Source organism: Juglans regia, chromosome 14 (genome assembly GCF_001411555.2).
Source record: "Juglans regia cultivar Chandler chromosome 14, Walnut 2.0, whole genome shotgun sequence".
In the NCBI taxonomy this organism is placed as follows: domain Eukaryota; kingdom Viridiplantae; phylum Streptophyta; class Magnoliopsida; order Fagales; family Juglandaceae; genus Juglans; species Juglans regia.
Genome location: NC_049914.1, coordinates 6,974,647 through 7,220,872, shown reverse-complemented (window position 1 = coordinate 7,220,872; position 246,226 = coordinate 6,974,647). Strand labels below are relative to the sequence as shown.

The 246,226-nt window shown below is 35.1% G+C and overlaps 22 protein-coding genes and 1 pseudogene across 29 annotated transcripts in view; 14 read left to right on the top strand and 9 right to left on the bottom strand.

The window, feature by feature from the left end:
* Positions 1-12,631: 12,631 nt before the first annotated feature.
* On the top strand, positions 12,632-18,287 carry LOC109009014 (protein DAMAGED DNA-BINDING 2-like). The gene is made up of 11 exons (XM_018989336.2): positions 12,632-13,007; positions 13,101-13,191; positions 13,415-13,542; positions 14,435-14,557; positions 14,663-14,751; positions 14,919-15,039; positions 15,765-15,856; positions 16,656-16,785; positions 17,057-17,305; positions 17,393-17,589; positions 17,800-18,287. The coding sequence occupies exons 1-11, from the start codon at positions 12,738-12,740 to the stop codon at positions 18,023-18,025; spliced, it is 1,716 nt and encodes a 571-aa protein (XP_018844881.1). The 5' UTR covers positions 12,632-12,737; the 3' UTR covers positions 18,026-18,287.
* Positions 18,288-27,618: 9,331 nt separating this feature from the next.
* On the top strand, positions 27,619-50,758 carry LOC109002064 (ABC transporter G family member 31). The gene is made up of 24 exons (XM_018979653.2): positions 27,619-27,996; positions 28,633-28,753; positions 28,847-28,935; positions 29,638-29,722; positions 42,074-42,236; positions 42,339-42,415; positions 42,544-42,688; positions 43,022-43,323; positions 43,398-43,679; positions 43,984-44,300; positions 44,384-44,544; positions 44,613-44,716; positions 44,849-45,005; positions 45,109-45,171; positions 45,317-45,450; positions 45,544-45,876; positions 45,950-46,240; positions 46,309-46,392; positions 48,084-48,217; positions 48,343-48,570; positions 49,059-49,230; positions 49,309-49,396; positions 49,758-49,924; positions 50,166-50,758. The coding sequence occupies exons 1-24, from the start codon at positions 27,671-27,673 to the stop codon at positions 50,430-50,432; spliced, it is 4,290 nt and encodes a 1,429-aa protein (XP_018835198.1). The 5' UTR covers positions 27,619-27,670; the 3' UTR covers positions 50,433-50,758.
* Positions 50,759-52,148: 1,390 nt separating this feature from the next.
* LOC109002045 ((S)-8-oxocitronellyl enol synthase CYC2) lies at positions 52,149-53,307 on the bottom strand. The gene has a single exon (XM_018979620.2). It carries the CDS (start codon positions 53,280-53,282, stop codon positions 52,149-52,151), a length of 1,134 nt encoding a protein of 377 aa, XP_018835165.1. The 5' UTR covers positions 53,283-53,307.
* A 1,276-nt stretch (positions 53,308-54,583) lies between these two features.
* On the top strand, positions 54,584-55,357 carry LOC109002001. The gene has a single exon (XM_018979549.2). It carries the CDS (start codon positions 54,584-54,586, stop codon positions 55,355-55,357), a length of 774 nt encoding a protein of 257 aa, XP_018835094.2.
* Positions 55,358-58,356: 2,999 nt separating this feature from the next.
* Positions 58,357-59,855, top strand: LOC109002005. Its single transcript, XM_018979562.2, has 2 exons — positions 58,357-58,984; positions 59,128-59,855. The coding sequence occupies exons 1-2, from the start codon at positions 58,357-58,359 to the stop codon at positions 59,853-59,855; spliced, it is 1,356 nt and encodes a 451-aa protein (XP_018835107.2).
* Positions 59,856-63,474: 3,619 nt separating this feature from the next.
* Positions 63,475-67,150, bottom strand: LOC109002074 (vacuolar cation/proton exchanger 3-like). The gene is made up of 11 exons (XM_018979664.2): positions 66,780-67,150; positions 66,495-66,562; positions 66,371-66,399; positions 66,064-66,260; positions 65,723-65,935; positions 64,918-65,037; positions 64,690-64,806; positions 64,495-64,548; positions 64,202-64,318; positions 64,001-64,091; positions 63,475-63,852 (listed from the first exon to the last, which is right to left on the bottom strand). Exons 1-11 carry the CDS (start codon positions 67,074-67,076, stop codon positions 63,797-63,799), a joined length of 1,359 nt encoding a protein of 452 aa, XP_018835209.1. The 5' UTR covers positions 67,077-67,150; the 3' UTR covers positions 63,475-63,796.
* A 5,422-nt stretch (positions 67,151-72,572) lies between these two features.
* On the top strand, positions 72,573-75,640 carry LOC109002082 (nudC domain-containing protein 2-like). Of its 6 annotated transcripts, none has more exons than XM_035685104.1 (5): positions 72,573-72,754; positions 72,837-72,961; positions 73,229-73,326; positions 73,741-73,886; positions 75,413-75,640. In XM_035685104.1, the coding sequence occupies exons 1-5, from the start codon at positions 72,677-72,679 to the stop codon at positions 75,506-75,508; spliced, it is 543 nt and encodes a 180-aa protein (XP_035540997.1). In that variant the 5' UTR covers positions 72,573-72,676; the 3' UTR covers positions 75,509-75,640. The 6 variants fall into 6 exon arrangements, 1 of the variants encoding a protein (XP_035540997.1); XR_004798277.1 differs by lacking the exon at positions 73,741-73,886 and adding an exon at positions 74,159-74,309 and having other exon boundaries at positions 72,575-72,754; positions 72,832-72,961; XR_004798276.1 differs by lacking the exon at positions 73,741-73,886 and adding an exon at positions 74,159-74,294 and having other exon boundaries at positions 72,576-72,754; positions 72,832-72,975.
* Positions 75,641-84,108: 8,468 nt separating this feature from the next.
* LOC109002096 (inositol 3-kinase-like) lies at positions 84,109-86,476 on the top strand. The gene is made up of 2 exons (XM_018979699.2): positions 84,109-85,188; positions 86,046-86,476. The coding sequence occupies exons 1-2, from the start codon at positions 84,313-84,315 to the stop codon at positions 86,301-86,303; spliced, it is 1,134 nt and encodes a 377-aa protein (XP_018835244.1). The 5' UTR covers positions 84,109-84,312; the 3' UTR covers positions 86,304-86,476.
* A 4,201-nt stretch (positions 86,477-90,677) lies between these two features.
* Positions 90,678-99,456, top strand: LOC109002104 (SMR domain-containing protein At5g58720-like). 2 transcript variants are annotated; one of them, XM_018979715.2, is made up of 11 exons: positions 90,678-91,498; positions 92,338-92,363; positions 92,498-92,599; positions 93,648-93,733; positions 96,094-96,326; positions 96,868-96,944; positions 97,019-97,075; positions 97,861-97,928; positions 98,030-98,136; positions 98,239-98,306; positions 99,060-99,456. In XM_018979715.2, exons 1-11 carry the CDS (start codon positions 90,949-90,951, stop codon positions 99,180-99,182), a joined length of 1,497 nt encoding a protein of 498 aa, XP_018835260.2. In that variant the 5' UTR covers positions 90,678-90,948; the 3' UTR covers positions 99,183-99,456. The 2 variants fall into 2 exon arrangements, with proteins under 2 accessions (XP_018835260.2, XP_018835255.2); XM_018979710.2 differs by having other exon boundaries at positions 98,236-98,306; positions 99,060-99,455.
* A 3,136-nt stretch (positions 99,457-102,592) lies between these two features.
* Positions 102,593-103,006, bottom strand: LOC109002026. Its single transcript, XM_035685557.1, has one exon. It carries the CDS (start codon positions 103,004-103,006, stop codon positions 102,593-102,595), a length of 414 nt encoding a protein of 137 aa, XP_035541450.1.
* A 5,291-nt stretch (positions 103,007-108,297) lies between these two features.
* Positions 108,298-108,618, top strand: LOC109002035 (annotated as a pseudogene).
* Positions 108,619-112,674: 4,056 nt separating this feature from the next.
* LOC109002179 (E3 ubiquitin-protein ligase APD2-like) lies at positions 112,675-117,842 on the top strand. Its single transcript, XM_018979823.2, has 11 exons — positions 112,675-112,773; positions 112,931-113,283; positions 113,800-113,909; positions 114,018-114,143; positions 114,336-114,432; positions 114,907-114,981; positions 115,080-115,162; positions 115,996-116,142; positions 116,278-116,347; positions 116,431-116,782; positions 117,505-117,842. Exons 2-11 carry the CDS (start codon positions 112,932-112,934, stop codon positions 117,578-117,580), a joined length of 1,488 nt encoding a protein of 495 aa, XP_018835368.1. The 5' UTR covers positions 112,675-112,773; position 112,931; the 3' UTR covers positions 117,581-117,842.
* Positions 117,843-119,171: 1,329 nt separating this feature from the next.
* LOC109002186 (protein O-glucosyltransferase 1-like) lies at positions 119,172-128,014 on the top strand. Its single transcript, XM_018979836.2, has 6 exons — positions 119,172-119,414; positions 119,556-120,133; positions 125,370-125,559; positions 125,716-125,780; positions 126,301-126,511; positions 127,477-128,014. The coding sequence occupies exons 1-6, from the start codon at positions 119,313-119,315 to the stop codon at positions 127,822-127,824; spliced, it is 1,494 nt and encodes a 497-aa protein (XP_018835381.1). The 5' UTR covers positions 119,172-119,312; the 3' UTR covers positions 127,825-128,014.
* Positions 128,015-129,612: 1,598 nt separating this feature from the next.
* LOC109002194 (probable pyridoxal 5'-phosphate synthase subunit PDX1) lies at positions 129,613-130,945 on the top strand. Its single transcript, XM_018979842.2, has one exon. It carries the CDS (start codon positions 129,695-129,697, stop codon positions 130,625-130,627), a length of 933 nt encoding a protein of 310 aa, XP_018835387.2. The 5' UTR covers positions 129,613-129,694; the 3' UTR covers positions 130,628-130,945.
* A 3,950-nt stretch (positions 130,946-134,895) lies between these two features.
* LOC109002203 (phosphoinositide phospholipase C 2-like) lies at positions 134,896-142,119 on the top strand. Its single transcript, XM_018979849.2, has 9 exons — positions 134,896-135,445; positions 136,070-136,269; positions 138,260-138,395; positions 138,490-138,666; positions 138,837-139,042; positions 140,079-140,196; positions 141,037-141,189; positions 141,475-141,561; positions 141,785-142,119. The coding sequence occupies exons 1-9, from the start codon at positions 135,077-135,079 to the stop codon at positions 142,076-142,078; spliced, it is 1,740 nt and encodes a 579-aa protein (XP_018835394.1). The 5' UTR covers positions 134,896-135,076; the 3' UTR covers positions 142,079-142,119.
* An 8,060-nt stretch (positions 142,120-150,179) lies between these two features.
* Positions 150,180-153,585, bottom strand: LOC109002213 (putative serine/threonine-protein kinase-like protein CCR3). The gene is made up of 2 exons (XM_018979860.2): positions 150,620-153,585; positions 150,180-150,509 (listed from the first exon to the last, which is right to left on the bottom strand). The coding sequence occupies exon 1, from the start codon at positions 153,044-153,046 to the stop codon at positions 150,647-150,649; it is 2,400 nt and encodes a 799-aa protein (XP_018835405.2). The 5' UTR covers positions 153,047-153,585; the 3' UTR covers positions 150,180-150,509; positions 150,620-150,646.
* Positions 153,586-156,803: 3,218 nt separating this feature from the next.
* Positions 156,804-160,976, bottom strand: LOC109002223. The gene is made up of 5 exons (XM_018979871.2): positions 160,765-160,976; positions 160,134-160,486; positions 159,155-159,250; positions 157,288-157,347; positions 156,804-157,181 (listed from the first exon to the last, which is right to left on the bottom strand). The coding sequence occupies exons 1-5, from the start codon at positions 160,868-160,870 to the stop codon at positions 156,981-156,983; spliced, it is 816 nt and encodes a 271-aa protein (XP_018835416.1). The 5' UTR covers positions 160,871-160,976; the 3' UTR covers positions 156,804-156,980.
* A 10,351-nt stretch (positions 160,977-171,327) lies between these two features.
* On the top strand, positions 171,328-176,554 carry LOC109002236 (protein SMAX1-LIKE 6-like). The gene is made up of 3 exons (XM_018979890.2): positions 171,328-172,662; positions 174,023-174,269; positions 174,460-176,554. Exons 1-3 carry the CDS (start codon positions 171,509-171,511, stop codon positions 176,359-176,361), a joined length of 3,303 nt encoding a protein of 1,100 aa, XP_018835435.1. The 5' UTR covers positions 171,328-171,508; the 3' UTR covers positions 176,362-176,554.
* A 17,641-nt stretch (positions 176,555-194,195) lies between these two features.
* Positions 194,196-197,479, top strand: LOC109002242 (zinc finger CCCH domain-containing protein 66-like). The gene is made up of 2 exons (XM_018979903.2): positions 194,196-194,364; positions 194,855-197,479. Exon 2 carries the CDS (start codon positions 194,893-194,895, stop codon positions 197,008-197,010), a length of 2,118 nt encoding a protein of 705 aa, XP_018835448.1. The 5' UTR covers positions 194,196-194,364; positions 194,855-194,892; the 3' UTR covers positions 197,011-197,479.
* A 2,063-nt stretch (positions 197,480-199,542) lies between these two features.
* On the bottom strand, positions 199,543-201,274 carry LOC109002142 (transcriptional regulator ATRX homolog). 2 transcript variants are annotated; one of them, XM_018979772.2, is made up of 2 exons: positions 200,139-201,274; positions 199,543-200,047 (listed from the first exon to the last, which is right to left on the bottom strand). In XM_018979772.2, the coding sequence occupies exons 1-2, from the start codon at positions 201,148-201,150 to the stop codon at positions 199,671-199,673; spliced, it is 1,389 nt and encodes a 462-aa protein (XP_018835317.1). In that variant the 5' UTR covers positions 201,151-201,274; the 3' UTR covers positions 199,543-199,670. The 2 variants fall into 2 exon arrangements, with proteins under 2 accessions (XP_018835317.1, XP_018835326.1); XM_018979781.2 differs by having other exon boundaries at positions 199,543-200,026.
* A 5,492-nt stretch (positions 201,275-206,766) lies between these two features.
* LOC109002248 (omega-3 fatty acid desaturase, endoplasmic reticulum-like) lies at positions 206,767-209,282 on the bottom strand. The gene is made up of 8 exons (XM_018979912.2): positions 208,689-209,282; positions 208,463-208,552; positions 208,314-208,380; positions 208,088-208,180; positions 207,792-207,977; positions 207,621-207,701; positions 207,331-207,468; positions 206,767-207,238 (listed from the first exon to the last, which is right to left on the bottom strand). The coding sequence occupies exons 1-8, from the start codon at positions 208,982-208,984 to the stop codon at positions 207,047-207,049; spliced, it is 1,143 nt and encodes a 380-aa protein (XP_018835457.1). The 5' UTR covers positions 208,985-209,282; the 3' UTR covers positions 206,767-207,046.
* Positions 209,283-220,241: 10,959 nt separating this feature from the next.
* LOC109002254 (U-box domain-containing protein 44-like) lies at positions 220,242-225,711 on the bottom strand. The gene is made up of 5 exons (XM_018979921.2): positions 225,042-225,711; positions 224,124-224,939; positions 223,153-223,459; positions 222,432-222,893; positions 220,242-221,619 (listed from the first exon to the last, which is right to left on the bottom strand). The coding sequence occupies exons 1-5, from the start codon at positions 225,510-225,512 to the stop codon at positions 220,526-220,528; spliced, it is 3,150 nt and encodes a 1,049-aa protein (XP_018835466.1). The 5' UTR covers positions 225,513-225,711; the 3' UTR covers positions 220,242-220,525.
* Positions 225,712-241,213: 15,502 nt separating this feature from the next.
* Positions 241,214-246,226, bottom strand: part of LOC109002116 (disease resistance protein RUN1-like) — a 5,843-nt gene continuing 830 nt past the window's right edge. Inside the window, exons 2-6 of the mRNA XM_018979722.2 lie at positions 244,950-245,456; positions 243,631-244,738; positions 243,209-243,484; positions 242,242-243,108; positions 241,214-242,149 (exon numbers count right to left, since the gene is read on the bottom strand). Coding sequence (XP_018835267.1) covers positions 241,835-242,149; positions 242,242-243,108; positions 243,209-243,484; positions 243,631-244,738; positions 244,950-245,456 — 3,073 coding nt within the window. The 3' untranslated portion in view covers positions 241,214-241,834. The remainder of the gene's footprint in view (positions 242,150-242,241; positions 243,109-243,208; positions 243,485-243,630; positions 244,739-244,949; positions 245,457-246,226) is intronic.

The following is a 246,226-nucleotide window of genomic DNA, read 5'->3' as shown; positions in this document are numbered from 1 at the left end:
AATAATGATATTTTATGAATAGTTTATTATTATTTTACTAACATGATAACATTTAATGAGATCAATTATTATTAAAAAAAATTATATTCATCGTTTTTACACCGCGCATTATATAATTTTATAATTTATTCATTAAATATATAATATATAAATGATGAATAAAATAATTTAATTAATTTATAAATAATAAAATTAACAAAAATTTTAAAAATTAAAAATAAGTGTGACATGTGAGAATGATGAATAATAAAATTTGAAATTCATTATAAATAAAAAATAAAAAAAATGTTATTCAGTGTACATAGAGATAAAAAAAAATAAGGATGAAAATATCATATTATCTAAAAGAAATGAATTAACGTTCCTAGTGATTAGCCTAAGTAATCAGATTAGGTGTATATAATCAATTAATTATCTCTAGTGTTTTAAGTAAGGATAAGATCAAGGGACAAAAAAAAAATCACCTTCTTCTTGTTGTTATTGTGCTGTTGTTGTCCTTATCATATTCTTCTTCTAGTCACCAAAGATGCCTAATCCGTGTAAAGGGGATCAAATTAATTAGAGAATGTCAACACTAATGACTACGCATCAACCACCAATTATTCCGGCTAATCATTACAAGGCATAGCTTACCCAATACCGACCCACTTGATAGTCTAACTAGTTTGTATTAAGGTATTTTCAGGTATTTTGAAAATATATTATTATTATTTATTTATTTATATATTAATTTTTATTATTATTTATTAATTATTTATTATTATTTACAAAATATCTTATTTTTTACTGTTATTCATAAAATATCTCAAAATATTTTAAAATATCTTATTATCCAAGCACAACTAAATAAATTGAATGCTTAATTCTACGGCCACGGGCACTTAGGAATATCAAACTCTTGTTTTTGTTCTTATTATAATTACCCTTTTATATCATCATAGTCGTCATCATTATCGTCGTTGTTATTATTATTATTATAATAATATTAGATTAATGTGTATATTAGTTATTGAAAAATGTTTGTTCCTTTATGGTCGAGACTTATCATTCATCTTATTTCGATCTTTTGATCGAGTATTCTTCGAATGTCGATCAATTTATTATGAACCCATTTTGTCATCGTCTGATTCTAAAAGTTGCTCACATTAATTAACATAAAAGAATTGCTTTAGCTTTTTTTAATTGTAATAGATTTTATTATAAAGTACTACGCTCATACATACTAGAAAAATGTTCGTATTTATCTGAGTTTATATTTTCATTTTAATTGTTTATGTATTTAATATATTGATATATATATTTTTTTAAATATTAAAAAATATTAAAAAAATATCTTTTATGCTAGCGGCATACTCAACTGTTAAAACTGGACGTACGCTAGCAAGACTCTAAATATTATAACACAAAAAGTAATGTTATATACAGTTGTGAAATGTATAAACGCCGTACAATCGCTTTGAAAAAGAGTGAGATTTACTATTAAAAAATTAATTTCTTTTATATGAATTTCATATTTATTCACTTTTTTCAAAATAATTACATAATGCTTGCATATTCACGATTGCAAGTATCATTTCTCTAACTCAAATTTATTTTTTTTTCTTTTAGAAAAAGTGTTTATCAATGATTGTCTAAGATAAATGTATGTTTGACAAGTGAGAGTACCTCATTCTATTCTTTACTTTATTATTATTTTTTATCTACTTTTTTACTATTCATTACTTTTCATCTATTTTTTACTATTATTTAATATTTTATTATTACTTTTTCATTACTATTCACAAACATTCTCAATACTTCTCAACACTATTAGTTATATTATCAATTTTTTTATATATATTTTTAATATTTTTAAATAATAAAAAATATAATATTATTAAAAAACATTTTTTTAATTATTAAATAAAAAACTTAAAAAAAAAAAAAAAAACTAACTCAACCGATAAGAATAAATAGTAAGAGCAGTATTTTTCTAAATTCAATACCTCCTCTTTCTTAGCATCACTGTCCATCGAGAGTCAGGAGATGGATTAATCCCAAAGCAATTGTCGAGGCTGGACAAAACGGCCACATCAGACAACGATAACCCTATATAACCTGTTAAATATTATATGTATGATAATAAATCAGATGCAGCTGTCATGATTGAAGGCTTCATTGTTACTCACTGCCTTTACAGTTGGTTCAACCACTTGTTGAAAATGACCATACAACTAATGCGAGGGGCAGCCACCCCAGGACTTGATAAATTATGGAATACAATTAATATTCTTTATGTACTGTTGATAATTATTAATACCATTATAAATTACCCATTTTATGGCCACGCAGAATAAAACCCATGGATGGTATGGGAGTTGAGGTATATCATTCTCAGCATAACAATGTTTATTTATATTACTGTAAAATGTGACTTTTTTTTTTTTTTTTTTTGGTATGTTGGGGGTGAAATTAATGCAAATGTTAAGATTGTTAAATCTCGTTTGGTTATGTAATTGAGATGAGATATTTTATTTTAATAAAATATTGTTATAATATAAATTTTTAATATTATTTTTATTTTAAAATTTTAAAATATTAAATTATTTATTATATTTTGTGTGTGAATTTATGAAAATTATAATAATTATATGAGATGACATAATTTAATTTTATATAACCAAACCAGTCCTTAAAGACCCATGAAAAAAAATTAATGTCCTTTATACACGGATGAAAAAATCTATTTATCATTCTAACACATCACACATCACATACTATATTTTTTTTTTATTTTATTAAATGTGTGATATATGAATGATAAGTAAAATAATTCAATAAGTTTAAGAAGAATAAAATAAAATTTAAATTTAAAATTAAAAAAAAAATGTATAGTATGTGGTGTGTTGTTCAGAACTAAAGCCTATGTCTATGAATTTTGAGTGTAAAATCTACTAAAAGTAGTGTTGATACAATCTCTCATCCTCACTACTTTCTCTATACAATCATTCTCATAGCAGTCTCTAAAAAAAAATAGTCTAGAAGCTCTTTGGTACCCTTTATTTTCATTAAGATAGCTATGAATGAACAATTCAAGCATTACCCATCAAGCAACACCACAAAAAAGAAGAGAAGTACACGCAACCATAGGCTCCCAAGATCAATAAATGCATCAATTAAGGCTATATAATGGAAATCAGCGATATACACAACAGTACATGTAATAGCCTTTGAGGTATCACTGCTCTTCAGTGGCCCCAACTGCCATGCGCACAAGAAGTACCGACGATTTGTTCACCACTGATTCGTAGTAGTGGATCAGGGTAGAGAAACTGATGTGACACGATATTCATGTACATAGATTTTCATATCAATTCATAGAGCACTTATAATTAAAGTAGAGATAAAATAGGTCAAAGTGTTTTTACCTACCAATCCCATTAGTAGTTAAGATAAAATAGTGTCACATCATTTTTTTTTTTTTTCTCCTTCCTAAGAGATCGAAAGTTTGCACCGAATATACAAAGAAATGTACAATTTCTTTTAGCGGCCCAACGGTCCCTTTACTTCTATTTAGATAGTAAAAATATTTATTTTATTATTATAATTTTTTTAAATTTTTATAATTTTAATTTAAAATCATCTCATTCATTTTTACTATCTAAACCGTACCTAGTAATTTTTTTTTTTTTTATATTTTTTCAATCAAATCACTTACATCGGTACCGAATAACATCTTATCGATGGACAATGCTAGGGAATTGAGAATGGTGTCCCTATATTATACCGAGAAGTGTGAATCTATTTTTTGTTTTGTTTTATTTTTAATTATTTTTTATATATCTCTAAAAAAAATTTTTAAAAAAAATAAGAAAACACTTATTCAATAATAATAATTTCCTTAAATATTAAGTAAAAATATAAAAAATACAATCGATCAGGATTGTCGGTCATAATCCTTAGTTTAACAAGTATTTTTCCTTGTCAATAATGTTTTTCACTAATGGTAAGACTCGACAATAGTAAAACATCTAAAATTGATTGCTTCTGTAATTTCAAAGGACAACATGATATATAATTATGATTAATGTTACTATGTCTCATAATTTATATCACTTACTTTATTTCTTAATGTGGCACCACAATAAGTAGCTTATTAAAAAAATTAAAAACACAAATATAAAATGGTAGGGTGAATCGAGAGTTTTAGTCTTTCACTTTGTGTGTTTTCAGGTGCCGTTTTATTTTGAATATATCTTTTTTTAATTTTTTAATAAGTCACGTGTGGTACCACATCAAAGGGTAAACACAGTAATATAAATTAGGGATATAGTAGCATTACTTTTTAATCATATTAAGCAACATGTTTTGTTTTTATATTAAATAATTATTAATTTAAGAATTTAAATTTAAATAGTTTTAGGCTACGTTTAAATGTTGAGATGAGTTGAATTGTAAACAGTAATATTTTGTGGGTCTCATTGAGATGGGTTTAATTTTTTTAGATTGAGATGGTTTAACTTTTTAAGTTGAAATATATAAAATATGTTTAGATGAATTTAATTTTTTTAATGGGAAATTGATAAAGTAGTGGATCCCATCAATAATTTTATTTGAGATGAATTGAGTTTTGTTCAACGAGCAAACACAACCTTAAAGGTCTTATTATGAATATTAACGAGTTTTAAAGGTCATATTGCACAGAACATGACAAGTTCAACTTAAAACTTGACTAGGAAATCACTTCTACATAGAATGGTTAGAGTTCAGTTACATTTTTCGAAGAGAAATATTACTTATTATCCTCACACCATACATCGTGATATGATTTGTCATTTTTATCGTTCTATTTAAACAAACATATTTACACATCAACACATGTGTGTTTAAATCAAAGAACAAGAATAATAAATCACATATTAATGTATACTGTAAAAGATGATAAGTATAATTTTTCTTTTTTTGAATTTGTCAAACCACAATTATAATAACATGGTAACTTACTAAGTATCACATATATTACTATGTATCATTGTGGCGATTATATGATACATCCAAATATCAACGACTTATACTTCTTTTTAAAAAATAGGACGTATGATTTATGGGGTTAGAACCAACAGCCACACCCTCCCCCAGTTACTATAAAGGATAGCATATTAGTTGAACGATAAATATTTTAGTTATAAAGAGATCACATAAAAGTAACTTACAAATTGATGTGTCTCGATGTTGTACGTTAGATTGTAAAATTACTTTTATTGTAAAATATATATAATTTATCATAAAAAGATATGTTAGTTTACATATTTACTTTTATGAAATTTTTTTGTGATTGTAATACCTATCTAGTTGAACTCCAAGTTAACCAATTCCAGTTCAATTATTTACAAGTTAGCTTATAAACACATAGTTTATTGTAGAATCGCATTAATAATTGTAACAACATTTCAAAATACAAATATTTTTTTATACTAACTAACGCATTATACTTTCATATCAATGGTGTGTTTGATATGTCAATAATTATACTTAATTAAAACTTTCTATAGATGAATTAGTGAAACTGGTATGGACATAACCATTTTATAACTTCACAATGAATATATATATTTCTTAATTCAAATACACCACAGGCAAAGTAATCGTCGATAAATTTTTTAAAAAATGTTGGAGTATAGCTTCACACACTAAGAATATGGAATTAAAGTCAAAAGAAGAAAAAGTCAAAGAAGAGATGAAGATATAGTTTATGTTATTTCTGTTAATTCAGTTATTGAAGTTGATGACTTAGTATAAATACACTTGTACATTTACGTATTATTCGTTCAATACAATTCAGTCTATTACACAAACTCATTTCCTTTCATCTGTTTGCTTCCTTTTTTGCTTTCATCAAGTTCCCAATTCATTATGAATTGAATTCTTGATATGGTATCAGATTGATAATTGCTTCCACATCACAAAATTATTTCATTCATTTGTTGCTCTGTTCTTTCTTGAACTTCTACTCTGCTATACATTTTTTCATTTCAGATTTTGTAGTGATCCTCAATAATATTTCTTGTGTTTTTCTCTATACCTTCTTGGTATGAATTTGCCTGTAAATCCTTCAGATGATTCTTCAAGCCTGTATTATCTCCATCCTAGTGATAATCCTGATGCCCTCTTAGTCTCATAAATATTTACTAGAGACAGTTATGTAGCTTGGAGTCGCTCGATCACAATAGCCTTGACTGTCAAGAATAAGGTTACCTTCATTGATGGTTCGATTTCTTCTTCTCTAACTGATCAACTTATTGCTTATACAGCTTGGTTGCGTGCCAATAATCTGGTACTTTCTTGGTTGATAAATTCTATTTCTAAAGAAATAAGAAACAACCTGCTATATGTTGCCTCGACTGTTGATCTTTGGAATAAATTAAAGACTAGATATCTAAGAAGTGATAAACCAAGAGTTTTTCATCTTAAAAAATCTCTAAGCTGCATAAGTCAAGGGTCTTTATCTGTAACCGAATATTTCAGTGCTTTTAAAACCCTTTGGGATGAGTATTTTAGCTATAAGCCATTTCCAACATGTATCCGTGGAAAAATGTCAACATGTACCTGTGATCTTTTCAATTTCTTCCTACTTCGACAACAGTTTGATTATGTGTTGAAGTTTTTTGTTGGATTAAATGATTATTATGCCTCTATTAGGAGTCAACTACTCCTTGTTGTTCCATTGCCTAGTATTCCTAAAGTCTTTTCATTGCTGCTCCAAGAGGAGAGTCAGAGACAACTTACCAATTCTGCATGTAATGAGACACATGCCTTAATGGCCAAGTAGTTCCCTCAGCCAACTACCCAATCCAAGTTCTTGAAAGAGAAACCAAAGAAATCTTCCTTACATTGTACTTACTGTGGATACAATGGACATACAGTTGATAAGTGTTTTTAGCTCTATGGATATCCTCATGGATGAACTGGACCAAAAGGAAAGCGAAACATGCCTTCTACACATGCTGTCATTTCAACTGGAGAGATCTATATTCAAAATAATAATGAGCAACAGAGATTTTCTTTAACTTCTGAATAATTCAATAAACTTCTAGCACTTGTCAATTCCTCTCAACCCTCTTAGAATACCACCTCGATAGTAGCAATAAACCTTGTCACTTCTTCTTAATTCTCTGGTAAAGAACACCCTTTTATTTCTTGCAATTCTCTCTTATACTCTAAAATCCAATTTTTCTTAGATTCTTGACACTGGTGCAACAGATCATATGATCTGTTCACCCCTCCTATATTCTTCTCCACCTAAATAAATAATGGCTTCTATTAATATTCCTAATGGACATATTGTTCCAGCAACACATATTGGTACAATATGTTTTTTTAACACACTATTTTTACATAATGTTTTGTGTGTTCCCACCCTTTTCCTTCAACCTATTATCTTTTTTTAAACTAACCAAAGAATCTAACATTTGTCTATCTTTTATGACTCTTATTGCCTTTTGCAAGGCCAATCAGTGAAGAAGATGATTGTGATTGCATTTGAGAAACAATGGCTCTACCATTTGTCTCAAGCTTCTTCAAAAGCTTATTTCTGCACTCAATACAAGTCTAATTCTACACCTTTTGCTTCAACCATTACTCAAAAACAGTTAGACCTTTGGCATTGTATATTAGGTCATGTTTCTAGTTCGAGGTTATCCTCTCTCAAACAGTTAGAATCCTTTATAACTCTTGATTGTAATAATGTCTGTGATATCTGTCCTTTAGCAAAGCAAAGAAAACTTTCATTTACTGTATCTCAAAGTAACTCTAATAAAATATTTGATTTGATCCATTGTGACATATGAGGTCCTTTTGCCACTGTTTCTTGTTCTGGTTTTAAGTTTTTCCTAACTATAGTTGATGATTTTACACGATGCACTTGGGTATACATGTTTGAGGCAAAATTTGAAGTACTTTTAATAAAAAATTCTTGTAAAATGATGGCAACACAATTTAGTGTTTCTATCAAAACTGTAATATCAGACAATGGACAAGAATTTTTTCTTACTCAATTTTATAATGAAAATGATATTTTGCATCAAAGAAGTTGTGTAGAAACTCTACAACAAAATGAAGTTGTTGAAAGGAAACATCAACACTTGCTAAGCACAGTTAGAGCCTTAATGTTCCAACCAAATCCTCTTTTAACCTTTTAGAGTGACTGTGTGTTAGCTGTAGCACACATTATAAACAGAATCTCAACTCCTCTTCTTAAAAACAAAACACCCTATGAAATGCTTTTTAATAAACCACCTAATCTCTCTCATCTTAAAGTCCTTGGTTGTCTTTATTTTACTTCTACACTTACAAATCACAGACAGAAATTCGATCCAAGAGTTACAAAATCAATATTTCTATATTACCCTTCTGATGTTAAATGTTACAAATTAATGGACCTTAACACCCACAAAATCTTCATCTCTAGAAATGTTGTATTATATGAAACCATTTTTTCCTTTGTAGCTTTTCCATCAAAACTTGAGACTCATTCTTTTATGTTTCCTCTTTCAGAATTTCCTTATGATTATGAAGTTCATACATGTTCATCCCTTACTTCAGAGCAGACTTCATCGTCTCATTTGCCTAATGAAGAACATATTTCTTCCAATGAAATAGCTTCAAATACTGATTATATTTTTCATCACAATACTATAAATACCTCAAACATAAGAAAATCTTCTAGAATTAGACAAACACCTATTTTTCTGCAGGATTATTATTGTAACAATGTTTCTTCAAATGCAAACCATGAATCTACTTCTACTGCTTGTTCTTCTACTAAAGGTAATCTCTATCATATTTCCTCTTTTCTTTTTGCAAATAGATTGCCAGCTTCACACAAAGCATTCCTTGCCTCCATTTCAAACTTTACAAAACCTAAAACCTACAAATAGGCTTCTACACTGCCTGAATGGAAATTGTCACGAAAGCTGAACTTGATGCTTTATAATTAAATAAGACCTGGATGCTTTAGAATTAAATAAAACCTGGGAGCTAGTTACTCTTCCTAAAAGCAAACAGACCATTGGTTGTAAATGGTTATTTCGAATCAAATATAAGGCTGATGAAACTATAAAGAAGCTAGATTGGTGGCAAAAAGGCTATACTTAGCAAAAAGGATTGGAGTTCTTTGATACATTTTCTCATGTGTCTAAGATTACATCTATTAGATTACTGCTTGCTATGGCTGTAATTAAAAATTGGCACATTCATTAACTAGATATAAATAATGTATTTTTACATGGTGATTTGCATGAGGAGGTGTATATGGAGTTACCTCTTGGATTGATTGTAAAAAAGGGTAACAAAGTTTGTAGACTTCTCAAAAGTCTTTATGGGCTAAAACAGGCTTCCAGACAGTCATTTGCAAAGTTGTCTACTACTTTCATCAGTTATGGATTTGTTCAAGGAAACTTTGACTGTTCATTGTTCATTAAGAAATCCACAACTTCCTTTATGGCACTATTAGTATATGTAAATGATGTATTACTAGCTAGTGACAGTTTGTTAGAAATTCAATTGCTAAAAGATTTTCTGCATGACAAGTTTACCATCAAAGATTTGGGGCAGCTCAAGTACTTCATTGGTTTGGCAGTAATAAGATCAAAAATTGGCATTTCACTCTACCAAAGAAAGTATGCTTTAGACATACTTAAAGACTTTGGTGTTATGGGTTCAAAACTTGATGCTTTTCCAATGGAGTCTAATCTTAAACTAAGTGCAACTGATCCTAATCCTTATGAGGATTCCTAAGCTTACATGAGACTTGTTTGAAGACTACTCTACTTGACAATCACAAGACCAGATTTAGCCTATTTTATTCAAGTGTTAATTTAGTTTCTTGTTAAACCTGTTGTTAGCCATTATCAAGCAGCAGTTACAGTACTCATATACTTGAAGGCTACACTAGGACAAAGTCTATTTGTTTTTGCATCATCAGACTTACAGCTTAAAGTTTTCTCAGATAGTGATTAAGAAGACATCATTGATACTCGAAGAAGCATTACAGGTTTTGCAATCTTTGTGGGCAAGTCACTAATTTCATGGAAATTTAAAAAGCAAGCTACTATTAGTAGATCTTTTGCATAAACAGAATATTATGCACTTGCAGCAACCACTTGTGAAATTCAATGGTTAGTTTATGCTTTACAAGATCTGCACATCAACCATCATCAGCCAACATCACTCTACACTGATAGCAAGTCAGTCTTATCTATTGCCACAAATCCAGTCCAACATGATAGAACAAAACATATTCAAATTGATTGTCGTCTTGTTTGAGAAAAGTTACAGGAGAACATTATCAAGTTTTTTTACATTCCATCAAGATTGCAATTGGCAGATATATTCACAAAACCTCACGGTTCCTTACTCTTTCACCATACACTTTGCAAGATGAACATTCTTAATATACATGTTCATATTGAAGGGGGTGTTGGAGTATAGCTTCACCCATTGAGAATATGGAATTAAAGTCAAAAGAAGAAAAAGTCAAAGAAGAGGAGAATAGATAGTTTCTGTTATTTCTGTTAATTCAGTTATTGAAGTTGATGACTTAGTATAAATACACTTGTACATTTACGTATTATTCATTCAATACAATTCAATCTATTACTAGACTCATTTCCTCTCCTCTATTTCCTTCCTTTTCAGCTTCATCAAATTCCCAATTCATTCTGCATCGAATTCTTGACAAAAAACTAATATTTACTATGTGGTTAAGTACTATTCTATATTGGTTGTGTCCCTAACATTTTTGTTAAATTAGACTCAGATTGGATTGGAAAATACTCTCAATTCATTTCATCTCATCATTATAACTTTCACAAATTTACTCATAAAATACAATAAATAATTCAAAATTTTCAAATTTTAAAATGATAATAATATTAAAAAATAATATTATAATAATATTATATTTAACTTTTAATTTTCATTTTAACTCATGATCAAACCTAACATTATTGTATCTTGATTATTGCCTTAAGGCTTACTAACATGAGTTTGGGAGAGTTATATGTTTCTCTTCTTTTGAAAATTGGAAAGATGAGTGTTTAAAAGGAAAATGATATATGTATTTATATTTTTTACTTACATAAAAATATGTGTCGACGTGTAAACTGTTGATATGTTAAAAATTTTAAAATTTAAAATTTTAATTTAAAAATAAAACTGATAAAATTGATATTGTATGTAAAATTGTAATTACATATAGAACTACTCTATACGGACTATCTTAAATTTATTGCTCAAAAATAAAACAAAAGGGTGTTTGAAAATAAAAAAGTGGAAGATTGAAATCCTAGATTCCCTTTATCCCTTTTATGTTTGTGTTTTTAAATTTTTTAATAAATCACACGGTACCATATGGTGGTGCTACGTCAAGAGAGCCATCTGAACAATAAGTTTAAGATGACCAAATAGTATTATTCAAAATAAAAAGATAAATATGAATCTCGCCGACCTTTTTCCCTCCTAAAATGGTGGTTGAAATGTGGAGGCTTTTGTTCAAGCGTGGAGATTTTTCTTTATCTAAGTTTTTAAAATGAGTTATTATATTTTCAAGTCAGTGTATAAAATACATCATTTATATAATTTAAATGGTAAAATTTAATTTGTAAGATTCAAATTTTAAAATTTATCTTTCAAATCAAATTATGTTAAATAAACACTTTATTAAATGTGTCCTACACATCGGCTTGGAAATATAATTTTTATTTTAAAATAGTCCACGATTCACTCATATTTTAAATCAGTGTAAATATTCATGACATATATCTATGAGTTATCATATTCTCAAATCGGTGTGTAAAGTATACAATCCATATTATTTAAATGTTTATATTTAATTATAAGATTTAAAATTTAAAATTTATTTTTTAAATTAAATTATGTCATATAATAATTTTATTAACTCTGCTCGTACATACTTGAGAATATACTTTTTCTATATTTATATATAGGAAAATGTTAGTCTTTTCACTTGTTCTTTTTGCTGAAAGTTATCGCTGTGACTTTTTTATTTTTTATTATTTTTATTTAATGATTAAGTAAATATTTTTTCAAAAATAATATTTAATAATATTATATATATTTTTTAAAAAATATTTATAAGTGTTAAAAAATGCATGAAAAAAAAAGTCAAAAAAAAATATAGAAAATACTAGCGAGAGTTCCGACGGGAACTCCCGATGGTGGGAGTAGCATCGTCCTTATGTACATAACCTATCTACTTTAGGGTCTCTCGTGAGGCAAGAAAAGAGCTGATGAATATTGTAGGGGCCCAAAAAAGTAACGAAGTCCTAAGGATCAATGTAACGGAAAGTTGGAAACTGGTGCTAAAAACTCGAAACGACATCGTTCCCCAATTGCGTAGAGCCCAAACGGCATAGAATTAGCCACGTCGTCTCCCGCCACCACCAAAAGTCAAATACCGGGCATAGCCCTAGAATGAAAATATTATTCCATGAGTATCCGTATTCCTTTATGGTCTCTGTCTAGCTTGAATTGTGTTCATTTCCGAAGGCAGAAAGGTCAATCGCCTACTTCATATTCTAGGGGCATTTCAGTAGTTTAATACTCAATGCCCTTCGGGCGAATGGTCGGTTTACTATTTTTCTTCGCTACCAATATCAGTTCTGGGTCTCTTCGTTTCCATTTCTGATTCCTGATTCCTCGTATCAACATCATCGTTGGGTCCTTGTTGGTTTCCAAAGATGGCCCCACAAACCAGAAGAACGTCTTTTCCGAAAGTAGTCATAGAGAGAGACTCCGACTCTGAACCCAGCTCGTCAGAAGAAGAAGAAGAAGAAGGAGAAGAAGATGAAGACAACCGAGAAGAAGAAGAAGCGGAAAGAGGGGAAAACGAAGAAGGGGAAGAGGAGGAAGCTTTGGAGAACAAAAACGGAGAGAGAAAGGCAGAAGGTTTGGATGCGAAGAAGAAAGGCAAAGCGCCCATTACTCTTAGTCTTAAGAAAGTTTGCAAAGTAAAGGCTTACCCAACAAGGTGCTCTAATAGCGGTTTGATACCCCATTTCGTTCATTGTTTTGATTTATTCTTTTTATTGGTGGTGTTTCAGGTTTGCAAAAAGGCGGGTCATGAAGCGGGATTCAAGGGGGCTACTTACATAGACTGCCCAATGAAACCTTGCTTTCTCTGCAAAATGCCCGGTATGTTTTAAGTTTATTCTTTTTTTAAAAATTCTTATTTCTGCTAATAAAACCGCAATTAGGATTTCTTTTTTTCCTGTTCACTTCATTTGTTAATTTCTTGTTATCACCTTCTAGCATTATAATTTTATAACTTTATATTGCACACATTGTTAGCAAAATTGTAATTGGTCTTATTATGATGTTGGTTATGTGTTTGGCATGTGGGTTTTGTGAATTGAAGGCCACACTACAATGACATGCCCGCATCGGGTGGCTACTGAGCATGGGGTCATCCCTGCACCCCGCAGATCTACCCGTAACCCATTGGAATATGTCTTTGAGCGCCAGCTCAGACCAGACATTCTTCCGGTAAGCCTTCACTCGACTATCTGCTTGTTTTTCATGAGCATGCCATGTAGTATCCAAGTCTTTTTTACATATTAAATTCTCTTTTAAGCAGCATGAGATTACATTTAGTTCTGAGAGTTTGTTTGCTGCATGATAGGAAAGCTTGATGTGTTAGAACCGCTCTGTATTTACTTATTGCTATACTTTAGCTACTGAGTTTGGTCAATTACGTGGCTATGATGTTGAGCATGGGTGATCCTGGGAGGACGATCAATTTAGCGTGAGATATGTTTGTATATCTGCTTTCATTGCTGGTGAAGACCATAAGGCTGGCAGTTTAGAGATTACTTTCATTTTTTCTTAGGAAGGAGAGGCAAGGTACTGAATTTTTTGAATTACCTTTGCTAAATCTGTATTTGAAGCAATAACGGCATGACTCTAAAACTTCAGAGTCCAAATGAGAAAACTGGGCTGCGTCACTGTGGGCTTATTCTGCCTTTCTTCTCCGAGTCCTTTTTTTTATAAATGCAAAACAGGACTCCTTCAACGAATCAACAGGTTGGAACTTCCAAATCTTTAGCATAGATTTAAGATGGAGTACAAATCATGAAATAGTGGTTGTAACTCGTTCGTATGAAAATGTTCTCAGTCATAATTATATGCTTGAAACAGCTATTACAATTCAACTATTTGGTTCATTTTCTTTCTTGTCATTCGAGCATATATGTTTGAGATATCAGTACATTTCATACTTTAAGCCGAGTGATCTAGTGTTGCATTTTGTTTCAAACTTGACTTGTTTCTTGATTTACTGGTCTTCATGGAGCTTTATTGTTGAAAAGTTATCTATTAGGGGTAATATGCAGTGTTCACCATAATGAATTTGTTGCATCTTTTATCGTCTGTTCAATAGATCAAACCGACATTCGTAATCCCAGATCAGGTGAATTGTGCGGTTATAAGATATCATAGTAGACGGGTAACATGCTTGGAGTTTCATCCTACCAACAATAACATCCTTTTATCTGGAGATAAGGTCAGTCTCACCTCCGTTTATGCCATTAATTGGTTTAAATTTGATCTCCTGTGCTTTTTTTATGATAATTGACACCCGGTCCTTTTTCCCTGTGTGATGTTAAAGAAAGGACAAGTTGGAGTCTGGGATTTTGCCAAAGTGCATGAAAAGATGGTTTATGGAAATGTACACTCTTGTATCGTGAATAACATGAGGTTAGTTATCTCTATGAAGCCACTTATAAAAAAAAAAGTTATCTCTACGAAGCCTAGCTCATATATATGCGTGGGTGTTAGTTAACTCTATGAAGCCATAACCGATGTGCGTGTGTGTTTATATAAATTCAAAGTCAGAAGGCTGAATAGTATCTAAACACTTACAGATTCAACCCTACAAAGGATGATTCGGTATATGCTGCGTCCTCAGATGGAACCATTAGTTGCATTGACATGGAGACTGGAATTTCATTATCTCTGATGAACCTTAATCCTGATGGGTGGCAGGTGATATTTCCTTCCATTTTCTTTCTGGTGTTTATAGAAGTGACTTTTCATGTTACCTTGCAAATCTTGAGTGTGTAAAGTTGTTTCTAATTCTATATCTAATCTATTGGACTTACCACTAAAGGCTGTATTTCTGATTTTCCAAAGTCTATGCTAAATGTTTATTCTTGAGAATGACAATCTGTGCCACAAATTTTTGTAAAGTTCCGTTAACGAGTTTTAGAGTGCAAAGCAGTCTCTTTCTCCCCTGTGCAGAGTAACATTTTACTTTATGGTATATATGTTTTAAATTAATAGTATGTGTACCAAGGCTTTTGGATCGAGGTATCATTAGCCAAAGTAGGCACTGGCAAATCGGGCAAGATACCCTGACTCGGTAGTGTTGATTTGTTTAGTTTTGAATATGGAACTGCCTACCAATAGAAATCTGTGGATTTGATTTAAATGTTGATTTGGTTTCTGAAATCATTTCAAGTTTAAGGATACTATTTTAAATGAAGATCATTTCTGCTTATTTTTCAACAGTGAATAGGGATAATGATTGGAAAAGGCGAGGTGAGCAGGGGGATTCCCTGCCCCTCTCCTACCTCTTGTGGGATTTTAGATTTTCTTTGGGAGAAGGGGTGTGATTAAAAGAGAATGAAAGAGAGTGCTTTTGGACTTGTATGGTGAATTAACTCTTGTATTACGTCATTAGGACTTGGTTATATATGGTTTATCTGTAGGGTCCAAGCAGTTGGAGGATGCTCTATGGCATGGATGTCAACTCAGAGAAAGGCCTTGTGCTTGTTGCTGATAACTTTGGTTTTCTCTACTTGTAAGTATTTTCCTTACTTGGCTGCTTTTGTTGCAAATAAATAATTGTAAGGTTAGAAAGATGAAATGCAAGCATTTGTTGGAAAGTGCACCCAACTAGAAAGATGATTTAGTCATACAGTTGGCAATATGTTTTAACATTTTTTGCTGTGTTTGTTAAACTTGTGTTAGAAGTCTCCCTTCCGCTTTGCCTACTATTGGAATAGTTACGTTATAGTATGATATATATTTGTACTATTTTATAATAGCAGGTTGCTACTTCATCACATTTTGATGAATGTTTACTCAATTTGTCATATGCTACCTAATTGGTGGGATCAAACTGACACTGCATGGTGGTACTAATTATGTAATATTGTTTCTATTTGGTTGATGCCAGTAATGATAATCTGGCTCTTTGTTTTTTAAATTACAATGACATGGTTAGAATATTTAATTAATGTTACTTTTTGCTTAGAAATCTGCTTAGGGCTTGTATGTCAGAGTACTATGCTATAATCTTTGAACTAATTGAAGTGATATTGAGGTGAAAACTTGTACTTATGACATGTATGCTTCTGATCATATTGTTGAAAATCGTCTGAGTAGACTGGGAAAGGTGAAAAAAGGAAAAAAGAAGGGGATGGGGGAGAGGGAGAGGGAGGACGAAAGGAGGGAGGGCAGGAGGGCAGGAGCAAAGTGCTTGGAATGCTGTGAATGTGAAGTAGTCTTCTCTATTCTACTTTTTACCAGTAATATATTTCTATGAGCAGCAGACATACTTACAGTCAGGTTTGATTTTCTCTTATGGCATACTTAAGAGTGGATACTCGCTCTAACAACAAAATTGGGGAAGCAGTTTTGATCCATAAGAAAGGAAGTAAAGTTGTTGGACTCCACTGCAATCCTGTTCAGCCAGACCTTCTTTTGAGCTGTGGAAATGATCATTTTGTAAGCTTTTAAATGTAATTAGATTTTATTATGAGAAATAGTGATTTATTTTTGGTTCTTTCCCCTTTGTGTACCTGAGCATTAGTGGGTTTTCTGCTATTCTCTCACATTTATTAATTAATTATTTTCAAATATCATTTTGATGAAAGTTTAGTTGTTCTGTTAATGCATCTCAATTCTTCTGCAAATTGTAAATATGTGGTCCTATATGAATTTACTCTGAAATATTTTTCTGGTTGTAATATCCTTATATATGGTTTCTGCTCTGCAGGCTCGTATATGGGATATGCGTCGAATGGAAGCTGGATCTTCCCTCTATGCTCTTGCACACAAGCGAGTTGTTAACTCAGCATATTTTTCTCCACTGTCGGGCAGCAAAATCCTAACTACATCGCAAGACAATCGCCTTCGTATATGGGATTCTATATTTGGTGATTTGGACTCTCCAAGCCGAGAAATTGTGCACAGTCATGATTTTAATCGACATTTGACTCCTTTTAGAGCTGAATGGGATCCAAAGGTGATATGTTAGTTTATGTTTGTAATATTCTTATCACACTTTGAATCTTTCTTTTCCTCTGGAAATTCCAATACTTTTTTGCTGCAGGATCCATCAGAATCCCTGGCAGTTATTGGTCGTTACATTAGTGAAAATTATAATGGAGCTGCCTTACATCCTATTGATTTCATAGACATCAGCACAGGACAGCTAGTTGCTGAGGTCATGGATCCAAACATCACAACTATTAGTCCGGTGAACAAGCTACATCCACGTGATGATGTTTTGGCGACTGGTAGTTCAAGGTTTGAACTTAACTTATCAACTTATAATCTTATGTGTTGAAGCTTTGTTTATGTGCCTCCGTTATGTATTTGATAGGTAGATATCTATGACATTCAGTAACAGAGGAAGGATTTATGCTGCTTCTTCTTCTTTTCAAATAAATAAATCTTGTGATATATTGCTTTAGTTTGTGTTTGCTGCCTTATGTGGTTAACCACACTGCTTTTTAGATCGCTCTTCATATGGAGGCCTAAGGAAAAGTCTGAGCCTGTGGAACGGAAGGATGAACGGAGGATAATTGTTTGTGGAAGAGCTGAGAAGAAGCGGAGTCGAAAGTTTGGGGATGAAAGTGATGATGATTCTGGTGATGACAAATTCACCTCCCAGAGCACGAAGCTGAAGTCCAATAAACCTGAAAGGAATTTAACCCGCTGTTCTAATAAGGTCAAACGGTAATATAATGCAAAATGTGAACTTTCATGTCCGTTTTTGGTTTTGGTGCTGAGAGTGGATTTTGAAGCATTCATCTTTATCTTCCATCTCGGGAGTACTTTCAGAGCTGTTCTTGAAGCTTTCCATAGGCCATCTCTGTACACAGAGCTATTTTGCCACCTTTTGCTTAGCCTTTCAGGCAAAAGCCTTTTTGATTTCTTACCCGGTGCGGTCTTCAGCATCTTACTTTATTTTGCTTTACATTATGCAATTCCTTTTTGCTTCAGTGTAAAATACTAACTGGGGTGCATCCATGCATGCAGCCTCTTGGGTATGTTGTTTCAGCATGTTGGATTGTGCATCACTTTTAATATTTTACGTATAAATGTATGAGTTTTGCTATACAATTTTCACCCACTCCACATTTTTTTTAATTGTTTAATTTTTTAATATTTATTTTGAATTTATTTTTTTAAAATTATTTCAAATTTTCTATTCATTATTCATATAATAAATATTTAATAAAAGAAAAAAATAATAAAAATTAAAAAAAATATAAAGTGTGGAGTGTGAGGATGTTGTGAAGATTTTTTGTAAATGTATTTATTTATTTATGTGAGTTTTGTGTGCATGGGAGTCTACCCATACTTCTGCAGGATTTCCTTGAATTGACATCTGCATCTAGGGTTGGAATCGGTTCAGTTTGATTTGGTTTTGGATATATTTTGAAACCAATTAAACCGGTTTAAGTTGGTTTTGAAATTTTGAGAATCGATACAGACTAATTTATCTAGAAAATTAGAACTTTTGATTTTTTTGATTTCCGTTCGGTTGGTTTTACATGTGATTCCGTTTTGTGATATTCCGTTTTGAATTTTTTTGTTGGGTAGTTGGTTTTTCTGATCTATGTGAAAATTTCTTTTATCCCACATATGATAGTCCAAAATTTAGTTTTCAAAAACACCATGTATATAACCACAAAAAATGTTTAAAAATGTACTTATAAAAAATGTATTTATATATACCATATTATATATGTAAGCATGTAACTTAATATATAAGGATAAATAATAACATAGTAATAACTTAATATTAATATTCAAGTTTAAGAGTAAATTTATATCCAATGAAGCATAAATAATAAGATTAAAAAGACGTTATATTAGTTTTATAATATGGATAACATATAATATAAAAAAATTTAAAGACATAATTTTTTTTGGTTTGATTCAATCCAATTTATCTAACCGAATTTCAATCGATTTCAATTCTTAGGAATCAAAAACAACCGAACCACCGGTTTTTTCTTAGATCATCAAAGCAAGCTAAACAAACAAGGAAATGAAAAGAACTAAACGTGTGGACTGATGACATTCCAAGCCAATCTGCGTATGTAAGAATTAAACCCACTTTTGTCATGTGATGGTGTCAAGGACACGGGTGACCAGCCATTCAACCTGTGATACGAAAGGAGGAGTGCAGTAGTAGCAGTACACGTAGCAAGTTAACTGCCAGCTCAGAAAACTCCAGAATAGCACAGCAGCGTCATGAGGAATGTTCCAGTAGGGTCGGGTCGAGTCGGGTCCAAATCCTGTGCGGGTTGAACGGTGTGCAGGCCTATGTTCCAGTATAAAAAATCAAAATCTGGTAGGGCAGGTGGCAATAGATCCATGAATTATGGATGAAGGTTGTTATGTTTTCTTCTATATAAGATTGTTAAGTCTCGGCAGAATATGTATGCAAGAATTACAATGAATCAGAACAGAGGGTTTCTTTATCGCTTTCTGTCAAAACACCTTGCATGCATGAGTTGAAATTTCAACATGGTATCAAGAGCCACTTAAAAGACCCACGTCTTTTTTTTTTTTTTTCACACACAGCCGAATGGCTTCTACTGATTCTTCTTTCTTCTCCACTGAATCAAACATCTATCACCACCCCTACCATTCTCAATTCTGCAAGTCATTTCATCACCATTAAGCTTACTATAGAAAATTATCTTCTTTAGAAAGCACAAATGGTGCCGATTCTAAAGGGACATCAGTTGTTTCATCAAGGGTTGAGCACCAACCAAGTCGGAGAACGAATCCGACCTCTAACTCCGACATGTATGGGCTTTTTTTTGGATTATTTTCAACTTCATATTTGGCACACTTTTAAAAAAAATTATGTGAGCTTATAAATTTAATTTTTTTCAAAATTTACAATCTAAACTAAATAATTCACTTTTGCTTCAATTTTACTAAAAACATAACAAAAATAAAACTAAATAAAACAAGTAACATACTAACATGCTTCAAAAAATTACAAAAAAAAACAAAAAAACAAAAAAGGACTTATCACTACAATAAACATCCACTCCCATCATTCATCATCCACATTCTATATTGACTAAAATTTAAATATAATTATTATACTAGTATTATTATACATTGCCACATTGGTATTAAATGTAGACTATAAGTCTATAATGTTATTATTGTTAGTATTTATACTTGTACTATAGTTTTTATAAATAGTGTTTAATTACATGTTATTAACTCATTATACTTTTACTATAACTAGTGTCTAACTTATTCCAATTAAAAGGTAAAGTATAATTTGTATTATATATTAGTATAATAGTATTAAATGTTTATATGTTAGTAGTTAGTTACATATTATTATATTAGTTTCTAACTTAATTATATACTAGACTTAGTATTCTATATTTAATTTATTATACTAGTCACTAGTGATTATATATTGGAACATTGATTATTATACATTACTATTACATGTTATTATACTTTAGTTATTATACATTAATATTATATGTTATTATAAAGTTATATCTTAGTCATTAGTGTTTATTCATTTGTATTACATGTTATTATGCATTAGTAACTTAGTTGATTAGTATTACATGTTATTATATTTATATATTAACAATTTATTGTTACATGGTAGTAATATTGTAATAGTATGATGCTTACATATAAACTATTATTAGTCAATATATATATTATAGTATAAATATATTATTTAATAATAATGAGCTCAGGCTAGTATAATATGGAGTTTAACTAACTATATAAAATATAATTATTATATACAATTTTTATGATTAATATATAGACAAATACATATATATTTATAAAATATATATAATATCGGTGTTGGAGTCGGATCAGAGTGGAGTCGGAATTAGTTCAACTCCACCTCTGACTCCGACTTCCCAGGAGAAAAAACCTTCGACTTCGACTTTGTCAAAGTCGAAGCGGAGTCTGGGTCAGAATCGGATTTTCGGATTTTTGCTCAGCCCTAAGTCACTTTCATCATGTGGATGGTTCATCTACTATGCCTACTCCCATGATCGACGACACTACTAACCCAAAATATACCAAGTGGCTCTTACTTGATCAACTTATTATATCTGCCATTAACTCTTCCTTATCTGAACAGGTCCTTGCCTAGGTCCTTGAATGTTCCACATCACATGAAGTTTGGTCCTCTTTACAAAACTTGTCTACTGCACAATCGTCTGCTCATGCAATGCAGACCCAGTATCTATTAGCTACTCTAAAAAAGGGGTCCAAATCAATTACTGATTATTTCCACAAGGCAAAAACCTTGGCTTCCTCGTTGGGTGCTACTGGGCAATCCTTATCCTCTTCTGAATTTTCTATTTACCTTTTAGCTTGCTTCGGTACTGACTATGACTCGTTGGTAACCTCCCTCACTACCAGAGCTGATCCCCTCTACCCCCATCAGATATACAATTACCTACTAAATCATGAGTCTTGCCTAGCTCATCAAGCCCATACACTACTTAGTGGCAATCCCATAGCTGCGCATCTCACCTCTACAAGACCACCTTCTGTGTTTTCTTCTTCTCATAGAGGTAAGGGTGCTAGACACTTTCGGGGTAGGCGTGGGTGTGGTCTTCATAACCCCACTTCCTTTTCTAGTTGAATAGATTTCGTCCCCTTTATCAAGTCTGCCACAAACCAGGCCATACGGCCCTTGCATGCTACTATTGTTTTAATCAAAGTTATCAAGCCTCTCCTCCATCATCCTTTTCAGCCAATCTTACTACCATCCCACCACCTCAATTCCTGGTTCCCTGATATAGCTGCCACCAGTCACTTTATTGCTGATCTTAACAATCTTAATCTAGATTCTATCACTTATCAGGGCACGGACCAAGTAAATATTGGAGATGGCTCTTCCATGCCAATTCAACACACGGGTTCCGCATAGCTTCATACTCCATCTAGCAACTTTCTACTCTCTCAACTTCTTCATGTTCCCTCAATTACCAAAAACCTGTTATCTGTCCTCAAGTTTTCTTAAGATAATTCTATGTTTTTTAAATTTTACTCTACTTGTTTTTTTTGTGAATGATTCACACACTTGAGAGGTTCTACTTCGAGACACCGTTAGTGACGGGTTGTATGTCTTGCCTGCAGCTGCCATGACCTCATTTTCTTCCTCGGTCTCACCTCAAGCTTCTATTAGTGAACGCACATCCCCTAATTACTGGCATCTACGGCTTGGTCACCCTTCACCTAGGACCAGAACCTTCATCATACGACATTTTCATCTTCCTGTTACTTCAAACAGATCTATCCAACCATGTTCAGCTTGTTCAAAGCGAAAACTCATGCTTTTCCACATCCCCTCTCCCCCTCTCGATCCAATCATGTTTTTGAATTACTTTTTCTAGATGTTTGGGGTCTGGCCCCGGTGTTATCTTTCACTAGTTGTCGGTATTATCTTTCCATTGTAGATGATCATACTAAAATACATATGGTTGTTTCCAATTCAATCCAAGTCCTATGTTGCATCTTTTTTTATTGCTTTTTTACGCTATGTGCACACCTATTTTTCCACTAAAGTGAAGGCAAACCCCTTACTTGTATGGATGGTACTATACCTTGGCCTACAACGAAACCCTTACCGTCACTCATTGAATCGGCACCCATCACCAAACCGGAAAAACCCACTTCCTACACAGAGGCCGGTAAATTTCAAGAATGGCGTAAAGCCATGAAATCTGAATTTCATGCACTTTTACATAGCCACACTTGGGACTTGGTACTACCATTAGCTTCCTTTAATGTCTTGGGCCCTAAATGGGTACTCAAAACTAAAAGGAAGGCTAGTGGCACTCTGGAAAGATGCAAAGCTCGCCTTATAGTCAAAGATTTTCACCAACAACCTGGGATAGACTACACTGAGACTTTCTCTCCAGTAGTCAAACACAACCATTCGTATCATCCTTTCACTTGATGTTACTTCCAATTGGCCCCTGTAACAATTAGACATACAAAATGCTTTTCTACATAGTGATCTGGAGGAGGTAGCATACATGCAACAACCTCTCGGCTTTGTGCATCCTGATTATCCATAGTATGTGTGTAAGTTAAAAAAGACCATTTATGGTCTAAAACAGGCTCCTCAAGCTTGGTTCTCTAAACTTAGCACCAAACTTCTTTCACTTGGTCTCCAAGAACCAAAATCAGACACATTTCTTTTTATTTATCACAATACATCTCATGTGCTTTTTGATCTTATATATGTGGATGATAGTTCGAATTCCTTATTAATCTCTGATTTTATTTCTGCTCTTAGTACTTCATTTCCTGTTAAACATCTTGGCCAGTTGCATTATTTCTTAGGGATTGAGATTTTCAGAAATAATGAAGGTTTATTCTTGATTGAATCAAAATATGTTTATTATCTTCTTCATAGAACCAAAATGCACAATACAAAATCTGTTTCTACGCCCATGTCAGTTTCCACTAAGCTCACAACCCTTGATGGGTCAACTTTTGAATATCCACATTTATATCATAGTGTTGTTAGCAATCTCCAGTACTAATCTTTTACTTGTCCGAACATTTTTTTGCTATCAATAAAGTCTGTCAATACATGCATAATTCCAAACTTCCTCATTGGCAGACAATCAAAAGAATTCTTTGATATTTAAGACTTACTTCTCATTTTGGACTCTATTTTTTAAAGTCATCCACATTAACTCTCTCTGGCTTCTCTGATGCTAACTGGGCTGGTTGCCCTGATGATAGAAGTCTACATGTAGTTTTTGTATCTTTTTTGGTTCACATATAATTTCTTGGGGTTCTAAAAAGCAGTGTACAATTGCCCGATCATCCACTGAGGCTGAATATAAGACAGTTGCTAATATCACCTGTGAAGTGTTATGGATTCAATCTCTTTTAGATGAACTGGGTATCTACTTAACTAATCCACCAACTTTGTAGTGTGATAATTTGGGAACCACATATTTGTCTGTAAATCTAATTTTATATTCACACACCAAATATGTAGAATTAGATTATTATTTTGTAAGGGATAAAGCGGCAGCAAAGACGCTTAATGTTTCATTTGTATCAAGCAAAGATCAACTGGTTGATATTCTCACAAAGCCACTCTCAACTGCTCGCTTTGAGTTCTTACGATCAAGCCTCATCATTTGCAAGGTGCCGTTTGCATTGCGGGGGACTGTTAAGCACACAGGTGACTCAGCTATTCAACCTGTGATACAAAAGGAGGAGTGCAGCAGTAGCAGTACACTTGGCAAGTTAACTTTCAGCTCAGAAATCTCCAAAATAGCATAGCAGCGTCATGAGGAATGTCGTTCCAGCATAAAAAATCAAAATCTGGTAGGGCAGGTGGCAATAGATCCGTGAATTATGGATGAAAGTTGTTATGTTTTCTTCTATATAAGATTGTAAAGTCTCGTCGAGAATATGTATACAAGAATTACAATGAATAGAGATTTTCTTTATCGCTTTCTGTCAAACACATTGCATGCATGAGTTGAAATTTCAACAGACAGTTATGAATAGTGACTACGTGTCTTAATTAATACGTGACCTCACGAGAATTTCATATGACAACTATTAATTAATGACCTCACGAGAATTTCATATGACAACTGCGTGATCTGAACTGAAGTTTTTCCCCCTTTTAAATCAATGCCTTTTAAACACTCTTTGGTTAATACAATGCTGAAATTTCCTCTTTTTCTGGAAATTTTGTTTCTCTATATGAGAAGCGCATATATTAGATGAGATGTCTTACTCTACAAAAAAGTAATATATAAACTGCTATAAAGAGCTTTTCAGATGGAATCTTATCATATTAGATGAGATATAGACATAGAAACATATAAATCCTCTTCGTAAGTTCCCTCTATTCCTAGGAAATTTATTTATCTAAATGAGAAAACGCGCCATTCTTGCTCAAGGTTAGTTTAAATGTCCTATTATACCATAAGTTTATATTAAACTGATCTTAATCACATTTTAAATTGAATTTTATCACATCAGCGGGATGGGGAAAGTTTTATTCGCCTCTAGTAGATGGACTCAAATATATATATATATATATATATGAAAAATTATATTTACAGTCACTCCGTGGAGTACGTAAGTGTGCAATCTCTTTAAAAAAAGTGCAGATTTAGATTCTTTAAATTTTTTTACTGAATTCTAAGATTTAGAGTGAGAGAAAGAGATAGACACATGAAATAGACTATATAGAATTTAATGTTACCTGAAAAACAATAAATGCTATAGAGCTCAATTCATATATTTATTTCTATTCCGCTAAACCATAATGTTCTGTCAAGAATTCTAAGAAATTTCAATATATATATATATATATATATACATACACACATATAGAAAGATATATAATTGCTCCAATCGGTCCGGTCCGGTCCAGTCGGTCCGCCTTTTTTTTTTTAAATAATTAATAAAAAAATTTATTTAAAATACTAAATTAAATTAAGTGACTTATTAATGTGGATTATGTAACAAACTCAATAAAAAAATATTTTATATGGTCAATGATAATAAATTAGATGAAAATTATATTATTAATTTATATAATTACTATATAATTAACTAATTGATATTATATATTTATTAATTCATAGAATATTAACAAGTGTTAATAGTATATTTAAAATTTTATATTGTTAATAGTGATAGGTTAAATGAAGATATATATAAAATATTGTTAATTTATAGAATATTAACAAGTATTAATAATATATTTAAAAATTTATATTGTTAATTGTACAATTATTATATATAAAATATATATAATTTTTTTTTTTTTTTAATTTTTCATTCGGTCCGGTCCGGTCCGGTCCGAAAAAATTGTGGACCGTGGACCGGACCGAATGATTTCGGTCCTCTAAAATATGGACCGGACCGGACCGATCCGGTCCGGACCGAAACGGTCGGTCCGTTCGGTCCGACCGAACCGTTAATCACCCCTAGTCCCAATGTAATTTGCCTCATAATTGCTCGAATTTGCTTGCATGGACCAAAAAAAAAAAGGTCCAGTTTAAACTTTGGGTTCGAGGGTTTTTGGAATGCCATGCTTCATGTGTCCTTGTGCATCTTCGTTACTTAATTATTATCATTTCCAAGTGGAAGAGGCTCATTAATATTACAATTAAATGACAAATAATAATAATAATAATAATAATAATAATAATACAATTCGAGGCTCCTAACTTTTTCAAATACTCTAATGAGTCATTGATTCAAGTCTCGAATCCCATTAAAAACACAGTTTTTGAGAGAATACTACTGGTTGTGCCGATACTCTAGTGATATGTTATTACTTTTACTTGTTGCAAGGGAAAGAAATTTAAATTAAGACGCATTTTTATAAAATTATAATGAGCAGTGCTATTCTGCCGCCTGCATGTGCTCATTCTGTGTGTCGTCTAGTGTGTAGATTGTACTTTTTTTTCCTTTTTATTTCAAATATATTTAAACATTTTTAAAAAATAAAAAATACTAATACAATAATAGTCATTTCCTTAACAATTAAGTAAAAGATAAAAAATTAAAAAAATTAAATACATAAACGGTCAAAACGAGAAGATAAAATGAGACGGCATAGTAGCATTACTCAATTATAATACTCTTATAACTATATTACGATTTATATTTTAAAACTACGATTACTTTAGAAACATTATATAATTTATTTTATTAAAATATAAATAGTTTAAAAAAAAAGGTTTCAATATTTTTTTTAAAATTGAGGGCATTGTTATAAAATTATAATACTCTTGTAACCACTTGACAACTTATATTTTTAAATTATGGAATTCTCATCAACGGAATCATAAAGGAAAAATGGTCTCACAGTGGATGAATTTTTTTTTTTAATACATGGGAGGGGGGGATTCATTTTTTATTTTCTCAGTGAGAAAGCAAGGCGACAATGGATGATGCTTTGTTGAGATTCTTGAGAATAGATGGCAGTTATCAAGAAAAGAAAGTTTCAATTGTTGAGAGGCTGAGTAGAGTGTCTCCACACAACTGCCAAGTTTTTACCGCTTTATTTGGCAAAAAGTTCCTGCTACTGAAGGGGTAAATTCGGAATTCCATTCGCTTCAAAATTCGCGGGGCTTCGGACGAAAAACTAAAACAACTAACAACTTAACAAACCCGTCCAGCATCTTTCTCTCGCTCTCAGTGCGTGTTAAAAGAACCACCCCCGCCTTGATTCAAACGGCACAAGCCCATCCGCATTCTCTCATCCCGTTAAAAGGAGCCGCCCCTATTCAAACTATCTCCCGAAACACATTCTTCGGGAGAGAGAGAGAGAGAGAGTGAGAACGAAGTTCAGGCTATGGCGGCATCGAATGGGAGCGAGTACTTCGAGATTGGAGGAGCGGAAGAGTCCTTTGGAAGACCTTCGAATGCGGAATCGGTGGCGGAGGACGAGGAGGAGCTGCGATGGGCGGCTATCGAGAAGTTTCCCCCGCATCAGCGGACGAACTTCGCGTTGTTGAGGCGGATTCCGTCGGAGCAGGGGAAAGAGGACTCTAAGACAGAGACGATCGACGTGCGGAAGCTGGACCGTTTTAGCCGTGAGCTTGTTGTGAGGAATGCCTTGGCGACCAATGAACAAGACAACTATAGGTTGCTCTCGGCCATTAAAGAGCGCCTCGATAGGTATAGCGCTCAAGATTCCATGTCTCTTTTTCTCTTTCTATCATTTCTGGATTTCGTTTCTGTGCGTTTGCGATTTTTCAAGTCCTTGCAACTGAACCGGATTCCAGAATATAATTTTGATTATTCTATATCCTTTTAAATCTTTATTTCAATTAAATTCTTTAAAATATTTTGAAATTGTATATCAGATAGTTTAGACTCTCAAATGCAATCTGTATCCAGAAAAACTATTACGCATATTGTTTCTATCTATGGCTTGATCGTGTTTCCGTGTATAACTTGATTTTGTATAGTTGCAGACGATCTGTGCTTTCCATTTTTGCAACTATACAAGTTCAAGTAATACACGGAAACACGATCAACCATACATAGAAAGAGGGATGTGCATAATATCGTCTGCAACTATACAAAATCAAGTTAGACATGGTATACATAGAAACGGGGATTTGCGTAATGAGAACTGTAAACTGTTTGTATTGTACAGAGTCTGAACTTCTCTATATCCAGGAAATTCGATTTCGATATCTTCGTAACTGGATAATTCGTTAAGTAAACGATATTCGAACTTCACAATCGTGTAATTCGTGTTTATTTCTCCGATTATATTAATTACGTATACTTTTTCATCATTAAAAGAGTCGGATTGGAGGTGCCGACGGTGGAAGTGAGGTACGAGAACTTGAACATTGAGGCCAATGTTCAAACCGGTTCAAGAGCTTTGCCTACTTTGGTTAATGCTTCTCGTGACGTCATTGAGGTCGAGTTTTATTCTAGTGTACTGGATTTTAATGCATTATAATTAAATCTTTTGGACCTCACATTATCTTTTTTCTTAATTCTTTGAATGCAGCGAATTTTAACTAGTCTACGGATATTTCGACCAAAGCGACACTCCTTAACCATCCTGAACAACATCAATGGTGTCGTGAAACCGGGAAGGTATAACAAGAGTTCTTCCTTCCCTTGTACAAAGAGCTACTGATGGTAGAAAATAATAGAAAGAAAATAAAATAAAATCTTCTCTACTAACTGAACCATGCTCTGTTATTGAATATAAAAGTTAAAAAAAAAAAAAAGAAGTAACATACTCGAGCTTAAGGTAAACTTTGATCTCGCATTTAATTCATACTAGTAATCAGAGCATTTTTTAAACTTACTGTACCGTTGTGTAAAGAAGATTGCGGCCTTATCTCACAGTGTCCGCTAATGGGCACAAAATGAGCTTTAATCTGATATTACACTAATTACTTTTCATCTGAGCAATGTAGGCATTCTTAAATGTTTCTCCCTTGTTGGTTCTGAAGTTAAAAGTACTTTAATTTTGCGCACAACAAAGTGAAGTACTTTCATTTCAAAAAGCCAAACTATTTTGCGAGGATACTTTAATACTTAACTATAGACAAAATATTAAGAGCAAATAATTTTTAATTATCCTTAATTTCATTATGGTTTTGGAAAGCTGGTGATATGCAGACCAAAAGGAAAACAAGTAGGTCAACCTTAAGAGTTTTCCAAAAAGCAAGAACTGTCACGTTCTAATATTTGGCGTATCTATGCTCTTTTCTGGTTGTGTTAGAGGGATTCATTACTTTCATGTGTTTTTGTTTGAATTGACCAAACAAGCTGATTCGGCCTTTGTAGGATGACTTTGCTCTTAGGACCTCCAGGTTCTGGCAAATCCACCTTGCTTTTAGCTCTCGCGGGGAAACTTGACAGCAACTTAAAGGTTAGCGCTTGCCTACTTGGTGCAATTATATCCACGCATTGAAGGATTCGTTATTTTCATGCGTCAAATGTTTAGAGATTCCTATTGCATAAATAGTTCCTTTAGTTATTGCTAGTACTTGCTTACCATATTGGCCCTGAAAGTTGGTTTTTCGTAAATGGCTGAGTAAATCTTTGAGGGGGTATGACGCGCACAAGAAAAGAACTGCCAATGACCTCGTTATCAGAGTAAATTGAGGCCAGACTCGTGTAGTGCTCAGGAATAATTTAAGATATTCAATTAAAAATAATAAAAACATTTCATTTAAGATGTTCTAATAATGTACAAAATGTTTAGGTTGGTCTCATACCATCTATCTCCAAAAATTAAGAAAAAAGAAGAAGTCTATTTAGAAGAATATTTGTTTTTCATTACATCATGAAGTAATGGAGTTAGTGGTGGAGGAAAATCGTGGTTACAACTAAAAACCTGGGGGTTTACAGATATTCAAGAAAGACCAAAACACAGGCCTAAAAAATCATAAACATGAAACCAAAATTACAAGGTGCCAAAAACAACATAAAGACCAGAAAAAATAAACCTATAAAAAAATATAAACAACCAGCAAGAAAACACAAGCGCAAACAGATAGTAAAATAACAATGAAAACAAAAGCAAATAAAACTAAGATATCATCAAATAAGGAAGACCAAGTCTATCCATCCAAATAAGACCTCTTAACTTACTGGGCAAAGAAACTCTATCTTTAGTCTAATCCATATTCAGACCCCCATCTCCCTGTTTCGCTAGAAAATCTACCACCGCATTACCTTCACGAAAGACATGACTCACACTGTACTCCAATCAATCAAGACAAACTTGAATCTCATCCCAATAATCCTCAAGATACCAAATATTACACTCTCCTTTTTTAATCCAATTAATAAGAATTTGAGAATCTGTCTCAATCTGAACTCGACGAAAGCCCAGATGATAGCATCTCTTGACACATTCCAACAAACTCCTTAATTCAGCGAAATTATTGGAACCCTGCCCTAAGGAGGTAGAAAAAGCAGCATGCATCTTACCTCCGACATCACGAATGACACCCCCCGCCCCAGTCGGACCAGGATTTCCCAAACTACTCCCATCAATATTAAGTTTAACCCAATTCTACCGGGGCAGGATCAAATTCACCACAGAAACCTTCTTTTCTTTAGGAATTGAAATCAAAATATCTAGTATCTTAAGAATGGTAGCATCCTGGCTAGGAAGTCTCAAAGCTTTCATATTTAATTGCATAATTCTATGGATCCAATAATTAATAACATGCTAAACAGACTCAACCGTATCAAGCTTACCTTCATACCTGGCTTTGCAACGCCTTTCCAATAACTTCCATGAGATAATGAAGGAAGGAGACCAAAAATAGTCCGAACCTAAGACGATTTACCAGCACGGCGAAACCAAAAATTAATTTGCTCTTTCTAAGTTCGGAACTCACCCATATGCACACTTAACTGAACAGAAGCCATACGCTAAATTTGTCTAGCAAAATCACCAGTATAAAGAACATGATTAAGGTCCTTAATCTGACTCAAAGAACAACAATTACATTTAGACACCAAAGGGATCCCTGCCATTTTAATCTTTTCATCCACATTCAAGCAATTATTAGAAGCCTTCTACATCATAATGGAGATTTTCTTAGGAAGGTTATTGTGCCAAATCCAATGGGCCTAGGGTAAAAGGGTCACCCAAACCCTAATACAATCCAAGGCACTTTTAGTACTAAAAATACCATCATTCTCCTTCCTCTAAAGTAACACATCTTGTCCCTCTTTACGCCTCGCCAAGAATTGAAGCAATTCCGTAGCTTTTTGTTGATCCACAAGCCTTTCCAAGAGAGGAACATCCCAACCATTATCAATGTACAACTCTTTAACCTTTAACAAATGTTGCTCAATCACTATAAATGAGCATTGAGCGGATCACCTTCATCTCAATTATCATACCAAAAAGAGAGATTACCCTCTCGCACACGCCACTTAGAGTTATTAAGAATATGAGGAATACTCTTAACAATAGACCTTAAAAAACGAGAACCCTTATTCGACGCCAAAAGAGATAAATGATTGGCCCTAACATACTTACCTCTAAAAAAATCCATCCACAATGAATGACCCGAAAACAAACGCCATGCAAGTTTCATGTGTAAAGTCCGCTGAATATCCCCAAAATCCCTAATACCTAAGCCACCTTCTTCAGTAGGTCAACAGATCTTATTCCAAACCACCCATTTTCTTTTACCCTTCTCGTCGGATGTCAAAACACTCAAAAAATCCATAATATTTGGAAAAACTAGCTCTATAATTTTAGCCTCCAATTCACAACGTAATCAGCCGCTATATAAGGAAATATAGATAATATTTTGCTATACACGGAAAACATCTAACCGATCCCTAATAATCAACCTATATACATGGTAATATATCTGTACAGCTAATATTAAAAGATGAGTCCTAAATTGTATAACTTCCTAAATGGTATACGTTAACATCCCCCCTCAAATTGATGCTGGTAAGTCAACCAGTAACAATTTGCCAATCAGAAATTGATGCCACTATCGAGTCATTGCTTTGGTGAAGATATCAGCCACTTAGAGATCCGAAGAAATGTAAGGTATCTCGGATAGAATGACAATCAACTTCAATGTGCTTGATTCGTTCATGTAAAACGGGATTGGTGATAATATGAATAACACTAGTGTTATCAGCATAAAAAGGGGTAGAAGTAGTCTGAGGAAATTCAAGCTCCTCAAGAAGACCGTGTAGCTATACTCGGCCTCAATAGAGGATTTAGAAACACGATCTTGTTTCTTACATCTCCAAGAAATTAAGGCATCACCTAAAAATATACACCAACCCATAGTAGATCGACGCGTATCCGGACACCCAGCCCAATCAGCATCACTATAGGCAACAAGTTGAAGAGATGGGCCTGTAGGAAAGAATAACCCAGGAGTAGGTGAACCTCGAAGATAGCAGATGATGCGTCAAATTGCAGCAAGATGGAGATGCTGAGGAGAAGACATAAACTAACTGACCTGATGAACAACATAAGAGATATCGGGGTGATTAGTGGTCAAGTAGATAAGACTCTCAACTAGGCACCGATAGAGAGTAGGATTATCCAGAAGGTCCCCTTCATCATTCTTGTATTTGACATTTACCTTCATAGGAGTATCAACAAAAAAAGTGTCCTTCAAACTAGCCAAGGTAATAAGGTCTTGAATATACTTATGCTGGTTCAAGAAAATACCATTGGCCCGATGATGTACTTCCAGTCCTAAGAAGTATGTGTGCCGGCCACGATCTTTCGTATTGAAAGTCGCATGCAACAACTGTTGAAGCTTAATGATCAAACCACAGTCAGTGCTAGTAATGATAATATCATCCACATAAACCAAGAGAATGACTATACCCGATGTAGACTTGTGGAAGAAGAGAGAATAATCATACTGACTTTGTGTAAAACTGAAGGAAAGAAGTGAGCCCATTTACTCCCAATAGGCTTGACTGTAGGGGCAATGAACAATATCCCAAGTGTGATTCTCCTTAAGTGCTTGAAGTTCTGTTTGCATTGCATTTTACCAACACTTATGTTCCATGGCCTGTTTGTAGCAAGAAGGAATGGCAATAGAGGATAAAATAGCCACAAGAGAGACAATGGAGGAAAAACCATACCAATTAAGGGGTCGAGAAGGGTGAGTAGACCGGCGAAGAGTGGTGGAAACAGGAGCTGGATCATGTGCTAGGTCAAGATCGTGAGAGGGCATAAAGGAAGTGGAACCAGACTCATGTCAACTACGTCTTCCATACACAAAACTAGGTTTGAACTTTTCCACAATTGTTAGGGAATCAGGAAAAGCTAGGCAAAAGAGATATAGATACAGATGGTAGCTCAACATGAGATGAAAAGAAATATTGATTTTCAAAGAATATCACATTCCTCGAAACACATATACGAAGAGCATGATGATCATAACAAACATAACCATTTTGAGGTATAGCATAACCAAGAAAAACACACTTAACAGATTGAGCAGTAAGCTTATGTCGTTCATGAGCAGAGAGATGCACAAAACAAACACAACCAAATGCCCGAAGATAAGAATATGAAGGAGAATGAACAAACAACTTAAAGAAGGGAGAAACATGATGTAACGTAAGAGATGGTAAGCGATTGATCAAATGAACTGAAGTCGAAAGGGCTTAACACCAAAAACGAGGAGGAACAGATGATTCAAGTAAAAGAGTTCTTACCACATCATGAATGTGACGATTTTTCTTCTCAACAATACCATTTTGTTGCGGTGTTGAAGGACAAGAATACTGAGAGATAATCCCTTTGCTTTGAAGAAAGTCCATAAACTCATTAAACACATATTCGTCGCCAGAATCAGAGTGCAATACCTTGATGCTGGCAAAGAATTAAGTCTCAAGAAGTGCAAGAAAGTGCTTAAATACTGAAAAAACTTCAGCCTTAGCCCGTAGGAAGTAAATCCAAGTAAAGTGACAAAAGTCATCAATGAAAGTAACAAAGTACTTATAATACACATGAGAAACAACATGTGCAATCTCCTAAACATCACTATGAATAAGATTGAAGCCTTATGATGCACGAGATGCATGATGAGGAAAATGTAGAACTTTACTTTTGCCAAGTTTGCATGATGTACAATCAAAAGAAAAATTAAGAGAAGAACATGCTTTATTTCCCAATAAATCAGAATTAAACAAAGTACGAAGTACATCAGAGTTTGGGTGGCCTAGACGTCTATGCCACATCTTATTTCTAGAAACAACAACATTACATGCAAATGAAAGTAAAGGAAAACTAGGAATAATGGTGGAGGGAGAAACGTGAAGAGGAAAGAGTTGTCTCACTTTAGGCACCTTCGCGATCATCTTCCCTAACACTTGATCCTGAACAACACAACCAGAACTAGAGAAATGAACATTACAATTATTATCAACCAATTGACCAACATAAATAATATTTGTGGAGAGGTCAGGAGACACAAAAATATTAGTTAAGAAAAAGGAAAGATCACCAACAACACTGATAGGCAGAGAACTACCATCAGCGGTGTTAATTTTCAGGTTTCTATCATAATTTCTGACATTGGAAAGAGGAACAACAGTATTGGTCATATGGTTAGAGGCTCTGGAGCCAAAATATCGTGACTTAGAAGAAACTTTATGATTACCTGAGAGCCCAAGAGCAAAAAAAACAAAAATAATCATCTGTTGTACCATTTCAGGAGTGAGTGTGTTTAGGTTAGCTAAGGCTGTAGGAGCAGGAATAGGAACAACCGGCAAGACAGCAGGCAATGCAGTAGAACTAGAGGCACCAACGGATGCATGATAAACAATACCCTACTTCCTTTCAGGTCGAATGGGACAAGCAGAAATGATATGACCTTGTTTCTTGCAATAGTTACAGAACTTCTTAGGGCAATCCCGAGCAATATGACCAAAAATTTTACAACTAAAGCACTGAACAACACGCATGTCTTTACCCTTATTCCTCCTATGTGCTGCAAAAGCCACAGAAACAGGTGCACTAGCTGGAGCCTGATGTGCCATGGAAGTGTGAGTGAGTAGACGCTACTCCTCACGAAGAAGTTCACCCAAACAAGCATCTAGAGATGGAGCACGATTCATTAGATTAGGGCGTGCAATGTCAAAGTCGGGTCGTAGCTTCATCAAGAATTGATCTCTTTGGCTGGTTGCATGCACTACTTGGACAACAACGAGAGCTGCAGGGGGAACACTAGCATAAACAATATCAGAATAGTCAACCCTAAGGTTTTGAAAACCATAATAATATTCTTCAATTGAAAGACTTCCTTGTGTGAAATTAGCCATCTTATATTCCAATTGAAATCGCCTAGCGGAGTGATCCTGATTGTAAATAGTGTTGAAATAATTCTACATGCCAGCAACCGTTTTATAAGGCCGCAGTTTGAGAACAAGGTTAGGCTCAATAGAGCCAAGGATCCGGGTCATGACCCTAGCATCCTTGATTTCCCACTTTGACAAAGCCTTGACATCGCCAGGTGCGGGATCTTTCCCATCAATATCACCCCACAATTCTTTCCATTTGACAAATAATTGAAATTGAAACGCCTAAGCAGAATAATTTTTGCCAGTAAGTCAAATATGAAACGATTCTAACTTATCAGATGGCATGATGCCAGAGAAATATATATAGTGCCGAGAACACCCAACCAAGAAAGACAAACAAAGTTGCCGAAAAAGTAACCCACATAAGAAACAGGGGAAAAAAATTATACCAACAAGAGGGCAGCTACAAGAGGCCAGAACCACAACCCCAACAATGGAAAAAATCGAAACCCACACGCAAGACAACGTATCGCAGCCCACAAATCATTCACCGAATGTGCCGATAATCACCTCGACAGATTGATTTGATTTTTTTTTTGAAATAGACACCAAAAACTGATTCAAACAGCGTCGATAATGCGCAAGAAATACTCAGAGGGCGCCGAAAGTGACAAGGAACCACAGCCTTCAATCCATACAAACAGGAAAACTATGAACCTGTTATTGATACCATGTCAAAACACTTAGAAAACCCAGAATATTTTTGAAAATTTGGCTCTCTAATTTCAGCCTCCAATTCACAACGTAATCAACCGCTATACAAGGAAAAATAGATAATATGCTATACACGAAAAACATCTAACTGATCCCTAATAATCAGCCTATATACATGGTAATATATCTGTACAGCTAATATTAAAAGATGAGTCCTAAATTGTATAACTTCCTAAATAGTATACGTTAACATCAGATTCACCCCAAAAGAAAGAACTTAGAAGTCGATTCAACTCCATGATCACAACCTTAGGAACATGTAAAACAACAAAGAGATGAGTGGCTATACTCGATAGAATATGGCACAAAAGAATAGTTCTCCTACCTGCAGAAATCAATTTAATCTCCCAACCAGCAATTTTCTTTTTAACTTTACCTAACAAATCACCAAAGTCAGAAGCTTTCAATACCAACCACAATAGGTACACCCAAATACTTGAAAGGAAAAAAGCTCTCAGAAAACCCGATAATACGAAGACTAGATCTCTTTCTAGGGATAAGAATGTGCTTAGAGAAGAATATAACACTTTTCTCATTGCTAAGGACTTGACCCAACCAATCTTCATAAGACTTCAAAACCTTGATCAATCCTTTCATCGACCTCTTCCCACCATTCGCAAAAATAACTATGTCATCAGCGTACATTAGATTAGACACAAGAGGCTACCTTTAGCCTGAGTAAACTAACCAATATTACCATTATCAAAAGAATGCTTAAGAAGACGATAGAGAACCTCTTGCATAACAATAAACAAATAAGGCGATAAATGATTCCCTTGCCTCAAACCACATTCACCTTTAAAAATACTCAAATGAGTGTCGTTCATCATAATAAAGTATCAAGGAGTAGAGATACACAACTTAATTAGAGCACAAACTTGATCAGAACAACCAAAACTTGGACATGTTAAAGGAATCTCCAATCTACTCTATCATAAGCCTTAGACATATCAAGCTTAATCATCACATTACCCCCAATAGATTTATTGTGAATAGAATGGGTCATCTCTTGAGTTAAACTGATATTCTAAAAAATGTTACGACCTGGAATAAAAGCCCATTGTTCCTGAGATATCATCTTAGAAAGCAAACTAGTCAGACAAGACACAATGATCTTAGCACAAATCTTATAAAAAACAGAGCACATACTAATAGGCTTGAATTTATCAAAACCAATAGGCTTATCCACCTTTGGAATCAAAACGATATAAGAGGTCGTGAAGAGCCTGGGAAGGTAATTTGTATGAAAGAACTCAGAAGCAGCTTCCAAAAGGTTCTCCTTCACAAAATCCCAACAAACTCTAAAGAAACCAAAACCAAAACCATCTGGGCCAAGGTTACTATCAATAGGGATATTGAAAAGAGCATCTTTAATCTCCTCAAGAGAAGGGTCTTTGCATATTAGTAAATTCTCCTCATCAGAAATCACTGGAGAAATCAAATGACTTAAATTAGGCAAATCACGGTTACTCTGATGACCCAAAAAATCCTGGAATACTCAATAGCAACCTAGTGAATATCAGCAGGATTATTTAACGAGGTATCATCCTCCAAACACATATCACTAACCCTTTTATCATTTTTTACATTCAAGATAGAATGGAAAAATTTAGAATTTTGATCACCGTCTTTCAACTAGTTCTTTTTAGTCATATGAGACAAACGCATATCCTCCCGACCCATCCAGGTTGATAAATCCAAATTAGCCACCATAAGATCATTATTATCCTCAATATTAAAACAACTTTGGAGACTAGTTTCCAGTCTCTCAATATGTTGCTCCAACTCTTGGATAATAATGGTAGTTTAACTAAAAACACGTGGTTCCATTCCCTTAAAGCCACTTTAACCCTTTTCAATATAAAACACAACTTATTAAGACCCACACCATACCCCTCTTGCTTCCAAACCCCTTCCACAAAATTAAGGAAATCATTTTGGCCAGTCCACATAAATTGAAAATGAAAAGGGCTAGGTCCATACCTGAAAGGATCCTCACCCATTTGAAGCACCAAAGGGGAATGGTCCGACGTGGTACGAGCCAAAATCTGATAAAAAATATTAAGAAAATAATTAAGAAAATTAGAATCAAGAAAACATCTATCTAACCTTGCCCAGCTTCTCGCCAACCCTCCTTGACCAATACACCAAGTCATGCTCAGGCCTTTGTAACGCATGTCCAGCAAACCACAGTTCTGAAGACACAAATTGAAATCTGCCATCGTTGAAAAATGACGCGGATGTCCTCCTCTTCTCTCTGAATCATCTTTAATAATATTGAAATCACCACAAAGTCTCCAAGGAAGGTAACCAATGCCACTAGCCTCCAAATCCTCACAGAGAGATTTCCTCTCAATTTGGCTACACTTAGCATAAACAATGGAAATGATAAAAACATGCCCATTCTCATCCACCTTGACGGTCAAAAATTGGCCAGAGCTTGCCAACCTTTGTATAGAAATAGTCGAGTTCTATAACAGCCAAATTTTACTAGCATTCGCTTCATTAGTAGTAAAAAATTCACAACAAAATTTGCTCAAAAAACTTGAAATTCTATCCTCCTTTAGAAAAGGCTCAGCCAACGCTAAAATATTAGGCTTGAATTTATTAATGATTTTTTCAGTCTCATTTGGGAAGTTCCCACTCTCTTAATATTCCAAAAAATAATAGGATTTATCATAAATTAAGCTTGGATGGGCGGTCATCGCCCTAGTGCTCCATTTCGGAAACATAACTGGCTTATTTTTTGGAACTTTCGAATCAACACTATAATCTTTTTGCAAATCAATACACAACTTGTCCATTTCTACTTCATTTTCAGATTGAGATTCTTTCAAGATAATCTGGTTCATCTCGCAAGCAACACCTTCAACCTCAAATTCCTCAACTTCAACACCTTTATAAAATGGGCCCACAATACTAACGTTCACCATCAGACCACTCAAACTCACCCACCCTTTCCCATATACTTAATCGACTCCACAAGCCCATTAACTTCATGCACGGATTGAATAGATGTCAGGGTGGGAGGTGCACATCTAGCACCATTAGGGAGCAAAAAATATTTACCAACTGCATGAGCATTAACGCCAACCGACACACTTCATGACTCACCAGGTGGCATGATGTTATTCTTTGTTCGCAACACAACAGGTGGTTCATCTTCATGTAGAGATCTCAGCACCTTAGGTGGCACAACAGCTTCATGCAACGGTCCTTCAATCGACGTGCCAACAAGTTGCAACACAGCTTCTTTATCAGACGGTAACCCATCCTCATGCGGCATCAACGCATCCTCGTGAGACGGCAGATGATCTGTTTCTACGTGCGACTGAACCCCTCGTGATTCGATAGTTCTATTTCTACTAGAGGCTTCAACCCATCCACTTGCATCAACACATCCTGCATAGACGACACTAAATCCCCTTCCCCCTGAATCCCATCTTCTCTATTTCCCTCCACGACAACCTCATTTTCAATTTTCTCTTCTTCCCCTTGTTTTTTACGGACCCAATTTTTTTTTTGTTTTTCACCTTCCTTATTTTTTGAAGAACGAGCCTTTCCCCTCTTACAAGTCTTAGAATTGTGTCCGTACATGTTACATTTTCCACAATAAGCCGTTAGTGTTTCATAAACAATTTCTTGAAATCTACTTGTTGTTCTTCTTGGAATTCCAATCCAAAGCCCATGCATCGGTTCTTTTGACGCGTCCATTTCCACACAAACACGAGCTCCATCTGTACAAGTTGCACACCGAGTTGCATTATCCCTATGTAGGAGCCTTCCAAACGGTGCCGTAATATTCCTCAAAAAATCCTCGTAATAATAGTTAGGTAGAAGTCCTGGAAGAACAACTGACACTGGGACAATGGATGGTTCTTTGTCTTCTTGAAAATCCGGATGCCAGTGGAAAGCCCTATAAGGAATCCCATCAATGTCGCACATCTCTCTAGACAAAGCTTTGATAAAGTCTTCTTTATTTGTTAACCGAATGAAAACATTCCTAGGCCTTTGCATGGATGAAACAACAGGTTGAGATCCAAGGCCCCAACGACAACGTATAAATGATCTTATTGCATCAAGCGATGGACGTTGACGTAAAAATTTCAAGTTTATGGAAAATTTAAAAGGAGCTGCTATCGATCAATCTCCTCAACCGAGAAAGAAACATAAACCTCTCCTTCGATGGACTTTGGTGGACACACATGAATCTCCCCACTTTCGGCAAGGTTGTGGGGTCTGTGCCACCATATCCGTGAAAGAGCGCTGCCTACCAGCCATCCCCGAGGGGCTAGGAGGGCCCTCCATGGTGGCCATAACGGCACTGCACACACAAAGCCACAGGAAAACTTGCAAGCTTGCAAGTTTTTTTCAGCCCTTAATTTCTTGCTTCAAGAAAGTGTCTGCCTAATCGAAGGATAGTTAGTCCTATCTCTATACTCTTTCTTAAGTTCATCTTTTAATTGATAACTGTACGAGAGTTGATATCATGACGTTAACCAAAGGCCCCGGCCCATCAATAATTGTTAGCACCAGGATTTTCTTCATTATTAGATGTTCTAATAATTAGAATTTCTTCTTCTAATTATGGCCTCAAGTCAATACACTATATAAAAGTTATAATTGGACAATCTTTGTAAGTAGGACTGTAAATGAATCAATCTATTTGATAGCCCGCTCAGTATTCGCTCGGTTAAACTCGAATCGAACTCGACTCGTGAAAAAAAAAAGCTCGTTTGTGAAAGCAGATACCTGCTCGATTTGTAAACGACACATACTCGACAAAACTCGACTCGACTTAGCTAAGGCTCGTTAAGGCCCACTCGTTTATGCTCGAGTCGATTCGTTAGCTCGACTAGATTAAAACTCATTCATATATTGATAAATATATATGTATATATATACACATATATATATGTATTAGCTAATAATATAAGCATACCACTTTTATAATTAAATATATAATATGTAATCTAATTACTTATGTCTATATAGTTAATATATTAGTATATTTTATAATTTTTATAATAATTAGTCGATAAAATTTAATAATTTCATGTACTAGTATGTAGGAACCATATATGAAATAGATATATGCTATCATATTAAGTGTATATATTAATAATATATACACGCATATAATATATTGTTATTTTGGATAAATATCAACTAGTTAGATATTAATGATTTAAAATTTTATTATTTAATGAAGGTTCTACTTGTTAGTTGTATAAATTTAATATTAGATTTTTTATTTTTTTATTTAATTTATTAATTATTAAATCTTATTCAAAAAATAAAAAAATAAACAATTCGAGCTCAAACTCGTTTGTGGGACGAGCTCGAGCTCGAGCTCGAGTTGAGAGTTAAGCTTATCGAGTCAAGCTTGAACACAGAATAAAAAAAAATCTCAAGCTCGGATTCGAGTATTTTGAGTCGAGCCAAGCTCGGCTCGGCTCGATTACAGCCCTATTTGTAAGTATAACCAAAACTCGACTCAATACTTGATATTTTAATGCTTCAAGTTTTGGTTATATAATACTACATGACTTGTAAAGATTGAGGAGCATCTCATAGTCACTCTCTAATTGCACTTTTCTTTGGATGCTAGTAACGGTCCTGGCCCTTTCTATGTTTAGTTGATTTATATTTATATATATTTTGTTATCTTATTTTTGGTTTTCAGAGAAGTGGAAATATTACATATAATGGACATAACCTTGACGAATTTTGCGTTCAAAGGACTTCTGCGTACATCAGCCAAACAGATAATCACATTGCAGAGCTGACTGTTCGAGAAACCTTTGATTTTGCTGCTAGGTGTCAAGGTGCAAGCGAAGGATTTGCAGGTTTGTTCTCATTAATTTGTCATTATGACATCTGTGTAAATCATGATATAACCGTTTGTTACATAAACTATGAGTAATAATTTATTTTGACAATGTGTATAGGGTATATGAAAGATCTGGGTCGTTTAGAGAAGGAAAGGAAAATTCGGCCAAGTCCCGAGATTGATGCATTTATGAAGGTTTTCATCTTTATAACTCGCTCGATGCCTTTGCTGCGAATGTTTTTTTTTTTTGTCCTTTACGGATGAATGATATGCATGTGTTTTGCTTTATACCGATTTAATGGTGAAATAATTTGATTGCACAGGCATCATCAGTTGGCGATAAAAAGCATAGTATTTCAACAGATTATGTCTTGAAAGTGCTTGGTCTTGATATATGTTCGGAGACGATGGTTGGTAATGATATGCTCAGGGGCATCTCAGGTGGCCAAAGAAAAAGAGTCACAACAGGTCCCATTTCTCTCTTTCGTAGTAACTAGTAAGACAATCTACCTGTGTTCCTAACATCAGATTCAACGGAAGTTTCCCAACTTCAAAAAAGAGTGGCACTGAAAATACTGCCGTCAAAATTGAGAGAACAAAGAGTAATAAAATAAATACTTACGTAGTTATCGAGTATTATGTTCCTGTTGTGAAAAGTGCAGGATTGTTGAACTTAAGTTTTAACTTGTCTATACTTGAGGCTTTGTTTTGTGGGGTGCATATGTTTGATTTTTTTTTTATAAGTATGAGAGTTCAAACGTTTGATTATTTATCTGGTTGGTCGGTGTTATCCTTATACAGGAGAAGTGGTCGTTGGGCCAAGAAAAACACTGTTTATGGACGAAATATCTACAGGACTTGATAGTTCTACCACATACCAAATTGTAAAATGCACGAGGAATTTTGTCCATCAAATGGAGGCTACTGTATTGATGGCTCTTCTTCAGCCTGCACCGGAGACATTTGAGCTGTTTGATGATCTGGTACTGTTATCAGAAGGATATATTGTGTATCAAGGCCCTCGAGCAGAAGTGCTAGAATTCTTTGAGTCATTAGGTTTTGGACTACCACCACGTAAGGGTGTTGCAGATTTCCTTCAAGAGGTATCGAATCTCCTGAAAAGAAAATTTATTTTTTCGACATTCCGAGGTAAATATCTGACATGGTATATTCCCAGGTCACATCTAGAAAGGACCAAGCTCAGTACTGGGTTAATACTTCGAAACCATACGTGTTTCTTTCTGTTCCAGAAATTGCAGAAGCCTTTAAAAGTTCCAGATTTGGAAGGTCTCTGGTGTCCTCGCTCTCTGTTCCATATGATAAATCTAAGAGTCATCCTTCGGCTCTGTCCAAGACGAAATTTGCTGTGTCGAAATTTGGGCTTTTTAAAGCTTGTTTTGGACGAGAAATGCTGTTAATCAGCAGGCATCGTTTCCTATATACCTTTAGGACATGCCAGGTAATGTTCACATTTTCACTGACAAATTTCATTGTGTAGAAACGTAGGTGTGTGCGTCTAGCTCAGTAGCTTATGGCGTCTAGCCATTTACCATTAATGGACGTTCCCTTTATTCTTTTGAGCTCAGTAATTTCCTTTTTTCTGAAACCACACAATATAAGTTACCTATTTGCTATATAATTATTTGATGAATGCACTGTAAAACTTTTAGAGGGCATGAAAGTCTTATAATTTGTGATGTCAGTTTTCTTTCTGAAGTTTTCTTAAATTTTTTTGAGACTGATTACTCTGTTACATATGAAAGGTTGCATTTGTTGGATTAGTCACATGCACAATGTTCTTACGAACAAGAGTGCACCCCACAGATGAGAAGAATGGCAATCTTTATCTTTCTTGCCTGTTTTATGGGCTGGTGCATATGATGTTCAATGTATTCTCCGAACTGTCTCTTATGATAGCTCGGCTCCCTGTCTTCTACAAGCAAAGAGATAATTTCTTTCATCCTGCATCTGCGTGGTCTCTCACAAGTTGGATTCTGCGCATACCTTATTCCATTCTTGAAGCTGTTGTGTGGTCGTGTGTTGTATACTACACTGTTGGTTTTGCCCCTGATGCGGGAAGGTATCTTCTTTGTTACTTTAGTAGGTGACGTTCTCTGTGCTTGTATTTTTATGTACGAGTTACATATTGGTTAAAGTTTTCAGGTTTTTCCGTTTCATGTTTCTACTCTTTTCTGTACACCAAATGGCATTGGGTCTTTTCCGGATGATGGCTTCTATTGCTCGAGATATGGTCCTTGCGAATACATTTGGATCAGCAGCAATTCTAGTTGTATTCTTGTTGGGCGGGTTCATCATTCCACAGTGTAGGTTTCGTTTTTTTTTTTATGACACCCCGATTATGTTGTCGATGATTACGTTGTTCTTCTTTCAGCAATGATTAAACCTTGGTGGATTTGGGCATTTTGGGTGTCACCTCTGAGCTATGCACAACGTGCAATTTCTGTGAACGAATTTACGGCCACAAGGTGGATGGAGGTATGCTCCCTGGGCTAATAGATACACTTCTGCCAGTTTTCTGCTGCTTCATAGCCAGTCCATATTTGAAGATCTCATGTCCTGGATGACTTCTGAAGTAGTTTTAAGCTTTTGGAAATTGTCTCTTTGCAGAGATCGTCTATTGGGAACAATACAGTTGGATACAACGTTCTCCAATCACATAGCCTACCTACTGGTGATTATTGGTATTGGCTTGGAGTTGGTGTATTACTACTATATGCTTTTCTTTTCAACAACATTGTGACGTGGGCCTTGGCCTACCTTAATCGTAAGTTTGAAAGAAGTTTAACAGTGTTTATGTTTACTTGTAATGGTTATTTAAGTTGTTGGTGCCAATTAAAAATCTCATACCTCTGAATTTTCTGCTCCAGCCCTTAGAAAAGCACAGGCAGTGATCCCACTTGATGCAACAGAGGAGAGTTCAGCTGCGGATGGTAGTCAGCGATTTTTACGAACTTTACCAATGATATTCATCATTCAGTTTTTGTAGAATTTATTGGATTGTGCTCCTAGCTTGGAACGGATTGTAGCAGTTGTATATTTTAGGAATAACTCGTATTTCTGCCTCTTTTTATCCAGTGGGTGGTCACGGTTCCGAATCAGTTAGTCCAACATCTGCCACAAAGGGCAGCAAAAAGAAGGGCATGATCCTTCCATTTCAACCATTAACAATGACTTTTCATAATGTCAATTACTTTGTTGATATGCCGAAGGTGTGTTTGTCAATTTCTTCCACCAAATATACTTGATGAGTGCTCACTTTCCTATATTTCAAACAATTTAAAACAATATTTTGAGTCTATCAGGAAATGAGATTGCAAGGTGTATCGGAGAAGAAGTTGCAACTCTTGTCCAATGTAAGTGGAGTATTCTCACCTGGTGTTCTCACTGCCTTAGTCGGGTCAAGTGGAGCTGGAAAGACGACTTTGATGGATGTGCTTGCCGGTAGGAAAACTGGGGGATACGTAGAGGGGGATATTAGGGTATCGGGTTACCCAAAAGAGCAGCGAACTTTTGCCAGAGTATCAGGATACGTTGAACAAAATGATATACATTCTCCTCAAGTGACAGTCGAGGAGTCTCTCTGGTTTTCTTCTTCTCTTCGCCTCGCGAAGGAAGTCAGCAAAGAGAAAAGACATGTGAGTTTCCGCATAAGAATTCATATCACATTGGATTGTTTCCATTGCATTATATCTCTATCATTCATTGCAGGAGTTCGTTGAAGAAGTGATGAGATTAGTAGAGCTTGATACACTACGGCATGCTTTGGTTGGCTTGCCTGGTAGTACTGGCCTATCGACAGAGCAGAGAAAACGTTTAACAATGGCAGTGGAGCTTGTAGCAAATCCTTCCATTATTTTCATGGATGAACCTACATCTGGACTGGATGCACGAGCAGCTGCCATAGTCATGCGAACTGTCCGGAATACTGTGGATACTGGGAGAACTGTGGTCTGCACAATACATCAACCGAGCATCGAAATATTTGAAGCATTTGATGAGGTAAACTATTTTGTTTCTAAAAGTGTTAGTTTCTTAAAATTGTCTAACCTTTGGGGTTATCTCCACAGCTACTTCTTATGAAACGAGGGGGGCGAGTAATATATGGAGGGAAGCTTGGTGTCAACTCACAAGTAATGGTAAACTATTTTCAGGTAACTTTTCTGCCGATTCGCAATTTCTATAGTTCTCTAATGCCTAAAATAGAAATATGACTGATTGGAATCTAAGACAACCTATATTTTCATAATTGCTCGAGATATTACATCTCTGATTGTAATATTCAATTTGAGGCTTAGCTGGTTATGTTAAAATCTTTTTTTTTTTTATCTTTTGATGGTCCGTTTGATTCTGTTATTTTCTCAAGTTGGAATTCATACCTACTGAACAAAAGTTTTTTTAAAAAAAATACCTCACCTATTAAAATAAAGTAAAAAACTTATGCCCAATGTGGCAGTTTCCCCGAGAAACTAGCAGTGGCTACTGTCCTATGCTTTCTATAAGCGCTCGGGAATGCCCTCCTAGTGTCTCCTGGTTGCGTATTGTATAGTTTACACAAGGAAATGAAAACACTTACTAGAAATAAATGAACTTATTCTTTCCCCACGTAAATTAAATATCATCACTAAATTATATCAATACTCATGTTCGTAATGGTTTAATCTATATATATATCTAACACATTAGAGTGTATCATTTAAAATTATTGATAAAAAGGATAAATTTCAAAACAGACCTTGGATTTTAATAGGAATAAATGTCATTTCATGTGTTTTTTATTTTGGAGTTTCAAGTTTGATGAAAAATTGCCTAAGCTTACCTAAGATTACATGTACACTAGTCTTTTTACTAGGTCTTTCTAAAAGACCCTAACTGAATCAGTGTCATATCACCGTGATGGTCACATGCGGTGCGCAACATATACAAGAGAAAAATACAAAAAGAAAGAAAGAAAGAGGGAGGGATCCCCCACCACACATTTTCCCCAGTCGTTAAAAAGGGGAGCTTTAAGAGATCCTTTCACCCACCATTCAAAGGAGAAGGGAAGGGAGGGGCTGCCCCCACACCCACAGAAGCATTGGTGGGGATACGCGACACTGTCGTGTCTCCTCCGCTTCCAAATGTTTTAGCTTTTATTTATACTAGTGGTATCACTGGTATGTTACGCGTGTGTAGTTTCATGCAATAGGGGACACCCATGTGACTAGGATCATGAGAAAGTTGTGTAAAATTTGACAACTTAAGTAGTGATTTTTAGTAACCTAAAAATCCAATGACTAATTTGGAATGTTTCCTATAAAAATGAAAATAATGAAAAGTTATAGGAATCGAATTGTCACGAATAACTGAGTTTGCTACGGCTCTACCTACTGTTTAGGGCCATGCATGCTGCCGAGTTTGAACAGGTACTATAGACCTATTGCGGCATTGCCAATTCGTGCTTAATTTAGGCTGATTAGATTAATCTGAGCAGGCTAACGTTTCATACTATTGTTTTTACCTTTTTATCATTTGGCATCTTTGCAAATCACGCAAATGGTTTACTTCGATATGCACATGAGAACTTTATTTTTGCGTATCCTATTGTTGGTTGTTATCATAGCTTACTTTTTCTGAGGTATTTATTGATCAAGCTGAGAGTTTAATATTGGAAACTTTATGTTGAATGTAATCCATATTTCGGTTCAGAAATGTGGTTCTTCCCTCGAACTTCAGTCCAAATAACCGACAGATTTTCCAGAACTCTGTTTTCATATAATCCATGAGGCCAGCTGATCAAATTATGTTAATCTGTAGACCTATTCGAAGTTTGTCTCAATTTTCCCCCTTTTTTTTTTTAATGCAGGGTATTAGTGGAATCCCTCCAATTCCCAGTGGTTACAATCCAGCGACTTGGATGCTTGAGGTAACTACAACTGCTGCTGAAGACAGGATTGGTGAAGACTTCGCAGACATTTACCGGAATTCTGAGCAGTACAGGTGAACTTAATCCTTTGTTGCGTTGCTGTTGCGGCAAGATCTTACGAATTTTTGTCATGGTTTTTTTATTGGTCTTTACTTGTATGCCAATGCAATAAACATAATTTGTTTTAATCTTGTTTTAGGAAAGTGGAAACTTCCATTAAGCGTTTCAGTATTCCACCTGCTGGCTCGGAAGCGTTGAAGTTTCCTTCCACATATTCACATGACTCGTTCGCCCAATTTCGGACTTGCATATGGAAACAAAATCTTGTATATTGGAGAACGCCGACATATAATGTCATGAGGTTATTCTTTACCACAATTAGCGCACTGATATTGGGTTCGGTGTTCTGGAAAATTGGCTCAAGAAGGTAAATGCTGTCTGTTATCTCTCGTCTCCCTTTTCTTTTGATTTTTTTTCTTATATGATAAATCATTCGATTTTATTGTCAAGAGATATTGATCTCTCAAGAGTTGATAGGGTTGGTTAGTTAAAAACCACGAACAATAATCTTAGGCTAAGTTATATCCTTTTGGAGCTATATACTAACGACTTTGGTAGGCAAATGGTTGGTATAAATCCGTACCTTTCGTAAGTTTTGCTGACAGCAGTCTTGCATTTAACATGAAACCTTACCTGAGCCAAAAAGTAAAAAGTGAACGTACCTTACCATTCATTCAAAAAATTTCAAAGGATTGCTCCATTTTTGGTGGACTGTACTTCAACCCGTGCAAATAATATCCTCTGTTACCGTCTTTTTCCTGGCAATAAAGACAACCTCTAAAGTCTAAGCCCCTCTTTTATACCCTGATTGATCTTTATCATATATTTAACTATTCAACATATACATGTTGTTAGGAGTTCAACTCAAGACTTGCTAACGGCTATGGGAGCTCTTTATGCCTCGTGCTTGTTTCTTGGAGTCAACAATGCATCTTCAGTACAACCGGTTGTTTCAATTGAGAGGACAGTATTCTATAGAGAGAGAGCAGCTGGAATGTACTCTCCAATTGCTTATGCAGCAGCCCAGGTAAGGGTAATTACGCTCAGAAAAATCTAGCATATTATACTTCTTTCAAGTGGTAATTGCTGATTTATCATATAACAGGGCCTTGTGGAGATTCCATACATTTTTGCGCAGACAATACTATATGGCTTCATAACCTATTTCATGATTGATTTTGAACGGACAGCTGGTAAGATCCCTTTCATTGTAGTTGCTTCTTGGTCTGTGGATTTGATGATTGCTGTTCTGTTTAATAGTGTGATAGTTTCATTGATTTTCTTCTTTTAGATGTTTATTTAACAGACTCAGTGTCTAAATGAGGATAGCCTTTTTTCTTGGGTTCGGTTATGGAATATACATTGAATTCAATTGTGTAATTTGTTCTTTAAAGTGAAAAATAATACTAATAATAAAGGGCACCTAACTGGAGTAATCGTCATATTGTTCGGTTATGGAATAATCATCATATTGTTTTCTGATGTTCCATGCGCATAATGCATGCTTATTCAAATGCTGATACCTGACTGGATGTTTCTCCTGTATTAATGCAGGAAAGTTTTTTCTCTATCTTCTATTTATGTTCCTTACATTCACCTACTTCACCTTTTACGGCCAAATGGCCGTTGGTCTTACACCTTCTCCACACCTAGCAGCGGTCATTTCTTCTGCATTCTACTCTCTATGGAACCTCCTTTCAGGTTTTCTCGTGCCGAAACCGGTAAGTAAATATAATGTACATTATACCGCAAACTATTGCTTCATTCATGAATTCAACCAATTAAGTAAGCAAATTCTGGAACTGGAGTCAAGATGCTGAGAAAATAGCTGGAGTCAAAATAAAAACATAGCAAATGATCCTTAATTAGGCGTTGTTTAGAAATGTTTATTTCTTTGTTTTTTCCCCCCCGCTTTTTTTGGAACCATTCTAATGCATTTTACATCTTTTAATACTCTCTCAGTACATCCCTGGATGGTGGATCTGGTTCTATTACATTTGCCCAGTTGCGTGGACCCTACGGGGCATTATCTCGTCTCAGTTTGGTGATGTGGAAAGCAAGATTGTTGGAGATGGATTTGAGGGCAGCGTGAAAGAGTATTTGGAAGTTAGTCTTGGCTATGGCCCTGGGATGATAGGAGTTTCGGTAGCGGTGCTTGTTGCTTTCTGTCTCTTCTTTTTCAGCGTTTTCGCATTCTCAGTCAAAGTCCTCAATTTCCAGAGAAGATAAACGGAGCTCCTCCGAATATGGATCTGAACCAACATCACAGCTGACTGGTATTGCACCGGACAAACTCAAATGCAGAATTTACACTTCATGTCGAGAGTGCTCTACAACATTCAGATCTTTTCACTCCATTTTTCCATAATCCTAGTACTTACAATATTAGGTAGTTGAGTTTTTACATCCATCTACAGCCATATAGTTAGTAATAAGTTTCAAAGTATAGAATTTTGCTTACCCCGTTATCAACTATTACATTGTATTAATGTTGATATCATATAGTTTTGAAAATACAGAGATTTGCTCCCACAAAAGCACTTCATCATCAATTTCATTTGAATAATCCTAGAGCTCTCGCTGGAGACTCCCGTTGGAGCTCTAGCATGTGTTTTCATGTTTTTTTTTTTTTAAGTTTTTTTTTATATAGATTTTTTTAATAATTTTAAATATTTTGAAAAAATAAAAAAAATTCACAATATTATTAAAAAATACTTTCTTAATCACGAAATAAAATAAAAAATCATTTTACTTCGTGATTAAGGAAGTATTTTTTATTTTTTTTTTACTTTCTAATTAAGGAAATGTTTTTAATGATGTTCTAAATTTATTTTATTTTTTAAAAATATATAAAAGTGTTAAAAAAATATATATAAAACTTAAAAAAAACACATGAAAACACATGCTAGATCTCGAGCGGGAGCTCTAGTATTGTCCATTTCATTTTATTATTTTTATTATTATTATTACTCCTAAACAAAATAATAATAATAATAATAATAATAATAATAATAATAATAATAAAATTTACTGTCGATCAGTCTGATTCAATTACACATGGTGCTAAAATTGATCGTCTAGAAAAGAGAGATTTGCATGGGTGCACGCACATGTTTATAGGACTTGGATTAATAATATTACAATAGTGTCTTACTGTTCATCATCACCTCTATGAGTCTGCCAGCATGACATGACACATAGCTCGAGTCAGCATAGTCATTCTTCCATTTTGTCTAATTTATTTATATACCAAAGGATACAAAAATCCAACTCTCTTAGTAATTTATAAGTTCCTGCACAATGTCAATTAGCTGTCAATAGCATATTAGGAGGAACCAAGAAATTCCTCATCCTCCCCACCCAATCCGGAACCTTTTTTTTTTTTTTTTTCTAAAAAAATAAAGTCAAGGATGAAACACGTAACTGATCTGTGCTCAAGCTCCAACATATCATGTAGGGAAAAGAAATATATAAAATGCTACTGGCATGGAGAATTTGCACATATATATATATATATATATTACTTGTACAGTCTACAGACAACAAATATATATAAAGTACCCAAAACAAGGAGTAGATTGTGCATTTATATAGAAAATAAAAAAATAAAAAAAAAGAGCATTTTGTGGAGCTCCTCCACATGAACTACAGAAGTAAAAGCTAGGGTTGGCTACATGGAACACAAGCTAGGTTTTAGGCAGACTACCCCTCCAAGACATGATGAGGAATATTAGGGTGGGAAATAAGGCATCCACATTTATTTAATTAGGTAATAAAATCTGCATGCTCATAAAATAGGAAACAACAAGGAGGGCAGTCAACTAGCACATGCAAAAGACAAGCTGCCAAAAGTTATTTATTTTTATCTCCAATAAACCTGCAGTTTGTGGTGCTCACATCCTGTTTTGCTAATTGATCCAATTGAAGTCAAAGCCCTTTTATCTCTCAAGGAATAAGTTTCTCTTCCCTCATGAAATCAATCCAATACATCATTGAATTCAATGTCTTGTACCTTACTGTAAAACCAAGCCTATCAGCTTTGTCTCGAGCCCCCAACAGTTTGAATGGGCATCGGAACAAGATGTCCAGGAATTCCCAATTTGCCAAATCTTCCATCTCTGTTTGAACCAGTCCTTCCTCTTTCACAATCTCCTCCCACACATTTTTCTTGTCAGCCATTCCTGTTGAGAACCGAAACTCCTCCAAAAACATGTCTTCAGGCACTTCTACACCAAGCTTCTTTGCAAGTGCAGGCCAGATCTCCTTCCATGAGAAACTTGGGCCATTTATTGCATTAAAAGCTTGGACATCCATGGAATATGTTGCATCATTGGTGGCTGCCCAAATGTGCTGTTCAGCCACCAACCGAGCATCTGAGCCATCAATGTAAGTCTCTTCCCAAGACTCCTTTGATCCTCCAAACACGAAAGGGAGATTGAGATGTTTACAAATGGCTCCATACACACATAAACTCCCCATGAAATTATACAGACTCCTTTTAGAACTACCTAATAGCAAACCAGGCCGGTGCACAGACCAAGCCACCTTTCCCGCCAACTTCTCCTTGAGAAAGTCTTCTAGAACATAGTAAAAGTTCTGGCTTGTGCTCACTCTCGGGCATTCTTCATTGTAGTAACGAACTTTCGTGTCAAAAGGGCCTTGCAATGAGATGTAGTGCTTCATACCCGTCTGGAGTGACACATGTTTCAATGCCTTTGCTGTGGGGAGAATGGCATTCAAGGCGTTGGAGATCATGCCCTTGTTCTGCTCGCAACACTCTTGGCTATCCAAGGGAAACTGGCTTGCCCAAGTGATCCAGAAAATATGGGTAACATCATGCAACAAAGAGAGTTTCTGTTGGGTTTCCCAGGGGTTCAGCAAATTACATGAAATGAATTGAAAGTTGGGATTCTCTATGCAGGGTATGATCTCAGGGTTTCGAGCTATACCATAAACCTTCCAATTGGGTTTCAAGATAAGCCTTCTTGCAAGCTCTTTCCCTGCTAGCCCCGTCACCCCAAAGATGACTGCCACATGGTTCATGGCAGCTTCAGTGCTGCCAGATTCTTCAGCTGCCATTGGCACAACTTGATATCTTTGCCTCAGTTAGAGATCTGACCCATCTTTATATGTGATAAAACTGTGTTATATGTGATTCTTGTGGACAAGCTCTGTTATATATAGACATCATTATCGTAAAAAAAAATTAATCATTATTTTTATAAAATTGTTCTTAGTTTAAAATAAAGTTGTAAAAAAATTATAAAAGAGCTGTCTCCTTATCGTACCCCTTCTAGTCCAATGCCCAACGAGGCCTCCCTTCTTTTGAGGGAGAATTTCTCACAGAATTTTCAAAGCCTGCGCTTCAAGTTATTTACTCAATTATCATTAGCTGCTACTTGTAATAAGACAAGCAACATCCCTTTTTTTAAATGGCTCTCCTTAGATGTTAAAACAAATCCATCACTATTAAAATTAACAACATCCAGTTGGCTGCCCTAGATCAGTATATATATAGAACCTTGTTGATGAATGGCTAACCTGCCGGCAGATTCTGCCTCTGGCCCTCACTTTGCAGGCCTTGCGGCTGCAACCAAGTTTTATATTATATTATATTATAATTTTTAGGTTTTCCGGTCAAAGGTCGAGGCTTTCCCTGTAGTATTCAACCCAAAAAAAAAGGTAGGTTCCCTATATGCATGCAGGGCCTAAGTACCACGTTTCCCCTAATGGGTACAGCTCAAACACAAAGATTCCATGACTTCGACAAATTAAACACATTTTTCTATTTCTTTCATTTCTGTTCTATTGCTTTTAAAGAAATGATTGTTGATTGGTTGGGCCACAATACATGTGGAACTTGCGTAGCCATTGATATTGCTTATGATATATGCATGTATTTGTTGAGCAGGTTCATCCGGGAAGATAAACTAATAATCCTCGTGCTTTTTTCCTTGTAATTTTCTCTAACAAGTGTTTATAGAGGTGTAAATTCAAACTGGAAAATTGAAAAATCGGACCGGACTGGACCGAACCGGACCGGTTTTACTGGTTTTGAACCGGTCCGGTCCGGAATTGGTTTTTAAAACGTAAAAACCGGCCGGTTCCGATTCCGGGATTTTTTGGACCGGACCGAACCGGACCGGACCCGTTGATTAAAAAAAATAAAATAATATTTTTATATATAAGTTTTATACAAAATATTTTGTATATATTAAATATTAATATATATAAGGTTTATATATAATGTATAATTATAAATTTTTATGTGAAATTTTAAATATAACATATATATTCATATACGAAAAACTTTCCATATTTACGAGATTTTGCTCTGCTAGGGTTTCGGTGTATTGCTAGGGTTTCCAACTCTTGCTTGCATGGCGGCCGTCGAGCCTGCCACTGTAGGCCAGCCAAGGTCTTATGCTGATCTTGTTTACGCAGCGCCTCAGCCATTGCCAGAGATGGAAGTTGCGCTTAGGCCTCCAAAAGTGGTTGATGGTGAAATATGCTTCATGTTTTCGGTAGAGGAAATTGAAAGAACTGCCTTACCATTCCGATATTCTTTGGTCTTAAAATTCCTTAGACAGAGGCCCTCCCTTGATGCCATTAGAGCTTTTATTCGTCAGAGATGGGGTTTGTCCTCTTCGCCTGTGGTCTCGGCCATGCTAAGGGCTCGGAACGTTTTTATTAGGCTGTCTAATGAGGGTGACTTCAACAAGGCCTTGTCTAGGGAATCTTGTGAAATAGCAGGAGCTCTTTATCGACCGTTTGCTTGGACGCCGGAGTTCAATGAAGATTTCGAATCTCCTTGTGTGCCGGTATGGGTTTTCTTACCGGGGCTACCACCAAATTTCTTCCATGCTTCGGTTCTTAGATCTTTGACGGCGCCGATTGGAAGGTTTATCCGTCGTGATAATACTACCATTTGTGCAACAAGAACAGACGGAGCCCGGGTTTGTCTTGAGGTTGATGCTTCCAAAGATACATTATCCCACTTCTGGATTGGTAAACCCGGATTGCCTAGGAGCAGACGCCAAGAGTTGGTATACGAGACACTACCGGCATATTGCAACAATTGTAAACAGCAGGGGCACAATCTACATACCTGCAGATTTGGTCTCGAAATGCAGAAAAAAAAGGGAAAGGGATGACAGCTTTGGATTAAAAAAGGGGAAAAAAGGGAGGAGGAATTGAAGCCGAATCATGGAGATATGGAGGAAGGTCAGTATCTAGAAAAAGGGATGCAAAGTGGGTTGAATATTGATAGTTATGGGGTGGAAGAGCCTTTGAGATCAGAGCATTTGGTTGAAACCGAGGGTGATAAAAAAACTTCTACAAGGTCGGTGAAGCTAAATGAGAGTGCTGCCATGGATTGTGAGGATTTGCAAGTGGTGATTTTCAATGACAAAGTGGCTGACGGTGCGCCCGGTGATCACGTGATGCAAATGAACGTTAATCAAACTTATTGCATGGACCATGCAGGCTCGACTAGTGAGGTTGCGCAGCTGCAGGATTTGGTGAAGCAGCAGAAACAGCCGGATAGTGCGTCCCTGCAGGGGTGGCAGGAGGCTGTGCAGCAGCAGCAGGGAGTGGAGGGGGGCGTGCCGGAGCAGGATTTGCCAGAAGAGGTTCAACAGCAGTTTAGTGATACAGCAAATATTGGGACAAGGCATCTGCAGCAACAGGGCAGGATAGTAGGTGCGAAACGATTTCTGTAGGGAAATGAAGCCGAGACGTGTATTTTGCAGCAACAGGAAAATGTATGTGTGATTCCGCATGAAGTGTTGGACGATCGCGTGCTGCTGCTAGAAGGTGATCTGCATGGGAGTGATTTAACGCATGTAAGTGTGCGGAAATCACATGAAACCGTGACACATATAATGCAGGAGAAAGTGCTGTCAGACGTGTTGTCTCCTTTGGGGACAACTCTGTCTGCTGGTCGGCTGGTGGACCATGATATTAATGGACAAGTGGGGTTAGCTTTTACGGAAGTACAGGATAAGAGTGGGCTGAGGTTATCGGGGCAGGAGGTGCAGTTTGTATCCGTGGGATACTGTGGTGTAGGCGCTGATTCGGCATTTAATGGGACTGATGGATTAGTGCGGGAGAATTCGTTGAATAGTAATATGGGAGAAATCCAGTCTGATTATGAAGTAGAAAGAGACAATTTGCACGAGGACTCTAAAAAAGATTATAACTCTGAGTCAGAGGGTAAGAAAAATAAAGCTTGGAAGTCAATTCAAAAAAGGTGTTCCACTAGGGCGGTGATACGTCCAACCAAACTCAATTTATGATTAGTCCAATTCTATTTTGGAATCTAAGGGGAGTTGGGACTTCTCAGCTGCGATTGAAAAAAATTATTAAAAGGTATAAGCCTAACATATTAGCTCTGGCGGAGCCTTTTTTATTGGAGGATCGCATTCCGGGTTTTTTGAGGAAATTTAATTGTGATTACTTCATGACTAATGAAAAAAATGAAGGTAAATTATGGTTATTGTGGAATTCGGATGTTTCAGTGCAGAAGCTGTCTAGCTCTAGTCAACTCTTGACGGTCAAAGTTGATGAAAAGGGTTATGGTTTTATTCTCACCATTGTGTATGCTAAGTGTAATCACATTGATAGGAAAATCCTCTGGAAGGATTTGGAAGATATTGGCAGTCCTTCTCTTCCTTGGCTTCTTTGTGGGGACTTTAATATTATTAAAGATGATTCAGAGCGAAGAGGTGGACACCCCCGCCAGTTCTCTGCAATGGCTAACTTTAACCTATGTACTCAAAACTGTGGATTGTTGGATATGCGATATCAAGGCCCAAGTATGACTTGGTGTAATGGCCAAGGCGGAATGGCGAGAAGCTGGGCAAGGTTAGATCGTTGTTTTCTTGATTCTAATTTTCTTAATTGTTTTCCAAATGTTTTTTATCAGGTTTTGGCTCGCACCACCTCAGATCACTCCCCTTTGGTAATTCAAATGGGAGAGGACCCTTTCAGGTATGGACCTAGTCCTTTTCGTTTTCAATTCATGTGGACTGATCACAAAGATTTTCTTCGCCTTGTGGAAGATGTTTGGAAACAGGAGGGGCTTGGAGTTGGCATTAACAACTTGTCGTTTAAATTAAAAAGAGTTAAGATAGTCTTACGTGATTGGAATATTCGTGTTTTTGGTAAGACTACGACTATTATCCATGAGTTAGAACAACGTATTGAGAGACTGGAATCTAGTCTGCAAAGTTGTTTTAATGTGGAGGAGGATAATGATTTAATGGTGGCCAAGTTAGAATTAGCGACTTGGATGAGTCGGGAAGAGAAGCGTTTGTCTCAATTGGCTAAAAAGAATTAGTTGAGGGATGGGGACCAAAATTCAAAAATTTTTCATGCTCTTTTGAATGTTAAAAAGCATGATAGGGTAACTGATATGTGTTTGGTTGATGGTACTCAGATAAATTCTCCTGCTAATATTCACCAAGCTGCTGTTGAGTATTTTCAGGATTTTTTGGGTCAACATAATAGTTGTGATTTGCCTGCTTTAAACCATCTTATTTCTCCGGTGATCTCTGAGGAGGAGAACTCTATGCTCTGTAAAGATCCGTCTCTTGATGAAATAAAAGATGCTCTCTTCAGCATTCCTATTGATAGCAGTCCAGGCCCAGATGGTTTTGGGTCTGGTTTCTTTCGCATTTGTTGGGAGTTTGTGAAGGAGGATCTTTTGAAGGCCATCCTTGAATTCTTCCATTCGCACTGCTTATCCAGGTTTTTCACTACTTCATATATTGTTTTGATCCCAAAAGTTGATAAGCCTAATGGTTTTGATAAATTTAGACCTATTAATCTTTGCTCTGTTTTCTATAAAATTTGTGCTAAGATCATTGTGGCTCGCTTGACTAGTTTGCTTTCCAAGATGATTGCTTAGGAGCAGGGGGCTTTTATTCCGGGTCGTAGCATTTTTGAGAATATTAGTTTGACTCAGGAAATGGTCCATTCTATTAATAAAAAAATCTGTTGGGGGTAATGTGTTAATTAAGCTGGATATGTCTAAAACTTATGATAGAGTGGATTGGAAGTTCTTGTTACATGTTATGGATGCTTTTGGTTTTCTGCTCAATTTTGTGATTTAATTAATGCTTGTATCTCTACGCCCTGGTTCTCTATTATGATGAATGGTACTCCCAAAGGTTTCTTTCAAAGTAAGCGGGGGCTGAGACAAGGTGATCCTTTATCGCCTTACTTATTTATTGTGATGCAAGAGGTTCTTTCTCGCCTTATTAAGCATGCTGCTGATAATGGTCGTATTCATCCATTCTTTCAGGCTAGAGGTACCCTCCTTGTCTCTCACCTTATGTATACTGATGATATTGTGATATTTGCTAATGGAAGTAAAAGGTCTATAAAAGGTTTGATGCAGGTTTTGAATTCCTATGAATCTTGGTCGGGTCAAGTTCTTAGTAAAGAAAAGAGTGCTATTTTTTTCTCTAAACATATTTTGATGTCTAGAAAGAGATCTATTCTTCGTATCTCTGGTTTTTCTGAGGGTTCTTTTCCTTTTAAGTACTTGGGTGTGCCTATTGTTAATGGTAGATTGAAGGCCTTTGATTTTACTGATTTGCTTGGCAAAGTTAAAAAGAAAATTGCAGGTTGGAAGATGAAACTGCTTTCTGTTGGAGGGCGTACGGTTTTGTTGCGTCATGTTCTTTCAAGCATGGCCACTCATCTGCTTGCTGTCCTACATGTCCCTAAGATAGTGATCAGGGAGTTGAACAAACTTCTGAGTTCTTTCTTTTGGGGTGAATTTGAAGGAAATGGCAAAAGAAAATGGGTGGCTTGGAAGAAGATTTGTGGTCCATTAAAGAGGGAGGGTTAGGCATTAGAGATTTTGGGGATATTCATAAGGCTCTTCACATGAAACTTGCCTGGCGACTGATGTCAGGTCATTCTTTGTGGGCGGATTTCTTCAAAGGTAAGTATGTTAGGGATAAGCATTTATCCCTTTTAGTGCCTAACAAGGGTACTAGTGTTTGGAAGTCCATTGTCAATAGTATTCCGGATGTTTTGCATAATTCTAAATGGCTTGTGAGGGAGGGTAATCTTTCTTTTTGGTATGATAATTGGGAAGAAGGTGGGCCTCTCCATATTCACTATCCGGTTATTGATCATTCTATGATTAAAATTAAAGAGTGCCGTATTGAGAATGGTTGGGATATTCCTCTCTTGGAAAGGCTTGTGGGTCAACAAAAAGCTAATGACGTCTACCAGTTTTTGGCTAGAAGGAATGAGGGACAGGATGTGTTAGTTTGGATGAAGGAGAACAATGGTAGTTTTTCTACTAAAAGTGCTTGGGATTGCATTAGGATACAGGCGCCTCCGCTTAATTGGGCCCATTGGATTTGGCACAATCATATTCCCAAAAAGATGTCTATAATGATGTGGAAGGCCTCCAATAATTGTCTGAGTGTGGATGCTAAGATTCAGATGGCGGGTATTCCGATGGTGTCTAAGTGTAATTGTTGTGTTTTGGGTAATATGGAGGATCTTAATCATGTTCTTTGTTCTGGAGAGTTTGCTAGACAACTTTGGCATATGGCGGCTGTGCAGTTAGGTGTGCATATGAGTGAGTTTCGTACTTGGCAGGAACAAATTGATTTTTGGTTTCGTTGAGCTGGCAAGTCATCTCAAGTTAAGACTATTTTTGGTTTGCTTCCTTCCATTGTTTCTTGGAAGTTTTGGGAGAGACGTTGTAAAGCTAGGTATGATGGTCATTTGGACACCATTGACACTGTTTGGATTGCTATTAAAAGTTGGATTTGTAGAATCATGCACTTAAATAAGAATTATATGAGATTTCCTAGTCAAGATGTTGCCATTTTGAAGAGATTGAATATCTCAGCTTTGCCTCCTAGAGTTAAGAAAGTCTCTGTGGTTAAATGGAACCCGCCTCAAAGGGATAGGGTCAAGCTTAATACAGATGGGAGTAGTTTGGGTAACCCTGGTTCAGCTGGGGCTGGGGGTGTCATTCGTGATGACAGTGGTAAGATGTGTGCAGCTTATGCTGTTTCCTTAGGTCAGGGCTCTAATAATTTTGCTGAGCTGAGAAGTTTGCTGGAAGGTGTCAGAAGATGTTGCCAATGTGGCTTTTTCTGGGTGGATATAGAGACAGATTCTCAGCTTCTTGTTAATTGGATTAAAAAGGGAAAGTGTGACCTTTGGTATCTTGAGGATTATTGGGACGAGTTGCAAGGTTGTCTTCAATGTCTGGACTATAGAGTGAGTCATGTTTTTCGTGAAGTTAATGCCGTTGCTGATTTCCTTGCTAAACTTGGAGCTGAGGGTCTGAATATGGATTGGGTTGAGGATCGAGGTACGTTGCCTGGCAAACTAAGAGGTCTCTTGCAAATGGATAGAATTGGTCTTCCTTACTTGCGATTATCATAGTGAGGTACTTCCTTACTTCTGTTGCTCTTTTCTTTATCTTCTATTATCTGTTTGAGCTGACTGTTTCTTGCAGGTGGTTGGTTAGGTTGGTTATCTTGTGTCTTATGTACTGTCTTTTTATCTTGAAATTTAGTTTGCTGCCTAAGATTTTTGAGACCTGGGTTTTGGTCTTTATTGAAAATGTGTAACCCCAAGGTTTCTGGCTTGTAACCACGGTTTTCCTTCGCCACAAGTGAGGGCTCATTAATAAAATTGAGGTACCGTCCTCTTTCCAAAAAAAAAAAAAATCACTAAAAGTTTATAACTAATACTAATATATAACTTATAACTATACCTAGGGCTGCAAACGGGCCGGTCCGGTCCGGCGATGGACCGAAAATTTTCGGTCCATTATTTTTCCGGACCGAACACCCAAAGGGACTCAGGTCCGGTCCAGTCGGTCCGCCCTTTTTTTTTTTTTTTTTTTAATAATTAATAAAAAAAATTTATTTAAAATACTAAATTAAATTAAGTGACTTATTAATGTGGATTATGTAACAAACTCAATAAAAAAATATTTTATATGATCAATGATAATAAATTAGATGAAAATTATATTATTAATTTATATAATTACTATATAATTAACTAATTGATATTATATATTTATTAATTCATAGAATATTAACAAGTGTTAATAGTATATTTAAAATTTTATATTGTTAATAGTGATAGGTTAAATGAAGATATATATAAAATATTGTTAATTTATAGAATATTAACAAGTATTAATAATATATTTAAAAATTTATATTGTTAATTGTACAATTATTATATATAAAATATATATAAAAAATATTTTTTTTTTAATTTTTCATTCGGTCCGGTCCGGTCCGGTCCGAAAAAACTGTGGACCGTGGACCGGACCGAATGGTTTCGGTTCTCTAAAATATGGACCGGACCGGACCGGTCTAAGTCTCGGTCCGGTCCGGTCCGGACCGAAACGGTCGGTCCGTTCGGTCCGACCGGACCGTTAATCACCCCTAAGTATACCAATAGTCAAATATTAATACTATTATATAGTCTAATATATTAATAAAAGTATAAAACATTTTTTTTAAATCAATTTTTTTTTTATAAACAAATTTTTAATGAAAAATTGTGAAATTTACATTTAAAAAAAATCGTAAAACCGGACCGGACCAGACCGAAAACCGGTAAAACTGGAAGTATCGATTTAGGAGGGTAACCGGTGCGTAATCGGTTTTGAAAAATACAAAACCGGTACATACCGGTTCGGTCTTAGATTTTATCTAAAACCGGACCGAACCGGACCGATTACACCCCTAAGTGTTTATATTCCCCGGAGGGAGTTTAGACCTCACTTATAAATCCTGCATGTTTATGTATCTACCTAACCCATCCTCCCAAGTTTGAAGAACTCTAATGAAAAATAACTCTCTCTCTCTCTCTCTCTCTCTCTCTCTCTCTCTCTCTCTCTCTCTCTCTCTCTCTATATATATATATATATATATATATAATGACGTTACTCATAAGTAAGTTGTTTGAGCATTTATCTGATTAATATGAGCCATATGAAATGAGGTGCGTTGAAGTTCCTTGTCATTCGAGTAGGGATTATAAGCATTTTCTATCTGCACTCACTGATCAGTTTAACCCTCTAAGATAGATTAAAAAAAAAAATTATAATGTGTGTGTATATATATATATATACACATTATAATTTTTTGCTAACTTAGAGATGTAATAAACGCGCATTACAAAATTAAATTGTATTTTTCTCTTATTAGAATTTAAACGGACGAATATGAGACAAGTTATAGCGCTCGCTTGGATAGTTAAATGATATGAGATGGTTTTAGATAAATTGAATAAAATACTGTTAGAATATTATTATTGTTTTGAGATTTGAAAAAATTGAATTGCTTATTATATATTATGTAAAAATTAAAAAAAATTATAATAATAAATTAAGATAAAATGAAACTATCTCGATATTCAAACAAGATCATAGTAACATTTTAATGATAACACAAGTCTATGAGACAAGTTATAGTAACATTTTAATGATAACACAAGTCTTGTTTGTCTATCTGATTTGTCTCGTATAGAAATGGACCTTAATACAGTACAAAGATCAGTCCACAAATAAAGACAAAGCAAGCAAGCCGGGCCAACTTGCAGACATGTGAAACTTTCCCTGCACTACAGACAACTCGGGCTTTCTTGGCCCATTTTGTATTCAGACAACAAAAATTAATGCTCAATGTTTTCTCCCCTAAGTTTTTTTTTTTTTTGGTGAATGAATCTTCTGATCGTACTAGATCCTCAATTTTTTTCATGGTATTTAATATTATGTAGATTACACATATTATATATCTTTCTTCTAATTAAAAAAAACATATTTGGAATAAATAATTCTTGAGAATCTTAGAAAATTATTTTAATTTGTTTTTTTAATATAATATAAAAAAAATCTATGGAAGATTGATATCATGGTGTGCTCATTTCTTCCACTAGAGCAACATAATATATAGCTCAAATTAAAACATGCAAAAATGATAATCACAATAAAAAGAAAAAAAAAAGAAATAGAAAAAGAAAAAGGACTTGCCATTTGCCAGCAGTCCACTTTATATGAAGTGACTTTTGAAATTAACAAAAACCCTTATTGGAAAGACAGACATAGAGTCACCGTTGGGAGTTCTTGTTAGTGTTTTTTATGTGATTTTTTTTTCTCTTTTTTTACATACATTTTTTAATACTTGTAAATTTTTTTACAATATCATTAAAAAACAATTCTTTAACCACGAAGTAAAAAAAAAAAAACCCAACGGAGCCCCCAGCAGAAAGACTAGTATTATTCTATATACAAACACATCTTCAACATCATCGAAATCCCATCTTTCTCCAACCTTAAATTTTAAGATCCCCCCACCTCTCTCTCTCTCTCTCTCAAATTAACCTCTAGCCAGCCATCACTTTTGTTCGAGCTCTCAATTGGCCCTCAACTCTCTCTAATTTAAATGGAAATTAAAGTTTATGATCAGTACTTCACCAAAATGGATCAATAAATTAAGAAATTACAGACTCATAGCCATGCAGCAGCTCTTGCAACCATCCTTTTTTTTTGGGGGGGGGAGGGAGGGGACAACACAATTGTCAGGTCATGCAATCACGGCTCCAGAGGATTTTTTGACTCCTAAGTTACCAGTTGTTTCATCTGCCAAGAAATTACAAAAATGATTAAAACTTAAATTCTGTATAGATCGAGTGAAAAAGAGATAGATATATAATATGATCCATCTGTAATATTTATAACTATCGGAGTGAACGATAAAAAAAAATATAGTTTTTAGCGAAGTACTTACTCAGTGGTATGCTATCAACAAAAAAACAAGCACCAATAACAAGGTAGCATAGGAAAAGGACTACTCCTTTCATGTAATGTGATGTTCCATCCTGAAAAATATTTGAATATGTATTGGTTTTATTGATCATTGAAAACTTGTCAAGGATATATCAATTTGACGTGATCAAGACATATATATAAGAATTGATAAATAATGAACCTGTAGAGTGAAGGCTGTGACAATTATCGAGAAAGCAAGACAACCGGTTTCAAGGAGACTGAAATCTAGATCCATGCGGATACCCATTATCCAAGCAACAATTACGCTTAAAGGAACCTGAAATTGAAATTGATAGGTCATATCAATTTGGTGAAGGATTTATCTTCCTAAATGTTCAATTCTGGAGAGATTTTACATCATTTAATGATGACCATTCCAGACAAAGAAAGTGAAGAGGATCTCGATTAGTTTAGGAGATAGTTTTGCATGAGTTAATTCAGATCAGTCCTCACCACAAACATGGAAATTTGAGTTGCAGACCCCAAAGCCACACCCAGAGATATATCCTGCATTATTATACGTACCCACAATATTGTTATATATACAGATCAAATTTATAAGGTAGTACCTATATATATATATATATATATATATATGATCAGTAAGGAAAACTAAATGATCAGATCATATCAAGCATGCATTCATACCAACTTGTTCTTGAATGCAAATATGATTGATCCAGCATGCTCTGCTGCATTTCCAACGATTGGTAGCAAAATTATGCTGATGAAGCTAACAGAGATTCCCCAAGAATCTGATGCAGCCTAATTCATTACAAATTAAGATAACAAAGTCAAAACCATGCATGCATGCACTATATATCGATGGTTAATTCGGAGGACTGCATGTGGAGATCATAGATAGATATATTATACCTCGATGGTTCCCACAACATACTCGGATAGCACAGCTATGATAATTGTCATGCCAACCAGCCAAGCAAACGCACTCCAAAATCCTATCACTGCCTTTTCTTCTTCATCATCTTCCTCCTCCTGACCATATATTAATGTGCCAAAATGATATTTACAACCTTAGAATCATATGCAAGTCATGTTTAAGCTTTTTGAAAAAAATGAATAAATCTAAATTCTACATAAAAAAAAAATTATTTTTTTAATAGTAGACTCCAATTTCTTTTCAAGAAAGTACGCAAAGCTTTCGTACTAGCTCATGAGCTCTAGGACTGTATCTATGTATACTATGTATGGTAAATTAGTTTTCAGAATATGAGTATTGGGGGAAAAAAATAGTAGATCATGAGTGAACTCGTGACAATAATAGAAATTTATCACAAGGGTAATATAGTATATACGTAGATAAAGGATTCAATATTAATTTACGTAACCGTTAATAATATCATGAGAGTGACTTTCACGTGTTCACGAGAAAGAAACCGTTACAAAGCAACCGTTACATGAGAGCTGGGTCCACATGAGATCAAGACTTCTATATATATATAAATTAGCTTTATTCTTTATTTCTACCAATTCTACCCTTCATCTTTAATAATAGCAATTTTATAAGTCAATCACTTGCAATATAATATTATACTCGTCAATCAGGGGTACTGAACATTATCAATATTGTTAAATAGGATATATATATATATATATATATATATATTTATATATAATATTTTATTCATTTTTAGGTTATAGAATTGTATAAATCAGGTACCTCTTGTGAATCAAACAATTCCCGATGGGTTTTTAACTGGAAGAAGATGTATGTAATATACGCTATGAGCATGATAATGCTGCTTGCTCTTGACAGCTGAAGGGTACAGAGAGCTGTGGAATTTTCTATCCCTGCGGCATATTTGAGCATCAATGGCAGCAGGTGGCACAGCAATCCAAGCAACAAAAGGAGAGAGTTTACATCAGCCTGTTTCTGTCCAACCAAACAGATCATCAATTTAACTAAGATCCCCGGCCATGCATCTTGTAAATTTGGAAAATGGTTAATTTGCTTATAAAAGGGCCCAAAACAAACAGGATTATTATAAATTAATCTCTTACTCTGTCATATCTTTGTTCCTTTCTAATGTTTGCCAAGCCTCCACAGAGGAGGGAGGTCCCAAGAACAAGAAGAAGGTTTGAAAGGATAGAACCTAAGAGGGAGTACTTCACAACATGTATTTTGTTTTGGTGAAGTGCAAATAATGCAATTATTAGCTCTGTTGCATTCCCACATGTTGCATTCAGAAGCCCTCCAACTGCAAATTCAGTGCTACTTAATATTAATTTTTACTAGTTTTATCAATGAATTTAGGTTCAAATCCGAATCACTGAGGTATAAGGAATGGGGTTCATGAGAAAAACATACCCGTTGGACCAGTGAAGTATGCAATTTGCCTGAGTTTAATTTGTTGATGGAAAAACAAAAGAAATAAAAATGTTAGAAAATCTTCCCACATTAATTGTCATCTTAAATATGATCATTAACTTACTCAGTGAGGAAGCTGACACGTTCAGCAAGCGGGGCGAGTCCAAGCAAGCTCAAAGCAAATATCCAAGGCTACAAATTTAAAGAGCTATCATTATAAACACATCATAATTATATATATAATATGTGTGTATAATTTCATATATAAGATGAGGATTTTGGGATAAAAAAAAATAAAAAATAAAAACTATTTTCGTAAGATCATGAAAATTTTGATGAGTTTCTGAAGTTTGTGAGGAGGTAGCATGCATCCACACCTTATCCAAAAGTGGGGAACTCAGGCACTTACTCGGCCAAAGTTATAGAAATCTGCAACGACTGCCAGAGGAATGGCAGGGAAGAGCACCGCAAGCTTGGTGCCAAGGACCACCTCTTGCAAATTTGCCAACATCTGTCTAAGCATTTTGAACCTAATTTTCGACACAAGCGCCGGATCCGACTTTTTGCGTAAAATGGAGGACGAAACGTTCTGTGCTGACCTCCCGTTGCTGATCATGATGAGCTCCTTGTTCATGATCATCGAGCCCTTTGGATCTCCATTCTCCATGCTGTTCAAGGTGGTCGACTCATCAGGTTGCAAATCCATGGCGTAATGGTATCTCAGAATCGTTCCCGGCCACGTGATTCTGAGAAACGTCGAAAGTACTACGTCTACTCTCCGTTTGTAGTATTATTCATGGTTGTTATATATATTTATATATATAGGACAAAGCTTGTTGTAGGTTGAAAGCTTCGAGGCACTGTTTTTCTTGTTTATTATAAGGTAGTTTCCGGGAATTTTCGTTGTCCTTGTTTCGGTTCTTGCATGAGGCTCCACGTACTTAACATGAACTGCCTGTTGCTACAACATGTATTGCTACGTGCTAATTAATCGAAAGTTGGCAAACAAATTAATAGACAGCACTTGTTCTAAGTTTTGTGGTATAAATAATTAAGCATCCTAGAATAACTGTGTGTACAGGGGATGAGTTTGTTTGTATATATAGATTCATTATATATGCACTGTACGTGTTTATACCTGAAGGTGGCTGCATTTCTATCGTTTTGTGATGTGTATGCCATGCAGCATGCATGCATGTACCGATCGATATTATTCGAGCTTTCACCTAATTTGAAGAAAACTATTAATGATTGATTAAGGCCATTGTGATTCTTTCGTCCCATTCTCTGTTTAATCATCCAATCGGAGAAATAAGAAGTTTTATGATATTTGCATTCGTTGTAATTAGGGTGTGCAAGTTTCGTGTATTCTATTTGAAAAAAGTGAAAAAAAAAATCTATGATCTATATGAATTTTTTTTAATAATAAATTTTACTTTTTTTCAAAATGAGTATGCACAGTATATTTAACATTACTCAAAAATATAATATGAAGATTATTAAATAATATTATTTAATGCTATATATCCATGCATGCATGCGAGATTTTTGGATACTGATCTGACACTCAATTATCCATTTAATATGGAGTACAAAATGCTTTAATTATTGCGTTTCTAAACATATTAAGTTGATTGAGTGATCAAATGACCAACAATTAACCTCAATATTTTCCTAAAAAAAAACAACCTCATTATTATGCAATAAAGTGAAACTCTTGGTTGTTTAGAAATAGATCTCATATTTTCCTTTCCAAACATAATTGAAATATAAAATTTTCAAACTAATCATTACAACTTTCTCAAATTTTCAAACAAAAAATAACAAACAATTTAACTTTTTTAACTTTCTCTCTCTGGCCTTTCTTAAAATCCAAAAAATACTTAACTCAAACTATCTCATTACTATTCACAAACTATCTTATTAATTTCAAATGATCGTGACTAAAGATCCCAATTAGTCCAATAATTTGACTAAAGAATAGAAAGAAAATAAATAAATAGAGTACAGCTTATTTTCCACGTACAACTTAGTTCGTGCGTTTGCTTCATTTGTCGCTGCTTAAATCTTAATTATAACAAGTACTGATCATGTCCAATATCCACATATATCATGATACAAATTACTTGTACATATATATAGTTACATAAAAGATCATGTCACACTACTCATGCTTATATAATATATATATATATATATATATATGAGCTTTGTTACTGATCATCATCCTCACACACCATGCACACTTTTAAAAAAAATTAAATTTTTTGTTTTGTTTTATTCTTCTTAAACTTATTAAATTCTTATTCTCATTATTCATATACCACACATTTGGTAAGATAAAAAATAAATAAATAAATAAGTGTGGTGTGTGGTATGTGGACTGTATGGGAATGCTGAATAGAATTTTTCATCACGCCCACTTTCAAGTCACAAATTAAACAAGAAAGTCAAGTTGAGAAATGTGTTTATATAAATATATATATATATTTATAGTACTCCATATGGAATTGCTCAAAAAATAATTAGGGAAATATATATATATATATAATCCGAATTAGTTAAAAGTAAGATCACGTTTGAATGTTGATATGATCTCATGAGATGATCTGTGAATAGTAGTAAAAAATTAATGATTAATAAAAAAAAATCATATGTGAATAATATTGAACTATTAGTAAATAGCAGTGAGCAGGTTATATAAGCAAATATTGATGTGGAATGATTATTAAAGTCAATGACTATTAATGTTACATATAATATTGCTGATCAAGCACGCATTGTATTTACAAGCAGCTAGAGTTCTGGGATGTATACGTTTTCCATAAGTTAGTACAGCTAGCATCTTATCTCCAGATCTGGACTGAAGAAATTAGTAATGTATCAATTTGCTTTGGCTTGCTGTTTAGGCTAACAATCTCACAGACAAAATACATGCCTACTCTCTCTCTCCGGCCCCTTTTATATATAAGTAGTGTTATTCAAAGGCTTTTACATCACACAACGTCCACGTGACATATTTGATTTGTAAGAATATTTCACTTTTAATCAAATTTATCTTCCAAATAAAATTATACATAGTTTGTGGTGTAAAAACCTTTAAATATAATTATTATATATATATATGCTAATCTGATTACTTTAAAAAAAATTAAGAATGTATATTTCCATTAATATCCAATATGTCATTGAAAAATCAATAAATCTTCACAACTTCTTCATACTCTACACTCCACATTTTTTTTAATTTTAATTTTTTTTTCTTTTATCAAATATTTATTATATAAATAATGAATAGAAAATTTGAAATAATTTAAAAAGAATAAACTCAAAAAAAATTTAAAAAAATATTAAAAAATTTAAAATATAATTTAAAAAAGTGTGGAGTGTGGTGGAGCAGAACTCTTGAAAAAATACCCTCCAAAATTCTTACCACAATCAAATGAATGAAAAGTGAAAACAATCTTCCAATAGATGAAAAGCAAAAATTAATCTCGAGGTACCCGCGCGCGTACGTACAAGTAATATTATTCCGGCTTGACGTACGACGATCCTATGAAATTCATCCCCATCCTCCAAAGAGACAAAATAAAAAAGACAATAAATAAACAAAATTAGGACAATGAGGTCGGATAACTAATAAAGCTAGCTAGGGAGCAGCATATTTGGTACCTTAAACGGCACCCCAAAGTTAGAAATTTCGTGGAATTTTCAGGGAATGGTCGAAGATCATCATGATGATCAGAATCAAACGGCTGTGCTATTTTTTCTTTCAGATTAATCATAAAAAAAAAATGGACAAAGATGCTGAATATATGCATGATGAACTGCCATGCATGCAATGATTTGTATTTGTCTAGACTTAAGGCGGGCTTGATGATCCTTAATTGACCTTTGAGATAAACAACAAATATTAATGTTGGAGCGGAAGTTTCCTCAAAACTCTCTTTCTCCTATATATACTTGCCGTCCAAACTGGGTGACCCCTATATTACACACAATATATATATATGCATATACATACATATATATATATATATGTAATATTATGCTAATAATCCGATCATCGAGTGGGTTTTTCTGTATACTGCCATTTTAACAACACTTGCTGCGAAAGTAGGGAGAAGGCATATCGTCCGTGCCAGTCATTGATACAGTACTACTTAATTTCATTCGTGACTTAATTATTTGTGATTTAGATCAATTTGTTACCATATGAATTATACAGATCGAAGAAGATATGGAGTGGTTTGGATTCAGAAATGAGTTGAGATAGATTGAGATGGTTTGTAAATAATATAATAAAAATTGAATTATTTATTATATTTTGTGTGAAAATTTAGAAAAGTTATTTTGAAATTTGAAAAAGTTAAATTGTTTATTATATTTTGTGTGGTAATTTAAGAAAGTTGTAATGATGAGATGAGATGAGTTGAGGTGGGTTGAGATGGGTTACAAATACAAACAAGGCCTGTCTTTCTATGTTAGTACTTTACGTGTTGTACGTACGTGCATGGTTATTAAGACAATATATATATATATATATATATATATATATATAGGAAGCCAGCTAACATTCATTTTATTAGCATGCACCAGCCTGCAGACTAATCATCTTAATTATCTCATGAATGATGCACAGACTAGCTAGATCTCGACAAGAAATTTTCTATAAGTATGATGATTTTAAGAGTGTGAATAGAAGAATATTGTATGTCCGGTTCGCTAGATCGATCAGGAGTACCACCACTGCGAGCGCCACCGGCCCCCAGCAGCTTAGAGCTGACTATATATATGATTAATTAAGCTGACATATATATGTAGAAGAAAGATGTACATGAGATTAAGCGCGTACTGTATTTGTTGGATACTCTTTTAACTGAAAGAGTACTGATCAAATGATAATTTGCATGTGATTAATATTCTACATTGAAATTATCATTAGCCCCTTCATTTTAATGAAACATGTTAGATGCAAATAATCTCATTTAAACATTTACACTTGTACGCGTATATTTTTATAAAAGAATACTACAATAAATTAGAATTAATAGATCATGTACATTGATTGCATGACGTTGAATGTGATCTTGAATGTTTTTACAAAATTTATAGCACTCATTGATCATGTGATTTTCATTGCCTTTGAAATTTCATAAAGACAGGCCAGCAATGAACAAAATGTCCCGTGTGATACTTGTGTGCCTAATACTATATCAGCTAGCTATGAGAACAAGGCTTGAGCTTGATATATATATATATATATATATAGATATAGATATATATAGAGGTAGGTAGGCAATGTCGATAAGCAAATCTAGTTTAGGATTAACATAATACACTACAAGAAATAGGCTATTTTCTAGCGATTTTATTTCTGTTACAAAAGAAATTGAGCACTGAAAAAACTCATTTTTCTTGTAGTGTAAGCATAGTATATCGTACTAGTCACTCTTGACTTTAAAACATGTTATCAACATTTTGAAGAAAGAATGAGAAAATAATAATTAAAAAAAAAAAGTGCATAGAGTTGTGAAATGTACGCCTTTACCCAAAACACGAAGAATTAGTTAAGATTTGAATGCATTTGACAATTTACAAACCAATGATTTGGTTCAATATATTCTAATTTGTACAATCAATTCAGCAAAGGAATGAAGTAATTTTCAGTCTTTTTTAGCTATCTCCACAACCTAATACTCGTGTAATATTTTGCTAAAAAAAGATGAGATTTTGCTAAACAAATTTGTCTTTTATTTGCTATAACTCTATATAAAAGGTAATTATATTTCTCATCACCCGTGATTAAATTTGTTTTCACCTTGCATTACAGCTTCCAATTCATGCACATCCTATAAATATATATATATATATATATATATATATTGGCTAAAATATGAGGGTGGCACTTCCGGCACTTCATTAAAAAAAAAAAAAAACTTCACTTATAACAGAAGGAAATCGTAGTTACAAAACCAACCAACTTATGCCATCTATAATCTTTAACTAGCATTCTTAATTTTAGGTTTTAATCACGAAATTATACGTAAACAAATTAATAGCTTAATGATATATCTACAAATAAATTTAAGACTACTCTAAACTCGTTTGGTGTAGAAAGTCTTGATTTATAATTTGAGAAATAATTAAAGGACAAAATGTAATTAGAGACGGAAGAAGTAAAAAGGCGCACGAAATTTTGGGCCAGTTCACAAATATCCAAACTTACTCAGTAGAACCGGAACCGCGCGAAAAAAGAAACGAGGTTTCCAAAAGAAAAAACCGAGGAAGTAAACCCTTGAAGAAATGGCGGAAAAATTGGCACCGGAGAAACGCCATAGCTTCATCCACAACCCTCTCTCTCTCTGTCTCTTCAATCTCTTGGTTTTTATTTTTTATTCTGGTTTCGGGGATTGAAACGGTGTCCGGATTTTGTATAAATTCTCAATTTGGTTTTTCAGATCAGAAGGTGTTCGAGTGGGACCAGACTTTGGACGAGGTGAACTTGTACGTAAACCTTCCGCCCGACGTTCATCCGAAACGATTATATTGTAAGATACAGTGGAAGCACGTCGAGCATCAAGGGCAACCGTCCGTACCCCAATGTCTGTTTCCATTTCCGCAAAACTATTTGTTTCTTTTGCTTTGATTTGTATTCTATTAAAGAGAAATGATATTTGCAGTCGTAAGCGTACAGTCGCCGCCGTGCAGTCGCTTTGAAAAAAATAAATAAATAAGGACTCACCTGAAAAGAAATTAATTTTTTAATAGTTGACTCCACTCTTTTTCAAAGCGACTGCACGGCGTTTGCGCATTCTACGACTTAATGTAGCATTGCTCATATATGGGTTTGTGTAGGTTCGTAACGTTCGTTGATGTGTTGGAATTACTGGGTTTGATGTCTCAGCACGAGCTTACGTGTCCGGTGAAGACGGACTCTTCTTTCTGGACCCTAGGTAAAACTTTTTGTATTTTTTTTTCTTCTATACTCTTTTCCCGAAGCTAAAAATAGGAACGGAATCAGAACGTAGTTTCTAGAGGATTTTGTTTGGCTCAAGTGAATGGAGTTTTTATTTTCTCCGAGGTCTCCAATGATAAACAACCTGCATTTGTTTTTATTGCCCTGAAAGATTGCAGCAATTGATTATTGTAAATTATAGTTTTTTTGACATGTTAAATTGGGCTGGTTGCTTGGCAGAGGATTATTAACCATGTACCCTTTATACCCCCTGCTGTAACGTAGTCTAGAATATTCTCTTGTTTACTTGTATTTTCCTATTTTAGATATTCTTTGTAACAGAATTGATTCTCTGTAAACAGTGTATAAATATACACTGACTTGATAATGAATAGTTGAGGAAACCATTCAGGATTCTTAGATATACTGCACATAACACTAGATAAGAGGGACAAAGGTCAGACCTGGTCTTCACCCATATTAGGTCAGGGTCAGCTGGATCCTTATGCCACTGATTTTGAGCAGAAGCGTCTCATGCTTCAGAGATTTCAAGAAGAGGTAAATTGTGCTTACTCATGATAGATAATGCTTGATGAATATTTTGTTTGGGTCCACCAGTTGGTTTGTATCTTTGTGTGAGTTTCATCTCTGGTCTTGACAGTCGTTGCTTGTAGTGCCGGTCCAAGAGTGTTGTAGTTACTTTTTCCTACTTTAATCCCATGCCCCTCCTCTCTACCCCCTGTGGATACTAGCATGAATGATCCTCCACGAACCTCATTTAAACCAGTTTTTCTTAAGACTTGGGTGTGACTTTAGCTGTTCAATTATAGGTACCTCAGATTAAGGAGATTGATTTTAAATAGGAATGGAATTTCTGAAGCATCATCGCAAAACATGAAACTAAATAAACTTGTGAGGCCTGGTCCTGCTTGCACTGTTTTGACAACCAGCAGGGGGCACCTCAGAGTACGATCCCTTGCGGTAACTGGAAGTCCTTTTACACCTTCCTCTATTTGAGCTCATTGGGTTGATGTATTTGAATGATTTGCCTTTTTGCGACTTCTGTGAGCTCAGTAATGCTGTGAGATTGTTATTATAAAAAAGCAATTTTGGCAATTTCCGCAGCCCAAGATTATGATAATAGAAACTTTTTTGAATCTAACTAGAACTCTGGCATCATTTCAATTGTGTTTTTTTTCCCATACATTGGATATGCCTCTGATTCAAAATATATTGCATCAAGCTGTATAAACTGGATGGTGATTTTATTCTATTGCATCAAGCTGTATAAACTGGATGGTGATTTTATTCACCATGGACATCTCTTATGCTTCGTCTCTTCATCCTGCTGCATCTTTAGAAAGTGCCAGTTTCACATGTATTCTATTGTCTAAACAACCTTCTGGAGGAGGGTGGGCTGTTAGAGAGAGAGTAATTGGCAAATGCACTGGGTAAGCTTCAGGGAAGTATACTGTCAATAACCTAATTTCAATTTTGTATGTAGATAGTATTAGCACCACTCATAAGCTGAGTGCATTATTCTAGGATGATAGATAGTCTTTGACATAGAGAGCTAAAATAGTGGATTATGATCACATTAGAGAAAGGTTGCTATCTTTTCTCAAGCTGTTTACAGTATTGAAGATAAAGGGACAATCTTTCAGGCATGAAGAGGATTTTGCCGTACATTATTGAAGGCATTCATGCTAACACTAGTTGTGGTACTTTTACTAGCAGAAATACCCATGTACAGTTGGGTAATTGGTGTTGTATTTTAAGACTATTTGTGTTGTATTTGGTTGTGCATGATATTTCCACTTTTGAATCCAATTTGGATCTATGACCTTTTTTGTTTGGTAGACTAAAACCGAGATGCGTTTGCTTTGGTTAGCATGCCTCATCAAGAATCGTTGTTATGAGCCATGCCATGTGTGTCAAATGTCACTCCGACATACAATAAATGATCTTAGAAAGCGGATATGAATGAATTTGCCAATATTGTTCTCTTCCATCGTGTGAAACATGTTATATTGTTCTCTTTTGCCCCTGTTCCAGTAACGATTGTTTATTTCTGCTGAACCCAGGTTTTGACTTCTCACAAGCTCAGTTTTCTGGGGCCTGTCCTGAGATCCAAGGACCTTCATGGGTGGAATACGCTCTGGTTAACAATCTTGGTATGATGCATTGATTGCTTGGAGTAGTGTGCTTGAGATAAATAAAATGGTTCCATGTGCTTATTTCCCACTTGCAAATCTCTGTAACAAATGAATTAACATCACTGGAATTTCTAATTGCTTGTGTAGTTTAATTTACTGCTCCTGATTACAAATGTAATTTTTTTTTTTATACAAACCATGGAGGTCTGGCCTCCGTATTATTAAAGAATAAAACGGTGGTAACAAATGAGACTTTCTACTCCAACACTGCCCTATCTAAAAACCAAAGAATAAAACAATGAGCCCCCAACAAAAAAACCTCTAAGAATTCTTCCTACGTTTCTGAATATAGGGAAAACTTCCCTTATCCAATCTCAGAATTCCTCTTAGAACTGGAGGAAGGACTGACGCCGAAGACCATGTTCCACTTAAACCTTGAGCGCCTCTTTCAGCAAGAGCATCTGCAGCAGCATTCACTTCTCAGTAAGCATGAGATATAGAACAAGTAATCCCAGCTATCCGAGTTTGGATTTCATCCCAATAATCTTCCATATACCAAAGACTACATCTCTGTTTTTTCAACCAATGAAGCACAAGCATCGAATCCATTTCTATCTCAACATTCGACAAACCAAACATGCCAATATGTCGAAGGCCATAAAGTAAACCTATCACCTTTGCATAATTATTAGAATATTGCCCTGTAAACACTGTAAAACCACAAATAAATTCCCCTTTATCATTTTGAATCACTCCTCCTGCACCTGAAGGGCTTGGGTTTCCAAGTGAGCATCCATCTATATTCAACTTCATCCATCTTTCTTTTGGACGTTTCCACTGGACCATCGTCGAAACCACTTCTGCAACAGGTTTGATTGATAAATTCAAACACAGTAAAATCTCCTCATCTCGTCGAGTAAGTGGTTTTACATCCTTCAATTTCAATGCAACCCAAGTCAACCAATACTTAATAGGCACCAAACAGACTCTGTTGATTCCATCACTCCCTCCATTCGGGCCTTACAACGATGCCAACAGAGATGCCAAGTAATAATTGAAGGTAATATGCAATCTTTTCTCTCCAAGTACTACCTGTCAAGCACGGCACTCCAAGAATCAATGAGCAAATTCTCCAAATTTCTTCAACAACTTCCCCTCGCGCCAGAACATGATTAAGATCTTCATACCCATGAACTGAGCAGCAATCACACCTCGAGGCTATAGGAATACCAACCCTCCTAATTTGGTCTTCCAGCGGCAAACATTCATGCATAGCTTTCCACATAGTGATTGAAATCTTCTTTGGAAGAGCAGAGTGCTAAACCCAATTTGCCCAAGGAAAATCAGCTCCTCTTGTTCTTATACAGTTCCATGCACTCTAGGATGAAAATTTTCCATCAAAATTCGGAAGCCAAATTAGCATGTCGTCTCCTGATTTCACCCTACCCAGTTGATCTATTATTTCCTCTGCTTTCTGAGATCCCACCAACCGAGTAAATAGCTCCACATTCCACCCCGAATCAGATTTATAGTTTTCCAACTTCAGTTCTGGAAATTATGTCACCAGGAATTGGTCACGAATAGGAACATTCCCACACCAATGGTCTCGCCAAAAAGAATCTGTCCATCCCGAATTTTCCATTTCGAATTTTCTGTCACTAATGGAATACATTTCAATACCATCTTCCAAAAATTTGTACCCTTTTTTGGATCCACCACATAAATATGTTTGTTGCCAACATATTTACCTTTAAAGAACCTTGACCATAGAGGGGAGCCTTGCAATAAATTCCAAGCCAATTTCATGTGTAAAGAAATCTACATCTCATGCAGCTTACGAATTCCCAAGCCACCTTCCGCAACTGATTTGCAAATTTCCTCCCATGCATACCACTTTTTCTTTGCTCTCACATCCTTCACTCCCCAAAAGAATGTGGTCATGATCCTCGTAAGTTTTTTCAAAATAGCTTTTGGGGTCCTCAAAATCGCAAGGCAGTACATTGGAATACTTTGAAGAACATGTTTTATTAACAGAAGTCGAGCCCCACTGGATAAAAGTCTAGCTTTCCATCCCTCCAGCCGTCCCCGGATTTTAGCAACCATCTCCTCAAAATGAATATTCGTCAACCTTCCCAATATAATCGGAACTCCCAAGTATTTGAAATGAAAACACCCTTCTGTAAAACAGGAAATCGGAGCAATTCTCTGCGTCTAGCTAATGAAATATTCTTGGAGAAAAATATAAAGCACTTCTTTTTGCTCACTGTTTGACCCGACCACCCTTCATATACACGAAGAATATTGTTAATAGCCCTCGACAAAGCCTTACCCCCATTAGAAAACAATACAATATCATGGCATAAAGTAAATGAGAAATAATGGGAGTGCCCCTCGGATGATAGAACGGAATTATTTTGCCCAATGCAATCTGTTTTTTTATCACTTTAGAAAGAATTTCCTCAACTAAAATAAACAAATACGGCGAAAGAGGATCCCCTTGTCGCAATCCCCTACCACTTTTAAAGAATCCTTTCGGAACTCCATTCATGACTACTAAAAATCAAGGATTAGTGATGCATTGTCTAATAAGGTTGCAAAAAAACTCTGAGAAACCAAATGCTTTAAAAACCTATATAAGAAATTCCCAATTCACAATGTCATAAGTCTTGACCATGTCAATTTTTACCACCACATTTCCACTATGAGACAGTTTGTGGATAGCATGAATCATTTCTTGAGTCAAACTAATATTTTCAAAAATATTTCGACCCGATAGAAAGGCTTTTTGCTCAAGAGAAATAATATTGGTTAACAATGAAGAGATTCACTTAACCAGAATCTTTGAACAAATCTTATAAAACACCATACACAAACTTATTGGCTTGAATTTCTAGCTTGTCGGATTTTCCACCATAGGAATTAACACCAAGAAAGTTGCATTGAAAAACGAAGGAAGAGACGTACCTCTAAAAAAATTCACCCACAACTTCAACCAACCACATCTTTTCCTACAATATGCCAACAAGCACGACAGAAACCCAAGTCAAACCCATCAGGCCCCAAACTACCATCTTCCGGAATTGAGCAAATAGCATAAAAAATTTCCTGCTCAAACGGACCTCGGCATAAAATTACATTATCTTCCTGACAAATAACATCTTGAACCAATCCCTCCAACCTCGGTTCAACCCCTATCTCCAGCTTTCAAAAATTCAGAAAAATAGTTAGTGGCCCCATCATGAATCTGCTCAGGAGACAAAAGAATAGATCCATTCTCAAGCTTCATTTCCTTCACATCCTTGTTGTTTCGGTGACTCACGGCACGGAAAAAAAAAGCATTCGCTTCACCCTTTTTAATCCACCCTTGTTTCACATGTTAGGCTAGTCTCTACTCTTTCCTATCCATCCCAACCGAGAGTTAACCGAGAGTCCGAGAGTTCCACTTTAGATACTAGTAAGTCCATCTCCACCTCCTTAGAATACACAATTTGTAAACCTCCAACCCCTTTATATGAGCCTCAAGCTCCAATATATTAGACTCAGTTCGACCAAAGATTTGTTTATTCCATAGTCTCAAGGCTACTTTTAGACGTTTCAGCTTAGTCGCCAAGCTAAACAATCTTGAATCCCTAATGATCTCCCTCTTCTACACAGTTAAAGAACTGTGCGTGAGAGACCCACATTTGCTTAAACTTGAAGGGAGAAAAACCATAACGAACCAGCTACTTCTCCAATAAAAAATGCAATGGGGCATGGTCTGAGGATGTACACGCCAGATATTTCATATGTGCATCAGGAAAACTATCCAACGCAACCACATTTAAAAATCTACATTTAAGTTGTGCCCAACTTCTCGATAGACAAGAATGCCGATTACACCAAGATAAAGATTGCTCACTGAAAGGCATTTCCATCAACCCGCAAACATCAACCCAACCATTAAATTCATCCATGGCCAATGGAATCCTCGGCCTGACCCCTTCTCTCATTATCGTGTCTTATAATGTTAAAATCACCAACCACCACCCAAGGCCTATTCTGGATATTAGCATCCACGAGATCACTCCACAATTGTCTACGCTCAACGTAGGGACATTTGGAATACACAAAAGTAAGTAATACATCTTTAGAATTATCTGTAACCCGAACTGTCACAAATTGATTACCCAAACTGACCCTTATAAGATTAGTATCCTGTGACCAAAAAATCCATATATTTCTGGCCTCCTACTTCAACATTAGAAAAGCAATTGTCAAACCTCAATCTATCTCTCCATAACACTATCCGGGAATGATTCACCATTGGCTCCGCAATAGCAAGAACTTTAGGATGCATCTTGGCAACCAGTTTTCTCAGACATCGACTTGAAGTGCCAATTCCCCTAAAATTCCAAACAAGATATGAAAACATCATAAATTAAACTTACAGGGTCTGCTTATAACCTTGGAAGAACCCCTTATCTTTATTCCTTTGTCTTTAAAATTCGGCTTCTGGTGTATATCAGAATCTGATAGCACATTTTTCTCTTTTGCTAAATGTTCTAAAGCCCCAACCGACTCAGAATCTAAGCAAACATGCGCTTCAAAGCAATCATTCCTTTCAACATCAACCCCTTCCACTCATGTTTCGCACCCCTCCCTTGCCAGTAATTCAGCAATAGTGAATTGCTTCTAACCAACCACAACATCTGTGTGGTGCTCATCTAAAACAATGTTCTCCACCGGTTGTTCCACATCGCGGCCATCACCAACCACCAAAGGCATTGAAACCTTTGTCCCTATCTCCTATTGAATTGCTATCTCACCATTTACATTCCCCACCTCTGTCACTATCAGCTTCCCAGACCTCTCCAGCAACTCGTGCCCCATCAAGTAATTTCATTTTGTGTTTGTATAGTTTCTGCAGGAATTAAAGTTTTTTTTTTCCAAATCCTCCATATTCTTACCCCTTTCCTCTTGTGACGTTTCCTTATCTAAGCTTTTTTCAATAACCTATAACTGCATCGCTCCCATCTGACTAGTTTCCCCTTGGAGGAATTCATTAACATGCTCGTTATCTTCTTTCTCCTTTTGGACCCATATCTTATCATTCTTCCCCTCGACTTTTTTTACTTTCTGATTCATTTCTCTTCTTTTTCCATCCCATTTACATGTTTTGGAATTGTGTCCTTGAACGTAACATCTCATGCAGTACGCAGGTAATGTTTCAAACTCTATCTCCTGATAAAAACTCTGAGGGTTTCTGGGAGTACCGATCCATAATGTCTTCAACGACTCCTTTGTGACGTCCATTTCAATACAAACCTTTGCACCATCCGTTCGTGTAGCACGTCTTGTTGAATTATCACGCTTGAGGAACCGATCGATAGGAGCCATGATACTACATAAAAAGGATTCATGATAGAAATTTGGAGGCAATCCTGGCAACGATATCCACACCGGCACACAAATAGGTTCATGATCTTCATGAAATTCGGTTGCCCAGTGAAACACTGTAATTAACACCATCAATCTCACACTTCTCACGCGCAAACGCCTTCACAAAATCTTCTTTCAAAGTCAGACGAATGAATACATTCCTCGACCTACTCATCGCAAAAACAACTAGTTGTTTAAGCAACCCCCATTTACTTCTTATGAACGAGCGAATTGTGTCCAATGAGGGCCTTTGACATAGGAATTTCAGCACTAACGAAAATTGAAATGGTAAAGCGGATTGATCAATTTCCTCCTCAGAGAAAACCACGCACACTTCTTTGTCCACCGTTTTGTGAGATCTAAAAGGCACAGCAACCTCAGGAAGAGGCTGAGGGGAATCCAAAACCATGTCAGCAAAGGTTCTCATACTGGGGGCAGTCGTCGTAATGACCTGGGAGCCATTGGCGACAGCCATACGAATCCCTAATCGCATTATTCCAGGGAAAAAAAAAAAACCTACCGCTATGTCAGCAAAAGTAAGAGGTCCACTTTCCAATTACAAATGTAACATGAAGAATCTGATGTTCCATTCATTATGAGTGTTTGCAGCCCTGCTTTGCTCACAACTAAAGTTAATGAGAAATTTTATTTGTAGTCTTTAAGTGGAGATTGTATGTACATGTATATTATTAAATGAAAAAAAATATTATTTTAAAAGGGATAATTTTATAATTTTAAAAAATTTTAAAGTTAAAATAGGTTAAACTTACGTTTAATCTCTAAATAGAGATTATATCTAGTATTGCTCAAAATTAATTGCCAATCTATTAGAAGTCATAAGTTCAATCCCATGGATGGGAGTTCGCGTTGAGAAGGTAGCCAGCTATACTCGAAGGTGAATAAGTGTCCTGTGCATTTGTGCTGAAACAAGAAAATATTGTTAGATACTGAAATGAATGTTGTTTTATTAATAACTTAGGGCTGGTTTAGATTTAGAGATGAGATGGTTTTAGATAAAAGATGAAAGTTAAAAAAAATATTGCTAGAATATTAATTTTTAATATTATTATTGTTTTAAGATTTGAAAAAATTGAATTGGAATTTGAAAAAATTAAATTGTTTATTATATTTTATGTAGAAATTTAAAAAAGTTATAATTGTGAGATTAGATGAGATGAAACATTTTCCGAATCCAAACGGGACCTTAAAGTTTTACACTGAAATAGAATAGCCAAACAAAGGCATCTTAACTTCGAGTCCTGCAGAGGTTGCGAAAGGATCAGAAGCACGACATCAAGCAAAATCAATCACATTCGAAACCACTTATTATGACTAGGGGTGTAACCGGTCCGGTCCGGTCCGATCCGGATAAAATTTAAGACCGAACCGATATGTATCGGTTTTGTGTTTTTCAAAACCGATTACGCACCGGTTACCCTCCTAAACCGGTAATTCCGGTTCCCGGTCCGGTCCGGTCCGGTTTTCCGGTGTTTTTAAAATGTAAATTTCACAATTTGTCATTAAAAATTTGTTTATAAAATTTTTTTTTTTTAATTTTAAAAAAACTGTTTTATACTTTTATTAATATATTAGATTATATAATAGTATTACTATTAGACTATTGATATAGTTATAAGTTATATATTAGTATTAATTATAAACTTTTAGTGATTTAGTATTAACATTTTATATAATAATTTATAAATTATAATAAGAAATTATTTCATATATGAATATATATAATATATATAAAATTTCACATAAAAATTTATAATTATACATTATATATAAAACTTATATATATTAATATTTAATATATAAAAAATATTTTGTATAAAACTTATATATAAAAATATTATTTTTTATTTTTTTTTAATCAACCGGTCCGGTCCGGTTCGGTCCGGGCCAAAAAATCCCGAAACTGGTTTCGGACCGGACCGGTTCAAAACCGATAAAACCGGTCCGGTCCGGACCGGTTTTCCGGTTTGAGTTTCCACCCCTAATTATGACAATAGAAGTGTCCTATGAATGAGGTTGTAAATGCATCAGAACCCAATTCCTCAGTGTATCAAGTTTAAAGATTTATACGTAGGTTTTGTCCAAAGTTTAAGCAAACAATGAAAGACAGTCAGCCAAATGCCTTGTGTCTCTCCAATTAAACAAAGATCAGCTCTTTTTTTTTTAGAATCAAATAATGCTTCATTCACCATAAAGAAGTAAGTGTATCATAATACAAGAATACAAAACACACTTTAGTCAATGCATTACACCCTTAAACAGCCTTCAACATCTACTTCTAAACTAGCTTGAATAAAGTCAAGAGGATGAAATCACCATAGAAGAGTATTTTCCACAACCCGTGCATGCCTGGCCAGAGTATTTGCCTCCTCATTTCTTTGTCGTCCAACATGAAAAACATCATAAGATTAGAAATAAGATAATAATAACTGAATTTCCCTAATAATAGGGTTGTAACTAAACTCTTGACCAGTGTCTGATTGAATGACTTCAATTATAATAAGATAATCTTCTTCCAAGATTAAATGAGGAATTCTCATATGAGAAATAATCTATAAGGCTCTTAAAGCCACTAAAGCCTCAATGTCTTCTACCAAAAGAATGCCTAAGATCAGGTCCTTTAGTTTCTGCCCATGAAGTCTATTATTTTAAGAATAATGATAGCATGTTTTCTTATTTTGATTGTTTATATGTTTAATTTTTTTTACTGATTAAGAAAGTGACTATTAGTATATTGATACTTTTTTAAAATATTAAAAAAATATGAAATAAATAAATAAATTTTATCTAGAGGCACGACCAACGACTAGGCTGCACCCTAGCAATAGTCTTATATTATGGCTCATATTAATCTCTACGAATGGTATAAATTTTTTGAGATGGGAAATTATAAATTCTTGTTCATTATATATTTTGAAAGTATTTATTTTAATGATTTCATCATTTAATAAGTCTTATTTGTTTTCATAATTCTTCTTAATTCATATTATTTAATCATTATATTTTTTTAAATTTTTACATAAAATTAACTAAATAATTTAATTTTTTTAAATCTCAAAATAAAAATAATATTAAAAAAATATTTTAACAATATTATATTTAATTTCAACTTCTTTTCGTACCATCTCCGAAAATAAACGAGCTTTTACTCGCATACAAAGTAACAAAACCCCTATGCGGCGCGACACATATTTCAATCTTCCAAACAGACCCGACCACGGCAACACGCGTGCACGCCATTTTGTCTGTTTTCTTACGTTTCGTAAAATTTCTTTCATATTTCCCTTTTTCTTTTCATCTTCCTCTGGGTTTTCACTTTTCATGGTCTCTCGCACCAATGCCCCCTAAACTCACCCACAGATCGCACGGTCGAATTACGATCCCAATCAGTCATGGTGAGAGACCACAAAGACTCAGACATCACGCAGCCAAGCCTTCTCTCTCGCCCTGGTCTGGTTGTGGGCAACTTCTGCCACGACGTTCTCATCCGGGACGGCGTCGTCGTAGGCGAGACCCTCGGCGGGGCCGCTTCCTTCATCTCCGCCGTGCTCGACGGGTTATCGGTCCCGTACTCTCTGGTCTCCAAGGTTGGGCCGGACTTTGCCTACATGATCGATCGTAGCCCGGTTGTCATACCCACCTCTAGAACTACTCTCTTCCACGCGCATTTCGACTCGGAGGCCGACGGGAACGGGCACGGGGACCGGGTCTTGAAACGGGTCTCCGCATGTGACCCAATTCAACCGTCGGATCTCCCTCGAACGAGTTTTGATTTTGGGATGGCGGTCGGTGTCGGCGGCGAGGTATCGCCCGAGACGCTGGAGCAAATGCTTGAGATGTGTAGTGTGGTGTTCGTGGATATCCAGGCGCTGATTCGCGACTTCGACGGCGTCGATGGGACCATGAGGCTCTTGGAGTTGAGGGAGAGCGGATTCTTTCGCCTCTTGCCGCGTATTGGGTTCCTGAAGGCCTCAGAGGACGAGGCCATATTCATGGACTTGGAAGAGGTGAGGAAGTGGTGCTGTGTGGTGTTGACGCATGGGAAGGACGGGTGCACAGTGTATTGGAAGGACGGGGAATTGGAAATCGCCCCGTTCGCCGCGAACCAGGTCGATCCGACGGGAGCTGGGGATAGTTTTTTAGGTGGGTTTGCAGCAGGGCTGATTCATGGACTGGCTGTGCCTGATGCTGCATTGGTGGGGAACTTGTTTGGGTCGCTGACTGTGGGCCAAATTGGATTTCCCATGTTTGATTCGAGGTTGTTGCAGGTTTGTTTCTGAAAGTCCTTTTTCTTCTTTTTCTTATGGTATCCAATGTTTTTGTTGCCGGCATGTGTGTTTGCTATCTGATTAATGTTTTATGTTTTGGAGTTTAGCTTTCAACTGTGGGGTGACGAATGGAACGGATAGAAAATATACATCTGAACGAAGAAAATTATGGATTTTGAGCATATGAGTTGAGCGGCATCTGTTAGACATATTAGGCCATTGGAAAGAAGACACGGGAACCTAGGAAAGTAATAAAATTCTGCCGCCACCTTCTTTAACGACTCAATTTTTGGTCTAGCTTGAGGCACCTTTAATTAGAGCTGCTTTTAATGAGAAGTCATCTTCTGGCCAAAAAGCTTTTAAACTATCTGTTCCTTCGGGCTAGATTCTCATGCCATAGAATTCACTTGTACAGAAACATGCTAGCTTAGAAGTTTACGGATGGGAATTGGTCTCAGACGTTTGTGATGTGGTAACTTATGGTATTTTAACTTGATAGATTAAATACTTTTCCTTGTTTCTTTTCTATTTCGATTTATATAATTGAGGTTGGTGGTTTAGTGTGCAAATTACTACTGTTGCTCGTTAACGTATATAAGATTGTTGGAACAACACATCACCTGATTCTAATTACAACGTCCACCTTACAGAGGGCTAGATATGTTTACTTTCATAACTTCTGTCGCTTAGGGGCATAAGATGTTCGATATTGAGCATCGCAATTTTCTTATGGGTTATTTGTTTTTGTCATACCAGCTGTAGTTTTCTTTCATCTTTGCATGGTGGCTTGAGAAATGAGTATGATTCATTCCATAAGCATGGTATAACACAACAGCGTGTTTCTTTCTTCCTTCCAGAGAGTTAAGGATGAAGTGCAGAGGAGGAAGATGCAGTGCTTCAGCGGCAACGAAAGATACGATGATGAGCGGATGTTCTCGAAGCCAGCAGGGCATGAACAGTTCCACGCATCCCTTGGTTCAGCCAAATTAATACCCACATGCATGGTTGAGGAATGTCAATGGGATCTTCCAAGCTCTGCTTCCAGAGAAGTAGAACAGGCTATTCTTAACTCTATTCATGAGGAAAACATTAATTGCGTTGACGGTAAACCATGACACGGAGATCGGAGAGCCAAAGGGTACAAGGACATATCTCTTTTCTGTATCAGATACTTGAGCTACCATAGAGATTTGTTTATGCACAGTGCTCTTGTTGGTTGTTCAATCAGAAATTTTGAAATCCCTAATGACAACTTGAAGCTGTAAATAAGTAAATGCCTTTCAAGCAAGAAAGCTTCTTAGTTTTGTGCATGTCAGTGTGGCCCGTGGGGTTGCATTTGGGCTGGACTGCAATACATCAGCCACAGGTGCCATGCATCTGACTGCTAACGTAGGCTTACAGCAAGATGGTGAACTACTCAATCAGTTTACGCCTAGGCCTTTTTTCATTGCAAAAAATAAAAAAAATAGAAGCAAGAAGAATTTTTATATACCTGCAACATCTAATAGATGAATAATTCTATTTAAATCGATGAATAAAGCGTTGTGAAAAGGTGAGGTGTGTTTATTATTTTTCTTTTATGAATATCTCTCTCCCTCACTCTTTATTATTTCTTCTTCTTCCTCTTTTCATCTCTATTTTTTATTAGTATTTTAAAACATATTTAGGCCATATAAAGAAATAATAGATAAGCGATTGTCAGTCTATTATAAAATGGAAAATGATAGTATGTCCTTTGCTTCCTTATTTTAATCGTTTATGTATTTTTTTATTTTTATTTTTATTTTTTGTTTAATGGTTAAGGAATTGATTTTTAATATATTGATATATTTTTTTTTTAAATACTTAAAGATGTTTAAAAAATGTAAAAAAGAAAAGAATAGAAAATTAAAATGTAATTTGTATTAGTGGTACGCTCGGTCAAATCTGGGCGGCATATAAAATTTATTAGTTAAATTTATATAAAACATTAGAATTTCTCTTAGCTTATAATGAAGTGTGGACTTCTAAACTTTTAAAACCTTTATTTGGTCCCTTAACATGATAATGACATCAAATTCTTAGATGTAGGTTAGAAAATGAAGATAACATTAAAAGCCTCGGGACCTTGGCTTATTATAATTTTTTTCCATTTAACATTGATCTATTTGTTTTTTGAGAATAACACATCTACTAAAGTGTTTACGTAACATAATTGGATTTGAAATATATTTTAAAATTTGAACTAATTTTATAGATTAAATCTTAATATTTAAGTAACGTGAGTAATATACATCTTGTACAAAATAAAAGTACTCTTATTTTTTTAAAAGAAAAAGACAACCAATTGTCTCAATCTTTATTCGATGCCATTTCTTTTTAATGTCCACATGCATCATATAAAAGTATATAAAGCATTGAGACGAAAGGTGTGGTGACCACCCCATTCCCTTTGGATGAACGACACCCTTTCTTCTTACTGAAGAACATTGTTAATTGCTGCTAAGCAATGCCTTTATTTCTTTAGGATGATGAAAGTCATCTTTCTAACATGTTAATGTCGTGTTTCGCATGTCTTTGAGTCAGATTCTGATAACTCAGGTCTTCCGAATTTTATTCTATAAAAAATAGGAAAAGAGGCAGTTAGGAGAAGGTGACCTTGAGTATCCGATGTTAAAATTAGTAAATTCTTTTAAAAATTTATAAATAAGTATCAGAGTTTAAAGATCAGAAAGAGCTTTATCGTACCTAAGACTTACTATTTATACCATAAAGTCTGGGAGATAGATTATGTCTGCCCTTATAGAGTTTGTGTCTTTCGTACTATTCTATTTGTCAGAGTTCTTTAATAAGGCATGGCTCTATAACGACATCATTAATGTGATGTGTAGTTCGGATAGTAGTGTCATTAATACAGCGTAGTTTTCTAATTTCCCTCCCCCTACTAGTATCCTTGGTAATCCGTTGATATCCCTCATGTCGGAGGATCGAGAGTTCCTCGTACATTACGCCCACCATACGGACAAATACTCAAGAGTTGGACACTACTCGAGGAGTTTCCAAGTTGATGAGTCTTATCCATACAGTATGTTCCCTCATGCAGATTGCGTCCAAATGAGCCTACTCATTGGCTGGATTGGAGACTTTATTAGTTCTAGACTGTACCTTCTATTATTGTTCCCTTGATTACTATTTTCAGGCCTGTTGTGACCGAGGCAGAAAATCTCCTTACACAACACATCAATGTTTGTCCTTGACAACAATGGATAATAGTTTTGTATTTAGATAAGTTGTAATTGTGATGGGCAATGACACATGATTTTAGGAGAGAAAAATGAATCCCACCAATTAGGAGCCCTTCGAATATCTTACTCTCCTATTTTTTTCTCTCTCCTAAACTAAGAAATGCCCTATTATAATGGCAATAGATCCCAATCAAATTATAAATATAGACGGATTCACAGGAAAAAAGAAATGCTCACATTTAGTTACTGTTTATTGTACTTTCAACTGTTTCCTTATCATTTTTCATCAAATAATATTACCCAATCATAGGCCACCTTTGCCGACTTTGTTGGAGTTCAGTTTTGGTATTTCTTTAGATAAATATTTTTACTATAAAGAAATTTTATAAAGAGAAATTTACAAATTGACAGATTTGATATGGTATATTAAATTGTAAAATTATTTTTATTATAAAATAGATCTAACGTATCATATAAAGTAATAACAATTTATAAATTTACTTTTATAAAAATATTGTAATGGCTTTAGCACTTCCCATCTTTTTAATACCCCACTACTTCCAAGGGAGCACCTAGTTGTTGTCATCTCATGAAATAATTTGTTCAAATAAGCTGTTTTGATGCCTTTTCATTGTCTTTGTAACATTGATTTGTATTTGTTTAAAAGGATAGTGTTATAAATGCAACTAAATTTATTTATCTTATACAACAGAAAAATACTGCTTCTTTATAATATAATCACCGGTGTACTATAATTGTTCATTTGTCTTTCTGGTTATTGTAGTTTTATTACTAATTAGGGACAGTGCTACACCTACTGAGGGTGTAGCCCGAGAGAAGTCACCGAGAAAGCCATTTGAGCTTTTTTTTTTAAAATTTTTTTCATGCATTTTTTTAGTTCTCTTTAGGTTGTTATTGAGCCAAATCGAGCAGAACTGATCTTTAATTTGCCGAGCTCGACTCGATTCAAAATATTCGAGTTTGAGATTTTTATTTATTTTTTGTTCAAATTTAACTCAGTAAGTTAAACTTTCAACTCGAGTTCATTCCACAAACAAGCTCGAACTCGGCTTGAATTGTTTATTTATTTATTTTTTTAATAAGATTTAATAATTAATAATTTAGATAAATAAATATAAATAAAAGATCTAATATTGAATTTGAATAATTAACAAGTAGAACCTTTATTGAATTATAAGATTCTAATACATACACATAATATGATAACATATATTTATTTCATATATGGTTCCCACATACTATATATGAAATTATTAAATCTTATCAACTAATTATTGTACAAATTATAAAATATAATTATGAAGTATATTCAATATATAGACATAAGTAATTAGGTTACATATTATATATTTAAATATGAAAGTGTTATGCTTGTATTATTAGCTAATACATATTTATATATATGTATATATACATAGATATGTGTATATATTTATCAATATATGAATGAGTTTTAATCGAGTCGAGCTAACGAGTTGACTCAGGCATAAACGAGCGGGCTTTAAAGAGTTTTAACTGAGTCAAGTCGAGTTTTGTTGGGTATATGTCATTTACTAATCGAACGTGTATCTGCTTTTACGGGTGAATTTTTTTTTTTCAAGAGTCGAATTTATTTAGGCAAGTACAGAGTGGACTATCGAACAGATCAGTTTATTTACAGCCCTAATTCTCTTAAATATTTTTTCTAAAAAAAATTCATAATATTGTAAAAAAGTACTTTCTTAATCATTAAGTTAAAAAAAAAAGTGTTGGATGGATATGCTTTGTCGGGACACAGCATTTTCCTTTCCTATTTTTATTTTTAATTTATTATTTCTATTTATTTTTAATTAAAGTTACTTAATTTGGAAGGAAGGTGCTACCGTGCGAGCCGGCGGCCACTAGTTGAATTTTGGAGTTTTTTATTTGTTTATTTATTTCAATATTTTTTTAACAGTCTTAATTAATTAAGAAAAAGTTAAAAAAATATAAAACTTCATCAATAATTATTTTCTTAATTATTAATTAAAAAATTAAAAAAATTAAAAAAATAACTTTGATAGATAATATTAGGGACTGAGTAGATTTTTTTCATTTAAAATTTTATTTGTGTCCTCGTTGGCATGCTGTGGGGGCAGTGGACCTGTGGCGAACAAAGTGAGCGTGGCCCACCGATTCCTTGAAACGCGTGGAGCGTGTGGGGTCAAAAGACACTTTTTGTTTGATAAATAGAGGAATCTCGTTGTGTCCAACAATGAATCTCTTGCTCAGCTTTCAACCTCTCCGCGCACTCTCTTCCACCTCCTAGCCGTTATTTCCTGCAATCCTAAATTTACCCAAACTTCTCACTTTCCCTTTCCGTTTCACCCTCCTCGACTCTCCGATCTGCGGTTTCCGACCACCCCAATACCGACCTCTGAGGTTCCCTAAATAAAGGCTAAAAAAAACTAGTCCTCTTTTGGCATCTCACCACCTTGGTGTTTTGGGCGGCTCCGGTCGTTGAATCTCTGCCGTCGACCTTTCATCAGGTGCGAATATGAAGAATGCGAAGCAGAAGAAGAGGAGGAATAGGCTTGGAACGTCCAATCCCTTCTGGAACGATGTTGCGGCGAACGAAGAAGACGAAGAGGGAAAGGAACCCAAGGCGTTAGTGGAGGCCTTCTCTTTGGCTTCTTTACACGACGCTATTTCTGCCTACCGCCAAGCGGACGAAGATCGGGACAAAGCTGCACACGTATTCAGAGAGAGAGAACCGGATATTGCCGATTACCCGTCGGCCAATTGGACTTCGGGTGCGAGCTCTTCGGGTTCATCTGAGGGGTTTGTTGAGACAGGCTATGTTCAGAACGTGGTGAATGGGAAGGGCTTCGTAGGGAGTAAGCAGAAGAGAGTGGTTGCGGCGACAGGGACGGTTTCGACGGTGTTGGGGAAAGAGTACGTGAAGTCGAGGCCTCTAAGGAGGGACTCAACTAGGTTCAAAGGGCTTAAAAATGGTTTCCTTGAGATAGAAGAGGCTGAGCAGTTTCTGTGCTCGATGCTCGGAGACGAGTGCGAGCTAAGCATGGCTGTTGTTAGAGACGTGCTCGGTGAGTACCCGATACGATTTTTTCCTTAAATGGATTTCGAATGGATTGAAAGACGTGAGTTTAGTTGGGATGTTGCTAATGATTCAGGCCTATTTATTTCACAATTCCACTAAATTCATTTATCTCTATGTTATTTAATTATTATAATTTTATTAAATTATCAATTAAAATAAAATAAATAATTTATTTTTTAAAATTTTAATATAAAAATAATATTAAAAATATATATTATAATAATATTTTATTTAATTTTTAATTTTAATCTCAACTCTTTTAAACAAGCTAGTTCTAGATTTTCCATGCCAAGTGTTGAAAGCTAGTTTTATTTATTTATTTTTTATTTTCGCCCAAATTTCATTTTGAGCCGTAGATACTGTTATGGAAAAGAAGTATTTGTGGTTTTATTTTAATACAAGCTATTTTCATTTTCAACTTCAGTCTTCAGCCTCAGCAATAAAAAGTTAAAAACTCGCACAGACTCGCGCGCGCATGTGTGCGTGTGCGCATCTATATGTATATAGTTCTCGGTCATTTATAAGATAGATCATAGACTTCAATTGTTAAATTATTCATCCTAATGTCGTTCTCACTTATAGTTCAGTCACTCATCCCATCATATGTCTATCTCCTTCTAGTGTCCCCCCTCCCCCAGGCGAGTCTTTCTAAAGTTCTATTTGAATGTGTTTTCTGATATCTGTCACTGTTCTTTTTTTTTTTTTTTATCATGAGAGGTATTCTTAGTGGTTGAATGATTTAAGATATGATTGATTTTGGACACTGTACTCAGGAGCTTACTTTTAGTTGTTTATTGCATGATCCGAAAATATTTATTTTTGCAGGTCAATGTGGATACGATGTTGAAAAGGTATTTTCAGTATTATGAATTAGATTTTCTTTTAGTTCTTTTCAAAATGATGTTGGAACATAACTATGCATATCTTACATTTGATGTTAAATAAAGGAGCAAAGGAAATAATTTGCTGTTTATTTGCTTCCTAGGCCTTGGATGCATTGCTTGAATTTTCTGCTTCCACATTTGAGCAGTCCGGGAATGGTAACTATAAGGAAGATATAAGATTTCTTTTTGAGCGCAAAGGCAGTGTAAGTATGTTACTTTATTGCTTGATGTTTTTTTGGGGGTTCTTGATTAAAGATTCCTGTGCCAATTTATTAATGAATAATGCTATTAATCATTCTTTTATCTATCACCCTTTCAGATGTGGCATTAAATAATTGACATATAAATAAAAGATAACAAATAGTTTTCCAATCGTTTGATGTCACATTAGGGGTTAATATGGTTAAAAAGATGATGAATAACACCTCTCTTATTTAATATGTTATCCTTTTGGTTTTTGTTGGGTCACATGTACAAAGGATATCATCTTTTCATTTTAGTTTTGAGAGACTATGAAATTTATTAAGAGAGTTTGTGGGTTATGCTTTTTAGGACTTCGTACTTTGGCCATCACTTGTATTTGCAGTTTAATATTGTATGACAGATTGAGCTATCATACAGTGTTCCACATGAGAGGCTCAGGAATCCTCAACTTTCATATTCTCTTGGCCTTCTCCAAGATTGGCTGATTGAGTTTATGGAGGCTCGGGTGAAATGAATGGTCAATGGTTTTGATTTTATATGCCCATGAAAAGGTTACTGGACATTTCTTTCCTAGAAGAGTGATGGCTTCTTGCATTTATATATGCTGTTATTTTGGTGTCAATCTCTCCAAAAGCGCTTTGTTTCCTTTCCCTTCTTGTTATATAAATGGACATCAGTTCCAGGGTTTTGATGCTTTTGCAATTGTCTATCCAGTTCTGCATCAATAGTTTTCTTTTTAACCAAATTTATTAATTATGAAGAAATTTCTGGGGGAGTTCTCATTTAATGAATTTGTGATATTTAGTCAATTGGGAAAAAGGCTAGAAAGACAAAAGTACATGTGAATAAAAATGTAGTGTAATTTTCTGTGTGCGACCAAAATCGCATGGTCTCCTATCCTGCTTGCGAAGGGTTAACAGTGATGGTGTAGCATGTTTTAGTCATATTTTCCTTTATAATCTAATTCTGTAAAATGGAAATATTTCATTTTTGAATTCACTGTTTGGCTATGTGCTTTATTTAGTGATATTGGAAATTTTGAAACAGTTTACAGATAGGGCTTCTGATTGCACTTCTTGTTCATCCGAAAGTGAAGTTCTGGATAATATATGGTCTATGGGCAATGGTTACAGGTATTTCATTCTGGATTTTTTTACTTTTGTGGCTTCAATACTATTGTGGATGTTGTTATCAAGTTCCCATTTTTTCCCCAATTAGAAGGGCTGCAGAGGGCATGCTATTATGGTTCATGGACTTTGGTGTTGAACTTAGAGTGAAATAAGAGAGAAAGTTGATGAGGGTTTGTATAGCACATACAATATGGCTTGATCATGCATGTATGCTGATGAGAAACTTTATCATGCAAGTTTCTTATTTTTCCCCAAATAGATGGCTGCAGAGAGCAGGCTATTATGGTTAATGGACTTGGGTAACTTAGAGTGAAATAATAGAGGAAGTTGATGAGGGTTTTAGCACATACAATATGACTTGATCATGCATGTTTTCATAGTTTGAGAGGCAAGAAACTGAAAGCGTCAATTTTACTATTTTGAATTAATTAAACAAAAACGCTTTGGAACGGTACGTCTGCTAGTAAGGCTTTAACAGCCACCAATGCAAGCCCGCCAAGTCAGCTATTTTACACAAAATTCATAAGAGTGATCACACTGGATAAAATCATAAGTCCTCAGTCTTTGTTCTTCACCTCAGTACTGCAAAATTTGGAGCCCCTGCAAATTCCAGACCCGGTCTCTCTCTCCTCAAGCCCCAAGTCCCAGGAGCTCTCCCTTAAATCCCTTTCTTGAGTTTCTCTCCCTCAGTCGCTCCCTCTCTCTCATCTCATGCAGAAATAAAACAAAAATTGGAAAAGGGTTGGGGAGCTCATAAACGATGAAAGTGGCGTCTGAGTGGTAAATTCAGCAGGCAAGTTACAATTTTTCATCCCCAAACTTCATACATTTAAAGCCCCTATTTAGTGCCGCACAAGTGCACCATTTAAACAGCTTCACCATTCTCACGATATAAAAAAGAGACCTCTGCAACTCAATGACACTCAACATTGAAGCCAATTGCAAATTAACTTTTGGCAAGTTAAACCCAAAAAGCCATCATCTGGGTCCACTATGAGGATGAAATCCATGGCCAGGGCACTTTTGGCGTTCTGGGTGTGCTTGTTTGCTTTGAGCTGCCATGTCCAGATCATTCAGGCTTGAGATGAGGAGAGAGCAATTGATAGAGGAGAAACGGAGAGCTCTTGGGTCTCTGGCTTAAGAGAGTGTTTTTCATTTGAATCTAGGCTAAATTCATTGGATTGGGTCTCAACGGGAGAGGGGGAGGGTCAACAGGAGGGAGGCTTTGGAAGAGGGGAAGGGTTATGGGAGGAGGGGGGGGGGGGGTTGTGGCCGCAGAGAGGGAGGGGATTTTTTTTTCCGTTATCGATCAGCTGTTGTGTAGTTATATGGAATCTGAAATGGAAGACCTACGAGTCAAACACACATTGGAGGGCTCTTATTTGAGGAAGAACGGATCAATTTGAAGATTTTCTCTTAATTAAAATACAGGTTAATATAGGAAATTTGAGTTATGGTCTAAACAGATGTCATTAACTGCAGTTTGTGTGATGTTCTTTTTTTCCATCTGGCTGGTCTCCAGGTTAGGTGATATTTTAGTACTTGGGAACCTATAGACCCTCAACAGTACCTCACTGCAGTTGTTTTGGATCCCCTAAAAGGAGTAAATTCTTTGTATTTTGCAGAACGAAGGCTGAGGTTTATATAAAGTTTTTTTTTATAAGAAGTTTATATAAACTAAGCAGATCAAATAAGAACCTAATAAACAATAGAAAGATGTTTCTTTTGAGGATCTTTGAGATTTGAAAAAATTTATGTAGAAAATGAGTGAGTCCTCACATTTGAGTTTTGTATCAAATCCTCAAGATTGCGTGACTTGTCAGGGTGCAGCCTAGTGGTCAAAAGGGTGGGCTTGGGATGGGTTGTAGACTCAAACACCCTAGGTTTGATTCCCACTAGGAGTCTCACTTGATTACTTGATAAACGGTTTTAGTGGATAAGGTCATATATCCGGGGCTTACTCCCCAAGTGTAGGTCCAAAGGGCCGCCCTGCCTTGGTGAGGTTCCATATCACCGGAAAAGAAATCCTCAAGTTTGTGTGGACTGTGGATGTGTTTGGTTAATCAGTAGTCCTCCAATGTTACTCAAGATCGTGCACAACTAATAAGTACTTGTTAATCTCAGTGTTCAAATTTGGTTTCATGTAGGATCTACTAGCTTATGCTACTTATTATGATATCAAATTCTTCATGCTCGTAAAATGCTTACATCTTTGCATTGCTCTGTTGAAAAAATAAAAGAATTGCAAATCGATTTGGTGGTCCTAGTTAATATCTGTCAAAGTGCAATATCAATTTCTCTCCATTGAGGATATTTGTGCAGAGAACCTGATTCTACTAGCTATGTTGTTTTCTTCGCTTTAGGAATTATGCCAAGGTTCTTGCCAGTTCTGAAGCTGATTCTACACCAAGTGAAAGAAGTACCGAGTTAGATCTACCTCAAAAGGTGTTGGAATCTTTGTTTCACATCTCCAAGAGTCCTAACCATGAACCAAAGACGATGAATTGGAAAAATGTAGTAAAGAAACTCCAGTCACTGGGTCCTGGGTTTGATGTTTGTCCTTCTAGTGTTGCAGAACCTCAGCAAGATACTTGTGGTACTGATCATTAGCTTCGTAATGCTTTAGTGCACTTGCTATTGTGTGTCCATATCTTTAGTTTTTTAAAAAAAATTACTCGTATCGTTTTATTGCCATTTCACTATTTAATGTTCTTATTTTCATCAATAAAACCCATCCCTAGTTCTCATCAATAAAATTCTTATTTACTGTCAAAAAAAAAAAAGAAAGAAAAACCATCAATATAATCTTTCATCACTTGTATTTTAAAAAAAAAAACTATCTTGTGTTCTATCAGCAGAAGTGATTAGCTACATTGTATTTTCTGTATACACTCAGTAGTAGCATGGATGCACAAAGTCACTCCTATTCAAAAGTGCTTCTTTTGTTATAATCTGAATGTTAAGTTGTTTTGGAAGTTAAAGCACTTCTTTTTGGTTGAAGTTTTAACATTTATTTCTTGGTGAGTTGTTCTAAAAATTTTCACTGAATACAACCAATTTAATAACACATTTTTGTGTAATAAGTGCTTGTCAACCATATCAATCTCTTTACTATTGGGATTTTCCTGGAATTGTAGCTAAAGGAGAGGAATATCATGTGTTCAGAAAGACTTCGCAGCAACACTGGGATTCAATGAGGTCTTACTATCAGAAAGTAGGGTGTTTTTGGTTTTCATGGCAATTCTGGTTAATTATTGACTTAAAGAATCTTATGAGGACATTCTGCAGGCTGCAGTGGCATTTTCCAAGGGAGAACGACACCATGCGGCCTACCTTTCTGAGCAGGTTTGTTCTACTTCATACATTGCAAATTTAATGTATCTATGCTTCAGTGTTATTGGAATTTATTTTATTTAATTTTTTATGATGGATTTATTGTACACCTGGAAACATTATAATAATGCAATTTATAAATAAAATACCTTGATTACCGATAAAAAAACTGTGGTGTCTTTGGGGAGAACATAGTGAAAAGAGGTTTTGAAGACTAGTCAAAAGCGTAGCCTAGGAGTTTGCCTAGATTGCCTGATGCATGGTTCTTATGCGAGGAGTCGTGTATTTGGGATTTACTTACCACGGGTGGGTCCTAGACTCCTAAGGCTACCTTGGTGAGGCTTCTCAACATTAGACAAAAAAAGGGGGTTTTGAAGAATGGAGATGAAGGTGGTGGAACTCAAGGCTTCCTTCAATTCTCGATTTGAGGATATATTTTATCTTTTTACTTCTTCTAGTCAGATATTTCTCTTGTATATAACTAGGACATTCTTTGTACTGAACATGGCTTTTGCCTATTCTTTTATTAATATACTTACTCTTATAAAAAAAAAAAAATTCTCTTCTATACTTCATGTATACTTTGTTTCACTTGTTTTATGAGAATCTTATTCTTTATTAGAAATTACTCATTTCTTATAATCCAGATGCGGATAGATCCTTATTTTTACATTCTATTTGAAAGAATTTACAGAATTCAAATAATTAGATTTTTTTTTTTTTACTTGATGGATTTTTTTTGTATTCATTTTTAGTTATATTCTAGGTGGTTAACCAGATAAGTTCCATTTGCCTAGGGTAAGGTACAAACAAAATTGGCTCGAGAGGCGGATGAAAGGGCAAGCCATGATATATTTAAAGCTAGGTTGGTGCATTGCTTAAAAGAGCAACATAAAAGTTCTCTTTACCATTTTACATATACCTTTTTGTTCTATATTTAACTAAGCAATTGCTTCCAATCTGCAGAAACAAGGGCATAGAAAATGTGATTACAATTGATTTACATGGGCAACATGTCAAACAAGCAATGCAGTATGTAAAAGCTCTCCTCCTACTTGGCACATATGCGCCCGGTAAGTCTCTGCTGCTCCCTCGTTATTTATTGTATTCTCTCCTTGTTTCACACAAAATAAGGCTTGCACTTTCTGATGTTCTATTTATTTGATTACCAGCGGTTCAAACTCTCAGGCTTATTACAGGATGTGGGTCCCATGGTGTAGGGAAGTCAAAGGTGAAAGAATCGGTATGGGTTTCCAAATCATCTGACTTTCTTCTATTTTGTTGGATCTTACTCTGAAAACTATTGGTGAAAAAGTTAAGAGGGGCTGCATATTTTGTATGGCTGTTGCATACTGGAATCGTAGTTAACTTGGGTATGCATTGTAGCAAAACGACTAAATTGGATATTTTAGAGAATTATATGTGCTCCAGATTATTGTAGTCTCTCGATCTTGGAATACATTAGATACTGCCAATAACAGAATAGTTAGCAACTTTTGGTGTTACCATCATGCAAGCTAGTGTTTTAACACGAATGTACTGGTTAGCAGTGTTATAGATAGCCAGCCAAGCCCAGCGAGCGTAAGCACTCACGCAAACTTTGAGTTATACAGATGCACACCTCAAGAGCTTAAAATAGTGCCATCTGGGCTCTTGCTGTTCATAAGTGAGCTAAACTCCTTTTTAATTGGTAAAGAATTTATTGAGTTATTCTTCCATGGAATAAGAATTCATTTCATTTACCCTTGACATCTTTTCCTTGATGTTTACTTGAAATAAATAAATAAATGAAACCTATTCCTGATATGTGGCAGGGGGATCAACAGTGTAAATAAAGTTTACCATGTTGGCCTTCTGGAGTTTACTTTAGTGGTTATAATTTCTTGTTATTAATCTTTTCACAGTTTGCCCATTAGATCTTGCTTCATCTTCGGAGAGAGAAGAACTTGCGTTTGTATCATTACTCTTATCTAACCCCTGGATGCTGCGCGCGCAGGTTATCAAACTTATGCAAAAGGAAGGTATAAAATGGAGTGAGGAGAACCAGGGAACGTTGCTAATCAAACTCAGTGGATCCAGAGAATTCACCTTTATGGATTCTGAAAGTGATACCGAGTAAATTTACCAACTTAGTTACTTAGCAGTTAGCACTCACCTCTAGTTTTTCCTTTTCTTATCAGAGTTTGTTGTCTAACAATAGAGAACTCATGTCTCATAGTGCTCTTGCTTAGGGCCCAAATTGGTTATAATAACATAAATGTAGAAACTCTTTCTTTCCTTCCATAAGGTTGTTGAAAGAGAGTTAGACTGCTTACTTGTAAGGCTGCGTTTGGATGTTGAACTGAATTTAGTTGAGTTTAGTTGAGATGATAAAATATTGTTAGAATATTATTTTTTAATATTATTATTATTTTGAAATTTGAAAAAGTTGAATTGTTTAATATATTTTATGTTGAGATTTGAAAAAATTGTAATGATGAGTCGAGATGAGTTGAAATAGGTTTAGTAACCAAACGAAGCCTAAATGTGCTGAGAGGTTAAGCTGCGGTCACTCAAGTTATTGACCAAAACTCTAGGTCCTAGAGTGATTTCTTCAGCCAGCACGATTGTTTGGATATAGAAACCATCTCACCTTATCTCATCTCATCATTACAGTTTTTTCAAATTTCTATATAAAATATAATAAACAATTCAACTTTTTCAAATCTCAAAACAATAATAATATTCTAACAATATTTTATTCAACTCATAAAAAATATTCTCATCTCATCTCACTTCACTATCCAAACGAGCTCTTAATATAAATGATGTGTAGTTTATTTTATATGTTTATCTTTCTCTTACTCTAAGACATGATCTAAATCAGTCTTTATAGTTAAATTTTGTGTTAATCTTAAGTTTTTATTGACGGGATACATTGCCCTGATCACTTTTTAAGTTACACTAACCCATTGGCTATTGCTATCTATTGTAAATTTCTAATCGAACTTCCAGACTCCAGCGTGCATTACTTTTGTCACTGTTCATCTGAAATCCCAATTGGTGGAGTTTTTCCACCTCTTTATTTAAATTGATTTTTTGAATTATAAAAAATGACATGATCTGCACTATTTTTTAATTAGAACTTAATGGTTTAGATTTCACCTTGCTTGCCTCGATAATTTGTTAAATTTCTTTATTTTTCTATGAACTGAAGTTGTCTTTTTTTCTTTAAAAAAAAAAAAAAAGAGGGTGCGAATGTTAGCATTTTTATAAATTTCTGTATAATAAGAAGAATCTGGATATATATTTAAAAAAAAAAAAAACACTGAATATTCCATCAAATTCATTAAAAAAAAAACTTTAATCTTTCTTGGGCAAAGATTATTCATATTCTCACAAGTACTATAAAATCATAAATTGCTTAAAGTTCAAGAAAACTTCAAATAGATAAAGAATAATTCTACTTAGCCATATGAAACTTACCATTCAGATGACCATCTTGACGGCACTACAACGTCATGTCACGTGGTTTATTAAAAAAATTAAAAATTCAAACATAAAACGTTAGAGAGAACTTAGAGTTTGAATCTTCATCTTTTTGTATTTTCGGACATCTTATTAACTTGAATATATGTCTTTGTATTTTTTTAATAAATCACATGACACTACGTGGTGGCGGTGGTATCAAATAAAAGAGTGATCTAAGTTAAGTTTTAGATGGTAAAATGCTGTACTCATGAATAAGAAATAAAAAAACAATTTGCCCTCGGACACCACTTACGACGTCAAGTCTGACTCTACACTACGCATTTTCCCTGATATAGCTAACCATGCAAAGCTCCCAAATCAGAGCATTCTCAATAGCTTCTTCATCCTATCATTTAAAATACATTATCAAAATTTATTTATTTTTATTTTACATGCTGACTTTTATAATATGTCATATATCAGCTTATTTATTTATTTATATCATTTAATTATTATACTTTTTAATATTTTTTATTCATTTCAAATATTTTTTTTAACTATCAATTATATTTTTATATCTTTTAATATTTGCAATATATCTCCATATATAATGTCATATAATTATATTTTGTTTTAAGTTAATCTAAATTTATAAGCTAAACCAAAATATAAATTTATTAAAAAAAGAGAGATTATATTTATGAAAATATTCTCAAAATGTATTATGAAAACAAAAAGACAATACACAAAACAATCATTCTACTGTAAGTCTGTATACCCACCCTCTCATCCGAATAAGAAAAAAACGATAGTCATAGAATGTAGCTACATATGAAGGTGTAAGATTTTATTTTATTTTATTTACAGTAATGTTATGAAATGTTAAGTATTATGCAATGAAATGAGAGAGAATGTCTGAAATAAAAATATGATAACTTTTGAGTAGTGGGAAAAGAAACTTAGAGGAGAGATAAATTAATTTAAAATGTTTTAGAGTTTTGAATAGTATTCTCTACATCTAGACTATAGCAAAGTGCATAATAAAGATAAAATACAAAATTCATTGGAATGGAATTTTAAACAACTTTTTTTATACTTTATAAAAAAAAGCTATATTTTACAAAAGCCACTGTAAATGCTTTGCAACCCATAAAAAATGTAAAAAACAAAATATATATATATATATATATATTTATATATATATGGAATCATGGATTCCTAGAACCTAGTTGGGCGGTCACCCACTTTGGTCACAGTGAAAACGCAGTAAAAAAAAAGCAAAAACCTAGATACGTAGCACAAAACCGTCATTTCATGTCGGTTGGTTATCTGATGCCTCGAGATATAAAATCCCGTTACTTTCATTTTCTCTGCAAAAGCCACAGAGAGATAGAGCGCACATATTCAGTTGTTTGGAGCTATGCATTTATTATATTCATGTAGGACGAGGCTTGAATCGAGATCTTTGGTGGAGTCGACCATGGACAACACTACCACCGTAACGAAACCTTGGAGCCACCACCCCCTTGCCAAAACGAACAACAAGGAGCGCTCTGAAGAGAATGAGATGGTTGAGGATGATGTTACGAACTCTCTAATATAAGTAAATAAATCTAGTACTTCAAGGGACCAGTGCCTCCAAATATACCATAAAAGCCAAATGGAGTTCTCATAGTTCATTCATCAGATAACAAGACTTTAAATACAATTCAAATAATAACTAACCAATAAACAAAGCTAGACCCACTACAATTATGTTTACCCACTATGTACAACTGGACACCACTAAACCCATAACATAAAATAACAACCTGGTCTACTAAGCTAAGGACTTGGTCAAAAGAAGACTAGTAACTGGACTTCTAAAAGGAACACGTGATGGCAATTACTAGTGGTTGGATTAAATGGACGGTTCAGATTAAACTATACGAGAGGTAACATGAAAGACTCCCCCTCTTCGAGGACCTTGTCCCCAAGGGTCCCAAATTTGTTGCAGAAATCCCTAATGTTCTCCCAAGTTGCCTCCTCATCGCCCATACCAGACCATTTCACCAAAATTTATGTGGTAGCTCGCCGTCCTTACCTTTTAAGTCTACGATTTAGTGTCTTTTCTGGTTCTGGGAAGAGAGAACCATCCATGTTGACTGGTGGGAGCTTCGGTTGCAGGGTAGAGGAGGATCCCAATCTTTTCTTCAGGGAAGAAACATGGAAAATAGGGTGGATCTTGGATTCTGGTGGTAGTCGTAAGCAATAGGCAACCTTTCCAACTTTTTCTTCAATCATGAAGGGTCCATAGTAGCAAGTTGCAAGTTTCTGGTTCCGCCGAGCAGCAACTGAGAGTTGATGGTATGGTTTTAGCCGTAGATACACCCAATTGCCGTTTGTAAATTCCCTCTCCGTCCGATTTAAATCTGCAAATTTTTTCATCATTTCTTGTGCTTCCCGTAGGTTGTCCTTCAAGATTTTGAGAATGGCTTCCCTGTCCTTCAACATATCTTCAACAGTTTGAACCTTAGTTGTTCCTGGGGTGTATTGAAGTAGACGAGGAGGCTGGGAGTCGTAGACAGCTTCAAATGGGGTTGTTTTGGTTTAGGCATGCTCATTGGTATTATACCAATAGTCAGCAAGAGAAAGCCATATGCTCCATGCTTTGGGTTTATCCCCAGTGAATCTGTAAAGGTACCCCTCTAGGCACTGATTGACTATCTCTATTTGGTCATCCGTTTGTGGATGGTAGGCACTGCTAGTGTGAGTTGAGTTTGTTGTAACCAGAACAGCTCTTTCCAAAAATGAGAGATAGAAATGGGATCTTGGTCACTTACAATAGATTTAGAGATACCATGTAATCTGAAGATGTTGTCAACAAATAATCCAGCAATAGTAATGTCAGTGTAGGGATGACTGAGGGAAATAAAGTGGGCATACTTAAGTCAAACAATCAACCACCACCATGATGACATTTTTGTTATGGGATTGAGGCAAACCTTCAATGAAATTCATGCTAATGTCAGTCCATGGTCTTTCGGGAATGGGTAGAGGCTGGAGTAGTCCTGCAGGGTGGTTGTGTTCAATTTTGCTTTGCTGGCAGATCTCACATTCTCGTACATGATGTCTGACCGCAACCTTTAATCCAGGCCAGTAAAAATTCTTTGACTCGAGCTAAGGTTTTGTGATATCCTGAATGTCCTGCTAACGGCTGATTGTGCATCTCTTGTAAGGCCAACTGCTGAAGCTCTTGATTAGTGCCTAGATGGATTCTGCCTTTGTAGAGTACTATGTTTTGCCATAGTTGGAATTTATGATCCGAGAGGGTACCATCTTGGTGCTATCTAAGAAGTCTTTGAAGAAGCTCATTAGTTGGGTAAGCCTTCTTTACTCTGTCAATCCAAGGTGTTTCCAACTATGTGAGAGTTACTGCATGGACTGTTTGCTCCATATTCCCCATTCTAGACAAGGCATCTGTAGCTTTGTTCTCACGCCCAGCTTTGTATTATACTATAAACTCATAACCTATCAGCTTTGAGATCCATTTATGGTGTGTTGGGGGACCAATTCGCTACTCGACCAAATATTTAAGTGCCTGTTGGTCTGTACGAATCTTAAACTTATGCCCTAATAGATAGGCCCTCCATTTTTTTTTTACTGCCATGACAAGAGCAAGAAGCTCCTTTTCATAGGTAGATAAATGTAAGTTCTTTCTTTTGAGTCCCTAACTTAGATAGGCCAAAGGCCATCCCTCTTGCATTATTACTGCACCAATGCCGTCTCCTGATGCATCACATTCAACAATGAATGTTTTTTGAGAAATTTGGGAGTCCCAAAACTGGGAAAGTAGTCATAACTTGTTTGAGTTGGTAGAAGGCTTCAGTGGCCTTTGGATTCCATTGAAAATCATCCTTTCGTAGTAGTGCGGTAAGGGGGGCTGCTATGCTTCCATAATTTTTAATGAATTTGCAGTAGTAACCCGTGAGGCCCAAAAAACCTCTTAGAGCCTTAAGTGAAGTAGGTAAAGGTGTTGGGATCTGTTTGGACCCCACTTGAGGAGATGATATGTCCCAAGTACTCTATTTCCGGACATCCAAACCTGCATTTTGACATCTTTGCATACAATTGGTGCTGTTGGAGTAGCTTCAGTACAGTTTCCAAATGTAAAATATGGTCATCCCAGCACTTACTAAAGATTAAAATATCATCAAAAAATACAAGAACGAGTTTTCGTAAATATGAGTGAAAAATATCATTCATAAGCCCTTGGAAGGTGAATGAGGCATTAATAAGGCCAAAATGCATTACTAGAAATTCATAGTAGCATTGGTGGGTTTGGAAGGTTGTTTTTGGGATATCATGAGATTCTACACGAATTTAATGGTATCCCGATTGTAAATCAAGCTTAGAAACTATTGAAACCCCTCCCAATTCATCTAAGAGTTCATCAATGATAGGAATTGGATACTTATCTTTGATGGTGGCTTGATTGAGAGCCCGATAATCAACACATTCGCCAACTACCCTCCACTTAGCGCACCAATAATACAGGGGAAGAATAAGGGCTTTGGCTAGGTCGTATGACTCCATTTTTCAGTAGCTCATCAACTATTGTCTCAATTTCTTCATTTTGATTGTAAGGATAGCGATAGGGCCGAATGCTAATTGGTTTAGTGCCATCCATGAGAGGAATCTTGTGATCATGACTTCGGCATTGGGGGAGCCTTTTTGGCTCTTGAAAAACAAAGTGAAATTGCTTTAATAGTGGCTGTATCTTCTCAGGAACAGTAATTGATGAGTTTTCATTTGAAACTTCCATTAATTGTAGCACTAATCCTTTGTGGGTCCCCTTTGTCTGCATGTAAAATTTTTTTACATCTTCCATAGTTAAATCTGAAGGGCTAAGCCCTTGAAGCTGCATCCTTTTTCTGTACCAAGTAAATCTCATCGTAAGCCGGGAGAAATCCCAAAGAATGGGACCTAGGTGGGAAAGCCAATCCATCCCAAGAACCAAATCACATTCCACTAAGGGCAACAAATATAAATTAGCGAAAAGGTAGTTACCTTGAAGATGAAATGGAACTATGTCACAACAGCTTAGGCAAGGTAACTGATCCCCATTAGCTACCATCACCGTAAGGTTGTGACTTCGTCTAACACGTAGATTGGTTTTCTTGGCCATGCTAGGGTCGATGAAGCTATGAGTACTCCCGGAGTCAATTAAAATAACCACAGATCTGTGTTTTAATACACCTTATAGTCGCATGGTTCGAGGAGTGGGAGTACCTGAAATTGCATGTAGTGATATGCCAAGTAAAGCTCATTCCTCATCTATGTTTTGTTCTTCTCTCATTGCAAGTTCTTCACGAACATCTTCAGAAATTTCCTCCTCAGTTTCAGCCTCCAATCCTTCTAAAAGAAATAGTTTGGGAGTTCTACACCAGTGTCTTAGAGCCCATTTATCATCACAGTAGTAACAAAGACCACGATCCATTTTTTCCTTCATTTGTGCAGAGGTAATATGTTGTATAGGAAGGTTGTCTTTATTGGGTTGGTCTTTGTTTGGTCGAGGGGGGTAATGAGGAGGTAGGGGTCCTAATAGTCGAGTGGGGTTAGGTGCTGGAAGTTTAGAAAAGTTGTTTTTGGGGGGGAATTTGGTTGAATGGAACTGCCTGGAATGTGCTGGAATTTTTTTGATTTTTGAACCTGCGCCATACTTCTTTTTCATATAGTCGGGCTAGACCAAAAGTTGTAGGGAGGGTAGTTGGTCTAAACATAGTGACCATGAACCGAATATCATTGCGTAACCCACTAAGAAAAGCACTAATTCGAAAACTTCTCTGGAAATCCCAGGATACGGTTGGATAGTACCTCAAAATCAGTTTGGTACTCCTCCACAGTAGATGTTTGTCTTAACTTTGTAAAATCTGCTATTGGATTATTAGAATGTGTGGGTGCGAATTGGACTTGTAATGCCTCCACAAACTTGGGCCAAGTGGTGATTGGATGGGAAGCCAATAGCCACTGGTACCAAGTAAAGGCTTTACGTTCCATATGGAAGGAAGCTAGCTGAATTTTCTATATATCAGGTATCTTGTGGTAGTCAAAAAATTGTTGGGTTCTAAAAACCCACCCGTTAGGGTCAGACGCATCAAACTTGGGGAAATCAAGTCTCATGATTCTGCTGTGGATCCCACTTTGGTGTTAAAAAACTAGGTTAAAATGGGTATTGGGCATTTCAGGATTTTGGCTACTACTTGGGTTGGAATAGTGAGGGTGGAATTGTTTGTGGGGTGTGGTGGCTATGCTATGGAAAAAGATTGTGTAGTTGTTGGCAAGATTGCCTACCTGCTTGACAAGCTCTTTTAGTAAAGTCTGCGGTCGAGTCTAGGCCTCTTTCATTTTTGTATTTTCATTTTTTAGCTATGTAACAACTTTAGAAAGTTGTGAAAGTCGGATCCCTTCTGCCATGGAACCGACGTGGCTCTAGATACCATTGTTACGAACTCTCTAATATAAGTAAAGAAATCTAGTACTTCAAGGGACCAGTGCCTCCAAATATACGATAGAAGCCATATGGAATTCTCATAGTTCATTCATCAAATAACAGGACTTTAAATACAATTCAAATAATAACTAACCAACAAACAAACCTAGACACACTACAATCATGTTTACCCACTATGTATAACTGGATACCACTAGACCCATAACATAAAATAACAACCTAGTCTACTAAGCTAAGAGCACTCTCAATAGATCTTGTAAAATACACTTGTAAAATACAGTTGCCTTTAAAATATAAAGAAATTTGTACAACAGTGAGTTACAATGGATCTTTTATATCATCTTTATTTTAGATGTTGGTACAGTAATTTCACTATATATAGAGGATACTATTCATGGCTGTAAACATTTTAAATTAATTTCTCTCTTTTCAGTGGCTGATTTTCTTCATTTCTTTCATATTTCCTATTTTCATTTCAGCCCTCTCTCTCTCTCTCTCTCTCTCACGCTTTCCTCTGTGTTGGCTGGGATGACTCCAATATTCAGTCTATATATATAAAAGCAAGATGCATATGAATAAAAAAAAAAGCTGCATATGACTCAGATTAAAAAAATAAAAACTGCGTATGACTCCAATTGGTTTGTATATCCATGTAGACTTGCAACAATCCCATTGTATATACTTTGAGAATATTTTTATCATATAGTTTTTTTTTAAAATTAATTGATATTTTGGTTTAGTTTATAAATTTAGATTAATTTAAAATAATACATAATTATATGACATTGTATATGAAGAAGTATTACAAATATCAAAATATATGAATATATTATTGGTAATTAGAGAACATATTTGAAATGAATAAAAAATATTAAAAAATATAATATTTAAATAATATAAAAAAAAATAGATAAATTAATGGGTGATATATTATAAAAATTAGTATATAAAATAAAAAAAATAAATTTTAATGATGTATTTTAAGAGATTGGATAAAAAATCCATTATAATTGCTAGGATTCGGTTAAAATAAAATCGGTAGGTTTGGGAAGTGAGATGAGAATTTTGTATTTTGTTTTGAAGTTTAAAATATTATGTTTTAATATTATTATTAATTTAAAATTTGAAAAATATGTATTAAAATTTAAAAAAATTAAATTATTTATTATATTTTATATAAAAATTTAAAAAAAAGTATAATAATGAGATAAAATGAAATAAAAATTTTATATTTTATTTTAGTTATCAAACCTGTCCTAAGTAACTGGACTTCTGACATACGGGAGGTAACATGACAGACGAAGACGAGGAGTGCTACATGGAGGTCCGGGAAACGCTGAGCCAGAGCTTTTTCCAGGTCCAGTCCGCACTGGATCAGAACTACCTTAATCCAGCAGGTCAACGAGAACCACCAGTCGAGGATTCCGGACAATCTCTCTAAGAACTTGAACTGATTCGCGAGATCAACGGCAACATCTCCAATGTCCTTTCTATTTACTCCGATCTATCGGTCAATTTCTCCAGCATTGATCGTCAGCGGCGTGCGATCATGTCGTCGAGGACCCACACGAACGGTAGCGTCGATGGCAAGGAAGAGAGCAAGGAAGCCTGACGAGATCTTTTGGAATTTCAGTAATTTCGATTTACCTTTGCTCTCTGTTCGTGATAGTGTTGGTTGTGTTAGTTATTATAAATAAACTCTGGTTTGGATCTTAGTTTGGGTCTAGTTTTATTTCGTTTTGTGTTTGGTTTAACGTGTCAATGAGTCTCTCTTTCCCGTGTGGCAAATAATTTGGTGTCTTCGAGTCAGTGCTATTGTGGGATGTTGGGGGTGGTGCTGGTAACCAAAAACTGTGGTTAATTGGTGTTTGACTTTGATATGTGTTTTTTATGTGTTAAGGAAGAAGGCTGCGGGACTGCTCGTCTACATATATGCGTGCCCGCAGACTTATTGAGGTACTTATGTTCTGTTTACAATTATTCTCTCTGTTTCTGTTTCTGTTTTTGTTTTTTTTTAGAATTTGTTTGCCTTTGATTTTTTAGTTGTAGATGGTGAATAATTGAATTTATATATATATATATATATATATATAAGTCCTGCTTAGGTAGGTAGATACATATATACATAAACACATACACACACATTGTGCGCCCGTGTGTGTGGATACCCATCTCTCAAGAGATGTACTACATTTAATGTATAGTATGTGGTATTTTCTCCAGATCTTTCTCTGTTTATTTTTCCTTCTCCTTTATTAAGCAAATGTTTCAATCATAATAGGGTTATAACTATCCTGTATATTGACTAAATTATGAATTGTATTGATGACATGCTTTTTTTTTTTTCATATCAATTGCCATCACCTGGAGGACTCTGAATTCAGAGTTGAGAAAGATGACGAGGAACAATGAGGTGAACTTGCTGTCTTATATAAAATAAATTAAAATAGAAAATGAGATGGAGAAGGGAGAAGAATGGAGATAGAATTTAAGGGCTACATCTATTGTTATTCTTAATTGTTACTTAATACAAGGCATAAGTCTCCATTTATAAGGAAGTTCATTGAGATAAAATAAGGTAAATATCTTAATCATTATGAAAAAATCAAGATAATATCAAATCAAAATGATTTCATCATTATGAAAACCAAATCGAGATAATATCAAATCAAATTATTGATTTGATATTATCTCCAACATCTCTCCTCAAATTCAAGGTAGAGAATTTTCAAATTTTGAGTTTGAAATTGGAGTATAGCCTTCATATCCGTTGGTTAGTCGCCGATGAGATGATAAAAGTGGTGTTGGCGATGAGGTGGCTGCAGTTGGAACATCAAATCTAGAGTTTTGATCAACAATATGTTGATAATGGGTCAAAGCAAATAAAGAGCTAACAATAGGCCGAACGATTGAGCTGACAATGGGCTATATATGACCTTGGTCAACAATAGGACCAAAATCAAAAGGCCAAAAAACTAGGTCTGGGGCTTCATACAATGCTCACAACAAACTAAGGTCCCGTTTGGATATAAAAAGTATTTCATCTCATCTCATCTCATCATTATAAATTTTTCAAATTTCTCCAGAAAATATAATAAACAATTCAAAATTTTCAAATTCCAAAACAATAATAATATTAAAAAATAATATTTTAAGAATATTTTATTCAACTTTCAACTCAATTTATCTCATCTCAACTCACTATCCAAATGACACCTAAAACATAATAAAAAGGCTCACGGCTGGTAAAGATACCCCAATTGCATTGAATTGAATGAAATATGGTTGAACAACAATGATGCAAAATTTTGTGAGAGTTAAAAAACTAGCGGAAGAACTTTAAAAGAGATAATCTATAGGAACGAGCCTGACGTTAGCCAAAGGCTCTGATACCATGATAGAAAATAAAAAAAATAAAATAGAAAAGGAGATGGAGAAGGGAGAAGAATGGAGATAGAATTTGAGGCTACCTCTTTGCTATTCTCAATTGTTACTTAATACAAGGCGTACATCCCTATTTATAAGGAAATTGCACTGACATAAGATAAGGTAAATTTCTTAATCATTACGAAAATTAAATCAAGATAATATCAAATCATTCTTGATTTGATGTTATCTCCAACATTAACAAGTTAGCGTCGACTTTGTAGGCTATGCTTTGCTTTTTATTGTGGTAATGGATATATTTTTCTTCATTTGTAAGTTGCACACTCAGTTAGGAGGGCGTGAATTACCGCATTCCCCATCTCGTGCTCGTAAAGGGGAGGAGTTGCAATTTGTGCCAGCACTTATTGGCAATTATGGTTCTTCCTGTTGCACCATGAGTACATACACCTGATTGCCTTTACCGTCATACATGGAAATTTTAAGTTGTCACTGTTGAAGCCATTATCTAATTTTCTGCAAGATGTTGTCACCATCAGTTGCATGGCCGCACAACTGACCACAGGCATTCCTTTTGATATAAAAAGCTAGTGGAAGTTTGTCAGAGAGAGAACGCTTTGAACTGGGTACAAGTGCCATAGGTGTGATGGTATCTTTGTCCAATTTGTGTTGTTGAAGAAGACAGTACTGTAAGCTTGTGGGAGATAATATCAGCAAGTAGCTATAAATAAACTAAGGTATATTAATCACTTCCAACATGTATCGAACTGCTTTCACTGCAGCTACTGTTAAATGGTATCTCAGAAATTGCAAGGCATAGCTGAGTGAGGAACAAAGGGTGGAGACCGTTCTGTTTCATTCTAGAGGGACTTCGTTTGTTTTTTCCCCCTCAAAAGTACAAGGGTGCATGTAAGAAGATATATGTAAATTGGTCATATAAGTTACTCTTCTTGACAATAGAGGCTCTGTCTTCTTTCTGCTTTCTTGTAGTTATGATTTCTGATATGATTCTGCAGCGAACAACTCACCAGTTCTCGGTCTTTAATGTAGCAAGAATGTGAAGTAGTTCTAGTTTCTGCCTCGTGTTATACCGAATGGGATTTTAATTTAATGGAAATTCTGATATGATTGCATACATGATATTATTCAATCCTGAATCCTTGCCCACTTTCCTCATAAATCCACACCGATATTCTTTTTCAGTGTTTTGCAGGAGCGGAGCGGCGAATCCAAATACTTTACACTCTGGTGTAATTGAATTGGAAGATTTTGAGTTATGCCTGGTATTAACACACTGATGATGATGAACCCCAAAAGCTAAATACCAAACTAATATGTTCCGGAGGAGGCAGAATGTGTAAGAATTGGAGAATTGATCTGAACATAAACCGCTAACATAACAACAACAACAACAGGAAGGAAAGGAAAGTAAAATAGAGGGTATCAACAGTTGAATAGCATGACCACACTGCCTCTAAAGACACTTACATATCCCTTTAATTTCGCAGCAAGAAGAAATTCTTTTACGAAGTAGTAAACCGGTGGGGAATACAACTTCCCTTTGTTTAGACTCACGAGGAAGATGGGCCATTCTTCCGCCTCCCAATCAGCGCTTTCTCTTGAAGTGGGCTCATTGGGCTTAGGCTTATTTACACTTGTCTCATATGGTCCTCAATGATACCCACCGCATTCTCGTATAACTAATTTTGATTGGAGTATCGTTGTTATCTTATTTTATATAATTATTATAATTTTTTTAAATTTTTATAAAAAATTTAATTTTTTTAAATTTTAAAATAAAAATAATATAAAAATTTTATATTATAATAATATTTTATTTAATTTTCAATAAAACATCCCATCTCATAACTGCATAACCAAACGATGCCGCCTCACACTTTTACTCCATATTTTATGTCGTATGGGAGACACTACAAATTGTCATTGACTATGTTGCTGTTCCATCCAACGGACTCTAATTTAAGATTTAAATGATTATTAGTAGAAAGTAAGATGATAGCTACAGAACTTTTCCGATATTCCTTGTGACTTTTCTTTCGCTTTGGTCAAAATACTACTATGGATAATGGATTTCGGAACATATGCTATATAAATCACATCCGCCATGTCGTTTAAATTCTTATTTTATTCTTCTTGCCAGAAACGTGGGGCTGCTCAAGTGTGAAGGACCTTCCTCCGATTGGCCAGCAGAACCAAACCGAATTTAAAGTGAAAAAAAGGATAGGCACCTAACTGTCACACAACTAACATTCATAATAAATAAGGAATATAAGAGAGGACTGCTTGGTGAGTGTCTGAGCTTCTCCACCACCGACCGCCCTTGCATTTTCCACTATGCCTCGTTCGTTTCGAAAGTTTCATTGTAAGAAATAGAAACATATGCATCTTGGGTTTTGGTTTTTTCCGTTGATAACTAAGGTTTTAACTTGCTTATCTATCTGTCTAGTGTCTTGGTTCTTTTGTTTTTATATCCTGTTTCTTAGAAAATAGCCATTGACCAAATCTCTGAAGCTTTTCAGAATGGAGGAACCAGAACATGGCCAGCATGAGCCTACGCTTTCTTCTTCTGCTGCTGCAACCTCCGCCGATAGTCCATCTTCTTCTTCACCGTCTACGTCACGGGTTCAAGAAGAAGAAGAAGAAGAAGAAGAGGGAGTAGAAAATGAACGACACGAGAATGGAGACAATAGTCTCCGCCGCCATCTCCATTACCACCGCCATCATATCCTTCTTAACCATCACCGACAACAGCAACAGCAGTCTTCTAATTTTCCCTATCGTATGAACATATCGATATCTGATGTACCGTCGACTGAGATGAGAGATGATGTGTGGTCTTGCCTCGTTGTGCTCGTCACGTTTTGGTTCTTCGGTCAGTTTCATCCCCCCATTCACGCTTTCCTCTTTTTTTACTTTTCAATACTACCAACTCTGCGGAGGAACGGGAAAGTGAAAGGAAATTGCTTGATTGGGTATCCTGGCTAGCTAAGCAAATTATGAATGCTTAAATGGTTAAATTTTCTTTAGTTTTTGTGACTTTAGCACGTTTTCTCCAAGAACCCAATGGACCTCTATGTTTCATCCAGGGAGGAGAATGGGACAAGCCTATACGAAATCAAATTTTTTAGAAGTTTTTTGCCTTAAAAATATGAATGGTTTGAGTAAGAAATCTAGTTGTTTTGGGTGTACGGGAACAGATTTTTTAATTTTCCTGTATCAGAATAAGTGGACTAATATCTATATTCGATTGTATTATTGGTTTTCCCTACATTTTCTACTAAACCAAGCAGAGCCTTAAATTTTCAATTTTTATGGCGTATGACTTAAATTGCCCACGACTTAAATCTTACTGATGTGATTTGGTTTTGGTTTCTGTATTCCTCACCAGCAGCATCCGTGACTCTGATTCTTGGTTTTTTCGGATCTGTAACTACACCATTGGGACCAAATTGCTCACGCCTAATACAAAGTAACCCATTCTTTGTGCAGTCTATTAAGGTAATTTGATTAAGATAATATGTTGAGTCTCATAGCATCCCCATTTAAGATTTTTCTTGCTTCTGCCGTCACAGTCCCTGTGCACTAATCTCCTTTGTTTACAAACAGGCGGAGGAAGTCGATGAGCCAAAACCTGGGACAATGTTATATGGGTTTTATAAACCTCCTCCCCTGGACGTTGAGATCGGTTGGACTGAAACACATAATGCATTTGTACCAGCCAATTTCCACAAGGCACATTTCGTACTGCCTATATTTTCTCTTTCTTAATCTTTTCTATCAATTGATGTTTTTGAAATTTCATTTATTCGCTCACATTCCACCTTTGTATTTGCAAGTAATATATATGCATGAGCTCATGCACACCTAGAGCATTCTAGACCTTTGGATTGATGGGGTAAATTTGGACTTCTTCTCATGTTGTAGGAGTGGATATACTTCCTAAACAAAGGATCTAGAGTGGATATCTTATACAATGTAAAATCAACAAGTCCCTCGCCTTTATCCCTTGTGATTGCCCAAGGTATTTTCTAAATTCCAACTCCATCCCTTCTGTTTTGTTTAGAATGAAATAATTATTCAGATACCAGTTTTTTTAAGTCAGATACTCTTTATAGAAATCAAGAATCTACTTTTATGCAAAACAAAATAGCTGGAAGAATGGGAGAAGTGTTTATGGAACAGCTTAGAATTTAATTCAGTTTTAAATGCCACCATTTGATTGAGATCCATCCTTGCATCTAGCAACGTCCTGCAGTAGATAGCAAGTGCTGTCCAAGTAGTTCACAAGTGGAATATCAAATAACTTTACCTTGCCAAGTACACAGTAAGCTAGAAATATATCCTACAATTGGATGATCCATCAAACTTTGGATTTAGCCTTTATGCCTAACTCTTAGTTGGATTGCAGATATGAACAGAAACGTTGTCACAAAAATGATGTTCTTTAGTTCATGTATCTCTTGTTATAAATTCAAAACTCTTGTTAAATCTGCAGGTAGAGAAAGCCTCATTGAGTGGATAGAGGACCCATCATATCCTAATACAACTCTATCTTGGAATATTATTTCTGGTAAATCCCATTAGTTTACCAATGGAATTTAGAGAACCCACCATGTTTTATTCCCACTTTGACGTGAGTATGATGTTTAAAACCTGTCTACATTGCAGGAAGTGGTAAGATCCAACAGAAAATTTCGAAGCCCTCCAATTACTACATTGCAGTTGGGAACTTGCACTCCGAGGAGGTCGAGGTAATTTTTCAAATGTTGAGTGCACTCTATATCACTACATGGTCGTTTTACTACTTTTTGAGTTTTTTTAAAACCATATACCTAATGAGAAGATCTGCGCCTGTAATTTCCTTTACAAGATTATATTATAGGCCTCGGCAAATTATTTGTAGTATTAGTTCATTGAGATATGAGGTGAGGTAATAAGTATGTACTAATTAAACAGATTTCTGTGAAATTTTAATTACTGAATCTTCGATCTAGTTAGTAACCAGAAAAAACCAATGTCAAGGATAAGAAAGATAGAGTGGTGGATCCTCTGCCACCCTCTCTCCCACTGTTCTTCACGGTTAAAGGAAAAAGGTCATTAGTGTGGTCATTAGAAAAGGAATAACTGCTGCTTCTGTCAGTATCATCCCATTAGGTTTTCTCAGCTAATTTGGTCATTTCTACCTGTGCCGACTGATATGGTGTGTGGATGTGGAAGATTAAAAGCTTTTGCTGATCTGATAATTCCTGGAGAGTTACTTGATTGGTCAACCCAAAGCAGAGGATAGGGAAACTCTGTGATATAATATATTCACCGGACCCTTTGCCAAGAGGCCTCAGGTTTGAGATCAGGAACTCTTCACCAAGGTGTTTAGCAATGTTGAAAGCCATGATTTATTTAGCTGGATGGTAAGAGCATCTCTAACAATTTGGCCACACCGTAATCCATCCAAAAGGAGTGATGGATGAATTCTTTCTGCTTCATTAAGTACTTACTGGTGGTGATATTTTAATACTTCAAATGCACGTGCAGACACTATCAGACCATTAGATAATTTATCTGCTTTGAATGCTGCTATATACAGGTAGAGTTGCAGTTGTCCATAAATGCTTTAGTCTATAATACAACTCAGGCATATTACAAGTGCTCCCTGGGTAACTATATATGTAGTTTGAAGCTTTTTCTTCTTGGAAGAAATGTTGCCGTCTTAACTTCTCCACATCCTATGGAGGTAAAAGACTCACTTTCTGACTTTTATGAGTACTATCAAGCTTCCATTGCTTTTTAAAGATTTTTCTATTATTTATATCTCAATTATAAAAACTTGTCATCTTTATGCTAATTTTGACGCATTTGATTCTGTTAGGGTACTGATGATGGATGGTATGTCAAACTGTCTTTTGGACCACGGTGGATCACATATTTTCTTGGATCAGGTTATTTTGGCAGGCATTAATTTCCTTCTCATGGGATCAAATGGAAATGTCCATATGCATATTCACCTCTTTCCTGCATGCAGGTATAATGACCATCCTGATCTTATCCGCCGTCAAACTCTCCAACATGTTCCAAGCCACAGATGAAAACCCAACGGGATTTCAAGCAGGGGAGCTGGGAACTGAACGAGCCCCATTGCTCATGCACAAAGATGACGATATTTCAAGTTGGGGTTCCTCTTATGATTCTGTTTCACAAAATGATGAGGATCCTGAGGCACAGCTTGCAGTCAATGGTATTGAGGGACAGCAAATAACAGAAGGGGAAAGTGTCAATAATCCCCGGCATCTTTGTGTCATTTGCTTTGATGCCCCTAGAGACTGCTTCTTTCTTCCATGTGGGCACTGTGCTGCCTGTTTTACATGCGGAACAAGGTAAATATACGTAATACACCACACTTGCTACTTCAAGAAATCTAGGTAGAAAAACTTGTGTTTTTGGATTTTGATGCTATTAGAAAAGGCTTGTAGCCAACCCCAATTGTTTAAAAAAGATTCATGAAGCCAGCCCCAACATGTTGGGATAAAGGCTTGTTAGATTTGATTTGTAGCCATAGAGGCTTAATTTGAGTGAAAAGTACTCTTGATCATTTAATGCTAGACTCTGTACCACTTACCACAGCTTCCAACCATAATTCATAGGCACTAGTAGTATTTGGGTCTAGACACTACGAAGAAGGGAATATTTGCAGGGTATCACAAATTGAGGTGAGGGGAATATTTGGGCGGCTAGGGTTTGAGTCTTGAGAAGATAAGTTTCTTTTTATACGGACGGGTTGACACCCAAGACAAAAACCCGTTCCTAGTCGGGTTGGAGACCCGATCAGATATCAATCCGAGAAAGTTGGGTCAGGTCGGGTCATTTTAATCGGGCCCTTTGCACAACCCGGTTTTGCCAGGCCGGGTTGCAGGCCTAGACACTACGAAGGGGTCCAAATAAATTGTTGTGCTCCTCATTGCTATATTTGTTAAAATATTTCAATTATGAGCTTTGAATAGAATCTATGTTCATTGTCACATTTGATTTTGTTTCCAATCATTTCCAACTTCTCAAAATTTAGCAGAAAGTTAGATGTTCAAATCTGTTAACTCTGCAGGATTGCAGAAGAGGCAGGAACTTGTCCCATATGCCGAAGGAAGATGAAGAAAGTGAGGAAGATTTTTTCAGTTTGAACTATGTGCAAGAGTAAGTATTTTGGAGGGGCTATCTGGTAGTGCAATTATTATTGGTCCCCTGTAGAATATTTTTCACCCTCGACTCGGATGGATTTCACGTGCACTTGTAGAAAGCAACGTTAAATTAGGCTTGTGTTGAAAGCAAAAAAAAAAAAGAAAAGGGTCTCAGTAGAGGTTGGCTAAAGAATACTTTGTATTCACTGTCATCTCAATGCGACCTCTTTTTTAAAAAGGTATAAATTACTCCCCTTAACTTTCAGTTTGGCTTGCTGTGTGCATCCATTGTACCTTTGCTTTCATTTAAGTCATGAGATTATATGCATGGAAAGTGTTCATAACAGAAGCTGAGTTTATATGATTTGAGAAGTTTCATGTACTCTTCCCCCTTTGATTACCACCATGTCTTTGCTGTCTGTCCATCATGCCATCAGGCCACAATAACATAGTGAAAAAATCGTTTGCACCCCGAAACTGCGCATAGGGCGTTGGCAATGGCCTAATTATTGCCAGATATTTTTAGATATATATTTTTTAAAATATTACTCAACCATAAAATATTTTTAATTTTAAATCTTCAATTTTTTTATCTAATTATTATTTAATTATTATAAATTTCTCAAACTCTCAAATAAACATTAAAAACAATGCAACCTTTTTAAGTTTTAAAATAAAATAAAATAAAATTATATCTAAAAAATTTATTAACTTAATAATTTATTTATTATTTATTAAAATTTAATAAAATATTTTAATTCAAATTATTTTACTATTAATAGATATTTTACTTAGACACGTGTACATATGCCAAAGGCAAGAGGTGGATCCAAAGCAACTTCAACCATTTTTGGGTTCAGGCACTGAAGTACAGATGTTGTTTATTTTCAACGTACAATCTTGCAAAGATGGATCTCTTAAACGTACAAGGTTGAAACATTCCAATCGTGTGCATCATATCTCACGTTTTCTGTTTTCAATCCTGGTGGTGTTGTTTTTTTATGTAGGAAACCCTGATTTTGTTTTTTTTTTATCCCACTAATCCTTCCCTATATTTGTATTTTCTTGCCGGGTTTTGCTACATAACTTCCACCACACTCCACACTCTATCTTTTTTTTAATTTTTAAAATTTTTAATATTTTTTAAAAATTTTTTTTTTGAGTTTATTTTTTTAAAATTATTTTAAATTTTCTATCTATTATTCATATAATAAATATTTAATAAAAAAAATAATAATAAAAATTAAAAATAATATAGAGTGTGGAGTGTTAGGAGGTTGAAAAGATTTATTCTTTTCTTGCCCTTCAAAAAAAGGTAATCATAGCTGTAATACTTTTTAAAGAGAAAAAGTTGAAAAACAGGGGTGCCAGATACCATTTAATTTATAAGAGAGGAATGTTAATCACACACCACATATTTTTTATATTTTAATATTAATTTTATTTATTTTTATTAAATTAATAAAATTATTTTATTTCTTATTTATATATCATATATTTATTAAAAAATTAAAAAAATAAAATAAAATAAATAGATATAATATGAAATGTGTGGAAAGAATAAATAAAATTATTCTTTTTGGGATAGGCGAGGCAGGCAACAGTTCTTTCTCAGCTAGGATCCTAGGACTTAGGAGAGGCAACAGATGAATGCTTTTGTTGTTGGGTCCCAACGGCCAACACAGAGACTAGAAAGAGAGGAGCTCAAATTTCAAATGGCAATGCAGCCACAGCCATGGGATTGTCCCCCAAGAACACTGCTCGTACGCCCTCCTATCTCCTCCCTGGCGTCTCTGCGTTGGCTGCGTTTTCCATAACCGCCCTCCTCCTTTACAAGGTATCTCTCTCTTTTTCCATTTTGTGCTGCGGCATTTCATCATTCACGTCCTCTGTTTTTTTTTTTCCTGTTCCAGACCTTCCTTTTCTTGTATGCATTTTTGTTGGATTATGATTCTCTTGGTGGAATCTTATAAAACAGGTTGACGACTTTGCTTCCCAAACCAAGACCGTCGCAGGTCACAACTTAGACCCGACGCCGTGGCACCTGTTCCCAGCCAAGACCTTCGGCGAACAAACTCGGCAAGCCCGTGGTTACAAAATCATACATTGCTCTTACCTTGCTTGTTACTCGGGCACCAGCACCATCCCCGAACAGCCCCGAGCTCATCCCTCTAAACCGAGCGAGAAATGCCCGGATTTCTTCCGGTGGATACACCACGACCTCGAACCCTGGGCTCGGACCGGGATTTCGATATCCCATTTGGCGGAAGCCCAGAAATACGCGGCTTTCCGAGTCGTGATCATTGCTGGGAAGCTGTACGTGGATTTGTATTATACGTGCGTGCAGAGCCGAATGATGTTTACGATATGGGGGTTGTTGCAGCTTCTCAAGAGGTATCCTGGGAAGGTACCTGATGTGGATATGATGTTTGATTGCATGGATAGGCCTCGTATCAACATGACCGAGCACAAGTCTATGCCATTGCCGCTGTTTCGTTATTGCACCACTGAGGATCACTTCGATATCCCGTTTCCTGATTGGTCTTTCTGGGGTTGGTAAGTATTGGAGAGGAAAAAAAAGTATTGGAGGGGATAAAAACCCCCTTTTTTGTTTAGCTTGTTCAAATCATTCGTTATTTCTGTTGTTATTTATTTATGGGGTTAAATATTGGACTACCCGAGGTGCTTGTGGGAAACTCTTGCCGAGGGCCTCTGCAGCCCGGAATTAGTCGGGACGCTCTTTCCAGACACCTGGGATTAGTCGGGAATCGGGATTAGTTGCGAAAAAACCTTTTTTTTTTTTTGTTTCTTTTGTTTAAATCAGTTGTGTTAGAAAAATAAGAAAAAGATGCAGTGATAGAAAAGAAAGAAGAGAGTGACGACAGAGAGAACTCAATGAGGAAAGATTGAGAGAATGTTCTCATTTCTGTGTAAGAAGCAGTATAAATTTCCTAAGGCTATATACAGAATTGAAAAGCAATAGAGAAAGGGGACAAAGAATAACCAATTCCAACACCTGTACAAAAACGTAAACTTATATCCACAACAAAAGAATATTCCCTAACTAACTCTGCCAAGTGTCAAGAGCAGTCTGCAGACAACTGTCGTGTGCTCATCCCAGACTACCTTGACTTCCAATTCTCTGTGTATAAGCTGCAGGTTTATCTGGTGTACCAGCAGCTGAGTTTGATTCTTTCTCAATTGGTTCCAATTTAGGCAATCTTTGTGACTCCCCCTCAAGATGGGCATAGATATTCAAAGTGCCCATCTAGGACAATAAGAAATGGAAAGTGGCAGCAGACAAGACTTTGGTAAATATGTCTGCAAGCTGGAACTTTGAAGCTATATGTATTGGTGTGAGAACCCTGGCCAGCACCTTCTCTCTAACAAAGTGACTGTCCAATTCGATGTGCTCGGTCCTTTCATGGAACAATGGATTTTTGGTGACATGGAGGGCTGCTTGGCTGTCACAATATAGAAGTGCAGGCTTATGATGTTCAGTGTTGAAATCTTTTAGTAAAGAGATAAGCCAAACAATTTCACAACTGGTATGAGCCAAGGCTCGGTATTCTACCTCTGCAGAAGATCGTGAAATAGTGGCTTGCTTTTTGGATTTCCAGCTGACTAGAGAATCACCAATGAATGTGCAGAAACCAGTGATTGATTTTCTCGTTTCTGGGCAAGCCACCCAATCTGAATCACTGAAGGCTTTGATGTGTAAAGAATACTGAGATGAGGAGAATATGCCCTGCTCTATAGAACCGTTCAGATATTTCAAGACTCAGTGAGCAGCATGCATATGTATTTCTGTTGGCTTGTCCATGAATTGATTGAGAATACTGACAGCGCAGGTGATATCGGATTTGGTTATTGTAAGATAAATCAATCTCCCGGTCAGTCTTCTATAGCTTGTGGAATCAACCAATAAATCCGAGGATGAGTGAGAGACTTATGGAGTTTACAAACCAGCCTCTTATCTGTACAAGATGACTTCCCCTTGCAATGAAAACCAGGAGGCAAATCCATGTAAACTTCTTTATCCAAATCGCCATGAAGAAAAGCATTATGCCCATCCAACTGATAGAGATGACAATTATAGATAGCTACCAATGCGAGAAAAACTCTAACAGTGGTGAGCTTGGCTACGGGGCTGAAGGTTTCTTGGTAATCAAATCATTCCCTTTGAGTGTAGCCTTTTGCCACCAATCTGGCTTTAGGTCTCTCTACTGTCCCATCAAATTTTAATTTGACCTTATAAACGTACTTACAGCCAACAACTGTCTTCCCTGGAGGTAAAGTGGTAACTGTCCATGTCTCATTTGCCTCTAAGGCTTCCAATTCAGCTTTCATTGCATCTTGCCAATGCTTAGAATTTATAGCTTCATGGTAGGTCTTAGGTTCGCGAAGCAGGGAGAGGGAAAGGGCATAGGACTTATGATGGGTAGACAACTGATCATAGGATAAGTATTGATGCAGAGGATGTGCAGTAAGAGTGGAAGGGGTGTGTGGATTGGCAGTTGCATGAACAACTTGGCAATGATAATCATGTAAATATGTTGGTGGCTGGCGAATTCTATCTGATCTTCGAAGATTGGGGAGGTGTGGACTTGAGCTATGGAAAGGGAAGACAGATTCATAGAAGGGGACATCCCTTGAAATGAAACAAGAATGATCTTCGAGATCATAGAGCTTGTAGCCTTTCACACCAGGTTGGAATTTTGTTGATGAGGTGAGTTGCAGTCAAAACTGCATCTCCCCAAAATTTGAGTGGAAGTGAGGCTTGGAAGAGGAGAGCCCTAGCAACTGAGAGAAGATGTCGGTGCTTCCTCTCCACTACCATGTTCTGTTGTGGGGTATAGACACACGATTTTTTATGTAAAATGCCTTGAGAGTTGTAAAAATCATGCATCTGAAATTCTAATCCATTATCAAATCGTATTTGCTTGCTTTTTGTATTGAATTGAGTCTCAATCATATGGATAAAATTCTGCAAAAGAGTTCTGACTTCGGATTTGAATTTCATTAGATATACCCAAGTGACCCAATTGTGGTCATCTACAATAGTTAAGAATTAGTGATGACCTTGAATGGATGGGTTAGAAGAAGGACCCCAAATATTGCAATATATTAATTCAAAAGTGGAAGAGGTACTCAAATGAAAGGGTTTTCTCTTTTGTTTTGCCAAATGACTAACAGTGCATTGCATATCTTCATTACACTTTATATTAGGAACATGGGATTGAATTACATTCATTCTCTAATGAGATACATGTCCTAATCTAAAGTGCCAAAGATCAAAACTCTGTGGTTTATGGGCATTGAAGGCTTGACTAGTGGCAGTTTGAGGTGATTGATTGGCAGTGTTGCTGGAGGAAAGAAAACTGTTGACGACATTGCAGGAAAAGGAGCGACGATTAAGAAAATAGAGACCATTGCACACTTTAGCAATCGTCAATCGTCATCCATGAAGACAGGTCCTGTATGAAACAAAGTTTTTCTCTAGAAAACAAGGCAAAGAGAAGAGTTGTGAGTGAGTTTACTAACAGAAATAAGGTTGAAAGTGAAAGTAGGCACACAAAGGACATTGGTGAGGGTGAGAGAATCTGAAAATTTCACAGTACCAATATGAGTGACTCTAACTTGTGTCCTATTAGGCAAATGAACATAAGCTTGAGTTTCACAAATGATGGTGGTGAGAAGATAAACCGAGCAGACCATATGGTCTGTAGCCCCGGTATCAAGAATCCAAGGTGTGAGTTGTGAGTCATTAGATTTTTGATGCACAAGAGAAAGAAAATGTTGATGATGACTAGCAGAAAAAATGGAGGAATCTGGTACACCAGGAGCAGTAGATAGACAGAATGTTATACCTGCCATGTTGGAGGAATGAGAGGTGCTACTTGCTAGCTATAGCATCGGTGGGTGTGGTAAGGTGAGTCTTGGGCTGATTTGCTGAGGGTGTGGATTCATTGAGGTTGATCTGAGAAGACTGAGCATTGACAAGAGCAACGAGCTGCTGAATCTGAGCTTCGGTTAAAGGCAATTGTGAACCATTCAGAGACCCTTTCTTCTGGCCTTGAGAAGCCACCTGGTTGGCTGAGTGCACAGCTGAGGATGTATGAGAGGAGTGTCCTGGTTTAGACTTGGTGAACTTGAAATTGGGGGGAAAACCAATCAACCGGTAGCACTTTTCTTTGGTGTGGCCAGTTTTTCCACGGTGATAGCAGGTGATTTCAGTTTTCTCCCTCTTCTTGGCTTGACTGTGAAGCGCGGCCAAAGTTAAAGATTCGGGATTAGGCATTACCAGAGTCTAGCTTGTCTTTGCCTTTCTTCCTGCAAAACCAGGGAAAAAATCCTATCCAATGAAGGCATTGGACTCATGAGAATGATCTATCCTCTGATACTGTCATAGGTATCGTTCAGACCAATCAAAAACTTGAATACACAGTCTGTTTCCTGATTATCGCAAAGGAATTTTAAGGCTTTACGGGTACAAAGTCCGCAAGAGCATTGAGGGAGAGGCCTATAGTTATGAAGCTTCTCCCAAACAACATTAAGTTGGGTGAAATAATCACTTACAGACTGGGTTCCTTGCACAATTGATCCAAGCTGCTGTTGAAGCTGATAGATGCGGACATTGTCAGGTTGTGCAAAGCGTGCCTTAAGCTTCTCCCAGACTACCTTGGTTGAACTGATATATAAGACGTTGGATGCAATTTCTTTTGATATGGAGTTGAGAATCCAAGAAAGAATCAGATTGTTGCACCCCAGCCAAGGGATATAAAGAGCACTAGTAAGGTCAGGTGTCTCAATGGTTCCATCAAGAAACCCAAGTTTGTTCTTAATCGAAATGGCTAGAGTAAAGTACCGATGCCAAGAAAGTTAATTAGGGCCTGTCAGATGTGGTGTGACCACCATAGTGTTAGCATTATCACTGTGGTGCAGGTGAAAGGGGCTATTGGGATCCTCAAAAGGAGAGGAGTTTTGAGGAGGAGGATTAGTGGATCCAGAGGGGCGAGTTGGAGGAGTTTCTTCAGCCATTGAGTGTTGATCTTAACGAGAAAGGAAAAAGAAGTAAAGTAGAGAGCAGAAGGTTTTGAAAAGGATGATTGGCAGCAGAGAAAAGGATCACAGGTCACAGAACCTTCTCTGATACCATGTTAGAAATATAAGAAAAAGATGCAGTGATAGAAAAGAAAGAAGAAAGTGACGACACAGAGAACTCAGTGAGGAAAGATTGAGAGAATGTTCTCATTTCTGTGTAAGAATCAGTATAAATTTCCTAAGGCTATATACAGAATTGAAAAGCAATAGAGAAAGGGGACAAAGAATAACTAATTCCAACACTCGTACAAAAACGTAAACATCTATTCACAACAAAAGAATATTCCCTAACTAACTCTGCCAAGTGTCAAGAGCAGCCTGCAGACAACTGTCGTGTGCTCATCCCAGACTACCTTGACTTCCAATTCTCTGTGTATAAGCTGCAGGTTTATCTGGTGTACCAGCAGCTGAGTTTGATTCTTCCTCAATTGGTTCCAATTTAGGCGATCTTTGTGAAGTTGTTATTTCTTATTCAAAATCAAAATGTGGTTTTTCATGTTGCTTCTTAATTGAATATATGATCGTACAACTCTAATTGTTTGAAACATGCATGGCTACTGGTTTGATTTTCTTGATAAGCACAAGCCTGAGAACCTTTTTACAGTCATTGTCTCTTGCATTTGGAAATGGCATTACCTTCATATGTAGGCATGGTCGGATTTGTTGTATGAAAATGGTTCTTGTACAGGCCGGAGACAAATTTAAGGGCCTGGGATGAAGAGTTCCGGGACATTAAACGGGGTTCTCAACGTATTAGTTGGTCAAAGAAGTGGCCCCGAGCATATTGGAAAGGAAATCCGGATGTTCAGTCCCCTGTTCGTATAGAATTACTGAAATGCAATCACTCCAGGATGTGGGGAGCGCAAATCATGCGTCAGGTGAAGTTGGAGTTAATGTGTGGACCTCTACTTGAGTTAAAACATATGGAATTGATACTTAGACAATAAATAAATAAATAAGCAAACATATGGAAGTGATGGACAAAGTACCTAAAAGTTTATATTTTGATGTTGTCATGTTACCATTCATTACAGGATTGGGCAGAAGAAGCAAGAATTGGGTACGAGCAATCTAAACTTTCAAATCAGTGCAATTACCGGTAAGTATTTCTCTTCGTAAAGTCACGTATGGATACCCTTGTGCTTTAATGGACTGTCTTAGAAACTGCATTGGCTGATCCAGGTGGTTGGATAACATGGGGTTTTCCTCATCTCTTCTTATGGATACCCTTGTACTTTAATGGACTGCCTGATGTTTATGAAGGATGGCTTATAAAATTCCTTGGTTTATGTAAATGGTATACAATCTACATTGACATCCTAATCAGCCACTGAGCATTGCACATTTTAAAAACCCCTATAAACTTGCAAAGAAAACTAACCAATCTTATGTTTCATGTATTCTTTTTATCACGGTATGCATCAATGATGCTTGGACCTTGACCAGCATCATCCTAAGATCCATGTAAAATAAATTCCGCATTTAAGCTAAGGATGTCCTTCGGGGGCTCCTCCCTTAGGACAATCTGCTTTGTTGTTTAATTTTCCTCTAATAGTATATATGTGCATCCTCTTGCAGCTGATTATTTATGTCCCCCCTTTCCCCCCCTTCTTCTGCAGGTATAAAATTTATGCCGAAGGCTATGCTTGGTCCGTGAGCTTGAAGTATATTCTATCATGTGGTTCTCTAGCATTAATAATATCCCCAGAATATGAAGATTTCTTCAGTCGTGGTCTCATTCCAAAGAAAAACTATTGGCCTGTCTCACTTAACAATTTATGCCCCTCTATAAAGTATGCTGTTGACTGGGGTACTAAACACCCATCTGAGGTATGTTTTCACTTATCTGAGTGGTATGAGAGGGTGTTTACGTTTCTGATTTCATTAGATTCCCACCTTATGCTTCCCAGTAGATAAACAGGATTAACAGCAATAGTAGTAGGTATGGATGGTAGTAATGTTCAGTAAAATTTTATTTTACCCATAAAAAAAACAAAATGGATGGTAGTAGTAGCAGTAGTGGTTAGTGGTACGTGTTGTAGCTTAAGCGATGTTGTCGCTTAAGGATGTTGTCATCTAAAGCTTCATGGTGCACCGTGCTTAACCAACTTCTATGAAGATGACAACATTGATGTTTTATGAGTAATGATGAAATAAATGATGACTGTAGGACAATGACCACGGGTACCACAGCCTTCTGTACAAGTACAATACTGTTGGCTGTATTGGTGGCTGTGCCAAGAAAAAAGATATAATTAAACAAGTTTGTAAAAGAGTCGTGCATGGGCTGATGTGGCACTGCCACGTTAGTATATATCTGACAATTGCTGACATGGCATGTCACGTCACGTCAGCCCGTGCAGACTCCCATGTGTCCATTAATCATTGTAAAAATAGCATGGAGAACACAACGTAAATTTTGATTCACGACATTTGAAGTTTTGAACGCTTTGTAGCTCCTCTTTATGCTATATAAAGATTTCTGTTGACCATAACAAGACTACTAATGCCTTTTGGTTTTAGCTCTGTCTGAATGAAAAGTAGAATAAAAAAATAAAATAAAAAAGACTTGTTAAATATTATTGGGTGGAGAATTGATAAATCCTATAGCAGCTTATGTGCTATCTGAACTCCAATTACTTGTTATTTTTCATCAGTTTTATGTCTAAGTTGGCCTTCCTACTTTTGTTCTATCCACAGTATTTCTGCTTATGAATTAAGCTTCGGTGTGTTAATAACAACATAGTTTCTAATGCTTTGTTTTTGTTTGCGGTATGGTAAACACGGCTGATCAGGCTAAGGAAATAGGAAAAGAAGGGCAGAAGTTAATGGAAACCTTGAGTATGGATAGGGTCTATGATTACATGCTTCACCTCATCACAGAGTACTCGAAGCTGCAGAACTTCAAGCCAGTCCCACCATATTCTGCCCAAGAACTGTGTCCAGAGTCCCTGCTTTGCATTGCCGATATCAAGCAGAGGCAATTCCTAGAACAATCAACTACCTTCCCTTCACAAGCACCACCATGCACCCTCCAGCCTTCCAATAGTAATCTCATCAAGAGCTGGATTCAAAGGAAAAAGAAAATCGTGGAGGATGTGGAAGATATGGAGAAGATGAAAACAGAGAGACGTTCGAACTAGGATGCCTGGCATTGTGGCTAGGAAGCAAGATCAAATTTTGTAGTTTTAATAGTCTCTTGTAGGTTGCCTTTTACCAGGACTTTTATATACATAATGTATCACTTTGCTCAAGCTGATCACTTCCACGTTGACTCTATTTTCTTGCTTGTTATCATGAATTATTATTCATTTTCATAGAGGTAAAATTAAGTTAAAAAGCACAAAAATGATTGATTTTCAGATAAACAAAGGGAAACGCCACGCCCAATTTCTTCTTCCTTTTTTATTTTTATTTTTATTTTTTATCAATAAGCAAATAGAACAGGGAAATGAGTGGCAGGCAGCCTAAAAGGGATGGAAGATGAGCAAAGGGCCAACTGGCTCTTTTTGTCCCTAATGAGTGATGACTAATGTTGCATATTGGCAATCAATTGTGTGGAAGCCGATGGAAATCCTAAACCATTGGCTTTTCTCTCTTCTTTCGGTAGTTTCGTTTAGACGGAGAAAGTAGACGAAATGATTTTAAATAAAAATTAAATAAAATATTATTAAAATATTATTTTTTTAATATTATTATTTTAAAATTTTAAAAAATTAAATTATCTATTCTATTTTATATAAAAATTTTAAAAAAATTATAATAATGAGATAAAATAAGATGAAAATATTTATGTATTTCTTAATAAATTGCAATCTTATTTTTAGGAAATGCGAAACATCTACTGTGCAATGTTGCCCAAATAAGTCCAATTTTTTTTTGGTTTTATGTTTTTTTCAAATTTTCGAGTATTGCCAAAAGTTTATTCCTCGGTAAGCAGAAAAATGAGTGACAGACACGTCTTTGAAAAATGATAGAGCAACAGTTGATGGCTCCCACCGTTGATTCTATCATATATTTTTTGATATATTTTTTTTATAATTATTTTTATATAAATTTTTTTAATAATTTTTAATATTTATAAAAAATAAAATAAAAATTATAATATTATTAAAAAATATATTTTTAATCACGAAATAAAATATATTTCGTGATTAAAAAAATATTTTTTAATAATTTTTTTATTTCATAATTAAGAAAATATTTTTTAATAATATTATAAATTTATTTTATGTTTTTAAAATATTAAAAAAAATTTATAAAAAATAATTATAAAAAAACATATCAAAAAATATATACTAGAATCAATGATGGCTTGCTAACCCTAACATTACTTTTTATTTATTATTATTAATGGTCATGAAGGAAAAGACGTGTCTGTCACGTACGCATTTTTCTGCTTACCGAGGAATAAACTTTTGGCAATACTCGAAAATTTGAAAAAACATAAAAACAAAAAAAAATTGGACTTATTTGGGCAACATTGCACAGTAGATGTTTCGCATTGCCTAAAAGGATTCTGTTACCCAACCTTCACCACACTCTACATTTCATTATTTTTTTAATTTTTAAATTTTTTAATATTTTTTTTAAATTTTTTTTTGAGTTTATTTTTTTAAAATTATTTTAAATTTTCTATTTATTATTCATATAATAAATATTTAATAAAAAAAATAATAATAAAAATTAAAAATAATGTAGAATGTAGAGTGTTAGGAGGTTGAGAAGATTTATTCTTCCTAAAAACAAGATTTCAATTTATTAAGAAATACATAAATATTTTCATCTTATTTTATTTTATTTTATTATTATAATTTTTTTTAATTTTTATATAAAATAAAATAAATAATTTAATTTTTTAAAATTTTAATAAAATAATAATATTAAAAAAAAAAATAAAATAAATCCCTGTCTATATACCAAATACCCATCCACCTTCTCTCTCTCGCCACCGCCTCATTCTCTCAATCTTTCTTGTCTACCGCACACTCCCACAAATTTCTCTCTTTGGAAATGGCTGACACCGGAGTGGTCACCGTTTACGGTAATGGAGCGATATACGAGACCGCCAAGAAATCTCCGTTCTCTGTCAAGGTGGGTCTCGCCCAGATGCTCCGCGGCGGGGTCATTATGGACGTGGTGAACGCCGAGCAGGCTCGGGTCGCTGAGGAGGCAGGTGCGTGCGCCGTCATGGCTCTGGAGCGTGTACCGGCGGATATCAGGGCCCAGGGTGGAGTTGCCCGCATGAGTGACCCACAGCTGATCAAGGAGATCAAGCAGGCTGTGACCATCCCTGTTATGGCCAAAGCCCGCATCGGGCACTTCGTGGAGGCCCAGATCCTGGAGGCTATCGGGATCGACTACGTGGACGAATCCGAGGTGCTGACACCGGCCGACGAGGACAATCATATCAACAAGCACAATTTCCGTATCCCCTTCGTCTGCGGCTGCCGGAACCTCGGCGAGGCCCTTCGGAGGATCCGCGAGGGCGCGGCGATGATCCGCACCAAGGGTGAGGCCGGAACCGGCAACGTGGTCGAGGCCGTCAGGCACGTGCGCTCGGTCATGGGAGACATCAGGGTACTGAGGAACATGGACGACGACGAGGTCTTCACCTTCGCCAAGAAGATCGCCGCGCCGTACGACCTCGTGATGCAGACCAAGCAGCTCGGGAGGCTGCCCGTCGTGCAATTTGCTGCGGGAGGGGTCGCGCCCCCCGCCGACGCTGCGCTGATGATGCAGCTGGGCTGTGATGGCGTGTTCGTGGGCTCCGGAGTGTTCAAGAGCGGGGACCCGGCGAGGCGAGCGCGGGCCATTGTGCAGGCCGTGACCCATTACAGTGACCCAGATGTGCTTGCGGAGGTGAGCTGCGGGTTGGGCGAGGCCATGGTAGGGATTAATCTCAATGATGATAAGGTTGAGAGGTACGCAAACCGGTCCGAGTAGAAAGAAAAATGGTGGGAAATTAAGGACGAGGAGTATAGTCTTCTCTGGAAAGATTTACAATATTAATGCCATATTTTATTAGTTTTGCTTTGAATTAGCTATAGATTTTGGCTTGGAAGATCATGATTAGGGGATCATAGATTTGAAATTGTCTTCCTTTCAAACAACAAGTAGTAGATTTATCATGAAATCCTGGAAATTATTGTCATGTCACCTTTGATAGCTTACTGGAAGTTCTAATTGCTTTCCGCCTCTGAGAATGAATGTGTTTTGGTTGGAAAGAACAGGTGGGTATGAATTGTTCCTTTCATTTTGTTAGGTATGAATTATGAAATAACATTTTCACGTGGGAATTATAATAAAATAGTGGTGGCAAATTGTGGTAATCGACTCTAGGATTTTTTACTAACAAGCCATAATGCACCCATTCCTGCATATTCATGATCACTGTAAGCTAGCTTGGAGAGCATCTCCTATTTAGATACATAGATTTCAAAGATTTAGCTAATTAAGCTCACATGCATATTAATCTGGGAGTGAGATCTTTAAAAATTTTGTTTAGAATTCTAATATCTTCAATACTGATAAGAGAGATATAGCTAGAGATACATGAAGTGAAGTAGATCCTATAATATTTATTGAGCATATGAATAATAATAATAAAAATAAACGGATGACTCACTTTATATATATATATATATACCACATTAGACCTGCGAATTCAAATAAGAAATAAAAAATTATAATCCATTTTGCCAAAAGCTTAATGAGCAAAAATATGAAAATAAGCCAAATTAAGCAAAATGAATGGGTCTCAGGCCATATAACTTTGTTAAAAATGGAAAGAAGGTGCCGACATCTTGAGTATGCTAAAATATTATATACAATGGGGCCTACGTTTCTTTGAATTTGTGCTTGAAATCTAGGAGATTTTGGACCTTTTTGAAATTGAATAAGAACTTTATTTTTAAAGATAAAGAGACTTGATCGAAGTAGACGAATAATAAAGTTACATTGTATAACGGTAAAAAACAAGAAATGGTAGGAAAAGAAAAACAAGAAAGACATTAGATGGGGAGATCTAAGTTCAAAGAAACAGCAGGAGAACAAAGAAAAATGTTGGATCACCACAGTAGGAAATCCAAGAAATGGTAGGAGAATCAAGAAAAATTCTTTCTTTGGGGTCACCACGGTAGAAGATCGTAGGAGAATCATTAAAGGGTCACCACAATCGGAGATCCAAGGCATTATGGATCATTGGGAAGGAGATCTAAAACGTCGTCTTCCTTCAAGAAAAGGGAGAGCCAAACCGTCAAAATCTTTAGATAGGGAGGTTGAAGAATAAAGAATGATGGGAAAAATCTCAAATCATCATCATCTATCAAATCAAATCAAAGCAATATGTCAATACCAGAGATTGAGATTCAATTGCTAGGGTTTGAAATGTTAACTTATCTTGTTGCTGGAGATTTGGAGAGAAGTTGGCGATTGAGCGGCGAGACAGAGTTGAGAAGAAGGGGGCAACTTTTTGCGAGTGAAGAATAAAGATGAATGTCAGGGAGTAAGCCGAGTGAAGAGAGCAGCAAGAGTCATAACGGGTTGAGCCGTTATTAACCTATTAAGCAATCGTATCTTAATGAATCTATTCGTTTTAACTCAAAATCGTTAAAATTGAATTTAAATTTATTATTATTATATCGTGTTCTTGTTAGATTAAGAGTAACATGTGACCTACCTTAATTTTGAATACTTCCAGTTTGAGGAGAACTTGTGACACTGGGTACACTAACCATCATGTCAATCATAACAAATGGGGGGATTCGGGGGTAGGCTTGGATCTTGCTTTTTTTTAACCTTTGGACCACAATGACCTATTTTTTAATTTAATACGCATTTAAGACCTTTTATGCTATTATAATTTATGCTTTGTGGTTGCTTTATTGACTAGCGGGAGAAGATGTGAACCTCGAAAAAAAGGCAATCTACTGTTTCCTTGTTTTAAGAAAATATATACACAATTTTTTATTATTCACGTAATATTATATTTTTTAAATTTTTATTATTTTTTCTATCAAATATTTAATATATAAATAATAAATATAAGAATTGAATTAATTTTAAAAAAATAAACTTAAAAAAATTTTAAAATTTTAAAAAAATATGATGTATAGAAGACTAGAAGTTAAATAGCATTACTCTTATTTTAAACATATGTTTTTTTTTTTCTTTTTTTTAAGGAGTCACTAGTCTTTGTTCTAGTCTTTGACACTTTTATTAGTCATTGACTGTAATTTGCCCTCTAAATTTGTCTTGGCTGCTGCTCTATGTTTGACGTTCTTGACCCAATGTTCAAAATTTCACGTAAGCCATCCGGATTGTGGGTTGCTCCAGGCGACTTAAAGCATTGATATTAGTTTTATCAAAAGTTTAGTTTAGTTAAATGTAAATTTTACATATATATCATTGAAAGCGTCTATATTAAAATAGTTATAACTCTTCAAGATTTGAACTACAGTAAATCTAATTAATTCTTTAAATTTAAAATGATATTGTTCAGAGGCCAAATGAATTTCTTATTCCAAAATACGGAAGAACAACTCCCGGACTATCCGATTTTTTTGTTTGGTCATTAAAATCTTGATGCATTGTTTTCAAGAAGAGAAAACTGCAATTCGTAAGTTGCAGACATTGTTTGGCAACAGAATTGTTGGCTACATGATTGTTGTCTTCACGGGGGCTGATGAGCTTGAAGATACTTAAAAGTTATTAATGAACATATTATTAGTGTAATTATAAAATATGATAAGTGTAATTGTAAAATATCAAATTAAATTATTAATTAATATATAGTTAGTGTAATATCATATTATTATTTTGATAAATCTAATAGCTAATTCAATATATAGATATAATTCGAGAAATTTTAGATTTATAAAAAATATTTTTTTTTATCAAATTTTAGAGATGATTTTGATGAAGCCAAACAACATAATGGGTAAACAGCCTTGCCCGTTGCCAAACTTGTTATTCGTGTTCGGCGCCACCTCAAAATACGATTGGGAGCTGCATTTCAATAAGCCCAAATCCGAACCGGCGATGTTTACTCCGAATTAATGCAGACCTTTTGTTTTACTGAGCCGTGCCTTTGGGATCCCAGAGCCGGACCCCTTATTCCCTTGTTCATTTATCTTAGACTAAAAAAAAAATATAACAAAATGCAGCAGCGATGCTCCTCCAGCTTTGAGTCGGTGGCAAAGTGACGCCTGAATCAGCCGGTCCTTTCGGTCCCCCTGAATCGAACAAGATGCAAAAATTGCTCCTTTCGGTACTCAAAGATGAAAAAAAAAGGCCCGCCAACTATTTAAGGAAATGATTCTTTAGGGCTTTATGCTTCGGCCTCCATGATATTTGGTTTTGCAACCTCAACACGGCTCACAATTTTTTTTTCTTGGAAGTATGTAGAAGGCTCGCAAGTATGGGTTGGTGTGAGATGAATGCGTTTCTCCCAAAAAAAAAAAAAAATTAAATAAATAAAGTACCACTAATTAAGAAAAAAATCTACCAAGAAGAGAGCATTGTAACTTTTCAGTTGTGATCTCCTAAAAAGTATGACCATGGAATAATGGTTGGAGTTTTATAACTTCTATTTTTTCACGAGAAATATTTTAGTTATAAAAAAATTATATAAAAGTAAATTTATAAATTGACGTAACTTGATACAATACGTCATATTGTAAAGTTATTTTGATTGTAAAATAAATATAACCGATCACGTAAAGTCATGTTAATTTGTAAATTTATTTTTATGTAATCTCTTTATATTTTTAACAGTTCTCATTCTTCATTTATTGAAGCCTTAGTTCATGAACTAATTGGGTGCATGCCAAAGATCTTGGTTAAAAAACAATATGATCGTAGCATCTTGGTCATAGAATCTCTTTAAAGAGTTGGGTGTTTATCATTGCCCCTGCCGTACGCACCATGCATTCCCCAACTTGTTCCCTTCTTCCTTTTCAGTTCAAATCAATGACAAGCAATCTCTTATTAGGACCCACATACAAAAGACATTAGACTATTCTCAAACGCATTATATATGCCACATGATCTCATTCATCTAAGTATCGCATCCATCGCTTTAATTGAAAACCAGAGATAAAGGTAGAAAATGTGCAGAATCTCTAGAGATGAGAATGTTATAGTACTAGCAGTATGCTTTCTTGCATATATTAAAAAGTAGGGAATGCGGACCGTTTGCCTTCCTTATACAGCATCCAATGCATGAGCAAAGATTCTCGCTTTGCCCAGACGCCTTTCTTAAGACTGTAGAACCAATTAAGTACCCCAGTTTTCCTTCCATATAGCAAAAAGAAACAATAAGCCAGATCAACTACAGGCCACTTCAATCCCCCTGATCTCTCTCCCTCTCCCTCTCTCACTCTCTCTGACCACATGGACATGATTTCGGAGAATGAGAACGAACATGAAGTTTCAAACCCCCCGGCCGTGAGTAAAAAACAGCCTAAGCAGCATTTCAAGGTCTGCTTCTGTTTCAAGAGAATATTCAAGCACCGGCTGTATGAGCCACCGGAAGATATCAAGAAACTATTCGAGCAGTATTCGGAGAATGGCACCATGACCGTTGAAGACATGCAAAGGTTCCTCATCGAGGTTCAAAAAGAAAGTAATGCCAGCAAGGACAGTGCCCAGGCCATTTTCAACAGCCTCAAACATCTCAACATGTTCCATCGGAAGGGCCTCAATTTTGAAGCTTTCTACCGATATCTTCTGGGTGATAGTAATCTCGCTATCCCTCGTGTGGTAATTAATTAATGATCTTATAATATCTTTAAAAGAAATGCGTCCCCATGATCATAAGCATCCCAGTGTTTATATTAAAACTTACAGTTTATACACACACACACACATAGCATGTACTTCGCCTTTTGTTTTGATTTGTTGATACTGGGTAGTGTCTGCATAAATGGTGCAGATTGCATCTGCAATTTTTCCATATATTCACCTCTTTTTAGGGTCAGCACATAATTGCTTGGGCCAGAATAATGCTAAATTGGGTTACTTTCAGAAGACTTTCTATCACCCCTCGGCCTCCTTCAGAAAAAAAAGAAAAGAAAAAAGAGCTAGCCATTCAACGGCCCTATATCTAAATAAAGAAATGATTTAAGGACGAAGAAATTCTACAAAAAATAAATTTATAAATTAACGTCACTTAATATTGTACATTATATTGTAAATCTATTTTATTATAAAGTAGATCTAACGTATCATATAAAATCATACAAGTTTATGAGTTTCTCTTTGCGGGATCTCAATTTTTGTGACTATAACAATTCTCATCTAAATAATTTATAGGGGTAACTTAGCTTATGTTATATTAGAGAACAAAACTGATGTTTCAAGTTAACTCATAATATATGCGCGCAGGTGCACCAGGACATGAAGGCACCACTTGCTCATTATTTCATATTCACAGGCCATAATTCCTACCTAACTGGTAATCAACTCAGCAGTGATAGCAGTGAGGTCCCTATCATAGACGCACTGAAAAGAGGCGTCAAAGTAATTGAATTGGATCTGTGGCCAGAGGCCGGCCGGGGAGACGGTGTTGAAGTTCGCCATGGAGGGTATGATGTTTCGTTTACATTATTAATTGTGCCTAACTTTTACTTGGAATAGGTTCTCTTCATTTTGTACACACGCCCTTTTTGCTAGCTAGAGATTATTAACGAACCCAAACACAAGTACTATTAGTTCGCGATCATCTGAGGTTCATTCCATACATCGATCTATCTCTTTTGATCTGCATGCTCTAGAATATTTAATAATTCAATTAAGAACTCTAGAATACCCAAACCCTAAATTTGCAGACAATATTATTAATCGAGTTTATCCGATTGACACGTAGGTTGTGGGGGTGTGAAATCTCTAAATCGGCTGATCATGGGAAGAATTTTCCATATTTTTATTAAAAAACTTACTCTTATAAACTAACACTATCCACTTAATTTACAGTTGTTTAATTTATTAAATGAAATTCAATTGGATATTATTGAATTAAACTTATTAAGTAAAAAATAATATATCGAATTAAATTAATAATCTTTATTTAAAGTTATATTATTATAAAAAAATCTTAACAATTTCATCTCTTTTTTGTTCTCAATTTATTATATTTTTTGTCAAGAATATAATACAAATAATAAAATTTACATATTTTTATCAACTTAAACTTTTGGAACAACTGATTATCTCACATGGTATTAGAGCAGAGATCAAGTTTGAACCATAACTCTACATTTTATCTCATTTAATTAAATATTTCACTTGTTTGGTTTACTCATTGAGGAAGAATCTAGCCCACGTGAAGAGAAGTGTTAAGAATATAATACAAATAATAAAATCTATCTCTTTCCATTAGATTAAACTTTTAGAACAAGTGATGCTTTGACATTGTTGAGTTTTTTAGAGTTAAAGAGTAATGTTATTTTGACATATTGTAAAGTACTCTTAATCCTTCTCTTCACTATGCTACTTTTGTAAAATTTTCTTCAAAGGATCGCATCCCCCCCACCCCCCCAAATTTTAGGAAGCATGGCATCTCTATGAAAACCATCCCTGTGCCTAAGTTTCAAATTAAGACTAATGTGCACTTGGTCATGCATTTTCTCGCTATCAAGAAAATATGATGCATTTGCATTTAGAAATAGAGAATATGGTGCACAAGCTCGTACACCAACAAAGAGGCCAACGTGATGGCATAGTCAACATATATATAAGACTGTTGAGTACTGTAATGACATGTCGACAATGCCACGAGTCATGTTAAGAGTATAATGTAATGCTTTAAGAGAGATCCAAGACGTCACATGATTTATACTCTAAAAAAATTAATCAATGATACAATTAGAATTCCACTAAAACCATTATAAAGAGTAAGAACAATATTTCCTTTTTAAAAAAACTCGTATTGAACTAGTCAAATGCCAATGAAATCCAAAATATAGATAACTTTTGCCAAGATGACCTACATTGGACTCATAAAAAACATCTAGCTTAAGTTTTGAGTTACAGTAATTCTAAAAGTCTTCTCCAAATTTGGAGATGCACTGTTCATCCATCAACCCATATTTTATTACCAAATAATAAACAATAAACATTAATAGGAATTATGTATAGATCTGTTGTATTGTGAATTTGTGAGGACTTATGGTTTCCTTTTGCACTGTAAAATACAATAAATATTAGGGAATAAAAAATATTATTATTAAAATATATATTATTATATTATTATTTTAACTTTAAGATGACTAATCCAATACGGACTAGTTTCTTTAATGACTTTGGTTTTTGTCAGAACCTTAATTTTTAGCCAAATTTTAAACTTGATTTTGGTTAGACCGATGCCAATACTCTAATTAAATAATGTAGAATCTCGTATACCACCAACTGATCTTATCTTACTTATCATTGAATATGTATAAAAGTTATTACAGTTTAGAAGATTACGTACAAAGTGTTGTGCGTGTAAACAGATCATAAAATTAGTGTGCCATCCTGGCCTTCTATTTGCTGACATTAATTAATCTTAAATATTTTCTTTGGAGCTGTACGTAGGACTCTGACTCGTCCAGTGGAACTCATAAAATGTTTGAAAGCTATTAGGGACCATGCCTTTTCTGTTTCTGACTATCCTGTTGTGATTACTTTTGAAGACCACCTAACCCCATATTATCAATCTAAAGTTGCCCAGGTTAGTAAATCGAGCAACTTTTCATTGATGTCAAAGTACCATTCATTTTTATATGCCAAATTAATTCATGACTGCACTGGGAATTTTCTAGTAGATGGTCACTAAAACATTTGGAGAATTGCTATATCGTTCTGAATCGGAATTAAAGGAATTCCCTTCACCAGAATCATTGAAGAAAAAAATCTTGATTTCAACCAAACCACCAAAAGAATTCCATGATCAAGCTTCTTCTTCATCCAAGGATGAGACATGTAACTTAAACGTCGAACAGGTACGTACAGCTTGGATACATTCTCTGATCATTATAAATTAAGGTGAAAATGAAAGAGTACGTACGTAAATTGCATGCATGTGCTACGTACTATATATGTGTGTGTGTGCTCGCGCTCTGAGTGCACGAAGACCAGTACTTAATTATATTGAAAACTTGGCTGCATGCAGATGCTGGTTGCTTGGCATGATTGGGATGATCAAACTGGTGAAGAAAATGCCGTTCCTCAATATAAGAATTTAATTGCCATTCGTGCAGCAAAGCCGAAAGGTGTAAAAGATATCTGGGCTATTGATCCTGATAAAGTTAGACGTCTTAGCCTGAGTGAACAAGAGCTTGAAAATGCCGTAAACACACGTGGAACTGATATCGTCAGGTAATACTACTACGCACCTTCTCTCGCCATTCTCATTGTGCAGTCTCATATGCAGTACTTTGAGTTATGCAGCTAGGTACAATGATGTCCGCTTGTTTATCATTTTTGTATGCAGTCTTGTCCACGTCATAGATCAACTTCTTCATTATTGGTCATTTCAAATCATGTGTAGTTGTGTGCAAATCGAGAATTTTTAAGTGATAAATAACGAACCACATAAGTGTGCGTACTAAAGAATAGCGGATTTGAATAGCGGGTTTGAATAGCGAGACGATATGAAATAAAATAAGATAATATGAAATAAAATAATTTTAAATAAATTAAATAAAATATTATTTTTTAATATTATTATTATTTTAAGATTTGAAAAAATTAAATTATTTATTATATTTTATATAAAAATTTAAAAAAATTATAATAATAATATGAGATTACGAGGTAATGAGATAATTTCTGTATACAAACGACCACAATTCAAAAAACTCACACAAACGACATTAAATGATATAAGGCTAGCTATAAGACTAACTTCATGCAGTATTAATCATCTCTTATTTCTATCCCACTTTAGAAGCATTGTCAAAAGTACTTGAGATCTTTTTTCCTATATATGTACTAGGATTTAACGATCGGCGTCATCTACTGTTAGAATGTTAATACTCAATTATAGGTTAAAATAGATAAAATTCATGCAAGAAATTAAGAAACTATAGAAAAGAAGTACATGGAATTTTAGTTGATTCTGGAAATCATATATATATATATATATATATATAAATTGCTCCGAACCTAGATGGGAGAAGCACGAAGCTGTTATGGTTAAAATTTGTACAGTGAAGAACCTTTTAATTGGTTCAATTGAATGAATAGAAGACATGACATTATAAAGTACTAGACAATACATACATACATACATATATATATATATATAATATATTTATATGAATATCCATTACCCTAGCTAGCTAACAGAAGTACGTACTCTAGTAACATTAATAATGATCGGATGATCTAATTATTTTTTGCTGATCTCTAGGTTTACCCAAAAGAACTTGCTGAGGGTGTACCCAAAAGGTTTGCGCTTGGACTCATCAAATTACAATCCTATGCTCGGATGGATGCATGGAGCTCAAATGGTTGCACTTAATATGCAGGCAAGACTTGATCTTCTTCCATCTTAATTAAGACAAAAAATATAAATGTCTTTTTTGTAAATTAACTTTATAGCTCAAGTAAAGTAGTACTGTTTAAACTGGTCGTCCAAATCCCCTCAACCAACTAGCTTAAACTTTTGAGTTATATATTATTTAAAATTAAATATTAGATTGAAAGATCAACTGCAGTGAGATGATAAATATGTAAATAGTATATAGTAAGATAATTTGTGAATAATAATGAAATGATTTGAGTTAAGATTTTATGGGACTTTAGGAAAGATGAGAGAAAAAGTTAAGTAAAGAAATTATAAAGTTAAAAGATGGTTAAAATATATTTTTTTAATATTATTTTTGTTTCAAAATTTTAAAAAAAATGAATTATTTTTAGTGTTTTGTTTAGAAGTTTAGAAAAGTTGTAATTATTAGATGAAAAAATTGAAAAATTGAAATGAAAAAATGTTTGCGTTTGAATGGTGCTTGAATATTGATATGAGATGAAATGATATGAGATGAGATGGTTTGAAAGGTTTGTGAAACCAAACCGACTGCAAAAAATCTTTGTAAGTTCAAATTTAGACTATAATCTCTGCGTTTCTAAAATATATATAGATGGACTCACCCGTAACAATTTAATCTTAAAACCATATTAAAAGTGGTATGATCACATAGTAAGTTTTGCAATGACAACTTTTTTTTCCCTACAAATATAATTTGCTCATATTGTAAGTTTCAATTAACATGATCCACTGCTACTCCCAGACCCTAGAATAACTCCATGCTGGAATGATTGTCTCTGTTCTGCTTATCTTTTTCCTGCTTTTCCTCGACTATATATAGGGATATGGGAAGTACCTTTGGATTATGCAAGGAATGTTCAGAGCCAATGGCGGTTGCGGTTACGTGAAAAAGCCTAACTTCTTGTTGGAAGTAACTCCAAGTAATGAGGTTTTTGATCCAAGTGATATGCCACGAACTCAGAAAACTTTGAAGGTGTGTGGTTGTAGGCAGTATTTAAAACGGTATTCGTTTTCCTTCCTTCATTCATTGTGTAATGAGAAGTTCTATTTGCAGTCTTGAGTGTAGTTTCATTGATAAATAAGAGTAAAAAAAAATTATTTTAAAAATAATATTATTATAATTTTAATTTTTTTTAAATATAATTATATGAACTTGCATGAACAATCTCTAAATAGGACCGTATATAAACTAACTCTAGTGTAATATATATAACTTTGCTAATCTGCATTATTCATGTTATCTTTATGGTACGAATAGGTAAAAGTCTACTTGGGAGAAGGGTGGCATTCAGATTTCCGCCACACGCACTTTGATCGATTTTCACCACCGGACTTTTTTGTCAGAGTAAGATCGATGCTTAATTGAAACCTCTCTCTCTCTCTCTCTCTCTCTCTCTCTCTCTCTAAAGTTGTTTGTGCCGAAATAAGAATTAAGTTTCCTGCGCAAGTTACTGCTTGGTCAATATGACAAGCTGACTATCTTGATGCATGCATGCATGCTTGGAAGATGAAAATGAAACAAATGAACTAATATACGTGGTGATGAGGAAGTAAACTGTTCACTGCAGGTTGGAATTGCTGGGGTTCCAGCTGACGAAGTTATAAAGCAAACGAAAGCAATTGAGGATGAATGGCTACCGATGTGGAATGAGGAGTTTGAATTCCCACTGAAGGCCCCCGAATTAGCCGTTCTCAGGATTGAGGTCCTTGAGTACGACACATCAGGAAAAAATGACTTCGGAGGCCAAGCATGTCTACCTGTATCAGAGTTGAGAACCGGTATTCGAGTAATTCCATTGCATAATAAAAAGGGAGACAAATACAATTCTGTAAAGCTTCTTATGCGATTTGAATTTTTATGATCTGTAAATTATTAAAACATCCATATGGGATATGGTATGTGTTGAGCTTATTAATTATTTGTTTTTGTGATTTGTATCTCTCTCTCTCTCTCTCTCTCACTATATATATATGGCGTTTTGCTGTAGTAATTTTTAACTATAACTGTAAGGGAATTTTTCCTCTTTTAAAACCCGTGAGGTAGGCCCGCAAAAGGCCATAAAGGGCTCAACCCGGTCCAATGACTCTTCTCTAAATTGGGGATTAAAACGTCCCGATTGGAAGTACCCAGCCCATAAGTTAAAGTCCATCCGCAAAGCATCCATCACGTGGGAAAGACAAGTGACAAGGATGGATGGGAACTAGCCGCCCTAACACTCTCCCCCCCTAGGGGTGCTACCCGTCCCATACGGGGCGGGGTAGCCCCCGCCCCCGCATGGGCGGGGGGTCAATATATTCATCCGCCCCCCGCCCCCGGAGTGCTGGGGCGGGGGACTCCGTCCCGGTTGACGGGGTGTGGGTGGAGGGGGTCCTCCGTCCGCATCCCCCGCACCACTACTGGGCCTAAGGCCCAGAAGCGGTTTCTGGGCCTTTTTTGGCCTAGAAGCGGTTTCTGGGCCTTTGAGAGAGAGCATAAAAAATAATGTGGTGTATATTGAGCACACCAGTAATGAAAATAATATATACATACATAATTTTATATAATTAAGACTAATGAAATACTACTATAGAGTATAGACTACAAGTTTACTACCTAATAAACTAATAAATAATAATAATAACTAAGCTATTACAAAAATAAAATGGAAAGTCTAACTGTCTAAACAATTACAAAATTACAAATAAAAGTGTCCAAGAGACATTGTATCAACATTATAAAATTACAAATAAAATATATAATACATACATCTGATAGACTAATTCAAAAATCTACGAAATTAATAATCAAAAAAAAGATGCAAGCGGTTTGGGTCTTTGACTGTGACATTTGGGGCGGCCGGATGGGTAGTCTTGAGGCTTGAGCCTTAAGCACATGTTCATATAGCAGTGGAGGTAGACATCGTCTGAGTCGTCTCATGTGTTACTACAACAATCAATACTAAAATTAATACTGATGAAATTGAAATGAATATAAATAAATACTGATGAAATTGAAATGAATATAAATAAATCAAAATAATAAAATAAAAACAATAATTACCAGATGGTCTAGATCCAGACTGATCACCACCCTCTTCATCGGTCTCTTTAAAATCTAACACATCCGGAACATAAATATCATTTCCCATCGTCCAACTCTGTGTGCATATCAATGCCTCCACAGTTGTAGGAGACAATGAACTACGGAAAGGATCTAATATGCGCCCTCCGGTACTAAATGCAGACTCCGAGGCAACGGTGCTAATAGGGATGGCCAATATACAACGGGCAATCTCAGAAAGGATGGGATATTTCTTTGATGCTACCTTCCACCATCCTAAAATGTCAAAATTATCATCATCTTGAATAAGATCCGTTGACAAATAACTGTCTAACTCTGAAACCACCTCCGTAGATTGATGGACTAGTGTGGGATTATGTGCGAGGGTTTTCGTCCATGCCAATCTATGCTTCTTTGTTGCCCCGGTGTCTGGAGGAGGTGTTGGGATATGTGTAGGTGTAGTAGATGTAGTACCACCCTTAATTGCATTAAACTCATCATAAAATCTATGAAGGGTATCGCGAGCCATCTCACCAATAAGATCAATCCAAGCCTGATCATACGCAAGTCCCAAACCATATAACATGCCAGAAACTTTTAGACGGGGATCAAGAATAGTAGCCACATATAACAAAATATTGAGTCTAGTCAAATCTCCCCAATACTTGTCAACTTTGACCCTCATGGTCAATGCCATCCCCCTCATCCTTAGATTGGAACCCCTACACATGTCGTCTAATTCTTCTTTCACTCTACATATTTGTTGACAAAATTCATAGCATGTAGGGTGCAAAGAAGCAGATAACTTCAACGTGACTTCATAAAACAGCCCGAGAAAATCAACAAATGTAGCAACTACCTCCCAATCATCATCATTAGACAATCCTAAACCTCCGTGCTCATCAAAGTATTTGACATATTAAATGTCTTCATCAGCCCAATAATTGAAAGGCTTTTTTATATTCTTGGGCCGCCTCCAACATCAAAAAGGTTGAGTTCCATCTGGTGGGAACATCAGTACAAAGACCCCTCTTTGATGTTATGCCCACACTCTTCGCAGCAATTTTGAATTTCTCCAATCTAGAAGGAGAAGACCTCACAAATTTCACAGCCAATCTAACTCGTGCAACCGAGTTATCAACATCTTTTAACCCCTCAGTCACAATTAGATTCAAGATATGTGCAGAACATCTAACATGCAAATATTCATCACCCAAGAATGTCTTATTTGCCTCTTTAAGATAAGTTTTCAGATATCCCAAGGCGACATCATTAGACGAGGCATTGTCAACCGAAACTGTCAAAACCCTACTCAACCCCCACTCCTTGATTGAGGCCTCTAAGGCCTTCCCAATTGTCTCACCCTTGTGATCAGTTATTTGACAAAACTTGATAATCTTTTTATGGAGAATCCAGTCAAAATCAATGAAATGGACAGTCAAAGACATATAATTAAAATTTTGGACTGAAGTCCAAGTATCGGTAGTGAGGCAAACTACCAAACCCGCCAATTGGCCCCTCAAAACATCTTTATCTTTCCAGTACATCTTTTTAATATCCTTTGCCACAGTGTGGCGAGAAGGAAGCATAAATCTAGGTTCCAATTCTTGGACAAATTCTTGGAACCCTCTCCCATCCACAAACTGAAAAGGTAGCTCGTCTATGACAACCATACGAGCTAACTTCCTTCTCCACTCATCAACATTATACTTTGTGAACCCCTTCAATGTTGAACCCCCACTACTCTCATCCGCCATTTTTTTCAATCCAATTTCTAGTCTTGATTGACCCTTCTCCACTAAGGATCTTAATATTGGACTCTTCTTGCATTGTTCCTCTAAATGGACCTTTAACTGGGATGTACCATGTTTCCTATAGTGACATCCATATATTTTCCCACAATAATTACATTTAGCTTGTGGGTTATTGGGATCACCACCCTCTAGTTTGGTAAAATGAGACCAAACTACGGAAACAGGTTTCTTACTTTGTGTGAGCTTAGGGGCGGGGCAAGGTGTATTCCCACTCCCAGGGGTTGGAGTAGGGTTAGGTTCTGGGTCAGGGGTACTGGTAGGGGCAGGGGTACTGGTAGGGGTGGGAGAGCTATCAGTGAACTCTCTTTGAGAAGACATTCCTGATTCCACAACACAACAAAAAATAAAAAAATCAATCAACATACGACATAATTCCAAACATGCACTTATCAATCACGTACGACATAATTCCAAACATAAACCCCTAAATTGAGTTAGGGGTTTCAATTGAAACCCCAAACTGAAATTGGGGTTTCAATCCGAAACCCCAAACTGAATTTGGGGTTTCGGATTGAAACCCCCTCAATTTTAGGGGTTCAATCCGAAACCCCTCAACTTGAGAGGGTTTCAATTCAAACCCCTAAATTGAGTTAGGGGTTTCAATTGAAACCCCAAACTGAAATTGGGGTTTCGGATTGAAACCCCTTCAATTTTAGGGGTTCAATTTGGGGTTTCAATCCGAAACCCCAAACTGAATTTGGGGTTTCGGATTGAAACCCCCTCAATTTTAGGGGTTCAATCCGAAACCCCTCAACTTGAGGGGGTTTCAATTCAAACCCCTAAATTGAGTTAGGGGTTTCAATTGAAACCCCAAAATTGAAAATTAAGGGGTTTCAATTGAAACCCCTAACTCAATTTAGGGTTTCGGATTGAACCCCTAAATCAATTTAGGGGTTCTTTAGGGGTTCAATCCGAAACCCTAAATTGAGTTAGGGGTTTCAATTGAAACCCCTTCATTTTCAATTTAGGAGTTTCAATTGAAACCCCCTCAATTTAGGGTTTCGGATTGAACCCCTAAATCAATTTAGGGGTTCAATCCGAAACCCTAAAATTTAGGAGTTTTGATTGAAACCCCTAAATTTGAAGCACAAATTTCGAATTGGAATTACAAACAAACAAGTACAAAGAAACAGACGAATCAAACACAAGCACAAAATTCTCCACAGCACACAAATTCACAAATTTCCCATCCTCCATCTCCGATTCAACCCAACCTTCCTCCAATCTCCAATCCAAAACAAAAAAAAAACAAAAAAAACAAAAAAAAGAATGGGTTTCGGATTTCTTACCTTTGAGTGGCGGCGAAATCCCAGTGAGAGACGGAGCCGGAGAAGTGGTAGCAGTGGTGCTGCTCGTGCGAGACAGAGATTCGACTGAGAGAGAGAGAGGCTTGTGGATGCGAGTGCGAGACTGAGTCAGAGAGAGTGAGTGTGAGAGATCGGCGAGAGACTCAGAGACAGAGAGTGAGAAAGGAGAGTGGGAGAGGAGAGTTCGAGAAGGAGAGTGAAATGCAGAAATGGGAAGCAGACGCGGGGAAGGGGGGGACCTTAACTAATAGTGAAACGGCGCCATTTCACTTCTAGTGAAACGGCGCCGTTTCACTATTAGTGGAGGGGCGGCACTTACCAGACCTAAGTGAAACGGCACCATTTTGTCTATAACAAAACGGCGCCGTTTCACTCTACATATTTGTTTTTTTTTTTTATATATATAATTTTAATTATATTATATATATATATAACTCAAGCCGGCCTCAAGATCATCCATGGGGTGCGAGTCCTGACTGGAACCCATGGGTCATGGGAACGGGGCTGCCTACCCCCCCCCCCCCCCCCCAACAATGCCTAACACTCAAGAACATACACAGACAAGACGCCGAGAGATGCAGAGAACCCTCAATCTCCTAATAGAAGGTATGGTGAGGCTCAGCAACGGTCGCCCACTGGCTACAGCCCACTCGAAAGTCGTGCAACATCAATAGCACCTCTCCCCAAACTCCACACCGCATTTATGACACCACCCCAGGAGCTACGCTGAATTAAAGGCTTCTGACTAAACAACAGTTGATGTGATAGAAGCCCTCTAAGGCAAAGGATGGGATGTTCCCCCTAAAAACTTGTATAAAAGCCGACCCCGAGTATGAAGAAGCCTCTTTTGATCTCTCGCACTTAAGTACGATCTACTAAGGAGATATATTGATTTAGGTATTGGAGATTCTCTGACCTCGACCAAGGCTCTCATTTCTCTTTGTTTTCTTGAGTGTGTAAATATAAGGACCCAAGACCCGGGTTGCTAAAATCCGGCCCAAAGGCCTACGAAACACGACGTTAACAATAACTATATATAATTTTTGTATATTTGTTTGCATATTAATTTGGTCTTTGTGAGTTTTCAAGGAAAGTAAGTAATAGATCAATGCATTTAATAGAAAAGATAAGCCACACAGAGTTTACAAATACCTCTGCTTTCTTCTCTACTAGAAGCACATGCAATTACAATGGAATTCTTTAAAAGCATACTGTTAGATTAGAAGCAACACAGTACTAATTAGACATAAATTCGTAGTCCATCACAAAGCGCAAAGGATCCCACCAGCAAAATTATTTAAATTTAATCTGATCTAATGTACTTTCCAACCCATATATAACTTCCTCTATAAATAATTCGTTCAAATGAAATACGTACTACCGTACTATCTAACAGGAACTATGCTTTGTCAAAGCATTCCAACACCATTAAATCCAAACTCGATATTTTGATCAGCGTCATTAAATTCTAATGCATGATAAAGATCTTACAACACGAAATCTACGTAAATTTCTCCATTCTTTTTAATGAGAAATGCTTTAATTATTAAGGAGTTTTATAAAAATAAAACTTATAAATTAATATAATTTGATGTAATATATCAGATAATAAATTTATTTTTATTATAAAATAAATCTAACTATTAAGTAAATTTATAAATTCATTTTTATAGAAAAAAAAAAAAAAAAATTACTGCAGCACTTCTCCTTTTCCGAATACAATAGAATCAAAGTGAAGACAACGTGGTCAGCCTTAGTACCGACGTTGGAAAAATAGAATCTCACGTGATCACTTGTACCACTGCATGTGATGAGCTCTCTCATCTCATCTAATTATTATAAACTTTTTCAGATTTTGATATAAATTATAATAAATAATTTAATATTTTCAAATTTTAAAATAATAATAATATTAAAAAATAATATTCTAACAATATTTTATTCAACTTTCATCTTATCTAAACTCATTATCTAAACTTTACTTTAATTTGTTGACACTTGTACTTTTGTGTCAACTAGGCTGGCTATACTCTAATCTTTATAAACTATAATATAATCATGTACTATTATATTGTTTTGACCTCCTAGACCATAGTTGGTCTAGGAGGCCAAGGCAATCTAAAATATAACTATAATGAATTTATATTTTTTTTAATGTATAAATTTCAATTTATACTTTAAATTATATTATAATTTGAGTCTAAAAAATATTTTAGATTAAAAAAATTTGTAGACAATGAATTGAGCAGGGGATGGGGCGGGGTGCGATTTCTACCCCATCCCCCAGGGGGGAGAGGGGGTGCTTCTACCCCGCACCATGTGAGTAGCACCCCTATCGTGTCATTATTTTTTCATTGACAACGTGACATAGCGTGATCATGGAAATGAGCACATGATATCGAGTGTTAGAAAGTACTGTAGATGTATTTATTGGGTATTTTTTATTAAGATCATAAAGTGATGGCATATATATTGGAATCGGTTAGTTAATAATTTGTAATTTATATTGCCTTATAACTATTAAGTTATTAATTTGTAATTTATATTGCCTTATAACTATTAAGTTATTAACTTGAAGATCAACTATCATGAGAAATGTTAAATGTACTTAATAATAGAGAAAAAAAAAAAAAAAAAACTTGATTCTTCACGTGTTCATATTGTTATGCTAAATGTTATAAAATTCAAAATTCAAAATTTAAGTTTAAAAAAATTTGATAAAATGAATCTTGTGCATAAATTATAAGTACCTATAACACTACTCAAAAATTATTACATCAATATATTAATTCAACTATATGAATTACTTGAACTTCTTTTTGGTCTTCAATTACAAGAATATATATCTTGCTTTGAAAGAAATGTAGATGTTTCGATATCATAATCTTTCCAATTTTTTTCTTAAGATTTTCAACTATCTTTAAACTTCTCATAACTATGCACTTGAGAACACGTATCAAAATTTTTCATAATTTCATTTCCATACATCATTTAAATATAAAACACTTTTTAATTTTTAATTTTCAATCTTTTTATCTATCATTACTTAATTATTATTCAAACACAAAAATCAATACAATTTTTACAAACTTCAAAACAAAAATAATATTAAAAGATCATAATCAAACAATTTTTTTCATTTTATAATATTTTTATTCAACTTTTTATCCCTTTTTTTCCAAAATCCAATAAAATATTTTCACTCAAACTATTTCACTATTACTCACAAAATTCTGAAATAATCCAAATGTCCTAATATGCTCTAAATCTAAATATATATATATATATATATATATTTATGGAAAAAGCTTTTCATCTAATCATTTGCCTAAATTTTCATAAAAAATAAAAATACAAAATCTCGAAAAAATAATCTTAAAGTTTGAAAATCTTGTGCAGTCTCTTTAAAAGTCTACTATTAAAAATTTAATTTTTTTATATGAGTCTCATATTTATCTATTTTTTAAATCGAGTACACAAAATTTACACACCTTAAAACTGTAAATATCATTCTTTATTTCCTATGTCTATTTATATAAAACACGCACGATAAAAAATATAAAATGACTTAAAAATATTTTTTATTTGTTAAAGAGTTTTGTTACTCATTACACCACACACCACATTTATTTTTATGTTTTTTATTTTTTTATCTCTGTTAAATTAATTAAATTTTCTACTTATTATTTATATATCACATATTTAATAAAAGAAAAAAATTAAAAATTAAAAAATCATATATGGCGTTTGGCAATCGGATGATGAAGACAATTTTTGATTAAAAAATCTCGTGCACGTTGATCACAACAGAGTTGAGTAATTATACCCACAGCTGATTCACAGCCTGTAATTGATCAATCCCGGCCCCCATGCATGGACCCACTAATTTCAAACTCTTCGCAAGCCCATTTTCAAAATCATGATCCTCCACGTATGAATGTACGGAAACCTAGGTCAGATCGATCTTTGATCCAGTTTAATTGAGTACCATTAATGCTTGGAATCTTCATGGCGCCCGGGTCTCCCACGCCAACAAACAAGATATTGCATTACCTTTTAGGTGCAAAAGACGAACGCCTTTTAACGCCAAAACAAGACAACGAGGACAATGAGTATGTTAGTCATGACTGACCTGCACAAAGGTATATTAAGGAGATTGAAAACCTGCTAAGAATCAAATTGGAGATTATAGTAAAAAACCAATTACCATTAAAAAAAAAATGGACGAAATAGAAAGATTACATGGAGTTCTTTTTTGGGTTAGAAATTTCAGTCTGAATGAATGGACCATGTAGTAGGAGAGAGGTTACAGTCATGGTCCTCACAAAGTGCCAGTGCCCTCTCCAAATTGGCAACAATGTCACTCATGCTAGGTCTTTCCTTTCCCTCCAAGTTCACACAAGAAGTAGCAATGTAAGCCACCAGCTGAACTGCCTCGGACTCATTCATTTCCGGCGGCCCAACCCTTCTGTCCAACACCTTTTGCAGCTCTCCCTCCAATATAAGTGGCCCAGCATGCTCCACCACGCTCATGGGACTCGCCCCATTGTCTTGATTATTCCTGAACACAGCTTTCTTCCCTGTCAGAAGCTCAAACAAGACCACCCCAAAACCATAGACATCACTCTTTGTTGTCAAAACGTTTAAGACATAGTACTCAGGATCTATGTAGCCAACTGTTCCAACAGCCTTGATTGACGTGGGTTCATGTTCAGATTCTGGCTCCAATATTAATGACAATCCAAAATCGGATACTCTCGCAGTCCAATTCGCATCTAAAAGTATATTTGAAGACTTGATGTCTCTATGAATTATGGGTGGAACTGCGTAATTGTGTAGATAATCAATTCCCCTAGCAGCATCTAAGGCAATTTTGATCCTCATTTTCCAAGAATTCAAAATGCTGCTAGTATTTTCAACATTTTTCTCGTCGTGCAAATGGTCACGCAGTGAACCATTGCTCATGTGCTCGTAAACCAAAAGCCTCTCGTTCTTTTCCTCACAGAATCCGACTAACCCCACTAAATGTTTGTGGTGGAGCCGAGACAACAATGCCAATTCAGAGTCGAATGCGATTTCTTTTTCCTGAAATTTCTTGGTTTTGACAGAAGTTTCTGCCCTTTTGATGGCCACTTCGCGACCATCCGCGAGCTTACCTTTGTAAACACTGCCAAAGCTCCCAGCACCAATTTTGTTCTCCAATGAGAAGTTGGTGGTGGCTGTGGAAAGCTCTGAGAAAGTGAATGTCTGGGTCCTGTCCGCATTTTTGGATGATATAGATGACCCACTTCTCTGCCTCCTCAAAGTGACGGAGGCTTGGCGATTGATGGAATATGATCTTGAAGTTGGGACACTAGAACCAAAGTGAGGCATAGTAGCAGCATTATCCGCATTGGCCTCAGCACTCGTGGGTTGCACAGAATTACGCACATTCATGCGCAAGAAACCGCATAGGGCAGCCCATAAACAAAAGATAATTGTGCAAATGCCCGCAAAAACGCCAACTGATCCAACAACCACAAACGCCAATGAAACCTTGTTCCTGGCTTTGATTGGTGGAGAAGCTGATGCTACCGGCTGCACTGGCACTGCAACTGGGAGTTCAATCTCGCAAGACTTGCATATATTCCCAGACCCATTACACAGAGCTTCAGAATCTGGATACGTACCACATGTGCTACAAGAAGCCTGAACACATGGACCCGGAATCATCCTTCCCAGTGGAATCTCACTTGGGAGATTAGACCACCCTGGTCCCCAACAAATAATCGACAGATTACTCGTTGTCAACCCGCATACAAAATCTAAACCTGCAACGATAGTTTCAAATGAAATATTTTCAATCGCATTGCTCTCAAATTCGTTTCCATTTTTTCCTCCCCAGCATACCACCATTCCATTTCTTACCCTAATAGCGCATGTGAAGTCTGCTCCCAACGCCAGAATAGAAAACTGATAAGCAGAGCTAAAAGGAACATTCAGTTGATTCGAATCATTGTGCCCTTTACAAACCAACCTCCCAGTCGTTGTCAAACCACAGGCATGAGACTCTCCAGCAACTAAACTCGACATCGACAAATTGGCAAACTGTACCTGAATCTCGTATCCGAGATAACCATTTCCCCAACATAGAACTCTGCTGTTGTTCTTCAAAATCCCACATGAAAACCCACTCCCAGATGTGATTGCACGAAACCTCAATGCTTCCCCGTGTGGTGGGAATTTGGAACTACCATCATTACTTCCTCTCCAGCACTTGACCATTCCAGAGTTGACCTCTCGGGCACAAACTTGAGCATCACCCACCGTTAGGTCCGTGAGTTCGACCTTATCACTGTTATATATACGTTTTGGTTTAAAGCTGTAGTTGGATGAGCTAGTGTCCCAACAGAGGAGGCTGAGGCCGCCGGACCTGAGGCCGCAGAAGAAGCTGCCGCCACCTGAGATGGTTTCAAAGGAGATACTGGGTTGGACTGAAATGATTTGGCCATTTTGGTAGCATTGGATTCTCTGGGTGGGCTCAGCGGCCACGATGCCACAGACTGTTGTAGTGCCGTAGGCGACTGCGGTGGTGGACGCCGTGCCAAGGCCGTAAACGACAGTTGGAGGCAAAAGAGATACGTGGATGAGAGTGATGCTGATGGCGAGGAAGGCGGGTCGAATTGTCATTTGAAAGATTATGACAGTTGCGGTTTTTTCTTCTTCATTGAGAGAGAGAGATGAGGAAGAAGATCTCTCAATTGAAGAAGAAGAAGAAGTGACGGACTGATTTTGTATCGAAGTTAAAAAGTTAAGTATGATAACAAAGCAGATCAGAACGAATGTTGTTAGAAAATAATACAAACTAACAAACAGTACTACGCAAATAATCTAACAAACACTGACCTTTTACTTATTAGTGTTGCTGGCTTTATACTTCATGTACCTTTTTTTAGAGCTTAAATGGGTATTGGATTGGGTACCTCTCAAGTGTTAACCAGCAAAATTCCAGTGGCATTAGTCAATGCTCTCTCTCAAAGAGATACGAAGTAGCCGTATGAAAAATGCAGAAAACATCGTTGGAAACTAACCAACCTAGCTGACTAGTTTGGATTGGATACTTGGTTTGACACTTGAAAGTTTCTAAGGGTACGCTATATGCTGCAAATGCTCTAACGTGGATTTCTTTGAACCATTTGTAATTAGCTGTCCATAACAGCGATGCTTCACTTGCAGTACTCGTAAACCCCATTTTTTTTCTTAAATAAATCAAACAAGGTAGAGTTGTCTAACAACTGTAAACTTCAACTCAACTAGAACACAACGAGGCTTAATTCATCTAATTTAAAGCTCTGTTCTCTTTGATTAATTCTATGGTTCTTTTTGGCTCTCGAGGTTTGGGAATTAGGCTACAGTGGTGCTTTCTTTCTTTGGCCTGTGAAATCACGGGAAACAACTTTTTTCCTTTTTCTTTTGTTGGGTTTGAGCTTAAACTAATCATTTGGAATCTTATAGACTTTTGTGGATGTATTTTTTATGATTGTCGTAACCAACTTGATTAGATATATGCCTTTTGATAATGACTCATTAATAATATAATTAATTAATTAACTCGTGGAACTCTTGCAAGTGTGAACCCAACTGTAAAGTTTCCAAGCATAATGAGAAAAACTTTCAACTACTCCTACGTTAGAAAACCATACACACAAGAAGAGAGACAGTGTTGCCTGTCATGACATAATTACATTCCTCGACGCGACAACCTGGAATTTGGATTGGTGGCAGCTTGTTTCTAGAGTTTCTCGGCAAATTTAATTACAAGAGAAAGGTGTTAAAGCATAAAGACAATGGCTAGGGATAAAGATGACATATTAAAAACTCTTTTGTTTTGTTTTTGTTTTTTTTTTTTTTTTTTTTCTTGTTTAGCATTGTTGTTTTGAGAGTAAAGTGTCTCCATCTTATGAGCTTCACAGGAAAGGCATGGCGCCGGTCGGAGCACTGCCCGCTCGCCATGCCTGTCTCTTCTCTACCTTCCTCCCAATCCCTACTCTCAATTATTTTTCTTAAGTTCCACGAACACATGCAGTTTTTCAGTTCATAAGAATCAGATAATACCTATGGTTGGATTATGAAATATTTCATTTCACATTGGACCATTGAACAAGAAGAATTTTGAACAGGCCAGATTGGTATTCTATCGATTTTCAGCTTGCCACTTTGTACTCCAAGAATTCATTTCGTTGCTCAAAAGGGACAGCTCACATGAGCAGCCTAATTATTTCGCAAACAAAACTGTTAGGTACAGTCACCAAATGTAAACGGCGAGTAAATATAATGCCACGTCAGCTAATATTTAAAAAAAAAAAAACTCTAATTTTAGATTCCCGCTTTGGTGCTCGTCCTGTCTTTGGCTGGTGTTTTTCCTTCATATCGTAAGCTTGCAACAAGCATTTTTCTTAAACAAAATAAAAGTATTTCCCTTAAAACTACCACAAAAGCACAAGTATTTCAATTTTCACTTTATCCTCCTATCTCTCTCAGACTTTTTTCTCCCCATCTTCCTTCCACGTTCCAACAATCCTAAATAAACAACAGCAAACTTCACTCAACAATCTCTCTCTCTCTCTTTCTCTCTCATCATAGAAAAACATAAACCCTAACAAGCAACGTTAATAACAACAGCACTTTCAAGATTTACCCATGGACAAGTATTTCTCTATTTCTTTCTTCCTCTTAAGTTTGATTATGTTTAGACCGATATCTGCAATTTCATTCTGATTTAAACCCATTATAAAATTTCAACTTCCCTCATCTCTAAAATTAAAACCCACCAAACCCGTATTTTCAAATATGTTTTGGTTTTCCTGAATTCGTTTTGCAGATCTGAGTGGTCAAACTTGAGAGACAACAACGTCCAGAGAGCGAAATCAACCTCTACGGCGACAACGACGGCGACAACTACGAGCGTGCACGTGACCGCCCTGGGCGGCCTTGTCAACGTCAACTCCCTCTTCACCATCGTTGTCTCTCAACGTTGCCAGGAAGCTCCTTGTCTTCGAGGTCATCTCCTTCAACTTCTTCTTCTTCTCTTCCCTCGTTGCCTAGGGCCTCGAGTTTGCCATATATGCCTTTATGCAGTAATTTTGGTTGTAAAAAAAAATTTAAAAAAAACTATACATAAGAGTTGTACTTTTTCTGTCAAGGAAGGGAGCTTCTTGCAAAAGAAACACAGAGAGGGAGGGAATTCGGGAGGGAAACTGAGGAAACGAAAATGTGAACTGAACAATAAGGAGAGAAGAAACGGTTTTCAATTTTGAACGAAACAAATCGTTTTGTTTTTTCTATGTCAGTCCCGTTTACACGTTGTTTGCACCAAACGCTTGCAACCAGCGTTTTTCTTTCACAAATGGAGACACAAGAGGCTTTGGATTCAATTCGAAATACTATGTACTAACTACTTACCGTTTCCGTGTCTGTTTCCGTTAAGGTACTAGAACGAAATATTTTGTATCTGTACCGTTTCGAGATAGTCTATATATAGATAAATTAATTATATATGTATAAATTATATTTCAAAATAATATCAATGCAAGTCTTAAAAAATTAAAACACATATTTATAAAACTCAATAATATTTACAAGTTCTCAATCTAACTATTAAAAAAATAATCACTCATTTTCATTACGAAAAGTAGAGTAGGAATTTAATTTTCAATCCTCGAGAAAATAGGATTAAAAAAAGTTAAGAAACTAATCTTCAAATGTGAAAATTTGAGTGAAAATTACAAAAATACACTGAGAATACAAAAATTCAATAATTTCAAGAGGTAGCCGAAACCAGCAGGTACATTAAAAATCGGCCAGTATTGACCAGTACAACCAGTATTTGATCCACTATGAAACATATACTTTTTACCTGTACAAGTCACTATCCCGACACGGTAAATATTGATCGTACCGGCCGATAAGACATGATATTTAAAACATTGCTAATTACACAAAACAAATAAAAGAGTAGTGATTTATCTTAGAAGTCAGATTATTTTATGTGAAAATTGTTACACCCTTTTTTGTAAGGTTCTTAAAATTGGTCTTTGCGTCAAAATCTCGTAGCATGCCGTTCGAGATGCCACATGAAATTATCAACAACAATGAGTGGTTAATAGTAGCCACTGATGATAAATATAGATGATAGCAAGGACCACACATATGTAGGTGGTTGATAACATCCACCCCTTCAGCAACCCGCTCGAGGGCAGCCATCAAGGTGGCCACAAGAATGACCACCGCTCATGAGCGGCCCTTGTTTCATTTCTAGATAATTTTTTCTTATTTAATTTCCAATATAATTTTTTCTTTATTATTATTTACTAATATTTTTGAAAAAAAAAAATGTCTTTAACATTGAAATGGCCGAGCTAGTTGCGAGTGTTCTCGCAGATCACTGTTCGCTAGGAGCATCTATTCATTCAAATCAACCAAACAAACAAACAAACAATCAATGATGTTCGTATTATCCAGATATCTTTTTCCATCTTCTCTTTTTTCTTCCCCAATAAAGGATGTTCAATAATGCTGTCAACAAAAAGAACATAGAAATTAACATTCACCTCGTAATCTCGGCTCAAAGAGGGTCTGCACCATCTGCATCTGCACCTATATGGGCATTATATGATTCGTACTCGAAATCCTTATCAAGACCTTCCATAGTTTCTCCATACACAAACGATTTCGTCCCCATGGTTGTGAAAGGCATTAAACCAAAAGCTCTGGCTGTTTTGATCTCCCTAGCAACCTTCCTCTGGGCCTTGGCGCTGATGCGAGTCTGCACAACGAACAAGGAAAATAAAATAAAGATGCACATGTCAACAAAAGTTCAATCAAATTTAATAGAAGAAAGCCAAATGATGTTCTTAATACTTGAATTTTACCTTGCTCCTCTTAATAATAATTCCAGCCTCTGTTATGAAGTTTGCAAGGAATCTGACATTCTGCGTAGAACAGACAAGGAAGACAACAAAAGATAGACTCAGCTTCATTTAACGTTAAAAATACACTGCAGTATGCACTATGGTTTGAAACAAAAACGTGCCAACTAATATTATAAAAATAACCTCATTTCAACGGGCAATATAGAAAAACCTCAATAGCCACTCGGAGGACCCAATGAAAGGCCAAAATATACTCTTGAACAGTATTTGGAAAAGATGAGAAAAACCATAGCATTCAAATCGAATATAACCACCCCATGACGATATTACAACCACCTCCACATAATGTTTTACTGTTCTAAAATATTGAGTTTTCCAAGAATATAGTAAATTGAACTCAGAAATCTTTTTAAGGTCAACAAAACGCATGCCAATATGTGATTGAAAAACTCGAATAAGGTATAATCCGTTTTTTTTGACAGGGAACTCTAGAGACTCTGCAAACAAAACATGTCTTTTACCCTGTTAAACCCCGGACCTATGTAGGTACAATACAAATATGATGACTTGATAATTCCAGGAAAAAGAATCTATGGATCATCTCTTACCATATTGTGAGGTAACAAGGGTGTTGTGGGATGAGATCTTTCAAAGGGTTGATGTTGCTTGGGTTATGCCTATGAGGGTGGTGGATTTATTGGGTTGTTGGACAAATATGCAAGGCGTCATCAAGTGGCAGCAGTGTGGAAGATGATTCCGTTGTGCATTATATGGTGTATTTAGACGGAAAGGAATGCGCATTGTTTTGAAGATAAGGAACGCATAATGGCCGAGTTGAAGAATTTTTTTCTTCACACTTTAATGTGTTGGTTTTCCACTATTGTATTGCATGGGGACAATGTTCAGGATTTCTTGTCTTTAATTTATCGCTTTTAGAATGTATTTAGGCTTTCTTATGCATATTTTCTATGTACAAGGACTATGTCTATTTCATTCATATATATAATATCTATCTTTTACTGATAAAAAAAAAAAAAGAAATAATTCCAGGAAAAAAAAAAAACTAAAACATGATACAATACGGACACATGTTTATATTCTTTAGAATATTTTATGTAATTTTAAGGTTTAAAATTTTTTTAAGGTTTTTCAAACACATCGAACGTGTGAAATTATATATGTAAACCCCAAACAAGCAGGTGCTTGTGATCCCTGAATTTCTAGTAGGAACTGCAAGGATATGAGTACTTTTTCTTTTATGTTTTTCAGTGTGGCTTATTTACTTACATTTCTAACTAATTTCTAGGTTCATTGCGCCCAATGGAAAATGAACAGTATTATTTATTTTATGTGCTTCAATATAAAAGGGATAAAATTTTGTGAGCCCAATCAGCTTGATACCATCTAACTTTACTTCATTCTTCTTAGTGGATCCCTTTCAACATGACATAACTCCAAAACAAAGATAGTATGGAATAAAAGGAAAGGTTGAGGTAATGAAGGATAGCACGAGGGAATGAACCTATCACTGATAGTTAATTAAACTCAATATAAGAAAGAGATGGGAAAAAAAGTGTTATGGACATAAGACAGAGAAATGCACTGTCCATCCAAATCAGTGATCAGAGCTGCTAAGGGGGCAGCTACTACAAAATCAATAATGGAAACCCTAATAATTACAAATTCACCACTTGTGATTTGGATATTGATCAATATCAGTCAGAAGCATGGAATATAATTAGACCTAGCAATGTAAAACAAAAGTAATCCTACTTCCATGATCACATTTGAAAGAAAGTAAATATTTTATAACGTATTTATATACACATCATAAAAGATAGAATTTATTAAACCGAGAAATGCTCACCCTGAAATCAGCTTTTTTAAGAACTTCCTTTGTAGTAACTTGAAACTCGAGCGTTTTGGAAGGTCTCCATACTCCCGGCTTTCTAAGATCAAGATCCTGCATAAATAAGCGTGGTGCTTAAATGAGACAAACTTAATGATGAATAATGGTAGAAAGACAACCAGCATGGCAACACTAACAGCATTACTTTTTTATCAGAGGTTGAATCAATCATCAGGAGAAGGATTAGGCCAAATATTGGGATACATTCTGGGAAAAGAGAATTTTCATCAAAGAGAAGCAAATAAAAGGCTTTCACAAAAATTATTGTAAAATTGAGAATGAAGTTTTCATTACGTACATGCCTAAACTGAAATTAAAGATATATACAATGTATACAATGGTCATATTTAGTAGCACATAGCAAAGGAAATTATAGAAATGGGCAATGGATTGACACCCTTTAACATTTTTTTTTTAAATAGGTAAGTTCAGCAAATACAGCTTTCATTATTTGACACCCTTTAATTTATGCTGTTACTACATCAACAAATGTTTTCGGAGAAAGAACTACTATCAAAGCAAGAACCTAAATAAATAACAAGTGTCGAATAATAAACAAAACATAAGGAAAGGAAGAGGAATAACAAGTGGATTTGATGTTTTTCCCTCTCAACTAATCATCTAAAAGCTCAGAATTATCTGTTTAACTTTACAAAGAAAAGCAACATGGGATCTTGTATAACAAACATCATCCTGCGTATCAAGAATCAGCACATATAACCATTTGATTCAATTTGTAACTCAAAAGAAAAATGAGATGAAAATATCCACGCACGAACATATTTGTGTTCACAAGATTTTTGGGCAGAATAAATATATAAAACAGGTGAAAAAACAGGATCGGCTCAAGAGTAAGCTTTAACATTTCCAAAACATAGTAAAACCATACGAAATAGGGCCGAATAACAGAGGCTTGAGGCTGGGTATACAAGATTACCTTGGTTTCATAAGTCATTCTCGGTTTAAAATTCATATCTGCTCTAAACTTATAATCATCTTTCTCTATTTCCTCCGTATCAAACGAAAAATATGTGGCTGCCTTCTTCAACTTCCCATCCATTCCATCAGATAATGTGTTGAAGCTCTCATCCAGGCCATCCAATGTCTGGAAATTACTTCCTTCGCTCACTCTGTAACCCGATCTGTCGCGACCCTTTCCAAGTCTATCAAGCATTCCGAAAATGGAATTGGATTTAGCATCGCCCCCAGAAAAGTCACCGAAAATGCGCCGCTCAAACTCATCGGCCGACTCAAATGAGTTGGATTGCTTATTATCATCAATCCCACTGCCTGTTCAAAATGTCCAAGACAGCAAAAAAAAATATATATTTGAGAAGCTCGGAAGGATGTACCAAGAAAAATTTGGGATCACAGAACAAAACCAGTGAGGGTATAGCTCAGAAGAAAAATAAATCAGTAACAAGCCATACGCTAATAGAAATGGAAAAACTCGGAACCAGTTATGGTACACCTCGTAAGAACATGACCCATTGAAAAAATTCGATTAATTTTCTCGCCAACACATTAATTTCATACAAATTTGCACCCAGAAAATAAGGAGATACTACCTCCTGAAGTCGCATTTGTAGAGAGAGTTCGTACTGTATATGGTCGCGGAAATCGACACGATAACCCAGTTCGACAGGAATGAACAGCGAAACGAACGGCTTTCATTTCCAGATTTTGAGCCTTTCGCTCTTCTCTCCCTCTCTCTCTCTCCTGAAAGTTCTCAGGGTTTTGGGTATTTCGGGGTTTCGGGTGGAGATGGGAACTGGTAGCACTCGGCAGAGCTAGTTAATTGGGCTTAAGGCTGTTTTCAGGGCCTACTCGTGTGGGTCAAGACGATTCTTCCATAGCCCAAAATATAATTGAGTACTAAAGCTGACCCAAAAAAAATTACCACATCACTCGGTTACAAAATTTGTCCCTCTCTAATGATTGAATAATAGATTATTCACTTTACATGAAATATCTTAATTTCCTGAATCATTTTTTGAAATATTATCAAAATATTTTGAAACCCCTAATGTGCTCTACCATTTAAAATTCATTGAATCTTAGCCATGACTCTTAGAACAAATGGTTAGTATTTTGTCACATCAATATGACAACATTCATCATTTCTTCAACATAGAAAAGTGAAGTAGATAGTGAAATGCTAAAGTTTGGATTAGTAAATGTGATAAATATATGATGTGTGATATGGTTAAAGATTCTATAGGATAAAATATCTTAAGAATTTTTTTTTTAAAAAAAAATCACTTAAAACATGCTACATCGGTCTGTATGGACGAAGACGATAAAAGCTTAGGCAAAAACCCGAATCCCTCTTATTTGTAAGATTTTCTAAAAATAATTTGATTAGAAATAATACTACATACAATAGTGGAATGAGTAAGTATCGTACAGTCACTTTAAAAAAGAGTAAAGCCTACTATTAAAAAATTTATTTTTTTTTATGTAGATTTTGTATTTATTCACTTTTTTTTAAAAAATGATTGCGCGGCACTTGCAAACTCACTACTACAACTATTACTTTTCAAATTGAGTTATCATTTCTCAAATTAAATAGATAGGATATGTTATTGGTTTGGAGAAGGCAAGTTGGGGAAGTAGTTTTCAGAAATAGAGTGAGTGGAAGGTTGAATATGTTCACAAAGAATCTTTCACAAATTTCATCCTCAAAAAGGAAAAATATATATACGTAGAGATCGATCGGTCCCCCCACATTCCGACCCATTTTCATTTTGGTGGATTTCTCTCTCACTTTTTATGTCAACATTGAAGTCCACTTTTGAATGGGAAAATGGGGTCATATCATTATCAAGTGCCCTATCTAATCGATCAAAGTCTCTCAAAACTTTTGATGGAATAAAACCTTTAACCCCAAAAAAAGAAAAAAGATTTGCTTCTCCTTTAATAGTTAGCCCCAAAAACTTACCCCTTGTTTGGGAGAAGTCACATCCTCTCCTCTTCCCCCACTCAAGAGGATGAGGCCAATAATACATGACACTCTTTGCTTGAAGTTGACACTTTTGAATACGAGAGTTTTTGGTCCCCACTTGTCAACGGTAACAAATTAATTGGTGATTTAAAAATTGGGAAAGGATACTTGCAGTTATGAGTGTGTAAGGTCCATACAGTCGCTTTAAAAAAAATAAATAAATATAAGACCTACATGAAAAGAAATTAAATTTTTAATCGTGAACTCCACTTTTTTTCAAAACGACTGCACGACATTTACGCATTCTACGATTGTATGTAGTATTACTCACAAAGAAAATATTCATCACCAAGTATTCTTGTTGACACACCAAATACGTCAGACATGAATGTGGAGATCATAGTGTTCTATCAAGAAATAAATATATCTATTTTAGTATTTTTTTTTAAGATAAATTATTGTTCAAGTTCATAGTATTTTGATCTTTTAAAGACTGATTTCTTATGGTTTATTGGTCCTTAGGGTTGGGATGATATTTCAAATTGATATATTCGTCACAATTACGCTAAATTGACATTTGGAATATCTTTCGTAAGTAGCTGTTAAATGGTTTGAATTAAAATATTTTATTAAATTTTGAAAAATAAGAGATAAAAAATTAAATAAAAATATTATAAAGTTAAAAATTATTTTTTATTTGAAGATTGTAAAAATTGTATTAGTTTTTATGAATAAATAACAATTAAATAAAAAATTGAAAACTTGAAATTTGAAAAGTATTGTATTTGAGTTATGTTTAGAATGAAATTATGAAAAATTTTAAAATTTTTAAGAATTATATGTCTCTGTCCAAACATCGCCTAATTCATTGGTAAAGAATAATGACATGATACATAATTGGCACACCATAAACAATTAAAAGATGACACATGTTATGTTTATACACAATCAATTTACAGAAAAATTCAAAATAAGAAAAAAAAACTCGATCAACATAAATATTAAAAGAAACAATATATATAATTAAAATAATAGTTATTTATAAAAAGAAATAGTAGGTGGAACCGAAAGTCATGGGACAATCAAGTTAATATTGGGATATTTTTCGTGGAATATTTAAACAAAGTAATTTAAATATATGGAAATACAAGACTAGTAGTTATTAGTACTAATAATCATGATGAAAATAATAATCATGAAAAATACTGTATTTCTCTTAAAAAATAATATAATAATGATCCCAGTACTGCTCCACAACGTGTTTAAACATGATGATCCCAAGGACTGCTCCAGGAATCAAACCATTTTATTTATGAAGAAAACCAAAAACCAGAGTCAAAATGAAGATCGAGGCTGATTTGAATAATGATATGAGATGATTTTATATAAAAGTTAAATAAAATATTATTTTTTTAATAGAAAAAATCTTCTCCTAAACGAGTTCGCACACCAAACTGCACATTGATGCTGACATGTAAAACATTCATTTAATGAAACGATGTGAATTGAAGACGTAAATAATTTTTACGAGACAAATGACATTTTCTTCTCTTAAAATTTTTCTTTCTTTAATTTTATTTTCAATAAAAAAAAATCATGTCAGCGTCGGTATATTGGTATGCCAAACCGCTTGTAACTAGCAATGCTTTTTTAATATTATTATTATTTTAGAATTTGAAAAAATTAAATTGTTTATTATATTTTGTGTGAAAATTTAAAAAAATTATAATGATGAGATAAAATTAAATTAAATTAAATGAGATTATTTTTATTAGGGGTGGGTAGAGGGGCCCGCCTCCTGCTGCCCCGCCCTCGTCTGCCCCGTCCCTGCATGGGCGGCAAGCTACCCCGCATTGCACATGCGGGGGCAGGGGGCGGGTTGACTCCAATGGGACTCGTCCCGCACCGCGTTCTGCACATTCTCAAATTATAATAAAAAATATTATTTTTTATATTTATATAAATAACTAATATAAATATATATTGTATTTATACAATTTGTTAAAAACTTAAATTTAAATTAATAGATTATCTTAACAATAAAAAATATAACTCTAATAAATTTATATTTTTTAAAATAAAATTTATAATTATATTTTATTATAATTTAAGTTTAAAAAAATTATAAATTCAGTAAATCACTGAATTAAGCGAAAGGCGGAACGGGGTTAAAAATCCTCCCCCTTCATCCATGCGGGAATTTTTATATCCAAACGATCTCGGTCAATTCATTTTAATAACATTAGAGTAGGCCCAGGACCTTTTTCTCGAAATTCCATCTCCCTACAGTACGTATTAGACAGTAAACACTGTCCCAAAGCGTGAGATGTTTGGTCTGGGCTTAAAGGAGAAGCAGGACTATAGACTCTGGAGGAGTACTACTACTGCCTACTGGGAGAGCTTCTGGGAATTCCCAGCGTATACCAAAATAAGCCAAAAAAAAAGAAAAAAGAAATATATAGACCACTTTTTGTAGAAAGGGAGATTCATGATGCGTTGATCTCTTCCAGTTCCAACGTACGTACCCATATTCATCTCCATTATTGGGTGCTTAGTTTGCAAGTTGATTCGTGTAAGTCCAAAACAAGCTGTCACGAGCATAGAGCTTTTTGGGGAGTCTGAGTTTTGACACTTTCAGGGCATTAAGAAGGTAATCTTTGTTTGAAAGCGACGGAAGATTATCTCCAACTTCCATCAATGCACATGCAAACTTCCAAACTTAACATTATAGGAGAGGGAGAGAGAGAGAGAGATTTGGATGCGTGCGTGGTCAACTTTTTTTTTCATTTTTATATTCACATCATCGTGACAGTATTTTTGATAAATTATCATAATTAGTCTTGCATTTTTCTATTACTAATTTAAAAATAAAAATTATATAAATAAAAGAAGATAAAATCGTTACAAATAAAAAAAAATAAAAGTCTTAGTTATAAAGAGAACATGTAAAAGTAAAGTCATAAACTGACGTGACTTGATATGTTACGTTAGATCTAACGTATCATATGAAGTTACGTCTATTTGTAAATTTATTTTTTAAAATCTTTTTATAGATGTAGCATATCAGTAAAAAAAAATATGAAAGATTTTGTACTTTTAAAAACTTATATCACATATTTTAAACTTAAACAACTAATAACTAACGGTTGCATCATGCATGTTTAAAAAGGATAATAAGTAATTGTAAAGAAAAAAAAATGAAATTGATCTACATATATATGTTATATTGGTGAAGAGTTCTTCTATTTTATAGCATACCATCTACATTATTTATATTGCATGATTTGATTTGTAATATTTAAAATTTAAAATTTTATTTCTAAATTAAATCATGTCAAGTTGTTAGAAATTCGAGTAATGTTAGAGAGAAATCACTGCATACTTTGTACTCACTGCGTGGTTACTTCTAGTTGATTGTTCTTAACATTCACTTGAAGAGATATATAGTTTACATGATATCATATCATGTGTATCAAATGGATGCTCTCAATAGTGACTTCTATCTATATTTATTCTAAAAATTTAGGTGTGTTAGGCTTGTAAATAAAATTAAAAAAAAAATGTTAAATGGAATCAAACAACGAGATGTGACCAAAAAAGAAAGGATATTATTCTTTTTCGTAATCTTGCCCATAAAATTACTTATTTTTTTTATATATATTTGGAGTCAATGTAAAAGTACATATAGTATCGGTTTATTTTATAGATACGCAAATCTAATGTCATTGTTCGAAACGATATATTCGATCATTATTAATATTCCACAATATCTTTCTGATTGAGAATGAAAAGAAGCAAAAGAAAATAAAATGAAATAATGAGTGTTGAGGGAATAGACAGCAAGACAGAACAAAAACGCAGGTCAAATCAAAATACCTTTTTTCTGAACGGTGAGAGAGAGAAGGAAGCCAAATTGGCTTTGGATCTTACTCTGTACGGGTGCCATTTGGTAGCCAACGATGCTAGGTTTCGTTTTGTTTGCATAAAATTAAATTTTTTTATTTTATATAATTATTATAAATTTTTTAAATTTTTATATAAAATATAATAAATAATTTTAATTTTTAAAATTTTTAAAATAAAATTATATTAAAAAATTATATTATAATAATATTTTATTCAATTTTTAACAAAATATCTCATTTCAACCAAACAATACTTAAGTAGTGTTATTTTTCACATTTAAAAAACTATAAATATATATTAATAATTATAATAATAATATTAGACATGCAACAGTCACGATTTTTAAAAAAAAAAAAATAGGAAGTTTATAAATTGATATATTTTTATGTGTTATGTTAAATATATTTTTAATAAAAGTAATATTATAATCTGATGTATCACATTAAATCATATCAGTTTATAAATTTATTTTAATGAAATTACTTTGTGACTAAAGTATTTTTCTAATGATACAAGAGAGTTGGAGCAAGCCCAAATTATTATTTTTATATTAAATGGTCAACATTTTTCAATTTTTAAAGTTTGCTAGATATAGTAAACTAATTAATTAGATTTAAGGATTATGTTTAATAGGTTGTTCGGACTCTAACATTATCCAAACTTATTATGTTTAATTTAGTGAAGATAAGGTCGATTAAGGACCATAATTTATGGAAGTTTCTCATAAGTTTTGTCCCTCTTTCGTGACTCATTCAGCTCTTGACAGCTTGGTCAAATCAAAATAAAAAGGCATCAACCACATTGTCAAGTGGACCAACTTTGAGAAACTGTTTTGGTTCTTGCATGGCCGTTCATATCTTTTTGTTTCTCTTTTTTCTTCACTCTTTTTAGTTTTTGAACTGTGATTTATTTTATTCTCTACTTGTCCTTTTCTCTTTAAATTTTTAATAAAAATTAAGCCAAAGTTAACTTTTTTAAAATTAGTTTTATAATTAATATTCTATTTTAAATGGAAGTAGTTTTGTAAAATTAAAATTATTTTGAAAAAACTAGCACGATTACCTTATTTTAATTAATTGTAAACAAATTATAAAATAGTTACACAAAAAACTAGAAGTCTATCACTAACAAAATTAAAATGTATGATATAATGGATCCATATAACATGCATTATAATATTATAGTAATGTTATAAGACACGTGTTTTTATGGTATTTGTAAAAATGGTAGTACTTACTTAAAATATATATGTATATTTTTTTTTTCCTGAAAATGATGGTGCATACCAGTGATTGGATTGCTCCAAAAAACAAATTGACATTAAAATATGCTTGCGTTGAAAGTTGAGTATATTCTTTAAGCCTTAAGTCCCAAAGCAGTCACCTTTGAATCTATCTTCGTCGTTGCCCCTTTGTCGTCACCTATGTCGTCCTCTCAGAACTGTCGTCCCCTTCCCCCTCATCAGAATCATCGTCCATCCTCTTCCCCTTTTTCCCCTTTCTCAGTCGTTGTCGTCACCTTCGTCAGCTGGAGTCTGCCCTCAACAAGGTAAGAAGATTTCTACTATGAGCTTTCAATAAAAGCATCAATTATTATTTTATGGTATGAGCTTGTTTGCTATAACCTATGAGCTGATTTATGTTGCTTTAAGTTTATATTGATTTTTTTTTTCTTATTAAGAGCAAGCATTCATATCATGTATGTTATACTCATAACTGATTTTGTTTTTCTTCCAATACATTTTAGTTAGTCTTTCGCCTGTTAGTGAACAAAGTCATTCGATCTTGGCCAACTCCATATAACGAACCTAAAATATTTTCCTTTAGCTACACCTAGCTAGAATGTTCTAAATTATTATTACTTTCTATTTTGGCCCACTTATGAATGTAAATAAGCCAATATAGAAGGTCATGCTTTCTACTTTAAAGAGAAGTCTAGATTTGACCAAGAAAGTAATTCATTGTCAATATGAACTTTTGAGAAGATGCTAATAAAATGGTTAGACGCATGTCCAATGGCATCAAGGTTTTAATGCAACAGTATTACCATTGCCAACTACCTACTCAAGAAGCACATATGTATAAAATATCATAGTAAATACAATTGTAATCCTTCCTTGTCAATATTTTAGTTCATATATTATATAATCTATGAAATATGTGTTATGTTGCAGCAATGTCTCTACTTGTTCCAAAGGTGTTTTTGTTTTGATATGCAATGTGTTCATCACACTCTTCATCTTATTTTGTTGATCGTTTTTCGAATCATACTCCAAAATATTTATATAGAGAGATGATACATCTAAAATTCTCAAACACCCTAAGAAATCCAATGCGACCTTTTTATTCCTGTCCAAATTACAATAAAGAAGTCAACACTAATTACTCGTTTGTGTACATTTATTTTCAAACATTGTTGTATTAATTATAATTTCCCACAATGATTTGTACAAGCTGTTTGATACAGGAAATGCCATACTACGAGTACTTTTAATGGACAGATATTGAAGTAGAAAATAAAAGAAAAATTATTTGGGAAAGAGAACGTTGCCTCCAAAATAAAGAAGAATAACTCCAAAAGTAAGAAGGAGAACTCCAAAAAATGGAGGAAGAACTCCAACTTGCAAGGGAAGAGATTCAAAAAAAGGGATAAGGACATCTAAAATGATCGGGATAAGTTTTAATTCTAATATCATGTTGTTGGATATGATCAAGAATAATTACAGATTAAGTAAATATGTATCGAATTGTGTAATATTGTTGGATAGGTTGTAATAGGTTTAAACCCTTTACCAATATTGTAATATTCAAACTTAGTAGTTGTGTATGAAATTCTTAAAACTTGTGATATTTAAAATATATTATAAGTGTTGCCATGTTTTGAGATAGTTTGGATTGCTATGTTTGTTTCAATACTCAGAGTATCAATGATGGTAAATTGAACATGAGAAAAATGATGGTAGCATGTACCACCAAGAGTTAGAAAATTATAATGATCAATCTCATCTCCACCAATCTCATGAATATGACCAATCCTGTAATAATTTGAAAATACGAGGCAAATCTCATGTTCAACAAAATTTATACAAATTCACACTCATAAAATGGTTAAAATATCCAACATCATCAACAATACATCGAGTTAGTAATAGTTATGCATAAGACACCACTAACTAAAATTGTATTAATTTTCGCCTTACAATCGGTGTTCATTGTTGAGCGTGGTTTAGAAAGGTAGGCAATACGGTTCATTTTCTTAACACCATGAGCACAACCAAGTGTTACATATTTAACACTCACATCATCTTCTCTTTTACTTATTTGGGTCATTATGCCAAATCCAGTCTGTTTCCTATATTACTTATAGTAGTCAATAGGTTCTTGCTCAGTTTTAAAAAACATCCCCGATGTTGGCTCTAAAATCCCATCATCACCATTTCTCAGTGTTGGCTCTTAAATCAATGTTTTGAATACCGTACCGGTGACCGTTTTAGAATAGTCTATATATGAGTAAATTATATATAAATTATATTCTAAAATAATAGTCTATATATGAATAAATTATATATAAATATATATAAAAATTATAAATAGTCTAGTATAAATTGAGAGATCAAGAAATGAATTTGTAGTTTAAAAAAAAAAAAAAAAAAGCCAAAATATTGGCCTATATAGGCCCCGCTGCCCACCTCTAGTCTAAATTTCAAGTACACGAGTTCTTATTTAAAAAAAAAAAAAATTAACTAATAGAGCAACACGCGGGAGAGAAAATGGAAGTAATATCTCCATTTGCCAATGTTACGTTGGAATCTTGGGTTTTCTCGAGTTCGTAAAGATAAAAAAAAAATGTCGAGCAGACTTATATAAAAATTAAATAATTAATGAGACGTTAATTTATAATTTATTTACGTAGATGTCGTGTGTAGATGTAGAAATACTCGACTTTTAACCATTCTATTTTTATTTTTTGTGTTGCCGGTACAAAAATTAGACATTCTTCTCCCATTAATCTAAAAAAATATAATTCAATTTACAACACGAGGGAGCATATAAAAAAGACATTCTTCTCCCATTAATATGAAAATAATTTTTTTCTAAAGCATTGGATTATGTGGACAAGAAGATTGCTTGCCACGAACATAAGTTACTACTAGCATTGCGCGAGGGAAGAATTTTCTCAACGACGGTGACGTTTTTGAGCTTAAGGTGTTTGAAATGAGATGAATTAAAATAAAAATTAAAAATTAAATAAAATATTATTTTTTAATATTATTATTATTTTAAAATTAAAAAAATAAATTATTTATTATATTTTATATAAAAAATTTATAATAATTATATAAATTAAATTGAGATCAACTCTAAATTTAAACTGAGCCTAAATACAATATTATTCTAGAAAACAAAAGCCATCGACTGAAACCCATAAATAAGTAATAATGCTGCACAAGACACGGCTATTAAAGTTTGAAAATTAATTAATGTTTTATTTGAATGTTAAATTGAGTTGAGATGAATTAAATTTTTTATAAATAATAATAAATCAAGATGATAGAATGAGTTTTATAAAGTTCATTTAAGAAAAGTTTAAATATAATAATAAATAAAAAAAAAGTTATAGATCTCGTGCTTAAAGAAGTATTAGTTGAATAAAATTATAGATTTTATATATAAAAAGATTTTGAGTTAAAATAAATTTAATAATTTAAAAATTAAGTATTTAAATATTAGATTTAATTTAAAATTAAATTAAACTGATGCCTTATTTGTTTTCGAGGTGGAGATAAGATAAGTTCCATCCAAATTTCAAACCGAGCTAAATCATAATTCAAAAGTTCTCTATAATTAATATTAAATACAATAAAATTCATGTAAAATATCTGTGTGCTCAAAATTCACATGCGTATCTTTCTCAGAGCTGGACACTGATCCCGAGTACCACCAGTTTGGTTGGCCCATTTGCTTCAGTGGACACGGCATCTCTCTCTCATGGGGGGAAAAAGGTGTTAGCACTGTGAAATAATGGAGCAGTGAAAGTAACAAAGAAGCAGGTACAGATGCCTCGGGAGATTAGAGAAGGTATGCGTGCTCGCCATGTGTTTGTTCTTCTGCCAACGAGACTGGACCCACACGCAAACAATGCAAAACCAATGCAACAACGAAAAGATGCACAACAGGAACATTAAACAACCTCTCTTTTCTCTATTTTTTTGTAATGTTTTTGGGAGTTTTTTTTTTTTTGGTTTTTGTATTGTTTTGTTCTTTTTTTTTTTTAATGTTAACTGCCTTTATCTTTGTCTTGGCCTGCCTGTATAAACTATACCCAAAAGTTTCTGAAGTAAACCCCTCTTTGGAAATTTTTTATTAGAGCTTTGTACTCACAAATAAACATTCATTCGTATGCTCACGCGTACATATAGATTTTATAAATAGGGTGCGAAATATAGTATATGCTCGCCGGCGATGCCGACGCCGGTTAGCGCAGCCAGGCAATGCTTAACGGAGGAGGCCGCGCGTGTTCTGGATGATGCGGTGGCTGTGGCACGTCGGCGCAGCCACGCGCAGACGACGTCGCTCCACGCCATCTCGGCCTTGCTGGCCCTGCCCTCCTCGGTTCTCCGGGACGCCTGCGCACGAGCACGCAGCGGCGCGTACTCGCCACGGCTTCAGTTTCGGGCACTTGAGCTCTCCGTGGGGGTCTCCCTGGACCGCTTGCCCTCCTCTTCCAAAGCCCTCGAAGAGCCTCCTGTCTCGAACTCCCTCATGGCCGCGATCAAGCGGTCCCAGGCGAACCAGAGGCGCCACCCCGAGAGCTGTCACCTGCACCACCAAATCATTCAAGGCCAGCAGCAAACGACATCGCTTTTAAAAGTCGAGCTCAAGCACTTTATCCTCTCCATTCTCGACGACCCAATCGTTAGTCGGGTTTTAGGGGAGGCAGGTTTCCGGAGCTGCGACATTAAGATAGCAATTATCCACCCGCCGGTATCCCGGTTCTCGAGGACCCGGTTCCCGCCAGTTTTCCTCTGTAACCTGACGGATTCGGACCCGGTACAACGTAGTTTCAGCTTGGAGGTTTCTGGGGACGAGAATTCCAGAAGAATCGCTCAGGTTTTACTCAAAAAGACTGGGAAAAACCCGTTGCTAGTCGGAGCTTGCGCTATCGACGCCCTTCGGAGCTTCACCGAGTGTATAAACAAAGGTAAAGGGAGTTCTTTGCCAGCTGAGCTAGCTGGGTTGAGTGTAAGCAGCGCAGAGAATGATATTTCCGAGTTTGTTAATGGAGGTGGGAGCGAGGACAAGTTGGGATTGAAGTTTAAGGAGTTGGGTAGTGCTGCTGAGCAATGCTCGGGGCCCGGAATTGTCGTCAACTTCGGCGATTTGAAGGCGTTGATCGAAGACAGTGTGTCGGGTGCGGCTGTCAGCTTTGTGGTTTCGCAGTTGACGAGGTTGTTGGAGCTTCATGGTGAGAAATTGTGGCTGATGGGTGCGGCGGGGACTAACGAGACGTACTTAAAGCTTCTGGGTCGGTTTCCGAGCATACAGGAAGAATGGGATTTGCATCCCTTGCCCATCACTTCTCTGCCTTTCAACGATGGATTTTGCTCCAAGTCTAGGTGGGTAGTCATTCTTTGTTCCTCTATATATTTTCTTTCCTCACGTGTCTGTTGTTTCGAGGATTCACGAGTTTTTAATACGAGGGAAATAATCGATTACGAGGGTTCTGCATAATTGGATGTTAGTCGTGAAAATACATTTTTTATGGAAACTTGACACTGACTACTAGTACACGTTTTCTTTCTAACTTGCTTTTGGATTCACGAGTGGTAATTGAAATGACAGAATGGAGGCTTTCTAATGTGTCATGCAAGGAAATAAAGAGTCAAAGACGTTATGTTCTTGCTCCTTCCTTACTCTTCTTGATTGTTTTCATTTATTGCATTTATGGTTGTTCATCTTCTTATTGCTTTTTAGATCATTTTTTATATATCTTGTAAATTATAAGGCCTAGTTTTGTGGGATCATCTATGAATAGTAGTGAAATAATTTATAAATAGTAGTAAAATGATTTGAGTTGAGATGCTTTATAGAGTTTTGGGAAAGGATAGAAAAAATTAAATAAAAATATTGTTAAAATATAATTTTAATTTTGAAATTTGAAAAAATTGAATTATTTTTTATGTTTTGTTTAAAAGTTTGGGAAAGTTGTAATGATTAGATAAAAAAGATGAAGATTTGAAATTAAAAAGTATTTGTATTTATAGTGGTCGAATATTGGGATGGGATGCTCCTCTCTCTCTCAAAAAAGATTTTTTCTTCGAGCTCAAAACAATGCCTGGGACAATAAAATATATTACGATGGTTCAAGGAAAGGGATGCCAACTACCTTTTGGTTCATCCCAACCAAACTAGTGAAGAAGAAGAAGATAGAAAAGCATGATCTCATGGTATGCTTTCATGAATCGTTAATTTGGATGGAATCCCTCTCTAACCAAGTATCAAATCTCAACCATACTTTGATAAGTGTTCCTGCTTGCTTCAAGATAACTGTGTTCTCCTTTTTCAGCCTCCAAAGGGGGTTTCAGTCAAATTTCATGAAAAATATCAGAATGATGCACTTGTTTTAACTATAGCCAATATGATTTTGTCATGGTATCTATTTTTTTTTTTGGTCTTCTTCTCTAGCTAGTGTGGTTTCCAAGCCAAACAGCTAGTTGAGGTCATTTACAACGAGTGAAAGGCGATAATAATAAAGTTTTTGTTGCTGACTCCTCTTTGTGAAGACAATATCAGTTTTACTCTCCAGATTTCTAACTTTTAGGGTAATATGGGGTATCTAGGTGGCTGGTGCTCCTCCAAGTCATACGTGTGTGTGTGTGCGCGCGCGCGCTCAAGTATTAGTTAATATATACTCTGGCTTCTGACTTTTCTGTGCTCATTGGATCTCACAGTTTCGTGCTCATAATACACTTTCAGCTTGATGGGTTCCTTTGTTCCATTTGGTGGGTTCTTCTCTACAACATCCGATTTCAGAATTCCATTAAGCCGCACAAATCAATCCTTTACACGTTGTAAGCTATGCACTGAAAAGTATGAGCGAGAAGCTGCTCTCATTCAGAAGGGAGGATCAACTAGTTCTGTTGCTGATCAGTACTCAGAAAGCCTTCCTTCTTGGTTGAGAATGGCTGAACTTGATGCGGAGAAGGTAGTAGATGTGGCAAAGGTGTGTAACTCTTTGATGTTGATTTCTAACTCAGGTACATGCACATATGTGGTCACACATGAACATTGAAACACATGCACGCACACACAGAGTTTAGCACTTATGTTGCAACAGTTAAAAATTTAGTGTTTGCCATATTTTATGAATTACACTTAGAGAATGTGTATGTAAGAGTTTTTAATCAGTGCAGACCACAGATGATCCAGCAACATTGAATGCCAAAATTTTACAGCTGCAAAAGAAATGGAACGATATCTGCTGGCGAATCCATCAAGTACCCCCACCTAAATTAGATATTTCCCATGCCAGGTTCCAAGTCCCATCTGCTGAGGACTTCCTTTTGAATGCAAATCGGAAGGAAGGAAGCAGTAAAGATTCATCTGTAATCAAAAGCCAATATGCAAACTCAAGCTCCAGTATGCCAACAGACTTCCAAAAAGTTTTCCCATTTGAACAGGACATTCAAATACCGGTGGCTTCTGCTGCTGAAAATCGTAATTTTCAATCTGAGCTATTGGATAAGGTTTCAAAGAGTCAGCAGATTGAGATGAAGAGCCCCTGGTTTGCTAGGTATCCTACCCCCAATTTGAGTCTACCCCCCGACCGTGCATCATCTTCTCCTGTCACTTCTGTGACCACAGATTTGGGGTTGGGAACACTCTATGCATCGGCCAGTCAGGAGCCTGACAGTTCAAAAATATCAGGTGACAAGGAATGTCTTCAGAACTTTTCAGGTTCTGTTTCTGCTGAGTTTGATGCAGTGAGTGAAAATACTTCGCACCAAGTTGCCCGGTCCTCTTCCTGCTCTGGTCCTAATATGGGAGGTCAGTCTGATTTAAGAGATTTTAAGTCACTTAGGAGATTTCTTGCAGAAAAGGTTTGCTGGCAAGATGAAGCTATATGTTCTATCAGTAAAGCTATATCCTGTTGCCGATCTGGTAATGGAAGGCACCATGGCTCAAGTCTCAGAGGAGATATTTGGCTTACTTTCCTTGGACCTGACAAAGTTGGAAAGAAGAGAATTGCTTCAGCACTAGCTGAGCTAATGTTTGGCACCAAGGAAAGCCTAATCTCTGTGGATTTGGGCTTCCAAGACAGGGTTTACCAATCAAACTCGATATTTGAGCACCATGAATTTGAATGTTCTGGTATGAACTTTAGAGGAAAGACTGTTATTGATTACATTGCTGGGGAGTTGAGAAAGAAGCCCCATTCGGTTGTCTTCCTTCAAAATGTAGATAAGGCTGATAATTTGGCCCAAAGGAGCTTGTCCCAGGCGATTAGGACTGGCAAATTTGCAGACTCCTATGGGAGAGAAATCAGCATCAACAATATGATCTTCGTGATAGCCTCAATGATCACAAAGGGAGATAGAACGTTCCCTTCAAGTAAGGAACCCAAGGAATTCCCTGAGGAAATAATACTCAAAGCCAGAAGATATCAGATGCAAATCTTGATGGAATGCATTGCTGGGGATAGCGACAGAAGCAATGGAATGAATGTGAGAGTAACTCCAAGAAAAGGAACCTTGAATCCCAAGTCTGTAAATAAAAGGAGGCTGACCGAGACCTGTGATTCAATGGTTCAGGGAGAAATATTCGAGATGCCGAAACGACCGCACAAGTTGTCCAGGTCCTATTTGGATTTGAATCTACCTGTAGACGATCTGGAGGACATCGATTATGGAGACTGTGACAGTGACTCTATCTCTGAAAACTCGGAAACTTGGTTAGAGGAGTTGTTTGATCAAGTGGATGAAAATGTGGACTTTAAATCATTTAATTTTGATGCACTTGCTGGAAAAATAGTGAAGGATATTAGCCTAAAATTCCAGAGGAGTCTTGGGACTAAGGTTGTACTGGAGATTGATTATGAGGTTATGGTGCAAATGCTTGCAGCTGCTTGGTTATCAGACAGAAATAGAGCAGTGGAGGAATGGGTTGAGCAGGTTCTCTGCAGGAGCTTGGCTGAAGCCCGGCAGAAGTACCACCTCACTGCTCAGTCTGTTCTGAAACTAGTTACTTGTGAAGGCACTTTTGTGGAAGAGCAAGCTCCTGGAGCGTGTCTTCCTGCAAGAATTAATTTGAATTAATTTTTTAGTCACCATGCTTCATGTAAGTATGTGTATACTGTAGCTCTTAGCATATAGCTTTCGGCCTTGGAAAAGCCTTTGTTTGGCTATAATCAAAATCCAAAGTAAATTTTTCAGGCAACCACTGTGCTGTACACTATCATCATATATATATATATGCCAGCAGTAAAGGGAATGTTTCTTGTTCTACAAACAATCTAGTTGGTCTATATTTCTTTCTTCTTTTTTTTTTTTTTTGGTATAAAGTCAGATTTATCAAAACAAAAACACATTTGCGAGTGATATATGATAAAGTCAAATCTCAGCTATTCATATTGATGAACTGGATCGGAGTCGAGTGGCCTAAAATCCAAGCAAATAGCTGAAAGCAATGATGCCATGGCTTCTTTTGGCCCATATACGAGAAATATAAATTGAAATTGGCTGAGATCCTACAACATAACCTGTGGCTCTATCATACAGCTATTCAGTACAGCAGCACTCCTCAGTCCTCACGTTATAAAGACAGATTGCTTTTTATAGATTCCAAGAGGCAGAATCGTCACGCAATATAAGCACAGAATCACTCGGTGGTGGGGACTGGATATGAAGAATATCATGCTCATAACATCAGTGGAAAATCTCCTAAATGCTTTCTCCACTGCCTCTTGGGGCAGCACTAACTGGCGAACTTTCCATCAAGTTTCCCCCATGTTCTCTCTTCTTCTCTACATTAATGGTCCTCGCCATGGTGTTTGCTTGACGCTAGATCACTATTATTTTATCCTCCTTTGGCACCTGGGATTAGTACCAAATACTTCCACTCCCAATATCCCATTATTCCACTTAAACACCTTTGTTCCTTCTCTCCATTAACGAGTCAAACATCTAAAATTCCGTTACCCATCTTTTTATCCATTTCACTTTTAGTGGCTTCGGATAAAGAATGAAGAGTAATGTTATATACAGTCTTGAAGTACTATGTAAGTATTGCGCATTCTTTTTTTAAAAAAAATATTTTTTTTGTGTGAATTTCAGATTTATTAACTTTTCAAAATGAATGCGTGTCCTAAAATTGTAAATATAATTTCTTAATATGAAATGCTTATGTTTATATAATGCTTACAATTACAATCTATAAATGATTAGTTGATACAGTACTTACAATTACAATCTAGCTATTGACGTCATCATTTGTGCTTGAGAAATATATTTACATATTTATTTACATCAATTAGTATAAAAAATAATAAGATACGCTACTCGTTCGCCTAGTATATATCGCTTTGCGTGTTCTTAGTTCAATTATATTTTTTTTTCTTTTTCAAATACTTTTTAAATATTTAAAAAAATACACACATATGCTAGTCTTTACTTCTTTAACAAAAATAATTAAAATGCATGAATAGTCAAATTCAGAAAAAAATAATAATAAGAGGACAAATTAACATTTTCTAAAATAATACGAGTGAAACTGGAATGCCCTCAAAATATGCCCTCTAAAAGTACCCCCGTGTATATTACTTTTTTTTTTTTAATGTTAAAAAATACACAAATTTATTAGTGGTAATTTTTTTAAATATAAAAAAAATAAAAATAAAATACACTAGAGAGCACTTCTGACTTGTGAGGAATAATTTGAGTGGCATCTAAACATTTTTTTTAAATAGAAAAATTTTATGCAGAAGTTATTATTTATTATTTTATATTTCACATTTTATAAAAAATATCTTTATATCTTATGAAAAATATCTCATATTTTATAAAAAAAAAAACTACAAATTTAAAGTATAAAAATATATAGTGACTTATGCATAAAATTTTCTTTAAATTTTTTTAGCTGGTTCGTGATCTTGTCTTGTTTGTTTTCTGAAATGAGATGAGATAGAATAAGTTGAACTTAAAATAAAAAAATTGAATAAAATATTATTTTTTAATATGATTTTTATTTTAAGATTTGAAAAAATTGAATTGTTTATTTTATTTTATATAAAAATTTTAAAAAATTATAATAATAAAATAGAAGTTTTTAAAATTTTCAAAATTTTAGATTTTAATCAAAAAGCAGCCACTTGAGTCAAAATTGTTGGATCCGACATGCCTTGGAGTAGGTTACGGTCTTCTCACTACATTTGTAAGAGTATTAGTATTGGTCAATGCACATGCATATGCAAAAGTACCTCTTTTGCATAACTATTGGTCCATTTTGCCATTCAAACAAAATTTTTTTATTGGCTTATACATATTTGAGACAAAATAATTATTATTAATTTTTTGCTAAAATCAATTTTTTAATATATATTTTGTAATTAGCCTCCGCTACATACATTTGACATTAATAATACAAATGCAATAATAAAAAATATAATTTTTTTATATATTATATAAAAAATATAATAAAATGCAAAAAATATATATATAATATATTATAATAATAAAATGAATGTGAAAATGAAAATTTGTTGTGTTGTTGAAGGAAAGAGAAAATGAAATGATTGTAAGAAAGAAAGATGGAAAGAGAGAGAAATAATGATTAAAATATATTTTGTTGAGTGAATAGTAGTTATTTAAATTTAGATAAATACTGTTCATAATTAGTTAAATATTTAGATATACATAAGCTAATATAAAAAATTTTAAAATTATATTATGTAAAGTACTTTACATATAATATGCAAATAAGAACTCCATTGAAGATTCTCACTCTTTTTTTTTTTTTATCTTCTTTTAGTTTTTTAATATTTCCATTGCGGTGGCTGTAACTAAGACTTTCAACGCAACAGTAGTCGGTAGCCATGGAAGACTCCTAGTTTAACTTAACTAGTTAATAGTCAAATCAATAAAGTTTGATTAAAATTTAGTTTGAGAATTTATTTTTTATAAATTTAGTTAGTTAGTTTTTAACAATACTAAATAATAGACTATTTAAATTTATTATTATTCTATTAAAATATTAATTTTGATCTTTTCATTTATTTTAATTATAATTATAATTCGAGTAATTATTTATTATTAAAAAAATACATATTAATTTTTTAACATTGATATTAGGTTTTAAAAGAAAAAATTGGCATCATGAAATGATGACTGGTGGAGACTGACTACCATTTGTGGTTGAGTCTAGGATTTGGGTGCTTCGTGCTTTTGAGACGAAGAGGAATTTTCAAGAATTGTGAGCTCGCGCGAAATGAATAGCACGCAGGAGAGGAAATTTTTTATGCCAAAATAATATTTGACCAGCAACTTGGACTCAATAGATTTTATTAATAAAAATTATCAAAGTTAAAAGTACTGTAACTTCGTTAAGTCCACTACAGTGAGTTTTTATGCAATCTAGTTAAATTTTGGCCAAAATTTAACTTTGTTGAGTCCACTACTAGTACTCAAGGCTCACTTAGATATTTATAATATATTCTCATGAATAATAGTCAGAGGGGATATTCTATCTCAGCTCATTGGGTTGGGCCTAGGTCAGAGCTAAGGCCCTTCTTGGATAAGACCCTCCTCTCATACGACCCAAAAATGGGTAAAAGGGCCTGGCCCATGAGTCTTGTTAGCAGAAAAAGAACACATCACGTGGGAAAATGAGTTGAAGGAGACAGATGTGACATGCAAACCCTGACACTAGCCTGCAATGATTAGCATTAAAGGGTCCACGTCAGCAAGTAAACAGAAGATATGGACGACCCTCCATTCTCTGACAATGTGGGTCGAAAGTGACCGCATCGACTGCCAACCATCGAGACACAATCCAGAAATTCATGCCGCATTAATGGTACCACATTAAAGGTTAAGACTTGAATGATTGGGAGCGTGACACAAACCCTAACACCATGTACAAGAATGTTCTCCTAAAACCTCGTATAAAATGAATTGAGAAAAGGAATGGATGCTCAAATATGCCAAGGCTTAGACCTCACCTCCGCTAACAGACGTGCAAAGGGACCAGTTACCTCCTATCAGGCAGGCACGCGCAAAGGAGGGTTAGATAAAAGCAAAGGGTCAAATGACCAAAGGAGATTCTTCTTGTTCAACCTCTGGAGGAAGACATCTTCTCCAACAGGAATAGCTTCAGCTTCCTTTGTACAGTGAGAAATGAGAGGCCATGAGTGACTGTAAACAAGTATATTATAGTAAATTTTTCCTCCCAAACGTTCGTGCACGTAGGCAACATGCCGAACTAGGTAAATCTATGTGTTCATTTCTCTTATTTTTTCTACACGTATTTTTCATTCATCGTCATTGACATATGCATCAACACCATACAACCACATCGGAATACTGCTGAGGGCTTCAAATAACATCAATTAAGGCCCAAGTTGACCAGTGGGTCGAAAATGACTATTTATCTCATTCCGGCCAGTTGTGCGATTTTTCTCGCATCAATAGTGACGCCGTCTGTGGGATCTGATTTTCTCGCTTTGCCAGAGGTGGGAGAAGGACGATTTTCCAGCTTGCTGAATAATTACCATACGAGTAGATAACATCCTCCCAGATAAGTATTCTTAACTTTTTAACTTTTACATTTACGAAAAATCTTTTTAACTTTTAAATTTACGAAAAATACTTCTGCAGAAGATGGGCGAGTAAATATTTTCTCGCCCAGGCAAGAAACCGAGCTCCTCACCACTGCTCCTAGTTCACTCTAATACACTTGCAGCTCAAGGGATCGGGCCAGTCATATTCCCAATCCCAGAAATGTAGATCATGCACTTGGCACATGCACTAACAGGCAAGTACAGTGCACCCATATGCACAGTAGTACCATGCACAAATACATTGGGCGAATACTGTGCACTCATGCACTTTAGCATCGTGCATGGCACGCACAGTGCACAAGGGGTGCACAACGTTGTGCACCCAGGAGCCTCGTGAAAGCAAGCCGCGAGGCCCAGTGACCCGCCGGTGCCACCATGTGGACCGCTGTCGATTTTTATCCAACTCGTAGTGGCCATCACTCACGGGGCCACACCCAATGGTTGGTCCGTGCACCACAGCGAACGGCAGTGTGTGCCTAGTGAGCCACGACCCCTCTATGCCCTAACTAGGGTCTGCGTCGGTGATCGCCTTGCGAACCAACCCCCCGTCTATGACGGACCGACCACCACTGGGCCGCAATGGAGGCCTCGCCGCAGGGCCACATGCATGAGAATGCAGTGACCGAAATCTCCTCACCCCAGTCCCGTCGCAGCCGCCGACTTCCCGACGTCGCCCCAGGTGTGGTTCCCGACCACCTAAGCCACAGACAATGACAGTGAGCCACATGCGCAGTGCAATCAACGCACACGACATGCTCACATCATTGTCGTGAGCCCCATGTCCTCGCTGGCAGTCACCACTTAAACCGTTGGCATCTTCTGCCACCCTCGAGCTTGTTCCCAACCAGCGTAGCGGGCAGAGGTGGCCCACGGCCACACAGGTCCCATGTGCGAAACTGCACCGCATGGGATTGACCTGCATCGGGCCTTCCTCAGCTTGGGCAACCACCTTAACAATACGTGCTCTCCACCTGCACCGGGCAACACCTCAACCGCATGGGCTCTCCAATTGCACCGAGCTCTCCTCAGCTCAGGCAACCACCTCAATTGCATGGGACTCAAACACACTTGACACAGGGCTTGGACTCCAGCTCGGACAATCATCTGGCACAGATCAGCGGGCAGGCATGGGCTCGGAGCAGCCACTCACTCACTTGGACGGGGCTCTGACTGTCCCCACTTGCAAGGTTCGGACACACTACCCTCATACATAGGGCTCGAACATAGTCCCCACTTGCATGGTTCGGAGGGAACTCAATTGCACGGGATCTCCTCTGCTTGGGACTAAACTACACGGGCTCTACTTTATTCTAGGCTCATATGCTCGGGATCTCCTCTGATCAAGTGCAGTACCTCGGATGCACGGGACTCATTAGGCCGCACATGGCAGTCACCCACGTGGCCAAAGTTACACTGCGTTGCACGGTTAGAAAAAAAAAGAGATAGAGAGTGAGAAGGGAAGATGGGCAAGCAAAGGAGAAATGACTGACAGCTGCAGGCAATTTTTGGTCAAGCAAAAATTGACTACATAAAACTCCCTGATATTGTCTCTCTCAAAATTTGTGTGAATTTATTTTTACTGATAAAACTACTTCCTATGATGTGGAACACCAAGCCCTGCATGGACGCGGCCCAGATGTGCCAATATAACTCCATTGGGACAAGTTGTTGGGCACTAACATACATGCAGGCACGGTCACCTCAATCAGCAGACAACTTCCCGACAGCTAACAATCAATGTTTTAAGCGTGTGTCACGCATGTGGAATGTTCACCATGCATGAACCACACACAATACACATAGTGGAGAACAAGAAACAACCCTGCCCCCAGCGCACGTTGCTGGCCCATGCAACGTGCTCCACCAACTTGCTCACCTAACTTTGCCTAATCGATTTCAGTCAAGCCTCAATAGTGGCACATCTCCAACTTTTACTGCACTCTGGCATAGCAATTCAGCACAGACAAGTGCCTTGTGTCAGCAAGGCCAAGTCCCAAGACTCGCCGCGACACAAAGAAAGTCCATCGACTTATTGACCCTCGTGCTACAAGCCAAATCACTGGACTAGCCGTGACCAACGGTCGAACACAATTCCCTCGACTTGTCGACCCTCGTGCTACAAGCCAAGTCGTTGGACTCGCCACAACCAACAGTCGAAAACAAGTCTCTCGACTTGTTGACCCTCACGCTACAAGCCGAGTCTCTGGATTCGCCATGATGCATTGAGTAGGGCCTGGGTCTTTCGAGTTTTGCCCCATTAATAGCCAGTCGGACACAAGTCATTTGACTTGCCGACTTTTGTGCTACAAGATGGGTCTTTGGATTCACCACGATGCATTGGCTAGGGCCAAGGCCTTCCGAGCTTTACCCCATCGACAGCCAGTCGGATACAAGTATTTTGATTTGCCGACCTTCGTGCTACAAGCCAAGTCTCTAGATTCGCCATGATGTATTGACTAGGGATAGGGCCTTCCGAGTTCTGTCCCATCGACAACTAGTCGAACACAACTCCCTTAATTTGCCGACATTTGTGATACAAACTGAGTCTCTAGACTCGCCACGATGCATAACCGATGCAAGCGGGTTACCTCTAGGAACGAACCTTCGGGGTTAATAGGCCTCCGAGCTCCATAACTGCCTAGCGCAGGTTACTCTCAGGAACGAGCCGACGGGTTCGACAACCACCTAAGGTGGATCTAAGGGGTCGACGGGCCTTCTGACTGCTTTGTGTGGGTTACTTCAGACAAACTCCAATGTTAACAGTAAATTGATAACAAAAACATCGAACGAACATACACTTCTCAATAACGATAAACATCCAAGATCCGCACTCGCATCATACGCAGTCGAGTACACCTCCCGCCTAAATTCACCCCTAGAAGCATTTATTGCTTATCACAAGTGGAACGGAGAACCCGTTTTTTTAAAATTGTTTTCTTACAGATGACCTATGTTGCATATTTTATCTTAAGGATTCTCAAGGTCTTTTGTTGGAACAAGTTGTCCTTAAAAATCGCGGGCATCGGTGGAGGATAAAATATCTGGCCTACTGAAGGCTAGGCCCAACCCACCAAGCCACACTAGAGGACAAAATGGAGAGAAAATGGAGTAGGAGACCAGAAGTGACCATGGGCCAGGAGGGTAAGAGCAGGGTGTCAGAAGGAAGTGGGAAAATGAATGGATGCTCGGACACGCTAAGGGTCAGACCTCATCTCCGCTGACAGACATGCAAATGGACTAGTCACCTCATGTTAGGCAGGCACGCGCAAAAGAGGGTCGGATAAAAGCAACAGACCAGATGACCAAGGAGATCTTCTTATTCTTCTTCAACCTCTTGAGGAAGACATCTTCTCCAACAGGAAGAGCTCCAGCTTATTTTGTACTGTGAGAAATGAGAGCCATGATAGACTGTAAACAAGTATATTATAGTGAATTTTTTCTCCCTAAAATCCAGTGGACGTAGGCAACATGCTGAACCATCTAAATCTGTATATTCATTTCTCTTATTTTCTTTACATTTATTTTTCATTCACCGCCATGGATGTACACATTGATATTGTACAACCGCACTGGAACACTGCATGGGGCTCCAAATAACACCGATCAAGACCCAAGTCAACCAATGGGATGGGAATGACTCTTTCTTTCTTTTCGGCCTGATATACTATTTTTCCGACATCAACAGGCATTCATCCTTTTTAAAAGTGACCATTCGTATATCAGTTGTCGAAATTAGTTTGAGCTCTTATATATGCGTAATTATTATTGTTTTTGTTTGGTTGGCAGAAACGAAACGAGAAAGAATACAACTTAAGAAAGGGTAAACACTTATGTCCAATTTCTATTGTATATGTGACAAAAGTTTGTCTTTGGTGGAATAGAATCATTCGAAAATCTATTCATATAACTTTATTAATATAGGATATCCTCGATCGTTAATCTTTGTTTGACAGTCGATAGTGAAGGAATCTGTCCATTGGATGACCTTTTAATTTATTTGATTTAGACAATTTGCTTTGAATAGTCTAGAACCCAATTATTATTATTATTATTATTATTTAGGAAGGAAGACTAACCAAACACTTTCTATTTACCCAGTATATTAAGAGTTTGGTTTACATTTAAATTTAGGAGTGTCAATATGTGACACGACCCGTTAACTCAACATGAACACGACACGATAATAACGAGTTTGAGTTTATTAACAGGTTCGAGTCAAAACGGGTTAACTCATTAAGACACGATTACTTAACGGCTTGATAACGGGTCAACCCGTTATAACCTGTTAAGAAAGTTAAAATTACAATTATATTCTTACAACTAAAACTAAACTTGTTGAAATTTTAGTTTCGATATTTCTATTATTTGGATTGTAATTTTGGAGTTTTATATTTTTTATAGATATTGTGATTTTAACAATTATATAAAATTATGTTAAACTTAATCAGGTTAAAAGGATTAATTTCAGGTTTGATCAACCCGTTGACGTAAACGAGTTGAAACGGATTGAGTCATGTTAACTTATTTCGTAGTATTCACTAACGTGTCAAAACGGGTTGACACGACACGACCGATTATGTTAATAGGTCGTGTTAAGATTTGAGATTTTGACATGATAAATTTAACGAGTCGGGTTTGGATTGACCCATATGATATAATATACGTGCTTTAATACGACACAATTACGATCCGTTAATATGATTTGACATCCCTATTAATTTAATAAAAGATTATTAGATGTGTTTTGTCAAGTAAATGATTGGACATCAATTGTGATAAATAAATAATAGTATTTTTTCATGAAACTTCATACAACTCTTCTATCGAGACCGGATAGGGAGAAAATGTGCTATGAATCTATGGATATAAAATAATATAACATCCCTAATAAGACATTCATGTTGGTAATATTTTAATTAATTTAAATTAAGTAGGATGCTTTATTATTGGACTAAATAATTTCCTTTTAAATAAAAGTGCGGCTATTTAGACCGTCTCGTTTGCTTTCACAATTCTTTTTAACTCATTTCATCTCATTTTATTTAATCATTATAATTTTTTTAAATTTTCACACACAATAAAATAAACAATTCAATTTTTTTAAATCTCAAAATAAAAATAATATTAAAAAAATATATTCTAACAATATTTTATTCGATTTTTAACTTTAATATCAACTCATCTCATCTCATCTACAAAAATAAATGTGGCTAAGTAATTGTCATATACGATAATTTAAAATTCAAAACTGTTACGTACAGTCATCCTATGTAAGAGGCATGCAAATGGCTTTAAATAATAATAATAATAATAAATATAAAAGAAAAAAAAAAAGATCCAAACAAAAATAGAAGAGAAACACAGAGTGGGAAGAAAGGCATCAGCTCTTCGTGTGGGTCTTGGTCGTCATTTGGGTCTCTCAAATCTCTCAGAGTTCATCTCATTTGGGTCTTCTTGTAAATGAAAAAGGCAGCTCGTATTGGTCTTCTTCGTGCCTGTGAATGATGGAAATTAGAACCCAACTCGTATGGGTCTTCTTTGTGCCTATGCATGATGAAAAAGGTAGTTCATCTCATCTGGGTATGGTAAAGTTGTTTGATTGACTAAGGAGAGATGAAAATTAGAACCCAACCCGTAAGAGAGAGAGAGAGAGAGATTAAGGAGATGGAGTTCTTTGTTTCTCTTACACACTTTTCATTTGTCTTTATCATGTTTTATCTTCTTGTTTTCAATAATAAAATAGTGTGAAGTTGCAGAGTATAATGTTATAATTGATTGTGAAATGGAGAGGGAGGTCTTAGGTTACGAAATGGACAGGGATAGGGAGAGGACCTTAGGGTTACGAAAACGAAATGAAATTTCATGAAACGCACTATTTTATTCCTAAAAAATAGGCAAATGAAGCACGATCGTTTTATTAAATGACATGGCCACCACGTCAACATTTGCACGCCGGTTGTGCTTTAGCTGCTTGCATCCAGCGTTTTTCTTTAAAATTAAGTAATACTTTTCTTCGTCTGAATTATTATCATCCCGAGTCATACTTTCGATGTGGGATACCATTTAAGTGATATTACTTAAAATATGATATGTCACCATGTATGATAGGAGATAATAAAATGTAAGACGAAGAGTTGTATTATATTTTAAAATTATTAATAATAAAGTAAATTATTCTTTCAAAATAAAATTCGAAGTACCAACTTTTTCAAAATAGTCATCTTCAATTTTAATTTAAAATGAGTTTAAAATTTTTTATGTTTCGTTTAAATATAAAAATGATTTCATCTCATTTTATTATTATAATTTTTTTAAATTCTTACATAAAATATAATAAATAGTTTAATTTTTTTAAATTTTTAAATAATAATAATATTAAAAAATAATATTATAATAATATTTTATTTAATTTATTTAAAATTATTTCATCCCATCTCAATATCAACCATTAATACTACCGAGTGGATGACACAACGTTTGAACATAAAATGGCCATGTTTTTCTATAGATGAACGCGACATAAAAAAAGTCTCTATATAAATGCATGTGTTGTTTTCATGGGTCCCACTGCACAGGATCTTATATGCTAAATTCAATGTCGTTTAGGTCTTTTGGTGGGGTCGGATTTGATGGCACGCCGTGGACATTTCTGAAAGCTTGACGGATTCAGAGTCAATTGGCCTTTTGTGTGGTGAAATCTGAGGCGTTCAAAATGTTTGACCCATCTTATATATGGGACAGTGACTGCTGAGCTGAGCCTTTTTATCCATAGTGTTTTGTCTGAGAGCTAGACAATTCAAATCCGTCTCTGCTATGTGAGGACTGAGGACTAGGATTGGCTTAAGATTCAAATGTATCGGCTGGGTGCATGTTTCATTCTATGTATCAATTAATATCGTCTTGGTCAAGCGCGTCACCGCCTTCTCTGGCTACCAATGGACTACAGAAAAGAACCACGGTTACTTTTTTCCTCGTGAGAAAGCCTATAGAGTCTTTGGATTTAAAGATGAATCGATATAAATTGTTATTAATAAAATAAAAATTAAATTATTTATTATAATTTATATAAAAATTTAATAAAATTATTTTAAAATTTAAAAAAATTAAACTATTTATTATATTTTATATAAAAATTTAAAAAAATTATAATAATAATAATATGAAATGAGTTAAAAGTGAATTTTAAATTAAACTAAATATGCAGTTTACGTATATTCTATTTGAAAAAGATATAATCACTATTTAAAAAATGATTTTATCATATATATTATAAATTTATCTATTTTTTAAAAATGAATATACAATGACTTCACACTCAAAAATTAAAAATGTTATTTTTTTCTCATTTAATAATACTAGATTTAGTCTCATGCAAACACTCTGCATTTTTTTTATAAAAAATAGTAGAGTTTATTATTAAAAAATTAATTTTTTTATTTTTTATATTTTATACTTACTTTTTACGAATTGCGCGATACTTTACACCTAATACAAATATACCATGACGATTTCTTACATTTCGCCATATACTCGGACCCCACCACACAACTCGGGCCGGCTATCCCTATTCCCCTCGCCGTCCGCCTTCAACCACTCAATTCTTGTAATTTTCCAAGTGACACATATGCCACACATAAATAAACTCCTGGCCCGCTCTTTTAGTCCACTCCAATTTGTCATTCCAACTCTATCTACTCTATCTGAATACTGGACTTGTTGCTCTTTGTTTATTTGTTACTCTTGTGCAAGTACTTTGAAAGCTGTTTCGTTTGTTTTTAGAAATGAGTTGAAATGATTTTAAATGAATTGAATAAAATATTATTATTATTTTGATATTTAAAAAAATTAAATTATTTATTATATTTTATATAAAAATTTTTAAAAAATATAATAATAAAATGAATTGAGATGAATTGACAATTCAAACTGAGATTAACTTAATCTATAATCATGTTGGAAGTGTCTAGCCCTCCAACCACTTTACAAGAGTATGATGTTGGCATTTCATTTAATAAGGGAGACTGGCTTTTTGTCCACCTACCTACCTTTTTTTTTTTTATTTATTTAAACAAGCTTTATCTTTATATATAAAGAAAAATCATAACATTGAGTCCATACTCTTTATTTACAAATATATCTATTTTAAGGGGGTCTTTATCACTATGAAAATCTAACATGCAATGAGGAATTAATAAAAGTGGGATGTTTCCATAGGCCTGCGTTGAAGCTGCCCATTGCGCCAAATTATGCGTGTATCGATTTTTATCTTGATGTATTTTTACAACTTTCTATGTTTCGAAGTTGCCAAGAAGATGTCTGATGTCTCTGATGATATTTTGCATAGTCCAATCTGAAGCTTACTTCTTGTTGTTTCTTACTTGAACAACTAGATTTGAATCACCTTGAACTATGATTTTCCTGAGTTTTAGCTTGTCAGCTTCTTCTATGATCATCAAGGGTGCAGCTGCCTCTTCTATATTGGGGTTGTTGCTTTGAATGAAATCTGTTTCCACCACTATTACACTCCCTGAATCAGATCTATAAATTGCAGCAAGAGTACTACATTCTTTCTTAATCGCCACATCAAAGGTTAGAAGATGAAAACCTATTGGTGGATTTTTGCTTATTTTTTCTAGATTTTTTGGGATTTCAGTCCAAACTTTTTTATGTTCAGAGTAAGACTTCTTCAGTTTAGTAACAAAGATATGAGGTGGAATTGTTTCTTGATCATGCACTGCCTTGTTTCTAAAGAACCATAAATTGTCCATAGCAAGTGTAGCAAAAGTTTGGAATCCATGATGCTCTTCTATGGGAATATTTAAGTGAAGTGATGGGTTTATAATGATTCTTATCCAGTCTGAGATTTTTTGTGTTGCTAAGCAAGTCATGTCTAGGGCCAAGGTGAGCTTCTCCATAAGATCCTAGTGTACATACACTTGAGAAATAAGTGTTCACTGCTTTCAGCTTCTTCCATACAAAGAGAGCAAAGAATTTGATCACTTTCTAATTTGATGAATTTCTCTAATTTTTTCCTAGTTGGAAAAATATCATGACTAACCCTCCAAAAAAACAGTTTTAATTTGTCCTGAAGTTTAAGTTTCCACAATTTTTTCCAGTCCACATTGTTTTGGTGAAGAGTTTGTGGTTTCACAAGTGCAGCATAGGCTGACTTGATTGAAAACTTGCCAGAAGAATGGTGAATCCATTTTATTTTGTCTTCAAGAGTATGAAAGTTACAATTTGACAAATGAATTTTTTTTATTTCTTCAACAGAACTTGTGGTAAAAAGAGCATTCAGAAGCAGATTATTCCATCTTCTAGGTTGTTCAAGAGTGAGTTCAGAGACAGTCATATTATGATCCAGTTGCAAACAATCTTGGTTGTGTGTTGGTTTGAACGTAGGAAAAGTTGGTACCCATGGGTCTTTCCAAACTTTTTCTTTGGCTCCATTATTAATCTGAAAATAGAAGCTACTTTGAAGAAACTGTCTTTGTTTCAGGAGACTTTTCCAAATCCAAGAGTCAGAATTTTTTTGATTGACATTAAAAAAATGTGTATTTCTAATATACTTTTGAGTGAATATATGTTTTCAGAGACTAATTTTTCCAATTATGAAAACCCAAGCAAGTTTTGTAATTAGTGCTGAATTGAAGGAAGTCATTTTTTTGAAGCCTAATCCACCCATAGATTTAGGAGTGCAAATCTTTTCCCAAGCTTTTGGAATGTACTTTTTATTGTTATGAGAATTTGTTCCCCACCAAAAATTACGAATAGTAGTATCTAAGGATCTTGTGATGGAGGAAGGGATAAAGATTGTAGACATGACATAAGCTGGAATTGAGTTAGCAACTGCTCTTATCAGAGTATTTTTTCCAGCTTGAGAGAGGATTTTAGACTTCCATCCTTGCAATTTATTTTGAATTTTCTCAATAACATCATTTTAAAATGGTCAATCGGATTCAATTCATACCTTCCTATTAGTTTAGATGCAACCAAATTAATTATATGATAACATTTTCTAATTGTTTGTTGTTTTAATTTCTATACTGTCTTTGCTATTTTTTGGCATTTAATTTTTTTTTATTGGGGACAATTAGTAATTTATTTATTTATCTTTTACCAAAAATAAAGTTTCCCACACGAATTAATTAAGTTCAAGCTTAGTATATAAACTCTCGGGGACATATAACCATATGGTTCAAGTGCAAGGTTAATGTACTACCATTTGTAATGAGCGTAACCATTTCAAGAAAATTTCAAGAGCTGTATCAGATTTTTATGATTTAGCACAATTGTAACATGGTCTAATTGTGAGACTCTACATTTAACGGTCTGCCAATGTGGCTATTCTCAAAATAATGCTGTTAAAAAAAAGTGGTATCCTAGAGGTGGTACCGTCTTTACTATAAGGAAAATACTAATTAGCCTCCTCAAATATACCCTTTAAAGTTATCATTAGTGTATTTTATTTTATTTTTAAATATTTAAAAAACTTATTATTTATGAGTTTGTGTATGTTTTTTTTTTTTAAAAAAAAAAATGAACTGTAGAATTATGAAAAACAAATAAAAAAAAGATTTAGTAATATGGTGACACTTTCGTGAGAAAATTTGTCTTACAAGTTGGTGATGAACAAAAGGAATTGAGTGAGTGAATTTGTTCACCAATGATTCTATGTATAGGCCATTATGCACCGGTTGACAAAGAGCACAACAATTGGTAACTCAATGGTTGGCAAATGACATAACCTTAAGAAGTGACACAGTATTTTGACTAAATTAAAAAGTTGTGTCTTTTAATACTTCACAAGTCACGCACAACCTTTTGACTAAATCAAAAGGTTGTGTCTCTTGAGTCTTGATACTTCTCTAACTATCATCCTCATGAAAATCATCACAATGAAGATGATGTCATTTCAAGAAGTATACCGTTTGGTAATCACACTCCTTAAAATTACATAAACTAACGATTACGCCTATATGTAAGAACTAGGCGGCCGACTAGCAAGAAAACTAGCTAGTTGTTTACTCCAAAATCATTTTTTTATTAACTAATTTATATGTTTAGAAAAAAGGATTTTTTATCCCCTTTTCTTGTCCACAAATTTCACGAGAACCAAATACTTATGTATTTTAATGAAACACGTGATAAAGCCCAATTGTGAAGAGGATGATGAACAAAACCTAGATGATTACAAAAACCTTGCTTACAAATAAAATGAACGAATTAAACGTGTCTATGGGCTTGGATTAATGTATAGCCTTCATTGCCCATTTTCGTTGTTTTTAATTATTTACTATATAGAAAATGATTCACCTATAATTATTTTATAATTCTACATAAAATGTATTGAAATTTATTTTTATTGAAACGACATATTTGTATTGATTCATTGAAAATGAATTATAAAATAGTTGTAAAGAAATTATAATTATATTATTACCCTACTAGATATATACCATGGACCGTGGTGTTTGTTGGACTCCTCTACCTTTTCTTTTTCTATATTTATTTTTAATCTTAATGAAATAATATTCAATAAAAAATAAATCAAAGTGTCCAAACCCAAAATTTTAATTTCACCGTTAGGACGTTATTAAGGTTTGCATATTACAATGATGCTCATTTTGACTCAAGAGTATGCAAAAGGATTATTTAAATAGAAATATTTAGTCGCAAATTTTTTTTTTTATAAAAATAAAATTATAAATTAACGATATATTATATTAAATTATAAAATAAATCTAACATATAATATGTAATAGAAAAATATGTCAATTCTAAATTTATTTTCACGAAATTCTCTGATTTAAATTAAATATTATTTTATCAAATTAAATAATAAAAATAAAATAAGATAAATTATGAGGCAGACGTTTATACAATACAATAAAATAACAATACAAAAATACACAGACGACAAGAAACGTAGCACAACAATTATAGAAATCATCGCAGGCTGTCTCTCGTTAGGTCGATCGATGGCTTCAAGAATTCCTCGGTCCCCATTGCCCAAAAATATCCAATTCATGACTGATATCCTAACGGGCCATAAACTTTCCCCGTATGACAGACAAATAACTATCCCAAACGTGGTCCCTATTAACAAAAACATAATTTGCCTCCATTGTAATGGATTCAATGTATTTCTTTTTAAAAAAATTATTTATTTTCACAAAACTGACCACATTTTTACATAATTAAAGTTGAAAAATATTTTATTAAACTAACTTTAATATAATGCGTCAAATTTATCTTATAATAAAGAATATTTTATAATCTATCATATTGTATTAACCACGTCGATTTATAAACTATCTTATCGAATATTATTATATAGACCGCACGATTCTCCTATACATTTTTCTATTTTTTTCTCTTTGCTAAGGAGATGTTTAGAAAAGTTTTTTTTTAATCTCATTTTCTTTCTAATTATCATTTAAATATAAGTACTTTCAAACTAATTATTACAATTTTTTTAAATTTATAAAATAAAAAATAATACAATTTTTTCAAATTTCAAACAAAAATTATATTCTAATAATATTTTAATCTTGTAATATTTTTTATTTAACTTTTTTTTCTTCATTTTTTAAAATTTAATAAATACTTAACTCAAATTATCTTATTACTGTTTACAAAATTTTCGTATCAACTTATTCTTCAAGCATCCTTTAAAAGGCATCATCTTTTATTTATAAAAAAGAATTTACAAGAATTCCTAAATTTAAATTATTATATATGAATTACTTAAAATAGTTGTCACTTAAACACGACCATTCAGCATAAAATATTGAAATTATTTTAGAAAGATACATATTTCCTACACGATATTACCACTAGTGTTTTGCTTAGTTTAATTTATGAACTGATTTTTACACCTAATGTTTTGTTTTTTTAATTTTGAAAAGTTTTAAAAAAGTTATTTCTATAAAGGCTTTTAGGAAACAACTTTTAATTAATTAGAATTAAAAAAAAAAATGACAAACATGCTGACGATGCAGGTGCGTCCACGTCATCCACCAACGAGAAAAGCGTGACAATCCCGGAATCTACCCTTCGGCCGTTCCTACTGGACTACCGGCACGTGGACGTTCTTCAATGGCTGTCCGATTAAGATATTAAATGCGCCGGGTGGGGCCCTCCACCAGCAATGAACTTCGTTTGGGTTTACGTTCGCATTTCGGTTTCATTTGGATTTGCATTTGCATTTGAGTTTCATTTTCCTCGGCGGAAAGGCAAATGGGAATGGGAAGGGAGCGTAGGTAGCTTCGTAGACTTACTTTTTGACCCAACACCATAAAAAAGAGAGTTGGGGGCAGAGGGAGCGGAAAAGTCTTTTCCCCCGTCCGTTCTCTCTCTCTCTCTACTTTTATTTCCTCTGGCTGGGTTCGTGTAGTTTAAAAGGGAAGAAGGAAAAACTCTAGTCTTAAACCGGTTTGGGTTTTCAGCTCTTTGCTCCTTCTGCCATTTCTGTATTATAAAGGTACTATCTCTCTCAACTTTCTTTTGTTTTGTGGGTTTTTTTGTAACTTTCTGTTCGGTTGATATTGGAACTGTGAAGAAAATGGCGTAATCTGAATTTTGGGTCTTTGGGTTTTTGTGGGCGTAGTGGGTTTTGAGTTTCATGAGAAAATCTTTAGCTGTCTCTGTTGGGATTGCAACAGATTTTTGTTTTATATCGGCCCTGAATTTGGGTTATGGTTTATGACTTATGGCTATGAGAATAAGAGATTGAAAATCTGGTAATGTACTGAATATCTGGTACAGGCTATTGGTGTATCTTTTAAACGAAAGATTGAAGCTTCGCTCTCTCTCTCTCTCTCTCCCCACCCCCGGCGGTGTGTTTATGTTTATATGAGTGCTTTCTCTTTCCAATCTTCTTAGTCTTCTTTCTTTCTTTTCTTTTTGTTTTTTTGTTTTGTAAATTTTGGAATAAACATTTATGAGAACTATCTTTGTTCTTAATCTTGTAGAAAGAGACTGTGGACGTCTGAGGAGAGGGGGGACTTCCATGTGCAGTGGTTCCGAAAGGAAACCTTCCCAAACGGGTTTCGTCATGGAGGGTGAATTTGGGAGGAAAGAAGGCCTTCAACCTAACTTTTCGGTTTTGCTTGAATTATCCGCCTCCGACGATTTAATCGGTTTCAAAAGGGCCGTGGAAGAAGAAGGTTATGATGTTGATGAGGCAAGCTTGTGGTATGGGAGGAGAATCGGGTCAAAGATGATGGGGTTTGAAGAGAGAACACCCCTCATGATTGCTGCCATGTTTGGAAGCAAGGGTGTGTTGAATTATATACTTGGGACTGGTCTTGTTGATATTAATAGGGCTTCTCGTTCGGATGGGGCCACGGTGCTTCATTGTGCTGCTGCCGGTGGCTCCGATGCTTCAGCCGAGGTTGTTAAGCTCTTGCTTGATGCTTCTGCTGATGTTAATGCTCTCAATGCTAATGGGAAACGCCCCAGTGACTTGATCGCCCTGGGTTTGAATTCAGCCTCTAATCTTATGAAGAAGAAATTGGAGGTCATGCCGAAGGGCTTTAGTGGTATTGATGATCCCTTTGTGTTGTATGATCAAATGGGAACTGAAATGGAAGGACAAGAACAGCAAGAGGCTTCAACACCACGGGTCTTTAAGGATGGAACAGAGAAGAAAGAGTATCCTGTCGATCTCTCTCTTCCAGATATCAAGAATGGAATTTATAGCACAGATGAGTTTAGAATGTATACTTTCAAGGTCAAGCCATGCTCAAGGGCTTACTCGCATGACTGGACAGAGTGCCCATTTGTTCATCCTGGGGAAAATGCCAGGCGGCGTGATCCAAGGAAATACCATTATAGTTGTGTCCCTTGTCCAGAGTTCAGAAAGGGCACGTGCAGGCAAGGAGATGCTTGTGAGTATGCGCATGGTATTTTTGAGTGTTGGCTTCACCCTGCTCAGTATCGAACCCGACTCTGCAAGGATGAGACGGGATGCACCAGAAGGGTCTGTTTCTTCGCTCACAAACCAGAAGAGCTTCGCCCTCTGTATGCTTCCACAGGTTCTGCAGTGCCTTCTCCAAGATCTTTTTCGGCCAATAATCCTGGTCTGGACATGGGGTCAATCAGTCCACGTGCCCTAGGATCTCCATCGGTGTTGATACCATCAAGCTCAACACCACCCATGACTCCCTCTGGAGCCACTTCCCCAATGGGTGGTGGAACCATGTGGCAGAACCAGTCTAGTATTGTGCCCCCTTCCTTGCAGCTTCCTGGTAGTCGATTGAAAACTGCCCTAAGTGCTAGAGATCTTGATTTAGACATTGAATTTCTTGGGCTTGAAAATCATCGTCGCAGGCAACAACAGTTGTTGGATGAGATATCTGGTCTCTCATCACCATCTGGCTGGAAGAGTTCCTTGGCTGTCACCTTGGGTGATCGAATTGGGGAATTGAATAGGCTTGGACTAGTGAAGCCTACTAACCTTGATGATATTTTTGGATCTCTGGATCCTGCCCTTTTGCCTCAATTCCAGGGACTTGCACTGGATGTCTCAGCACCCCAGTTGCAATCTCCTACTGGGATGAAGGTTCGCCAGAACATGAACCAGCAACTCCGGTCAAGCTACGGTACTGGCCTTTCATCCTCTCCTGTGAGGGCATCATCACCATTTGGTGTTGACCCAAATGGTGCAGCTGCTGCCACTGCTGTGAAGTCGAGGTCAGCTGCTTTTGCTATGCGGAGCCAGAGCTTCATCGAGCGAAGTGCTGCAAAATCTCATTCTGGCCTTTCTTCACCTGGTGGTTCTGCTTCTGTCATGCATTCTACCCTTTCAGATTGGGGTTCCCCAGATGGAAAATTGGACTGGCGACTCCAGGGAGAAGAGTTGAACAAGCTTAGGAAATCTGCTTCTTTTGGGTTCCGAAGCAATGGCAGCAGTTATGCAACAAGTGCAGCCATGATGCCGGCTACTCTCAATGAGCCGGATGTCTCTTGGGTTCAGTCCCTGGTGAAGGATGCCCCTCCTGTGAAACATGGACAGTTAGGTTATGAGAAGGAGCAGCAGCAGTGCCATCTTGACTCTGGAGGCTCAGAGATGCTCCCGGCTTGGGTGGAGCAATTGTATATGGAACAGGAGCAGATGGTGGCATAAAGCATATTCAACCCCAGAAGTGCTTCTATTTTAACCTTTTAACTAGTTTATTTCCTATTTTTTAAATCTTTATTGAGATTTTATCATGTTTACTTAGTGGGGAACTGGAGAGGGGGGGAAAGAGGAATATACCCCAGGGAAGAAAACGAAGAAGTTGGGCAGGGGAAAGTTTTCTGCTCATACAATCATTAGGTTCTTCGAAATAATAGGGCTTTAGTTCCATTTTTTCTTGATTTGGTTCTTGTCTTCATTTTAGTTTCTATTTTCATCCTAAAATAGAAAGATGCCTTTGAGCAGGGGATGATCTTTCCTGGGTGAGACTGGAGATGCTGATCAATTTAAACTTCATATTCTGTCTTTGGTATTGGAAATTGTAGTCATACCAATTTATTGAGCTATATTCTGTCATTGGGGTTGTATACATAATATGTATCGCAAGCAATTACTTTGATTATAATGCATTCTCTCTCTCTCTCTCTCTCTCCCCAATGCTTTCACATTCTTGACACCAGCGAATTAACCTTTCGTATTGTAATGTGGATGGCTCGTGCGGCTAATTATATGAGCAGGTTGTTATGCATTTCCAGCTTGATTGCACAAATCTAGAAGTTTGTTTGTTTTTTTTCCTACAACATGCAATAACTAGCTGGAACCAATTGAAAGTAGACGTTAGTTTTCTCTAAAGTTTCTAGCTGGAGGAGCTTGAGATGTTTCCACCTCTAATTTCTATCCTTTCTGACGTCTTATGTCCCTGTTGCCCATCTATTACTTTCCTGAATTTTTGCGTATTGCTTTCGGCTTCTAAAAGGTGAGATTCAGAGCTTTCTTAACTTTCCATAGTGGTGATCGTTAAGCACTAAGAAAAAAGCAATTCCGGAACCTAACTTTGTATCAATAAATTCAACTCTTGTGCCTGTGCTCGAGTATTATACACGATAGAGCGGCATACGGGCATAAGCACTTGACGAACATAGACACAAGTAAACTGTCATCTGGACATCTCTTTCACAAAATTCCTCATTTCTTCCAACCAAATCACCCTTAAGGTTTCTGCTTTCTGCCGGCTTTGCCAATACTATTAGTTGAGCATATGCATATAATTTCCCATCTTGATGTGTCATCAAATAATTGATATATAAGTGAAATATAATAAATAATTTTTAATAATTTGCTACATTGAGACTATAGAGTAGTAAAAAGAAAATTGATAAGTATTATTACTATTTTGAATTGAGAAATACTTTAGTCTTAAAAAGATTTTATAGTAATAAATTCATAAACTGATGTGACTTTATATGATACATTAAATTATAAGTTATTTTTATTATAAAATAAATCTATCATATAAAATCATGTCAATTTATATATTTATTTTCGTGAACAAAATCTATTTGTAGTTGTAATATTTGATTTTATTCGGATGTTGGTTGGATTCTTGTACAGGGTAACGTTTTGAAAATATTAGATAAAATAGCTCATTCTACTATTCGGTTTTCCTCCAACAGAGAAACAACCTGGCACGCATAAACCAATAGTAAACAAGCTGAAAGTGTTTGTTCTCCAGATAAAGTAGACTCGGTAACTTATTTGAATCTTGCAAAAGAGTTGCTTGCAAGGCGGGAGAAAAACGAAAAGATATATACTATCTATTTTTTAGATTTTATTGTCTCTATTTATAGTTATTAATATTTTTAATTAATTTGATGTTTCTAAAACTAAAATAATTAAGATGAAAAAAAAAATATTTACAATTACAACTTTATAAAAGAGTCGTTACTCGTAAATCGTAATCAGTTGGTGAGTCGAGTAGTACTAATGATAAGTTTGGTGAAACATTCCTTTTTTAATTTGGTGGCCTTCTAAATGTACTAAAAGCTTTCTTAAAGATAACTAGTACGAGGATTAGAGTTGGGTGTTAGAACGGGATTAGATAAAAGTACTATGCTTTGGTTGGTGCAATTTGTTTCAAATGAATTGTGGTTTGTTGGTGGGAAATCAGGCCACTATCAATTATTTTGTACTCCCTAAGTTTGTCACACTTTTAATTGCCCATTCCGTGTTGATTAAGTCTCGTTTAGATAGTGAGATGATATGAGGTGGTTTTAGATAAAAGTTAAAAATTGTATAAAATATTGTTAAATTATTATTTTTTAATATTATTATTGTTTTGAGATTTGAAAAAGTTAAATTATTTTTTATATTTTGTGTGAAAATTTAAAAAAATTATAATGATGTGATGAAATGAAATAAGTTGAGTTGAGATGATTTTTCAATCTAAACAAGACCTATACCTTGTTACAACAATAAAGTATTGATGCACATTTAAAAAAGAAAAATTATATACATAATCTTCACACTCCTACACACCACTTAAAAGTATGTGAATTTATTCTTTTACCCTCATGTTTCATGAAATATGAAATATGAGGATAAAAGAGTAAAATCATATATTTTTTAAGTGGTGTGCAGAGTGTGAGACTTACGTGTAGCATAACTCTTTATAAAATGACAAAGATAAAGTAGGATGGAGGCTATCATTACTCAATTTAAAATGACGTGATAAAGCATAACAATAATTAAAAAGAAAAAAAAACATTCTTTGTAAAGTTTATTGTAAATGAGAATTTACAAAGGTTGTTAGTCTTACAAAGTTCAAAATTTCATGGAAGTCCAGATAGTTCACCGACCACCTCATCTAGCAATTGATCAAGAATGCCCACCTCAAAATTTACACCAATACCTTCAAAATCTTCATGCTTCCATATTTCCCTGCATACCCAATTTGATCCGATCAACTCTGCTCCTGTCAACCTGAGAATTTCACCCCACACATCCTCGTAGTTTAGACTCTGACACTCTTTCTGCTTTGTTCCATCATATTGGCCTTCGATTTTCTGTGTCTTTAGCTTATCACCGATCAAATTATCGTCTTTTCGTGGAGATTTCTGTCTGCAATTCTCCAGCTCCGATGACAACTTCCTTCGTGACTTTGATTCAGCCAAACTAGAATCTTCTTCTGTCGATCGATAATCAGTGTCTGTCAGCAATTAATAATATTTAAATTCTTAAGTTGCTAGATTTGATCAAGCAAAAAGGCTTGTAGATAAAAAACAGACCAGGTTACGAACCTGATGTTGGAATTACACGATCAATAAGGAAATGACCAAAATCAAGGACAGAAACCGGGCTCGAATCTTCGGAGCTACACTCAGGTTCCGCCTTTTGAACCACACAAGGACTTTGTTTCTTCTTCTTCTTCTTCTTCTTCTTCCTTAGCTTCCCTCCATTGATGACTTCCCCGTGGTTACTGGATATGGACATTTTGACTGTTTCAATGGCAATTTGTCGTTTTTCATTGGTTCTTTTTGAAGGAGAAGGAGTAATAGTTGAGCCTTCAGCTTTGCCATTATTCCCTGCCTTCTCAATAGCCTTATCAGAGATTCTCTTACTTCTCTTTTCCCGTTCATCCAAATTATCTAAGACCTTCTCGTCTTCTCGATCTTCTTTGTTGTTGTCGATCTTCTTCTTCTTCTTCTTTTCTGACACCCTATCTGTTCTATTTTCCACTTTTTTACATCTTTCTGCTCTTCTTTGCTTCGATTCTCCAAAACTCAGATCGGAGTTCCTCCCTCTTGATCTTAACTCTGTACTTCTACCTCCATTTTCGAAACTGAGTATAAGAAAGTTATCGTTTTCCAGCTCGAGGAAGGTCGGCATCTCTCTGAAGGACAATGTGGATTTGACCCGTCGATGCTGCCCCTGCATTGGATCAAATCCCGCCAAGTGATCAGCAGAATTCATGGATCGGCTACGCGAAATTGAATCTGGGTTTGAGCGTGAATTCATCCAGTTGATCTCTGGCATCGACTCCAAACCCATCAGCCTTGCCACTATCCCAGGCGTGGCAGCAGTCTCAATCTTATCCTTGGCCTTGAATTCTTGATCCTTTTCGTATACCACTGAATCAGCTTCTACGATCTGATCTGAAGGGTGTGTGGGAAGATTACCAGAGCAGAGAATTCGGCGCAGGATGCCCGCTAGACACCCGGCAGTGGCACTCTTTGAATTGCACATATTTGCATCAAAAGTTGTGGTGGATGAAGATGATGAGTAAGAAGGAGAATAAGATAATAACCTCATGTTGGAGCAACAAATAAGAAAGAAAAGAATTTTGGAAGGCAACAGAGTTTGGGTCTGGAATTTCAACTTTCAACTTGCAAAAGGAACAGGATGTTCGCTAGAATAAAAGAAAAAAGAAAAAGTAATGGGGAAAAAAGAGAGAGCACCCTAAAAAGAGTGTTAAGAGGTGGCGGGCTTTGCATTTGAATATGGAGACTGGCCAAATAGTCATAGGCAGTGTTCAGGAATATGTTTCCACGCGCGCTGTACAGTCAATTTGAGCAAGTTTGTTGTTTTGTGCTGATGGCTCGACATGCATCAAGCTCTCGGGGCGCTTTATTATCTTAAAAGGAAAAGACTGCCCTGTAGATTTTGTTTGGGAAATGCTATATCTCCCGCTGGGAGCTCCCGCTTGGAGCTCCCGCTGGAGATTAGTATATTTTTTATGTGTTTTTTTTTTTAAATTATTATTTATATAGATTTTTTTAATAATTTTAAATATTTTTAAATATTTTTAAAAAATAAAAAAATTTTAAATATTATTAAAAAATACTTTCTTAATCACGAAGTAAAATAAAAAATCATAAAAAAATATTTCTTTTATTTTACTTTGTGATTAAGAAAGTATATTTTAATGAATTTTTTTTTACTTTCTAATTAAGGAAGTATTTTGAATGATGTTCTAAATTTATTTTATTTTTTTAAAAATATTTTTTATAATTTTTTATTTTACTTCATGATTAAGAAAGTATTTTTAATATATATTTTTTTTACTTTCTGTTTAAGAAAATATTTTCTGAATGATGTTTTAAATTTATTTTATTATTTTAAAATATTTTAAAATAATAAAAGATCTATATAAAAAATTACTTAAACAAAACATATATAAAATAACACTACACCCCCAACGGGAGCCTCCAGCTGGGGCTGTAGCATCACCCATTTTGTTTTGCTTCGGTCCTATATGTAGTAGGACTGCTTGTTTGTGAGATGGAGAATAGATGAGAATTGGTATTGGCTTCATTAAAAGTCTAATCAAATATAAAATATGATAAATTTTATTAAAAAAGAGCTGTATTGAATTAGTCAAAAAGATAAATATAAAATTTTAAGCTACAATAAATTTATAAGTTTCTTCAAATTTGAAGAGTTACTGTTCACTCGTTAAATTTATTTTTTATTCACTTTTAATCTCTAATAGTCATTTTTATTCACGTTTAATCTCTAACTATCTTGTAATAATAATGTAAGAATTAAATTAAATTATTAATTAACATATGATTAGTATAATTATAAAATATGAAAAAATATATATTATTATTAAAAAAATAATATTATATTATTATTTTGATGAATTCAATAACTAATTCAATATGAAATTATAGATAAGAAAGTTTTAAATATATAAAAAATATATACTTTTTATTAAAATTTAAAGATAAATTTAATAAATCTAATACTAATGCTCTACAATGAAACTCCTACAGTCATTTGAAGAAAAAAAGTAGGCACACTGAAGTCTTTTTTCAAAATTTTCAGGTAGACTCAAATACACCCAGATGTATTTAGCATTCCTCTAGTTTCATGTGGTACGGGGAAGAGACAACGATGGAGATGTCAATGAAGTGTTGCCAGACAGCCACAGAGGAATTGGTACGTCCGGTGGCAGGTTGAATTTTTTTGGGGTTTGGCTCTTGACATTTGCATTGTTGCAGCCGAAGAAACTGACTCTTTGGTGGCTGTTCACACTTCTGCCTGTTGGATCCTTTAGGTTATATGCATAATGCATTGCTCCCCTCCGACCAACTATGCTGTCATCTGACTGACAACAAAGTATTAAAAGGAGTAAACTTTCGTCTCTTTTGTGCGAGTTTGTTAGTTATTGTGTCGTGAGTTGTGACAACATGCACTTTTTGGTAACCTATATTATTTATATGGTATTGGGTTTTGAGTACTTAAAACTATTTCATTATCTTTGAGTTCCTAAAAGAACAAAAAACTCTTACTTGGATGAGTCCTTTCTGCACTCTTTTATGTTCAAAATGACTACAACAACTGTTCCTTAGATGCCCAAAACATATGCTGTTCGTTCTTTCTTGGTGGTTGAATGCTATACTCTATTGTTGGGCATCCCAAAAGAAGAAGAAATAGAGGAACAAAGGAAGATTTAAAAAGAAGAGGAAACAGAGAAAGAGAGAGATTTCTCTCTTTTTGTGTGTTTCGCATCATCATAGATGCAGAATTTCTATGGCAAAAAGGAATATGACGCATGTGAGAGGGAAGAAAATATATAATAAACTATTGTGTTGGCTTTGACTTGGGAACCAAACTGAAACCAAATTCAGCTTGGCTCCTTTACCCTTTCCTTTATCCACAACTTGAGTCTACGCTTGTCTCTAGAGCAGGAGAAGGATCGAGAAGTAAGCTTCTATAGTGTTTTTCTTCTCTTGGATTTGCTCCCTTTCGTCTTTTCGATTCATTAAATCTTTAGATTATACTAAGACAGAAAGGAAATAATTTATGCAGTCGTAAGATATGCTATCCTCGCGTTTATTGATTTTGTCAATTAGCCTTGTTCGTTTTTATACTTACTTTTAACTCATCTCATTTAATTTAATAATTATAATTTTTTTAAATTTTTACACAAAATAAAATAAACAATTCAGTTTTTTCAAATTTTAAAATAAAAATAATATTAAAAAATATATTTTAATAATATTTTATTTAACTTTTAACTTTAATTTCAACTCATATCATCTTATCTTATTTACGAAAACAAACGAGATCAGTTGACATTCTTATCATGTACTCAATGGTTTAGTTACACATATGTTAATTGCCAAATACACTTATAGTTGTAAAGATTCATGATTTTGTTCCTCACCCTGTTATGGACTTGAAGTGAAGTGATGAAGTCGAGGAGAAAGAAATAAACATAGCGTTTTGGGTCATTAGTTAAGCCATGTTTTTTGTTTAAACTGTTCGTTTTGGGGGACTTTTTGCTTGTCATTTAGGTACTGTTATTTTTACAATCATTTTATCAATTCTTATTTCTGTTATGGGTTATGATGTATGAGCTGGTGTGGGTATATAGGAGAGCAAAGGGGAAAGTAGAGAGATATCTGAAATCTGGAATATTGTTAAAGTTTCTTTAGAATCCTGTAAGTAGGTTGGAATCCCTCGAAGTATTCCCTTATCAATGAACACATGGCTCTTTGAAGCCTTTTCACAAACAGCTTGCATCCTTCTTTTATTTCATTGCTGCCATATCATTTTTACTATTACATTCATTCCTTAATTACACTTTTGTCATCACCACTACATTCCCAATAGGTTCATTAGACACACCCACAATGTGGCACAATTTAAATAGTTGCCATTTAAGCAATTCCAACTTTTATATGTAAATTTACTTAAAATATATCGCATCTGACATATTAGATTGAGTTATCAAGAATTGAGAGAGAATATTATCATAGCTTTTTAGAAAAAGAAACCCTTATTTTCAAAACAGTTCTGCTATAGGTACCTGTTAGGGAATTGAGTGATGTGGTTAGTACCACGTCAGCTGATATTATTATAAAAAAAATAAAAAATAAAAAAGAAAAAAGAAAAAAGAAAAAAGAAAAAAAAAGAATGAAGGAAAAAAAAAAAGAAGATTTCAACTTTACCATTCTAGACAACGCCAAAATGGGGTCTAAGAGGCAAATCCTTCATCCCAAAAAAATGGGGTCTTAGAGGCAAATCCTCCATCACTTCTCGTACACATTTGTAAGTTTTATTGTTTTTTTCCTTTCCTTTTATTTTATTTTTATTTTTATATCTTCTATGGCCTAGTATTTGAAACCACAGAAAGCCATGGACAAGAAACACTCTCGCAGGCTCGCGTTGCTTCTCCATCAGGACAAGAACAAGTTCTTGTAACAGTGTTTGGTCGTCGAGAAAATAGAGGGAAATCAAGCAATAGTCCGTAACGGTGTGTTTTGTTGCCGAGAAAATAGAGGAAAATCATGCAATAGTCTGCAATAGTCTATAACAATATGTTTGGTTGCTGAGAAAATAGAAGAAAATCATACAATAGTTTGCAATATTCCATAACAGTTTGTTTGGTTGCCGAGAAAACAGAGGAAAATCACAATAGAATATCCTACAAATATGAGATTCGATACAACCGTGCATCTCTGTTCATTGACTTCATGTGGGTGTTTCTGTGTGCATGTGGTTGGAACGCACCGTTTCACTAATCCCACGTGTAACCACGGGTACGCAAGGAGTACCCCTCCCAGGTGCAAATAGTATTTTCGTTTTCAAAATAGATTTGGTCAATTCTAGTCATACTATGTTATTAGGCAAGAATGATAATATTTAGATGAAAAATTCAAAAATAATGTTGTACTAAGGCGCAAAGCATTCACTCCCGTACGCTTTTCTTCGCAAAAAAAGAAAACAAGTAAAAAGAAAAGGAAGAAGTTTTTGAACTAGAGAAGAGGAAGTTGACATATGAGTAGTTGGGACTAAATGGGCTTCATGTTGGAGGTATTTTAATCCCGCAACTTGAGCACTGTTCATATGGATCCATGATTCTATATGAGATATTTGTTGGGCTAGCCTGCCTGACCAGAAGAATTTGTGGGATGGCTTTGTTGACCATATGCATCAGTAGACGCGAGTCTAGAGACTCCAATTAAACCACAATAGCTTGGAGTTGAAATAATAATTATAATAAGACTAAAAACATAAAATCAATCATTTAAAAAAAAGAGAGGAGGTGCTCTTAATTTCTTTGTTTAAATTGGATGGTTCAATTCAGATAAAGATAAATATAACATTAACTGCCCTATAAATTATAATGGATTCCATCATAAATAATATACTTATGTGTAGCAAAACTTTTAATAAAAATCAATCGCGGCTGGGATGTCCCTCTAACAATGACATGGATCATGTGAGGTTAGAATGGTTCGAACAATGCTAATACTCTTCTTGCTTATTGTTTTCGAGCCATAAAAAGAGCCAACTTGAGCATCCCAACCTATAATCATGTTGTTGTTTTCAGGAGGAGCTACTTTCAAGGCTGGGTTTGGGTTCATGCGTTAGGATTTGTATCAACAATGGGAAAACATCACATGATTTATATCTAAATGTCATGTCCATGTCCTTCTGAATTCGACTATCTAATTCGAGCAATAATTCAAATGATTTCTATTTGCTTAATTATTATGTATATCTGGTTGCATTAATTGGAATGAAATACTGTAGAAGGTCCAATTAGTTGAGTCCTTCGTTTTAATGTTAAGGTTCTACTGTTTTCCATTTAGAGAGAGAAAAGAAACAAAACCCAGAGAGAAAAAAGGTAATTGAATTACAGTGATCTCTCATCTGTCACATATCCTTACTAGGAAGGTTATTAAGGTGGCTAAATCATAGCCTATTGAGTAAGTAAATATATTTTTGTAATGATTTTATACACTGTTTGAGACTTAACCTTTTGGGTAAAGCCCTTTCAAGAATAACAACACTGTATAGGAGGGAGGATGGGCTAAAGTTGGGAGAAGTTGGGTTCACCTAATGATTTCACAAACCAATCAACAACCACAATCTAAATAGAGAATATGCAAAAAAATTGAATAAAAATAGTGAACCAAAGTTTTGAGTAGCCCATTCAAGCATTAACATTATTCAGAAAGATAACCTTTTACAAAAAGTCTAGATTACATCATAACACTACTACATCCATCCTTCTTCCCTTGTTCTGAAAAGGATAAGGGTCTTGCAAACAAAAAAGAAAAGAAAACATAAGCCGCCCGCCCCTAGCTATCATAGACAGCAATTGACCAGTTCTTTATGATCAGAAATAGAGTTTAAGATACAAGTACTAAAGCCACATCCCCTGTTGGATTGAACCCTGACATGAGGATCAGATAGCCTTGCTCTTCAAAGATTTAAACAACTCAGGGTCAGTCTGATAGTAGACGATCTCTCCACTGTCATCGACATAGTGGTCTTCAGTAATGCTTCTTACTAGACTCTCGATTAAGTGAAGGGGAATTGGCCCAGATTTCTTTGGCTCCCGATAGTACTTTCCCAGCACTGGTTTAGCAGCCTTAGTCTGCAGGGTTAAGTGTTAAAACCATTCAGAAACTGCTCTTATAATTTGTTATTTACTCAATGCAATTTGCTCAAGAGATTGAGAAAAAGTACCGCTTCCACTAGATGGTAGTGTGGGATTTGAGGGAAGAGATGGTGTATAACATGGGTGCCGATATCATGGTGGATGTTATTGAAAATTCCATAATCACGATCAACTGTTGTAAGCCCTCCTCGTAGATAACTCCATTCCTGTCAAAAATACGCACATCAACAGGATAGTAAATTATATAATTCAGCTTAAAATGCTTCGATAAACAAAATATCTCGTGTTTTACACTAAATAGATACGAGGATCCTGTTTTTTCAGAGGTTTTGGATAAATATAGACAACTTATCAGGACCTTGCCGCGGTACCAAGGAAGTTTCTGCTCATAACCATGGTGATGTAAATAGGTCACAAAGTCCAGCCACATCACGAAAATCTGCAAATAACAGTGGATTCAGAGAAATAAATAACGATTAAAGTATAAAATATATTGATAAGTTTTACAAGGAAAAGAAAATTTACTCACCAAGTGAGGAACACCGTAAAGCTTTAGCATTTGGATAGGACCTACTGCAAAGGATAGATAGATAAGCAGAGCAGCCATTAGAGACCAGCACAGAGTTGAAGTTATCACATCTTTCCTCTCATTCGGGGCGAACAAGTTGCTGTATGGGTTGAAGTGAGAGCCTTCCTTTCCTGGACTTCTGCTCCACTGCAATGTAATCCATCAGGAAAACAAAAATCAGCTTCGTTTAGACCATCACAAGCAACATGGTTTGAATTTACAGAATGATAAGGTGAGTAAAAGATAAGCTCTCTTACCAGATAAAAAGGATATGCAAACAGGGGGAAAGGCACTGTGAATCTTAGCTTCCGGGTACTCTGATCCAAACTCTTGTACAACTTCTCTGTTAACTGGTAAAGATGAACAAGACTAATTGCTAAAAGTTCAAGGATGGAAATTTTAGCTCCATATATTGGTTAATTTCGTATTGTTCAAAGTTAATTAACAAGCGTAATTCCTTAAATAATAGAACAGGCATAATACCGGAACCCATGACTCGTCATTCTCAACATTCCCATGGTTCTGGTGGTGTGTTCTGTGGCTGATTCTCCTGTAACATTCAAGAGCTGTGTCATTCATCCAAAATCGTTGAAAATGTCTGAATTATAAAACAACATTATCAACAAACCCACCATCCGTTGTAGGGTACGAGAATTGCAGAATGTAAGAGATGCCCCATAAAACTATTCAACAGGGTACTGTTGGAAAAGCTTCCATGGCCACTGTTCAATCCAAAATACAAAACAAAAAAGAAATTAAAAAAAAAAACTAAAAATCCCTAAAATATTATACGAATCTAAGTCCAATGCCATACAATAAGTCCAATGCCATACAGAGAATGCAGAAGAATGAGATTACCAATCATGTCCAAGGACAAATATAGCCCAGAACATTGTCCCCTGAGCAGCCCAGTAAAGTGGCCAAAAGATCCAAGTATTGAGGTAGATTGCAGCCGCTGCCAATGCAAAGACCATAAAGAAATCCCTGAGAACGTAACTCAAGGACCTCCATGGATTCTTGATCCAGCAATGCTTGGGAATGGCGGCTCGGATCTCAGCTATCCTAAATGGAGGCGGCGCACTTGGGTCGAAATCATCGTCCTTGTGGCCAATCCCATGACCAAAACCATTTGCATTCTCTCCTCCTTTCTCCATTTCCTTAACAACTGGTTTCTTGGTTGGCAGGGCAGGTTCCAAATCTCTTTCTGCAAACACAGTAGAGAAATGGGCAGGAGGGCCTGCTGAACTCTATTGAGGTGAAGAGTTAGAGGGGTTTATGCTCATGAATATGATAACCTATATAGGCAGCAAACGATACGCGCTTGTAAAGACTGGAGACACATGTTTGGGGATAAAAAAAATAAAAATAAAGAAGAAAAGGGAAAAGAAAAAGAGGAACCACAGGCAAGAGACAAAGAAGAATCTATCTCTGGATGCGCCCTAGTTGCCGTATAAGTTGTAACATGAAGAACCGGGCACACATGACTAGGACGCAGGCAGGTTTTTTCGGATATTTTTAAGGAGCGGCTCGCACCGCATCCAGCCTCTTGAGCCGTTCGTATTCTTGGGTTGGTTTTGTCTCCAGTCAATTTTTTAGTATAGAATTATTTACATCCATTTCAAATGTAATTCTTTTGATTGAATGAGTTATTTTCACTTTTTAAAGAGTTTTATTATACATCAACTACCATTTATCTCCATACTCCACACTGATAGTTTACGTCAAAATATTTCTTTCAGATACTTGATATGACTTGATTAACACATCTAGATCGATTTAGGATCAAATCAACATTTATAACCATAATCACTAAATATAATCTATCACGACGGTTAGCAAAATAATATCGAAACAACCGAATTTCCAATTAGCTCTTTTGCATGAGTTATTATATTGCAAAAAACACATCATGATTAACTAACTTTCCTTAATAATGGTTGTTTGATTCGAGTTATTTGATACGACTTGTTCAACACAAATTCATATCTAATAGACAAATTTTATTGATAATGCATATTCATATCTAAATTGAAGATAAAATTAACATTCATATTCAAAATTAACTTAATTCTATAGAGAATCTCTCGTGTAAAATGTAAATCGTCTCATGTCATCCTCACCAAGTTAGAACCATGCAAATGTGAGCTAAGTAGTTAGCACATGACTAACATCAAAACAACAAAATTTCCAATTAGCTTATCACATGGGTTATTTTTCACATGCTCCCTGTGCTTTTCCTTTAGTGCTTTAGGGGAGTGGTTTGGCTTTCGGTGCTTTTTTTGAAGTGGGTCGATTCATGGGCATAAGAGTGAAAATTTAAAGCTTGGTATATATATTATTTGTATCCTTTTTCTATGTCTATGTCTGTTTGATTTATTATGCCTTATTTTTATCAATTTAAATGGCATAAAAAGTATATTCTTACTATGTGAAATAACATAAAATTGTGACATATGCAATAGTACAGTAACATGTCAAGAAAAAAAAGATAACAAAAATCTTTAAAGTTAAAGATTTTTGGATCCGCATGGCTATTATTGCAGCCTTTTATCTCTAAGCTACAAACCATCACGGAGTCCAAAGTTACAAAAGTGCATCATGTTAAAGCAATAAATTGAAAAAAAAAAAAAAAACAGTTTATAAGTGAGATAAAATGAGATGAGATAAATTATAAATAATAATTAAATTATTAATTAAAATTAGATTAAATGAAATGAAATGAAGTAATCATTTCACCTTTGTATCTAAACAGACAATTTTAAAAAATGTATTCGATGAAATTATATTTAAATTTGTTTTCCTACTTCTACCACTCCATAAGTTAAAAAAAAAAACCTTCATATTATGAGTGTGTTTAAAGGTTGCGTGAAGAATCTATGTCTCTTGAAATTGCTCTGAGCAGCTACAGCCCATTTGTTTTGTATTTTTTAATAGAAATATTAGACAAAGAGAACAAAAAAAAAAAAAACATATTATAAAAATAAATTCATAAATTAGTATGATTTGTTACGATACGTAAAAGTAATTTTACAATCAAGCATATCACATCAAACCAAGTTAATTTATGAATTTCTTTTTATAGAACCTTTTTGTGACTGAAGTATTTTTTATTACGAAATATCGATCCGCAGCCTAGGGTAAAGAGTTAACTACTCAGTGCAATATCTAATAGAATAATTTATATATTCATCACCCCTACATTATATACCTATTTTTTGTATTTTTTTTTTCTTAACAAGTACGTGATATATTGATGAGTAAAAGAATTAATTAGTTTAGTAGAAATTAAAACATTATTGGTCATAGAACAGAACAAGATCCCAAAGAAGAAAAAGAAAGAAAGAAGAGAACCTGTGTATTAGTGCCATATTGGTCCTACAACCGATTATGGTAATTAATAAATTCACATTTTTTTCCTCTCCGAAAAAATTAAAAGGTGAGTAGTACTGAAAGTTGCTTTGGTAATTTGCATTGTTTTGGCAAATCTGCATCACCTGATTGGGCCATTCATTATTGTTTTCTGGGGCACATAAATGCAGTATGCAAGCATGCAGGTTATACTGAGGAAATTAAAGTATTAAACCCTTAACCCACCAAAAATAGTGACACGAAAAAGAAAGGTGTCTTATAATTATTAATTACCATGTCAATGCATGCATGATTTTATTTATATATATATATATATATATATATTATTAATGGTTCCTGTCACTGCGAAAAAGTTGTGTAAAATAAAGTTCCACGACAACCATTTACGATTGACAGGAAAGTGCCATATATTGATCTACAACGCGCGTACATGAGGACAGGACAGGACAGGACAGGATGGAAACCATTTGCATTATGCTATAATTTCTAAATTTGGGATTTTAATTTATAACCCGCGGCCCTATTGCATGGGTACTCATGAGTATATATATGTAGTACTAATTGGCACCCTGCTAGCTAATTGTTTCATGTAATTAATGATATTCTTGTACCCTATATATATATGTAAGGAATGTTGCGATTTTGATCGAACTTTAAAGAGGGAAAATAATATTTTGAACAAGCTAGTGACTATCTTAATTTCTTATCAAGTATTTCTCAAGAAACTGATTAGATCATCTACCAAATGGATCTTATTAAAAGATCAAAGTTTATAAACTTATGTGATTTAGTGTACGTGATGCGTCGAATATATTTACTTTATAATAAATAGAATTGTACAATCTGACGTATCATATATTAAGCCATCTGCAATACTTTTTAATTTTTTAATTTTTTTTGTTAAGATTTGTTCGTAAACTAAGCATGATTTCTCATTTCTATCAAGGCTGAAATTAAGAGCTAGCTAGCGAGTACTGTGCGTGTCCGCGCGCATGATGAGAGAGATGCGAGTTTCTCTGTCAAACTCAAACATGCATTCCCTTTACATATGAACAGATCATGCTAGCTAGGACAAATAAATAAATGGGGCTTGGGAGACACATTATAATATATATGCATAAAGGTATCTGTTTAATATATATATATATAGATATATAGTTTTTAAATAAGATAATCCATTTTGAACCAAACAAAAAAAGAATTAGATATATAGTCCATATAGTTGGGAGTAGTATTAGGTACTGATCATGATGTCTAAAGTATAGAATATATATGGAGACAAAGGAAAACGTCAAACGAATTTCAAAATAGTGATATCAGATGATCAGATCAATATAAGATGATAAATTTAATGTAGATCTCAAGACAATGGGGACGGAGTGAACAATATATAATAAATTATTAAACTGTTGTATTGCTAGTAATTTTACTCTTTTCTTGCGTGGGGAAAAACAAAGATCGATCGACAGAGACCAAAAAAAAAGACCTTTGCTGTCGATCATTAGGCGATGAAGATGATGATCTATACTTTTTTTTTGTTGCCAAAAAGTAATACTTATGATCTCGAATAGAGACAAACATAAGACGTGGATGTCATTATACATGATGATCAATTGGGCGCTGTCTTTTTCTTAAATCAAGGGGCTGAAACTTGACTGTTATTGACATCTAACTGCCGAAGGTTGTAATATATGCTTATAATGATCATAGAGTGCATGTATTCATTTGTTTTATTTTGTTTATATAGTTGATATTATGAGCTTAGTTATTTGAATATAGGTATATGAATAATGATATATCTTAAACTTTTATATATATATATATATATCTCAAACTTGATGTGATATAATATGATGTCATTTCTATTTTAAATAAAATGATGTTATAAAAATATATATATATATATATATATAAACTAATTAAGCATTTCTCTTTCTTTCGTATAAGCTAGCATTTATTATATATAAAAGGAAATTAAGATCAGCAACCACGCATATATTGAGGAAGCAATTAATGACTCTTGGCAAATTTTGAGTAGGTTTGTTGAAACTATATATAATCATGAGGTACGTGTCGAGTTCATGCAGCAACTAATTAATAAAGTTAGCGAGTTTTCGTAATATTGTTGAGAATGCATGCATCGATTTCCTTCATAAAAGAAGGAAGCTAGCAGCCTGCAATGACGCTTGCCAATATATATTCGAGTAGATTTGTACGTTGTAACGGCAATCTCGTGTACTCCACCATACTGTGCATGACTCAATAAATGTAAAGAGTTTTCAGTTTTCATAATATTTAATGCCCATTCATTTGATATATTCTTTTAGCTTTCAATGAAGATTGGCATTATTTCAGTTAAGACTGCGACAGTACTTAAAAAGAAGGGAAAAAGAAGAAGAAGCTTTATTAACGTAGCCTCCCACGGTAATCTGTTTGTGTGTACTGTACACGTGCGCACATGCGAAGACCATGTGTTGAGCATGCGCGCAGTGATTCGATAAAAGCAATGACTGCTTGCATGGCAATATTTGCATGTACACATCACCCGTAACTACTTTCATCGTGGCCGGTGATTATATTATATGCACGTACGTACCATTAATTTTCTTTTATATATATATATATATATATATATAAAGCAATTAAGAATATCATGCGTGAAAATTAGATTAATCGACGATCTCACCCTCGTACAAGCGAAAAAGTGTTGAACATGCTTTTAAAATTCCAAAATTCGCACTTAATTACAAACACTGCTTGATTAGCACTAAAAAGAAAAAAATCAATCATATTCTAACGGCGAAATGAAGGCTTTTTTTTTTTTTTTAATGTATTCATATATATATATATATATATATAGGCTCGCATGCATGATGCGTACGTACGTGCAATTAAAGAGCTTACAAAGCTAGAAAACCTTTCACTTTTCACGAGTGCGTTGTTTCTTTTAGTCAGCTGTAGTACTGTTGATCATATCATTCAGTTTCAATTGTGAAGAGGGTGAAAAAAAAAAAAACGCTTTAATTGTCATCACCTTTTGAGACAAACAAGAAAAATCTTCAACACCAGCCTAACTAAGTTACTGGTATTTCTAATAATGGAAGTGGTTTTATTTATTAGATATTGGCCTTTGTCTTTCTAATTAATTTATAATAAAGTATCTTTCATGCATAATGAGTACTACGTAGGACCCTTGTCTTCGTTAATTCATGCATGCACGCCCCATTTTTTTTTTTTTTTAATCTCAAGGTTTTGAAGTTTTTTTTTTTCTTAGTTTCATTGGATGATTATCATGATAATTTTTCATCTACTAATATATACCTTTTACAAGTGATCACATTAATTATATACCATGTGATGGTCGATCGGTTTGGACAGAATAATAGAATAGGATTTTCAAATGATAAGAGGTTCATTGAGGCTATTGTAAAAGAGAAATGATTTGTGCAAGAAATAATTGCACGAAAACTACACGGCCGGGACCAATATATAATAAGAAAAATTAATGCTATTTATGTGAATAATTAAAAATAAACAGTAAAATATTTTTATCATATTTCATATAAATTTTGTGCAACTCATACATGCACTTATCGTATATGACTCATTGGAGAAACGAGAATTAATTTTTTGCTAGTAATTAGTAATTAATTAGACCAAACGTTTTTCAAAAAGCAAAAGTACTGTTCATCTCCTCCTATCTACTAATTATCACTTGTAATCGTATTTAATTATCTGATTGAATTGAATAATATATTTCGAGAATATATAGATAGACACAACTTTAATTAGAGACTTACACGGGACCATCTATATAATTCGAAAATCAGATACGCGCGTGCAATATTAAATGAGCGGTGCTACTCTCATCGTTGGGAGTTTCTGCTAGTACTTTTGGAATGTGTTTTTTTTTTTTTTTATATATTTTTTTAACACATTTAAATATATTTAAAAAAATAAAAAAATCATAATATTATTAAAAAAAATACTTACTTAATTATTAAGTAAAAATAATAATAAAAAACTCATAACGGTATAAATTAGCGGTAAAAACTAGCGATAAAAGTAATATTTTCTATATTAAATATTCTTAGACTCACGTAAATAAAGTAATATATATATATATATATATATATTTATCCCACTCCATAATTTAAATTATGATATAATTTGATCTCTGTTATGTTAAGACCTCGTAAGGATGTTAAAGATATATTTCAGATCATCTGTAAATAGTGATGAAATAGTCTAAGAATATCTTAAAATTATTCGTGTATGAAGTTAATTATTTGAAAGAGAACATTAACCAATTATATATGAAGTAGTACTTAATTAATATTCGGGAAGTTGATGACATGCAATTTAGCATATTTTTGTATGGTCGCTTAGCTTTTGGAATCATGAGTGGGGTATTATAAGACAGTGACTTTAATGCGGGAAGCAACAATATTCTTCTTTTTTGGGGGGGCCCGTCCTGAAAACCCTTATATTCCTTGCTTAGTTATAGTCTATTACAGGAGCCATGCATTATTGATAATTATGGAGGTGTGATTCTGCTCTTTTTACTAGCTAGAGGTTATATATATATATATATATATATATATATATATATATATAGTAATGCTAGATAAAAATTTTAAATAGATAAATTTTATATAAATCTTTTATAAAATAATGGATCTTTACTAATAAATAATAATTTTTTTTACACTTTTTTAAAGTGAAATCTATTTTTTTACAAGGACTTATATAGAGTTTATCTATTTAGAAAAAATAGAAAAAATAGAAAAAATAGAAAAAATAATTATATAATTAATATAATATAAAATAGAAAAAATAGAAAAAATAATTATTATTAAAAAAATAATATTTTATTATTATTTTAACTGATAGATAGATAAGTTAACGTGCGATTCTCTTTTGAATGACAAAAAGAAAAGGCAAAACATTTGATTTTAACCAAATTTACCATCGCCTTTGCCTGCACCAATAGCTAGTGCTGTTAATTTCCAATCAAGTTATATCATAATTAAAACCCTAGTCTTGTAACAAAGTCTGCATCACCATAAAAGCGCGCGGATCCTCTTCTATAAATGCTAATGATACTCTTGGGGAATATCTCAATAATTCCACCATAAATGTAGTTATTTTTTCTAATTATAAGTTATAACATGGGATTATGTTGATAAAATAATCAAGAATGCTTAGAAGAGCGGGAAAAATGTCTGCGTTATACAATGAGAGAAATATATATTTTCGATACAAATTTCTTTTTTTACAAAATTAAACTCACATACTAACGCTTATACAATACAACAATTTAATTAATACCAAAAGTTTCAAACTAAATAAAAAATCCACAGCATGAAGTGATTTTTTATGGGTTTTTGTATTAAAATAATCTCAGAATTCTTTTTTTTTTTTGACATGACAATTAGAATTTAGAGCAAACAGTACAACAGTTAATTTCATGTGCTAAAAAGGAAAAAATTAAGAGAAAAGGAAAACTAAAAATTAATCGAATATAAATTTAATTGAGTAAAAGTGTTTTATTTCATCTTATAATTATAAATTTTTTAAATTGTTACATAAAATATAATAAATAATTAAAATTTTTAAAATTTTAAAATAATAATAATATTAAAAAATAATATTTTATTTAATTTTTAACTAAAATAATCTCATCTCATTTTATTATCCAAATCGTACCTTAGGAGGAAATGTACCTTCTTCAAACCATATTCGGTTGTTTGTCACATTCAATGTATCTTGAAAAGCTTAAAAGAAGAAGCTGTTTTTGTGATAGAAATTAGGAAGCTTTATTAATTGATAGGCTGATAGCCTTTTGTTAATAACGTGATTTTTAAAATTAATTTTTTATATAAATATCATATTTATCTATTATTTTTAAAAAAATACACAAAACTTATACATCTTAAAACTATAAATAACATTTTAGTTCATAATTTTGGATATTTTATATAAAATTATTATTTATCTCAAAAGTTTAAATTAATAAGAAAATATAGATTTTATTATTTAGTTTATATCTTAATATTCTCTCTCACATGTGAGTCAAATTCTCTTTCAATAAATAATTCAATATGTAAAATACTTAATTAAATATAGTAAAATATAAAGTCATTGTTCAAACTCAAGATTTGGCCTTGATACGATATAAAATTATCATTTATTTTAAAAACTTAAATTCATGAGAAGCTGTAGATTTAATTATTTTTAATATATTTTTAACGGTTAATTTTTAATTTATTTATCAATATTGATTAAAAATACGTGATATTTCTGTCCATTTCATCATTAGAAATTTAGATATTTTAAACTTAGATATTTTGTTTAAAATATCTTAAATTAAAAAATATCAAGAAAATGAAAAATAAAAAATCTGTCACCGCCACCATCGAGAAAAAGTCACTCCCAGAGGCTTTAACTTAACATTCACCGTCCGTATGTGTTTCTTTCAAACCACAGTAATTATTCCCTGGTGACAACTGACAAGATCTGCTTAATGTAATGTTTTGAGAAGAGATGTCACTTAATGCAGCATGCGTACGATATCCCTGTCCTTGCTCATCTTTTCACTTTTAAAATTATATTCTTTTAAAAATATATTTTTAACTAATAATACAATAATAAAAACATAAATTCATCTGATGAATAATGCTGGTTGTTCCGCGGATGAAAAATGATAAAAAAGGTAGGGCCGTAGGGGTGGTAAAAGGGAGAGGAACTAGGAAGACTTTAACAGTGGGCTATAAGGAGAGGGTGGAAAGTTCTCCATGTGGCCCACAATGTGTTGCGCTCAGTGGGCCACCCAAATCCACCACACCAGACGGCCCACCGCATGCCAAGGGAAAAAATTCATCATTCCCTTCCAAATGGCACGTGAGATCTCTCCGACCCCACGTTAAGTTAGAAATGGAGGTGGGTTGCTAGAAATAGAGAGCACTCTTTTCCTGAGACTCATCAAAACCCATTGATGGATATGCAAAAGGCTCCTCCTCCCACTTCGATTGCGAGCATAATAATGAAATCCCATTAAGCTTATCTCAAAAGACTGTCCATTTGAATTAAGAGATAAGATAAATTAAAATAATTTATAAATAGTAATGAGATTTGTGAAATGAGTTGAAATCTATCTCTCAATCCAAACCAGTTAAACTACTTTTGGATATTGAGATAATTCAGATAATTAAACTACTTCGAATTTCTTGTGCCTAAAATATTGTAGAATGGATTGTTTGTAAAGCATGAATTACCTTCCCACCCACCATCTGGAATAGAGTGTCAGCAAGAATCTCGCGAGGCTGTAATCTTGTGGTGAAATAAAAAAACAAAAAAAATCCAAAATCACTGGTGATTTCACACGTAGCACAATGATTGTGGTAATTTGTAGTTGTTGAGCAGAGAGGGACAACCTTGCATTGGATTGAAAAGTATGGCTTCTTCTTTAACTACAATGATGTCTTGTCCTCGCCCTTTATTTAGCACATAATACTTACTCAACTAAAGCCACCGCATTCTTCGGCTTGCCAAGTTTCGTTACTCCACAAAGTGAATACATTTTTAAGCCAAGTTGTCAAAAATGTTTGCCAAGTGTTTGGTTTCAGAGAACATATAAGAGAGGAAAAATAAAAGGAACGGACAACATTATTATCTACCGCCTTCTTTGGATTGCCGATTTCAAGCCAACTGGTCGGAAAAGTTTGCCAAGTGTTTGGTTTCAGAGAACATGCGAGAGAAAGAGAAGGGACAAACATTTATTGGACTCCAAGATCGAATCGTGAAACTGACAGTAAAAACAAAACTGTTTCTTTTTCCAATGAAAACTGTCAAAAGTCCGTGTCATTTTGCCGACTGACCATTTTAGTATGTTCACTGTACACAATTGTCATGCAAATTCATCTCAATTTGCATGACGAAATGCCAAGTCTTGAACATTTCTGTGACTGTCATCGCAGCACACGCGTCCCGCTGTGTCCTCCAGCCTCTTCCTTCTCCTCTTCAAACCTGCACGTTTACCTCGTCTAACTGTAACTTCGGCCCCGTCCCTTTCATCTAAGAGACCGAAAAGAACGACGTGGGTCAGGTAGATAGATGGGATGACAGCTCTGATGCTTTTAAGGTGAAAAAAAATTAAAAAATACAATGATTTGAATAAAAAGAAGAGTAATGCTATATGTAGTCATAGAGTACGTAAAGTATCAATTAAAAGAGTGGAGTCTATTATTAAAAAATTAATTTTTTTTATGTGGATCCCGTATTTATTTTTTTTTTTTTAAAGTGATTGCTCGCTGCTTGTGTATTCATGATTGCAACTATCATTTCTCTAAAAAAAATGAGATTTTTTATAGTAAGAGAAATACTTTAACAAAAACAATATTGTATAAAAGTAAATTTATAAAATGACATCACTTGATATGATACGTCATATTGTAAAGTTACTTTTATCTTAAAATAGATCTAACGATAATACAAAATCACGTCATCTTATAAATTTATTTTTATATAATTTTTTTTTTGTATTTATAATACTTCTCTTAGAATAATGATTAGTGTCCTTTGTCGTGCAATTTGGACATTGGCTGTTGTATCTTGGCATGTTTAAGTATTGTGTTTTGTTATACATCAGTCATTATTTATTCTTATATTCTACACGAGACAATTTTTCTTTATTTTTTTATAAGATGTGAGGTAAGTACAATAAATAATAACTGATGAAAAGAATTATTATCAAGAGTTATCATAACTTTCGCATTTATTCTTTTTATCTTCTTTTTGGACACATGACCACTCCTCTCCCTTTCTCTTTTGATCTGTTTCATTATCGAGAGAAGTTTTTACTTTCGGAAAAGCATGTACCTAGGCCCGTTGCCCACTCGTCTCTTGGACTTTTTGGGCCCCCTATTCATGGGCTCTCAATTCTGATGGGCCGTCTACCCCAACATCTAAGCAATGACAACATTAAAAGTTGGCACAGATTATTAAAACTTCACTGAATAAGAAAAATTTCAATTACAGCACTAGAAAACACTATTCTTCATCATCCGAATTTATGAACAGATCCAGAATTTCCGTTTCTGTAAAAGATAGGCGAAACATATCCAATGATAAAAATTTTTTACTCTCATCCCTACGCCACATACCATACATGATTTGATTGAGAAAGAACTCAAATCACCAAACAGATTGCTCGCAACAATGAATGCAATTAAGCCAGTTTTAATTGACTATATAGGGTGTGAGATCATCGTATAATAATAAATATCCACACAATTAAAGTGTATAACCGCCCTTTTCATTGGCAACTACCCCCGTGCCCCAGCTTGACTAGAGGCATTTCCACTAATACCTGATATTTGCTTTAGGTTGGTAAGCGCATCCTGAGCTTGCCTCTTTGTTTTGGCACCACCATGTTTAAAGGCTTCCACCAATGCCCTAACCAGAGACTGATTGAACGCCAGCCGCTGACTCTGGCTTTCCACTCTCAATATCCTCTCTATCATCCAAATTGCTCTCTCTTGAAGCTCTCCCGGTCGAACTTCTGTGAAGAGATTGATCAGGGCATCAACCACGCCCTGGTGTTCAAGCTCATCAACTGCTCTCTTGGAATTGTTAGAGGTGTCTAAAACAAGTGTGGAAAGTGCCTCTACTGCAGCAATTTGAACACCAGTGTCCTCATCTGTGAGAAGATCAACCAGGGGTTTGATGCAGTTGCTCTTGAGCAAGCACAGCTGACTATCTTCTTCACACGCAGCATTATGAATAGGACAAGTAGAAGGTTTATTAGCAGCCCTCCCACACATGAAAACTAAGGAAGAGCAGAATCCACTGAGAGGGATTGGTTGTGAGTCCCCAGCAGCAACTGACATTCCACATTCTGACAAATTCTTCAATCCGAGGGCAGCAAGCTGCTTCACTCTTGCGTTTGAAGGAAAACCAAGCTGCTCACAGAAAATGGTCATAAGGTTATGCTCTCTGACAATACTAAGAGTCTGCAAATCATGGCTCCTTGTAAAGTGAAGTAAAAGCCCAAGAAGACCCTCTGCCATGCTTGACGCAGGATTAGAGGTACGCCTCTGGTTGTTGAGAGTAGTTACGGTCCATCTCACAAAACTGGCTCCCAGGAGCGTTTTCACTTCTTCTTCTGATAGGGAAAGGTTAGCAAGTATACATGCAGCATCAGATTGCTCAACCTCTGTAGATTGGTTGCCTAAAAGTTTTTCTTTGAACAAGGGAAGCTTGTCAGGTCTTAGCTCACTTGTTAGATCTTCACCAAACCTTTCTGAGAGTATTCTTGTGAGCCTGAAAGCATAAATTCTGTGTTCAGCTTCTGAATGTTCAAGAAAGGATATAATTGTTTTGATGCCATCCCCAGATTTTATATGAGAAGTCACCGACTCTGCAAAACATAAGCCATGACTTACTGTTATTATGCTTTAAGATATTGGAATCTCCATTATTTAAGCTATTGTTATCACAAGTAATGAGACAGTCAATCCCCCAAATATGATAAAGATAGAATCGTTTCCATTTTATGGTTAAGCCCCATGGTATTTATCGTGTAAGTAAGAAACCGAGTTTACAAAAAGTTAACCTAATTACCTGCTTATGTTTGGCCTACTATGCATTCCAAATTCTTGGACCTTCTGTTTTGCAATTTTAGGCACATATAAACAGCTAACCCACAATATGATTAGTACTAAGATGTAGCAATCATAATGGTAAGTTAATAACGAAGTTAACTATAGGATTTAAGGAAAAGAATCCCAGCTCCAAAGCCTACAGGCTACAAGAACATCTGAGAAAAAAAATCTTGAACACCAATTTCGTAATGGTTACAGCAGAAGACTTGAGTATTTTAGTTAAATTCTCTACTTTTAGAATGGGCAGTGGTCATTATGGAAGGCCACCTTTGAGGAGGTATCACAGCAGCCTTAGTCATATAACACGTATGGACAATTTTCAAATCCTAGTATGATCATCACACTGACATAATGCCCTTCTGACAGCATCAGCTACATCTTTACCCAAGTCTGATTTCCTATAAATGGAAACCCAAGAAATAAAAGTCTGAAAATTCTAGGCAGGCGCAGGTATCACATAAAAAAATTAACCATATAAAGATTTAGTAAGATATATATACAGAAAGGGATGCCATGGTGACAAAAATATAATCATTTTAACCATAATTTTTTTTCAACGAGGACACACCTGATGCCTGGGGAGACAATGCAACTCCATACAGGATATGGAGAATAGAGACTTGGCATCGAGGGGTTACAATAGATAGAAGGGCCAAAAGACTACGTATAAATGACTCCGACTGCATTGAATGTCCTCTCTCGTCAACAGATGCCAATTCCCAGTTCCCTGGTTTTGAAACAATTTTGGCAATTGTTGATGCTGCCAATTCCTTCAAATCAGGTGAAGTGTCCTGAATAAGCATAATATCTGTAAGAGCTGGAAGCACAGCAGAGTCAACAAGGATGATTGCATTGTCATCCAGCCCAGACAAGTTATACAATGCTTGCAAGCTTTGTGCCCTTCCTTCTGGCTTATATAGCAGTTTAACTAGTATTTTAGCACTTTGCCTAGCAATTTGTTCTTTACTGCTATTTGTCAAGGTCATCCTTCCCACAATAGATGCCATCTCTATTTTAACATCATCAGAACCTGTTCCAATGAAAGGCCCATATAAATCTATGATCATGAAAATGTGCTACTGATATAAGGAAGACAAATATCTCAGAAAGATTCCTGTTTCCAGCTTACTATGCTACAACTCTATGTAGAAACAAATAGTAGTTACAAAGTAACGTTGTGCTCTCTTATAAACTGACTTACGTGGTGAGACATTTGAAAAATCACCACATATGCAATGTCACATAAAATAACTTATGGATGATGGAAACAGAAACCTCAGAAGGCCTACCTTCACAGAGCCGACTAATTAAGGGTTCAAATCTTCCAGCTGCTGCCAAAGGTTGAACATTATCCTCCACCCTCTCCATCTGCTTAAAGACCTCCTCAGCTAGATTGGATAGTGTAGGATGCTCCAGATTTCCTGCCATACTTGAGAGAAGAACTAATGCACCTTTTTCAGATGCAATTTTTATGCAACAAGCTTCATCACTAGAGAACTCAAGTAATAATTTCACAGCAAACTCTCTCTCTTTCTCGGAGCTCCCAATAAGACTATGTATGGCCAGTCTAGTGACACCATCTTCAAGCATTCTTTTCTGAAATATTTCACACATATCCTCAGAAACTAGAAAATAGTATTAGAGACCATAAGGGCCTAACAGTCAACAGAGAATAGAATATATACGGAAAGAAAACAGATTTTTTGGAAGTGTACCCAATGAAAGAAACACGAAAAGAAGTGCCTCAATAGGAAAATTGTTGAGGAAAGAACAGAGTTAAAAATTAACAAATATGAATTGCACCTCTGTTGATATAACAGCCTTGCTACTCTCTCTAAGCCAAACAACTTGCTTACTGACCATACTCACGGTTTTCCATTTTGACCCAAGATCGTGCTAATAAATTAATTAGCAACATTTTAAAGTTATTTCCTTCGCATATTTGTCGTGGGTGTAACTTGTGCACTTCATTGGAGCTGACTATGATGTTAGGATCTGACATAGTTTAAAATCCTTGATGTGGAACTCTGACCAGATTACACAGTTAGACGGCTGTGCCTTCAAGGTCAAACTAGTCCTTATCGTCAACTCCATGTTTTTTTTCATTCATACATATGTAAGCACCTCGGCGTGCAATTTGATACAACCAACCCAGTTCAACAAATTCTCAATCACCTTGAACCCATAGATTTTGAAGTGTGATACACATGTAATGTTGCAAAAACACAAAGCAAAGATCGACATAAACTCTCTAACTCACCTTGCTTTCTTCATCTTTGGCCATGCTAAGTAAAGCCATGAGCGCCTTGCTTCTCAACTGCGTTCCGACACTCTTGGAGCTATTTCTGAGCAACTTAACAAGGAGCTCGACAATGCCAGCATTCCTCACTCTATATCTACTAGTGGGATACTCCTCGGAAATCTTGTAAAGAAAATCAAGCACCTTCTCAATACTATGGTTATCAACCGAAATAGGCTCCTCACTTAGCCACTTCGCTGCAGAGCTAACCTGAACCTCGATATTCCGATTAACCCACTCCTCGATTGCCCCGGCCAACCCAATATTTGGTTTCAGCTCCAGCGACTTGAGCACCTGCCCGGTCACCGGGCAAGTCGGGTCGCGAGCGTCCTCTATGCACCGCTCGAACCAATATTCAATGGCGGTGCGCTCGTAATTCTGAGACGTCTCCAGCACCACAGGCTCCTTCATGACCTCCTTCGTCAGTGGACAGAGGAAGTTCTTGAACGGCGAGGACATCTGCGGTGCTGCCGATGCGGCCTCGTAATCTTCGAAATCCACATGCAGTTTCTGTGTGACGATGTCGGGTTGGACGAGGAGGTTGCTGAGAATACTCTGCAGAGAGACCATAATCCGCCTCTCCGACAGCGAATTGGAGTGCGTTAAATCGGTCTGGAACAGATTGACCTGTTCGGATAACTCGGAAAGGTTATCAGGATCGATTCCTAGAGCTCGCGCTAATTCCATGATTATAGCACTCTGTACTGCTTTACTCATTCGTCTCCCTTGTCCCTCTTTCTCTAGCGTACAATGCACTCTCTCTTCGTTCTCTGTTACCTGCGAAAATTCGAATCGAGCCGCATAACGGTAACAAGTTAGAGAAAATGCCAAGTGTATGGAGTGCATACATATAGAAAGGGAAGTGAAAGAGAAAGGTACGATGAATTGAGCTTGCTTCATGTCTCGGGAGAGATCGGAGATCTTTTTGCGGAGCTCGGGGAGGTCGTGCAGAGCGGAGTCGAGCAAGGCGAGCCAAGCAGCGATTGCCAAGGTGCGTTCCTGGAGGGAGGAGCGGAGGGAATGGCAGTGGACGAGCACGAAGATCTTGCTGCGCTTGGTGTAGACCGACACCGTTTCGGAGGCCACGGAGAGATCGGCGGCCACGCCCTTGATGGCGGTGACAGCAGCGGCTGGGAGGGAATCCGGCGAGGGGAACGAGCGGAGGAGCTGGTGGAGCAGGAGCTGGAGTCGGTTCGCAAAGGCGGAGAAGCGGCGTGGGTTCTCGAACGAGAAGCGCTGCCGCTGGTGGTGGGGGTCGTCGGAGACGACGCAGAGGTCGGATAGTGAACTCTGGATGGATTCTATAGCCGCAGACGCCGCCGAAGAAGACACCGGCGTTGCTGACGCCATCTCACCGCGAGTTTGGCATGTGGGAAGTCAATCCACCGGGCAGCTAGAGTCGATTGAAGCTTTCGGTAGTTTGTTAGCTTCTGTGGTGCTTGTGCGTCGATCTCTGTAGAACAGGGTTGAGTCCGGTTGTTGGAAATTTAGAAGAAGAAAGAGTCAGCTGTTTGACCCAGAAGTTAGAAGCGCACGCGGAGGAGGTGATTGAATGGTTGATTTTTCGAAAACAGGAGGTAAAAAACCCGATCGATTACGAACGTACTGAACCGCAGATTCAAACGGATTCTGATTAGGGGTGGGCGGCGGGTCCCGCACCCTGCTGACCCGCCCTATTCACCCCGCCTCCGCCCATGCTGGGTGGGGGTTTCGGCCTGCTAAAGCGGGGTGCGGGGGCCCCCGCCCGCACCCTAGGGAAGCTGCGGAGGTGGGGGGTAGAGGGGGCGAAGCCCCGCCCCGCTTTTCCCCTACCCCGCTTAAGATAAATATATATAAAAAATTAAAATTATATATATATATATAAACAAATAAGTAAAGTGAAACGGTGCTATTTTATTATGGACAAAATGGTACCGTTTCACTTTTAGTTAAGATTCCCCCCTCCCTGCGTCTGTTTCCCTTCCCATTTCTCGAACTCTTCTCTCTCACTCTCTCTAAGTCTCTCGCGCGCGCTCTCTGTGAGTCACTCTCGCAGTGCCAGTCTCTCTCTCTCTCTCATTCGAATCTCCGTCTCGCATGAGTCCACGATTGCACGAGCAGCACCACCGTCGCCACTTCTCCGTCTCCGTCTCCGTCTCTCACTGGGATTTCGCCGCCACTCAAAGGTAAGAAATTCGAAACTCATTTTTTTTTTTTTTTAGTTTTGGATTGGAGATTTGAGTAAGGTTGGGTTGAATCGGAGATGGAGGTTGAGAAAATTCTGAATTTGTGTACTGTAGAGAAATTTGTGCATGTGTTTGATTCGTGTGTTTGTTTGTACTTTGTGTGTTTGTTTGTAGATTGGAACCCTAAATCAATTTAAAGTTCAACTCCGAAACCCATTCTTGAAATTTAGGGGTTTCAATTGAAACCACTAAATTTTAGGGTTTCGGATTGAACCCCTAAATTGATTTAGGGGTTTCAATTGAAACCCCTAAAATTTTAAGATTTCGGATTGAACCTCTAAATTGATTTAGGGGTTCAATCCAAAATCCTAAATTGAGTTAGGGGTTTCAATTGAAACCCCCTCAATTTTCAATTTAGGGATTTCAATTGAAACCCCTAAAATTTTAGGTTAAGGATTGAACCCCTAAATCAATTTAGGGGTTCAATCCGAAACGCTAAATTGAGTTAGGGGTTTCAATAGAAACCCCTATTTTTTTTTTTAAAAAAAAAAAAGATAAATTTGACTATTATGTATTTTAGGGGTTTCAAGTTATGTTTTTCAATTTAGGGGTTTCAAGTTATGTTTTTTATAATTATTTTACTATTTAAAGGTCCAATGTTAATGGAAATAATAATGTGATTGATAAATGCATGTTTGGAATTATGTCGTATGTTGATTGATTTTATTATTTTTTATTGTATTGTGGAATCAAGAATGTTTTCTCAAAAGGATTTCACTGATAGCTCTCCCACCCCTACCAGTACCCCTGCCTCAGAACCTAACCCTACTCTAACCCCTGGGAGTGGGAATACACCTTGTCCCGCTCCTAAGCCCAGATAAAGTAAGAAATCTGTTTCCATAGTTTGGTTTCATTTTACCAAACTAGAGAGTGGTGACCCCAATAACCCCCAAGCTAAATGTAATTACTGTGGAAAAATATATAGATGTCACTATAGGAAACATGGTACATCCTAGTTAAAGGTCCATTTAGAGGAACAATGCAAGAAGAGTCCAATATTAAGATTCTTACTGGAGAAGTGTCAATCAAGACTAGAAATTGGACTGAAAAAATGGCGGATGGGAGTAGTGGGGGTCCAACATTGAAGGTGTTCACAAAGTATAATGCTGATGAGTGTAGAAGGAAGTTAGCTCGTATGGTTATCATAGACGAGCTACCTTTTCAGTTTGTGGATGAGAGATGGTTCCAAGAATTTATCCAAGAATTGGAACCTAGATTTATGCTTCATTCTCGCCACACTGTGGTAAATGATATTAAAAAAATGTACTGAAAAAATAAAGATATTTTGATGGGCCAATTGGCGGGTTTGGTAGTTTGCCTCACTACTGATACTTGGACTTCTATCCAAAATTTTAATTATATGTCTTTGACTGTCCATTTCATTGATTCTGACTGGATTCTTCATAAAAAGATTATTAAGTTTTGTCAAATAACTGATCACAAGGATGAGACAATTTGGAAGGCCTTAGAGGCCTCAATAAAGGACTGGGGGTTGATATGGATTTTGACAATTTCGGTTGACAATGTCTCGTCTAATAATGTCGCATTGGGATATCTGAAGACTTATCTTAAAGAGGAAAATAAGACATTCTTGGATGGTGAATATTTACATGTTAGATGTTCTGCACATATCTTAAATCTAATTGTGACTGAGGGGTTAAAAGATGTTGATAACTCGGTTGCACGAGTTAGACCGGCTGTGAAATTTGTGAGGTCTTCTCCTTCTAGATTGGAGAAATTCAAGATTGCTTCGAAGACTGTGGGCATAACATCAAAGAGGGGTCTTTGTACTGATGTTCCTACCAGATGGAACTCAACTTTCTTGATGTTGAAGGCGGCCCAAGAATATAAAAATGCCTTTCAATTATTGAGTGATGAAGACATTCAATATGTCAAATACTTTGATGAGCACGGAGGTTTTGGATTGCCTAATGATGACGATTGGGAGGTAGTTGCTACATTTTTTGATTTTCTCGGGCTATTTTATGATGTCACGTTGAAGTTATCTGCTTCTTTGCACCCTACATGCTATGAATTTTGTCAACAAATATGTAGGGTGAAATAAGAATTAGACGACATGTGTAGGGGTTCCAATCTAAGGATGAGAGGGATGACATTGAGCCTTGTCAAATTTGACCCTCGTAGGGGGCGGGTAGCACCCCTAATTCTGATCGAATTATGTTATATTTTTTCTTTTTTTACACTGAAACCACTCTCAGGACCCTTCAGACCCATTCCTACAAAGTAAAATCCGATTTCATACACCGCATGTTAGACTAAAAATAATTCTAGAATGCAGAATAACACTTTAGAAACAAGAATTGATAGGTTTTAATGCCAAGAAAAATACCTCCAGCCATTGATGCTATTCACTATTTTTGCTACGTTTCTCTCCGTGTTTGGCACTTTCAAACTCTTTTCCACTCTATTTAGATGGTGTAATATCGAAGGGAATTGAGTGAGTGAGTTTGGGGACCAAACACTGTATTTATAGCTGAAGCCTCCATCAAGCTTCGGTGTTACGTGTCCCACGTGATCCTATTTTCATGGGATCAGTTACGAACTTGATGGAAGAGTGATGTACCACTTAAAGGACTCTTAAGTAATAGACTCGTTCTCACAAACGTCTCCGTAAGAAACGGTCAACATTCTCCCACTTGGTCCACACTCCTAATCTAAGATTTCATCTTAAACTCATCGATAATCTTCATTTAAGTAATAAATACATGAATCATGGCGATAGGTCCTCTAATGACGAGTATTACCTTCCATGTATTACTGTGTATTTATTCTTTAAATATTATAATTTATGTAGGAACAATTTCTTAATAAATAAACCATATGTTTATTCTTGGTCCAACACAGATGAATTTTTCTCAAAATTTAAATTAAGGTACACATCAATATGAGAAAAAAACATCAAAATATTTAAGAATTTCATTAAAATAACATTGTTCAGACAATGAAAAATTACATAATGGAACCAAGTCTCATGTTCACTACATGATCCTTGAATTTCAATGGTGGAATGCCCTTAGTCAAAGGATCAGCGATCATTAGTTTAATGCTTACGTGCTCAATGACCACTTTATTTTCTTTAACATGTTCCTTTATGGTTAAATATTTAATGTCGATGTGTTTACTCCGATTCCCACTTTTATTGTTTTTAGCCATAAAAATAGCAGCTGAATTGTCGCAATATATTCTCAATAGCCTAGAGATTGAATCCATAATTCTAAGCCCAAAAATAAAACTCTTAAGCCATACACCATGTGAAGTAGCCTCAAAACAAGAGACGAACTCAGCTTCTATAGTGGAAGTGGCAATCAAAGTCTGCTTGGCACTCCTCCATGATATAGCTCCACCGGCCATAAAAAATATGTATCCTGATGTTGATTTGCGTGAATCAATACAGCCAGCAAAGTCAGAATCTGAGTAGCCAATTACTTCCAGATTGTCCATTCGTCTATATATAGGCATGTATTCTTTGGTTCCTTGAAGGTATCTCATTACACTCTTTGCAGCTCTCCAGTGGTCTAAACCTGGATCACTCTGATATCGTCCCAACATTCCTACAGCAAATGCAATGTCAGGTCTTGTATAGACCTGAGAATACATTAGGCTTCTGACAGCAGAAACATATGGAATGTTCTTCATTTGTTCCCTTTCAAGGTCGTTCATTGGGCATTGGTTCAAATTGAACATATCACCCTTCACAATGGAAGCTACACTTGGTGAACAATCATTCATCTGGAATCTCTCTAAAACTTTATTAATATAGGTTTCCTGAGACAGGCCCAAGATACCTCGAAATCTGTCTCTATGGATCTTAATGCCAATGACATAAGATGCCTCACCCATATCCTTCATGTCAAAATTTTTAGAGATGAATTGTTTCACCTTATACAGCAAACCCTTATAATTGGTTGCTAGCAAAATGCCATCCACATATAAAACAAGAAAACAGATTTTACTCCCACTGAATTTCTGGTATATACATTGATCCATAATGTTTTTTACAAAATCGAATGAAAAAATTACATTATGGAATTTCAAATACCATTGGCGGGATGCTTGTTTTAAACCGTATATGGATTTCTTGAGCTTGCAAACCAATTGCTCACCATTACTAGAGGGGAATCCTTCAGGCTGTTTCATGTAAACCTCATCATCTAGATCTCCATTGAGAAATGTTATTTTCACATCCATTTGTTGCAACTCTAAGTCAAAATGGGCTACTAATGCCAAAATAACACGTAAGGAATCTTTCTTAGATATGGGAGAGAAAGTTTCTGTGTAATCGATTCCTTATTTCTGAGTGAATCCCTTAGTAACGAGTTTTACCTTGTATCTCTCAATGTTGCCCAATGAGTCTCTTTTAGTTTTAAAGACCCATTTACATCTAATGGCTTTTACATCATTAGGCAGTTCAACAAGATCCCAGACTTCGTTAATCTTCATAAAATTCATCTCTTCCTTTATGGCATTGTACTATAATTCTGATTCTTTGCAACTCATGATTTGTGAAAAGAACTCGGGATCATTTTCAGCTCCAATGTTATAGTCAGATTCTTACAGATACACAACATAATCACTAGGAATTGCTGATCTCCTTGCTCTAACAGATCTTCTTAACATTGCACCATCATCTTCCTGAGAAGTATGTGGTTAAACTTGTTGTTCAAAAGTTGTTGGCAACTCTTGAACTACCTGATCTACTGGAGTGTCGTCATCAGTTTGTGGAACATTAATGATTGGTTGTTCAACACCAGTTTGTACTTGAGGGGTGTTGTAAACAATAACCAATCTATCACTTGAGGTGGAAGGTTGAGATTCTGAATGATCATTCTCAGAAACTATGTTCCTGGTTTGATCGCTCCCACTGATCAAGTCATTTTCAAGAAATTTTACATTTCTTGATTCCACAATCCTAGTACTGTGAGATGGATAATAAAATCTATAACCTTTAGACCTTTCAGCATATCTAATGAAATACCCACTAATGGTCCTTGGGTCTAGTTTTTTCTTTTGTAGATTATAAATTTTCACCTCAGACGGGCATCCCCAAACAAGCATATGTCACACACTCAGTTTCCAACATTTCCATAATTCAAATGGCGTTTTAGAAACAGCCTTGGTTGGAACTCGGTTTAATATATACATTGTCGTCTTTAGTGTTTCAGCCCACAATGATTTAGGAAGATTGGAGCTACAAAGCATACTCTGCACCATGTCCAATAATGTTCGGTTTCTTCTTTCTGCTACACCATTCTGGTCCGGTGAATCAGACATGGTGTATTGGGCAAGAATCCCATGCTCTTGAAGAAACTTTACAAATGGTCCAAGTGCTTGTGCATTCTCTGTGTATCTACCATAATATTCTCCACCCCTATATGATCTCACGATCTTAATTTACTTACTGTATTATTTCTCTACTTCAGCCTTAAAGATTTTAAAGGCATCTAATACTTCGTTCTTTTTATGAAGCATGTAGAGATACGTATATCGTGAGTAATCATTTATAAAAGAAATGAAGTATTTCTGTCCATGTCTGGACTACATATATCAGTATGTATGATCTCTAATATGTCTGAACTCCTATTGTCACCCTTTCTTTGACTTGTTGGTCTGCTTTCCCTTTATGCAGTCCACACAAGTCTCAAAATCAATAAAATCTATAGTATTAAGTACCCATTCATTTACTAATATTTTAATTCTATTTATGGAGATATGACTTAATCTCCGGTGCCATAATTTAGAGAAATCCTCATTAATAACACATTTTTTAGTGCCAGTGTGAACATAATCACATAAGTGGTATTATTTTGTAAATTAATGCAGTAAAGACCATCAGACAATATATCATTCCCAACACAATCAGATTTATAAAATAAACTAAATGATGAATTTGAAAAATTAAAGAAATATTCAAAAGGTACTAGTCTTGAAACTGAAATCAATTTTTAGAAAAACTTGGAACATAAAAGGTCTTTTACAACTTTAAAACAAAACCACTAGATAAAATTAAATAGCAAGTTCCAACAGTTTCCACATGCGAGCCCATCTTGTTTCCCGATAAGATGTTTCGCTCACTTCCCACTGACTTCCTTAGGTTTTGCAAACCTTGCAAGGAATTTGAAATGTGAATTGTTAATCCAGAATCAATCCACCATGTGTTAATATTGACATTAACTATATTAGATTCATAACAAACAAGTGATGTTGAATTATATTTGTCTGTAAGCCATTTCTGAAATTTGGCGCAATCCTTCTTCATGTGTCTCTTCTTTTTACAGAAGAAACATTTAGAATCTTTCTTAATGCTACATTGAGGAGGTATTTTACATTTTCTTTTCAGTTTGACTTGATATTTGCCCTTTCCATGCGTTGCCAGCACTGCACTTTCACCCTGTTCCATCATCAGTCTCCATTCCTCTTGAATACACATGGTCATGAGTTCATTAATTGACCATTTATCCTCTTATGTGTGTTGTATGAGATTTTGAAGGGTCCATATTGATGAGGGAGGGTGTTCAAGATATAGTGCACTAGGAAGGACTCTGACATTTCAACCTCGAGTTTCTTCAATTGAGTCACATTGTCCCTCATTTGCATGATGTGCTCACGCACACCTTTCACACTGGTGAACATTTCACATTGGTGAGCCTTAAAATTTATTATATTTAAGTATAATTAATTACAATTAATGTCTAATATTCTTTATGTGATCCTAATAAATCATAATAATTTTATTTCATTAAAGATGCTGTGGCTATTCTCTAATTAACATAAAATTATATGGATCACTAGACATTTAAATTGCATAAGACTAGCTTAATATTATGAATTACATAATTTTAACTAATACTCACATGTTATAATTATGCACAAAATATTTATAATATAAGCATAAATATTGCACAATCAAAACTATAATATTATGCATAACATTTAATTTCATGCTTTAAACTATATACTCATAAAAAATTGCATGTATAAAACAAAATTAATCGAAAAACCAGCCAACTTAGATTAGAGTAAACAACCAGCCAGCTCTCCTCTTCCTTCTCTCTAAAAACCTCCTTCGCAGATCCGGCTTGAGGGGTGGGAGATTCGGCTCTCTTCCCCTCCCTCCCTTCTCCTCCTCCATCCCTTCTCTTCTATGCAGTTTTTGTTTTGTGTTTTTGTGTATTTTCAGGCGAAATAAGAGTGAATCGCTGACTTGGGTCTTCCCGCCGCCAGAGGCCAACACGCGTCCCGCCATGGTGATGCCCTGCCGCCGATCTTAAAGACCACCAAATGCGGCACCAATCGGAGTGGCGAGTAGCCCGCATACGAGGCTCGAAGTTTCGGCGTCGTTTGGCGTGTGGCCTTCACGCACCACCCGGGAGCCCTCTGTCAACACCACGAGCGGCGTTTCTGGAGTTTGTGAGTCCGGAATCTCCAAGGTCGACTGGCGGTTCCCTTCCCAGAGTGGCGCATGTTCTGCACGCGCCACAGCAGCCTCTGTGTTCCGTTTTCTTTTGTTGCAATGTTTTTCTTTGTAGTTTTCTTTGTGTAATGTAGTTTCTAGATTAATAAAAATCTTAAAAAAATTAGTACCTTCGGATTTTAGTCCGAATGGAGTATTAGTCCCCCATCCGCGTTGACGGGGTTGTTGGGGTTTGGTATACCCTACCCTGCTTAGACGGGGTATGAGGCTTTGTAATCTCTGTCGTGGATTGAGGTGATATTTTCTCTAAAGATCTAGGTCTTTAGAGATTTACTGTCTAGACTAGACCATGTCAGTCATGAAAGTGTACTGAGAAGATATTAACGATTGTAATTGATTTGTTTTTCAAATCAACTTTGTAAGTCCTCTCTTAATGAAGGTTAACACCCATTTACTCAAAAAAAAAAAAGCAAAATTAATCAATTCATGCAAACTAAATACGAGTATAATAAACAAATTTACACTACAATTATTCAAATTGCATATAATTAAATTAAATAAAAAATTATAAGCACAAAGGGCATAGGCCCAAAAACCCACTTTTCAAGCCATTTAAAAAGTGACTTTTTTTTTTTAAAATTGTACCATGTAACGACCTGTCGTTTTCCTTATGGTTTAAAAGAAAAAAAAAAAGGCCATGTAAATGACATGTCGTTTTTATTAAACTTATAAACGACGTGTCGTTTAGTTCGTTATACTGAATGAAGACTGCCAACTAAACGACATATCGTTTTTCAAAAAACTGAAAACTACATGTTGTTTATCTTCGTACTTATTAAATGACTTCCAAACAAACGACATGTCATTTTCATCAAATTGAAAACGACGTGTCGTTTATCATTATACTGGATAAACGGCTTCAAAACAAAATGACATGTCTTTTTTATCAAATTAAAAACGACGTGTCGTTTATCATTATATGGAATACAAACTCATGAGGTAAACGACATGTCGTTTTTATCAAATTGAAAACAACCTGTCGTTTCGTATTACTGAATGAATGATTCCCTGCTTAAACGATGTGTCATTTTCATCAAACCGAAAACGACATGTCGTTTGTCAAGACTGAATGATCGACTCCCTCCCTAAACGACGTGTCATTTTCATTAAGGCTGAAAACGACATGTCGTTTTGGTTGTCTTCAACTTCCAGATAACATGCAGATTTCGGATTTCTATAGCCATTTTTACGTAAAAAATCATGTTTTTAATCACAAAAAGTTTAGAAAAATTATTTTTTTATGATTTCTAAACTTCTTTCAAATAAAAAACGTCTAAAAATTAAAACTCAATTTTTTTTTAAGGTCTCGACCTAAAACAGGGATGAACAGAGTATTGATTTTAAATACCAAGGCAGAGGTTTATATGTCTCTGATACCAACTGTTAGAGTAAGGCTATGTTTGGGTACCAAACTATTCTCAACACTTTTCAAGTATTCTCGTACCTTTGAAAATACTTCACATGCCAAACAACTTAAAATACTCTCAATGAGACCCACAAACCCACTTCAATCTCTACTCATAACTATTCACAAACATTCTATAATACTTATCACTATTATATATAAATTAAAATTAAAATCACTATAATATTTATCACTATTAAATATAAATAAAAAAATCTCTATAATATATAAATAAAAAATAAAATCACTATAATATATAAATAAAAAATATTTATCGCTATAATATATAAATAAAAAATAAAATCGCTATAATATATAAATAAAAAATAAAATCACTATAATATTTATCACTATTATATATAAATAAAAAATAAAATCGCTATAATATATAAATAAAAAATAAAATCACTATAATATATAAATAAAAAATAAAATCACTATAATATTTATCACTATTAAATATAAATAAAAAAAATCACTATAATATATAAATAAAAAATAATCACTATATATATAAATAAAAAATAAAATCACTATAATATATAAATAAAAAATAAAATCACTATAATATATAAATAAAAAATAAAATCACTATAATATTTATCACTATTAAATATAAATAAAAAATAAAATCATTATAATATATAAATAAAAAATAACATTGCTATAATATTTATCATTATTATATATAAAAATAAATAAAATCATTATAATATTTATCATTATTATATATAAATTAAAAATAAAATATTATAATATTTATTACTAAGATTTTAATATTAAAAAATACTATAATAAAATCATTATAATATTTATTACTAAAAATAAAATTACTATAATATTTATGGGACCTACACATTTTTCAACTACCTACTCAAAAGTCAACAAATCAACATACTTCACACATCCAAATAACTCAAAATACTCTCAATGGGACCCACAAACTCACTCCAATCTCTATTAATAACTATTCACAAACATTCTCAACACTTCTCAAGTATTCTCACTATCCAAATGCACCCTAAAAACAATTCTAGAATGCGGAATAATATTTTAGAAACAAAAATTGATAGGTTTTAATGCCAAGAAAAATACCTCCAGCCATTGATGCTATTTACTGTTTTTGCTATGCTTCTCTTTGTGTTTGACACTTCCAAATTATTCTCCATTCTATTTAGATGGTGTAATATCGAAGGGAATTGAGTGAGTGAGTCTGGGGACCAAACACTGTATTTATAGCTAAAGCCTCCATCAAGTTTCGGTGTTACGTGTCTCACATGATCCTATTTTCGTGGAATCAGTTATGAACGTGATGAAAGAGTGATGGACCACTTAATGGACTCTTAAGTGATAGACTCATTTTCACGAACGTCTCCGTGAGAAATGGTCAACACCGCATTCTCAAAAAAATTTCATACACAAAACTAAATAAATCACTAACTTAGCCAAGAGTTGTGCTTTCAAAGAATTGTTTACATCTGTGATGTTTGACGGAATGCATATATTTTTTATGCATATATATTATATTCTTATTTATCTTTTATGTTATATTATTTAATATTTATTAATAATTAGATCAAATAGAATTATTTAAAATATAAATTTAAAAACTATTAAATAGTGTAATATAATTTAAAATAGAAAAATTTTATTCATCATTCTCACATTACATACCACACATAATTTTTTTAATTTTTTTCTCCTACTAAATATATGGTATATGAATGATGAGTGGAAAAACTTGATTAGTTTAAGAAGAATCACACAAAAAATTAATAAAATAAATATATTGTTATTGTGTACGAATGATGATCAGTAACAAATTTTTTTAAAATAAGAGCAAAAAGTGAGTTTAATATGAAAATTGATAATAACTGAACCCATCCATAATTAGTTTTACAATCATATCTTAAATAAAGGATTATTTATTTATTTCTTTATAAAATAAATAACTATAAAAAACATCATTATTTCATAACAAGTTATTGTTCGAGAAAATTGAGTCAGGCGGATAGCTTCAAAACTTCCCTCAAAATAATTAATTTATTCGAGTATATTTTTCATATTATTTGAACGATAAAATTTGTTTTATAAATTTATTTTTTTAAAATAAATTATGAAAAATAAATATTTTATTAAATATATTCCAACTTAGTAACATATATTTTTCCCTAAAAAACATTTACGTCCAAAGCCATCTTTCCGCAGTCGAAAATCCAAGACCCCCGAAAAGAAGGAACGCTCTGAAATTACGATTAGCCCAACTGCGACTTGGAGCATAGTAGTCGTCGGTAACTTCTTCTATGATTATCCTACTACTCCTTCCTATTCTAATCTGACCTCTTAAATTGATGGAAAATGATAGTGTTATTTTTTCTTATTATTTATTTATTACTTATTTTATTTTTTATTATACTTAATAGCTAAGAAAATAATTATTAATAAAATTATATAATAACTCTATCACTATCCTAAATTGATTCCCTCTTCTTTCTCAGCCGCTACCCAACTCTGCCAGTTATCCAAAAAAACTTGACTTTTCGTGTTATTTTATTGGATAATGCTCGAACCACCGATGCGGCTCTCAATGGGCTCTTTATGTATTTTTTTATATATTTTATTTTACTTAAATTTTTTAACATTTTTAAATATTTTCAAAATATAAAAAAAAAATTTACAACATGTAAAAAAAATATTTATCTTTCCATTGGAGCTAATAAAAAATATTAATCATTAAAAAACAAATTAAAAAACACTTCGTTATTAAATAAGTTTTTTTCAATGATTTTGTGATTTTTTTTAAATATTTAAAAGTATTAAAAAAATCTATGTAAAAAATGAACAAAAAAAAAAAAAAACACACACACACACATAAAGAGCCCAATGGGATCCCAGCAGTGACTCTAGCATTATTTTATTTTATTTCATATCATAATTATAATTTTTTAAATTTTTACATAAATTATAATAAATAATTTAATTTTTGAAATTTTAAAATAATAATAATATTAAAAAATAATATTCTATCAATATTTTATTCAACTTTTATCTAAAATCGTCTCTTCTAATCTTACTATCTAAACTACACTTAAGAGTCCTGCTAGTGAACCGCCCATTTATAGTTGTGCGTATCGCTAGTTTAAAGTTTTTTAATTTTTAGTATTCTTAATAAGAAAAAGTAAAATATATATATATATAAATTTATTAATAATCACTTATTTAACTATTAAATTAAAAAAAAAAAAAGCACCAAGGGGATAAATTAGACCGGGGCTTCTGTTAAAGAATCCTGTACTTCTTGCTCTTACAGGAATCTAATTTCCATTTTTTTTTTATTATGGTGCAACATGTTGGATATAATCTTGTGGGTAAAACCCAAAAAATAAAAAGAATTACAAAAGCAAATTCTAAAACCCGAATGCTATATATATATATATATATATATATATATATATATAATATTATATATGTTATAAATGTGTTTGTGCCATCTCAATAATTTTAAATTAGTAATTCTATACATCAATTATTATTCACTTTCACATTTTATATCTATAATTTTTTTTTCATAAAATGTGAAGTATTTTTCATAAAATATATGATATGAGATAATAAATAATATCTTATATATAGAATTTTTTATTATTCACCGATTACTATTTTTTTGCATGCAGGTTTTGCAATCATCAGTTTAAAAGATCTACCTGTACGTGGCATCTTTCTCTCTATCTACATTAGGTAAAAACTATTGAATACATCTCTCAAAACATGCAGCAATAAACACGCGATGCCGTATGATTAGCCAGAAAACTTGGAAAACTTTTTTCATCTCGAAATCTGAGGCCTATCGTGCTTAACAAAATGAGTATTTCTCATCAACTTGTACCCATTCATTATCTTGAAATCCTTCCAAGTTCCAACTCCCGTGACATGTTGTTTCTTTCATTCATTCGCAATGAATTCTTTTTCTTATTTTTTAAAATATATTATTAAAATTTAATTTTTCTATTTTACATAATAATTTTTATAATATATCAACAATCAATTTATCTATTTTTTTATATCATTTAAATATTTTTTTTCTATCAATAAATTAATTTATAATATCTTTATTTTTTTTATATTTACAATTTTTTTTATATACAATGTAAAATAATTCAGTCTTATATACGGAAAAAAAATATATAAGCCAAATAAAAATTAAAAATAAAATTAAAATATGAAAAATTGGTTTAAAAATATTTCTAAGATACTTTTTAAGAGAAAATGAAATCTCATTTCAATAAAAAGTATTTGCTTATATTATAAAAATCAAAGTAAAAGAAAATGAAATAAAATATGAATAAAAAAGAATTTACAGGATAAGATAAAACTCATTTTTAAAACAAGTCTTTCAAATAATTTATAATTTTTATATAATACAAAAAGAGTGCTTTACACTGCCGAAGTGAAACCAGCCATGAAGAAGGTTTGATGGGGACAGGTACGTACCTGGTTTTGCGTGTCCAAAATCCTGAAAAAAACACAAACTCTGCTGATTACGAGGATGAAGCTGAAACAGGGCGGCCTATTCATTCGCCAACGTGAGTTGGGTCGGGTCACTCTGAGTGTAAATTTAAATCGAAAAATTAAATCAAATTGGATCAAATCGGATCGATTTTATCGATTTTGAATCGGTCTGATCTGAAACTGATTTTTAAAACTTAAAAACCGGTCGGTTCTGGTCCGATTCTGGATTTTTTTGGACCGGACCGGTTGATTAAAAAAATAAAAAATAATATTTTTATATATTAATTTTATACAAAATATTTTTTATATATTAAATATTAATATATATAAATTTTATATATAATATATAATTATAAATTTTTATATGAAATTTTATATATAATATATATATTCATATATGAAATAATTTATTATTATAATTTATAAATTATTACATAAAATGTTAAACTAAATCACTAAAAGTTTATAACTAATACTAATATATAACTTATAACTATACTAATAGTCTAATATTAATACTATTATATAGTCTAATATATTAATAAAAGTATAAAACAGTTTTTTTTAAATCAATTTTTTTTTTATAAACAAATTTTTAATGACAAATTGTGAAATTTACATTTTAAAAAAACCGAAAAACCGGACCGGACCGAACCGGAAACCAGTAAAACCGGAAGTACCGATTTAGGAAGGTAACCGGTGCGTAATCGGTTTTGAAAAATACAAAATCGGTACATACTAGTTCGATCTTAGATTTTATCCAAAACCGGACCGGACCGGACCGGTTACATCCCTAGCCATTTATTCTAACAAGTTCCTTTGTTAATGGAGGCTAAAATTAGCATGCGCATCCTGCTGGTGTTTTATATTCACGTAGACTTTTCCAAGTTTCTAATCTAACTGCCATGTGCCCCTCTGTCTATATGGTTGTTTATTTTAAGCTGTTTGCCTTCTCAATCACATTGGTGATCAGCTGGATAATCTTTGGAGGTTTGAATCTGTGATTGATAATTCCATAAACTATTTTAATTTTTTTTATTAATTTATACATGTATATATATCCAGTAAAATATAACAGAAAAATAACATATTTTGAAAGATGGGAGCTAAGTGAGGATTAAGCTATAAACTCTCATGGTTAATTAAAAGGGAAATATTCTAGTCACAACATAATTTTATAAAAATAAACTCGTAAACTTACATGTCATGATGTGATATATTATAAAGTTAATTTGATTATAAAATAAATCTAACGTATCACATAAATTTGTAATATGGCTTTTCAATGCGTATCAAGAATCTTGGGCTAATCAGCTTGCCTTGGAATATTGAACTCCAACAATGAGATATGTATCAATATATAACCCTTCTCTTCACATAAGATTAATCTATTCATGTGAAAAGGAATCCTTTTTAGGAAGAGGAACTGTACCTCCAAATTTATTAATACAATGTACAAAGCAGCTGAATAAACCACAAAGCTGCAGAACATAAATGCATCCAAGCAACAGGCAATATACAGCTTGAAGGATCCTGCATAATTTCTAGAATAAGGAGCAGCAAGCACAACAGCTCAGCAGAGAAGTGCGGTAGTAGGGCAGCACAACAGAGATCGAACACAATGCATCAAAGAGCAGCAACAGCAACAAATGAGAATAACAAATGGCAGCAGAAAGGAACACAACAGCAGCAGCATAACAGAGAACAAAAAGCAGCAGAGAAATGCAACAGCACCCAACGACTGCAGAAACCTTCAGAGACGCCAACATCTATACTAAAATACATCACTTTCAAAGACCTCACTGTTTATCGCAACCATCAAGTTCCGAGACTTTATCATCTGCACCAGTACTAGAATCAACATATTCGACTGCACTTCCATATTCACCCGTTTCTATTGGTTCTTCAACCACTAGATGAACTCCACACCTCTTCACTTCAGCGAAGTTTTCAAGTTCAAAGGACACCTTCATTTCCTCTCCATTTCCAATCTCCAAAAGAAGTACTTCTTCGGGAAATCCGCGCACCACCACTTGATTTCTTACAACATGCCACCGAAATAGAAGGATATTATCTGAATTGTCTCCTGGTAAAAAAAATCTTTGGCTGGCAAAAGAGCCTCTCGGTAGCCTCTTGTCTTATTATCAATAATCACGTTAACCAGAGGCATCAAAGGAAGGGGTTCTTTGTATGCATAAACAGCACAGACAATAAATATGCAAATCTTACCCTCCAAAAGTGAAGGTGTACTGAAGGATATCGAAGACCCAATTCCCTGGTGGCTGAACCAATTTGGAATCTCGCTGCCAGGTAGGAAAGTAAAACGATTACACCGAGTGGAGTTGGCCGCCGGACACTGTCCAAAAACGAAAAATAAATGGCTCACATCATTGTTAGGAAGAGAGAGAGAGAGAGAGAGAGAGAGAGAGAGGGAGAGGGAGAACGAACCTGGACAAGACTCTTCCTAAGATCAGATGATATATTGTTGCACCCAACCACATCAACGATCGAATTAGAATCCAAATTTAGGCCCTGAATCTCAACCAGTTTGCAGCAATTACCAAGGCCAACAGAAACTAATTGTGAACATGGCAAAATTGAGATTCTTTCCAATGACGAGCAGTCATATGCAAATAGGACCACTAAATTTGCAGGGAGTTGGGAAATTGAGTTAAGAGACCCACACTGAGCAATATATAAAGATTGTAATTTAGAAAGCCGACCAATTGAATGTGGGAGTTCACGGAAATTATTTTGTGATAAATCCAAATATTGGAGTGAAAATAAACTCCCAACATCCAAGGGAATCTCATCTTTAGACAGATTGCAGTTACTGAGAACTAGTTTTCCCAAAACTCGGAGCATATTAATGGGGTTCAAGCTCTTCGGTAATATCCACGATGATAACCCAGATTCTGAGGATTGTCCATTGCTTGAAGACGATGATTCAGCATTCATAGGACCAAAAGACGATGGTAATTGCTTAATAGCAGTTCTCTCTATATGCAGTTCTTTTAAAGCCTTCATATTCCCTAATTTCTCAGGTAACTTGTCTAGAATTAAACAACCGAGCAAGTTAAGAGTTTCGAGGGTCTTTAACCTACAAATGCCTTCCGGAAGATTCTTTAGGCTTTTGCATCCTTTCAAACTCAGCAAAACAAGTCCTTTCAAATATCCAACAGACTCGTCAAGCTCAACCAAGCTTATGCAACCCTCAACTATCAGTGTCTCCAGATTTGGGACTTTTACGAAGTCTGGTAACTTGAAGAGATTTTTAGAATGGCTGAGATTAAGAACTTTCAACTTGTTGAGTACCTGCCAAAACAAGATCATTTAAAAAAAAAAAAACTCTTGTGCGTTCTGAAGTTAACATCAAAAGAGGAATAAGAACTGGCCAGATTTAGATTTGCCATACCCTGTTCTCTTTCCAAACTTGTTTGACATTACTACGTTGCATGTCAAGTACAACAAGGTTCGCTAGATCAAAGTTTGGCGGCAGAAATTTCAGGGGGCACTTGTGCCAACTAAGCCATCTCAGCTCCTTGGAAAGATGCTCAAAGCATCCTGTGAGATGTAGATTATTGATCTGCAGCAACCTCAAATTCTTCATATTTGCAAATGCTTCAGTTTTGAAACATACATCTTCAAGTTTTGGTAAATTTAGGACGAGACCCTCCACTGCATCCGATCCCTGATAAAAATAGAAAGTTAGATTATAGCAACACATAACCTCAACCTATGTAAGGAGAAATAATTCTCATGCATAAAAATAACTTTCTTTCCCTGTTCATGTGATCGGTTTTTGCACATGGTTATACAAATGTAAATGTCTCTTACCAACTGCTTTTTTAGTACGCTTAGCACATCCTCGTGAAACCATAGCCTACTATGTCTTCCAGGATTCTTGGGTGACGTTTCACGAATAATCTCCCTTCCCATATCTCGAATCAAATCATGCATTCTAAGCTTATTTATGAAATCAACCGTCACAAGGGACCTCTCGATGAGGATGTTGAGGTCAATATCTGGAAAAAAGCCACACCCATGGAATATTTTGGTGGCATATTCTTTGTCCATACCAATAAAGAAACATGCGATATCAAGAAATATATCCTTGATCCTATCATCGCCCAGGGAATCAAAGCTTATTTTGAGTTTTTGCTGTATCTCGCTGTGAGGAATTTTTTCTAATTTCTCCAATGTGCTTCTCCATTGAATAATACTTCTATTAAATAGATGAGCTCCCAATACTTCAAGGGCTAATGGAAGTCCTCCAGCATAATTTGCTATACTAATGGAAAGTTCATCATAATTTTCTTTCGGATGAGGCATGTTGAAGGCATGCCAACTAAGAAGTTCAAGAGAGTCTGAATGAGTCAATTCTTCAACTTTATACTTTTCATGCGCTGTTGATTTTTCTAGCAAATGCTCATCTCTGGTCGTTACAATGACTCTAGTTCCAGAACCAAACCATTCACAATTCCCAACGAATGTATGTATTTGTTCCAACTGATTCACATCATCAAGTACGATAAGAACCTTTTTTCCATGAAGTCTTTCCTTAATCAAATTGAATCCTCTATCAACATTGCCAAACTCCAAATCCTTCCGATATTTCAAGATATCACGAAGAAGTTGTTTTTGTAAACCGACTAAACCATTGTACTTCCCGGAGGATTCTTTAATGTTTGAAAGAAAACTACTTCCCTCGAATTCCTCATATATTTGATTATAGACAGCTTTTGCAACTGTTGTTTTACCGATTCCCCCCATTCCATATATGCCCACAACTCGAATGAGATCACTTGTTCCAAGATTTAATAAAGCTTTCATCTTTTCAACACGAGAAACGATCCCCACTGGGTGTTTGGCAACGTGGAAATGTGCAACATTCAGTTTGCTCAGAACTTCTTCAACAATTTTCTCGACAAACTTTGCCTCATACCTGATGATCAAAACAATTAAAATGGAACTAGAGTGAAACTTTGTAGTTTCCCCCATAAATACAGCCTTTCCTTTCTTTTCGGTGGGGTGTCTAAGATTAAAAATAATGTTGGGATGTTTTAAAATAAAGAAATGAATGGAGAGAGAAAACTTGTGATCACATTATTATATGCTTTTTACTTTGGTTACAAGAAAAGAACGTAGAATAGTACCCATTTGCGAAGCTGTCGAGATTCCAGCCGGCATAGTTGGCAGCCTCAGTAAGAGCTGCTCTCCACCTATGTATTCTCTCCATATCTGTCGAAAACCGCTTTTCATGCCTTGCAAATGCTTCTGTAAAAGTCCCGATTTGATTTCTAACATCTGAGGGGTCAACACGATAGAATACAGGTAAAACAGAGTGGCCCCTGGTTTTCGTACAGCGCAAGATCTCAACAAGCTCATCGAGACACCATCGAGAAGAAGCATAGCTTTTGGAGAAGACCGCAATCGAAATACTTGATCCACGAATCGCATTTAAAAGTTCAGTAGATATGTTTTCTCCTTTATGAAGCGCGTCTTCGTCTCGAAAAGTGTGAATTCCAGCTTTAATTAAGGCAGAGTAAAGATGATCGGTGAAGGTTTTGCGGGTGTCCTCGCCTGATTCCAATGTTTCGAAGGATGTTTGGAAGATGATGGCAGGGTTTGAGCTGCCGTTGAAAAGGATGTGGTTGATTGCACTGAAAAAGGAGACAATCCGTTGATAGCTTAATGTGGGGGAACGAAGATTTTTTTGAAGTACACCGAAAAATGATAAGCATTTGCTATAAACATCTTTGGAGGAAAGAGTTCACACCAAAAAGTGAAAAGATTGATCAGGGGATCATCACGAGGCCATATAATCCCCCGAGTTCGATCAAATCCCCCGAGATCGAAGAAACTCGGCGTGTGATAAAATTGCATAATTGAGCACATAAATCAAAGAGGCCATATAATTCTTAAATTTAACATAAACTCGAGGAATACCCAATAAAATAAATAGATATATAAATAATCCAGCCACAATGTACACAAAATTATACATACACACTCGGTTTTTTTTTTTTTTGTAGAACATGTAACTAATCACACACACACACACACACACACACACATATATATATATATAATGTATATATATCTGTGATGAGTGAGACGGTACCGTTGTTGTTTCCGTCTTGGACAAGTACGAGACGCTCGCAATCTTCGAATTCCGGCTCCAGCCTCAGCTTCAAGCTTGGTCTCGCAGTGGTGGTTTGGACCTCTTCTTGGTGATCCATGTGGTGCTAGTTTGTAAACAAAAATGGTGGTTTCGGTAATGACAATGGAAGGAGAAGTGAGAAATGAGGGGACGTCAAGGAAAAATGGTAGATTTTAACGCTTAATTTCTGGGTTTATATATTGCTGAGACATAATTTGGATTTGAGTTTCTGGGTAACGAAAAAGAGGAGGAAAGAGACAGAGCTCGAGA

What these genes read in the sequence shown, in the direction of transcription:
- LOC109009014 (XM_018989336.2), top strand. Translation starts at nt 12,738, where the DNA reads ATGGCCCCACAAACCAGAAGAACGTCTTTTCCGAAAGTAGTCATAGAG. An exon ending in TCCTTTTATCTGGAGATAAG is followed by an intron (nt 14,558 to 14,662) that starts GTCAGTCTCACC and finishes GTGATGTTAAAG; the next exon opens with AAAGGACAAGTTGGAGTCTG. An exon ending in TTGGCGACTGGTAGTTCAAG is followed by an intron (nt 17,590 to 17,799) that starts GTTTGAACTTAA and finishes ACTGCTTTTTAG; the next exon opens with ATCGCTCTTCATATGGAGGC.
- LOC109002064 (XM_018979653.2), top strand. Translation starts at nt 27,671, where the DNA reads ATGGCGGCATCGAATGGGAGCGAGTACTTCGAGATTGGAGGAGCGGAA. An exon ending in AACTTGACAGCAACTTAAAG is followed by an intron (nt 29,723 to 42,073) that starts GTTAGCGCTTGC and finishes TTTGGTTTTCAG; the next exon opens with AGAAGTGGAAATATTACATA. An exon ending in TTTGCCCCTGATGCGGGAAG is followed by an intron (nt 44,301 to 44,383) that starts GTATCTTCTTTG and finishes TAAAGTTTTCAG; the next exon opens with GTTTTTCCGTTTCATGTTTC.
- LOC109002045 (XM_018979620.2), bottom strand. Translation starts at nt 53,282, where the DNA reads ATGGCAGCTGAAGAATCTGGCAGCACTGAAGCTGCCATGAACCATGTG.
- LOC109002001 (XM_018979549.2), top strand. Translation starts at nt 54,584, where the DNA reads ATGGCGGCCGTCGAGCCTGCCACTGTAGGCCAGCCAAGGTCTTATGCT.
- LOC109002005 (XM_018979562.2), top strand. Translation starts at nt 58,357, where the DNA reads ATGAATGGTACTCCCAAAGGTTTCTTTCAAAGTAAGCGGGGGCTGAGA. An exon ending in TCTGAGTTCTTTCTTTTGGG is followed by an intron (nt 58,985 to 59,127) that starts GTGAATTTGAAG and finishes GACTGATGTCAG; the next exon opens with GTCATTCTTTGTGGGCGGAT.
- LOC109002074 (XM_018979664.2), bottom strand. Translation starts at nt 67,076, where the DNA reads ATGGATTTGCAACCTGATGAGTCGACCACCTTGAACAGCATGGAGAAT. An exon ending in CGTGTCAGCTTCCTCACTGA is followed by an intron (nt 66,400 to 66,494) that starts GTAAGTTAATGA and finishes AATTAAACTCAG; the next exon opens with GCAAATTGCATACTTCACTG. An exon ending in ATACTTCACTGGTCCAACGG is followed by an intron (nt 66,261 to 66,370) that starts GTATGTTTTTCT and finishes CTGAATTTGCAG; the next exon opens with TTGGAGGGCTTCTGAATGCA.
- LOC109002082 (XM_035685104.1), top strand. Translation starts at nt 72,677, where the DNA reads ATGGCGGAAAAATTGGCACCGGAGAAACGCCATAGCTTCATCCACAAC. An exon ending in GTCGAGCATCAAGGGCAACC is followed by an intron (nt 72,962 to 73,228) that starts GTCCGTACCCCA and finishes GGGTTTGTGTAG; the next exon opens with GTTCGTAACGTTCGTTGATG. An exon ending in TTCAGAGATTTCAAGAAGAG is followed by an intron (nt 73,887 to 75,412) that starts GTAAATTGTGCT and finishes TGCTGAACCCAG; the next exon opens with GTTTTGACTTCTCACAAGCT.
- LOC109002096 (XM_018979699.2), top strand. Translation starts at nt 84,313, where the DNA reads ATGGTGAGAGACCACAAAGACTCAGACATCACGCAGCCAAGCCTTCTC. An exon ending in TTGATTCGAGGTTGTTGCAG is followed by an intron (nt 85,189 to 86,045) that starts GTTTGTTTCTGA and finishes TCTTCCTTCCAG; the next exon opens with AGAGTTAAGGATGAAGTGCA.
- LOC109002104 (XM_018979710.2), top strand. Translation starts at nt 90,949, where the DNA reads ATGAAGAATGCGAAGCAGAAGAAGAGGAGGAATAGGCTTGGAACGTCC. An exon ending in TCTATGGGCAATGGTTACAG is followed by an intron (nt 93,734 to 96,093) that starts GTATTTCATTCT and finishes TCTTCGCTTTAG; the next exon opens with GAATTATGCCAAGGTTCTTG. An exon ending in TGAGGTCTTACTATCAGAAA is followed by an intron (nt 96,945 to 97,018) that starts GTAGGGTGTTTT and finishes GACATTCTGCAG; the next exon opens with GCTGCAGTGGCATTTTCCAA.
- LOC109002026 (XM_035685557.1), bottom strand. Translation starts at nt 103,006, where the DNA reads ATGTTGAAGGACAGGGAAGCCATTCTCAAAATCTTGAAGGACAACCTA.
- LOC109002179 (XM_018979823.2), top strand. Translation starts at nt 112,932, where the DNA reads ATGGAGGAACCAGAACATGGCCAGCATGAGCCTACGCTTTCTTCTTCT. An exon ending in CGTCACGTTTTGGTTCTTCG is followed by an intron (nt 113,284 to 113,799) that starts GTCAGTTTCATC and finishes ATTCCTCACCAG; the next exon opens with CAGCATCCGTGACTCTGATT. An exon ending in TCTTTGTGCAGTCTATTAAG is followed by an intron (nt 113,910 to 114,017) that starts GTAATTTGATTA and finishes GTTTACAAACAG; the next exon opens with GCGGAGGAAGTCGATGAGCC.
- LOC109002186 (XM_018979836.2), top strand. Translation starts at nt 119,313, where the DNA reads ATGGGATTGTCCCCCAAGAACACTGCTCGTACGCCCTCCTATCTCCTC. An exon ending in GATTGGTCTTTCTGGGGTTG is followed by an intron (nt 120,134 to 125,369) that starts GTAAGTATTGGA and finishes GTTCTTGTACAG; the next exon opens with GCCGGAGACAAATTTAAGGG. An exon ending in GTACTAAACACCCATCTGAG is followed by an intron (nt 126,512 to 127,476) that starts GTATGTTTTCAC and finishes ACGGCTGATCAG; the next exon opens with GCTAAGGAAATAGGAAAAGA.
- LOC109002194 (XM_018979842.2), top strand. Translation starts at nt 129,695, where the DNA reads ATGGCTGACACCGGAGTGGTCACCGTTTACGGTAATGGAGCGATATAC.
- LOC109002203 (XM_018979849.2), top strand. Translation starts at nt 135,077, where the DNA reads ATGGACATGATTTCGGAGAATGAGAACGAACATGAAGTTTCAAACCCC. An exon ending in GTTGAAGTTCGCCATGGAGG is followed by an intron (nt 136,270 to 138,259) that starts GTATGATGTTTC and finishes AGCTGTACGTAG; the next exon opens with GACTCTGACTCGTCCAGTGG. An exon ending in ATCAATCTAAAGTTGCCCAG is followed by an intron (nt 138,396 to 138,489) that starts GTTAGTAAATCG and finishes ATTTTCTAGTAG; the next exon opens with ATGGTCACTAAAACATTTGG.
- LOC109002213 (XM_018979860.2), bottom strand. Translation starts at nt 153,046, where the DNA reads ATGACAATTCGACCCGCCTTCCTCGCCATCAGCATCACTCTCATCCAC.
- LOC109002223 (XM_018979871.2), bottom strand. Translation starts at nt 160,870, where the DNA reads ATGAAAGCCGTTCGTTTCGCTGTTCATTCCTGTCGAACTGGGTTATCG. An exon ending in TTAAAAAAGCTGATTTCAGG is followed by an intron (nt 157,348 to 159,154) that starts GTGAGCATTTCT and finishes TGTTCTACGCAG; the next exon opens with AATGTCAGATTCCTTGCAAA. An exon ending in TTATTATTAAGAGGAGCAAG is followed by an intron (nt 157,182 to 157,287) that starts GTAAAATTCAAG and finishes TTCGTTGTGCAG; the next exon opens with ACTCGCATCAGCGCCAAGGC.
- LOC109002236 (XM_018979890.2), top strand. Translation starts at nt 171,509, where the DNA reads ATGCCGACGCCGGTTAGCGCAGCCAGGCAATGCTTAACGGAGGAGGCC. An exon ending in GGATTTTGCTCCAAGTCTAG is followed by an intron (nt 172,663 to 174,022) that starts GTGGGTAGTCAT and finishes ATACACTTTCAG; the next exon opens with CTTGATGGGTTCCTTTGTTC. An exon ending in AGGTAGTAGATGTGGCAAAG is followed by an intron (nt 174,270 to 174,459) that starts GTGTGTAACTCT and finishes TAATCAGTGCAG; the next exon opens with ACCACAGATGATCCAGCAAC.
- LOC109002242 (XM_018979903.2), top strand. Translation starts at nt 194,893, where the DNA reads ATGTGCAGTGGTTCCGAAAGGAAACCTTCCCAAACGGGTTTCGTCATG.
- LOC109002142 (XM_018979772.2), bottom strand. Translation starts at nt 201,150, where the DNA reads ATGAGGTTATTATCTTATTCTCCTTCTTACTCATCATCTTCATCCACC. An exon ending in TCGTGTAATTCCAACATCAG is followed by an intron (nt 200,048 to 200,138) that starts GTTCGTAACCTG and finishes AATTGCTGACAG; the next exon opens with ACACTGATTATCGATCGACA.
- LOC109002248 (XM_018979912.2), bottom strand. Translation starts at nt 208,984, where the DNA reads ATGGAGAAAGGAGGAGAGAATGCAAATGGTTTTGGTCATGGGATTGGC. An exon ending in TTTACGGTGTTCCTCACTTG is followed by an intron (nt 207,702 to 207,791) that starts GTGAGTAAATTT and finishes TGTTATTTGCAG; the next exon opens with ATTTTCGTGATGTGGCTGGA. An exon ending in ACTACCATCTAGTGGAAGCG is followed by an intron (nt 207,239 to 207,330) that starts GTACTTTTTCTC and finishes TTAACCCTGCAG; the next exon opens with ACTAAGGCTGCTAAACCAGT.
- LOC109002254 (XM_018979921.2), bottom strand. Translation starts at nt 225,512, where the DNA reads ATGGCGTCAGCAACGCCGGTGTCTTCTTCGGCGGCGTCTGCGGCTATA. An exon ending in TGAAGCAAGCTCAATTCATC is followed by an intron (nt 224,940 to 225,041) that starts GTACCTTTCTCT and finishes GAATTTTCGCAG; the next exon opens with GTAACAGAGAACGAAGAGAG. An exon ending in ATTGTCTCCCCAGGCATCAG is followed by an intron (nt 221,620 to 222,431) that starts GTGTGTCCTCGT and finishes TATGTTTTGCAG; the next exon opens with AGTCGGTGACTTCTCATATA.